The sequence below is a fragment of the Equus asinus genome, chromosome 24 (genome assembly GCF_041296235.1).
Source record: "Equus asinus isolate D_3611 breed Donkey chromosome 24, EquAss-T2T_v2, whole genome shotgun sequence".
Classification (NCBI taxonomy): Eukaryota; Metazoa; Chordata; class Mammalia; order Perissodactyla; family Equidae; genus Equus; species Equus asinus.
Genome location: NC_091813.1, coordinates 50949855 through 51238212, shown reverse-complemented (window position 1 = coordinate 51238212; position 288358 = coordinate 50949855). Strand labels below are relative to the sequence as shown.

At 36.3% G+C, this 288358-nt stretch overlaps 5 protein-coding genes and 3 pseudogenes across 11 annotated transcripts; 2 read left to right on the top strand and 6 right to left on the bottom strand.

Moving 5' to 3' along the window:
- Window positions 1-5037: 5037 nt before the first annotated feature.
- Window positions 5038-45899, bottom strand: KPNA5 (karyopherin subunit alpha 5). Of its 5 annotated transcripts, none has more exons than XM_070496758.1 (15): window positions 45547-45790; window positions 43394-43420; window positions 43158-43291; window positions 40961-41062; window positions 40737-40836; window positions 36628-36722; window positions 33489-33620; window positions 31747-31835; window positions 26803-26902; window positions 19908-20071; window positions 17783-17861; window positions 15483-15608; window positions 14740-14867; window positions 11971-12149; window positions 5038-7591 (listed from the first exon to the last, which is right to left on the bottom strand). In XM_070496758.1, the coding sequence occupies exons 1-15, from the start codon at window positions 45548-45550 to the stop codon at window positions 7404-7406; spliced, it is 1647 nt and encodes a 548-aa protein (XP_070352859.1). In that variant the 5' UTR covers window positions 45551-45790; the 3' UTR covers window positions 5038-7403. The 5 variants fall into 5 exon arrangements, with proteins under 5 accessions (XP_070352859.1, XP_044613225.1, XP_044613226.1 ...); XM_044757290.2 differs by having other exon boundaries at window positions 43394-43600; window positions 45547-45753; XM_044757291.2 differs by having other exon boundaries at window positions 43394-43603; window positions 45547-45746.
- A 2630-nt stretch (window positions 45900-48529) lies between these two features.
- Window positions 48530-76862, top strand: ZUP1 (zinc finger containing ubiquitin peptidase 1). Its single transcript, XM_014866133.3, has 10 exons — window positions 48530-48817; window positions 50132-50707; window positions 59290-59400; window positions 61139-61260; window positions 62983-63151; window positions 67735-67923; window positions 68220-68385; window positions 72074-72225; window positions 73295-73515; window positions 76614-76862. Exons 2-10 carry the CDS (start codon window positions 50146-50148, stop codon window positions 76659-76661), a joined length of 1740 nt encoding a protein of 579 aa, XP_014721619.1. The 5' UTR covers window positions 48530-48817; window positions 50132-50145; the 3' UTR covers window positions 76662-76862.
- LOC106847064 (eukaryotic peptide chain release factor subunit 1 pseudogene) lies at window positions 57907-58707 on the bottom strand (annotated as a pseudogene).
- Window positions 76863-79462: 2600 nt separating the features above from the next.
- On the bottom strand, window positions 79463-91925 carry RSPH4A (radial spoke head component 4A). Of its 3 annotated transcripts, none has more exons than XM_014866135.3 (6): window positions 90916-91925; window positions 87715-87949; window positions 83258-83998; window positions 81999-82149; window positions 81363-81480; window positions 79463-79837 (listed from the first exon to the last, which is right to left on the bottom strand). In XM_014866135.3, exons 1-6 carry the CDS (start codon window positions 91590-91592, stop codon window positions 79600-79602), a joined length of 2160 nt encoding a protein of 719 aa, XP_014721621.1. In that variant the 5' UTR covers window positions 91593-91925; the 3' UTR covers window positions 79463-79599. The 3 variants fall into 3 exon arrangements, with proteins under 3 accessions (XP_014721621.1, XP_014721622.1, XP_044613429.1); XM_044757494.2 differs by having other exon boundaries at window positions 79698-79837; window positions 81363-81514; window positions 90916-91891; XM_014866136.3 differs by lacking the exon at window positions 81999-82149 and having other exon boundaries at window positions 79669-79837; window positions 90916-91756.
- Window positions 91926-98715: 6790 nt separating this feature from the next.
- On the top strand, window positions 98716-274190 carry LOC106847067 (amine sulfotransferase-like; annotated as a pseudogene).
- LOC123280497 (amine sulfotransferase-like) lies at window positions 129974-149088 on the bottom strand. The gene is made up of 7 exons (XM_044757537.2): window positions 148981-149088; window positions 144990-145141; window positions 142980-143188; window positions 137843-137969; window positions 136895-136989; window positions 132515-132701; window positions 129974-131082 (listed from the first exon to the last, which is right to left on the bottom strand). Exons 2-7 carry the CDS (start codon window positions 145129-145131, stop codon window positions 130961-130963), a joined length of 882 nt encoding a protein of 293 aa, XP_044613472.1. The 5' UTR covers window positions 145132-145141; window positions 148981-149088; the 3' UTR covers window positions 129974-130960.
- LOC106847079 (amine sulfotransferase-like) lies at window positions 166219-184851 on the bottom strand (annotated as a pseudogene).
- Window positions 222581-243177, bottom strand: LOC106847088 (amine sulfotransferase-like). Its single transcript, XM_014866217.3, has 7 exons — window positions 243125-243177; window positions 240876-241027; window positions 238866-239074; window positions 233113-233239; window positions 232166-232260; window positions 224522-224708; window positions 222581-223055 (listed from the first exon to the last, which is right to left on the bottom strand). Exons 2-7 carry the CDS (start codon window positions 241015-241017, stop codon window positions 222934-222936), a joined length of 882 nt encoding a protein of 293 aa, XP_014721703.1. The 5' UTR covers window positions 241018-241027; window positions 243125-243177; the 3' UTR covers window positions 222581-222933.
- Window positions 274191-288358: the final 14168 nt, after the last annotated feature.

The following is a 288358-nucleotide window of genomic DNA, read 5'->3' as shown; positions in this document are numbered from 1 at the left end:
GCAACAGCCGCTACCTCTGCAGCAAAATGAGCAGCCAAGGAAGGAGCAAATTGAGAAGAGGGCCCTCTCCTCCAAGGCTGAGCTTCAGACCTCATTGGTGTGTGGCATTGACTGGATGGCAGAAGAGTTCTCTGGTGTGTCCCAGGCCGAGGCTGGCAGGCAGAAAACTGCCCAAGGGGTGCCAACAATACTCACCAGGAAGTTGCTCTTAGGGGTGCTGGAAGGACCCCCTGAACGTTGCCTGCAAGGTGCTGCTTAACTTCACTAAGTTGTCCACTGGGGTGCCTGTGAGGCTCTCCAGAAGCCAGTGAGACTTGCTGGGAAGTCACCAACTGGCTGCCTATGCAACTTGTTAGAAAACCAGATGGGTCACGGAGGTACCTCTCCAGTGAGCTGCCCATGGAAGTGCCACTGAATTTGCTGAGAAGCTGATTGGAGGTGCCGTTGAAACTTACCATGAAGCTGCCTGCAGAGTTGCCACTGAAACTACACTGGAGGTGAGCCCCACTGAGTCTTCTGCACAGTGGCTGAGCATCACGGGAGCAAAACCAGAGAAAGGCACATTAGGAAAAGGTGAAGAAACCTCTTCCTCCTTCAAAGTCCCTCCAATGCCTTCTACTGACAAAGCTTACTATCACACCACCTCACAAAAGAGAAATGCTTACAGGGTCCAGTACCAACATCTCAAAGTATGCTGATGAACAATGCATTTGGGGCTTAAAGGCAATAAAAGGAAAACTGGCACACTGGGTATATCTTAAAATGGGTTCTGTGCTGAAAAGCCTGTCTTTCAACACATTAAAGGTAGAAAACTCTTTGCTTATTCATGATGCAGAAAAAACAATGGATGAATTTGAACTCCATTCAGGTTAAAAACAAAATCAAAATCAAAACGTTATGGTAAGCTAGGAATAAAAGAGTACTTTTTTTAATCTGATAAAAGTTATCTACAAAAATACAGTCGATTCTCATTATTCATGGCAGTTATGTTCTATAAAGTTGCTGCAAATGCTGAATTAGCAGATACTGAACGATTACTCCTAGGGAAGATAAAGGGTTAGGTTTCTGTGTGAGCCTCTGGTCACATTTTTGTCAACCAATCAATACATAAGTTGTTTCATGTGTGCTTCTGTTTAGACACCTTATGTATATTTTTGATTCATTAACATTAAACTCAAAGCCTACAGAACTATAATTTATGCCTAAACGAAGCCTAGCTAACATGTATTTTCGCTGTTAAGGAACATCGCAGCCTTCTTACATTTATGAGCAGTAGACAGCACTTCAGCACTCCACTTGGGGGCCATTATAAACAGCAAAATCACCAACAAAATGCAAAAACCCTGCGGCCCTAAATAGATTGCAAAAGGGAAGTTGTTAACAGTTATTTCTTGTCGTAAAACAAGAAAGGAAGAACATTGCCTGTTGAACCTCAGCTGGGAACATGTACTCTGGGTGATTCCAATTTTTACCACTCTGCACAATGTTTACAAATAACCATAAAAGTGCCCCATTGACTTTTGGAAGTAGGCAAATTTGATAATACAGAATCTGCAAATAAGCAAGATCAATTGTACCTACTATATTATATTCAATGGTGAAACATTGAAGGCATTTCTTTTTAAATCAGGAACAAGCATGAAATGCTTGCCATTACTACTTCTAATCAATATTGTACTGGAGATCCTACCTAAAGCAATAAAGAAAAATAAGAATTTGCAATAAATGCCATTATTCAGTTAATATTATTATTTACAAAGAAAACCCAAATCATCTACAAATTGAAATTAATTTAGCAAGGCTGTTAGATATGATTAATATACAAAAATCAATTACATTTCTATACCCAAGCAACAATTTGGAAAATTTTAGTTAATAAAAGGTATTATTATACAATAATAAAAAACATAAGGGTCCTACCTTGGAGTGAATCTAAAAGATGTGAATGACCTTTATGAAAAACATTGTAAAATTTTGTTGAAATACAGTAAGGAAGATCTAAATAAAAGGTGAGCTATCACTTGTTTATGGAAAAAGCATCCTTAGGCCCCATAGCCTAGTGGTTAAGTTCAGCACACTCTGCTTTGCTGTCTGAGTTCACAGGTTCAGATCTGGGCACAGACCTATACCACTCATCAGCAATGCTGTGGCACTGACTCACATATTAAAAAAAAAAAAAAAAGAGGAAGATTGGCACAAAGGTTAGCTCAGGGCTAATCTTCCTCAAGCAAAAAAAAAAAAAAAACCAAAAAGTTAATTCCTCTGAAATTCTCGTACAGATTAAAGATTATTTCATCCAAAATCCCTATGAGGCTTTTCATGGAATTTGACAAGCGGATTCTACATTTTTATGGAAATGCAAAGAGCTAAGACAGTCTTGAAGAACAAGACAGAAGACCTACCCTATCATATATCACAATGTAGCCACAAAATAGAATAGCATACAACTAAGATGACCCACAGACATATGCATCAATATAAATGTCTCAAAAAATGTTAACATTGAGCTAAAAAAAGCCCACAGAATACATAAATATTCCATTTTACACATTTCAAAAACAGGCAAGTGAAGCTATATATTTTAGGTATACATACACATGAGATAAAACAATGAGGAAAAGCACAGGAATTACTAATAAAATTGAGAGTAATGGTTACCAACAGACTGATAATAATTTATTAAGCTGGGTGGTGAATATTATTCAAATTTTCTTCTTACATATTATTCTCTTTGTGTATATTTTATAAGACAATTTAAAAGATGGAATGCTCAGAAAATAGTGAGTCATGTTGAAATCCTAAATAGAGAGTATATTAAATTTTGCCATGCTATTTTAGAAAATAGTTCTAAAAAACATGTCAACTGTAACTGAAAGGGAACTGCAAGGATCCTTCAAACCTGAAATTGTCTGCAAGTTTAAAATATTCAATTTTTAAGTAACAGGCACTTTTGGGCATTACACATTAAGTTCCCTAAATTCCCTACTGTTTCCAAATTTAAATGTTTGTGGATTAGCTACTCACAATTTCAAGTTCTTTACTTGGTAGGGTTGCCCCCCAACCAACATTTTAATTCTTGTGGTGCTGTACAGTAGTGCTTGTCAGCTGCAATTATTTGAAATAAATCGTTAGATGTGTTAAAAGTGGGGAACTGTGCTCACTGAACTTAACTAGTCAATTGTTCAAATATGGAGGAAAGAAAATTAAAGAACATTGAGAAAATTGTGCAAACACACCATTAAAATGTGTACTTAGGGATTTCTGGGAAGGGAACTCCACTGCATGTTTAAATCTGTTGTTTGACCTGTACACTCTATTTTCAGGAATTCATTTCCCACCAAGATTGCAGACTGCCTAACTCAGAGCAAGGTACCCCCAAAATAACTGATTCAATACTTTCACTACTATGTGATTAACATAGTTTCAAACACTGAGGGAAATTAACCCAGCCAATGAAAAAAATATTGTAGCAAAAGACGACGAAAAAACAAAAACAAAAACACTACGCTAGGGGGTCTTAGGCTTGGCTACTATGTGACCTTGGGTTCCAGAGTACATGAAGAAAGTTAAATCAGACGTTCCCTCCAATTTCTATTTATTAGGTTTAAAACTTTATTACTTAAATATAAGCATTGTATTGCATTAAAATAACAGAAAAGAAAAAAAATAGTCTCAATTAAACAAGTGACTGTCCACTGATTGCCAAGGCTTGAGATATGAAGATAAGTTAGACATGTTCCCCATTATAGTAGAATATACAAGTTCTAAAACAAAAGAAACATATTCCTTTATCCGATAAGCATAAACCACAAACAAAAATCTTACTGGTTTTAGAAAGTGGATGGAATTTTAATCAATCAGGGCATCTGTTTTTGCTCCATTAGAAATACACAATCACAAGAGAGAACAAATGAAATAGACACATTTATATAAATGCAATTGTAAAATAGTATTTTATTATTTTTAATATAGTGCTGTAACATTTCATAATATTGCATACTGGTCAAATACTGGTTAATTTAATTAGGCAAGAATAGCCACCCCTCACCCCACTTCCCAATCAGAATTTAAAGATGCATTATCCTTTCAGAGCCCTATCATTTTGACTCCTATTATGTCACATTTCATAAACAGTAATACTATGAACTAAAATGAGTAAAGGTTGACAACAATTACTTTGATTTCACAGTTTCACAAAGCAGCCAGTAGATTGCTGAACTCAGAACAGCAACAAAAACCCACTAAGACTTTGTTTTATAGTTACTTTTTCCATAATGCTGCTCCTTAAGAGAAGAAAAAGTAGGAAGGCAAAGGTAATGCTTCTTTTAGTCATTTATCCAACAAATCAACCTTTAACAGCAAACAGGTTTTACAGTTACCAAATGATATGTTATTTCTGTGCCAGCAGATTTTATTACCTTTTTTTTTTGCTTTCTTGTTCTGGTGCTACCAGTAAGTGAACAAAACGACACTAAACATTAAGTTCTAGAACAATCTTTCAAAATAACACAGTAAAAAAACCAGGCCAGTGAGTCAAGTACTTACAAATATAAAGTAAGTAAGCATAATTGCATAGATTAATTAGTAAAAATTCAAATTCAGACAAAACATCAAATTAAATAAATGAAAAGAACTTTCAAGTATTTTCTTGATTTTTGCATTAATATTGCATGCATGCCCCTTTACAATGTGATTACATTTTTTTTGGCACATTTACTCTTGGATTTAAATATAGTAAAATCTTAGGAAAGCAAGTTAAAACTTTTTTCTGCAAGGGTCAGTGACGATTAACGAAAATACATTTTGGAGCATTTTAAATAGTACATTTGAAAAGAGTAGTTGTACTTAAAAGAAAAATCTTAAGAACAAAGTATTTGCTAGTCTTGGTTCAATAAAGTCATCACCACACCAACAGGTAGTCCCAACTATTAGATATTGTCCCTTGCATTGAAGTCTAATCAAATTAATTTCCCAAGTAACAGATCCAAGAAATTAACTATAATTTTATATTTAAATGCTTAAAACATGGTCATATCCTGTACTTAGAGATATAACATTTGTTTTACTGGCAAAAATTTAAAAATTCTCCCCTCAGAAGTCATTCTTTATATGTGTGTGTATGCACACACACATACTTTTCCTTCTCTAAGAACTATTTTGTTTGAAAGACTTGGCTTAGAGATTTATTAATGTGACTACAGGGTCCTCAAAATAAAAGCAGGCACAGCTGGTTAGTTTATGAATTATGCGGCATTATCAAGTTCAATTGATTACAAAGAGTGGAATACCCTGTCACCTGATACTTAGAACCATCTGCACCACAAAAAAGCATTTATCTGATAAATTCACCATCAATTTGGTAATCTTTAATATAACTACCCTGTTCTTTTGAACATACATAATGCAAAAGGAAAATTTTTATAGTAAGCTTCAAAACTTCCACTACAATAAAAAGGGCACAGACACAGTCCTCGACTTAACGATATAAAAGAGGTTTGGCAGATGCAGTCAGCATTATGACACCATTTAAACCTGTATTTTATCGCTGTAGGTTTTAAGTGTCTTGCCAAAAGCTTAGTTTCATGATATATAATTTACAAAGTGTCACATTATTTAAAAGTATTTCTATATACATTTTCTTTTTGTAACATGCCTCTGATTTCCAGCAGAAACATTATAAATGCTATCATAAATGAAATCTTTCTTTACAGAATAGACTATGAGTCATATCAAAAATGCTTTAGTTCCCATCTTAAAACAGCTGTAAACTAATTTTAAATAATTATTTTACGTATATAATTGGAAATGTAAATAGCCTGCATGTAAGTATAAATGAAAAGACTGAGTTTAACAGTACCATATATGCTTAGAAAACTCTACCAAGTATAGTACTGTGAGAATAACACATAGACACATGCATATACATGTATCTATAAATAAATATATAATTTTTCTATAGAAACTTTTTTTAGAGTTTCACAGTTTGAAGAGGTTTTTGCTGTTAATACATAAAATACACACATTATATTGACCAATCTGATACAAATGTAATTTAATACAGTGATAACAAGCAGCATTATGATCCTCTGAGTATTACCAAAAACAAAAATTCCTAATACAGTCATGCGTCGCTGAATGACAGGAATATGTTCTGAGAACTGTGTCGTTAGGCAATTCTGTCATTGTGCAAACATCATAGAGTGTATTTACACAAACCTATATGGTATAGCCTACTACACACTTAGGCTATATGGTACTAATCTTATGGGACCACCATTGTATACGCAGTCCATCACTGACCAAAATGTTGTTATGTGGACCATGAATGTATAGATCGCAACCATATTAAAGAATCCTTAACAATTTTCATTAATATCATCCTTTAGTGTCCAAACATTAAGTAGATTTAATAAAATTTAACACATAAGATGGTGATTTCTTCAGGATAATTTTGCCATTCAAGTACCTAAGTTCATTACTACAAGAAAGTGAAACTTTTCAATTACTGCTCTGAAAAAATCAGACAAAGAATTACAGTATTTTTTTGCTATGCAGCACTATTTTAGATTCATGATGGCATCTCTATCATGATGCTTTTTAAAATGAAGAGTGAAAAAATAATAAAACTATTTCAAAAATGGTAGCATATTTGGTCGAAATACAAAATATACTAATATAATAGCATTTATATGTTAAAAACACAAATATTTAAATGTGTAATCATTTTAATGTGTTCAACATGAAGAAGAGCTTTCTCTTCACAATTGCCACATTTTAATTGATTATCAGTACAATATTTCTTCTACATTTTATAAATAAGTTTTACAGGTTTTCTGTTGTCATCTTTTTTTTTGGAAAGTATAACCTACAGCACAGTGATTTATAATTTAAGGTAATAAATATGTTCACATTCTAATTTAGCTTTTACACTATTTCATGCTTCTGAAGCTTTTCTGTTTTGTTTTTGCTTCAAGATAGAGGTAGATTTAGTAGAAATTGGGCATGTCAGACTTACTGCCAAAATGCAATTATCAATAGCTGTACTGCTAATGTGCAGTTTCCAAGAATGCTAGAAAAAATTAAGAACAATTGTGTAATACTTAATCAAAGTTCTCCTTTTCAAGCTTAAGATATTAAATAATTTCACATAATGTATTTAATTGCTCACAAATAGATACAAAAAATAGATAAAACGATAAAAGACATAAATACAAGCACATCAAATTAAAAACAAAACTATAATGAAAGGTTGCATCTGAATGAAAACTTTCGCTTTTTAAAAGTGCATCAACTTCCTTCTTTTCTGTTCTACATAAAACACATCAAACATTCCTACTAACATTGCAACAAAGAGAAGATATCTGAAGCTACCCTTTTTAGCTATTAATTTTTCTCCCACCAAGTTAAAGTTGAAACCCTTCCATTGGTGCTTCTTGCTGCTGAAATACAAACTGTTGTTGGTTTTCATCCACCTGAGGTACAATGCTGGGGTCATCTTCTTCTACACCAAAGTAATGTTCGATCAGATCAAAAGCCTTTTGGTAAATTTCCTGATTTTCATGGCTTTGTAGAAATTCAATTTTATCCAGACCTATTATACAAAGCATATAAACAAAATTCTTACTCAAGTTTCAACATATATTTAAATCAAAATAATCAACAGCATCCATCAGTCCATCAGCAATGGGACTGTTAATTTTATCTAACTTTCGCGCATAATGATAGCCTTATACTTCAAGAATGAGACAATGGGGCAGTGTGGTATGAGGAAGTAGCACAGGCCTGGGAGTAAGAAAAACATAGACTGAATCCTGCTAGGTGTGTGATTTTGCCCCAAATAAGTTTGGTTCTTCTGTACTCTAGTTTCTCAATTTTAAAATGAATTTTAGATTATGTAACTTCACAAGTCCTTTCCAGAGTAAATATGCTAACTAAAAATCACAAAAAAGGAAACAAAACAAAAACAAATGAACAAACTAAAATGCAAGCAAACTAACACACACACATTCTCTCACAGAATGAGCCAGAGGGTATCAATATGGAATAAATGAGTATATTTGCAAACCCAATCTAGCTACTCTATAATTTACAAAAAGTACAATCTACAACTCAAACAGAAAAAGCCCATTTTGAAAGGATAGGGAGACTCTATAGCACTCTATTTTACTGCTTACAAGGAAAAGATCTACACAAGTTTGGGTGATGCTGAAAATATTTTTCATTTAATTACAGATAAACCTATTCAATTATATTACTGTAGGATATAAATAGCCTAAACTCTAGTATGGGGTCAAAATAATGACTGTAATAAGGATATATTCTTAAATCAGCGATTAATATCTTGTGTTTATATAATATTTTAACCAGTGACATCAGATAATTTGAAATAAAGGCAAAGTGATATCCCAGGCTTGCTTTAAGAATTATAAATAAAAACCTGAATCAACCATACAATATAATAGGACTTAATAAAGAGAGAAAAGTGAATATTTAATGGAATAAATAAATAGATAAATCCAATTTCCAAACTGGATGTCTTTTCTTTCTTTTCCTTGCCTTATTACTCAGGCTAGGACTTCTAATTCTATGTTGAATAAAAGTGGTGAGAGTGGGCATCATTGTCTTGTTCTTGATCTTCAAGGAAAAGCTTTCAACTTTCTAGATTGAGTAAGATCTTAGCTGTGGACTTGTCATTATGGTCTTCATTATGTTGAGGTATGCCAATAAAACAATAAATTTTCATCACATCTCTGTGGGGGCAATAACTTTGTAAACTCTGAATGAACAGAAGATTAGATTGAGTCATTTATTAAACATAAATGAACACAGTTTATCTTATTAAAATAAAAACGTAAAAAAGAATGGGAGAAAAGCCATACTAAAATAAACTATAAAATAAAATTAACTCAAACTTTTACAAAAAAGAGTCAAATAGGTAACTGGACAAAGTACAATAAATATTCAATTCAGATGAGGAAATACATTAATACATGGAAAACACACACCACCTTCTACATGAAATAAAACAAGAAACACACAAAAGCAACTTGGTGATCATTTTACATCTTCCGAATTAACAAAAGAAACAAGACAAGTAAGAGACTGTGTAGTAGATTCATACAATGCCAGTGACACTGTCAAGTAACATGCCATTTGTTGGAAAGCAAAATGAGAAAATATATCAAAAGCTTAAAAAGAAGTTTGTACCCAAGCCTCAGTAGCAGCATTCCTAAAAATTAATATTCAGAAAGATACTTATTTTGGCACATGTAAAGTGCTAAACAAATTAGAAACAAACTAATGGTCAACTACAAGAGTATGGATAAAACTGCACTCATTATGGCTAAAATGGCACTCAATATAACATTATGTGGCTATTATAAATCATAAAAATTATGTAGAAATGTAAAATTTCTCCAAAATGTTAGAAAGTAGAACATAAAACTATACATAAGCTGCAAATATATAAATGTAAAGTATTTGTGCACAAGGATAATGTAAAGAAAGGTAAATAATGAAAAGAAATTCTTACGGTAATAAAATTAAGAGTAACAAAATTAAATTATTAAAAAGAAAAACATTTTTTTAAATATTATACTGCTTTGACAACAAAAAATTTAATGGAACTGGAGGGGGAAAATGCCAATGGCAGCTATTTAAGAATTGAATATCTCTCAACAAAGTGGGTATAGAGGGAACAGACCTCAGCATAACGAAGACCATAATGACAAGCCCACAGCTAACATCATATTCAACCTAGAAAGCTGAAAGCTTTTCCTTTAAGATCAGGAATAAGACAAGGAAAAGAAAAGACATCCAATTTGGAAAAGAAGAGTAAAATTGTCACTATTTGCAGATGACATGATATTACATATAGAAAACCCTAAAGACTCTACCAAAAAACTGTTAGAATTAAAAAAATTCAGTAAAGTTGTAGGATACAAAATCAATACACAAATATCAATTGTGATTCTATACATTAATAAGGAACTATCAGAAAGAGAAATTAAGACAATAATCCCATTTACAATTGCATCAAAAAGAATAAAATACCTAGGAATAAATTTAACCAAGGAGGTGAAAGATATGTACACTGAAAACTATGATGAAAGAAACTGAAGAAGATACAAATAAATGGAAAGATAATCTGTGCTCATGAATTGGAAGAGTTAATACTGTTAAAATGTCCAAACTATCCAAAGCAATCTACAGATTCAATGCAATCTCTATTAAAATTCCAAATGGCATTTTGACATTTGGACAAATGACAGAAATAGAACAAACAATCCTAAAATCTGTATGGAACCATAAAAGACCCTAAATAGCCAAGGCTATCTTGAGAAAAAAGAACAAAGCTGCAAGCATCTTGCTCCCTGATTTCAAATTATATTAGAAAGTTAAGTAATCAAAACAGCATGGTATTGGCATAAGAAGAGACGGATAGATTAATGGAAGAGAATAAAGAGTCCAGAAATAAACCTGTGCATATATGGCCAATTAATTTATGACAAATGATCTCAGAATATACAATGGAGAAAGGCTAGTCTCATCAATAAATAGTGTTGGGAAAACTAGACAGCCATATGCAAAAGAATGAAACTGTACCACTATCTTACACTATACACAAAAATCAATTCAAAATGGATTAAAGACTTGAACGTAAGACCTGAAACCACTAAACTCCTAAAGAAAACATAGGCATTAAGCTCCCTGACATTGGTCTTTGCAATAAGTTTTTTGGATACGACATGAAAAGCAAATGCAACAAAAGCAAAAATAAACAAGTGGGACTACGTCAAACTAAAAAACTTCTGTACAGCAAAGGAAACCATCAACAACATGAAAAGGCAACCTACAGAATGAGAGGTTTGCAAATCACGTATCTGAATTAATATCCAAAGTACATAAAGAACTCATACACAACACAACAGCAAAAACAAACAGTCCAATTAAAAAACGGGCAGAGGATCTATGAATAGACACTTTCCCAAAGAAGACACAGAAATGGCCAACAGGTATAGGAAAAGGTGCTCAGCATCACTAATCATCAGGAAAATGCAAATCAAAAGCATAATAAGATATCACTTGACACCTGTTAGAATGATGGTTATCAAAAAGACAAGAGATAACAAGTGTTGGTGAGGATGTGGAGAAAAGGGAACTTTTGCGCACTGTTGGTGGAAATGTACATTGATGCAGCCACTATGGTAAACAGTAAAGAGGCTCCCCCAAAAATTAAAAATAGAACTACCATATGATCCAGCAATTCTACTTTTGGGTATATATCTGAAGGAAACAAAGACACTAACTCTGAAAGATATAGGCACCACCATGTTCACTGCAGGATTATTTACAATAACTAAGACATGGAAACAACCTAACAGTCTACTGATGAATGAATGGATAAAGAAAATATGGTATATGTATATTATACCATGGAACATTATTCAGCCATAAAAAAGAAGGAAATCCTGCCATTTGTGACATAGATGAGGGAATCATGTACATGAAGTAAGTCAGACAGAGAAAGACAAATACCCTATGATCTCACTTATATGTCAAAAAACCCCCCAAACAAACAAACAAACAAGGGAACAGACTGGTGGTTGCCAGAGGCAGACGTAGGGATGGGCAAAATGAGTGAAGGGGGTCTAAGGTACAAACTTCCAGTTATAAAATAAGTAAGTCATGAAGATGTAACATAGAGCATGGTGACTATAGTTAATAATATTGTACTATATATGTGAGAGTTGCTAAGAGAGTAAATCTTTAAAAGTTATCACAAGAAAAAAAAGTTTTTAACTATGTAAGTTGATGGATGTTAACTAGACTTATTGCGGGGATCATTTTGCAGTATATACAAATATTGAATCAATATGTTGTAGACCTGAAATCAATATAATGCCATATGTCGATTATATCTCAATAAAAAAATTGACTGTAATTATAAATTTTTAACTGACTGCTTACCATATGCTTCTTCAATGAGAGCACAGTATGGATTAATGCCTATTCCATTCTGCTTAGATTCTTGTTCTCCAAGACGTAAAATATTTTCAAGTCCATTTAAGGCCACTTGGACTATTTTAGAGTCCATAACAGTCAAAAGGTCACAAAGTGGTTTAATGCAGCCTAAGGCTACCAAATACCTTCAGAGTAATTTAAAAAAGGAAAGTGAGGGGGGAAAAACATTTAAAATGACAAATAAATATTTATAGCAATGACATGAAAATATTCTTCATAGTGAAATGTTATATAAACAATTAAGAAAAGTATTCTCATACAAACTCAAACATTAAAAACACTTAAATTTTCACTTACACAGAAACCTGAAAATTTTTTTACTCTGTTGTTCTAATTTAACATAATTAGCCGTAAGTGGTATTACATTTATTACAAAAATGTATACACAAGCAAACTGGTACTAGGGCCTGTTTTTGCATGGCATATAAGTAAGCACTGAGAATAGTGGGCTCAAGGTGTCTTCTTTTTTCTTTTTTAAAGGTGAGCCTATGTATACACATATGGGTCATCTTCGAGTAGACAGAAATAAAGAGGGAGAAAGGGCATCTAAATCAAACTTCAGGAAATTCCCCACAAAAATAATCATAGCTAACATTTGAAACATCTGCTGTGTTTCAGAAGCATAGAAAGCATCTAGGAGCAAAGCAGGCCATGTTACAAATAATTTTAATTAATAATGTTCACAAAAATTACTCCAATCATTTCTTAATGTTTTGTCCTTTTCCATCAGCTCTTTTTCCACTCTCTATAATATAAATAAACTGATTTGTTCACTTGGCAAAAAGTCCACATTAAGCATAAAGGTAAAAAACACACTCTGAAGCCAGATTGCGTGGTTCCAAGTCCCAAGTCCACTCCTTTTCAGTTGTGTGACCTTGAGTAACTGCTCTGTGCCTCAGTTTCCCCATCTTAAAATGGGGATAATAACAGTACCAACCTCAGAGGTTGCTCTGAGAATACAGTAGGCATTCAGTAACAGTTAGTTTCCATCCCTCTTTTAAAAAAAACGTACATGCCTTCACTGGAACATTCACTTACCATATACTATACCGTAAGTGATCACATATATTTGTTGAATGAGTAACTATCTCATAGAGTTATGAAGTTAAAGGAGATAAAATACATGAAAGTACCTAATACACTGTTGGTACTCAATAACTGAAATGACCAAGCACAACAACTGGCAATATGAGACATTCAACAAATATTAGTGGTATGCATGCTAAACCTAATCTGAGATCAAGAAGATCTCTTCTCATATAGGTAGAGTTAATGAAATGGTGAAAATGGTTAGAAAAAGAACAATTTCTGTTTGGACACTTGATTCATACTAATAAATTTAAGGAATAATATATGCAAGACATAATGATGAAAATAAATTAAAAAAATACAACTCTTTGTAGGTGAACAAACTGTGGGCCCCAAAGCAGATAAAAATAACATTAGTATTTTAAAAAAACCTAGAACAAAGAAAAGATTTTGTGTTGTTACTGCTTGTACTCATGAAACAAATGAAATGGAAATACTGCTTAAAGAAGAGATGGGGAATGGAAAAAAAAAGCAGAGACAGATGTTACCAACATAGAGAAATATGAATCTGAGAGGGTAAGATAGTACAAATGAAGGCAATAACAGACAATGATCTCACAACAGGTAGATTTCAAAATCCTCTACGTGATTTGTAAAATAACATAGTAGCCTGACTTCTTGTTTTATAAACTAAGAAATAAATCAAATATTCGTTAGAAATATTCCCTAAATAGTTACTTCAGTAAACCTAAGGATCCTGAATTTCATGGAGGGATCCTCAGAACAAGAAGATTCTGTAGGAACTCAGGCTTTTATAGCAGTGCAAGAAAAAAAGCACAAGATGAAAAAGAGACTCAGGAATCAATACTGATAATAAAAATTATGATGATTACAAATAACGGTAACAGCAGCTAATCTTAGTGAGAACTTAATGTTTAGGCACCATACTAAGCACTTTAAATTGTATTTAATTGTCAAGATACTACCATAAGATACTATCCATTACTGAATCCATTTAAAAAATGAAACTGTGGATGAGAAAGGTTGAATGACTTTGTCAAGGTCACACAACTTCTACTGAAGGAGTAGGATTTGAAAGCAGGCTGACTTCAAAGCTCACGTACCTACTATTTATGTTGTTAGTAAAAGAAACAAAGAAATAAATAACAAAAGGCCTAGATTCAAAAAGCTACCATAAAAAAGAAAAAAATACTAGTTTAGAAAAATAAAAGATACTAACCCACAGGCAAGGCTAACAAGCAACTAGGAGAATATCACTACATAAACAAATGTCTATTTTAATTTTATTTTAAGGAGGTGGATATTCAAATTTATTAGTTATTTCTATATAATAAGCTACATTTATGTGATTTTAATGGTCTAAAAATTATTTAATGCCCATGATAGTGTATTTTTCAAACTAACACACTGTTCGTTTTTCAGATTTTTAATCTTTGATTTCTCATAAATAGTCTGCCAAGGAGAATGACATTAATTATACTTTTAAATGAAAAACTAAACCACTGAATGAATGATATAACCAATATAACGAATGCTGTCATTTCACATTAGAAATGCTTATTAAACTGACTTAGACATAATATTCATCAACAAACAAAAAATACGTATTATTGCAAATTTTGTCCAATTTACATTTAAAAAAATTTTTAAAAATCTGTATCACACCTTATTTGTTCTGGAGTGCCTCCTGATGTTGCATTAGTTATAGCCCAAGCTGCTTCTTTTCTGGTGCGAAACTCTGCTTTCTGAAGAACCTCAATCAAAACAGGAAAAATATTTGCATCTATAACGGCCTGAGGAGGAAAAATGATACAGCATAAGCAATGCAAATACTGTTTTAAAAATATTAGTAAGTAGAGGAATCTTGACACTCAATGGCTTTAAAATATCATGCTTTTTGGAAATACCTTTGGAAATATTTTATTTCTAATCTATCAACAAACTTTCACACACTTTGAAGACTGGAAAATATATTAGCAGAATATAAATTTTAAAGCTGATAAAGCACAAGGCTGATGACTGATCAAACTGGATAAGTAAATACCGACTCACAAAGCTTGACAGGACCCTAATAAATCATTATTTAAAAGCTTTGAGAGGAAGATCATTGCCTAACTTATTTAAAACTAATGAAAATCAATCCCCTTTTAGAGACTGACCATTAGGTGTCAGGTACTCCTCTGGGCAGCTATATACATGTAATTGGTATTCCTCACTAGAATACTACAAATAAACGTTATTATTTTAGAGGAGAAAAGGCCATATTCTTTAAAATACTTGTCAAGAATCTTTTTTTAAAAATCTTTTTCAGTAATTCACTAAAAAACATCACTAATAAAATGCTGGCTTTTGCCCAAACTGAATTCTGAGATCTCCCTGTTCTATTCTCAGACCTGAAAGGTATTTACCTGGATCTGAGCTCTATTTCCAGCAGTGATGTTAGAAACAGTCCAGCAGGATTCTTTTCTAATTGACTCCTTTTGGCTACTCAATAAATGTAAGAGACAGGGTAATGCAGAGCAATTCAAAATTACCTAAAACAAAAGTTAGAAATGGAAACAAAGTTTTACAGGAAATAAACTACACAAAAATATACTAATAAATTATTTAGAAATGCAAAAACCACTCTGAAAGACTAAATTTAAGAAACAAGTAATCCCTCTCAAAGTAAAACTTGGGGACTGTACAGAGTTCATTGACCTCCCCACCTTTCAGGGACACTGGGATCCGGCGCCTACGTGAAAGAATGTGTCTGGCCTCGGAGCCGGAGATGGCCACTTCGACCCTGACCCCAAGGCACAAATTAATAAGAAAATGTCCTGCGTCATGTTCCTTGTCTGGGCTGGCCACCCCGATGGGCACCTGACCAGACTAGAGAAACATCCCATGCGTGGGAACAAAAAGATAAAAACATCCCATCCATGGGAACAAGAAGAAATAACTCAAAGTATCTAAATGTCTGAAACCCTGAGTCAGAATCCAGAAAACCTTAGAATAAAAGGGAGTCACCAGCATAGAACAATTGGGAGTCTCACTGAGGAGAGGACACTCTGCCTCAGACCCGGACAATTGGCACTCCCGCCCACCGTACAAACTATTGGGACTTCCCGGCTGATTGTGGCGTGGATGTTGTAAGCACCGATCTGTTGTTGTTTGTTTCCCCACTCCTTCTTCTATTCCCCTTTACCAATAAACTGGTTACTTAAACAACCAAGTAGCCTTGGCGGTACCTGTCATTCCTCGCCCTTTGTGGCTGCGGACAACAGGGACTTACTGTCTTCTGCTCTCCCACTTTGCCAAAACTTAGCTAATGTTGGTGTAATGAAGTGCCCTGTTCTCAATCCACTAAAATACAAATAAGCAGGACACTCAGAGGTGTGTCCTTCAAGTTTACAAATGCATTCACAGTTCAACTGATATAACTATTCGAAGAGAGATTTAGTGACTGGTCAGGGTCCAACCTCTAGTTTTGCCAGATGAAAATACATATATATATATATATAACAAATAGTTTAAAGTATCTAATTCCATAACTGTTAAGAAACCTTAATGTGTAGAATAAGTCTATTTGTTTCATCAAATTTTTTTTACTGATTCACTTTTCTTTTGTAAAGAAGTATATTCTGCTTTATTCCTTTACATTCTTTGTTTCATGGCAAGATTAATTATGTCCCTATTTGCAAAACACCCATAATAATTTACATGAAATTTACTTAGTGCAGAATGTATGAAGCAGGGTACCAAAATTCTGCTGAAAACACTGTATTTTAGAAGGGCATTTTCATTTAAAGAGCTATTTTAAGTTAATAACTACCAATTACTAAGAATCAACTGTTTAATAACTAAATAGGACTTTAAAAGACTAAAACTGAAAGAAAATACATAGATTAGAATAAAATGTTTCCTTTATGATGGCAAAGGATAATCTAATGTGTTACAGAGTTTAAGTTTCTATCTTCAAGGGTGACTGCACCCCAGATCTGAAGTCAATCTTGGCATCACACATTTTTGATATCTCACCATCCTCCAAAAGACAAAGAAGAGAAAGACGCACACATGTAGTTAATTACCAGTCCTGCAAATGTTTCCTTGCCAACTTTCCTTCTATTCCCATACTCTAGGTCTTCAATCTACTATAAAAAGCCCTCTCGTTTTCAACCCCACTTCTAACCTATTTATAATCAATCACCCTTTCACCAACAGTATCTTTTCCAGTCAAGTTTACTGTCTCTAAAACATACCTCACACATATCTGCCCCTGTGCCTGTGGTCACATAAATCTCTTCCAGTCTACTTAAATTCTTCTTTACTTTAAGATCTAGCTTTACTTCCAACTCCTTTATGAAATCTACAAAGATTTCTCAGTACACTGATCTCTTTTTTTAAACTTTTATAGCATTTACTGACCAATCAGCTCACAGCAAACACATACTATCTTGGGTAATATGCTTTGTTTTAATATAGATTTTCTTGCCAATTGAATTATAAATCCCTCAAGAACCAAACTCCTACCCCGTGCTTCTTTACACTGATCTAGGTCTAGGGTAGGACTTCCACATAAACATATTTGAGGTTGACACATTATAGATGCTTGTATAATTACGGTAACGCTAAAGTCTCGATTAATATGTAATCAGTGGTATGAAACAGGATAAACTTCTTAAAGTCCATTATGTTAACAACTTATCATATTGAAGTCTGAACTCACCTGTGTTTGAATATCATCACCAGTCACAATATTACCAACTGCTCTTAATGCAGGTGATACAACTTTATAATCATTGTGCCTAAAAATAATAAAAACATGAGCTTACATACTACATAAGAATTTTAAATTTATAGAAAATTCACAAAAATAGTACAAAACACTCCCATCTATTGTTTACCCAGAGATCCAAGTTTCACTAATTATCCCAGTAATATCTTATAAGAATCTAATCAAGGATCAGACGTTGCACCCAGTTCTCAGGTCTCTTCAATCTCTCTCAATTCAAGATAGTTCCTTAGTCTTTCTTGATTTTCATGATCTTGACATTTTTGACAATCTCAAATCAGTTATTTGGTTTTGTCCAATTTTTCCTCATGATTAAAACACAAATTATATACTTTTGGCTGAGATATCACAAATGCTATACTCTTTTCATCTCACAGTATTGGCTAGCATATGGTATGTGTTTTGTCCATAATAGTCACACTGAACTCTGGTCACTTAAGATGGTGTCTGCCAGATTTCTTCACTTTTTAACATTACTGTTTTTCCCTTTATAATTAATATTTTGTGAGGAAATACTTTTAAACTACGTAAAATCCCATTCTTTAACCCACTTTCACTGCATCTTTTGATGTTTCTTGTCTGAATTACTAATATTAGTATTGTTGCCAATGATGATTTTCTAATAATATCATTCCAACTATGTGCCTTATGTAACTACCTCTTGATCGATCTACTTATTTTAGTGTGGACTCACGGATTCTTATTTTATTCAGTAAGTTGTGATATATTACTATAATTTATTTCAATACTCCAATCGTCCCAGGTTTGAACAGTTAGGAGCCCCTTCAAGCCCTTCAAGTGGGTTTTTGTGTCCTTTTGACATTTCTCCATTCTTTGAGCACTCATTACTTTCTGGGTTCATCTTATTTTTTCTCAGTTCCAGTCCTTGAACCAGCCATTTCTCCAGGAGTCCTGGTTTCCTTTAAATGGAGAGTGGTGTTTAAAAACCACAATTTGGGCATTCAGTGTGCTCAGCTTGTTAGTATAGACATGTCACTGCTCCCAGGCCCTTTAAGAAGACACACACACACACACATTTACATATTTATTTATTTCTCTATCTATTTCTTTATGTTGAAAGCCATGGGTTCACATTGATTCCTCTAATTCTTAACCTAATACTACAAGATTGTTCGGGCTTTCCACACTTCCATATTTATATCTCCATTCTCTGAGAATAAGAAACTGGCTTCTATTATCATAAAATCCCTAAAAATGGCCAATCTTCTGATCCAGCTAGGCTGCTATCTCGTCATATATTGGCTCCAACCCTTTGCTCCAGCCTCCTTGTCTGCTCTGCTCTAGTGGGTGCCATCGTCAAGCTTAGGCCCTGATCCCCTCATTGGACCTGCCTGCCTACCCTCCTCTGATGCTGTTTGCAACTGGGGCCATAACCCCTTATCAGACCTCTCTTCTTTGTGTAAACCATCTTGTTTGGGCCTACCTAACAGCTTTCTGACAAAAGAAGAAAGGAAGAAAATAAATTTTTTTAAACAAGAGGATGAACAAACTATAACATCTTTTTGAAACAAGTTTTCTTACAAGTTTTTAACTTCTTGGTATAGGAAATCTGTTCTTTTTAAGGCAAAAGCAATAATAGCCCAGCAAAGAGAAACACATTCTCTTTAATAAAAGTGAAATACCAAATGATTTTCACTACATGGACTTTCACACAAATTAATTATCATAATGAACAATTAACTGGATTATTGGTTCTGTGAGAGCTTGAACTGCATTCTATATTTCATTAACAATGTCTTGTATAATACTGTAGGTCAAACGCATTCCATAAATACTTTTTAAATTAAGCCCCTCTTGTTCATAAAGAGGTCACAGAAAATTAATGAAATTCATTAACAAAATGATTAGTCCCAACTATAGGATATAAGATACAAATTTAAAGCCCAACTTTTCAGTATTACAGCTATTCTGCAAAGCGGGGCTGGCAGCTTTTAAATCCTTCTTGAAATAGTGACTCTTGAGATGGTTATAAGGCCATTACTCTAACTGCTAAACTTAATACATAATCATACGATTATTAATCACAAATTATACTTACATCAAAAGTTCCACCAATCTTCGACAAACTCCAGAATCAATGACTGCTTGAATTTTATCATTGGGTCCATCGGACAGATAAGAAAGGGCCCAACACACATCTGCTAATACATCTGGGTCACTGCTAAACAATAATCGTGACAGGACATTTAAGCAGGGTGAAACCTGGAAGGGAAGAGCCAATATTAAAATTTTTTTCTATCTAAAACCAAGTTTTTCTAGGAAAATACAGAACTCATTTTAAAACAAAAAACTTAACGCCACAAAAATACCGAAGAAATTAAAACATTCTATTGTTTTAAAATTATGATGATATATGAACATGACCCTGATTCCTATTAATCTTATATCGAATAAGGTATGTGGTAATTTAATGTTTTTTAAAAAAATAATGGAATATGTATTTGGGATCCCCTGTCTATGTCTAAATCATACACACATATCCCCCAAAAAAGGCATACCAAAACTGAGAGAAGCCAAAATATTTCAGTTAAATGTTTAATATAATGAGTATGGAATATGATCTAACTTAAAAGAATTTCACTTCACTCATTACATGTACCTTACTAGAACCAAACCTAATAATCATTTGAGGAGTGAAGGTGTACAAAATACCAAAAGAAATCTGAAGGGTTTTTAAATGGAAGTCACGAATAAAGTGTACTACTTCTTAATGTACTGCAACTCCAAGTCTTCTATTAAAAAAATACACACATGAAAATAGAGATTTTTACTCTCTCGAGCATTAATACTATAACTAATTAGTTCTGAGGTGAGCAAGTCACTTTATCTCAGACTCAGTTTCCAAATCTGTGAAACAAAGAGGCTGAATTAGATAAATTCTATGGTCCTTCCTGTCTTAAATCAGACAAAATTTAAACACTACTCACTAGCTGAGTGACCTTGGGCAAATTACCTAACATCTCTAAACCCCAACTTATAATAACCCCATCTGTAAAACAGGGATAATACGGTACTGTTAAATTAGTAAGCATGCATACGGTATCTTAGAATGGTGCCTGGCATATAGAAATCACTTAGATGTTGGCTCTCTTTATTGCTATGATCAATATTGATTCTATATTCCTTAAAGTTTTTTTTTAATTCAGCAACCAAAAGTATCCCTTAGCCTCTCTCCTCAGACAAGAGCCATATGTTAAATGTGCTACAAATAAAAAGCAATGTCTTATGTTCTAACATTTTATTTATTTATTTTTTTTGAGGAAGGTTAGCCCTGAGTTAACTACTGCCAATTATCCTCTTTTTGCTGAGGAAGACTGGCCCTGAGCTAACATCCGTGCCCATCTTCCTCTACTTTATATGTGGGATGCCTGCCACAGCATGGCTTGACAAGTGATGTGTAGGTCTGCACCCTGGATCTGAGCCAGCGAACCCTGGGCCACTGAAGCAGAATGTGCTCAGTTAACCGCTGTGCCACTGGGCCGGCCCCTGTTCTAAATTTTAGATGCATTTTCTCTTTACTATTTTAAAGATTGCCATTATATAAACTATAATCTTCTGAAAATACTTATCATCTCTCCTGGGCCCTCCCTGTAAGGATGACCCTAGGGCCCAGGAACATAAATCAGTTCTCTCACGAAGTAGACGTGTTCATCTGTAAGTTAGTAAACAGAATCTGCACAACTAGATCCTTCCCTGACAATCATGCCTCCACCCTTGCCAACCATCTCCTCCTCCTTGAACACGGAAATGTGAGAATCAGTTTTTAAAGCAAATATAAATTTTTCAGTAAAAAAAAAAAAAAAAATCAGTGTAGTTGATATATATCTTTTTACTGATTTAAAAAAATAATGAAATACTACAGACTTCTAGCTTTAAGAGACCAAAATAAAAACATTTCTGGCCCCACTATCTTCTCAGAAACAAGAAAAGAAGAAATAGAAATACAAATCCCATCTTTAAGAAGACTGGTAGACATTTATAATCCAGCCCACAACATATGAAGATGAAAGTGAATAAAGGAATGCTGACTTAGGTCATTTATCCTCCAACCATCACCCCAAAGTGCCTTAGGTACCAGGTATTACAGAAGGCAGGGAAGAGGCATGGTGCTAAAACAGAAGGAAAGATTAAAAATTTAAATGAGAAGCAGGTTAGACTCTGGGTCCCTACCGCACAAGCAGGTGTCTCACATTCTTTTTTTTTTTCACTTAAAATTTTTTTTTTGTTTTAATTTATTATGAGGCTAACATCTCCGCCCATCTTCCTCTACTTTATGTGTGGGACGCCTACCATAGCATGGCTTGCCAAGCAGTGCCATGTCCGCACCCATATAGGTCCTCATAATTTTTAAGAGGGGAAACGGGTCTGGAGGCCAAAAATTTTGAGAACCACTGTTCTAGGCAGAAGGAACAACTAGAACAAAGGTAAGAGCGTTCTTTGTGAGTTTGAGAAACAGCAGAGGCCAGTGCAGCTGGAGTGAAAAGAGAAGGAAAATAGTAGGAGACAGGTAAGAGAGAACAAAAGGGCCAGATGATAAAAATTCTCATAGAATATTTAATAATTTTATCTTTCACTCTGAATAAAACATAGATAACCATTGCAGGGTTCTGAACAGAGATGTAGCATGAACCAACATTTTAACAGGAGCATCCTGGCTGCTCTGTTGGGAATAGAAAATGATGGGTGGGCAAAGAGAGAAGCGAGATTTGTTAGGAGGCTACTGCAATAACCCAGGTGATAGAGATGGTAGCATGGTCCAGGTGGTACGAAGGGAGATGACATATTTCCCTTCTCAGTATACTATTTTTAAAAGTTCAAAACCTATAGAAAATTTGCAAAAAATAAGTACAAGAAATACTCAAATGCTACTCACCTAGACTCATCAGTTAACATTTTGTTACATTTGCTCTCTCTCTCCACATAAAAAAAACTTCTACTGGTTTATTTGAGAACCAACTGCAGACATCCTTATGATACCTCACTCCTAAATACTTTAGCATATATCTCCTAAGAAAAATGGCATTCTTCTAGATTCTTTTATCACAATATAATTATCACAACCAGGGAATTTTACAGCAATGTAATACTATTATCTAAGATATAAAGCCAATCCAAATTTTTTAAGCTAAAACTTAATACTGAACCATCATTTAATCAATAAACATTGCATTTATTTGTTACGTTTCAGTGTCTTTTAAAAAAATCAGGTTTATCAAGGTATACATTACATACAGTAAAATTAACTTTTTAGATGTAGTTTTAATGAGAGTTTTGACAAACGTATACAGATGCATAGCTACCACCCAATCAAGATACAGACTATTTCTATCACCCTGAAAAGTTCTCTTCTGCCCCTTTGTAATCAACTTTCCCCTCAGGCAATCATCAGTCTGATTTTTTGTTTCTTTAGTTTTGTCTTTTCCAAAATATTGAATCAATGTCTTCGCCAAAAATAGAATCATATGAGGTTCAGCATTTGCATGTGGCTTTTTCACTTAGCTTAATGTTTGTGAGATTCATTCATGTTGTCGCATAGTAGTGTGTTCCTTTTTATTGTTGAGTCATATTCCATCATATAAACGAACCATAATTTGTTTATCCTTACACCAATACACGTACATTTGGGCTGTTTTCAATTTTTAGTGATTATGAATAAAGCTGCCATTAATATTAACATATAGGTCTTTTTATAGACATACTTCATATTTCTTGGGTCAGTACCATATTGCTAGAAAGTATAGTAAGAAATTGCCTGTTAATGTGTCTGTACCACTTTACATTTCCATTAGCACTGTATGAGAGCTTCAGTTGCTCTGTATCTTGTCAGCACTTGGAATTGTTAGTTTTTGGATTTTAACCATTGTATAGGTGTGTGTCTTTACTGCTTGTTAATCTTGAATAGTTCCCAGGCTATCTGTGGCCCTTCACAACACTGATGTTTTTAAAGAGACTGGGAGATTTATTTTGCAGACCATCCCTCGATTTTGATTTGTCTTATTGTTTCCTCATTATTAGGTTCGGTTAAACATTTCTGGCAGGAGTCTTACATAGGTAGTGATATGTTCCTTTTAGTCACACTACATTTGAAGGCACATGTCAGTTTTCCCTTTATTGGTGAATGTCAAGTTTAATCACTAAAGGTTAAGGTATTGGTGTCTGCTAGAATTCTCAACAGTAAATATAACTCCCTCCTAACTCCTATGTAATTAATAAATACTCTGTAGGGTGATACTTTCAGATCGTCTGAATATCTGGTTCCCCAACAATCTTTCACCTGAAGGTTTTAGAATTCATTGATGATTTTTGCCTAAATCAATTACTATGGTGGTTGTCTTTTCTAATAGCCCTTTTGCATGTACTAGTTGGCATTCTTCTATAAAAAAGAGCCTTCCTCTTTGTATTCCAATTTTAGTAGTAGCAAAGACTTGTAGATTCTTTTTACTCAATATTTTAAAAATCTCTCCTTTCCTTATTCATTTTGATCCTCAAATAGTACCAAGTTTGGCTGGAGGGACACTTACTTCAATATATTTTAGAAGTAGAGGCAACTGAATTTTCTGATGGAGTGGATGTAGAGTATGAGATAAAAGAAGGCAAAAAATGTTGCAGGTTTTCATCTGAGAAATGGAAGATAGAAATTCCACTAACTGACAAGGGAAATACTGTTGGCAGAGCAGGATTTGGGGAAAAGAGGAGGAGTTATGTTTTAGATATGTTAAGTTTAAAATGTCTATTAGATACACAAATAAAGATGTTGAGTTTGGAGCTCAGAAGATTTGAGTCAAACACTGAAATCTGAAAATTACTGGCATGTGGATGATATTTAAAGTTATAAAATGGGTGAAATCAACAAGAAAGTAAGCGCAGATAAAGATGAGAAAAAGCTGAACCACACACTTTGTACTCTCAACTGTAGGAGGCAAAAGACAAGACAAGGAACTAATAAATGAAACTGAAAAGGAGCAATCATTGAGGTAGAAGCAAACCCAAAAGAGTGTAGTGGCCTGAAAACCGAGTGAAAAGAGACTGTACAGGTGGAGGGAGTGATGAGTTGTGTTAAAGCAGGCAAGAGATCAGGTAATGTGAAGACTGAGACATGATACTGTACTTTAGCAAGATGAGGTCTAAACATTGACTCCTGGATTTCACAATGTGGAGACATTTGTGTCCTTGATCAAAGTGGTTTCAGAGTAGTGACTGAGGGAAAACCATGACTGGACTGGATTCAAGAAACAATGCAAGGAGAGAAAGTGGACAATGCAAGAATAGATAAATGAGGAACTTTGGTGTAAAAGGGAGCAAAGAAATGGGATGGTGGTTAACAGGGAAACTGATAAGAGCCCCCAGGCATTAAGAAAGATTTAATATGGGAGACATAATGGCATATTTTTATAGGAGGGAGAAGGATGTAGGAGAGAGGAAAACAATTGCTAATGTTGGAGAGAGAAAGGAAATTGCTGCAGTGAAGACCCTGAACAGGGAAGACAGTAAGCTATGCAGTATACAAGCAGATGAATTAACTTTAGAAGAAGCATGGGAGGGGCCAGCCCAGTGGCATAGTAATTAAGTTCACATTCTGCTTTGGTGGTCCAGGGTTTGCAGGTTCAGATCCCACGCATGGACCTACACACTGCTCATCAAGCCATGCTGTGAGGGCACCCCACATACAAAATAGTGGAAGATTGGCAACAGATGTTAGCTCAGGGCCAATCTTCCTCACCAAAAAAAAAACAAAAGCAGCAGCAGCAAGGGAAAAATAATGAACAATGATAGAAAGTATGATAGATAGGTAAAAATGATGACAGGATGGCAAATGTGGTGACAATTATCTATGGAAGTTCTCTTCCGAATGCTTCAATTTTCTCAGTGAAGTAGGAACCAAAGTCATAAGCTGACAGTAAGGATGAAGGAGAAGGAAGTAGAGGTAGGAGGACAGAAGTGAAAATAAGAAACATTCTAATTGATAATCTTTCTTTTTGCCAGCTATTAAATAATGTCTATTAGCCAATATTATAAATGTGAATTGGCCCGAAATTCTGATTACAACATGACTTCTCAAGATTTATGTAACTTCTCAAAATCCTTAACATTCCATGAGGTTAATAACTTTAAAAAGGAAGCTTAGAAAAACATGGTTTAGACTATCACATAACTATAAATACATAATTTATAAATTATAAATTTATAAGTTTCAGTATCATTCAAATAATCAAATTCTCCATGAAAAACATACTACATAAATTTCAAAGGTATTATCATCAATATGAGAAAACTTGTAAAAAATGAGTTATTTATATAAGGTGCTTGTTATTACAAAATTTTAAAAATTTTTCACTGCTTGTCTATAGCTAAAGAACTCTTAAAAACCACATAATATAATTAGAACAAAACCATCTAAAAATGTAAATATTTACCGACATTCTAACAACATCTTATTGGTAAGACAATAGAACTAGATTGGGAATTTATTAATAATCCATTCCTCTAGAGCAGAATACTAGTAGATGAGGAAAAAGATATTCTAACAGATAAAAAGTACAATGAGAAAGCACAAGGCACTCCAGAATAGTTACTATTTCAATTTTACAACTAATAATGTATCTGGACGAATTACCTTAATCTTTTTGAGGGCTTCAATTTCCTATAAATGAAAAGAACTAGGCTAGAGGATCATTAAAGTCAACTCTAAGACACATAAACATCTAGTGACAGTGGTTGCCTCTGAGGACAGGAATTCATGGAGAGTGGGGGTAGAAGACAAACTTCCTTTTCACTGTATATCTTTTGATTTTGTATATGTGCAAATATTGTCTAGCCAATCAAGAAAATAATTACAGAAAAAAGAATAAAGTCCCTTCAATCTCTCAAAACCTATTATTAGGAGACAACAGTTTATGTAGACAGATTCCTTAATTTGTGGACTTTACTCATACCTTACTGAAGTTTGGAGGAGGGTTTTTGCCTCTACATAAATTTGAGAGGGCCCACACAGCATTTCTGGTTGTTGTAAGTCTGTTTGAATTTGTTAATAACCTGCCAAGGAAAAAAAGGGAGTTGTCATTTTACATTCATTTTTTTCTTTTTAGTTATTTTCTACTATGATATAAAAATTCTCAATATATTTTATAAGGCATTCAAACTGATCTGGTAACATAGGAAAAAAAGTTTTTAAAATTCATTATATTTCCAGAAACAAAAATAAACATACCACAGCTCTATTTTTAAAATTTTGATTCTACGAACAGATTCTTAAAAGACATCAAACATGTTCAAAACAAAGGGTGTTATGGGAAATTAACTTATTTCTATATATTTTAAAAAGAGTATTAGATTGCATTTGTTTTGACCATGAAAAGAATATATTAAGAAAGAAGTCAGGGTCAAACTGAATGAAAATAAGATATTGAGAAGGGAAGTTGTTTTGTTTTGAACAGACTGCTTGTCTTAGTATGTTTGACCTGCAACCTGCTAGAAGTAGAGAGAACCTAGGTTTAAAAAAAAAAATCCCAGTTCTGGAGTGATATTGGCAAAAATGGTGGAGAATGGAACTCCAAGGGTCCATCTCTCCCCAGAAACACTGAGAAAACTTGCAAACCCTATGAGAATCAACTTTATTGGAACTCCCAAAGATAGTCAAAAATTTACAGTAACCAAGAAAACTTTTAACCAGGAAAAGTTTGAAACATGGTAGGAGAAATTTAGGCATTTTAACTTACCCTTGCCCAGCCCCCTCTCCAGTCGGCAGCAGACAAAAAGACAACAGCCTGAGTTCCCACTGTGAGCTCCTGGTTCCAAAGGGAGCAAAGGAGACTTTGCTCTAAGGAATTGTGTTTGTCTGTTTTGACCTGCCTGGGAGTTCCCCGAAGGACTGATGCAAGGGGCTTGCCTTTGTTATGCCTAACTGGGAGCTCTCTCAGGGTGGAGAAGTGGCTACATAAAGAATGTTCCTCAAAAACACTGAAAGGCAAATGAACAAGGTGCTGAAATCTAGAGCAAATGATAATAGCTGAGGCAAACATGCTCAAAACCTGAGTGGAAAAGCCAGGGGATGAGATACTTTGAGGAATAGGGATTTGAAAAGTTCTCACACATACCAGACCATTTAGAAGGCCACACACATACCCAGGGCAAATTGGATGCGCAGAAAAAACCTGAGAAGACCTTAAGCTTTCATTCCAGCTGACCTTTAGGCTCAATGCAAGCAGAAAGTGAAGGCTAAGTCATAGTTGTTGATCTTGTTAAACACTGAAGGAATGACCCAACCCAAAGCCAATATGTAAAGATCTAGAGAGTTTTCTCTCTCTGTCTCTTTTTTGGCTCCAGACATTTAAGGCAATCTCTGCCTACAAACCATTAGCTAACCACTAAGTCAAAGGACCAGAGACTTCAGAGACTGCACATGACAAAGAATACAGGCTTTAGAAAATTCATTAAAAAAAGTTTCCAAACAACTACAACAAGCAGCACTAACAAACCATGGAGGGGGGGAGAATCTGGTTTCCAAAGTTGCCATATTACAATAATCAAAAAGTCCAGTTTTCAACAAGAAATTACAAGGCATGCAAAGAAATAATAAAGTATAGCCCATTAATAGTAGAAAATATAAATTAAAAGAAACTGTCTGTGAGGAACCACAGACTTTGCATTTACTACACAAAGACTTTAATTCCACTGTCTTAAATATGCTCAAAAGAGGTAAAGAACTCATTGACAAAGAATGCAAGGAAATTAGAATGATGTATCAGCAACTAAAGAATTATTAATAAAGAAATTGAAATAAAAAGAAACTAAATTATAGAGCTTTAAAGGACAATAACTGAGAGTCTGGCCCTGTGGTGTAATGGCTAAGTTTGGCGTGCTCCACTTCGGCAGTCCAGGGTTCATGGATTTAGATCCCAAGCGTGGAGCTACACCACTCGTCAGCCATGCTATGGCAGTGACCCACATATAAAGTGGAGGAAGACTGGCATTGATGTTAGCTCAGGGCTAATTTCCCTCAAACCAAAAAAAAAAACAAAAGAGGAAGACTGGCAACAGATGTTACTCAGAGCTAATCTTCCTTAACAACAACAACAACAACAAAAAGTACACTAAAAAAATTTACTAGAGGGTTCAGTAGCAGATTTGAGCAGGGAGAATAAATAATTAGCAAACCTGAAAACAGGTAAATTGAAATTATTCTGTCTGAGGAGCAGAAAGAAAAAGAATGATTAAGAATGAATAGAGTCTAAGAGACTTGTGGGACACCATCAAGCATATCAAATACACTTAATAGGAGTATGAAAAGGAGAAGAGAATAAGGAGCCAAAAGAATATTGGAAGAAATAAAGATTGAAACATCAATTTTGATAAAAGATATGAATCCACAAACTCAAGAAGCTAAATGAAATGCAAGTAGGAGACACTCAAAGACATCCACACCAAGACACATTATAATCAAACTATCAAAAGAAAAAGACCAAGAATCTGAAAGCAGTAAGAGAAGTGACCCATCATGTACAAGGATTCCTCATTCAGATCAACAGCTGATTCCTCATCAAAAACCATGGAGGACAGAAGGCAATGAGATTACATATTTAAAGTGCTGAAAGAAAAAACTGTCAGCCAAGAATCTTATACTGAGCAAAACTATCCTTCAAAAACGAAGAAGGAAGTAAGATTCCCAAAATAACAAAAGCTGAGGAAATCCATCACTAGTAGATCTGTTTTGTAAGAGTAACTAAAAGGAGTGCTTTAGGCTGAATTGAAAGGATAATAAATAATAACTCAAAACTAGATGAAGAAATACAGAACACTGCTAAAGAAAACTACATAGGTAAATATAAAAGGCATTGTTATCATATTTTGGCTTGTAATGTCTCTTTTTTTCTGTATGATTTAAAAGACAAGTGCATAATAAATTATAAATCTATGCTAAAGAGCACACAATGTACAATGATGCAATTTGTGACAACAACTTAAAGGGGGTGGGACAGGGATGTAGAAGAACAGAACATTTGAATAATACTGAAATTAAATTGGTATCATAAATTGGATAATTGGATCACAAAGCAAGTCTGATATATTTAAAAAGATTGAAATCATACACAGTATTTCCTTTGATGAAACTATAAATCACAAATAGAAGAAAAACTGGAAAATTCACAAACATGGAAATTAAGTAACATACTCTTAAACAACCAATGGGTCAAAAAAAATCACAAGGAAATTGGAAAATACTTTGAAATAAATGAAAAAGAAAACACAACATACTAAAACTTACAGATTTGCTATATTATAAATTGAAGTGGAATTAAATTAAAAAAACAAAGCTGTCAGTATATATAAAATCTACAGTAGTAAAAGGCTTACATTTACTGAGAATCAAATGATTTAGAACCAATTAAAACTCAATCAAACAGAGTTGATAAAATCATACATTAACAGAAGTTTTATATTTACTTAAGCATTAGCTAAATGTGAACAGCAGATAATCCATAATCTTTATAAGCTAATGACAACTTTTTTCCTTGTGTCCAACTAAAGGGAGAGTATCTGGGAGCTAACTTGACATAACTTTCTTTTTATTATCTGTCTCAATTTTTTAAATGAAACTTTGAAACTTTCATTTTCAATTTTGTAATCTGACTCTTTCCTGATATGTTTATAACTAGCAATACATAGCCGGATACTGTTTTTCTCCACTAGAGTTTTATTTTTCAGTTTGATTTCTTTGGTCATGATTAAAAGCTCCTTAGAATACTTAAAGAAATTAGACCTAAGAAATGCTTACTTACTATTTCATAAACCATTACCAACTTGAGATATTAACAAATAATATAATGACCTAGAGAAAGAGAAGTAGAAATAAAAAGAGAAACAAAGAGCTCAGTTAATCTACAAACCATATAATCAGGCCAGAAAAATCTCAAATTCAAAATTTAAAAGATGCCTCTAATACTACAAACTTCAAAATGACTCTGATATTGAACTCTAAATCAGTACTTTCTTTCATAGTTCAGTTAAACTCTCAAATACTATTGAAAATTAACTTTGGATAAGCCCAAAGTAAATGGAATTACAGTGAGTGGTTCAGTGGCCTGCACAAAGTAGGTATTCAAAGTCAGTGGAATGAAATCATGCTGAGAACTCACTTCTGTCTACAGAAAGCTACTCTCTCTAAAAAAATTAAGTATCTTTTGCAAACTAGCATCTAAAAATTTATTCTTCCTACTCAACTCCTTAGCTTGGAGAGGTTGGAGAATAACACAGAAGTAAGCCTAAATAAAGATCCTCTTGGTGAATGATAGCCAAGGTAGATAAAGAAACTTATCTTTCAAATAATTCTGTCATTTCTGTAAAGGACTTTACATTATAGGGTAATTTCTGGAAAAAAAAAAATGTGTAAAGTATTTGGGGAAAAAAACACTAGATAAGTCATTTTAAGTAAAACTCTAAGTTTGAAAGAAAAATCTCTTATGATCTTGTTCTCTTAGCATTTCAAAATCAAATGTAAAATCCTACCGATATCCTAAATACACCATCTGTTCATGTATTAAAGAGTCTCTGTTTTAGCAATATTTAAATTTTTATTGTATTAAAACTACTATATATCCTTGTTTTGTAGAATAATTATTTTAGCACAGTAACCATCAAGTAAGCACAAGTGATCACAGTGAGTATGGCTTAAGAGGGCATAAATGACACAGACACGACACAATTTGAAACATTTTTTTTGTTTTACCTACTTTCTAGCTATTGCAGGCATGGTTGAACATAAGCCAAATTTAAAAACATCACTGAAGAACTTAATTGCATATGTAGAAATATAGTGGAGAACATAGTTTTGTCTTCCAAAAGTAGTATTAATTTAATTGTGATAAACTTAAAGTACTTACTCTAAAAGAGGTGGAAGTATGTCACAATTCAAAACAAAATCTCTGCACTCTGCATTGTCACCAGCAATATTACCAAGTGCCCAAACAGCCTTATAAAAATAAGAAAAAAATATGTTCTTATGACATTATCTTTTATAAGATGCTCTATGTTAAGAATGAGATTTTAGTACATAAAGAACAAAGTGATAGTTTTCGAGATGTGAAAAAAAAATGTTAGTAGGACAATAAGAAACAAAAACTTTAAAAATGCCACTTAATATTTTTAATCAAACTGAAAGAAGCCATTTAAAAAATTTTCCTTACATACTAGTGAAATGCTTAATGTGTTCAACAAAGAGCATAGTTTGTCTACACTGAATCTACATGGAGAGGCACAACCTATCTATTCACTGAATTTTCCAATTACCTATACTAGAGGTTTGTTCCTATGCCAAGAAATCACCTAATTGGGAAGGGAAGATCTGGAAAAGAAGGGAAGGAGAGACAAATCATAGAAAAGTAAGGTAAAGCTAATATGAGAATTAGTTTGGACTGATCCTTGAAAATACATTTAGAATTAGTCCAGGTTCATTGTAACTTTTAAAATAAATGGTAGTAAAAGATCAAATTATTCACTTATGAATTCCAATTAGGTGAGAAATTACACAAATTTAAATTATTTTATTATATTCTCATTTCAAATTTTTCATGTATGTACAAAATTAATGTTACTTTTTCAATTGGGAGAATTTTATTTTAATGTTTAAAATATGAGTTAACATTTTTAACATCTACTCTAGACTTGTTAATTTTTTTAAGAAAAATTTTGAAAGTAATGACATTTTCACCCCTGTGAAGTCTAATATTCTGTTGGTGCGGATATCAATTGGTATAAATTTTGGAGGTCAACTTTGAAATATGTAATAAGAACTTTAAAAAGATTTTATCTTTTGACAAGGTAAAGTCATTTTTCCCTAATGAAATAATAAAGAGGCATATAAAGACTGATATATAATGATGTTCATCATATTATTAATAATACTAATAAGCTAGAAATAAACATAAATTGAGGAATAGATAAATTATGATACATACTTGAATGGATATTGAGTAATCACTAAAATTTTCTTGGAAGAATAATTAATGCAACAAGAAAAGGCTCCTAATATTAGTGCAAGAAAAATTACATAAGACTACACGGATGAATGGAACGGTAGAAAGATCAACAGATCAATTTGCATAAAAATAATTAAAGAGCAAAATACCAAAACATCTAATTTTTTTTAAATGGTACAAATTATGTGTAATTAAATCTTCCTTCTTACAACAATTATGAAAATTTATTCACAGTTTATTTAAAAATGGTTCTATTTAAAATAATGTGATATTTTTAAAAGAAACAACAAAATAATCTATGCACATGCAAAAAAAAACGAGTCAGACTGGCCCAGGTTTAAAACCTGCTCATTCATTCACTGTGACTTTGAGTAAGTTACTAACTTTTCTGGGTCTCAGTATGCTCTTTTATAAATGGGAACAATAATTTCCATGATAGCTGAGATCACACTTATAGAGAACCCAGGATTATGCAGGAGACAGTTCATTCTTCCTTCTAATTTGATGCTGAATAGAAATGACTGCATTTTAGCAAATACAATGTACAGGCAATTTGCACAAAATGAATTTCAAATCATAATCACAATTGGTACTTTCACAAAAAAATTAAAACCTAGTAAATATAACAGTGCAAATTAGAAACTTACCTGTTCCTGAACATCTTCATGCTCTGAATTAAGAAGTTTGATGAAAATTGGAACAGCTCCAGTTTCGATCACTACCTTAGTATGTAGAAAAGTTCCAGATGCTATATTAGTTAACGCCCATGCAGCTTCAAACTAAGGAAAGATAAAAGTAGAATAAATGAAAGCACCAAAGAAATGTCAGAAAGGGGAAGAAGGGAAGGAGAGAGGGAGTAAAGACTGAGATGGACAAGTATGAAAGAAAGACGGGCCTATGATTAGTAAGATTCAATGTGAAATCACATTTCACAGATGAAAATCCTTAAAAAAAAGGGATTCTTCAGTCTGGCAAAATAACAACTGAGAAAGAACATAATGAAAATTTACAAAATCATGAATAAAAGAGCACATTAGAATTCATAAGTAACAAAACTCCTAATGTTTACTATTAAAGAGCCAGGTGTTCTAAAGCTAGCAGTTTGAAAATAAATTAGACTACTTAATAGAGGAATAGTATATATATGGAACTCAGAATCATAAAAGGTACTTTTGTTTCCCTAGTGATCATCTAGTCCCACCCTCCTCATTTAAGAAACAAGAAAATCAGAAGTCCAGAGATTCAGGTGCTTTGTTCAATGTCAAAGAGTTAACCATTAGTAGAGCCAGGAGTAGAACTTGTGGTATTCTTTTAAGCAGCAGAGCCTCCGGCAAGTTATTCATATTAATTCAATCAGAGTTTGAATATACTTATATATGATGAATTTATAACAGAAACAACTGGGAAAATTCAACTTGTGGCTCCCAAACAATAAACCAGCAAATTATTGAAAATGACCAACAAATCCACAGGAAAACAAGTGACTATAGCTTTAAAAATATTTGACATAAATAGCCAACTTTTCACATTAAGGCAGATATCACTATGATTAATAAAACTAAAATTCACCCAAAAGCATTACTGAAAGGCATGAAAAGTACAGTTACTATTATGTATGAGACTAAGAAAAATCTCTAAGGGAAGGATTTATATTAAAAAATAAAAAAGAGATCACATTCCTAATCAATTGTAGATAACGAAATAAACTAAAGGACAAATAAAAAGTTACTCCATAAAGTTATTCCTGGTATCCCCAGGAGAAAGCATTAGTCAAGAGTGGTCAATTCACAAGACTACAGAACAAATAATTAACAGAAAAAGAGTAACAGGAGTAAGTGGGGAACTGTGGCAAACTGGAAGAGCATGGCTATGATTTAAACAAAAAAAGCAAAAAGGAGAAAGGGAAGATAGGCCCCCAGCCTGCGGCCTCTCTATTAGTTAGATCAATGTTTTGAACTAGCATGTTTCACATGAACTTGGGTAATATGGTATAGCATATTGCTGCCCCAAGACCATAGTGATGAATTTCATTAGGCTTTAATTACAGTGACTAATAAATGATCAAGTTCCCAATGTTCTTCTTCACTTTTTTTTAAGATTTTATTTTTTCCTTTTTCTCCCCAAAGCCCCCTGGTACATAGTTGTATATTCTTCGTTGTGGGTCCTTCTAGTTGTGGCGTGTGGGACGCCGCCTCAGCGTGGCTTAGATGAGCAGTGCCATGTCCGCGCCCAGGATTCGAACCAACGAAACACTGGGCCGCCTACAGTGGAGCGCGTGAACTTAACCACTCGGCCACGGGGCCAGCCCCTCAATGTTCTTCTTGAATATACCATGCTCTCTGCACATGCTATTCTCACAACTTGAAATTAATTTTCCTCTTTTCAGCCTGCCAAACTCTAATTCATTCTCAAGACAAGCCATGCAAACTTTGTGTAGTCTTCCTCGACTTCTCCTAAACACATAAGTTGCTACATTCTCTGTGCTCACAAAGCACTTTATAGTTATGTCATAGCATTAAGCATACTATGTTATTGCAGATCTGTTTATGTGTTTGTCTTCCTCAACAAAGAGTGAAGAACTTTTGCAGAGAGTGACAATCTCTTACTCAATATCTTAACTACAATGCCTTACACAATGTATGGCTCAAACTAGCACTCAATTTTATTTACTCATATTCACTCATTTGCTCTTTCATTCATTTAGAATTAAAGAGCCAAATAATAAACTAGGTATCAGGAGGCTTCAATTTTAGTCTGGACGCAGAGCTTATATATAAAGCAAAGGGACCAGATGTTATGATCTCTAGTCCTTACAGCACTAACACCTAAAGACTTTGAAAACCAATTGACAGTAAGACTAAAACATTAATGAAGTGGGCTTTTCCTCAGAGACCCTTACTGTAAATATTCCCAATAACTTTTCAGCATAAAAGTCATGATGGGTGACATTCACATGTGGAACAGATTCCTTTGCTTTTACCTAAAATGTGAGGACCTTTCCCAAATTATTCAGGTAAGTGGAACACTATTCTAAGTTGTAATTTCAACAGCTATTACTCGAATATCAGTTAACAGTTATCCATTCTGACTATACCATTGATAATTGAGCTGCAGGTCTCGTGCAATTCCTGATAAACAGATATAATTCCACCCTGCACTCTTACTTAAAATATATATAGCAATGAAAGGCAGGAAGAACAATCTATTTTTTAACAGTAAAATATTTGCAAACTTCAGTAATTTACTGTAATTTACAGTAGCCAATTATTTGGAAGAAATCTTAAAACTGTCCCTATGGTATAATTGAGAAGCAAGGCTCTTTTGGACAAACCTAACTTTGGTAACATTTTTAGTAAATTACACTAATTTGTTTTTTTTTGAAAAAAATAAAATATCAATAGATAATAAAAATGTTTTAACAGGTGAAAGAGTTTATACTAAAAAGTTACAACTAGTAAACTACAAGCCAAAATAAATTTAACCATTAAATTAACATTTCAGTTTGAGGTTTTCTAAAGGCTGACAACTACAAAATTTTTATTAAAATTAGGAATGATTTTATATACTTTTCCCCAAAATTGTTTAATAAAATAATAGTTCCTAGAAGAAACTAACATTGCAACAACAACCAAGGCAAGACAGTTGGTACTACCTTTTCCTTTAGTTACCAAGTATTTACTGAAGGCTTATAATATATTCAGTTTTGTGGAAGTATGGCTTTTGCTAGAAACTTCAACCATATGTCATTTCTAGAAAGAGATTAAGAAAGAAAACTATACAACTCACTTGTAAAGTACAATTTTCATTTCTTTCAAGAAATTTCACAAATCTCTGTACAACTCCTGGCTTCTGTATAACTTGATCTATTGGTGGATTAGGTTCTAAAAATTAAAAAAGAATGAAGTTATTATACAGACACAAAAAGACAATGATCAGCTCTCTGCGTCAATTAACAGGACACACAAAATAACTCTTTCCTATGTTTTACTGACCAAGTTTATTTAAAACCCTTGGCTGGGTGCAACTCAAGACGACAAATGTTCTCATAATTGCAATGCTTACTGCAAAGCAAATTATTTTTAATAATAATGATGAGAAATAATGATAAGAAAATTCTAAAATATTTCCTACACAAATATTTAAATTTTCTAAGTTGAAGGCTATTTAGGAGGTCACCTTCACAACATGAAATTATTTCAGTCCAACACTCAAAACACCAACTGAGGGATAAAGTTCCCACTAATTCTTTATAACACAACCCTCAGTGTCCAAGGGTGTCTCCTTCACTATCAACCATGAATTGCTTGTCTCAGCCAGAAGAGGTTTTATTTTGCCAGAGTATTATTTATTATTTAGAGAATGCTATAGGACTACCTCGAACTCTTGATATATTTTCATGAAATGCAGAGGGCTTGTGAAAATCATAAAATCTCTAAGAAACTTTAAAACAAAGATATTCCAGCTACTGGCAATCTAGGGACCAAGAACTCTTTCTTCTCCCTTAGCTTCAGCAAATGTATCCTCTTGTGGGTCTCCAGTAATTTCTCTCTTGTATTCCTTTGGGTGAGTTTCCTTCCCATTATTTATTTTCTTCCTAGAACATTTACCTATTTTGCTAATTCAATTGTCACTTATTATTATCATTTGTGACAATTCACAAACTTAACTTTCATAACTGAATTCTTCTCTCCTAGATTCTAGATCGTATTTTTAACTGCCTATTGGCCACAGTTTTTTTTCACACCTTCTTTAAAATGTAGTATAACAAAGATCAAACTCATCACATCACTATGCTTATTCCTTCACTTTGTCCTGTGCCCACCATTTGAATCCACTGCTGAGTTATCTCTCCACCTACCTAGTCACACAAGAGAAATCTCATTTCCACTTTGACTCACTCTTTCCTTAATTTCTGTTTGAACATGTTACTGATCACAAATAACTCATACATAAATGTTAACATATTGTATTTATTCAGTAGAATGAATAAATGAGTGGTAACCATCAAACATCTGCACAAATCCTGCTTGTTTGATATAAGAAAACCTTATTATTAAGCTTTAAGTAGGCTTAAATCTTAGAAATAATGTTCTCAGTTGTTAAGAAAAGTTTACTTAGGAATGGACTTACTTCTTTCTTTTCTTCTTTTTTCTACAAATTTGCTATCCTAACTTGATCAAAATTAGAGATTTCTGCCAGGTTAGTAAAGGTATACCCATAAAGTTTTATTTGGGTGTTCTAAATGAAATGCCTGGATTCTTCAAAATGCAAATTCCAGAGCCTAGCTTAAACTGTTGTTATAGTTATAAAATACCAACAGGATAAAACAATATGTATTATTAATGCTTTTACTCTCCACCTTTAAAAACATCAAAACAAAATTATAAAGTTGTAGTTACCACCTTCACCTTCTAGTTCTTTCTTTTTCAAAAAGAAAATTCTAAATCTACTATCCTCTTTTTATTTTTAAGGGACAAAAATTTTGTCTTGTTCTTTTTATTTGAGGGGAGAGACAGAAGAGATTGAGAGAAGGAAGTAAATGCAGGATTTTCTGGTTAGAGGATGAGAAGTGGGTAGCGAGACCGTCAGCTGTATCTATAAATGTAGATAGATACATATAGATAGAGATATGATATATACATAGACTTAAGAACGCAAATAAGGTTTCTTCCTGGAGAATTAAGAGCAACACATTTATTGTTACTTCCACCTAAAAGTAAACAAAGTGCATTTAGATCATCAGCTAATCTAACAGGTATCATGAACTATTAACTTTCACATTGGCATTATATTAATTGACAGAATAATAGCCTACATATAATCGTATAAAGGTGATAAACTATTACGGAGAAGAGTCAATATGGCAATGTAATCATAAGTAACATACGGGAATATCTGCTTCAGCACTGAAAACTAAGCAAGAGTCAGCCACAAAAAAAAAGATTTGGAGAAATTTCTATAAAACTAGGATTGAAGAAAATGACAACTTGTGATTTACATCCATGAGAGAGGCCATGATAGGGAAGTGAATAAGAGATTCTAGCAGAATGTCACTCTCATGACTGACATCAGAGGAGTTACAGTTCTAGTTCCAGTTCTGATTCTAGCTCCTTTCCCATGTTTCCTATAGTGATGGATCAGGTAAAATTAAAGTCAGTCAAATATTGTTTTTAGGTCTGATGAATCTGCCAGGAACTCACATTAATCAGTAAAAGAAAACATCTATAACGCCTGTTTTATGCCCGCCATGGGCAAGCATAATCCCACTATGAAGAAACAGAAAAAAATCACTGATTTATGAAAAAGATGATACAGTTTAAAAGAAACAGAATACCCTGAGGAATTAAGGCAAATAAGGATAAAATCTTATGACCAAAGAATTTAATAATGGGGAAGCTGTGGTATGAAAACACCAGTGGCAAACTCTAACATTCTTAAATAGAACTAAATCTAAATAAATTCTCCTAATTGGTTATAATATAACGCATGTCAAAAAGAAATCTTGAAAGAGAATATGATCATGTAAAAAATAATTTAAAAATATTAGTTTGACTCAAAAATAATCCCAATTACAGAAACAAAAGCTGTGGAGCACAGTGAGGAAGAGGAAGCCATTCTTGACCATGTAAGGATTTCCTAACATTGCTAAGCTACTTTAGCTTGGAAGATAGAGAAACAAAAGTTGTTAGTATTTATGAACAAGTACAATAAGAAAGCAAAGGCAAGAGCCTTGTAATCTCTGCTGACCTGAATACAAGATTTCTTTCATTTCTCACGTGTTACTAAATTCTGTCTCTCTTAGGAAGATAAGGCAGCTGTGCCAAGGCATTTTCAAAACCTCATCATTTCATATATACAGCTCAATATAACTAGAATTACTAACGCTATAAATTCTATACATGAAACACAAGAAATTTTTATCAACTCAATATAAAATTGAACAGGCAATTATGAATTACAAAGATCAATAATTAAAGGAAAATATTCAACCTGAGTATCTAAAAAGTACCACACAATGAGCTATTACCTAAGCATTGTCTTCTTTTTTAAAGGTAATTGTTGGTAAGTATATAGTGAAATGAATACTTGTCAAACTGAAGATGGGAGTATAAATTAATACACTGTTTATTCCCTCTGACCCATCATTTCACTTTTATGAATTTATACTAAGGAAATTTTAGGTTGTACAAGGATTTATGTAGCATTGTTTCTGAAAATCAAAAACTGGGAAAAAAACTAAATGTTTGATTATGTTAGATTCATTCTCTAATGTTATGTTGTCATTTAAAAAAATCACGTCTGAAAAATATTTCTACAAGAATTTAAAAATATGTATCTCTAACTTTGTTTCTTGGTAGTGGGACTAATGATTTTTACATTTGCTTTTTAACATTCCTTTTTTTTTCCTTTTGGTGAGGAAGATTGGCCCTTAGCTAACATCTGTTGCCAATCTCCCTCCTTTTGCTTGAGGAAGATTGGCCCTGAGCTACCGTGTATGCCAATCCTCCTCTATTCTTTTTGTATGTGGTCACCACCATGGCACGGTTTGATGAGTGGTCTAAGTCTGCACCTGAGATCCGGGCCCGTGAACCTAGGATGCTGAAGTGGAGTGCGCCAAACTTAACCACCTGCCACCGGGCTGGCCCTTAAAATTCTTTTATATTTGCACGTATTATACAATCAACACATGTTACTCTGGTAACATAATGTTTAAAAAATAGATATTATTTAAAAATACATTTTAAAGAAAAATTAAGACCTACTGGCAAAGAGAAGTGCCTTAAAATAAAAAATATCTAATAATACTAAGTACAAATACTAAGTACTAAAATATCCAATAAAACTGTACTACAGAATCTTCTATTATCAAATAAGCATGCTAAAATAATTCTTGCCTTTAGAAAGGAGCTTTCTAAATTTCTGTGTTGCTGTTAGTTGTTGTTCAGCATTATTAGAAAAAATCATCTGAACCATATCTGCGGTAATAACTTCTTCCTAAAACACACAAAAGAAAATACAATTTATGATTTAAATATTTCACATGAATAATGCTTGCTGTATCCACTGTCTCTGAAATATTATCGGAGTATAGTCTAAAATACAATTTTGTAATATCTACCTCTGGAACAGGTACAGTGGAACTGATATCCGGATCTTGGATAGGACTTTCTAGCATAGCTTCATCATTTCTGGGCAAAGAGACATTTCTGCGTTTGAACAACTGTAATAAAGAGAAATCACTTTATACATTGAGCTTTCCATAAAACACTGAATTCCCATTAAATTTTAGTTTTCATTTAAGTGAACAAAACCAACCAATAATTTTATCATTTAAAATTCTAAACATTTTAGTAGTTTCCAATCATAGCAAGAAGACTCAAATTATCTATGAGAAGTTAAACTTTTTGGGCTAGGTTAGCTCTTGCCCTGCAGAATGCTTTGCGCCATTCTTATTCTCCATCTTTTACCAATAGCCCGGCCCATAAGTAGAGTACACAATCACATTTTACAGCATTTGAAAGAGTACATATGCTCACACTGGATTATGAGATGTCTAAGAATTTTTCTAAGAAAATCTTAAAAAGCAAATCTGTTCCACGGGCGAGATAACATGTGGTATCTTAACATAGTTAGTATATCAGATTAACAAGGAATAGAGAATACTCTCAGGAAAGATAGCCCTATGCTTATTAATTCAGTAGTGGATAAAAATAAAGAAAAAAACAGACCACAAGAAAAAAAAATTGTAACTACGTGTGGTGACGCATGTTAACTAAACTTACTATGACAATCATTTTGTAATATATACAAACATTGAATCATTATGTTGTACACCTGAAACTAATATGTTATGTGTCAATTATACAGCAATAAAAAATAGTTTAAACATCAAGTTTTATTTAGCACTATTTATTGAAAAATATAAAACTGAACCGATAGTATAAATAGGGAATTATGAATTACAAAGTTACTTTTTATTGAAAAGTCTGGAGGAAATGTTACAGCTATCTTGTTTCCAACTGATTATTTTTAAAGTAGTTCAGAAAAATCCACTGATAATTTTTTTTTTTAAAAGATTTTATTTTTTTCCTTTTTCTCCCCAAAGCCCCCCGGTACATAGTTGTATATTCTTCGTTGTGGGTTCTTCCAGTTGTGGCATGTGGGACGCTGCCTCAGCGTGGTTTGATGAGCAGTGCCATGTCCGCACCCAGGATTCGAACCAACGAAACACTGGGCCGCCTGCAGCGGAGCACGCGAACTTAACCACTCAGCCACTGGGCCAGCCCCTCCACTGATAATTTTTATTGTTTTTGCCATAATTTTAGTGCCTAGTACAGTTCTGAGCACCTAATAGATGCTTAAGAAATAGAAGTTAAATTCATGAACAAATAAATGTTTTGTTTGAAAAAACCAAAAAGGAGGAGGAGGGACATGGTACGGTCACTGACGGAGATTCAGAGGTACATCTTCTAAATCAAAATTGAGGAAAAAAGTCTGGCATCATGTTCTTTTCGATAGATAAATAACTGTTCTTCAATCTGTACACAGTTCTCTTTCTAATCATTCATTCAACATTTTTTTTTTCTGAGTACCTACTATAATATAGCAAGGACTGTGCTAGATACTACAGATAGGGAGACGACAAATCACAATCATATTTCTAAAACAGGTCTTTCTCTGCTTTCTTAATTGCTAGTCCTTTTCACATATTAGATTTAATTTGTGTGAGGACCACACCCTCCTATTTATAAATACTTCTAAATTTAAGTATATTCTGGAATGAAAAATGTTGAGATGCAATCTTTTAAATGATTCTTCTATTCCTTACGTCACATATGCAAAGTTCACACAGAGAAGGCTGAGATCTAGATGACAACACTATAGGAGGAACAGTGTAAGGAGCACAGGAAGATGCCTATAACTAAATAGGAGCAAGAGCTACAAAACAGAAAGCAACAAATGAATATAAGCAACATTTTTTAGGGGGCAAATTTTACAAGGACAAATGGAAGTTATCTAAATAGGCTCAAGAGTAAAAATTTCTTAGCAGTGGGGTAGAAATATAAATAACATAAAACGTTTACTAATGAAACAGCAAAGCCATTCCTGTCAGTGATTAAAAAAAATAGCATAGGATTCTGATTCATGAATTTGCTGTTATTCCTGGAGACTAATAAACTAAAAGAATAGATTTATGTATATTCAATTTCCTAAAACACTTTTTCATTTAGAATTATTCAAAAATTAACAATAAGAAAACTTTTAATATCTGTACAGAATGCTTTGTGTTAAACAGAATATTTAAAAACACCTACCTGTTCTTCCCGCTTCTGTTTTCGAAGCTGTATTCCTTCTTCTTCTCTTCGTCTACGCATCTCTTGAGGATTTAGAGCTTTATTCTTATAACTTTTCATTCTGTAGTTATCTTTCCCTGGACTAGCCATGGCATCTTAAGGTTAGGAGAGAAGAAAACAGATACTGGTAACTCCTAAGACTACACGAAACATTTACTCTAGGGTAACTAAATTCAGGGAACTAGATTCAGGCTCACCAATTAAATAGACCAACAAAATCCACGCTGGAAATTATGCACAAAGAATATCCTCTCACTCCCATATAAAATTGGAACAAAAGAAGAAAATGGAGTTGAGGATGACTCCATGGTTTTTCATCTTCAGCTATTATTTCAGTATGATGCCAAATAACCCAAGGCAAGGAATACAGATGGAGGATCAGAGTGGTGGTTTTGTTTGCTTGCCTGCTTGTTTATGAGACAAGAATAATGAATTAAATTGTTTTATTTTTTAATTTACACACAGTAAAAATCACTCTTTTGGTATACAGGCATATAACCATCACAATCAAGACACAGAACAGTTCCATCAACCCCAAGACTTCCTCATGCTGCTCCCATTAGCCCTCTCCCACCCTTAATACCTGGCAACCAAAGATTTGTTTTCCATCTCTATAGTTCTGCCTTTTCCTGAATTTCAAAGAATGGAATAATACAGCATGTAGTCTTCAGCTGGCTTCTTCCATTTAGTATAATGTATCTGTGAGTCATCCATGTTGTGGCATTCATCAATAGTTTCTTCCTTATTGTTGAGTAGTAGTCTATTGTATGGATATACCACAGTTTACCCATTCATTAGTTGAAAGGCATTTACGTTGTTTCTAGTTTTAGGCAGGAATAAGTCTGCTATAAACATTCATGTACAGGTTTGCGTGTACATGTAAGTTTTCACTTCTCTTGGAAATATCTAGGAGTAGAACTGATGGGTAATATGGCAAGGACATGGTTCACATTTCACAAGAAATTGGCAAACTTCTTTGAAAATTCCACCTGTGCCCCCAACCAACATACACACTAGACTACTTCTAAGACCATTAATCTAGGTGACTGCATTAAAACCTTTCAACATAAATACATTAACCAAATAAATCTAGCCCCCAAAACGCAATTAACATGTGTTCCTTATCTTCTATGGTACTAACTTCTTGCCTGTTATTTAACACCTGCATCCTCACCGCAGTTGCTTTAAAGGGGATGTGTTGAGTCCAACGAAAAAGATCTCTAAGGTGCCTCACCCAATGAGATTGTTTCATTCTCTGGAAAATAACGTTAAAGACTGTACTTCAAAGGCTGCTGTCTCATACAGGTTATTTTAAATATAGGAAATGCTATTCAGACACTTTAAAGTTGTAGAAGAGAGGAAACTTTTTTCATAAGCTTATTTTTCACCCAACTCTTTGAAAAACTGAGTTGAGGTTAGGCACATAACTGGAATCTGAACTTTTCCTAATATCTATTAATGGAATTTCTTGTGCCCCTAAAACCTCCCTTTCTACGGCTTTGGGTGCCTATTAGTAAAATTACAAGACCATACAAAAGGGGAAATAAAGCCGACTAGAACCCTTGCAACCAAACAAGCAGGACTTACAGATCTAAAGGACAGAGCTGTTTCTTGTTTACCAAGAAAGAAAATCACTTTCCTACAAAATACGAATCATTGAGTGTTGTAATTAAGAGGCATCAAGTCAGAAGCTTTTTTTTTAATGTGTTCAAAAAGCCAAAGAGTAAATGCCAATGTCTGTATTCTTCTGAAGTATCATCATCCCGTTTCACAGCTTTCAAATGCTTTAATCTCTTATGCATTATCGAGGAAACACTATTAACTATTCATCTTGGAAGGGAGGTGACGGACTAAGTCTCACCCCGCTTGCCGGCGTCGGGACTGAGCTCTCCGAGGCACCTGCCTCCCGGCGGAGGGCAGGCCCCGGGGCCGAACCTGCCTAATTCTGGCCACCGTGCAACTTCTAATAAGCGGCCGGCCGCGGACAGACGCTGACTCCCAGGAGCGAGCGGCAGCGTTTGGCAAGACCATGTACCGAGAGAAGGAGAAACGGTGAAGCAGGGCGGCTGGAGGATGAGACCGGCTGCCTAAAACTCCTTCCGAGGACCAGCCTGCCTGTCCGAGCATCTGGACTCCCCGCGCCTTCGCGTCCGCAAGGGAAAGGTCCGGCTGCCACGCCCCCATCACCGCCGTCGCCCTGAGGCGAACCTAAGAAAACCACGGCCACGGCCTGCTCCTGAACCCTTTGCAAGGAAGGGGGTGAATAAAAACAGTGGCCCCAGGAGCCAGTAGCTCCCCCAGGGACCAAACCCGAGGCCCACCCAACCTGGGGTGTGTCACTCCCACTTACCCATTAATGTGGCACTAACCCGGGCCCCGACTTCCCAGCCCCCGACTGCGGCGTCTGCTGCAGGTAACAGGGGCGTCGCCACTCCCGCCCCTAGCGTGGAGAGCAGCGACCAGGTTCGCAATTCAAGATGGCGGCCACCTGCGCCCCTTCCCCGAGACCCCGAGGTTCCTCTCCCAGAAGCCCTTGCACGCGGCAACTGCGGCGACCGCGGCGGCGGCAGCGGCAGCTGCACAGATCGGCGGAGGGGCGGAGAGAAGCCCGCGCCCTAGCCCCACCCACCGAAGGAGGAGCCGGCGCCTGCACCGACTCCGGTATTTTAACCCGGCGCAGGCGCTGTGGCAGGAGCGTGTCCTACCGTCTTAGTCCTCCGTGGAGTTCTCATTCACTCATCGTTCGTTCGTTCGTTCATTCATTCATTCTACAACCTAGTATTGATTGAGGGCCTAATCTGTGCCAGGCACTGTTTTAGGTATTGGAGCTACAACATTGTACACAACGGATAAAAATCCCAACCTCGTCGAATTTTACCGAGGCTCTTTCCCTTTTCATCTTCATTAACTTTTTCCCATATGCTCTGCTCCTTTGTTTCAAGCTTTTCACTTTGCCATTTATTTATAATATTGGATTCTATATGAAATCTGTGGATTTCGGACAAAAAAGTAGTCACTGATACATGGAATGAATAACTCCAGATAAAGTGCTGTAAATTACAACACACGTATAACCTTGTAATTCACCCTGGAGTTCAACAAACAGTATTGAAAACAGACCGTTTTCCAGATGCAATGCGAGGCACAGAAAATACAAGGTTGACACGTGACTCCTGTCCCGAAGAAGCTCCTATTTTCCATCTCTTGTTCTTTTTGTTCTCTTTTCTGAGAAATTTCTTGAGTTATCTTTCAGCTCTCTATTGAGATATATATATATATATATGTAAATCAACTGGTATATATAAAATGTATTTTAATCTTGCTGTTGTATTTTTTAATCTCAAGAGCTATTTCCTATTTTTAATTCAGGATTAAATATCTTTTCTTCTCTCTCTGAGGATATTGATTGTAGTTTCCTTGAAGTTTTTCTTCCTCTTTCATTCATTGTCTATTTCTTCAGAGTTCTTTTTTTTTTTTTCTTTTTGATCATTTTGGTTTTCACCTTTCCTGCCACAGGCTGTACTCAAATGCCTGGTGATCACTGAGTATGCATTCGTATTTAAGACTGAGACACTACAGAAACCTATTGTAAGCCTGTGGATCAGTGGGGTTTGTTTACTCGCCATCAGTCGTTGACCTCCCTACGGGCTGAAAACATGGGATCTTGGCTTTTTCACTGGAGGACTTTCTAAAAGTCATTATTTGTAGGTCTTTTCTCTTGAACCAATGGTTTTCCCTAGAGAAGAATTTTCCAGTATCCTGCCTTCCAAGCACACTCAGATATCAGAATGCGTTGGGGGAAAATGGCTAGGGGCCTCATAATTCCCAATTTAGTTCTCACTGTTGCCCATTTTCAGTGCAACACCTTGACCCCCACACTTAGTTGTGCATTTCTGACTTGACAGCCTCTCCAGTTCATTTTCTTCATACACTAAACCTGTAGCCTTCCATCTAGGAGGGAAAAATGAGTCACTTAGCAACCTTGTGATGGAGGAAATACGTGGGTATAGTTCTAACTGCTTCTTATTCACACTTTCAGCAAAATGTTCCTCATTTCAAGCCCAAATTTAATATCTTTTTCAGAAGTATCTAGTCTTTAATTTCTGAACATTTCCAGAGTTTTCGTGCATGAATTAACTTGTTTTTTGTTGACTACTGTTGTTAGCTAAGTTAGTTACTTCTCATCCATCCTTTTTCTAGTTTTCAAAATCTGTTAGTCTCATTAATGTTTATTATTATATTTGTTCATCATTTTAGTAGATTTTGAAAGGCGAGGAATATAAATGCATGTTCAATCTGCCCTGTTTAACCACTCAGCCCCCAGAGTGATTTTCCTTTTTTATTTTTTGCTGAGGAAGATTCGCCCTGAGCTAACATCTGTTGCCAATCTTCCTTTTTTTTTTTTGTATGTAAGCTGCTGCCACAGCATGGCCACTGATGAGCAGTATAGGTCCGCTCCTGGGAACCAAACCCAGGCTGCTGGAGCAGAGTGCTCCAAACTTAACCACTAGGCAACCAGTGCTGGTCCCAGGATGATTTTTAAAAATATACTGTACATCATTAGATGATGCCACTCTCCTAGTTAAATACTCCAGTAGCTTTCTACAAAGCCCTACATGATTTGGCCCCTATCTACAACTCTGACTGCATATTAACCACTCTTTCTTTTAGAACATTATACTCAGGTCGCAAATGTTCTTTTTACTCCAGCCTTAGAGCCTTTGTTCTTATTTTCTCTTCTTGGAACGTTCTTCCTCCATTTGGTGCAAGGTTTGTTCATTAGTACACTCACCTCCTCAGAGAGACCTTTTCTAACTACATTAGTCCTCTCTATAAATAACTCAGTTTTATGTCCTTCATAGCACTTATCATGATCAATTTATTTACTTGTTTATTTTTTCTCTGCCTCACTAGAATGTAAGTTTCAAACGGCCCACGTATTTTGATTACTGCTGCAACCCCAGTTCCCAGCAGAATGCCTTTCTAATAGACACTCATTAGATATTCATTGAATGAAATAAGGGCTGAACCTTATAAGGTACGTGTGATCTTGTAACTTTGAGGCAAGAACCTGGCTTGGTTATCCTCCATCTGCAGAGCATAGTTTGGAGTTTGACACCAAGGGGCATTATAAGCCCTTTAGTGATAATAGGATAGAATGCTACTGGGTCAGGCCCTAGACAAACGGTAATGTGGACTCGTGTAATGCCCTAGGACTAGCCCTAGGAATTCATTCAGAAAGACCACAGAGCCTAGCGTCTCTCCTAGTAAATCAGGAGTCAGAACCCTGATGGGAGGCTGCAAAAATGACTACGAGTCCCAGAATGCACTACAACCCAGACCGGGGTGGAGCGAGGCATGCTGGGAGTCCTTCGCTTCCTCTGGAGAGAGGAAGAGCTTTTTTGAATGTAATAACCGGAAGCTGAGGGTTTTTTTAGGGTCGCTGGTTCTTTTCCTGAATCTCTGGGTATAGAGAGGGCCTATGACAGTGTTTCAGGCCGGGAAAGGTAATCGACGCTGCGCACGTGCTCCTCTGCCGGCGAGCCAGACGGCGGCAGCGGCGGGACCCGCAGAGGAAGCCAAGCGGAGGGCAGTGTGGCCGCGGCCGGACCTCCGGGCCAGTAAGAACTGACAGCCCCAGTCCTCATTTCTCAGGCCCACGGCTTTCCCCAGTTAGTGTCTGGCCTGCTTTCAGGTCGTGGCTCGGGACGTTGGCGCGGAGCTTCGGGCAACCTCGGCCTTGCGGCATTCCGGCCCTATCGCCGCATCCTTACATCTCTCACCCACTTGTTCTGATCAAAGTGTTCGGAAGTTCAAGTATATCCTTCTCTGTCTAGCCGTGTCCTGGCCCCGGGAACAGACGAAACTCTCTGGGTGTGACGTTCTGTCCGCTGAGGGTCTGGGAGAACTTCCTTTTAAAATCAGAGACTATTTTCACTTGTCTCAAGGGAAAGAGAAAAATAAGGACAACGTGGGGAGTTCTTATAAAGCTAAATTTATTTAAATGATGGGAATAGTTCTCTTATTTTTCTTTTCCTGTTTGTTTTTAGCTAGTCCTTAGCCGAGGGATGGTCTGTAGCAGGAATTAGGAAGATTGCCGTGGTGATTGCTTTTTAAAAATTGTTTCTTAGCAAAATCACCTTTTTGTCGGTAGCCAGTATTTTATAGGTCCATAAAACCCAAAATGACTGCTGATTTAGTACATCTCATTTAATAGACCCAACCTCGAAGAGGTGCGCTGTCTTACCTAAAATTATGAAACCTGAGATTATAACCCGGTTCTCCTGACTCTGGAATTGGTGCTATTTTTTACTATGCTCACTCTGCTTTTATTCTTTGGGTTGAGAGTACGGCCTCTGGAGCCTGACTGGGTTAGCATTTTGGCTAACCGTTTTCTGGCTGTGGTGACATATCGGAGCCAGGGCTTCTGCTATATAGAATGATAGTAATGGTACTTAAGTTAGTTTGGTATATGTAAAGCTCTTTAACTGGTAACTGCTATTATTAAGATGTGTTTATTTACCCTCCCCATTCTTACCAACTTGAAAGTTCTGTACTTAGATACATCAGTTGATAAAGTTTTCTTTGTTTTCTCTTACCTGACTTACCTTACTTGGGCAATTTTGTAAATGTTATTTTATCTCTACTTCAAACCAGACACACTTTTTGAAATATTTTAAAAATTAGTTATTTTATTTTGCATTATTATTGCCTTTGTTTTGTTGAAACTATAAACTTGAAATATGGTAGTGAATGGTTGAGATTTCTAAATAGATTTGTATAATTGAGGAACAGTAAGTGCATTGAAAATATTTTCATCTAAATAATCCAGTTTTAAATAATAAGTATAATTGTTCTAAATCATTTTATAAAATGCGTTTTTTTATTCAACTCTTACTTTCCAACTTAAAATAAAATACTGTGTTTTTTTCTAGCTACCTGATGTACCATGCTTTCTTGTGATATTTGTGGTGAAACAGTAACCTCAGAACCAGACATGAAGACTCACCTCCTAATTGTTCACATGGAAAATGAAGTTATATGTCCATTTTGCAAGTTGTCAGGTGTGAATTATGATGAAATGTGTTTTCATATTGAAACTGCTCATTGTGAGCAAAATGAACTAGAAAGAAACTTTGAGAGGATCAATGCAATACAGTATGGAACTTCAGATAACAGGAAGGACAACACCCTACAGTGTAGAACGGAAGTTAATTCAGGTATTCTTTCAGCTTGTGCATCTAATCATCCGAAAATTTCAGCTCAAAGCCTGCCAAAGGATGGTACTTTAAAACATAAAGATTTTTATTCAGAGAACTTAACTGAATCTAGAAAATTCCTGAAAAGTAAGGAAGAACAGTGTGACCTATCCAAAATAAAAGGATCAATTTATGAAACAATGTATAGTCCTCCCGAATGTCCATTCTGTGGAAAAATAGAAGATTGTAGTCAAGATATGGAAGCTCACGTGAAAACAAAGCATGCCAATCTTTTAGACACTCCGTTAGAAGGTAAAGTGTTCATTTTGTATAAGTAACAGTAGTCTCAGTTTAGTATGTGTTCTTCTCAAAGTTGGTTTGTAAATCAGGTTACTAAAGTGTGTTTTTAAGTTCAGTTTATATCTATAATGTTGTTCATTTGCCATTATTATAATATGAAAATGCAATAATGGAAAAGAATTTTGATGCAGATAATAAACGTTTCAGCTACATTCAGAGTAAGTTTAGAACCTTTCTGCAGAGAAATACACTCAGAGTCCAGTTTCAGTGGCATGTTCTTTTGTTTACCACCAGCCCAGTGGCACCTGGATTGTCTTGTACTCTGATTTTGTTAATGAGTTCTGTGTTATTGAAGTCACACTCTGATTTCTGTTCTTTTTTTTTTTTTTGGAGTATTTTTTGTGTATGTGTGAGGAAGATTGGCCCTGAGCTAACATCTGTTGCCAATCTTTCTCTTTTTTTTCCTCCCTAAAGCCCCGGTATGTAGTTGTATATCCTAGTTGTAAGTCATTCCAACTCTTCTATGTGGGATGCTGCCATAGCATGGCTTGATGAGCAGTGGGTAGGTCTGCACCCAGGATTCAAACCGTTGAACCCCAGGCTGCTGAAGCAGAGCGCGAGAACTTAAATACTCAGTCACGGAGCTGGCCCCTGATTTCTCTTAAGTTCGTTAAAGTTAGTTTTATGGCCTAAGAAAAGATGTATGGTCTATCTTGGTATATGTTCATAGACACTTGGAAAAAAAGTGTATTCTCTTATCATTAGGTGGAGTGTTCTATATTTCCCAATTAGATTGCGTTTGAGTGTGTTCAGATCTTCTGTGTCCTTGCTGATTTCCTGTCTAGAAGTTCTACCAGTTTTTGAAAGGAGATTGTTGAAGTCCCCAATTGTAACTGTATATTTGTCTGTTTTTTCCTTCAGCTCTGTCGTGTTTTGTTTTGTGTATTTTGAGGCTCTGTTGTTGGTGCATACACATTTAGAATCATGTGTCTTGTTCTTACTGTTGAGTTTTAAGGTAATTTGTATATTTTGGGTACAAGTACTTTATTAAATATGTGTTTTGCAAGTGTTTTCTCCCTGTCTGGGGCTTGTCTTTTCCTTCTCTTAACAGTGTCTTTGCAGATCAGAAGTTTTTACTTTGTTGTTGTTGTTGTGTTACTTGAGGAAGATTGGTCTTGAGCTAACATCTGTTGCCAATCTTCCTCTTTTTTTTTTGCTTGCAGAAGATTTGCCCTGTGCTAACATCTGTGCCAGTCTTCTCTATTTTGTATGTGGGCTGCTGCCACAGCATGGCCACCATTGAGTGGTGTAGGTCCATGTCTGGGGAACTGAGCCTGGACCACCAAAGTGGGGCGGGCTGAACTTAACCAATGGGCCACAGAAGTTTTTACTTTTAATTAAGTGCAAATTATTTGATTTCTTCTTTCATGGATTGTGTTTTTGGTGTTGTATCTAAAAACTCATTGCCAAATTCAAGGTCACTTTTCCTATGTTATCTTCTAAAAGTTGTATAGTTTCAAAGTTTACATTCAAGTCTGATTCATTTGAGTTAATGTTTGTAAAACGTGTAAGGAGAGTGTCTAAATTCTTTTTTTTTAAATTAATAAATGTTATTTTTTAGAGCAGTTTCAAGTTCACATCAAAATTAAGCAGAAAGTACAGAGAATACCCCCTGTCTCTATATACATACAACCTCCTCCACTATGGGCATCCTATACCAAGGGATGCGTTTGTTACTATCAGTGAATCTACATTGGCACATCATTATCACCCAAAGTCCATAGTTTACATTAGGGTTCACTCTTGGTGTTGTGTATTCTACAGGTTTTGACAAATGGATAATGACATGTACCCACCATTGTAGTATCATACAGAATAGTTTCACTGTACTAAAAATCCTCTGTGCTGCAGCTATTCATCCCTTCCTCTCCTCAACCCCTGGCAACCACTATCTTTTTACTGTCCCCATAGTTTGCCTTTTCCAGAATGTCATATAGTTGGAATTATAGAGTATATAGCTTTTACAGATTGGTTTCTTTCACTTAGTAATATGCATTTAAGTTTCCTCCATGTCTTTTTATGGCTTGCTAGCTTATTTCTTTTTAGTGCTGAGTAACACTCCACTGTCTTGATGTACCACAGTTTATCCATTCACCTACTTGATTGCTTCCAAGTTTTGGCAGTTATGAGTAGAACTGCTATAAACATCTGTGTGCAGGTTTTTGTGTGGACGGAAGTTTTCAGTTCATTTGAGTAAATACCAAATTACCAGATCATATGGTAGCGGTGTGTTTAGTTTTATAATAAACTGCCAAACTCATCCAAATTAGCTGTACCATTTTGCATTCACACCAGCAATGAATGAAAGTTCCTGTTGCTCCACATCCTTGCCAGCAGTTGATGTTCCAGATTTTGGCCATTCTAATATGAGTATAGTGGTCTTTCATTTTAATCTGCAATTCCCTAGTAACTTAGGATGAACATCTTTTCATATACTTACCATCTTTACATCTTCTTTGGTGAGGTGTCTGTGAAGGTGTATAGCCCATATTTTAGTCTGGTTTTTGGTTTCTTACTGTTGATTTTTAAGTGTTCTTTGTAGATGTTGGATAATCAATCTTTGTCACATGTGTCTTTTGCAAATATTTTCTCCCATTTTGTGGCTTCTCTTCTCATTCTGTTGACATTGTCTTTTGCAGAGCAGAAATTTTTTATTTTAATGAAGTTCACTTTATCAATCATTTCATACATTAATCATGCCTTTGGTGTTGTATCTTAAAACTCATTGCCATACCAAGGTCATCTAAGTTTTCTCCTATGCTATCTTTTAGGAACTTTATAAATTTGCAATTGTCCATCTAGGTCTGTGATCCATTTTCAAGTTAATTTTTGTGGAGGATGTAAGATCTGTTTCTAGATTCATTTTCTTTTCATGTTGATGTCTAGATGTTCCAGCACCATTTGTTGAAAGACCGTCTTTGCTCCATTGTACTACCTTTACTTCTTTGTCGAAAGTCAGTTGACTATATTTATATCAGTCGATTTCTGGGCTCTCTATTCTGTTCCACCGATCCATTTAGCTCCTCGTTTTCCAGTACCACACCGCCTTGATGCCATAGCTTTATAGTAAGTCTTGAAGTTGGATAGTGTCAGTCTTCCAACTTTGTTCTTTAATATTGTGTTGGCTATTGTGGATCTTTTGCTTCTCCATATAAACTTTAGAGTCACTTTCTTGATATCCACAAAATAGCTTGCTGGGGTTTTGGTTGGCATTGCCTTGGGTCTATAGATCAAGTTGGAAAGAACTAACATCTTGACAATATAGACACTTCCTATCCTGAACAAGAAATCTGTGTTTATTTAGTTGTTCTTTGATTTCCTTCGTTAGAATTTTGTATTTTTTTCTCATGTTTTCTCATCATTAAGTATGATGTTAGCTGTAGGTTTTTGCAGATATTCTTTATCAAGTTGAGGAAGTTCCCCACCATTTCTAGTTTGCTGAAAGTTTTTATCATGAATATGTGTTGGGTTTTGTCAAGTGCTTTTTCTGCATCCATTGATGTGACCATGTGATTTTTCTTTTTTAGCCTGGTGATGTGATGAATTACATTTGTGACTTTTGAATGTTGGATTAGTCTTGCATACTTGGGATAAATCCCACTTGATCATTGTGTATAATTCTTTTTATGCATTATTGGATTCAATTTGCTGACATTTTATTGAGGATTTTGCATCTCTGTTAATGATAGAGATTGATCTGTAGTTTTCTTTTCTTGATTATCTTTGTCTGGTTTTGGTATTAAGATAATGCTGGCCTCATAGCATGAGTTAAGAAATCTCGTTGCTGCTATTTTCTGGAAGAGACTGTAGGAATTGGTATGATTTCCTCCTTAAATATTTGGTAGAATTCACCAGTTAACCCATCTGGACCTGGTGCCCAGGAATGTTATTAATTATTACTTCAGTTTCTCTAATATATAACTTTATTCAGATTGTCTCTTTCTTGTGAGTTTTGCCTGATTGTGGCTTTCAAGAAATTAGTCCATTTCATCTAGGTTATTAAATGTGTGGGCATAGTTGTTGAAAATATTCCTTTATAATACTTTTAATGTTCATGGGACATGTAGTGATGCCCCTCTTTTATTTCTGGTATTAGTAATTTGTGTTCTCTTTTTCATAGCTTGGCTGGAGGCTTATTGATTTTATTGATCTTTTTATAGAAACAGCTTTTGTTCTCATTGGTATTCTCTATTGATTTTCTCTTTTTAATTTCATTGATATCTGCTCTGATTTTTATTATTTCTTTTATTCTGCTTACCTTGGATTCAATTGCTTCTTTTTGTAGTTTCCTGAAGTGGAAGCTTAGATGATTGATTTTGGATTTTGCTTCTTTTCCGATATATGCATTCAATGTTATCAGTTTCCTTCTAAGCAGTGCTTTTGCTGCATTGCACAAATTTTCAGTTGTATTTTAATTTTCATTTAGTTCAAAATATTTTTAATTTCCCTTGAGATTTCTTCTTTGATGCATTGTTATTTAGATGTGTGTTGTTTAATCTGCAAGTGTTTTGTAATTTTCCAGCTATCTTTTTGTTAATTGATTTCTAGTTTAATTCCATTGTGGTCTGAGAGCAGACATTGTATGATTTCTATTCTTTAAATTTCTTAAGGCTTTATGGCCTAGAATGTGTTTTATGGCCCAGAATGTGGTCTATCTTGGTGAGTGTTTTATGTGAGCTTGAGCAGGATGTGTATTCTGTTGTTGGATGAAGTTGTGTAGAGGGGTTAACTATATCTGCCTGCTGGATCTTTCCACTTCTAATAGAGGAGTGTTACAAATCTTCTGTGTAATAGCTGATTCTTCTGTTTCTTTGCCATTCTGTCAGTTTTTACATCACATATTTTTACACTCTGTTGTTAAGCACTTACACGTTAAGGATTGATATGTCTTCTTGGAGTATTGAAGCCTTTATCATTATGTAATGCCACAATTTATCCCTGATAACATTCCTTATTCTGAAATCTACTCTCTCTGAAATTAATATAGCTATTCCTGCTTCTTTTTTTTGATTAGTGTCATCATGGTGTATCTTTCTCCATCCCTTTCCTTTTTATCTATGTATGTATTTATATTTAAAGTAGGTATCTTCTAGATAACATATAGGTCAGTCTTGTTTTTTGATCCACTCTGACAATCTCTGTCTTTTAATTGGTGCATTTAGACTGTTGACATTTAAAGTGATTATTCCTGTAGTTGGATTAATAGCTACTATAGTTGTTACTGTTTTCTATTTGTTGCCCTTGTTCTATATTCCTTTTTTTTGTCTACCACTCTTTTTCTGCCTTTTATGGTTTTAATTGAGCATTTTATATGATTCCATTTTCTTCTGTTGGGAAAGACAGTTTGTGCATGCAGTCTTTAGACCCTACTTGGCCACATAAGAATAGGCCTTGGGCCTAGAACACTTCCTTTTCAAGATAGAAGGAGTTCTCATAGCCTGTGCTGGACTCATCCCTTTGTGTGGAAATGTCTTTCCCTGTTTCAGACAATGATGTGCACCTGCCCTACCTTACTGCTATATGTGTCTGTCTCCTGTGGGAAGGGGATGAAGTCCTTCATTCTGTGGCACAAGAGGGATGTGTGGAGACCAGTTGCTCTGCGTTGGCTTCTGGGAGGGACCCACTGGGCATGGCAGACCAATGTTTAGTACTGAAGTTGATCTTGTTCTGTCTCTTCTCTATGTGTTTTTCTATCTTTATTATGAGTAAAGCATTGTTGCATCCAGTGCTTGACTGCATTAGGTCTTCCTTGGCAATTCTGATACCAGGATGCAGTGTTTGTATTTCTACTCCAGATAATAGGTAACAGATGCCACTTGCTCAACACTCTCCTTTCTTAACATATCAATTATACTTCTATGCTTACTTTTTTTAATGGTTGACCTAGAGTTTGCAGTCTATGGTAACAATTAATCCAAGTCTCCTTTCAAATAACTTTATACTACAGCATGGGTTCTGCAAGTACCCTATCATAACAAAATATTCCTAATTCCTCCCCCTTCCCTTGTATCATTGCTGTCATTCATTTCACAGAAACATAACCATATATACACACATACATAATTGAATACATTGTTGCTATGTTTATTTTGAATAAATTTATCTGTTACATCAGTTAAGAATAAATAAAAGTTTTTAATTTACCTTCCCTCATTTCTTCTCTGTTGCTCTTCCTTTATGTATATCCATGTTTCTGGCCTATATCATTTTCCTTCTCTCTAAAGAACTTCTTTTAACATCTCTTGTGAGGCAACAAATTCCCTTAATTTTTGTTTGTCTGAGAAATTCTTTATTTCTCCTTTACTTTTGAGGGGTAATTTTGAAGGGTACAGAATTCTAGGGTTTGGTGGGGTCTTTTTCCTCTGGCCATTTTAACTATTTCACTCCTCTTACTGCTTACCTGGTTTCTAAGGAGAAGTCGGATGTAATTCTTTGTTCTTCTATAGGTAAGGTGTTTTTTTCCTTTGGCTTCTTTCAAGGCATTTTTATCTTTGATTTTCTGAAGTTCGAATATGATATGCCTAGGTATAGTTTTTTTTGACATTTATCCCTGGTGTTTTCTGAGCTTCCTAGAGCTGTGATTTGATGTCTGACATTAATTTTGGGACATTCTCAGTCATTGTTGCTTCAGGTATTACTTCATTATCTCTTTTTCTTCTCATGGTATTCCCATTATGTGTATGTTATACCTTTTGTAGTTCTCTCACAGTTTTTGGATATTTTGTTCATTTTTTTTTTTCCCGGTGTTTTTCTCTTTATTCTTTAGTTTGAGAAGTATCTCTTGTCATACCCTTAAGCTGGGAGATTCTTTCTTCAGCCATATCCAACAAGCTAATGAGCACTAACTTCTGTTAGTGTTTTTTATCTCTAGCATTTCTATTTTTTTTATGATGTCACTTCTGTTAACTTTTGAAGGTTTGCAGCACTTAAAGTATTTTTGCTTATAAGTATGAAAGTTAAAAATCGTTTTTTTCATAAAATATAAGATCAACCAATTTCACCATCAAATAAAAGTAAAAACGGGATTTCTTTTTAAACTTAGTCCAAAGTGGCATTTAGGACCTTAGTTGTAGGCTTTTGTGCTGACACCATGACAAACCAAAGTATAGGGTTGGGTCTGGTGTTCTTTTCGGTATCTGATGCTCATGGATTAAGTTCTAGAAATGGTACAATTATAAGGCAGGGATTCCTCGACAGGTTTGCTCCTTGGGTTGAGTGCTCCAGGTTAAGGCACATTTTGAGGGACCCATGTCAACTACCTATTAGTCATCAAGGTCAAAAAATTTATTGTCTCCCCCTTGGTATTCCGTTCCCTGGAAATCGACTTAGTACTGAAAGACACCTCCAGTTCCACCAAATCCTTTCACAAACTGGGATCCTTCTTGTGACTTATCCATGGCAGTTTCCAGTATAGCTCCAAATTTTTTATAATTGTTAGCAAACCATTTCAGCAGGGGTGTTTCTGAATCAGCTCATGTTCCTGTCTTGTCAGTGAAATGAGATTTATCCTTCTCTTGTTCTGCAGTTAGATTATTTTTTCCTCTACTGTGCCTTGGCAATGAAGAACACATCTCAGTATGTTCAGATTTTCATCAACTATTGGAATCTCTATAGATCCCATTTCCAAAGCCATTAGTGTATCTTCGGCTCCAAAACAGTACTTGTCTGTGTCCTAGCTGATTTCATCAAAGTATCATTGAGTTAATTTCTTCTTTTGAATGAATTTCATCTTAGAGAGGAAGCAGTAGGTAACTCAATAGCTTAGTTTTCAGTTTCACCACCACAGGATGTGTCAACTAAGTTTAAAACTTTTGATTGCAACCTCTGGTCAAACATATCAGATTGACTTAGTTCAGTTTTAAAGTCAGCTGATCCAGCTAAAATGAAACCAGTCTTACTTACTTTGCAGAAATAAACAGCTGCACAGAAGTCTCAGCTACTTTCTGAACATGGTTCTTTCACTTCCAAACCAGGCCTTACATGTATGACTTGCTCAGTACTTCACTCTGCACGTCTGGGTCCCTCTGCTGTGCCCAGTATGACCCAGGTCTTGGGCTTGCAGAGGTACTGCTGCTTCTGTCCTGGGCAAGCTACACCTATCTGCCTGCAGTGCCGGTTGATGTATGCAGCTCTTTGATCTGCTCCCAACTACACAGTATGATCCCAATTCCCAGCTTAATGCTGAATGCTTGAATTCTGTACCTAGTTTGGAGGGTGCTGAGAGTTTAGCTCCTAAAGTCCATGTCTAGACTGGCCCCTACTTACCATTTTCGTTTTCCTTTCTACTTTTCTTGTTTTGACTACAGATCTGAATATTTATTATTAATATTTTCTTTTATTGTAGTGGTAAGAGAGGTTTGTGTTTATGCTCAGTCTTCCGTCTTGACCCTATAAGTAGAAAAATAGCTTTAACTCCAACTACAAAAGAGCTTTTATTTATTTAATACGGTTGGTGGATAGTAGGCAGTCTTTGACTTGGTATGAAATCTAATAGTTTTAAAGATAAAATCAATTGAATTATGTCTCTAATACAGACTGTGATCAACCACTGTATGACTGCCCTATGTGTGGGCTCATCTGTACAAATTACCGCATTCTCCAAGAACATGTTGACTTGCATTTGGAAGAAAGTAACTTCGGACAAGGTACGTTTATATGTTTAAAAATAAGAATATTATGATTTAATTTCCACTTCCTAGGACACATGTCTAATTTTTACATCAATGACATAGAGAAAACAGAGCATATTGGTTAAAAATAAATCTGTTCCTTTAAAGAATTCTAATCTAGCTTCAACTTTGTTTTTAGAAGTTGTTTCACAGCAAAGTAATAAAGGATGAACTGTCGTGACCTACAGCTGAACGAGGGGTATACATCCAGGGTTTTGTCCCAGAGCTCTGTTATTTAGAAGACAATGAAATATTGGTCAATTTAAAACATCTGTTTGGTTTATAAGTCGAGGCTATTCTTTCAGCAGCAAGGAGTAACTGAATTTAGCATCTGGTCAGCAAAAATTGTTGATGAATAGGAAGCTGCCATATGGCACATATAATTTTAAAAAAGAATGTGAACTATGTGACTTAAAAGATTTTCAAGTGCATTTCCAGCTGCTTGCCCAGCGTCTTATATTACAACTTACTAGTTTTATAAGTGACTGTACAAAAGTTTTCCTCTGTCCCCTATCTTTTTAATAGTGGCATTGGTTAAGTAATCATTGTGGTGCCTTAGAAGTGGAAGGATCCTGTATGAGTTTCACAATCCCACTGAAACAAAATATAAAATAGACCCTAAGAGAAACCACTTGTGTTCTACTGGATTTCAGTTTCTTAAGGTACATAGGTATCACCTGTTAATGCAAGGGACTTTAATGTCTGGTATTAGTGATGCTAGTACCAGTCACTGATCTCTGTGGACAGCATTGCCCAATCACTCAGCCTAATCCCAAGATGAGAATTCCTGGAGCAAAGATGGAGTAGTCCTCTACTCTGGTGGTTCTCTACTAACTACTGTGGAAGAATAACCCTCTGAAGCTGAATGTCAGATAATTCTTACTTTGTTTTTGATAAGCTTCGTGTGGGTACATAAATTATTCTGTAAGCCTATGGTGGGTAATGAGAGAAAGATATGGTCTGAGTAAATCACTGTAGATAGGCTCAGAAGTATGTGAAAAATCAGTTGTGGATTGCATATCTGCAACAAAGGAAGTGGGGACCAAATGGGGAGATGCAATAGAGGCTGAGAGATTTGTAAGGAAAGAAAGAATGTTCAAATACATAATTAAACCATCAAATTGGGAGATTAAGAGACAAGATGCTGACCAGGAGCCACTGACTAATGGATCTGCAGGACGCTGGGTAGAGAGGAAACAGGCCAAGATGTTGCAAAGTTGCACTGTTTGTTTGGGGCCAGACTGTAATTAAGTTATGATCTAATACCTGTACTTTGCAGACATATAATCTTATGCTCTTTATTATTTCCTTCCCCCCCCTTGGATTTCTTTGAGAAACCAATCTGCCTTATTTGTGTTAATAAGGAACACCAATGAAGGCTGCTATTTAATTTCTCTAAGTTCTGGTTTCCTCAGTAGATGATAATACCTAACTTACTAAGGTTGTTATGGAGGATCAAACGACATAATTAGTGAAAAGTGCTTGTCACAGCCTAAACACTCAGTGAATATTAGTGATTTAGGTGGAGGTTACACCCTTACAGAAGCAGTTCGAGTTCTGCTAGATTCGTACTCAGTGTTTCCATGACATCATAGTCATGAATAAATGACAAAATAATAGCATTTGCTCCATTTAGAAAATATGTATTAACATGAAATAAGTAAGCTTTTGTTTTAATAGTTATTTTGTTCTAAAGATTAAAAATATCTAACAGGCATGGATAGAATCCAGTGTTCTAGAGATCTAGAATTGGCTCACCAGCTTCAACAAGAAGAAGACAGAAAGAGAAGATCTGAAGAATCAAGACAAGAAATGGAAGAATTTCAGAAGCTGCGGGTACAAAGATGAATAACAATTATAGTATTTTGGTTTAGTAGCATTCTTATTTTTCATTGGTGTTGTCAAGACTTCAGCCTATTTTTGTCCTTGTTATTATAGAAAATTTTTTTTACATATATATTTTATAGTTCATAAGAGCCACCATTTATAAGTACTTATTCCAGTCATGTCCTGGGGTAAGCACTTCCTATATAGCATCCTCAAAATCTTCACAACTCCATGAAGAAGCTATTTTAGACTTTTATTTTTTTACAGATGAAGAAATGGAGACAAAGAATGCATAAGTAGCTTACTTACTCAGAATCAGGCAGTGTTATATGGTAAAGCCTAGATTCAAACCTGTGTTATGTTGATGGGGCAAATTAGGAAACCGAGACTCAGAATTTGTGTTTGTATAGATACTGAAAAGAGAAACTTAGAATTATTGTCTCCTGTCTGAGTCTTAAATTCTTTTAATGATTGCAATTCATGCATTTAGAAAGAAACATTTTTAATGGAAAATGCTTTTTGATGATATTTGAGACTTCATTTATGTTAAGTAGGTGATGGTATCTGTTGAACTAAATTGGCAGTATCTATTATATTTTTAATGCCTTTATATATTTTTGTGTGTGTGAGGAAGATTGGCCCTGAGCTAACATCTATTGCCAATCTTCCTCTTTTTGCTTGAGGAAGATTGTCCTTGAGCTAACATCTATGCCAATCTTCCTCTATTTTTATATGTAAGATGCCACCACAACATGGCTGGATGAGTCGTGTGTAGGTCTGCCCTGCGATCTGAACCTGTGAACCCTGGACCACTGAAGCGGAGTACATGAACTTAACCACTACGCCACCAGGCTGGCCCCAATGCATTTATATTTTTAATGGATTTTTCTACTTTTTCAGTCCTAATTTGCTGTGGACTATGATGTCATCTGTGCTGATAATGCTCATAGAGTTTTCAAATGTTCTTTTTCCATGTATTAATAGGATAATATGTGAATAAAAAGAGTTTATAATTGAATAGGTTTGAAAGTGTTCATACATGTGGCTGTGTGTGAGAATATCTAATTCTCTCTTTGGAATATCTAATTCAGGCTATTTTTGCAAAATATTTTCCCACCAGTATTCAGAGGAGAAAAGAAAGTTGGCTTTTCTTAAATCTTTTTTGCCTTATGTAATTTTGAACATTATCAATACAAAAAGTTTTCAGTATTTAAGGGAGTTTGTTGTATAACTTTGGAAGTTAGTTGTTTAGATCTCAGAAACTTTTTCCATAAAGTCTGTTTTATACATATTATTTGAGATTCTTTGTCCAGTGTGCAAAACCATAGTTCGTTTACTGTGTAGAGTGGTCGCCCAAATGAATTATGAATTAAGTAGGCCTTTATAGGCTAACCCAGGAACCAAGTAACAAGTACTGACAAGTTTTCTTGAAAAAATCAGCAGTATGTTCAGAGTTCATCTGCTTAAGTACGTTTAGTAGGAGGACAGGATTCTCTACTTTCCCTTCGACAAGGAAAGCAAGTCTTTTGGTGGTGGTTTATAGAAAAGGCTATTATTAACTCAAAGTTTTTTTGCATGTGATTTATTTTTCATGAAAGTCTTTAAGTTGACTTGTATAAAAGTCTGTAATTCATGTTTCAAAATACATTTCCAAATAAATAAAATTGTGGTTAAGTTTCCATCATTGAGGTAAAGGGACATAAAAATTGTCATTTTTTTTATGTTCAATAGAGACAGTATGGTTTAGATAATTCTGGAGGGTACAAACAACAGCAACTACGAAATATGGAGATAGAAGTAAATAGAGGAAGAATGCATCCATCTGAATTTCATAGAAGAAAAGCTGATATGATGGAATCACTAGCTATTGGTATTGATGATGGAAAGACAAAAACTTCTGGTGAGTACATCAGAATCATGTTTTTGATGTCCATACATCACTGAAGTCGTAATCAGAATTATTTGAATTTTGCTTAATTTTCATGATCCACGGTTTATGTAGTTTTAGGTGAGACTGTATGTTCTAATAATTTTGAAAAATGTGTTTTTTTGAAACTTCTAAATCTCAATTTTTACAGTAAACAATTCACTTAAAAATTCACTTTTATATTGTGTTAATTTCCTTGAGATTTTAAAATGAACCTTTTAGAAAAGATGGGCACCCGAGCTAACATCTGTTGCCAACCTTCCTTTTTCTTCTTCTTCTCCCTAAAGCTCCCCAGTATATAGTTATATATTCTAGTTGTAGGTCCTTCTGGTTGTGCTATGTGGGATGCCACCTCAGCATGGCTTGATGAATGATACCATGTCTGTGCCCAGAATCTGAACTGGCAAAACCCTGGGCCACCAAAGTGAAATGAGCAAACTTAACCACTTGGCCATAGGGCTGGCCCCCTAGAAAAGTTTTTGTTGAGGGCTTATCATGTTCTAGACCAATGCTGTCAAACAGAAATATAAGTGATCCACATATATCATTTTAAATTTCTGATAGTCACATTAGCAAAAGTAAAACAGACCAGATGAAATTACTTTTAATATTTTAAACTCCGTGTGTCCATAACATTATTATTTCAACATGTAATCAATATTAAAACTAAATAATAAGTAAATAATGAGATATTTTGCAATCTGTACATTCTTCAAAATCCAGTGTGTATTTTATATTTTACAGAACATCTCAATTGGGCGAGCCACATTTCAAGTGCTTAATAGCCACGTGTAGATAGTGGCTACCATATTGTTCGGTATAGTTTTAGACACTAACACTTTTATACATAGTGTATCATTTAATTCTCAAAACAAACATTCTCTTGTGTACGGTTACATTTTTTCTGGATAAGGTAATTGTGACTTAGAGATGTTTAATTACTTTCCCAAGGTAAGGTTACATAGCTAGTTATTGGCCTAGCTAGTACTCACAATCAATCAGATGTGCCTTGCTCCAAAGAATGCGTTTTTTCCTGTTTGTATATTTTTAAAAAATATATCTGTTCGTGTAGTAAAAAAAAATTGTATGGAAACACCTTTGTTCTTACCCCCCAGCTTTTATGAATCTTAATGTTTTAAAGCTGTAAAACCTTTTATATGTATTTTAAATGGTTTTTTTTTTTAAAGATTTTATTTTTTTTTTTTCCTTTTTCTCCCCAAAGCCCCCAAGTACAAAGTTGTATATTTCTCGTTGTGGGTTCTTCTAGTTGTGGCATGTGGGACGCTGCCTCAGCGTGGTTTGATGAGCAGTGCCATGTCCGTGCCCAGGATTCGAACCAACAAAACCCTGGGCCGCCTGCAGCGGAGCACGCGAACTTAACCACTCGGCCACGGGGCCAGCCCCTTTTTATATGTATTTTAAACCACGTGTATACCCCTTTCTGATTCTATTTCCTCCTCTTCACAAAGGGAACCATTATCCTGAATTTGGTATTTATCAGTCTTATATATGTTTTAATACTTTTGCCAAAAGTAATATATAATATTCTTTGTGTTTAAACTACATGTAAATTGGTATATACTATATATTCTCTAATTTGATTTGCTCAAATATGTTGATTCTTATAGCTGTAGTTCATTCATGTTGATTGCTGTATGTTGTTCCTTGTATGAATTGTGTACGTTATTTATCTGTTTTCATGTTTACAGACATTTAGGTTGTTTCTAGTTTTTTACTTTCACAAATTATGAACAGATCTCCTTCAAGAGTTTCTCTACTATTACATTCAGAACTGGAAATACTAGGTTAAAGAGCATTTGCCTCTTTAACTTTGTTAAGGTTTTTGCGGAATTGTTTTCCAAAATGGCCGTCATCTACATTTGCATCACTGTATTCTCACTCACACTTTGTGTGGTGACACTTTTTAATTTTTGCCATTTATTAGGGCATGATATAATATATATCTTAATTTACATTTCCCTGGCTACTCCTGAGTTAGTTTCTTGGAATCTATTCCCTTTCTTCATTCTCTGTTGGATATTTGTCTTTTTCTTATTGATTTGGGAGTCCTTTAAGTATTCAGGATACTAATTTTTTGTTGATTATATGAGATGCAAATATAGTTTCTTCAAGTCTATAATTTACTTTTAAATTTTGTATATGATATCTTTAATTAGAGTTTTAAGTTTGAATATAATCAAATTTCTTAATCTTTCCCTTTATTTGTAGCCTGTCTTGTTTAAGAAACTCCCCCATCTTTGAGATGATTAACATATTCCTTTATATTTTCTTTCAATGTTTATGTTTGCTTTTCGTTTTTTGACTTTTAATCCACTTGGAATTTATTTGTGCACGTGTGTGTGAGAAAGAAAGGGAGAGAAAGATAAAGAAGGCATGGATCTATTTTTCCCCCTTAATTATAACAATGCTTCTTGTTAAGTTCTTATTGCTTATTTATCTCAGTACCATTTAGTGAATCTATGCTTTTCTCATTTATTTGTAATACCATATGTTATATATTTTTATATATCCGTGGGTCTGTTTCTGAAGGCTGCCTTTATAATTCTTTTATGGTCTCCACATAAAAAGGTTTCTATGTTGGGTAGGACATGTCAGCAGATGTGTACTATAATTTATTCAGTATACAGGAAGAAAGTAGAATGTCTATTTTTTTTAATTTATGTCATCCTTTAATTTCTATTTGTGCATATATTTTAGAGTTACTATAGAATACAGTAGTGTATATATAATTTAAAATAAATGTATCTTAAAGAACTCTACCCTATAATATACTATGTCTTTTTTATGAGCTGCCTTGAAATTTAGAAGTGTTGGTTTGGTGGCAAAGACTTTTATTTTTGATAATTATGCAACTGTTAATTGAAGCAGCTGTTATTTAAAGAGTCACTTGTTATAATTTTAACAATAAAATTTAATTTAGCAAAAGATAAATTCATCTTGTAAAATATCTAAAGAGATTTAGATCTAAGGAATAAAAAACTTTATTATCAGTAATATATTGTATGTCAGTTACACCTCAGTTGAGGAAAAACCTGTAAACTTTATTATGAGGAACTTTCCCATTGAAGCAATTATATGATGTGGTTGCTAGGATAGTGTTACCTAGACAGTGCGGCACCCTTGTCTTAGTAATAAGTATGCCAAAGTATACTAGAATGTACATTACTTTCTTTTCTATTTTCTTGGAGGTTTCCCCCCTCATTCTTAAGAGTCTCTCTCAGATCTTGACATCGTCATGAAAATCTGTGATACTGAAGCCCACAGTTATTTTCTCTGAATTCCTAGAGTACCCATTCCATACTACAACATTTGGTACTCAGTCCTGTAAATTTAATTTTAATTGTTCTTTTTCTTTATTATAAGTCTTATCTTTGTAAGTTCCTTGGAAATAGTTACAAAGATCTATATTTCTGTCTATAATGGTGCTAGGCACAGCTCTAACTCTTGGTTTGTTTAATTGTTTTGGTTTATTGACTCTACCTTGTTAAAGACAAAAACCCATTTTCCTATAGTATACCCGTCATTCAAGTGAAAAGCATTCAGTGATTGTCTTTTTGGTGCCACATGCTGTATGAGAAAGTATGTGCTATCCAAATAAGACATCTCTGCCTAAAAGCTTCACAGTCTGTAGAGTAAGTAAAGTATACACAAAGAACTGTAGTATTCGCCCATGAAGAATATGGCTAGTGCCTGGGAAGCACAACACATAAATGTAGTGAGTGTTCAGAGAAAGAGGACCTTTTTGTTTAGGGTTCTGGAATCAGGAAAAAGGTCTATGAAGACAGTAGCATTTGATCCTTGGAGTATCTGTAGGATGTGGAAACATAAGGAGAGTGTACTAGAAGGAGGAAAGGGACAGAGTCAGATGTACCCTGTCCTAACACCTTGTTTATCCATTTTATAGCATTTATTATAGTCTGGATCCCATAGATTTCAAGGAATATTGTCATATTCATCTTTTGTATCCTTAGTGTTAGCATAGCTGTAGGTATATAAAAAGTGCTTAGCAAATGAAATGAAAACTCCATGGGCAAATTAATGTGTCCAGTTAGGCCACAGCCAAAATTAAGGCAAGAAGAGTGGTTTGAAATACAGGTGAGTTAGAGGATATCTTGCTGTGGGCTTCATATGCCATAGATTAAAACTATTCCATAGGTAATAGAAAGCTATTGAGGTTTTTTAATTGGGAGCAGATTAGGACCGAGCTTCAGAAGACAGTGATGTCCAGCAGTATGTATAATAAGATGGAGAGACAAGAGGAACTTTTATCCAACAGTACTTTTATGTGCTGGGCCCTGCAGATGCAGAGATGCAAGATGCAAACAATTTCAATTCAGTGTAGTAAGTAATATGCTAGTGTTGGGAAACTTGCATGGTAGTAACAAGAGGCCATAAATTAATGTTATACCAGTAAAAAGATAAAGAAGGATTCAGATGTGGCGCTCGAGGGAGAGAGTGATATTGAGAAATATATGAAACATCCATAGAAAGATGATAACTAATCCTAAATCTTCTCTCTCTCTTTTCTGCTTTAGGAATTATTGAAGCACTTTGTAGGTACTATCAGAATGCTGCCACAGATGTGAAGCGTGTGTGGTTTTCTGCAGTGGTGGATCACTTTCATTCATCTTTTGGTGACAAAGGTTGGGGATGTGGTTACAGAAATTTCCAAATGCTACTTTCATCATTATTACAAAATGATGTTTATGATGATTGCTTGAAAGGTATGTGAAATATAATACTCAGAACTTATCATCTGATAAAGTGCATATGATATGGAATGAATTAATATATAGTAGGCACAATTAATAGCTTTAATGAAGAAGTATTTTAGTAGATATTTACATTAAAAATCTGAATTCTGGTTGAAGGAACAGAAAATGATACGATAGAAGATGTCAGGAATAACCGTCTTAAAAACTGTGTTGTAGGATCCTCCAGAGTATATGGCATACTGCTAAATGATACCATTTAGTACTTTAGTAACTGTCCTGTGACATATTTGCTTGTATAATTTTAGGTATGTCAGTTCCTTGCATTCCAAAAATTCAGTCTATGATTGAAGATGCGTGGAAGGAAGGTTTTGATCCTCAGGGTGCCTCTCAACTTAATAACAGGTTACAGGGAACAAAGGCCTGGATCGGAGCATGTGAAGTATATACACTTCTGACCTCCCTAAGGGTAAAGTACGTACCTAAAAACTCAAGTTCATGTTATTGTCATATCTGGAAGGTTTTGTTGTTTTTGTCAGAGACAGTTAAAAACTAAGATTTAAGTAGCACTGAAAGGATTATAATGAAAACCGGCAATTCATCCCCTATCTCATGCCCCTCTCTATTTTAAAGTCCTGTTTCTCAGACACAGCTGTCACTTCCATTGCTTTTAAATAATCTGCTTTGATAGCTTTTTCTTGGTTTATTAGTTTGAGACATCGTCTATTGCATTACCCTTATACCTCCTACCTGTTCACCCTCAATTCTTCTAATACAATTAAATCTCAGGTTTTATTAAGTTAAAGTCAGAGTTTACATCATGACTGTGTAAATGTTATTTATTGCTGATTTTATTTCCTCTCCTGAAAAGCTTTTTAGAATTTCCCTCGAGTTAAGAATTACCTTTCCTTTTCCTGTTTACTGTTTGACTGCATCATGGTCTCAAGTCTTTTTCAGATACTCCCTTGCCATGTAATCTGAGATATTCCATATCCCTGGACACCTCCTTCTTGAAGCCATCTGCCCTTTTTGCTCCAGTCTGGATTATTTCTAGGTCTCCTCCACAGCTGTAATCACATAGCATTTCTTCACTGTTTTTTTGAATTGGAGCCTGGAGTTTTCCTGCATTCTATGTTTTTACTCTTTTTTTGGATTACTCTATTTTGCTTCAAAAAACTTCTTTCATTAGCTTCCTAAGAAAGGATGCCTAGTCCTTACTACTTAAATGATAGTTTAGGAGGCTATCTTATTCTAAATTCAAAATCATTTTCAGATCAAATTAAGTTTTTACTCTGTTGACTTGTAGCAATTAGTATTACTTCTGAGAAGGTTAAGATGCCATATGATTTTCATTCCTTTATGTGTAACTTGTTTATTTTCTCTGGAAGTTTTTTGTATCTTTTCTTAGCCCTGATATTATGAGGTTTCACTGTGGGATGTCGGGCTTTGATTCACTGTGTTTGGCATTTGTTTTTCCTTTCAAATTTGAAATTGTGAGTTGTCAGGTCTTGGTATAGTAGTTAAGAGCTTGGACTTTGGAGTCAGACTGCCTGCAGTTGGTCCTAGCTTTTCTGCTAGCTCTGCAACTTACCTTGTCTATGTCCTAGTTCCACCGTTGGTAACAGAACCTGTAGGTAGTAACTGCTTCAGAGAGTTATAGTGATAATTAAATGAGATAATAAAGTGCTTAGAACCATGACTGGCATGTAGTAAGAGCCCAGAGGTAAAACTGTTGTTGTCTGGTAGTCATGATCCCTCCATTTTCTTTATTTTTTCTTTCTGGAACTCCTGTTACTTGGCCATTGGACTTCTTTGACTTTATAAGTTTATTGGTCCTGTCTCATTTTTTATCTTTGCTTTTTGTTTGCCTGCCTAGATTTACTCAACTTTATCTCCCAACTACTCTATTGAAATTTTTATTTTAGCAGTTGTGTTTTTAATTTTAAGGTGTAATTTCATAACATCACAGTCTTTTATGGTTGCAAAGTTTTTTTCCAACGTTTTGTTTCTTTCTATTCTTGTGTTTTTCCGTTTCCTCCATGTTAATTTGTTCTCACGTCTATTTATTTTAGTCTTTTCCATTTTGAAGGCTTTCTTCTAAATTCTGTGCATCCTTAGTTGTCTTTTCCTAGAGTGAGGAATGAGCTACCAAAAAGCAGATCGGAGGTCCTGTAGGATTGGACCTCATGGAGCTTACGGGTTAGCACACTTCATTTAAGGAGTCTTAGGTGGAAGCTGGCTATTTGACTGGGGACTCTGAAATATCAGTATAGAGAGAGCTTTTCTCAGAGGCCATTCAGAGGAGTTCTCCACTCACCTGCCTACAGCTCCTGCATTGGTGGAGGGGGCATTGAAGGAGTGGTTTGCCTTCTTTATGCAAACTTTCCATTAATCTCATATTTTTAGCTCTACTGCTACTCCTGCCAGTACCTTGTACCTCTAAGCTTCCAACCTCTCTTGGGGTGCAAGACAGTTGTCTCCGTTTCTTTGCATTCGCTTTTGTTTCCTCTCTCTTGCTTTCCATTTTCAAAAAATGTGTGGCCATTTCTTGTCTGCCCTCGTTCTCTTTGTCCTTGGGTGTTTAAATCATTTTCATCTTTAGTATTTTACATCATTTCTACCATATTAATTGATTAGATTCAGAGGTAAAATGCTTCTTAAATTTTAAGTTGAAAAACTAAGGTGTATATAGTAAATTTCTTGATTATTTAAATTGAAAGGACTGTTTTAATGCCCTCTAAATTTCTTTCTTCTTTTTGCAATCTGTTCACACCTTTAGATTATATGTACTATATCATGTTCTGAGCTTTTAAATAATTTTTAATTAAGGAAAATTTTCATCTAAAATACCTGATATATCCAGTTTTTTTCGTGATACTTGAAATTTAGTCTTTTAGTAAACCTTTTTTATTATTATACCCTGAATGTGTTTACTAGTTAAGTATCTTCCTTTCACTCTCTATGAATTATTCTCTGTAGGGTGCTATTCAGATTCTAAATCTAAACATGCAGTCAACTGCTAACCAAAAAACACTGTTCCTGCTTTTTAACAATTTATCCAGAAGTTCATTTCAACACTTAAAACTCATTAATAAGTTGAAAGTTATCAACATTAAACTTGCTGAGGCTAAAGATAGCAACCATTACAATTTGGGTGTATTTGGAGATTTTATTGCCAAGAGAGACAAAGACAGGATATCTGTGGTATATTTTAAAGTGAAAATAAAGTTTTTAATTGCTTTGCTTATACTTGACCTTTTAAAAATAGTTGTTCAGAAGTGTAAAGAATGCTTCTGATTAAAAGAATTTTGTTTATTCAACATTGACTTCCTCTTGAGGAAAGAGTACCACCATGGTCTGGTGCCAAATAGGGGATAGGTATATGTGTCGATAGAGGTACATACAGGTTTTTCTATGATCGTTACAGGCATTCTTTTCTTGTCTGTTAGTGGAATTTGAGACAGCTGACAGGGAAAATGTGCAGGATATTTTTGATAGACTTGAATGGCTGTTGAGGAATTAAAAATAGAAGCTGGCTTCTAATTGGTCATCAGGTTTAGACAACTTAGAATAAAGGTGTGTCTCAGTTTATATGTAGATGACTTTTAAAAATCAAGTATGGTCTTCATTTACTATTGATGGAGATACTATTTTTATTTATTTCTTTATTTATTTTGTGAGGAAGATTTGCCCTGAGCTAACATCTGTTGCCAATCTTCTTTTTGCTTGGGGAAGATTGTGACTGAGCTAACATCTGTGCCAACCTTCCTCTATTTTATGTGGGATGACCCCACAGCATGGCTTGATGAGCAGTGCTAGGTCTATGCCAGGATCCAAGCCTGTGAACCCCAGGCCACTGAAGCAGAGTACACGAACTAAACCACTGTGCCACTGGGCCAGCCCCTTATGCAGATTTTATATGTCAGAAAATGTAAGTTTGAGATCAGTCATCAGCCATATTGTGAAGTTATTTAAATAATTATTTCCTCATAAAATGTCAATTTTCCAGATAAATAATAAAATTATTTTGTTTTCTTTCTTCTTAGGAAAATAATGATGAGATGAAGCGAGTTCTAAACTTAGAATTTTTTGTATTTGATAACTTCATTGATGAAAGTATTTTTAAAAATATTCTCTCATCTATTTTGTCAATTTTTTATAGGTGCCACATTGTTGATTTTCATAAGGCAACTGGTCCTTTGGGTACACACCCTCGCTTATTTGAATGGATATTGAACTATTATTCTTCAGAGAGGGAAGGGGGTCCAAAAGTCGTGTGTACATCTAAGCCTCCTATCTATCTTCAGCATCAAGGTTAGTGTGACTCATAGATGCTCGGTGTAACTTCGAAGACAGCTAATTGGCTTTAGCTTTAGGACAGGTTAAGGTTCTGATAATGGGGAGCTGGGAAGTATTGTGACATTAGTTTGTCTGATGTTCAAACCTATATTGTCATTATAGCACGTTCTTGGGTAATGAAGGATGATAATCCCTGGCATCTTCAAGGCTGCCTGAGCCACTCTTCCTTTATTATTCATCCCTTACTTTTTTCAGGTCTTTACCCATATGTCACTTCAGCGAGGCCTTCCCTGACCACTTTATTTAAAATCTCATCTCATTATCCCACCCTCCACCACTGGCATTTTCTATCCCTCTTCCCTGCTTTATTTTTCTTTATCTAACATAATGTATACTTCGCTTACTTACCAGCAAGTATTTCTTCCCATTCAAATATAAGCTCTGTGAAGGCAGGAATGTTTGTTTATTTTGCTTCTGTATCACTAACAGCCTGTAATAGTGCCTGGCACATGGATATTTGATAAATTTTGTTGAATGGGTGATTTGGATTGACAGGAATAAGGGCAAGTATATGTTAGGAATATCATTGTTTAGGAAGATAAACTATAAAGGTTAAGCGCTCCCAATTGAAATTTTAGTATATGTAAATTTAATTTTGTTTACCTTTTGGAACCATGAGAGTTTTTGTTCTACAGTAGGTGAATTTCAAATCCTTTCATTTGAGATAATTTGTTTAAGAAGGATCAAGGTATTAGGAAAGAAAAACTAAAATATATGGCACACTAGAAGTAAAATTTTTTGTAATGAAGACTTTAGAAAACTAAAATTGAACAAAAGGGAACTGAAGGTTAGGAAGTAGAACTAAACTCCTGTGTCTTAGGGGTGAGAGAGCTCAGGTGCCTACATGTCAGAAGGACTGACTCTGTTTATATTCTGAACACACATATGCACATGCACTATATACAAAGAGAGAGTAGATGGTGTGTATATGTGTGTATATATATACTAACTTACATCTGTATGTATAGCTATAGATAGATGTATATGACACACATATATATATACAGCGTTATTTTTTTGATAGGTCATAGTCGGACAGTTGTTGGAATTGAAGAGAGGAAAAACCGAACATTATGTTTATTGATATTTGATCCTGGATGTCCTTCTCGAGAAATGCAGAAACTATTAAAGCAAGACATGGAGGCTAGCAGTCTCAAGCAACTTCGGAAATTTGTGGGCAATTTAAAACATAAGCAATACCAGATAGTGGCAGTAGAGGGTGTTCTTTCTTCAGAGGAGAAAGTTGTAAGTATCTAAATCTATCATGTGAAGCTTGAACAGGTTGAACTTCAGAGTTGAAAACTTTTAGTTAAAATTGATGTTATCCCTTTGTATCTCCTAATACCTCATTCAATATCACTAAGTAGGCAAAGATACTTTGTTTTTGATGCCATTTAATTTCTGGAATAGACATCTTTGAATTTCAAATGGTACCTGATGACTTTCAACTACTTTACTCAGAGCTTCATAAAAATATTTAATTCCATATAATTTAATTTTTAATATCAGGTGAGTGATGAAAAATGGTAACATAGAAGGTAAGAAAACTTAGCTTAATCCAAGGAGACCTAACTCATACTGGTCTTGTAATTATTGTTTATTAAATGTGATTCTTGTGATTCCTGAAACTCTATATTATGCGCTTGGGCTTATTGGATAAATACAGTTCTAGAATTCAACTTCAGTACAGTTGTCTCTTTATCTTTTGCAGTTAAGTGATGAGTGGTACATTATAGAAAAATTTCTAGGAGTTGAAAACCCTCACTTGGTATAAACTGAAGCTGTGTGGTGGCATATAAAGTCTAGAAAATGCACAGTTCTCAGAATATTAGAGAAAAAGTCGCTATTAGAGTACTTCACACTGATTTGTTTCTGTATAAAGAGAGAAGAGATGGAAGACTAGAGAGGAGCATTTGTGAAGAATAGCAGGATCATGGGAGAAAGGACTAAAATTGTTTGAAATGAGAAATTAGAGCAAGAGTAATCTTTTCAGCCTCACAACGTGAGATATAAAGGCAAACATTGTTTACAAGTTTCTTCAATTTATTATGATACCCTAAAAAATTTCTTTGGAATGACTTAAATACCAAAATTACATTCATCTTTTTTCACCCTATCATTAATTTAGTTGGATAAAGTTAGAGGTTAATTTTAATTATTATAAAATACCAAGATGCTTATTCATGAACATACAGATAACTTTTGAGAGCGTAAGTGGGGTTAAATATTGTCATGGAGTGTACCTGAAACATTTTAGTTAGCTCTGCTTTCTAGTTTTGGAAACTGAGACCTTGATGGTGTTAGAATACTGAAAATGTGCATTTACTACTGTTCTGGGTTTTTTTGAGTCATGGAGAGTAGTTGTGTCTTTAACCATAAGAATCAGAACTTGGCTGACAATGTACAATACTGCCAGATAGAGAAGGCATAATAATAATAATAAATGATTTGTAGAGAAGGCATAATAATAATAATAAATGATTTGTAATTGTAATATTAATAAAAGTAACACTTGTATAATGCTTACTTTATCCTAGGTTCTATCCTAAGCACTTTACATATTGTTAACTAATTTAATCTATACAACTGCCCTGTGAAGTAGGCACTGTTATTCCCTTTTTACAGACAAAGATGCCTAGACTCAGAGAAGTTGTTGTATTCTTAAAGTCACACAGCTACTAAGTAACAGAGTTAGGATTCCGATTCAGGCAATTTATATCCAGAGCCCTGCCCTGTATTGCTTCTTTTGTGAAGATACAAAGTCTCATAGTTTCATGTTTGCTAAGCTTTTGTGTGAACAATATCACATTTATTGTTGAAAATATAGGATATTATTGTGAAAAATGAAGAAAATTAATCTTAACCAATTTAACATAGCATTGTTTTTGCATATTGCTTTCAAGCCTTTTGTTTTGCCTTTTTTTTATCATCTGTGTCTTATAGTTACTCTGTCCTTCTCAATAGTGCTTTGTTATACATTGTAGGAATTCAGCAAATATTGTTGTACTGATTGATCTGCATATGGTCGGATAGAAATCTGAAGCTTTAAACAAGGGCAAAATAATGATTTTACTTTTATTTCATGTTTGTTTTTATAGCTCATATTTAAAATGTCTTTTTCTTACTAAGTTATGACTACAATTTAATTGTAGGCATTTCGGAACAAGTTTGGTCTTTTCAAGTATCTCAAAATATAGATATTTATAACTGCAGTTTACATTTCATTCTTCATAATTTTTATTTATTTATTTATTTTTTTGGTGAGGAAGATTGGCCCTGAGCTAACATCTGTTGCCAGTCTTTCTCTTTTTGCTTCAGGAAGATTATTGCTGAGCTGACATCTGTGCCAGTCTTCGTCTGTTTTGTATGTGAGATGCCGCCACCACAGGGCTTGATGAGCAGTGTGTAGGTCCATGCCCAGGATCAGAACTGGCAAACTGTGGGCCGCCAAAGTGGAGCACATGAACTTAACCATTATGCTGCTAGGCTAGCTCTTGTTCTTCATATTTGAACTTAAAATTAATTATAATATTTTAATTATCGTGCTTCTGTTATTCAAGGAGAGCAATCAATTTTCAAAAAAAATTTTTTTTATCCTTACAATTGTCTTATAATTACTCTAAGACGTTTCTGCCATAAATATATTTTGAGTGTCTACTAATTCCACACTCTGTTTTAGATGCTGGAACACTTGTTTAGGTGAAAGGATTTATTTTACAAAATATCTCCTAAATAATAAATATAAATCTATTTAATGGCCCTGTTCTTTAATTCTTTTCACATATTGATATGTGGCAGTTAAATTACATAACTGCATCCTTTGTTTTCCGTTGGGTAATCCTTGTACTCTTAACTTTGTCTTAACTTAGCTTGGTATTATAATATGCCTTGATTTGTAACTCAAGTTGTGAAAATGGCACAACATTTAAAAGATTTTTAAAGTGATATTTTTAAGGCCATAATGAAGGAGATAATTCTCTTAAAGATTCTCTGCTCATAGCTCTAAGTCTGTCTGTCTCTGCTTCCCTCTGTTTTTAGCTAGCTATCTCTGACTTTGAGCCGGCATTTTTACTTTTGACTCTATTTCATAAAAAGTGACATTTTCTTTTTACTTTTTTCTGTGTTGTCCTTATTTGGAATTTTCTTTTAATTTTATAGTGACTTGGCTTTAAAAATGTTTAATCCTAATTTCCTAAATTAGAAGTTGTAGTTTTCCTTAAGGAATGTTCATCATCTTGAAAAAACTTCCAGATTTTAGTTAATAGAAGAATGATAATTAATACTTATTTTAATTAATTGACTTCTCACTTACAATTAACAGTTTTTTAAAATTCCTTTTAAAGGCCAGGAGACAAGCATCTCAAGTCTTTACAGCCGAGAAGATTCCTTGAAGAATTAAGCATTTCAGTGATTGTGGAATTTTACTGTATATTCTAAATTCAGATATTAAACTCCTTAATACAACTCATGAAGCCGTGGATTCTCTAAAATTCTCTAAATACTCAACTTGTAATTTAATTTCTAAAATGTCTAAATTATACTTTTACTACTCCATTGTTTAGTAATAATTTCAATAAAATATCTTGTTTACATTGTGAGTTCTCTTTTTCTTATCCACGTTTCAGAAACTGCTTTTGTATTATAGTCATATGTAATATTTATTGGGCCCTTGCTTGTGTTAGATATTCTTAGTGCTTTCCATGTATCAGTTAGTTTAATCTTCAAAATAGTTCTGTGAGACAAGTACTAAATTAGCCCTGTGAGAAAGCTGAAGCTCTGTGAGATTAGTAATTTGCCCAAGAAAATGGTCGTAACCCAGGGTATGAACCCAGGCTGTCTCACTTCTAAGCTCTTACTGTTATAGCATTCTGCTTTCTTCTGCTGTAAAACATGTAAAATTATCTCTTTACCACTTAGAAATAAATAACCTTGATATTTAACAGGCATAGCTCTAAAAAGAGAGATTTGTTTTTGTTGAATATTTACACACTTACCTATATTGTGATTCAGAGTCTTATGTTTAATGTGTCCTGTAGAAAAGAAACTTTCAGAGTCCTATTGGATGTGCCATGCAAGGTTGCAAGCAAGAATCCTACTCTAGCCAGTTTAAGCAGAAGGGAATTCATTGAAAGATTATCAGAACCTCACAGAATCCACAGGTAAAAGGGAACTATGCTAGAACCAAGGCAAGTCTAGAGGTTAGAATATGGTCTAATTTATAGCAGGAACAGTCAGGTTAGGAGCTGAGGTAAAACGTCTGTTCAAAGTTCAGATGCCAGAGAAGGCACATCTGATTGGCATGAGACTGTATGCCATGGGACAGAGACAGTTTATCTCAAAAAGAAATCAGAGTAGATGAGGAGATGGATATTAAACAACAAAAAAGAAAAGCAACAAATGTTCACTGCACCATGAAAAAAATGAACAAGAATGTACTTGAATGAAGTTCTATAAATGTTAGAATACTGAAAGTACTGAAAATATCAAAATACTGAAAGTTGTACTCCAAGAATGAATAATATTGCCAATTGGAAAATTCTAGAAACCATCCTAATATTCTGTCTTTCAAACTGATAATCAGGTTTCTACTTTATATCCCCATGTAGTTAGCCTGTTTCATGCCACCATTATCTCTTAGCTAGATAATGTGATAACCTCCTAACTTGTCTCCCTGTATTGATCCTCTGTCAGTCTGCTTTCCACACTGGAGCCAAGACATTCAATACAAATAAGATTTTGTGACTTCCTAGTTGAGTCCTCTTCATCACTCATGGATAAAATCCAAACATCCCACACAATCTGGGCCCTCCTTGCCTCTCCAGGCTCATCTCTCACCATTCTTAAAGTTTCACTCCTTTCAGACTGAAGCCCTTTGCCAAAATAGAGCAGGGTTGCCTAGCACCCTGTTCCCTTTAGTTCTCCATTTCTTAGAAGGTCTTCCTCTCAGAAGTACTTCCTGAACTGCTCAAGCCTAGATTAAATGTACCTTCTAAGTGTTTGATAAGCAGTGTTTCTCAGAGTGTAGATTGGTGATCTGCAAACTGCCAGTCTGTGACAAGATAATTACAGAAAGTAGAATTGCTGAGACATTATTTTATTTTGCAAAAATAATAGCAATGGATTAGAAATTATTATTTTTTTGGTGAGGAAGATTGGCCCTGAACTAACATCTGTGCCAATTTTCCTCTATTTTGTATGTGGGATGCCACCACAGCATGGCTTGATGAGCAGTGTAGGTCTGTGGCCAGGATCCGAAAGGGCGAACCCTGGACAGCCAAAGTGGAGTGTGCAAACTCAACCACTATGCCAATGGGCCACCCCCTACTTTTTAAAATTGGTCCTTCACCACCTAGTTTGAAAAACACTGTTCTCTGGTACTCTAATATTTTTATCAAGATACCTGCTGAGTTGCAATCTATTCTAATTTTCTATTTACCTTTTTATATTCCCTCCTTTGATTGTAAGCTTGGAAATTTCAGAAACAATGACTAGTTTTTAATGGGAGCCTCAGAGTGCATGGCACATGTAGGCCTTAAAAATACTTTTTTAGTGAATGAAAACTAGTTTTAGAGAAGCAGTGGTAGAAAATATCAGTGTGAAGTCTCTGGATATTCCAGCTAGCCATCTCGGCGCAAATCATTTTTCCCCAGTCAGATCAAACCATTTCTACAGGATCAAAGAAGAGTCAGATTGAGGAAGTTCTTTAAGGAGTAAAAAGAAAAGTGTTAAAAATTCGAGTTGTTCCTACAGTCTTTGAACAGGTGATGGAATTATAAATCTCCTCAGCAAAACAAAAAAAGCACAGTATTTATACACAATATCACAGACTGGTTAAGAATCCATGCTCTAATTCAGTGATTTCAATACTTTTGGTCTCAGTACCCCTTGACACTCAAAAAATATTGGAAGTCCCCAAGAAACTTTTGTGGGTTATATATTTTCCATGTTTGGAAATGTCCATGTTTTATTAGAAATTAAACCTTTTTTAAGTCTGAAAAAATACAGAGGCACATACTCCATTAGCTGTAGGCATCAGAACAATGATGTAAGAACATGTCATTTAGCCTCTGGAAAATCTGTTGAGAATCTTTCTATAAGTACATGGTAATAGTTCCACATGTGAAATTCCAAATTTGAAATTTTCAAGGAATGACGTTTTGCACATGAATGGTTGCCAATTTATATATATATATATATATATATATATATATACAATTTAAACATGTATTTTATATATATAAAAATTTATATATATATATTTATAAAATCAGTCCCACATAAGGAGTATGTATATATCACTCACATAAGACTGGGCTAATTTTATTTTTATTAGTCATACTCATCTTCCTCATCTTCATCTTCCTCAGTTTCTTCATTTTCCTCAGCTGCAAGTACAGCTGCTGCTTGTGCAGCCCTGAAAGCCTGCTCCTCTTCCACACTAGGGTCATCCATTTCTGTAATTTCTGGTCCGCTGGGATATTCTTGATAAACTGGTGGTGGAACTGGAGGTGTGTAGCTGTCTGGACTATATTTATGACCCCAGCCTATGTAGAAATTTTCAAACTTTCTGTAGGTTAAAAAAAAATGTAGATGATCATTATATAATTTTTCAGTAAGAAAAGTTGATCCTCCTTTTCTGTAACGATAGAGTAGTTAAGAATATCGTAGTCCCATAATTTTAAAACAGTATATTTAAAATGTGTTAGAGATGAAACATCCCTAAATGATCCTTCTCCCACAGGGGATTACTACGATCCAAACTGCTTAAGCGGATTAAGAAAACCGTGGGGCCAGACCCTGACAAAATGTACCATATACCTAGACTGTAGCCTTTCATCATTTAATTATTTTCAGCAAAACAAAATAACTAAGTTAAAAAGTTACTACCTTCCTTAGAGTTAGAATTAAAAAGTTGCCAGCCTAGCAAATGCTTGGTCAGGTGAAGTCTTGCTTGTGGTTAAAAAGCTATGTATGATTTTTCAGGTCCAACCATGGGCGATTACAAAGGCTTTACCTGGCAGGCCTCACCGGAAAATGCCCTCCCTCCACCCCAGACTTGGTGCCCAGCCAATGCACTGCAGTCTTCAAGGGCCGTTGCAGTCAAGGACTCGGGCGTCTTTGGCCTGTCATGCTCTTCACATGTTTGTGTTCCTAACCGTAGTGCCTTCGTTCCTAGATCTCTTGATCTGAGGCCTTCCCCAGAGGTCTTCAGGCACCTCTGCCAAGCCCTCCTTATGGGGGCTGGGAGACAGAAACGAGAAACCTTAAAGAGACTTTTTCCCACTCTGACTCAGTACCCACTACTTTTCCCTAGCCCTCCCTGCCTTCCTCTCACCCCCAGGTCCATAAAACTGCAAGAGCCTTAAGTCTGGGACTCCCTCGTCAGTGAGATGACCCCCACGTCTTCACCAATCCACCTGACCTTCCATGGGTGTGTCATTCCATGGGGAAAATGGAATGGAGGAATCAGTGCTTTCTCTTCCTTATCCCATCAAGTGAGTGATTAAAAGCCTAATGCTTTCATATTTGGCTTGTTACATTAATGGCTACTCTGACATTTGGCAGCTCACTTCCTCTTCAGCTCAGCTGAGCTTCTGATACTGAGCTATTAGATAAGAAATGGAAGCATAAGACAAATGGAACTGTATGCTCTGGGTGAGTGATAAAAGGATATTTAGTATCCTCTTGATCCTAGTTCTGTTGAAAGTTATAGCCTAAATAATACATATTTTTAATTATCTTTTATCAAGATGTCCAACAAAAATGATGTGACATTTAAGCTAATTTAAACACTGCTTAGAATTACCTCCATTAAATGAATAAGTCAATTACTCAAGTAATCATAGAGGAAAAACCATATTTTACCTCCATTAATTGGATAATTCAGATGAACAGGCAAAAGTCCGAATTAATCTTCTAAATTTGATGCTTTACTGTGTAATACAGATGTTGTTTGAGTAAATTTTATGCCACACACACTTGGCATGCCAAAGATGAGTTAAAACAATAGTAGTGTAACATTCCAATAATAACTTAAAATTTCCAGAACTTAGTGATCACAATAATAGCTTCGTAAGTTGTCAGATACTTACTTGCCATTGGAAAAGGCATATGCTCCAGGCCAAAGATTGGATCTAAGGACAGCAATAGCATATTGAGGAATGAGGTTGGAGGATAGCCGTGTTGTCCAAGGCGGTATATTCTGGATCTCTGTCAACCAAAGAGAAATCCAAAAGCTTACCTCCTAAAAAGGCACGGATATACTGTGTAACAGAGAAGTTATTTTTATAAATCTTAAAACACACACTTGACATAGAAAAGTTAAAACATCAACAGCTTAACATAAAATGAGGACATATTTTATGAACATTGTGGAACAATGCAATTTGAATATTTGTATACTATAACTATGTCATGTGTTTATGGTCTGAAGACTGACACGACAAGAATGATACACACGATAACTGTCAGCATTTCCAGTAATAGCTGCAGCCAACTTACGTTTCCCCCCTGCATCACACTCCAACCTGTCAGAGAAAGTTGGTGGTGTGGCCAGCTATGTTCTTTACTCCCCACCATATACTACAATGTGTGTGTGTGTGTGTGTGTGTGTATATCACATACATATATGTATGTATATAATGTGTATATAATATACTACATATAATATAGTGTACGTTACATATAACATGCCTATATGTGTATAGTATATAGTTGTGTAAAATTACCTAAATCTTCAGAGATTGGTGTCAAGAGAGGAGGCCCTACTTCCTGTCCTATGTAGTCAGGCTCTTCTTTTTCTTCTTCTTCTTTTTCTTCGTCTTCTTCTTCTTCTTCCTCTTCATTTTTTTGTACGGGGTTGAACCAATTACAGCGACCCTGGGTAGGAATATTGCAAGATTTTGTAGTTTAATGAGTACCTTAAAGTATCAGGATATTCATTTGGATTGACGCAATTTTCTGCACTAGGTCCTAGTGCATGGGAATTCAATCATTCATTCAACATACATTTGCCAAGTGCTATTGATCTATGTTATTTCAAGCAAAAAACTACTATTTATTTCAAGAATTTTCCCACTTCTTGAAGTTATAGAACATTTATATTTTACAATGAACAGAAGCTTAGTGAAAAAGGTGATAATGCATTTTACTAACTTGTGGTAAGATACAAAAGAGGTAAGATGCTATTGTTATTATTAATAACAAAAAATGTATTAAGATTAGGTATGGAGTTTGGGGTTATAATTTCTCATTTAATTAACTCTGATCTAGCATTATGTAAGAATATCTCTTAAGTAGATCAAAGTGTAATGAAGATTTTCTACCTGCAGATGAGGCAGTATAGCAGAATGATTCAGAGGATGGACTCCGGATCCATTCTGCCCACTCAGATCTGACCCTGTTGCTTATTAGCTATATCCCCTTTGTCACATTTCCTAAACTCTCTGCCTCAATTTCCTCATCTGTAAAATAAGGAGAATATTAGCCTTTCATACAGTTGTGAGGATTAAATGAGATAGTACATATAAAGTGCTATTAAGAACCTGGCAGAATAGGTGCTATATAACTGCTACATAGCACCATTTGCTTGTTTTTGTTTTTGTTGTAATCTTGTATTGTTCTTGGCGTATAAGCTCTACGTATTGTAGAAATAGAATAAGAAAATGTTCCAAAATTAATGCGCCCATCTATAGTCAACATATAAAAAATAATTTCACAACACACATAAATCTAAATGCTTACATAACTTGTCAAATACTCCATGGAAATATTTTGTTTCTGTTTGGAAATAAAAATCTGTTTGAAGATCTCAGGTCTATACTACTTGCAATTATATAGTACTCTGTGTTTTTACTTGATTTTTTAATGGTCTCTTTCTCTGTCTAGAGTCTGAAGGCCTTCATTTCGTATACATGTGTGCATTGTAAACAGAATTCAATAAATATTTGCTGATTGACTGATAGATTGAGAATTGCAAAGCCCCTACCTGAGGGAGAATATGTTGTACATGATGAACCCAATTGGATAGGGATTCCACTAGATCAGTCACTTGAATGCCTTCAAAGTCAGGGTTTTCTTCAAAGCTCTCTCTCCCGCCTTCCACCTCTTCCTCCTCCTCTCCTTCCTCTTCACCGAACTGATAGAAGCCTAGAGGGCTGACATGGGTCCCTGCTGAAATTCTGGCAATTTGTGCTCGCAGGTAATTGCTCTCATTTCCTGGGAAAGGTGGGTAGCTTATGATGGGAGTATCCAATCGCCCTGTGAAAAATTTCTTGATTTTTCTTGCAATAACAATTTGTGCAGGTGTAACCGATGGCAACTTCACCCACGGCCCTCCTGGTTCATTGCAAACAAAATAGACATATTTGTTGGCACCCGTTCTACTTTCTTCTTTTGGAATAGCCTGTGGGGCCTTGTATAAGGACTTTGGTAATTCATCTTCATCATCTTCATCAGCTTCACTGTCTCCATTGTCTCTCTCTTCGGTTACATCTTCCTCTTCCATCTCCTCTTCATCTTCTCCCTCACGGAATTCCACTTCAGCTACAATATAATTCATTTCCAGACCCAAGATCTTGCCCCAGAAACGGCATCTTTGGATTGGGTGGGCGTCAGTAAGCTGCTTGAGGGCAAGAAATATGCGATAAGTCTCATCTGTGCCCAAACCAACTCCAGCTTGTTCAAAATAAAAAGCTGACTCCATTACATTTGGGAGAGAGTTTTCTGCCTGGGAATACAAATGCTGTGGTTAACATTTTATCTATAAGAGAACTGCTTGCTTCCCTTTTCCTTTGTAAGCATCTTATTAGCTCTACTTTCTCCATCACTTCTTTGACATTTCTTTCAAGATTTAGATCAAAACTCTGATAATAACTAAATTTCAATTCTTCTCTCATTACTTATAAATGTAGCTTCTAGTATTGTCTTGTACTCATCAATATATTATAATAGTTATCTTGTTGTATGTGTGCATGTTAGGCACAAATAATTTAATACTCACTGTGAATAATAAAAATTCAGCATCCCCTTTTTATAAATATTTAAATGGCCCCTTTATTATCCTGAAATAATAAAATATACATAACCTACAGACACATATATAGTTAGAAAAATGTTTATATATATTACTATATTTTTTCTAAATAATATTTCTTATATACATATGGTAGTTTGTAGGGTGAATAAAAATCAATATGGTACCCTATATATAGGGTAATATATAGGACAAATAAAGGGAATATATAATAAAATAGTGCTCAGGCATGACTATATGTGAAGACATAATTTAGTCAGATATTTGCCTTGACTTATAATAACTTTGGATTTAAAATAAGGAAGAAAATCAGAAATAATTCCATAAAAATACAGAAAAATGAAAAAGCAGAGTCTTAAATGGACTCTAGAAAAACATTTGTGAGAAAGTAGAAAATAACCTTATCTGAGGTGGGGATCACTTGCAAATTTTAGACCTTCAAGATGGAGAAATTGAGAGCACTTTGCTATTCTTACAAATGATCTGCTCTTATTTATATTGTAATTTTAGTGTCAAATAGGGATAGTGACTTTTTTCAATCCTCATCTCTTTGATGTAGGACTGTAAGACTCTTTCCATGGCATCTGTTACGCCACTCCCTCTTGATCCTACTCTGTAACAATTTCTTCTTGGTTTCTAATTGGTTCCTTTTTCTTAACTGAGCCCTAAATATTGGTGTCCTCAAAATTTCCATCATCTCATCACTCAGCACTTCAGAAGCTTTCTTCCACACCACCTCAAGTGATAAAGTGGTTGTTTCAAATCCACCTCTCACTCTGATTTTTCTCCCATGTTCCACATCCATATTTCTAGCCACCTATGAGAAATTTCAGTCTGAATAGTCTACATATACGTCAAGTTAAGATTGAATTCATATTTCTCTCATAGTCTTCTCTTTTTTTCTACATACCCTATCTTCACCAATGACATCACCATCCACTCAGTTTCTCGGACTGGAAAATTCAGTTATCCTTGCTTCTTCTGACTCTCTTGACTTTCATATTTAATTAGAGTCCTATTGATTCTACCACCTAAAAAGCTGTTGGCATTATCCCTTCCTCTTTAACTCATTTCCACCATACTGGTCTCCACTCTGACTACTTGTCCTGTCACAGGAATCTTCTAATGCTCTCCTCCTTGCCTCGGATCTAACCTTTCTTCTTTCATTCTCCTCAATTCCACTACCAGAGTTATCTTTCTAAACCAAAAGTCAGACCATGCTATTCTCTATTAAAAGCTTCTACTGACTTTCCATGGTATACAAGGAGGAAATTTCTTGTCAGTGCACAAAGAGCAGGCTGCCTTTAAGCACCTTATTTGCTTCATTTCCATTACTCAATCCCTCAAACCCATACTTTCCCAAACATTAAATAATGTTTCTCGACTTTTTATTGTTCTTTTTGCCCAGAATTTTATTCCTTATAATCTTTACCTGGTGAACTTCTACTTATTTTTCATGACGCAAATGAAACACCTCCACTACAAAGCCTTACCCAATTCCCAATAGCAGAGGTAGTTGCTCCATTCTGTCTCATAGGTTGTCAAAACAATATAATAAGAATTGCTACTATTCATTAAGTTCCTAGTATGTATCAGACCCTTGATATATAGTACTTCCATGCCTTAAGTTGTTGCCATGTGATTATCTCTGAGGCTGGGAAAGGTTTACTCACTTAAAGTCACACAGCGAGTAAGTGATTGAGCTAGGATTCTGGTTTTTCACCAAGGGAGGCTATCTATTATTGTGCTAATCAAATAACTTTACAGTCTTTTTTGCCTCTTTCACTAGACTGTGAGCAACGTAAAGTCAGAAAAGTCTGCTTCATGTGTATATCTCAGTACCTGGCATGCAGTAAGTAGTCACAATGTTTGTGAATTAATGAGTGAATGAATAAATGAATGCTAAGACAAAGAACAGGAATTCTGGTGTGGCCAAAGACAGGAATACAAACATGAACATTCTATATATACATATGAGTCTGAGACAGAGTCAGTTACATAGGTCATATTTCAATGCTTCCAACGCCTGCCTGTCTTCCTGTTCCTGCATCTTTCTACTCTCTGAAGTGTAGCTTTTGATCTTCATCTGATAATTCAGCTCTTCCTGGCTCTAAAATCAATCCTAGGAAGAATTTATGGAATTTGGTTAAGGGGCCCAGATTCCAGGATCAAAACACCTCATTTATTTATTTGTGTTCTCACCCCACACCCTAGTTTTAGGATGCAGATCCCTACCTTGTAATAGTATGCCTATAGATAGTCCAATGCCCCATTCTTATACTGGAGTCTGGCTTTTCTATGAAAACTCCTCCATGAGAGTGTCTGCTTGACCCCCACATGCTGATTGTCCCGGATTCGTCATCACTGTATGTGGCTATATAACCAAATGTTTGGAGAAAGATATTTTCAGAAAAGGGCAGTTGGTGTTGACCCCTTGACATTTATCACCTGTTCCTTCTGAGTACTCTGGATCCCACTGCGCTAGCTTGGGTCTCCCCACAAAGGCGCCCAAGCCCTACAAGATGTACCGACTGTCTAGATTCCTATGCCTTCTATCTTTTCCCTGACTGAACTCTCCTCCTTTTTCTGAAAATATCTTATTCCAAATATCCAATATGCAAGTATATGGACAGATTTTAAATAGTTTAGTGTTAGCAGAACATGGCAGCTCAGTAGATGTATGGTATAAATTTCTCAGTAGTATAAATTACAAGCAACAGGCATTTAGGAAACAATACTGCATACCATTTTGAAATATTTGGGGCTAAAATTTCTGTGATACAACTAATTTTATTCTTCTAATGATATCTTTTGATCTCTGTCACCAAATTTCTCTGTAAATATTTTAAACAATTTGTCTATAAGTTTAAACAATTTAATCTATAGAGATTAAAAGAAATATTTTATCCCTCTCTTCTTATATTATTTCCTATTGACATATTATGCATAATTTTGATAGAGGAAGTTGCCTTGGAAGAGAATGCAAATGACATTAGAGGTCTTCTAATTTTTCTAGTAAATTAAAGGGGAAAATATGCAACTTGTTTTAAAGCCTAATTTTTAATTACCTGACATTAATTCATTCATTCAACAAATATTTAATAAGAAATGGCCATGGGCCAGATCTGTACCTGGCACTTTGGAGAATGTAAAAGATGAGGAAGTCATTCTCTCTGATATCAAGAAGCTCAACCTCACACACATATAACAAACAGCTAAGTCTGTGAAATATTAAAGCACAGTGTGAAAAAATAAGAAATTCTAAACAAGGAAATGTGTGGTATGAAATGAGGTTGTAAATACTATTTAGGAAGCTATAAAGGACAGTTGGTATGAATTTAAAGCCATACCTCATTCACCCCAAATAAAAACCTAAGACTGAACTATTCAAATTTATAGCAGGGACTTACTATTTCATCTTCTAGTTCTTGGTCGGCTCCTTCCAAATTTCCTTGAAGAAAAAGAGCCTTTTGCTTCTCTGCTGTTTCGTATATCGGAAGCATCTCATATTCATTTTGGAGTGTATCTAATTTTTTACTAAAATGTGCCATCTTCACGTCTTGGCTAATATTTTCAATGATGTCCACAGCATTTTCAGGATGCTCATCTAAGATCTTGGTCAGCATATTAGAAAGATGATCATATCTACCCAAAAAGAGAAAATTCCAGATAATATCCATGTCAAAAGCATTTAAAGAAACATTTCATGCAAACTCAGTGAGTTGGCTTTTAGGAAACTTTAACAACTCAAAGCCTTCAGAAATTTTAAGTGGATAAACATGGGTACTTCCACTACTACCAGAAAGAATCTATCCTAGAGTTTTCCTTAGGAAATGCCTCCAATATAAATATTTAACTTACTAAAGAAAAACATATTACAGCAAGATACATATTCCACATCAGGTACACTTTCCCATTTTATTTGAGATTGAAATCTCTTGGTTACATATTTAAAAGTGATTAACCTTTTTATTCTTTTGCCCTAACTTCTATTCCACCCCCCTTCCCCTCCCCTCACCAAATCCAATTTTATTGCTAAATCCTGTTGACTCTTTTAAGATATGTTCTTTTCCTTTTCATTTCCTAGGCCAGTTATCTACTTCAGAGTTTTTTAGACCCATAAGAAATACATTTCATGTTGCAACCCCACCCGCACACAACTGAAAGAAAAGTGTCATCAAATATTACTCACCTTGATTAAAATGTGATGCCCTCTAATAGTTTTGTTCTATTCTATTTAAAACACTGCCCCTTGCTTTTTATTTCGTAACTGAATTAGTGAAACTGCTTCTGACTTCTCGTTAATTCATTACATTTTATACATAATTGCTAGGGTGTGCTTTTTCAAATACTAGATTTACAGCATGAACTTACTATTTTAGAGCCAAAAGTGTCTATCAAAGTGCTCTTAGGTTAAATAGAAGCTCCTCTGTCCAGTGTGGAAACTTGCAACAATTTCCTCTCTGGTGGGTAAACATTGTTTCTCTCCAATTTCATCTCTAATAGTCAGTTCAGTCTGAACTTCTGCCCCAGTGAGATAAATCTATTAAAAATCACTGTCATATAGTTGCTAAGTCCTACCTGAGAGCCTTTGCTTGCTGTGTCCCATGTACATCATTTCTCTCAAGAAATAATTTAAAATGCGCTTGGTCCTCAAAGCCTTTCACTCAAGTCATTCCTGCATTCTTCCTCAGTTTAGAGAGGGCTTTTCTGAGATCAATGAGACACTGCTATGTAATTGTGTGCGTTATATATTTCCCATTCAGCAGCTGCGGTACGTTCTTATATGGCCCAAATTAGGTTTTTGTTTTTGTTTGTTTGTTGTTATTATAATATATCTCTTCCCATTATTATAGTGAAACAAAAAAGATGCTCAATAATTGCCTACTTTTTGTTAATTAACCCTAGCCATTATTTTTTGTTTTTTTCTTTAATATCTGGATTTATCTAATGGATCTTAAGAATGTCAGAGAAAAATATCTAGATTACATGGGCAACCAATGTGAAAGGCAGTTTAAAAATATTATAGACAAAGAATATTTCCTTATTTCCCAAAATACTGCTATTCCTGTAAATGAGAAGAAATGTTAGGACTAGGAGTTTGTTTAAAACTTCATAAAGCTTCCTTAATATTCGTTCAGTATTGAAACTCGTGGAGAAGTCTTCAGACTAAAAATATTCTTTCTTACTAGGCACCAGCTGGGGTTGTAACTGGAGTCTTTGATTTGCTCCAATAGGGGCAGTGTATGCCATGAAATCAAGAACTCTAAGTCCAAATTTTTATTTTATTTTTCAGGTTTTAATATAATGTCTATACATGCTTTCTTCATGTTTGTTCAAGCAAGATATTGCATCAGTGTTTTTCAGACATCCACACCTGAAAATGCCTTTGTGTCCAATTATGAAATATGTTTATTAGATTTTAATTCACAATGATAGCTTTTTCAATTTGGAGTATTAATAACTTGTTTTAATAGCATGGCAGAAAAGGAGGAAGTGTTTCTTTTCTCTAGGCTATTTATTCAACAGTGTAAAAACCAATATCAGATCCTGTATTTTAATCAAAGATTGTTTTAATTGCAACAACAAAAAAGTAGCTTTCATGGCTGTCAAATAAGATCTGCACATAAGAGATGGAGCTAAAGTTATTCTTTACAAAGCAGTTTTTAACTGCAGGCTCTAAAGTACTTAGAAGATAATAATGAATATGACAGTAGATATTCATTATTACCTCAGAGACTCAGCATTTGGAAATAAAATTTAGATATTTAAGTAATATCAGTTATAAAATAATTCAGTAAAGAACATTTTCCCATTTTTATGTTTTTGTATTCAGTTTTAAATTGTTAGTGAACTTTCACATATTTCTAATGAGCTCTTTTGGAATTTTAACAAAGTTTGTGAGTTCATGCTTGTCATTTAACACAGCGCATTATGACAAGAAGTTTATATCAGAATTCAAGTAGAAGCCACTACTGAGTAGCAGATCACGTCCTCGAAGCTTAAGTTGTAGTTTAAAACAGTAACTTAGAAATAATATTTTAAATTGTCAATCTCAGGTTTTGTGAAAGATTTCTCATATTAAATGTTGTTTTCAGTCTTCAAGCCTTAAAATTATAGGGACCAATTCTCCTGGTTTGCCCAGGACTGAGGGGTGTCTCAGCATACAGAACGTTCAGTGTCCAAATCCAGACAGGGAAATTACTGTAATAGTTTGTCTTGCCAGCACTGGCCTGGGTGGGACCTCAAAGCCAAGCCATACAAGGTCTGGAATGCTGAATGAGAGCTGTGTGCTCCCGTCACTGGTAGGCAATTGTTTTTTACAAGCATCTTAAAGAAATACTTAGACTTCACTATCTTTATGGTCTCTTTCAAAACCAAGATTCCATAATTCCTAGCTCTTATTTCTGTGTGCTAAGGGTCTTTAAAGAAGCTAGCAGAATCCCCACCAGTGATCTAGTTTGAGTCCTGTGATGAAAAGTTATTAAATCACAGACTTTTCATATATATTTCCATTCACCCAAAGAAACACACTCTCACACAGATACTCACACCCTCTTTTCTTTGCCAAACTTTTCTCCCTCTCTCTTTTTTTTTCCTTCAAAACTTACAGATTCAAGCCCGACTTGCTACTGGTCTTTAGTAGGTAAGCCTTAGCATTCTGAATGGCAATCTCAAGCATGTTGGGGGTCACTTCAGAGGTCCCAGGTTCAGGGTGATCCAGATCATAGTTGCTGTTTGACTCTTCCTCCTGAAAAATGTCAAGTCTCAGCTCTTTTAGTTTAGAGTTGTTATGGCTTGCATCTTTTGGTTCATGAAGGTGATGTTTGGTTTGCTGAGACTGTTGGAAGGTGTTTCCCTCTGATTGACACTTTTGATGAGGAGCTGATTCTCCTTTATCAGATGATTGTTCCAAATGGTTGGAATGAGCTGTCCGAGCTTCAGGAATCACACTAGTGGTCTTGTCTGACTTCCATGGGGACCAAAGGTCCTGTCTGGCCAGAGCCAGGGTAGAAGGAGTGGAAGTGGGTTCCTGAGGAAAGGAAGGTGGAGATGATGCACCTAGTCCTGTGAGGTCATTCAGAGGCGTGCTGGTTCGAGACTGGGAGCTCTGAGGAGGGCTGCTCCCGGGCTGGAGTCCAGTTTCTGGCCCCTGCTCTGACTCCAGGGGCTCAGGTAGCCCAGGCACAGGATCTTGGGAAGAAGCTGCTGTTATTTCTTCCCATGGCTGCTCTGCTTCCTCAGGTTCTTGATTGTCTTCCTGCTTCAAGGAGGTCAAGTCTTCCATGGAAGTAATCAAGAAAAAAACAAAGTTCTGGATGAAGGGGGAGTGCCGAAATGGAAGGAGGCAACGCAGTGCAGTCGCTTTGCTGAGAGCTGCTAAGGGATTTCTGCGTCTTAGTTGCTCTGCAAGTTGCAGCGTCCTATCTCCATAGCAACCCCAGGCAAGTTTCCTCTGAGAGAAACTAGGCACGACGGTTACCAGGATTCTAGGGAGGAGACAAGAAAGATGAAAATCCTAGATTTGTGATTTGGTGGAGGCTCTGCTCCTCTTCCTGGCTCAGCCAATCTGACCTGCAGTTGATCAGTCCTTGTTGGAAACCTGAGAACTTGTCAGTGCGCGAGCACAAAGGAGGAGGAGCTGCGACTCTGCACCGGAGGATCTGATAGTTTGATTCAGATTACACTGTGAGGGGCGAATTGTGCATGAGTGGAGAGACAAAGCATTTACAGAATGTGTGTGTGACTGAGTGAAAGGGACAGGGAGAGGGAGGGAGAGAGGGAGGGAAAGACCTGAGGAATCTTGAGGTGCAGATGACAATGAGACTCCAGTGTACAGACCAGGAGAGTCCAAGACTCACATTTAGAGGGCAAAGATGTCTTATCTGCATCAACCAAACTCGGGAGACTTTTGGAGAATAAACAAGGAAGTCCTGATTTTCGCTTTTTCCTCTCATATAGAATCTGCTGGATGAGTAGGCAGAATATTACCTTCAAGGAGAAGGCAGTGCAAAAGGTTACCCAATATTGACAGTTCGTGTGTTACCTGTTTTCTAATAGTTGAAATTCAAATTAATGCTAAAACTACATTGGCATAATATAACCTTTTTTTGATAATGTAAATGTGAATTCATAATTTTCCAGTATTTAAGGTCATGGCTATGACTATTAACTCATAGTATTCAGTCTCCACAATGAAGAAGATACAGAGGATGGGACCATATCTGACCTTGACTATAAACTATAAATTAGTGGGGATCTTTAATGTTAATTTGTTCTGTATCTTTCTTTTTTTAAATAAACCAACTAATACGTGGTATTTGGCACTTTACATTGATACAACTTCCAATTAGCAAGACATTGGTCATATATTCTAACTTCATGGAAGAACATAGCACATACCTCCCCTCACCCCCAATTTGGTAGGAGAATCACAGAGCCCTTAAATAATTTAACAAAAGCTGTGAACCTTTACCCTTCCCAAAATGCACGTGTGTACACACAAAATGTTGCATACAATTTCTGCTGGTTCAGGGGCTCCTTGAAGTCAGATTCCCCAGATTAGAACTCTTGGAATAGATTCAAAAACTAAATGAAAGTTGAACTAGAATTATCAATTGGGTTTTGTTGTAGTTGGTGCAAGGGTTGAAGGGGTTAGCATATTTTCCCCTATATAGTTCTTTTCCTCCCTCCCTTGCAGCTGGCATGATATGATGGAGGGTTTTTCTTGGACAGACAAGCCAAAGAAGGGTGGTAGGGCCAGGAGAAAAGAAGAATGAAGGAACAGCCTTAGTGCTTGCTTATCTCTCCTCTTTAGGAGAGAAGCGCAACTGAAAGGAACAACGTAAGAAAATGTCCATTATTATTCCTGCTTCATTTCCAGCCCAAAGCTCTATCTAGAATTTGACTTAGTAATCTTAAAGTTGCTTCTCATTGTTTGTAGAATAACAACCGGAGCTCTTAGCCTACTTACCTTCCCAACTTCACCTTCAGCCATTCTCCCCTGTCTTTCTGCAATCTAGTCATCCTGATTTTTCTGTCATTTACTGGAATATTCCATGTTTCTTCCTACCTTAGACCAATTGCACATTTCCTCTGCCTTAAATGTTTCTTCCCATTCTTTCACTTAGTTCTTTTCCTTAGGAAAACCTTCCCTGGTCCCACAGACAATCTCAGTTTCCCTTATTATGTACTGTCATAATACTCTGCACTTTTCATTCTTAGTGTTGATCACAATTTGTCATTATAGCGGACTCTGAGTTTTACCTCCAGAAGCCCCACTAGACTCTCACTATGAAGATCAGAGAAAAAACATCTCCTGCTTCTGGCAGGGGGAAGAGTAAAAGTAACCATTTAAAACAACTCCCAGAGCTCTCTGTTCTCCGTTACAGGGCCTGCCCTTAAGGGAAACTATTTTACCAGAGCCTAACCAAGTTTTACTAAAGTTGGTTTATGGTTTTACTGAAGCCTAACTGACCTGAGGAGAGATACCAAAATGTCGCCCCCTTTAACCTTCCTGTATCACCTAAGGCTGGGGAAGGCAAAGGAAGCTGAGAAGCCCTTGTGAAGGTTACACCCCAGGAACACAGACAAAAGACTGAGATCTAATGACAGGACTATGGAATGTTCTCCCCCCCACCACACCTTACCACAACATCAACAGGACTCCTGTATAGTAACAGGGGATTATGGGGACTGGCCGTGTGGCCTAGTGGTTGAGTTCCGCGTGCTCTGCTTCATTGGTCTGGGTTCGGTTCCCAGGTGTGGACCTACACCACTCATCAGTGGCCATACTATGACAGTGATCCACACACAAAATAGAGGAAGACTGACAGCAGATGTTAGCTCAGAGTGAATCTTCTGTAAGCAAAAACAGGAAGATTGGCAACAGATGTTAGCTCAGGGCAAATCTTCCTCAGCAGAAAAACCCAAAAACCAAAAAACAAAAACCCACAACACCCCATGCCCTCCCCCCAAAATCCCAGGAGGTTACATCTGGAAGAACTGCAAACCTGAGACCCTATTTAATAAAGAGTCTCTAGGGAATCTGAAAGACAACAGAGGACACAAAAATGAGACTAGGGGAAATTTTAGCCCCTAAAACAACAGCTGCAACAAACAGTAAACACAGCCTAACTCTTAGCAAGATAAACACCAGATAAATATAATAAATAAATATAATACCTCACACTAAGGCTCTATCTTCCTCAGTTCCTTCTACTTGATACATCATTCCAGCTTTCAATAAAAAATTACAATGCATGCTAAAAGACAAGGAACACAGTCTGAAGAGACAAACAAGCATCAGAACCAGATTCAGATGTGTCAGAGATGTTGGAATTATCAGACCCAGAAATTAAAATAACTATAATTAATAAGTTAAAGTCTCTAATGGAAAAAGTGGACAACATGGAAGAACAAATGAGTACTCTAAGCAGAGGGATGAAAACCCTGAGAATCAAAAGGAAATGCGGGAAATTAAAAACACTGTGAAAGAAACGAAGAATGTATTTCGCGGGTTCATCAGTACAGGGGACATGACTGAGGAAAGAACCAATGAGCTTGAAGATATGTCAATAGAAACTTCTCAAACTGAAAAGCAAAGAGAAAAAAGAATGAAAAAAAGGAACAGAATATTCAAAACCTGTGAGATAGTAACAAAAGGTGTGAAATACACTTAATGGACTATCAGAGGGAGAAGAAAGAGAGAAAGGAACAGAAGAAATATTTGAAGTAATAATGACTCAGAATTTTCCAAAATTAATGGCAGACACCAAATCACAGATCCAGGAAGCTAAGAGAGCACACAGGATAAATACCAAAAAATCTTTATTTAGGCATATCATATTCAAATTTCAGAAAACCAAAACAAAGAGAATATCTTGAAAGAGGCCAGAGAAAAAGAAAGACTTTAGTTTTTTCTACAGGAACAAGGATAAGAATTACATCAAATTTCTTTTTGGAAACCATACGAGCAAGAAGAGAGTGGAGTGAAATATTTAAAATGTTGAAAGATAAAACCCTGACCACTTTAGAATTCTGTATCTAATGAAATTATCCTTCATAAATTCAGGAGATATAAGGACTCTCTTAGACAAAGATTTGTTGCCAATAGACCCGCCTTGCAAGAAATGTTATAAGAAGTTCTTCAGAGAGAAGGAAATGATATAGGTCAGAAAGATTTACACAAAGAAAGGAAAAGCACTATAGAAGGAATACATGAAAATATTTTATTACTTAAAGTTTTATTACTTTTAGTTTTATCACTTTTAATTGATCTAAGATAACAGTTTGTTCAAAATAATAATAGCAATAATGTATTGGATGAATGTAGCTTTTGGATAAATGAAATGAATGACAGTAATCTAATAAGGAACAAGAGAGGAATTGAAAATACCCTTTTAAAGTTTCTTGCACTACTTGTGAAGTGCTATAGTTTTATTTGAAAGTGGACTTATGTTAGTTGTAAATGTTTATGGCAGAATCTAGGGCAACTCCTAAAAATTTTTTTTAAGTATCGTTGATATACCCAAGAGAGGAAAGAAAATGGAATCATATAAAATGCTCAATTAAAAATAGGAGAAGACAGGGCTGGCCAGGTGTTGTAGTGGTTAGGTTTGCCTTAGCCACTTCATTGGCCTGGGGCTCATGGGTTCAGATCCCGAGCACAGACCTCTACACTGCTCATCAGGCAATGCTGTGGCAGTGTCCCCACATAAAAAGTAGACGAAGGTTGGCACAGATCTTAGCTCAGTGACAATTTTCATCACCAAAAAAAAAAAAAAAAAAAAAGAGAAGGGAGAAAAAGAGAGGAAGGGGAAAAAAGAAACACAAAGGCAATGAATAGAAAATGATTACTAATATGGTGTATATTAATCCAACTATGTCAAATAAATCTGCCATGAACGTTCTTGCACAGGTTTTGTGTGAAAAAAGGTTTTCCTTTCTCTAGGGTAAATATTAGAAGTAGGATTCCTGGGTCATATGGTAACTGTATATTTAGCTTTATAAGAAACTTCCAAATTATTTTTCAGAGAAACTATCATTTTACACTCCCACCAACAATGTATGAGAGATTCATCTTTGCTTTTTTTTTTTTTTAAAAGATTTTATTATTTCCTTTTTCTCCCCAAAGCCCCCCGGTACATAGTTGTATATTCTTCGTTGTGGGTCCTTCTAGTTGTGGCGTGTGGGACGCTGCCTCAGCGTGGTTTGATGAGCAGTGCCATGTCCGCGCCCAGGATTCAAACCAACGAAACACTGGGCTGCCTGCAGCGGAGCGCGCGAACTTAACCACTCGGCCACGGGGCAAGCCCCTCATCTTTGCTTTTTAAGATTTTTTTTAATAAGTTTGAGGAAGTTCTTTTCTATTTCTTGTCTGCTGAGATGCAAATGCCACACCTGGTCCAGAGAGGATAGAATGGGGTGCCACCTCTGCTTGTGTTCATGCAGAGAAGGAATGGTCAGCAGGCTGTGACCCACTGACTGTGCAGTGCCCAGTGTGGACGAGGCAATATGGGGCTTTTTCCTTGGTGTTTGCCCAGAGCAGATTGAGTATAGTCCAAAAGATTATATTCTGCAAGATGTCTCTATACCAATCCTTTGTCTAGGGAGAACAGATCTTTCTTAGGGGTTTAAAAAGCCTATGCCCATTGGAATTTCTGGGTGGGGACTGCTCCAGCACCCAGTCTTGGATATATAGGAGGGGCAAAAAACCCCAGAGAACTCACCACTGGGTCATCCCTTCAGTTCTGTGCTCTCTAGCTAGTCGACCTTCTTTTCTCCAACTTTCAGAATCTTCTGAAAGTTGCTTTATATATTTTATTCAGGGTTTTTAGTTGTAATTAGTGGGAATAATAGGGTGGAATGTGATTACTCTTTCAGTGATCAAGGAGCTAAAATCTTAAAAGAATAAGAGGATTGACCCAGGTGTTGGTAGCTTGTTACCGAACACAAACACATGTTGGTTTACCCACCTCACAGGAGAGCCAATAACTGGAGCTCCAAGCTTGTGGCAAGGAAAGAGGTTTGTGACTGAAAGGCAGCCAGATGAGGAGATGGGAGTTAAAACTCAGATCCACCTCCTTGAAGAGAAAAAGGTAGGGGTTTTTTATCTGGAGTTTTAGGTACGGGAAGGGGAGCATGTGGCCTTGCTGGTTGGTGCCTTCTCGTCAGCCAGCGTTTTGCCTTGAAGACTGAATTTATTTTCCCTTGACTGTCTGGACTTTTCTGGTTAGTTTTCATTTCAGCCTGCCGTTGGCCTTGTAAGCCTGAATCATGACATCTGAACCTTGACTTCCTGTGAAAGATAGCTCACTCATATACTAAGGAGGGATAGAAAGACCTGCTTAGTTTTGAACAACAGTTGATTATGCTGAGTATGCACAGTTGTAGTTCGCAAAGCTTATCTTAAAGCTTTTTCCTCTCGGGAAGATTTTAATTTCATTCTTGGCTTTAACCTGACTATATTGAAGATGGGTAATGCGTGATATGGGTAGATGACATGAAATTCAAAGCTGTATATTTTTATGGACAAAGGTGAGCTAATAGTCTGAAAGCAGCAATAAGAAATAAGGAAGACAAACCACCTGCTAGGAGAGAGAAAACAGCCACTAACTGAGAGAGTTGCAAGGAAAGCACAGGGGAGAGACAAGTTTCAGTACAGCAAGAAGATGAAGGACATCTTCCCCAAAAGCCAGTTTCCTCAAAGAAGTTGAAATTACAGAGTATTTGTTGATAATTGACCATGAATTTCAAAGGCACAAGAGATAGGTTTCATGAGATGGAGAAGGTTAGAATATGTGCTCAGAGCAAGAAGGTGAAGGACAGGTTCCTAGAAGAGACTGAAATTTTAGAGGATTTGATTAATAATTGACCATGAATTTCAAGGAAAACAGAGAGAGAGTTTCATGATATGGGGAAGGGTGGAGTATGTGCTCAACAACAACAATAATATCCAGAGCTTTGGGGGAGGGGATGAGTTAGAATGACTTGGAATCCTGGGTCTTTTGTGGTTACCAACAGGGATGGGATCAAGGGGATGACGAGGTTAGCCCTACATACTTCAAGGCAGAGGGAGGTGGGGCTGCTGTGAGAGCTGAGAGGAACATGGGAATCTTGCCAGGAGGACATAGCATTCTGAGGCTCCCACTGGGATCTTGCTCATGGGTGCATGTTTACCTGAAGAAGGTGGTTTTTCTGAGTGTAGAGAAACGCACTCTTGAACTCAGCTGGCAGAAGATTGGTTTTATCTGACTGTGCTAGGCTTAATTTGAAGGGGGCCTGCTGACGAAAATGAAATTTCCATAAGTGAAAATTTTGTCAATGAAAATTCATAACTTTAAGTGCTTTTATTGTAAAACATAGGAATGAAAGCAGTAAACTAAGCATTTTACTCAAGAAGCTAGAAAATGGAGAAGAAAAGCATTAAGAAAGGTAAGAATTGACCCTAATCTTTTGAAAATAGACTAAAAGTGGGATTGATAAATACAAATATTCATACAGATATTCATCTTCTTTCTGTTTTCCTGCAGAGATTATTGTCAAAACCTGGCTGACTAGTTAAAAGGGAAAACACAAACAAGAAAGAGTAAGTTATGTGACCACAGTTGAAGAGTTCATTAAACGAGACTGCTCTTTCCAACGCCTGGCTAATAAAGTGTACAATATTGGTGGCATTAACACTCTTTCTGAGAAAATATGAATGACCCAAATTGAATTAAGGATGATAGAATCAGGAAGTAATTCAAAAACTGCAGAGGATGTTAGAAATATGTTATTAAATGTATTCATTTCCTAGGGCTGCCATAACAAAGTATCATAAAATGGATGGCTTACAACAACAGAAATTTGTTCTCTACATTTTTGGAGGCTAGAAGTCTGAAATCAAGGTGTTGGCAGGCAGGGCCATGCTCTCTCTGAAACCTTAAAGAGAAAATCTTCCTTGCCCCTCTGGTTTCTGGGAGCCCCAGGCGTTCCTTGGCTTGCAGCTCCATCACTCCAATCTCTGCATCCTCCCTATGTGTCTATGTCCTCACATGCCCTTCTCCCCTGTGTATGTGTCTATGTTTGTCCTTTTCTTCTTATAAGGACACTAGTTCATATTGGATTAAGGGTCCAGCCTACTCATATTTACGAAGTACATCTGCAACAACCCTATTTCCAAATAAGATCATGCTCTGAGGTTCCAGAAAGGACATAAACTTTTGGGAAATAGAATTCAACCCAGTACATCAAAGAACTACCTGCGAAATACCCTGGATCTAGAGTGTCTTTCAAACTTTTGAAGGTCCGATAATCTCTTCTATTTAAACTTTCTGGAGCATAGTAAGTGATTCGAAGTCCCTCAGTTCTTTAAAAAATATAGTATTATTACCCCAGACCTGACAAATCATAAAATAATTATAGATTACATTTACAAAGAGAGAAATACAAAATCCTAAATAACATATTGGCAAGGGATATTTATCAGAATTATTTAAAACAAGATATCTTGGAGAGTTTGGGTTAATTCTCAAAATTCACATAGGGTTTTGATTTTCACAAAAATAATAATAAAATATATTGAGATGAAACTTGCCAAGGTTTATGACCATCTACAAGAACTTTGTCAATCCCAGTAATGAGCAACCATCCTCTATGCGTGTGTGTCTGTTTGTTTGTGTACTTGGAGGAGTTTGATTACGACTTAACAAGTTTTTTCCATCACTTTTGCCTTCAGGGTGGTTTTCAGTGTTTGAGAATAAAGATGAAAAAAAGTAAATTTGTTTTAAGTTTCAGGGAGGGATTAGTTTAGCACTTAACCATGTGAGGGAATTTGATCACAGTTGAGCGAAAACTTGTTTTAATAGATCAGTTACAATATACAGGTACAATTAGGATAATCTGAAAGTAAAAAATTATATATATGAGAAAACACCTAGTACTATGCCTGGCACATAATTCAAACTTAATAAATGAGAAATGGAGAGGAGAAGAAAATCATACAATACAGTGTGTGTGTATGTGTGAAAAGAATTGCAATATAATTGAGAAAATGTTGAAAAAATGACTGAGAAACTGAAAGGCAAACAGCATTATGTCCTAAGGAGAAATAATAAAAGCTATGGGAAAATCTATCAGTCAAAATTATTTTAGCAAATAGAAATGTGGTAACTATGTTTCCTTGCAAGTCTACTGATAACTAATGAGTCACATTTTAGGCATGAAAATAGTTTTTTCTCCTTTCTAAAACAATGTTTCTGAATAGTAGCTCTTCATAAAAACTGATGCAAAATTAGACTTTTATTTCAGGATAATCATGTGCAATTTAAATGATTTAGTATCTTGCTGAATAACTGCTGTTGGAACATTAAAGTAAGAAGCCAAAAGGAGTAGCAAATCTGAATGGCTGAGGGCATGGGACGGGGCAGTGTTATTAAAATATATGAAGAATTGACATTCACTTATATGTGCATTTTAAGGATTTCTGCCTCTTTTCACCTATCATTAATAATTTAATTCATCCTCATCGTTTATGTTCATGTCATTAAAATATATACACAGCCAAATTCTGTTATAGTGTAGATATTGAACATATGATTAAACATTAATTTGATTATTCAGAGTATTTAAAAATAGCTCCAAAACATAAAAATAATATACGCTCATAACAAACATTTAAATAGTACAAGTATAATGTGAAAAAGTTCACGCACAAACAATTTGGAATCCGTTAATCTAACAGGAGGGTTATAATAGTGCACATTTCTAAACCAATTGATAGAAATGCAAGAACTTATTCAGCCTAGAAAAAGTATTTTCCTCTTGTCTAGCTCATCTTTTTGATTGATTTAGGAGGGAATATATGTATTTATAAATATATTTTTTAAAAAACAAATGGGATAATATTAGGTACTGCTCTACAACTTACTTTTTTATACTTAATTATTCAACATCTTTCTAAACTTTGTACATATATGTATATATATAACAAGTATAACATATTTGATATTAAATACATTCCATAATTTAATTAATCCTAAAGGCTATTGATGGAGACTTAGTTTTTTTAATTTCTTACTTTTAAAACAATGTAACACTAAATATCCTACCATAGTTATATTTGTTTAGTTCTTAAGGTATATGTTATAATATGTATATATGTGTGTTTATATATATGTGATATAATCCTAGATGTGAAATTTCTGGGTCAATAGTTATGTACATTTAAAATTTTGATTTATATTATCAAATAGTAGTTAATAGGATTGATAATCTGCCATAATATTTTTAAGATGCCTGAAAAATATGGGCCAGTATTATAATTGATGAATTATTTCAGTTGTATAGATATGAAAGGCTTATGATAATACTTAGAAATTTATCTAAGTAAGGTAGTTGGTTCAATAATATCTTACTTGAAATATTCTGATTCTGTGTAAAGAATTTTCTGGTAAATTATATTTATAAATGCATCATTTTCCAGTTAAATTTCATATAGAGAAGGAGCAAACTAACAACTTTAAAACATATTAGAAATGGCGTTTAGGAGTTACATATAAATTACCTTGATATGTCAAAGAAAATGTGATGAAAATACAAACAAATACTATGTTCCAATATTTTGGAGATTCAGCACGATTTTGCATTTATGCATGTGCCATGTGATACCCTCCTTACGGCTTAGCACTTGGATAAACACATAAGCATCTAATGAACCATTTAAAATTGGAAGCTAAATGTAGCCATGTGAGAACATCAGGCTTTAAGCATGTTATTGGCTGACAGCAGTACTAAGACTCCAAACTATCTTGTTCTCATTCCCCGTGAGCTGCTATGTTACACAGTGACTAGGTAGAGAAATTAAGCTTCTCACTTTTTCTAAAGTATTACTATGCTTTGGTAGCAGATCACTGAAAAATGGCAGAACAGACCATATCAAAGGAAGTTGATAATCAGCGCTACACTGTAAAGGCTATAGCTTTTCATGCCTACTTGTTGATCCAAATTTTCTAAATGTGCTGAAAGACTTTGAAATCCAAGATAGTGACATCCTTGTTTCTTATCCCAAACCTGGTAAGTCATATAATTATTTTGATTTTTAAAACATATGTTAATGTACATATCAATAATCACTAGAAAATATTATTAGAAATTTGGGGGGGGGGGAAGTAGTTATTTCCCCAAAAATGTCACAAGAGAGGAAACATGTAAGAATGCATGTATCCTGATCAGTTTTAATGGAATATATTACTTCATTTTTAAAAGCACAAACCATTCTTTCTCAGCTTTAAGGGAGTCCAAAAATTCCCAAACACTACTTATTGACTTGAAAGAGCAGCAGTGTGAGCTAGATTTACTCTAGGATGGAAACATTTTCTTCTACTTCCCACACTCTTCTCCTGAATCCAGCTCTGCATGGTCCTTTTTCCTTCTCCATGTCTCTAGTTTGTGGATTTCATCATAGATCTCAACCTACATGGCTCACATAGAGGATATAATCCTAGTTGTAATATTTTTGGATCCAAAATAAAAGCTTTTGAAAAATCATTTCCCTCTGTTAAAAACCTCATTTTACACAAATACACCCTTTCCATGAGTGTCGCTCTTTAGACTTATACGGTTTTGTCAGCGGTTTAATGGGTACATAAGGAACATTGTATTTATATCAAACTTTGTACTCAGGTTCTGCTGCAATTACAAAGGATCTTGTATTAGATAGGATTTGGGATGGTTACCTGTGTTAGAATTATTTCACTCAGTGGCCATATCTGTTTTTCCCAGCTGTCCTCCTGGTCACAGCTGATGGTCACACCTCAGGAACAGAGAGTCTGAAGCTAGCAAGGCCTCAAAGTTTAAAGTTTTAGCAGAGAGAATGAGGCTGAAGTTTGTTAAATTCATCCTACAGGACTTTAGATCTGCTCTGTTTCTTTCATTTTTTTCTTCCAGTCCTTGAGCTTTCCCAGGATTCTTGCAATGCATTGCTTTCCTAAAGTTGGTTACCAGAGTTCATTTCTGTTACTTGAAATGAAACTTCACCTGTATAGGTCTTGAAGAGAGAGGCAGTATTTAACTCTTCATTCTTATTTTTAAAATCAGAGCAATAGTACCAAGTTCAGGAGATCTTTTTTCTTTTTTTCTTTGACAGGTACTGTCTGGACTCAGCAGGTAGTGAACTTAATTTTATATGATGACCATCGGAATGGAAAACAAAATTTGGAAAACATTGAGAGAGCTCCTGGGTTGAATACAATACGTGCAATGCTGATTGTTACTATCGGCCATCACCTTGCCTCCTTGTGAGCCGCCTGCCTTATTACTTGGTTCCCAAAGGTTTGAGAGCCAAAAAAGGAAAAGTAGGCTGTAGTTTTATAATATTTGGTTCAAAGAAATAACTTTTTCTTAGCTGATTGAGCCATACTCTATTTCTGGAGTAAAAAAAAAAGAGTTCTGATAGCTATTTACATATAGATTGCAATTAATTCAAATTTTCTTTAGTATAGCAAAGAGTTTGTCAGTAATTCTGGACAAATGGCAAGCTGTCCATCTTGTGGGTTTTCCCTTTGTTTTTCTTCTCATTTATTCCATCTTCTGGTTTTTTATTTGACAGTTTGCTTATTCTCATAGCAGAGAGTGGTAGTGAAAGGGAGGAGATCTGAAATACATATCAGTCATGAAGGAATATGTATATACTGGATATTTCACTCTTTCCCAGGAAGGCACGCTGGCCTTTAACACTATCTGTATGTGTCCTCTACGATAGGGCATAACCTCCTTGTAAATGCTTGCCTTTGGCACTTCACACACTCCCTTGGGTCCTGGGAAGCACTGGGTTCCCCTCAGGCCTGTGCACTGGGTCAGAGAAGTCTGCAACCTTCTGAAAGTGCTGGGTTGTCACAGCAAGAATGAAAGGTCAGCTCTCTAGAAATCAGATTACTATGGCTGCTCCCCTATTTCCTTCTCCTTCCCAGAGTGTGCAGGATGCTCAGATGTCTGGAAGAGTGTCTTCCACCTATGAGGACCTGGTATCTCCATTAAAGAACTGGAGAATTTTTCTCAACATTCTATTTGAAAAGTTAAAATCACTTAATAGTTTTCGTAAAAAGTACTATGCTTAATAAAAATTAGGATAATTGTATATCTATTTAAAACACTTAAAACCACCTCTTTTAATTTTCAGATTGTGTATGTATTTAGAAAACTTAAAGATGTGTTGACGTCTTTTTATCACTTTTCAAAGTTAGTGGTAAAATTTATGACATCAGATAAAAAGGAAGAATTCATGGAAAGATTTTTCACTGATAAAGGTAACATTTACTTTATTAAATAAAATTCACCCTGCTTTGTGACTTGGATGTTTTAGGTAATATGTTTTTCAGGAAGAGAGTTACATGCTCAGTACAGAAAACGTAAAATGTGATGTTTACGACAATGTTCAGGACTCTATACCGCGAAGGAGACCCTTGAAGGAAATAGTGACCAGGATAAAAGGTTGCAATGTGGAAATAAAAAATAATTTAGTGACTTTACAAAAGTCTCACCGTGCTTAGAATTAGGGCAAGTATCATAACAAGCTATTTATAGTTATTTCAAGAACAAGCACAGGAAATTAGTATGTTTTGAATTCTGTCTTGGTGTGACATGCAGGATGTTTTCGCGTATGTGATCTTTTTATCCCCTCTGCTCCCTGGAAAGCAGACATTCTTACTACCTCTTTATGCAAGAGGAAATGAGTCTTGACACCGTTCAGTGCCTTGACCGTGGCTCCCATGGCTAAACTGTGACAGTGGTAGGCCTATGTGACTCTTGGCTCACTTCCCTGCCCCTATTGTATTTCTGACAATTGAGAGCTGCTTGTATTTGGTTTTATCTGTCGAGTAGAAAAAATATTAGTTGGTTGAATGCCATCCAGAAAGGTAAAAGAACCTGGATATTGTACATGGAGTTTTACTTTCCTTTAGGTCTTATTAGATTTTTGAATTTCTATTTATTTGTTTTATGTTTGTTTTCGCCAGTGGTTGGCACTTCCTGATTTGATCAGATTAGAGGATGGCACACTCATAGGATGACTTCAATATTCTCTTTGTTACCGATGAGGAAATGAAGAAGGTTTGTTATCTATTTGAATGTGGACTGTACCAAAATTTGTCAAACCAGCTCATAACATAGACATAAAAATATATATATTCAAACACATATTATTATAGCAAATTAATCTTAACATTTTTAATCTTTACTATTTTTTAACTTTTCATTTTGAAATAATTATAAATTCACACAAAGTTGCAAAAAAAAAAATAATTCCAGAAGGTCCCATGCACCCTTTACCCAGCCTGTCCCCATGATAGCATCTTGTATAACTATAGTACATGATCAATACCAGGAAATTGACATTGGTACAGTCCCTGGAGCTTATCAGATTTCACCAATTTTACAAGCACCTGTGTGTGTGTATAGTTCTATGTAATTCTGTCACATGTGTAGCTTCATGTAACCACCACCACAACTCCTGGCAACCAATAATCTGTTCTCATCTCTTCAAGTTTATTTCAAGAATGTTATATAAATGCAATCACATAATATGTATCCCTTTGAGCCTAAGCACATACTTTTAAAGTACAGTATACTTGCCTATGGCCTTTTTAGATAAAAACTTTTTTAGGTTCTCAGTGAATGAAGCTTGACTAAAAGTTTCAAAAATGCATGGGTCTAACTTATTCTTAGGTGTTCCTGTTTCCTTTTATTTATGTTAGACAATAGTAATTTATTCATTTTTTCATCTAACACATTTATCTAGTACCTAGCATATTCTGGGAACCATTCTAAGCACTAAACAAAACAGACAAAAATCCCTATTTTTCTATTTAGTATGTTAGTATGTTTCTATTTAGTATGTTAGCAGTTAACATACTAGTAGGGAAATAAAGACAACAAACAATAAATATAATAAATAAGAAAAGTGTTTAGTATATTGGAAGGAGAGACGTGCTCTGGAAAATGACAAAACAGAGTAGGAATCTGGTGATCAGAAATGCAGAAGGGGGGTGGGCATGTCACATTATTAAATAGGATAGTCAGGGATGGCCTCATACCACCAAGGTAAGCAGAAATGAATGGAATATATAGTAAAAAGAGTTTCTTCTCACATTTCTACTTGATTCCTGAACATTTTCCTCAAATTGTTTAAACTACAAATAGAAACACTCATGTATCTTTGAGTGGTTCCTGCTCCACAGAATCCTTATTCACACATCTAGTTCTATCGTGGGCCTTTTCTCTGATATGTATGTTGTCTCTTCGTCTAGGGCTTCATATATGATCAACTTCACCCTCTTCATGACCTCACAAGCACTGTGTTAAAAATCAGCCAATTTCTTAAAAAGAAGTTGACTAATGAGGATGTGGAATCCATAGTGAAATGGGCTACTTTCCAAAACATGAAAGAAGACCCAAGAGCAGATAAGGACGTTGTGGTCCCCACTCTTGACAGGACAGAGAAACAAGACTTTCTTCAGCAAGGGAATAACAAAGTGCTCTGCTTTGTTTCAAAATCAGGGATAAGGTCCTATTATCAGAATGTTCTTTGAAATATTTTTCTGTCTGTAGATGGGTTTTACTGAAGTCTTCTCACTCTCCCAGAATCTCTTGGGCCTAATGACTTGCTTTGGTGACCCAATTACCTGTGATTTGACACCTGTCAGGCACTGGTTGGAAATCTAATTGTTTCAAAAAGATGTTGTTCTAGTAAATTGGCCTAAACTTTGAAAAACAAAAGGAAATCCAAATAGATATAATTTATAATTCAACAAGAGTTGTTGGATATGTGACTTGGTTAACTAAAATTTTAAAGTTGCCATATACACTCTGCATGCCATGTCTAGAATTAAGATCATGCTTGGATTTCTGATATCATCTTCTATAGTATAATCATGCTCTAACACTCCTCTTGTCTTTATTTGCCTAACTGTTCTCCTTGTGATCAGGTTCATCTCTGGACTAAAGTTTACTCTATTGACCTTATTTGGATCTTTAATTTCTAAGTTGATGTTCTTTAACTAACATTGCACCGATTAACTGTGCAATATATAATGGATTGTATATATTCAAGAGGCACTTCCTTTACATCACTGAGTCCCTTATAATACTAGTTATTCATATTGAAGTTGTGGTGGACTTTTTACTGGTTACTTTTCCCATGGACTTTTCTGTATATTCTGTGGTTTCTAGTAAGAGGGAGGATTGTGATGATGCTCTCAGAGCCCAAACAGCTCATATCATCCCTGTTCATTTAGCAAAATTTGATAGCTCACAAACTAATATTTAGAAATATATCATTTTTTCCCATTCATTATGTCTCTGGGCACATAATAGAGTACCCATGGAAGATCACCAAACTCTTTTTTCACCTTTGATATGTCTTGTTTATCCTAAGAGTAAGACACTTGACAGTATCTTTCTTCCCCTTGATCAATTGCCGGTATTCTTTGCTCAATAAATACACTCTTTTCTTTATCTCTCACAACTCTAAGCCTACATCTTTTATCTACAACACTTCAGAAACCGTTTCTTTTTATAGGATGATAAACTTTACCTTAGAAATCACGACTGCTTTCTCAGTTATTACCCTAAATTGGGAGCCACAGCCTTAACTGCAGACGTATCCCCAACTCAGTCCTTTTCTCTAGATCCTCTCTTCACCGTCTCTATCAGAGCCACATTGACCATGAAGCTAATGGGGCTTAGGCTTCAGGGCCCCACGCTTGCATAGGCCCCTTGCCATGCCCTACACTTAATTTTAAATTCATAATTTTGTATTCTTTTTCTTAAGAGACCTCTCCAAATTATATAAGCTTCAGCCCCACAAATCCCAGATCTGTCCTATTCCTATAGAGGCATAACTCATTTTAATGTGCTTCTCTTTATTGTGCTTTGCAGATACTGTATTTTTTAAAAGACTCTCCTCAGCAAAAAGATTATGATTTGCTAAAGGCTCAAATGATAGTCAGCATTTTTTAGCAATAAAATATTTTAAAATTAAGGTATGTACATTGATTTTTAGACATAATGCTATTGCACACTTAATAGACTACAGTATAGTGTAAACATGACTTTTGTATGCCCTGGGAAACCAAAAGATTTGTGTGACTTGCTTTATTGCAATATTCACTTTATTGCTGTGGTCTGGAAGTGAACCTGCAATATTTCTGAGGTCTGCCTGTATAGGACTCCAGAGGAGAAGGCTCACACAAATAGAAAACAACCCAGTGTCTTGATTTAAACTGAGATTATAACTTTACAGATTAGCAGTCTAAAGCTCTTCCGTGGCTAACTTTCCTAGGTTGGCTTGAAGTGAATGGAAGCAATTCACTTGTGGCTTTAGTTAACTTTATGTGAAGTCTTCATGTAACCCTACTTTACAGTGAAGAATTCACACTTTGGGGAACATCTATGTGCCATATTATTGATACAAAATACTTTATATGACCATTGCTGACACCCAAAATAGTAGGAATTATGTTCCTAAACTCTCAGAGTACTAAAATAATCTATTCAAGGTTATACAGCTAGAAAATTTGCATATGGGATTTAAAACAAGTTCTGTCTGACTCTAAAGCTCATGGGGCCTCCACCCAATGCAATTGTAGTAGTCTTTTCATTTTTCCTAAATTGATATTTAATTTTACCAAGATCATCCATAGAATACAAAATTAGGGATAAGAGTGGGGGATAAGATACTCAAATTTTCAAAATAAATTATTTAGTAATATGAAATTAGACCTACTGCATTTTTCCATTTGCCACAAGATAAAATTATAATGAAGACTGTTTTTATTTTTATTGAGTTCATAATAATTTACATCAATGTGAGATTTCAGCTGTATATTATTTCTTGACTGTCACCACATAAGTGCTCCCCTTCACCCCCTGTGCTCCCCCCACCCCCCTTCTCCTGGTAACCACTGAACTGTTTTCTTTGTCCCACTACTTGTTTATATTCCACATATGAATGAAATCATCTGGTGTTTGTCTTTCTCAGACTGGCTTATTTCGCTTAGGATAATTCCTGCTAGGTCCTTCCACGTTAATGCAAATGGGATGAATTTGTCTTTTTTTCTGGCTGAGTAGTATTCCATTGAATGTATATACCACATCTTCTTTATCCAGTCATCAGTCGATGGGCACTTGGGTTGCTTCCATGTCTTGGCTATTGTGAATAGTGCTGCAATGAACATAGGGGTGCATATGTCACTTTGGATTGTTGATTTCAAATTGTTTGGGTAGATACCCAACAGTGGGATAGCTAGGTCATATAGTAGTTTTATTTTTAGGTTTTTGAGGAATCTCCATACTGTTTTCCATAGTGGTTGCACCAGTTTGCATTCCCACCAGCACTGTGTGAGGGTTCCCTTCTCTCCACACCCTCTCCAACATTTCTTATTTTTAGTCTTAGTGATTATAGCCATTTAACAGGCATAAGGTGGTATCTTAGTGTAGTTTTGATTTGCATTTCCCTGATGATTAGTGATGTTGAACATCTTTTCATGTATTTATTGGACATCTGTATATCTTATTTTGAAAAATGTCTGTTATCTCCTCTGCCCACTTTTTGATTGGGTTGTTTGCTTTCTTATTGTTCATTTGTGTGAGTTCCTTATATGTTATGGAGATTAACCCCTTGTCAGATAGATGATTTGCAAATGTTTTCTCCCAATTGGTGGATTGTCTGTTTGTTTTGATCCTAGTTTCTTCTGCATTGCAGAAGCTCTTTAGTCTGATGAATTCTCACTTGTTTATTTTTTCTTTTGTTTCTCTTGTCTGAGAGGACATGGTATTTGAAAAGATCCTTTTTGGTTTGATGTCAGAGTGTACTACCAATATTATCTTCCAGAAGTTTTACAGTTTCAGGATGTATCTTCAAGTCTTTGATACATTTGGAGTTTATTTTTGGGTATGGTGTGAGATACTGGTCTACCTTCATTCTTTTGCTTGTGGCTGTCCAGTTTTCCCAACACCATTTATTGAAGAGACTATCTTTTCTCCATTGCACGTTCTTGGCACCTTTGTCAAAGATTAGCTGTCTGTAGATGTGTGGTTTTATTTCTGGGCTTTCAGTTCTGTTCCATTGACCTGTGTGCCTGTTTTTGTACAAGTACCATACCGTTTTAGTCACTATGGCTTTGTAGTACATTTTGAAGTCAGGGATTGTGATACCTCCAGCTTTGTTCTGTTTTCTCAGGATTGCCTGAGCAATTTGGGGTCTCTGATTGCCCCATATGAATTTTAGTATTCTGTGCTCTATTTCTGTGAAGAATGTCATTGGGATTCTGATAGGACTTGCACTGAAAAAAAAAAAAGTAGATTACTTTGGGTAGCATGGACATTTTAACTATGTTTATTCTTCCAATCCATGAGCAAGGAATCTTTTTCCACCTCTTTAAGTCATTATCAATTTCTCTCAGTAATGTCTTATAGTTTTCATTGTATAAGCCCTTCACCTCCTTGGCCAATTTTATCCCTAGGCACTTTATTTTTTTAGTTGTGATTACAGATGGAATTATATTCTTGACTTCTCTTTCTGTAAGTTCCTTATGGGAGTATAGAAAAGCAACTGATTTTTGTAAGTTGACTCTGTACCCTGCAACTTTACTGTAGTTGTTAATTTTTTTCTATTAGTTTTCCAATGGACTTTTTTTTGGGGTTCTAAATATAAGATCATGTCATCTGCAAACAGTGAGAGTTTCACTTCTTCACTCCCTATTTGGATTCCTTTTATTCCTTTCTCTTGCCTAATTGCTCTGGCCAAAAACTCCAGTACTATGTTGAATAAGAGTGGTGATAGTGGGCATTCTTGTCTCATTCCTGTTCTCAGGGGGATGGTGCTCAGTTTTTGCCCATTGAGTATGATGTTGGCTGTGGATTTGTCATATAAGGCCTTTATTATGTTGAGATAATTTCTTTCTATCTCCATTTTGTTCAGTTTTTATCATAAATGCCTGTTGGATCTTGTCAAATGCTTTCTCTGCATCTATTGAGATGATCATGTGGTTTTTATTCCTCAATTTGTTGATGTGGTATATCACATTGATTGATTTGCAGATGTTGAACCATCCCTGTGTCCCTGGTATGAATCCCATTTGATCGTGATGTATGATCCTTTTGATGAATTTCTGAATTTGGTTGTCAAAATTTTGTTGAGAATTTTTTGCATCTATGTTCATCAGCGATATTGGCTGGTAGTTCTCCTTTTTTGTGCTGTCCTTGTTAGGCTTTGGTGTCAGAGTAATGTTGGCCTCTTAGAATGTGTTAGGAAGTGTTCCATCCTCCCTAATTTTTTGGAATAGCTTGAAAAGGATAGATATTAAATCCTCTCTGAAAGTTTGGTGGAATTACCCAGGAAAGTCATCTGGTCCTGGGGTTTTATTCTTTGGGATGCTTTTGATTGCTGTTTCAATCTCTTTCCTTGTGACTGGTCTGTTCAAATTGTCTGCTTCTTCTTGACACAGCTTTGGGAGGCTGTAAGAGTCTAAGAATTTATCCATTTCCTCTAGGTTATCCCTTTTGTTGGCATGTAGTTTTCCATAGTATTCTCCTATAATCTGTTTTATTTCTGTGGATCTGTTGTTATTTCTCCTCTTTCATTTCTGATTTTGTTTGCTTGAGCTTTCTCTCTTTTTTTTCTTTATAAGTTTGGCTAGGGGTTTGCCAATTTTATTTATCTTCTCAAAGAAACAGCTCTTTGTTTCATTGATCCTTTCTACTGCCTTTTTTTGTTTCAATAGCATTTATTTCCGCTCTGATTTTTATTATTTCTCTCCTTCTGCTGACTTTGGGCTTTGTTTGTTCTTCTTTTTCTAATTGAGTTAGGTGTAATTTGAGATTGCTTATTTGGGATTTTTCTTGTTTGTTAAGTTGTGCCTCTATTGCAATGAATTTTCCTCTTAATACAGCTTTTAATACATAATACATCCCATATGAGTTGGTATGGCATGTTATCATTTTCATTTGTCTCCAGATATTTTTTGATTCCTTCTTTAATTTCTTCATGATCCATTGCTTGTTCAATAGCATATTGTTTAGTCTCCATGTCTTTGTGCCTTTCTCAGCTTTTTTCTTGTAATTAATTTCTAGCTTTATAGTATTATGATTGGAAAAGATGCTTGTTATTATTTCAATGTTTTTAAATTTATAGAGGCTTGCCTTGTTTCCCAACATATGGTCTATCCTTGAGAATGTTCTGTGTGCACTTGAGAAGAATGTTTATTGTGCTGTTTTTGGATGGAGTGTTCTATATATGTCTACTAAGTCCAACTGTTTTAGCTTTTCATTTAATTCCACTGTTTCCTTGTTGATTTTCTGTCTGGATGAACTGTCCAATGATGTGAGTGGGGTGTTGAGGTCCTCTACTATTATTGTGTTATTTTTAATATCCTCTTTTAGGTTTGTTAATAGTTGCTTTATGAACTTTAGTGCTCCTGTGTTGGGTGCATAGATATTTATAAGTGTTATTTCTTCTTGATGGAGTGTCCCTTTGATCATTATATATTGCCCCTCTTTGTCTCTCTTTACCTGCCTTATCTTGAAGTCTACTTTGTCTGATATAAGTATTGTGACACCTGCTTTCTTTTCTTTGCTATTAGCTTGGAGTATTGTCTTCCACCCCTTCACTCTGTGCCTGTATTTGTCCTTGGGGCTGAGGTGTGTTTCCAGTAGGCAACAAATTGTTGGATCTTGTTCTTCAATCCATCTTGCCACTCTGTGTCTTTTTATTGGAGACTTCAATCCGTTTACATTGAGGGTGATTATTCATGTGTGAGGGCATAGTGCTGTCATTATAACATACACTCGTTTTCTGTTTTTCCTGCATTTCTTTTGTTTCTCATCCTGTGTGTTTTGGTCTACCCACTGAATTATGCAATTTTTTATGATGTGTTTCTCTCTTTTTTTCCTTATTTATTTTTTGTGTCTCTGTTCTGCTTTTTAGTTTAGTGGCTACCCTGAAGTTTGTATTCAGAATCTTGTGTATAATATAGTCCATTTTCTGATGGCCTCTTATTTCCTTAGTCTAAACCGATTCAGTACCTTTCCTCCTCCCCTCCTAAGTTATTATTCTCATATCTTATTCCAACTTGTGTTGTGAGTTTGTGGTTAAAGTGATAAGATTGTCTTTTTTTTGGTGTTTTCCTTCCCTTTAGCCTAATGCTATAGTTGAATATTTGCTATCCTATTCTGATTCTATTTGTCTCTTTACTCTGTGTTTTGTGACCCTTTCTCCCTTTTTATTCTTTTTTCAAATATGAGGGCCTTCTTGAGAATTTCTTGTAGGGGGGTGTCTTGTGGCTACAAAGTCCCTTAGCTTTTGTTTGTCTGGGAAAGCTTTAATTTCTCCTTCATATCTGAAGGGTACTTTTGAATATGTCATTTCATTCTCTCCCAGCTTTTAAGGTTTCTGCAGAGAAATCTGCTGAAAGTCTGATCAGGGTTCCTTTGTAGGTTATTTTCTTCTCACTTGCTGCCCTGAGTATTCTTTCTTTGTCATTCACTTTTGCCAGTTTCACTACTATATGCCTTGCAGTAGGTCTTTTTACATTGACAAATCTAGGAGATCTGAAAGCTTCCTCCACACATATTTCACTCTCATTCCCTAGATTTGGGAAGTTCTCTGCTATTATTTCTTTGAGCACACTTTCTGCTCCATTCTCTTTCTCTTCACCTTCTTGAATACCTATAATTCTTTTTTTTTTTTTTTATAAAGTAAGAACTGCTTTTTTTTTTTTTTTTTTAAAGACTTTATTTTTTCCTTTTTCTCCCCAAAGCCCCCCGGTACATAGTTGTGTATTCTTCGTTGTGGGTTCCTCTAGTTGTGGCATGTGGGACGCTGCCTCAGCGTGGTCTGATGAGCAGTGCCATGTCTGTGCCCAGGATTCGAACCGTCGAAACACTGGGCCGCCTGCAGCGGAGCGCGCGAACTTAACCACTCGGCCACGAGGCCAGCCCCGAATACCTATAATTCTTATGTTGCATTTCCTCATTGAGTCAGATATTTCTTGGACACTTTCTTCATTTCTTTTTAGTCTCAGTTCTCTCTCCTCCTCTGTCTGGAGCATTTCAACATGTCTATCTTTGATTATGCTGTTTCGCTCCTTTATGGTGTCCACATGAGCATTCAGGGAATCTGTATTTTGTTTTATCTCTTCCATTGTCTTTCATCTCTAATATTTCTGATTGACTTTTCTTTATAGTTTCAATCTCTTTTGTGAAGTAGCTCCTGAACTCGTTGAATTGTTTCTCTATATTCTCTTTTACCTCATTGAGTTTTTTGATGATAGCTATTTTGAATTCATTGTCATTTAGTTTACTTATTTCTACATCCTCAGGACTGAGTTCCAGGTGTTTATCATTTTCTCTCTGGTATGGAGATTTGATGAAGTGCCTCATGTTGGAAGGATGGGGCTTTCCCATTGTGATATTATTGGTTGCAGTTAAAGCCTACCACCACTGGATGGGGGTCGAGAGCTGCGTATTCTGAGCCCTCCTCCTTCAGCCAAGATGGCACACTGCAGGTCAGGGAGAGGCGTTTTCTCCTGCGTCCAGTTCTGGGTTTCCCATTCAGCTCTTGCTATCTGGTTCCTGGGGTCTTGGTTTGATGAGGTCACCTGCACAAAAGCTTTCCCCCTGCTAGAGGGCTTCCTTCTAGGCTGCAAGGGCCCTAGGGAGTCCTGGGTGATCCCACAGACACAAGACCCCTTCCCTGCTCCTTCCCTTACAGATCCTCCCGAGGGAGCAACCACAGTCTTTAGGGGAGGGGGCGAACTTCTCTCTTACCCTGTTCCAGCTCCTCCAAGGTGGGCTTGAGCCTCTCCACCCTCCATCGTGCAGCTGCCATGACTCTCCAAGGAGTTTTGTGCTTTTGGGGTATTTTCTGTTAGAATATGGTTGCTCCTTTTTGTTGTACATTGGAGGGGAGAGAGTCCCAGGCAAGTTCACTCTGCCATGAGGCTCAGGACAATTTTTTAAAAGAAATTTTCAGCTCTAAGTAGGGTAGTAGCAGCAATAGTTTGCTCTACAGAATAACTTTTTACTTCTGCAATAATTAACATTGCTATTCCTTCACTATACATATCCATTTGGAACTATTTGTCAGCGGTTTTTTCCAGGACCAGGAAAATAAAAATACAGCATGCCCCAGCTTCCCACTTGACTAATTGTAAACTCAGTTAACATTTTGGGGATAGAATGACCATAGTTTGCTGAGCATCTCCAAAGCTGCAGAATTCCTTAATCCTTAGGCACAGATTTACACAGCTTCTGCCAAATGCCTTAGAGCTCTGCTTAGCTCCATCTTGACTCTTCTGGCTGAGGTGGGAGCTAGTCATCACAGTCCTGAAGGTCGTGGTAGGAGTAGCCCTGGCAGCCTTCGTATGCTCTGTGGGCAATGAGCAGGTGGCAAAACCCAGGTAGGAATCCCAGGATGCCAACAATCAGAACGAGAATTGCCTGGTTGGGACCCACTTTGCTGAGGGAGCCCACCAGGAGGAGGATGCCCACAATAAAGAGAAAGGCACCAATCAAAAATGGCAGTGGTGCAGGCAACGGCCTGATTAGGAATCGCAGTAGATATTTTCTTTTTACTTAAAATTTAACAAGTGAATTCTCATGACACCTGGACATCTTTTCAATTTAAAGCCTGCTTCAGCTGGTAAACTTCCCTTCTGAAGGTTAACGTGTCTGCCGACAGTGCCAGAGAACTTTGAGTATTTCACTTTGCGGCTGGGAATCCCCAAAGCCACATTGGTGCAAGTGGGCACCATAACCAGCACAGTGGGTGGCCAGCTCACCCACTGCCACATTGTGGGCAGAGTCGCCAAGGCAGCGAGGGCACCCACTCAAAGGCTGCCTTGACATGGGTGGGTGGAGGGTTACCTCAGCATCTCCCATGCTCATGAGCCTCCTCCTAATCTACTGTCTCTGAGAGACTGCCCTGTTTTTGATGGAATCCGTCTTTTTTCATGCAAAGCTGCAATTATTTAGTCTGATGGGATATTGGTCTATTTGTTATTTACCTGGACCATTCTAGCAAACTCCTAGATTCCTTTATCACTGAAACTATTTTGATTGAGTAGTTCAGATTACATTTAATAGACTTCATTGATTAATTTCACTGAATTTCCATTTTAAGTCAGTTTTCATAATCATATCCCATTTTGCCTCTCTTCTATTCCGTTGGTCTAACATGCAGCACACATAGCTAATCTGATCAGCTTCAAATGGCCAATCAAGAGGAGAGGAGAGATGTGAGTGTTGGGATCAAACCTGGGTGAAGTCCTGGCTCTGCCTCTTATTCGCTGTGTAAGCTTTGTCATAGCGCACATCCAGGAGCCTAGTTCCTTCTGTCAATGGTCATTGTAACATGCTCTGTGTAGGATTACTGTGGCAACTTACTGAATGAAGTATGCAAACTGTCTTGTTTATAGCAGGTGTCCTCCATGGAGCTTCAATTCTGCCATGATCAAGGGCATGTCATGCCCAAATACTTGAAGGCCTTTCACTGCTAAATTTTGGTTCATTGTATAGGTAACAGCTTTCCTGTGAGTTTTGTTGCCTGAATGTTGAATTGGCTGCCTTGTGGGAGTGAGATGCCCTTTGGAATGCGAGGATCTAATCAGAATTAGTGTAGTCTTCTGTCAGGCTATTGCAGAAGGTGTTCTTATTTCATAGGAGGTGATATTGGAGACCTCTAAGAACTCTCTCAACTCCTAGAGTTTAAATCTGAGCTGCATCACCTGCTTCAAGGTTCTTTATCAACTGAGTGTATGATTTCTCCCTCTTCTGTGACTTATGTCTATGTCTTACTAACCTATGGCTTCTTGGTAGCTTACAATTTATCTTAAAAGTTATCACCTACTACATTCATTATCTGATTTAAATCAGTGTAACCTCATTTGGAATGTGCATTTCAAATTCCACCAGTGAGTTTTATTTTTTAAAATTGTATTCTTTTCTATTTGAGATTACTTCATTATCCAAACTAGAATATAAACTTCTCTATGGAAGTCATGGTATTGCTTCAAAATTCTCTCCCACAGAGAGCCTAGCAGTGAGCTCTGTGACTTTTGTAAACCCAGGGTTTGTTGGTTAACTTCACTACACAATGTAAATATATAACAAGATAATTGTCCCTATTACTATGTAAATTTAAAGTAGAATCTTACATTTATTTATATAGCATTTTTTAGTGTACCATTGCTTCTTCCTAACATATCTCAGAAATATAAAGTTGGATTTGCTTATTTGACCCCAAGGTCCAACAGCTAGTCAATATTCAAGCTGCGAGTGAGTGATATGTAGAGGACCTCTCATCCATTAAGAGCTAGAGGCAAGTCGTTTGTAACAGAGTTGAACTCTGACTTCATTACAACTTATGGTGTTATGTGCATATAATCACATTCCATATGAACTAGACGATAGAAATAGTGTCTCAGCCCTCTCAGCTATGGGTTGTTGAGTCTGGTCCTTTGCATTATGAAAGAAAAGGGCAGTCAGGAGAGATGTGTTTGAAAAAAGAGAGTTGAACTGAGGCAGGGGAGTGCATTCTTATTCCCAATGGGCCAATCTCAGAGATACTGCTCACTTTCAGTGAGATCCTACTGGCACATAGGAGACCTGTGCCTGAGGCTGTAGTTGTGGTTCCGGAAAACAAGAGGAAAAGGTATGAAAAACAGGGCATAGACTGTGCAACAATATTGATGTGGTGTAGAACAGAGGAGTTTGATAATTCATCATAGAAATGAATTTCAAATAGTTTAACATTAATATATTACTTTATTATGTTACTTATATCAACTGGAGTGGTCCATACCATATTGTTGCTTCCTTAAATAATGCAGTTAGTTCATTTTATTTATATGGAAGTAAATAATCAATGTGTAAGTTTAAAAACATAAATAGAAGTAATCTCACTCCTCATTTAAAATAGCTTAGGGTCCAGGCTTAAACTGAGATTATGTGACTATTAAGCCAGTTGTTACTTGGGATCATTAATAGAAGTGTTGAGCTTTGTAGACCTGACCAGGAACTACCTCTCACTTCCCTCAATTCAAAGTGGCAGAGATGCAGTCAAATGATCCAGAGATCTGAAGGCTCTCAGCAAAATATACCTTATTTGAGCAAAACTCACTTGCAACTAACTTATTGTCTGTTTTTCTGCCATCAGTACTAATCACTGTCATACGTAATTTTTGGCAACTGAAAGAAACAAAATCATGTTTTACTATATGTCTATCTTCCCTAAGCATGTATAGCAGATACATTATGATTTATAAAAATATTTTTAAAGAACTGTGTCTACCTTGCTGTCAACAGTGTGTGTGCGTGTTCACTCTAATGTACGTGATAATACATTGATAAGTGTAACTTATGTTCTCTTTCCAGGCACAACTGGAGATTTGAAAAATCATATGAGTGTGTCACAAAAGAGAGATTTGCCAGATTTTTCAGAAAAGATGAAAGATCTTCCTATTAAATTTATCTGGAATATTAACGAAAAACTTTAAATTCAAGGCAGAAGAAAATTGCCTACAACATTTGTGCATTAGAATTACACAAATATGGGAGAGTCTGTGGAGCAAAATGGTGGGGTGAGCTGACCCCAGACACTCTCCACTCCAAACTACAACAAAGTATTGGAAAAAAACTGAATTTCAGCTAATAACCTAATGCCAGACTGTAAGAGACCTACAGCACCAAAAAGACGGAGGGTGGAGTCGCTGCAATAGGCCTCGGAGGAGCTGGAATGGGGTAGGAGAGAACTTCGCTCCATCCCCTAGCGACTGGAATCTCTGCTGTGGGTTCTGGAAGGAGCTGGGGAGGGGCCGCACGACCTGGGTATCGTCCAGGACTCCAGCTGCCGGTACAGTGGAAACCCGCTGACGAGGGAAAGCTTCCATGCACGGGGACCCCATATAGCCAGGGCCACAGGACCCCAGAGAACAGAGCTGATCTGAATCCAGATCGGTGCGCTAGAGAATCCATCCCTGCCCCCCTCCCGCCCTCGCAAACCAAGCTGGGCGCTGCCATCTTGCCTGTAGGCAGAGAGCTCAGAATGTTCGGCTCTCGACCCCCATCTAGTGGCGACAGGCTGTAACAGCAACCGAATTCTACCATCATGTGAAAAACCGCTCCTCTACCATCCAGCAATTTAAAAAGCTCCAGACAAGAAGGAAAACAATAAAAACACTGAATTAAGTCCTGAGGACTTGGAAATAGGTAAACTAAGTGAAAATGAGTTCAGAGTAGCTATAATAAAAAAACTCAATGAGGTAGAGAGAAAGATAGAGAAACAAGCCAATGAGCTCTGGAGTTACTTCACAAAAGAGATTGAAATTATAACGAAGAATCAAACAGAATTACTAGAGATGAAAAACACAATGGACCAGAGAAAACAGAATACAGATTCCCTGAATGCCTGTGTAGACACCATAGAGGAGCAAATTAGCATAATCGAAGATAGACAGGCTGAATGGCTCCAGACAGTGGAAGAAAGAGAACTAAGAATTAAAAAATAGGAGGAAAACCTCCAAGAGATAGCAGATTCAATGAGGAGAAAGAATTTAAGGATCATAGGAATTCCTGAGAACATGGAAAAGGAAAAGGAAGCATAAAGTGTGCTTAATGAAATTATAGAAGAGAACTTCCCAAATCTAGGGATTGAGGGAGAAATGTGTGTAGAGGAAGCTTTCAAATCTCCTAGATTTGTCAACGTAAAAAGACCTTCTGCAAGGCATATAGTAGTACAAATGGCAAAAATGAAAGGCAAAGAAAGAATACTCAGGGAAGCAAGACAGAAGAAAATAACCTACAAAGGAACTCCTATCAGACTTTCAGCGGATTTCTCTACAGAAACCTTACAAGCTAGGAGAGAATGGAGTGACATATTCAAACTTTGAAAGATAAAAATTCAGCCAAGAATACTCTATCCAGCAAGAATATCCTTCAGATATGAGGGAGAAATTAAATCTTTTCCAGACAAACAAAACTTAAGGGAATTTGTAACCAAAAGTCCTCCACTACAAGAAATCCTCAAGAAGGCTCTCATACCTGAAAAAAGATAAAAGGGAGAAAGCGGTCACAAACCACAGAGTAGGGAGACAGATAGATAGATCAGGATAGGATAGCAAATATTCAACTATAGAATTAAGATAAAGGGAAGGAAACTACCAAAGCAAAGACGATCTTATTACTCTAACCACAAACTCATAACATGAGTTGGAATAAGAAATGAAAATAATAATTTAGGAGGGGAAGAGCAAAGGGACTAAATCAGTCTAGGCCAAGTAAGTAAGAGACCACCAGAGAATAGACTATATTATACACGAGATTCTAAGTACAAACTTCAGGGTAGCCACTAAACTAAAAACAGAACAGAGCCACAAAACATAAATAAGGAAAAATGTAAGAGACCCAGCATAAGAAACTGTAGTATTAAATGGGTAGGCTAAAGCACACAAGAAGAGAAATGCAGGAAAACCAGATAACAAGTGACAGATTGACAGCATTAAGTCCACATGCATCAATAATTACTCTCGATGTAAACATATTGAACTCTCCAATAGAAAGACACAGAGTGGCAAAATGGATTAAAGAACAAGATCCAACAATTTGTTGCCTCCACGAAACACACCTCAGCCCCAAGGACAAACACAGGCTCAGAGTGAAGGGGTGGAGGACAATACTTCAAGCTAATAGCAAGCAAAAAAAATCAGGTGTTGCAATTCTTATATCAGACAAAACAGATTTCAAAATAAGGCACGTAAAGAGAGACAGAGGGACAAGATATAATGATCAAAGGGACACTTCATCAAGGAGAATTAATGCTTGTAAATATCTATGCATCCAACATAGGAGCACCAAGGTTCATAATGCAACTATTAACAGACCTAAAGGAAGATGTTAAAAACAACACAATAATAGTAGGGGACGTCAACAGCCAACTCACATCAATGGACAGATCATCCAGACAGAAAGTCAACAAGGAAATAGTGGAGCTAAATGAAAAACTAAAACAATCGGACTTAATAGGCATATGTAGATCACTCCATCCTAAAACAGCAGAATACACATTCTTCTCAAGTGCACATGGAATATTTTCGAGGATAGACCATATGTTGGGAAACAAGGCAAGCCTCTACAAATTTAAAAAAAATTGAAATAATAACAAGCACCTTCTCCGATCATAATGCTATAAAGCTAGAAGTTAATTACAAGAAAAAAGCTGAGAAAGGCACAAAGATGTGAAGACTAAAAAATACGCCACTGAACAAGCAATGGATCATGAAGAAATTAAAGAAGAAATCAACAAATACCTGGAAACAAATGAAAATGATAACATGCCATACCAACTCATATGGGATACAGCAAAAGCTGTATTAAGAGGAAAATTCATCGCAATACAGGCACATCTTAACAAACAAGAAAAACCCCCAATAAGCAGTCTCAAAGTACGTCTACAAGAACTAGAGAAAGAAGAACAAACAAAGCCCAAAGTCAGCAGAAGGAGAGAAATAATAAAAATCAGAGCAGAAATAAATACTACTGAAACGAAAAAGGCAGTAGAAAGGATCAATGAAACAAAGAGCTGGTTCTTTGAGAAGATAAATAAAATTGACAAACCCCTAGCCAGACTTACAAAGAAAAAAAGGGAGAAAGCTCAAATAAACAAATTCAGAAATGAAAGAGGAGAAATAACAACAGACTCTGTAGGAATACAACGGATTATAAGAGAATACTACGAAAAGCTATATGCCAACAAAATGGATAATCTAGAGGAAATGGATAAAATCTTGGACTCCTACAATCTCCCAAAGCTCACTCAAGAAGAAGCAGACAATTTGAACAGACCAATCACAAGGAAAGAGATTGAAACAGCAATCAAAAACATCCCAAAGAATAAAACCCCAGGACCAGATGGCTTTCCTGGGGAATTCTACCAAACTTTCAGAGAGGATTTAATACCTATCCTTTTCAAGCTATTCCAAAAAATTAGGGAGGATGGAACACTTCCTAACACATTCTATGAGGCCAACATCACGCTGATACCAAAACCTGACAAGGACACCACGAAAAAAGAGAACTACAGGTCAATATCACTGATGAACATAGATGCAAAAATTCTTAACAAAATTTTGGCAACCAGAATTCAGCAATTCATCAAAAGGCTCATACATCATGATCGGTTGGGATTCATACCAGGGACACAGGGATGGTTCAACATCTGCAAATCAATCAACGTGATACACCACATCAACAAACTGAGAAATAAAAACCACATGATCATCTCAATAGATGCACAGAAAGCATTTGACAAGATCCGACAGCCATTTATGACAAAAACTCTGAAGAAAATGGGCATAGAAGGGAAGTACCTCAACATAATAAAGGCCATATATGACAAACCCACAGACAACATCATACTCAATGGGCAAAAACTGAGCGCCATGCCCCTGAAAACAGGAATGAGACAAGGATGCCCTCTATCACCACTCTTATTTAACATAGTACTGGAGGTCCTGGCCAGAGCAATCAGGCAAGAAAAAGGAATAAAAGGAATCCAAATAGGGAGGGAAGAAGGGAAGCTCTCGCTGTTTGCAGACGACATGATCTTACATATAGAAAACCCCAAAGAATCCATTGGAAAACTCTTAGAAGTAATCAACAACTACAGCAAAGTTGCAGGGTACAAAATCAATTTGCATAAATCAGTAGCATTTCTATATTCTAATAACGAACTAACAGAAAAAGAACTCAAGAACACAATACCATTCACAATTGCAACAAAAAGAATAAAATACCTTGGGGTAAATTTAACTAAGGAAGTGAAGGACCTATATAACGAAAATTACAAGGCCTTTCTGAGAGAACTGGACGATGACATAAGGAGATGCAAAGACATTCCATGTACATGGATTGGAAGAATAAACATAGTTAAAATGTCCATTCTACCTAAAGCAATCTACAGATTCGACGCCATCCCAATCAGAATCCCAATGACATTCTTTACAGAATTAGAACAAAGAATCCTAAATTTCATAAGGGACAACAAAAGACCCCGAGTTGCTAAAGCAATCCTGAGAAAAAAGAACAAAACGGGAGGGATCACAATCCCTGACTTCAAAACATACTGCAAAGCTACAGAAATCAAAACAGCATGGTACTGGTACAAAAACAGGTGCGCAGATCAATGGAACAGAATTGAAAGCACAGAAATAAAACCACACATCTATGGACAGCTTATCTTTGACAAAGGAGTGGAGGGCATACAAGGGAGAAAAGAAAGTCTTTTTCATAATGGTGCTGGGAAAACTGGAAATCCATATGTAAAAGAATGAAAATTGACCATTCTTTTTCACCATTCACCAAAATAAACTCAAAATGGATCAAAGACCTAAAGGTGAGACCTGAAACCATAAGGCTTCTAGAAGAAAACGTAGGCAGTACACTCTTTGACATCAGTATTAAAAGAATCTTTTCGGACACCATGTCTTCTCAGAGAAGGGAAGCAATAGAAAGAATAAACAAATGGGACTTCATCAGACTAAAGAGCTTCTTCAAGGCAAATGAAAACAGGATTGAAACGAAAAAACAACCCACCAACTGGGAAAAAATATTTGGAAGTCATATATCTGACAAAGGCTTAATATCCATAATATATAAAGAACTCTCACAACTCAACAACGAAAAATCAAACAACCCGATCAGAAAATGGGCTGGAGACGTGAACAGACATTTCTCCAGAGAAGATATACGGATGGCCAATAGGCATATGAAAAGATGCTCATCATCGCTGATCATCAGGGAAATGCAAATCAAAACTACACTAAGATATTACCTTACACCCATTAGAATGACAAAAAATATCTAAAACTAATAGTAACAAATGTTGGAGAGGTTGTGGAGAAAAAGGAACCCTCATACACTGCTGGTGGGAGTGCAAACTGGTGCAGCCACTATGGAAAACAGTATGGAGATTCCTGAAAAAGTCAAAAATAGAACTACCATACGATCCAGTCATTCCACTACTGTGTATCTATCCAAAGAGCTTGAAGTCAGCAATTCCAAAAGTCCTATGCACCCCAATGTTCATTGCAGCATTATTTACAATAGCCAAGATGTGGAAGCAACCTGTGCCCATCAACAGATGAATGGATGAAGAAGATGTGGTGTATATATACAATGGAATACTACTCAGCTGTAAAACAGAACAAAATCATTCCATTTGCAATAACATGGATGGACCTTGAGGGAATGATGTTAAGTGAAATAAGCCAGTTAGAGAAGGATAATCTGTGTATGACTCCACTCATATGAGGACTTTAAAAATGTGGACAAAGAGAACAGATTAGTGGCTACCAGGGGAAAGGTGGGGTGGGGGGTGGGCACAAAGGGTGAAGTGGTGCACCTACAAAACGAATGACAAACATTAATGTACAACGGAAATTTCACAAGATTGTAACCTATTATTAACTCAATTAAAAAAAAGAATTACACAAATATGTAAAACCAATGCAGAGGAATTTTTGATTCTTTTTGCCCTGTATTTGCTTATCATAAACTTTGAATAATGAATAAGCACATTTCTTTCCTTAACTTGATTGTGTAAATTTTCAGTTTGGTTATTTAGAGAAGACAAATTTCCTGCACCTTCACTTACAGACTATTTTTTAATTCCCAGCTCCCTATTTACCAACAGAGAAAAGCCATGTAAATATGGGACTGGTGGAAAGATTATTTCCATAGCACCCTTTCCTGAACATAGTCCCTCAGGTTGCAGCTCAGTCTGTCCCTGATAGAATGCTTCACGATGGTTCTCTTTATTTGCTTTGAGGAGAGAAGAAGAATTGCTGTGACAATGAAGTAACACCAGGATCCATCACCCACTTATGTTTACCATCCTTCCAAAGGCCTCCAATACCAGGATCTATCTTTATTTCCTCATGACATTTTTTTCCTTCTCTTTTATCATAATAGCTCTATAATAAGCTGACTAAACAGGAGCCACTTTGGTTATTTCTTCTTTGTGGAAAAGCTGACAGGGTTGCTGGATCATCTGACTTGGACTTGGTTGAGTTATTCATCCATGTATAGTTGGATCAACAGAATTAAGTTGTTTGCAATGGTAAATCCTCCCATACCCCACCACACACACACTTTACTGACCCTACTCCAGGCTAGAACACAATTTAAAGCTAGAATCTTCTACCATCTAGAACAAAAATTATTCTGCAGAGAACAAGATCAGAGAGAGAGAATTGATCCAACGTCGTCCAAGATCTGGAGGAAATTATCTGTTTAATGGGATGCTTCTTATTTAGGAATAATTGCTGTGAAGACCATAGATGATTCTGTACATCAGTAATTTTGTGGGAATTATTTGGATTTTAAAACTTTAACACACTACTTTTTGTTTGTACACATATACGCTCTTCATAGTCTGCTGTTCACTTGGAAATCCGTTTCTGATTTTTAAACTGATAGTGGCAATATTAGTATTTTCTTCTTTTTAAAAGAAGTACTTGCATTAACTGACAGGCTCCTGGGTTTCTTCACTTCCATAACCATTTTCCTTTCATCCTAGACTCCTCAGGGGACTTTCCTGCATACTGTTCTCAAGTCAAGCTTTTCCGTTGGTATCTATCTTTCACTGTCCACACACTGACCTCTAAGCACACTGAACTACTTGGCAATTCAGGAAAGCAACCTGCTCTCCTTCCTCATCTTGTAAGTTCTCACAATCCTAATTGTTTTCCCAGGAAGAATTTTTCTTCTTTGTCTGCCTAGTTACTTTTATTTCTCCTTTAAGACTTCAGTCATTGAACAAATATTTATTTCATGATTTCTGTGTATCAGGCCCTGTCATAGACTAGTAAATAGTCAAAGTCCCTTTTCTCATAGATCATTTAGTCTCAGCACGAGTGTGGAGAGAGGAGAGATTTTAAGTAAAAACATGAATAAATATAGGACTTTAGACTACAATAAATATAAAAAAATAAATGAATCAATTACACTGTAACTAGGTGACGTAGCCTAGGTTAAGAAATCAGGGAAAGCTTCCTGCAGAGAATATGGAGCTGGGTGAAAGGCCTGTAAATCAGGAGTATTGTGGCACCGTGGGAATTGACAGGTGCAAGGTGGCTGTAGAACCGAGAGTGAAAGGGACATCAGTATGGGTGGATGCTGCAGCTGGACCTGGGCCAGCCATCCGAGACTCTTTAGGCCCTAACAAGTACTGAGGTCGAGGATACAGGATTATATGTATCCATTCCACCAGAAAAGGTGACTTTTAATGTATTTAAATTTCAAAAGCTACCGTGATGTTAAAGGAACCCAGTGTGGAATTTCACTTGTGTCAGATGGATGCATGTATATTACAGACATATGTCATAACCCAACTGAACGGGATGGGAAAAACAGATCTAAGATAAATAACTTTAGAAACTAGTATTTTGTCTAGGATCTATATGTCTAAAGACAAAATAACTGAATACCAACAATATGCTACAGTTGGTAAATTTCTTTCTCATGGGAAAATAATCTAGCAATTCTGAAACTACATGTGCAGTAGGGTTGAACAAATAAGCAAGTATATTGTAGGTATAGGTTTCTCACTGTGAGAGGAAGAAGGAACATTGAATGCACTCCCTGTACTACCTTTGAAAATCTTCTGTAAATATCTTGTCGATGAAAATAATCCATAACCAATCTATAAATGAAAATTTGGGACAGTTTATTCTGAGCTAAAATGTGAGGACCATGGCCTGGGGCCTTTCTTCCCAAAGGAAGAAAGGGCACTGAAGAAGTGGGGTGTACAGAGTGGTTACATACCCACAAAGAGGATGTTTCACATATCATTGAAATGTCCCTTTGACAATAGTCACGAGACTGCTCTGTTGGCACAGCGATTGATGGACACAGCAGGTAGGTCTGCTGTCTGGGTGGGCACAGCAGGGTGGCAGCTCTGTTGTCTCGAGCTGGGTGATCACAGGTGAGTGCAGCCATCAGTTCCTAGCCTAAGGAAAGACGCTTATCCTTAAGAAAATCCCAATGTGGGGGAAGTTCCGCCTTTATCTTAAGGGCATTTGTTCTTGCCACAGTAAATGTTTAAAGCAGATATGCAATGCATGCTCCATGGCCATGACAGACCCTTTTGGAAAAAACAAAGTCAGGCTGAATTAGGTTTACACCAAATGGCTTCCTCATATACTCCAATATATCCTCTTGTTTGCCATTTCTATTTGTCAATCTTATTTATAAATGAAACGTTTAAAAATAGGTCTTGATATTCTCCAGCTTTGTTCTTCTTCAGGATTATGTTGACTATTCTATTTTATAATTTTTATTAGGAAATAGTTTAAGACTCACAGGAAGATGCAAAACTACTACAGAGAATCCTGGTATTCCCTTCACTAAGCTTCCCCAATGACCATTACTTCCATAAACGCAGTTCATGATCAAAAGCAGGAAGCTGACATTGGTACAATACCGTTAACTCAAATACAGTCATTGTTGGGATTTCAGCACTTTTCACATGCACTTGTTTTGGGTGTGTGAGGTGATTAGAGATCAAGAAACTTTATCAGGTGTAGATTCATGTAACCCTCAGCACAATCAGCATGCAAAACTGTTCATCGCCACAAAGAGACTTCTTTATGTTGCCCCTTAGTAGTCACATCCACCTCCCAACTGTAACACCTGGATATCACTGGTCTGTTCTCCATCACTAAAATATTGTCACTTTGAGAAAGTCATAAAAGTAAAATCACAAGGTACACAACCTTCTTTCTTCACTTAGTATAATGCCTTTGTAACGATCCAACTTATTGTGCTTTGTTCATGCCTTTTTATACGATATATATATTTCTATCCATTCACCTATTTAAAGACATTTGGGATACATCCCGTTTTGGAATATTACAAACAGAGGCTATGAAAATTTATATACAAGTTTGAGTGTGAATATGAGTTTTCTTTCTATAGGATAAATGCACAGCAGTCAGATTGCTGAGTTGTATGTTAACTGTATGTGTGACTTCATAACAAGTTGCCAAACTGTCTTGCAAAGTGGCTGGACCATTTTGTATCTTCACCAACAAGGCAGGAGAGATGCATTTACTCCACCGCTGCCAGCATGTGGTATTGCCAACATTTTGAAATCTACTCTTATAAGTGTGTGCTGGTATCTCATAGTTTTAATCTCCATTTCTGTAATGGCTAATAGTGGTACACATCTTTTCAAATGCATATTTGGCATTCTTTTATCCTCTTTGGTAAAATACCTTTCAAGCCTTTTGCCCATTTTCTGATTGGAATGTTTGCTTTCCTTCTGATGAGTTTAGAGAATTCACTACACTCTGGATACAAGTGCTTTGTCAGGTATGTGATTGGCAGATATTTCTTCTTGGTCTGTAGCTTTCCATTTCATCTTCTAACAAGATCATTTGCAGTGCAAAAGCTTTCTTTATTTTGATCTAGCTTAATTTAGCATCTCTTTCTTTTATGGATCATGGTGTTGGTGTCAACTAAGAACTCTTTGCCTATGCCTAGATCATGAATATCTCCTCTAAAAGTATTACAGATTTCCATTGTATGTTTAGATCTAGAACACATTTTGAGTTTAATTTTATAAGGTATGAGGTTTAAGTCAAGTGTCATTGTTTTCGCCTATGATGTCTAATTATTAGAACACCATTTGTTGAAAAATCCATCCTTCTCCATGGAATTGCTTTCCTCCTTTCTCAAAATTCAGCTGGCGTACTTGTGGAGTTCTATATATGGAATCTCTATTCTGTTCCATTGGTCTATATGTCTATTCTTCTGCCAAAACCATGCTGTCTTGATTAACTGTTGCTGCATAGGAAATCTTAAAATTGAGCATTAGCTTTTATATGGCTACAAAGAATCTTATTTGGATTTTGGCAGGAATTCCATTAAACTTATAGGTTAATGTGGCCAGAACTGACATCTTTACAAAGTTGAATCTTGCAATCAATGAACATGGTATATTGCTCCATTTAATTTAGTTTTCCTTGATTTCTGTAATTACAAAATTTTGATTATCAACATGCAGACTCAGTACATGCTTGCTTAGATGTGCATCAAATATTTCTCTTTTTTTTTGGAGCAATTGCATGTGGTACTCAGTCTTTAATTTTTAATGTTTCCTTGCTAGTGTATAAAAATATGATTGACTTTTGTGTGTCTAGAATTAATATTTTGCTACTTTGCCAAACTCACGTATTAGTTCTAGCAGTTTTTCTGCTAATATCTTGGAATTTTTTTACATAGACCTTCGTGTCATTTGCACACAACCAATCTTTGCTTTTCCTTTCCAGTTTATATCCGTTTTATCTCCTTGCTTGTCTCATTGTCCTAGCTAGGCTTTTCCAGTACTCTACTGAATAGGGGTGATAAGAATGGACATAAATCTTCCCTGGTTATTCCAGTCATTGCTGACATGTGTTTGGACATTTATCTCATGCATCAGAACTAATCAGCACTATGCTACCTTACCCACTCCTTCGGTTTAGCTCCAGGACCTGCCTTAATGGTTCTGGTTTAGAGCAGCAGTTATTTCATTAAGTTGTAGTGTTGTATTAGTTTCCTCAGGCTTCTGTAAGAAAATACCAATATTCAGGTGGTTGAAAACAGCAGAAATTTATTGTCTCACAGTTGTCGAGGCTAGCAGTCCAAAACCAAGATGTCAGTAAAGCCATGCCCCCTCTGAAACCTGTAGGAGAGAATCATTGCTTGCTACTTCTAGGTTCTTGGAGTTTGCTGGCATCTTTGGCTTATAGATGCATCACTCCAAACTCAGCTTCTGTTGTGACATCACAGCCTCCATCTTGTGTCTTTTTTCTCTTCTAACATCAGTTTTATTGGATTAAGAGCCCACCACACTCCAGTATTTAAATATAACTAATTACATTTACAATGACCTTCTTTTTAAGTTTCTTATATTGCCTTTATGTTTCAAAAGTTTTTTTCTATATTGGAATTATTAACAGATTCACATATATTTTTCTAGTTATTCAAAATGATTTTATCTTAAATACTTAGTTATAAATACATATAAAATTAGCTTAGTGAATGATATGTTGTGGACACAGCTATATTTCTTCATCTAAATAATTAATGATTTAACCATTAGATGGTTAATCTATTTGTGATCCTTGATCTTTAGTGCAAACTTTGCCATCTGGTAAATTATTAAACAGATGCAAGTGTTTATGTCTGATTTCTGTACATTGATTTGAACTAAAGCATTAAAGTTTAATTACAAGAATAAAGGGATTTTGATGTTCGATTGATCCTAAATTTAATCGTAGAGAAAGAAAAAATACACACTACAGAAAAGTCTTTGAAGATATTTACCATTCATGTTGCATGCTCTCTGTTTTTTCCCTCTATCATACAGGCAACCAGTTCAGACTCTCTCCCAAATCATTTTAACTTTTAAAATTTCAAAGTATTCATCCAACTCATGGCAACCATTGTAAGTCCAGTGTTCTCATTTTTTTAAATTAGTAAAGTTTTATAATTAACACAGATGAGAAGCACAAGTTAATATGCATATTAAAATATGCTCTCTAGTTAGTGAATTTTCTCTATGTTTATTTTGCACTAATTCTATTCCTCATTTAGATCCCAGATGAACTTCAAGGGAAGGTCTTTCATCTTGCTTTGGAATATTCTATCAAATCTCTCATTTTGCTCCACAGTCAGGTGATGTTTCCAGTCTCCAATGGTACCTAGTGAGATAAGCACATGAACAGCATCTGGGTGAGGAAGTAGCACCATCAGGGCAAAAGTTTCCTGCAGCCCTCTTTAATCTCTTCTCCAAATCAAGCTAATGTCTGATAGTTCTCCGTGGGGTTCGATTCCCCACTTCTCCTTATAACGGGAGGAGCTAAGAAACAAACTTCAGCGAACACAGTAACACTGAAAGTAGCCTTACGGTCCACTTCCTTATCTGGTAGACTTCCACCAACCACTAAATTACAACTTTTCTTTGGAAGGAAAACCAAAACAAAATATATGAAAAGATCAGAAAATTAAATATATTTTACTAAATTCCAGGCACTATACTTGGCAAATTACTTCTTCCATGTAACATAAATCTTAACACAACCTTACAAGGTAAGTATTTCTTCATTTTTCAAATGGAAAAAATGGAGACCCTAGATTTACCAGTAATGAAGTGAAGGTCACAAAAGGTGCCTAGAGCTGCTACTGCTGTAGTTTCACTTGATAAAAGTTTGAAGCCATCATTAAGCCAATTTTTTAATGAAGATTAATAATTTGACATCTTCAGCTATCAGATTGTCTTATGAAAGCATGATTATTGTCATTTGGAACAGTTAGCAAGCTATTATGGGCATGAGAATTGCTTTATATCTGATCTAGCTGAGGAATGAGAAGTGAAGGTAAATAACAAAGGGAAAAAAATAATTTTTAAAGATATCAATTTCAAAAAATCTTTACACATTTAGATTTAATCAATGTCCATCATCATAATACATTTATGAATAAATTTGAGAAGAAAATATGAAATAGAGAAGTACAAATTACCTTTAGAATGGTATACATTAAAAAGATTAAATTAAAAAATTTTGAACTTAAGCAATATCAGGAAAAACACTCAATCTTATCTACTCCTAGCATGTTTTAGGAATACCATAAAAATTTATTGCACATTGTCAAATAAATTCATAGCAGGTTGGGTTAATGAAGTATCAATCTACTTTTTACAAGGAAGAAATCTGCCACATGGGATAATAACAGTAATACAACCTCAGTTCCCCACAATAAAATTTATGTTGTTTCCTTCTAGAACGTTCAAGAGAAATAAAGGAAAACAAGAATTGGAACTCTCCTGGTTGCATAGATCCACGGCCTTCATGCGGTACTTGCGAACAAATTTTAAAGATTAGGTAACATGGACTAGAAGGAAAGAATCTAATGTTCATTGGTCTGGTTTACGTGTCAGGCTCTGTAGTAAAGAATTGTTGGGTTTGCTGGGACACTTTTCATGGTCACTTTCAATTAGGATATTTGATTCCTTCAAGGGCCCATATGGCTGTACTTGGAGAGACATGTTGGCAGCACTCCTTAATTAGCATGGGGGCCAAGGACTCAATGGAACTCTCAACAGTTGTGCTCCTGTAAACCGTTGCTTATCACCTTTGCGCAAGAAACTTCCCTCGTCTGTTCTTCTCCCCAAGTCATGTTTTAGAATTTGCTCATAATTTGCTTGTGGATCAAACTTCATGTTCTCAAATGTTGCCTGTTTAACAACAGCTTCCACATCCTCTTCATTCAGTTGTCTCTCAAGAAAACTGCTGATTTTAAGCACAGAACTTCTGAGATCCTGAAGGAATTGTGAGTATGAGAAAGTATTCAGTTTAAAAGGACCATATAGTTACCATTGAACATCTTTATCACATTTTGGAAAACTAAAGATACCTGGCCTTATTTTAAGCCTAAAGTTTGACAAAGATATATAACTTCATTTATCCTTCTATGAAAAAGCGTGCTTTGGTTTTCAGCTTTGTTAGAGCTTCCTAATGCTTGATTTTATAACAATAGCTCACCTTCATTCTTTCAACCAACGCTTTTAGAATACGTTGTATTTTTCAGAAACTGTGCAAAGCGCTGAAGACGTTTAAGAGAACAATAGTATGCTATCTGTGCCTGTTAAGAATTTTTAATTTCATGAGTGAAAGAATAAAGCAAGTAGTTAGTTACAATGTGCCCAAGAAAGAACAGCGAGGGTCTAGAGGGCTTTGCCGGTGGCTTCACCACACATTTGAAAAAGAACTAGCAGCAACCATCCTCACACTTTTCCAAAAAATTGGAGAGGAGAACATACTTGCAAACACATTTCATAAGGCCAGATTTATCCTGATACCAAAGCTAGATAAAGACACTGCAAGAAAAGAAAACTAAAGAAGAACATCGCTTATGAAAGATAAGATGCAAAAATCCTAAACAAATTACTAGCAAAACAGATTCAACAACATACTGAAAGGATTATATGCCATTTTTAAGTGGGATTTACTTCTGGAAAGCAAAGAAGTTTCAACATATGAAAATTCATCAATGTGCTACACCACATTTACAGAATGAAGGGGGAAAAATACACAATCATCTCAATTGATGCAGAAAAAACATTTGACAATATCCAAGACATTTTCATAGTCAATGGTGCGAGACTGAAAGGCATTCTGCTAAGATCAGCAGCAAGGCAAGGATGCCACTTCTTGCCACTTGTACTCAATAGAGTACTGGGAGACCTAGCCAGAGTAATTGAGAAAGAAAAAGAAATAAAGGCATCCAGATTGGAAAGGAAGAAATAAAATTATCTCTGTTTGTAGGCAACATGATTTTATAAAGAGAAAACTCTAAAAGTTCCATAGAAATACTGTTAGAACTAATAAACAAATTCAGCAAAGTTGCAGGATCCAAACAACACAAAAAATCAGTTGCACTTCTATACAGTAACAATGAACATTCCAAAAAGGAAATAAAGAGAGCAATTCCACTGCATTGTTTGAGAAAATTGCGATCTTTTTCTATAAGAGCTTTAAGAGAAAAACTTGAGTTGACTAAGATCTATCTTTTTTTTAAAATTTTTTTTTAAGATTTTATTTTTTCCTTTTTCTCCCCAAAGCCCCTCCGGTACATAGTTGTATGTTCTTCGTTGTGGGTCCTTCTAGCTGTGGCATGTGGGACGCTGCCTCAGCGTGGTTTGATGAACAGTGCCATGTCCGCGCCCAGGATTCGAACCAACGAAACACTGGGCCGCCTGCAGCAGAGCGCGCGAACTTAACCACTCGCCCATGGGGCCAGCCCCAGACTAAGATCTATCTTCACTGACGGGAGAATTGGAAGGAAGATTCTCTTTCTATTATATGGTAACAACAACAAAAAATTGAAGGGCTGTGAAAAAATCGACATCAAAAATACATAAACAAGGGGCTACTTGGTGGAAGGTAAGAGAAAGGTGATACCTGGTGATAGTATATCGATGGCAGAACAGAGAAATATTCAAGAGATTTTGCATAGTTTACTCTGGGGTTGGTCTCTTTGTCCAAATTTTCTGTACGTTCTTTTGTTTATGAATGCCTTTTTTGGTGAGTACATTCTTATGGAGGAACTCAAATTTGAAAATAGGGAAGGAATCAGATTTGCATTTTGAGATGATAACTGGTTGAAGAATGGAGAATAAACAAAAGTGAGGTGAGATTTCAGGTAGGTGGACCAATTAGGAAGGATGCCATAGAAAGTAAGCAAAAGATGGTGGTGACCTGACTAGGGAAGAGGCAAAAGGAGGGAGATAAGTTGTGTCTCCCTCAAAAGTTTCAAAAAGAATACATGTAACTCAGTAATTGATTAAAGAAATGAAGATGCAAGGTGAAGGAGGTGTGAAGTAGGAAGCCTGCTTTCTGATTTAGGTCACTTGAGTCACAGTGCAATTCATGGGAGGAGGAGCAGCTTTTGTTGGGAGGTAATAAGCTCTATTTTGGACATGATTAGTTTGAAGCCCAAATATTAGATACAAAAGTAGGTATATAAAAGACAGTTACATTCTATACATGTCTGGGCTGCTGATATATATTCAGGATTCACCAATTTATTCCCCAACCCATTCCACTCTGGTTTACTGGACCTCATACGACACTTCACGTCTCTGGATGTAATGGACATTTAACTCTCTCTTTTTTACTGGACTTCTCAGCAGCCTTAAATATCTGAAAAGGATCATGAAGATCATTCCTGAAACATCTGCTTGGCTTCAAGGTCACTGCACACTCCTTGTTTCCTTTCTACATCTCTGATTTCTCCTTTGCTGTTTCCTTGGTGGGCTCGTTCCTCTCTACTCAAACTTTATACCTTAAGGTCTCTCAGTAATTGATTCTAGTTCCTATTTTCTTCTCACTCTCTCCCTCCTTCTCGCTCCCTGCCTTCTTGCCTCACCCATTATCTCCTCTCTTCCCACCCCCAATTTAATCCACGTTCATAGTTTCAGCCATGTTCTATACAATGATGATGGCCAAAATTAATATCATTGATATTTTTTGCCAGATTTCTTCTTTGAGCTTTAGACTTGTGTTTCCAAATACCTTCTTTTGGATACTACTAAGTCACCTTGAACTCTAAGGTCAAATCCAACCTCATAATCGTCTCTCTGTAACCTTGTCCTGCTTCAGTGTTGCCTAAGTACCTTCGTGATGACACCACTATATACAGAGACATGTGAGCCAGAAATGTAGCAAGCATCCTTGACGCCTCCCTCTTCCTCATTTTTCCGATCAATAGTCCCTCTCCTCTTTACCTCCTGAATATGCCTTAAACTCTGCATTCTCTCCAATTTCAATCATATCATTGAATCCAAGGCACCATTGATTTTCAGTGGATTAGCACACCAGTCTTTAACAAGTTAGCCTATATTCGCTATTATTATTTTTCAATCCACTAATGGGATGATATTTTAAAAATATTAATTCTATCACACTGCTATTCTTTTATAAGGGATAAAAGAAATCACTGACATCAACATTCTCTACAGTATTTGCAAAGTCTGGCTCCTAGAAACCTCTATCTTAATCTTTTATTACTTCCACTTGCTCTTTAACTTTTTTCCTCCCTTCTTCAAAGGTGTCATGTGCTTTACTGCTTCAGGGAATTAGCAAATTCACTTTCCCTGCTTAGAATTCTCCTTTACCTTTCTTTCTGTTGTTAACTGATATTCATTAGCTTACCCTTGTCCTGTTACTTTCCTGAAAACATTGCCTATCACCTTTGACTATCCAGATCCCCTTATTCCATATACTGATCTCATACCTGCAGTTTTTCTTACCAACACTTATCACACTTTTGAATTATGGATACCTGCTTGGGGAATACCTTTCTTTCTTTTTGGCTTATAAGCTCAATGAATAAAAGGTTCCATCCTCTTTTTCTCATAATTTAGTGCCTGTCACATGGTAAGCATTCAATAATTTTTGAAGACATGAGATAATGTATTACATATTAGTGAATCAACATATCAATCAGAGATCACAAAATAGTAAATGTCAAATGTGTCTCATTTGATTAATGCAATGTTTTATGACAGCTTTGAATGGATGCCAATGGGTAAACGTTCCATGATTTCATGTGAAAGCTACTTTTCAAGATTCTCTTAAAATAACAGGAAGAACTTGCATCACAGGGCACACATTCACCTCTGTTTAATTACCCATATCTTAGTCACTTCTCACCCAGGGCTCCATAGTGCCCTTTCTCTTTTTCAAGCTATGGCTGCTCTGGACATTTGAGTTTTCCTTCATTGCTACAGATGGTTACATGGAAAAGAATCACAAAAGGTGCCTGTGTACCGTGAGAAGAGAGCCCTGAGGAAGACCAGCAACTAAGGGATGGGCAGGATACTGGAAACCTACGAAGAAGCCTGAGAAGTAGTTAGATATGAAGATAACGAGGGGAAAGTGGTTCACTGAAACAAAAATAAGAAAGAGTTTTAAAGAAATAGTATTTTAAAAAATAATCTTCTCCTCTTACCTTCTTCATCTCCTCATACATCATGAACAGAATGTTGAAGTCATGTCTGTGCTCATACCAGCCTCTGATGTGATCAAACCAAAGGCTTCCTGACACTGTGGGAAAATTTAAGAAGTAACGAGGTGAAGATGTTGCACTCATTGAGGAGCAAAGTAAACTGTGTTTCTTTTCTGCTCTGGAGTCCTCAGAAAGAAAAATAAAGCTCCCACCCCTGGACTTCTATGCTACCTTTGTAAAATGGCGTTTTGGGAAACGAGTACATGATTTTAGCAGAAACTTGCCTTTCCCATGTATTCAGGAAAGCAGCAATGCAAAGACAAGGAAGCCCAAAGAACTAATTTTGAAGGTTTCCTTAAGGTAAGTCCCTTCCTTTTCCTTCTTCCTCCACCTAAAAACATACGTCTTTATTTCTCCTCCTGCTGTCTGTTTTAAAATCTCTGCATAGCAATTTTAGCTATCTACAACAAGACGAGACCTGAATGTAATCTGCTAAGTGAGTGAGAACCCTAATTTGTCAGTCCACAGTCCTCCTGCATCAATCTTTCCTCTTTAGTGTTGGAGTGAAAATTCCACAGCTGCCATAAGGGCTACCACAGGCCATGACAGAGCACAGAACCTACACCCACCCTCAGCAGTAGCTCTTCTGGAACACATGGATCGAGCTCTTTTGAACTGCTAGAATATTTCTGGTTCTCCTAGGCTTGGGTCAAAATTTTTCATAAACAATATGCCTCTGCAACCTGGACAATTCCCACAGTGGTCCCAGTGAGGCCGGAAAAGCTATTAGGTGGCAGATTCAGTTGAGAAACGATAGTAACCAGTTATGTCCCTTCTACCTTCTATCATTACCCTCTGTAACTCTCTAAGTTATGTTCCCTAAGCTAGAGAATTTGGCTAAATAGCAACATTGCCTCATAAACATGTTTTTCGGTGAATAAATTCAGTTACCTTTTCCATCTAAAAACTTTTTCATGAAATATTCTATATTCTCCGGAGCTTCTAACATAACCATCATATTTGAAAAATGAAAATATGAGATCAAAACATCCTTGGGGTTTCTGTAGATGTAAAGAATCTGCAAAGGAGATAGTAAATTCCTATCAGTTATTGGTTATCCTTAAAGTTATTTTTAACATCTGAATAATATTTCACTATATAAATGCATAATAATTTATATCATCCAGTTTACTCACGGAAATTTAGGTTGTTCACAACGTTTTGCTATTACAAATGCTGTTGCAAAGATAACTTTATTCCCATGACGTTTCACATATACAAGATTATAGGGATAACTTCTAAAGCTGAAATTATTTATTTGTAATGCTGATGAATATTGCAAATTACCTTGCATAGAAGGTGTTTCAACGTACCCTCCCTGAGCATTAAGTGATATCAGATATACAGCCAAGGTAGAATTGGAGAGCAGGGAAAACAAGGAAAGACTGGGCCAGCCCTGACGGCTTGTGGTTAAACTTTGGCACACTCCTCTTTGGTGGCCTGGATTTGGTTCCTGTGCATGGAACCACACCAGTAGTCTCTCTGTAGCCATGCTCTGAGGGTGGCTCACGTAAAATAATTAGAAAGACCTACAACTAGAATATGCAACTATGCCTTGCTCTTCGGGGAGGAAAAGAAAAAGAGAGGAAGATTGCCAACACATGTTAGCTTAGGATGACTATTTCTCAGCACAAAATTAAGGGGAAAATTACGCAACAGATGATGTTGAAGCAAATAATTATCCATACAGGAAAAAGAAAACAAAGTGGACTTTCCTCACACCATAAACAGAAATCATTGACAAATGGATTAGGTTTTAAATATGAATGCAACACTTTGACATCTAAAAAGTAAACAATATATATCTGGTCTTGGAGAAGGGAAGGATTTCCTAAACGGGAAAAAAAAGACTTAAAATGTTAAAAGTAAAACCAGAGACCAGACTTGAAAATTCCCTGAGCAGACAAGACCAGTTTAGTCATACAAGCAAAGCTTAATTTAGCTCAGTTTGCAAAGCGAACTCCACCTGGGTCATTTTTTGCTTATCACTCTGAAACTAACAAGCAAAACTTAAGCTGTTTCTCAAGATTGATCTGAAGGAACCACTGACCAAATCTCTGTCATTTAGAAAATTCTAATATTGTAACCAGTTGCTGTGAAGAATTAACAGTCACTACTTTCTCACTATATAAGCTGCTTCGTGACGATATATCCTAGATAACAAAAATTGAATAACCTAACTTTTCAGTGAAAGAAAAGGATAGATCTGATAGAATTACTTACACAACATGTAAAATTATACAGCAGTGGAAAACAATATTGAAAAACCAGAATAAACAAGGGCATATGGCAAAACCCCAGGGAAAAAGAAAATAAGTTACAATATAAAGTGCAGTAAAATGTAAAGCCAAGTGATTTAAGAGAACAACATATAATTTGTTTGCAATGACCAACGTAACAGAGATCTTTGTATACTGAATAATGTAATAAAAATAATAAGTGGCACAAATTCTAATAAGTCTTCAAAGTTTTTGATTTAGGGAAAATCACATTGGGAGATTTACACACAATTTCTTTAAACATAAGTATAAAAGGATTACCAGAAATAATTTACAAAACTATTTGACAAAAAATTTTACATATGTGTGTTAATGCTCCATATATGGAATATCCAACATTTTCTCATGTATGCTTGGAGCTACTATTGAATATTGAATATGAATAACTATTGAATATTGACCACATAGTTGACCATAAAACTTCTCAATGAATTTCATAAATTAGAACTCTTATAATACCATTCCCTAAGAATAGTGCAATAATTACTAATAATCATCGAGGACCAAGTTAGAAAAAGTATATAAACACACTTGGGGAGAAAAATCTTCAGAATAACTTGGACCAATTAGAAAACTAAAACTGCGGGCCGGCCCAGTGGCACAGGGGTTAAGTTCGCACGTTCTGCTTCTCCGCGGTGGGTTCGACGGTTTGGATCCCGGGTGAGGACATGGCACCCCTTGGCAAAAGCCATGCTGTGGTAGGCATCCCACGTATAAAGTAGAGGAAGCTGGGCATGGATGTTAGCTCAGGGCCAGTCTTCCTCAGCAAAAAGAGGCGGTTTGGCAGTAGTTAGCTCAGGGCTAATCTTCCTCAAAAGAAAAGAAAAAAAAAAAAACCTAAAACTGAAATAATAGATCTACAATTAATATATTATATAGGTATTAATGTAGATCTTAATTCTGTAGATTTAAACAAAGCAGTTGTCCCACTTTATGCTGAAATCGTAGTCTTAGCTACACTAAAAGATATGGCTAAACTAGAATATAACTAGACTAAAAAGGATAGTCATCACTTTAAAAAGTAAATATTGGACATCAATAATTCTAGTCATTTAATTAAAGAGGTCAGAAAAAGAAATGCGAGCAAAATATGAAGAAATAATGAATTAAAATAAAAGCAGAGATCAATGAATTACATAAAGTTATGTTTCAAAAACAAACTAGTTCTTTGGTGGAAAAAACCTAATACAATATCATAGAAAACTGCTGATATCCAAAACAATCTAATTAGGAAAAAATATGAAATATTTCTTCATTACAAATGAATGAAAGAGATGTAATCACAAAATTAGAGAAAATTCACCAGGTCATGAGACTATATGGTGTAATTATTTTCCATGTTTTGAAATATTGATGAAATGGGGATGATTTACTTTGAAAAATATTATAATATTTGTTTAGAGAAAGGAAACTAATTAAATAAACTGATGAGAAAAATGAAAATGTTGTAGAACCACGAAGCTGACATGATCAGATACATTTATAATGGACTTTAATCAAGTCTTCAAAAGATTCAGTTATTTTGTATTTTTTTAAACTATTTAACTTAGCAAAAATACAAAAGGCTTCAAAATGTATTTTATAGACTAGAATCACAGTGATACTAAAATCAAAGAAAGTCAGAGCAATCATTGCAAATTGAAGTCTAGTTTTTAAAATGATGACAGATTAAATTCCAGAGTAGTATTAACAAAACTCTCCCAGCACTATGTGAAACAAGGATTACAGTCGTAGCAAGTATGATTTGTTCCAGAAACAGGACATCATTAAATTATTAGTGGATTTCATTTTGCTATGGAATAAAAGAGGAAACACTACGGCGTCTTCAGAGTTGCCCCCAAAAAAGACATTTTACGTGATGAGAACTTTTCTGAATGAAGAAAAAAAGATAAAAGTAAAACTACAAGTAAACAAGAATAGAAAAAACAAATTTTTCAGTATTTCCTGCCTCAAAAGTCAATTGTGAAACAAAACAAAACACAAACAAGGAAAGATACTCAAAATCCTAGAGAATGAAGGACAAAAGAAGAATATTCCTCATCACCTCTATCATTCTATCTCTTTTTGCAGATTTTAACTATTGAAATAGAAAAAAGTGTAAATATTAGAAAGTAAAGGAAAATAAAATTTACTATAATTTAAGATGAACTATATTCCAGAGAATAAAGGGAAAATTAACAAATCTAATCAAAGAGATTAGGGGACAAAAGAGAGTACAAAACCAAAGCCTTTTTCTTTATAATGGCAATAACTAATAGGAAAGTCAGTAGTGAAAACAATGTCTAGTATTTACTAGCTAAAGAAATAACAAAAACTGGAAATTCAGGAAAAATTGTGTAAAGGACATACGAAGAACCACATAACACATTTGGGGGACGTGAAAGTAGACCTAACAAATAAAGAGCAATAGAGTGATGCTGGGTAGATGTTGGAATATTGCAGAGTTAATGATTGTTTCAGAATTAATCTAATATTTAATCAATTCCAATTAGCATCTAAAAATCATTGGAGGAATTAACATGAAAAAATAAAGTTTGCCTTATCAGTTACAATATTTAAAACGGTGAAGAACTGCCACGTATTAAACAGAGCTAACAAATTTTGGAATAAAGAATGCAGAAATCAGAGGTAGGGACTATGGAAACTTTGTCAAAAATGTCGACTTCAAAACTTTAGGGAAAGAGTAAATGCTTACACAAATCGCATTGGGTCAATTGGCTAATGCCCTTGGCAAATGCCACACAATAGTCATATTTTGAATCACATGCAATAACAATGTAATTACAATTAAATGTGCAAAACAAAAACATTATTAGAAAAAATCCCTGGAAAGTATTTACATAATCTCTGTGGTGCAGAAATGTGTTCTTAGCAAAACTCAAGAGCCATAAGTTATGACGGAAAGATTGATAGATGGCTTGCGTAAGATCAAAGGATTCAACAATTCTCAAAGGTAATCTATTAACCAGGAAAATATTTGCCCCATGTAAATGCTTCTGCAAAACAGTAAATAAAAGGCAAGCTAAAGAAAAATAGCAAAGAATATAAAGGATATTTCAAGGCTGGAAGACCATAAAAACATGATCAAACGCATTAAAACCAAAAGAACTCCAAATTTCTCAAGAATTAGATTGCTTTTACTTAGCACATTAGCAAAGATTGATCATTCCAATCACTGGTGAGCGTGTGAGGGAAAAAGCATGTTTATTTGATGTTTGATGAGGAGTAAGTTGATAGATTACAGAAGGGAAGTAGATCATACCTACTGCCACTGAAAATATTTGGACACTTTAACCTGAAAACTCCACTTATGGGATATATTTCACTAGATCACAAAAGTGTAAAGATCTGTAAGAATGCTTACTTCAACGTGATATATGCATTTGCTGCAACCTACCTGTCCATCAATACACATTCAATATTGTGTAGCCATATAAAATGCTATTTATTAACCATTAAAAAGAATAGAATTTCATGCACTGACATAAAAGCAGTTTGGCTGTATGTTATATAATTGCACTGCAGAAAAAGTGTGTCTTGACACACGCTATGTATATACTTATAATACTTATATACTTATAAATATAAGTGTATAATATATATACTTATATTTTTAATGTGTAAAACAAAATCATAAAAATTGTCATAATCATATTTAAAAGAATGTGAATGAGTGGTGCTGGAGAACAAAATTGGAAGAAAGTACTTCTGTTTGTGCAAAAGGTCCATAAGCTACTTCTGTGACATACTTTAGCCTTTTTGTTCTTGAGACCTTTTGGTGCTAAATAATATGGGAGGTGGGACGCGAAGAGACGAGGCGATGGTCTCTTCTGATGCTCCATCTTGGGTACACCATGTTCAAGGAAGGGGACTCTATCAAGTGTTTCCACCGTTTCAGTTCTGTTACGATGTCCCTCAAAATAAATCAAGCTTAATATCTGCTGAGCCCAGACGGTACCTGTAAAAATAAATAATTTTCTTTTCAACCCGGAATAAATTTTTAATAACTCTCAATAGTAACGCTTTTTATTTAACCACTCTCAGTACACACATGAATTTGTTCGAGTTTTTGTGTTTGTATTTTACATTAAGATGAGTAAAGATAAATCAAGGGCTCAGTTCCTTTGTCACTCTGAGCAGCTGTGCTTGTTCTGAGTCCACGATAGGAGTGGTTCAGACTAATCCTTCCTCCTTCTGTTTCCTCTACTTCGTGCCAGGTCCCTTTCTATGATTTTCTGCGCTACCTCTGTTTCTCCTTCCCTAGTCTCCTTTCTTAGTGCTTGATCTCTTAGAAGTACAGACAACTAAACGTCAAGGCTCTTTTCACATCTTTTTTTTCTACTTGTGTAGCATATGTCTTTCCCTATAAAAAGTGGTGATAGCAAGCATTCTTGTCCTGTTCCTGACTTTAAATGCACTATTTTAAATGTTTCACTATTGCATATGATGTTTGTGGTAGTGTTTGGTAGATTCTGTTTATCGGGTTAAAGAAGTTTCCTTTTCTCCCTGGTTTGCTTATAGTTTCCATTATGAATGGATGCTGAATTTTATTGAATGCTCGTTCTGCATCTATTGAGGTGATAATTCCGGCTCTGTCCCATACTCTCCTAATGTGGGTGAACTACATTAACAAATTTTTAAAGTAATTTTGACTCTTGAATTAAACCCACCTAGGTCATACAGTATTTTTTGCATTGTTGTATTTGCATTGCTTATATTCAGTTTAGGATTTTTGTATCTATGTTCATGAAGATATCACCAAGTTCTAAGAGGATGTGAGATGCCAAAAATCTTACAAATGTCACTACCTAACTGATTTATCTACATGATAGATTTGGTACAATGTATGGTGAATCCTGGGGAGACTCACTAATCTTCCCTCCAAGATGATCAAGGAGCCAGCAGGCTGGACTGAGGACTGGTGTGTGGTGTCCCAAATACTTGGGCTGGACTAAAGGTAAAGGAAAGACTCTTTTATGACTGCAGTATTGGACTAAAACTAGGCAAACTGAGATTTCATCAATATCTAAGAGAGGAAAACACCCTAATATCAGTTGTATGTGGAGCAGAGAGGAAGACACCAGGGATAAGGCAATGTGCTGCTAATTTGGGGCAAGTGCACAAGGGCATGAATTCCAAAGTAAATGGAAAAAGGGAGGGACTGGAGCATTTTCATGAATGTCAGGAATAACCTTTTTCTATGCTGACGTAGACTCTAGTGTGTCTTCGAGCAATATTAACCACCCCATACAACATCGCGTCAACGGCACCAATCACCTTATGTTCCAGAGACCACAACATAAAAAATGATTAATTTTACAATGTTTGATTTGAGGGCAATTTACTTTAGTCCAAAACAATTTCATTATCTTAGAGAAATACAAAGCATTTAGAACAATTGAAGAGCATATTAGGAGTTAGTTCTGACAGTGAAAAATGCTACTAGGAAGGATCCTGCTGGATTTTTAAATATATTTTCTTCCAGTGTCAGACCAAGCCAACAGGTCAGCAATTACCAAGTATCACCCTTGGCTCAGTATTTGATTTCTTCATATGTGTCATCAGAAATGACAATATATGGAGCTCAAATAAGCTTACATCATAGAGATCTGAGATTTATTTAAGCTTTTTTCTGATTCTAAATAATCGTCTAAAGATAGACTGAGCTACTGTCAACGTGTAGAAAAGGGCACCTCTGTGCACATGTATTACCAAACCAGAGTGAAGATGAGAACAGGTGGCCCACTCCTCAAACTTACCAGATTTTGGATATGTGATTATGAAGACATCATCATGTCTAACTTCAAATTCCTCTAGATTTTTCAGTAGGTCAGTATTAGCAGTAGAACGTATAAGATAATAGCCTTTAAAGTTCAATAAATATGCATCTGTGTTGTCCATAATTATTCACCTATGAGCAAAAACAGATAAAATGATTTTCAAGTTCTTAGTATTTTATAATAATGACTAACACTTATTTAGTGTTCACTGTACGCCAAGCAGTGTTTAAATGTCCTATGTGTATCAACTCATTTACCATCCTCTTCACAGCAACCCAACGTTGCTAGAGGTATTGTTATTATCACTGTCTGAAAGATGAGGAAAGTAAGATACCAGGAGTTTAAACAGTTTTTCTAAATCCCCATGAGGGAGGTGTTATCATGATTCTAAACATACAGTTGGAGAAATTAAGGCACAGGAGTTTCTGCAAAGTGTTCAAGGTGGCCCAGCTGGCAGAGCCGGCAAGATTTGATGCCAGGGAGTTAGGCCACAGAGTCCATGCTTCTAATCCATTTAACATACGGTTTCTTAGGATTTTATATTTTTATTCTTTGCACTTTATTTTTTGTTATAGAAATAGAAAATTCTTTGATGAATATGCTCTTTATTTCTTCTTTTTCCTGATACATGAATACTCTGCGAACTTCTTTTTTTGTGTGTGTGAGAGAGATTGGCCCTGAGCTAACATCGGTTGGCAATCTTCCTCTATTTTGCATGTGAGATGCCATCTCAGCATGGCTTGAAAGTGGTGGCTAGGTCCACAGAAAGGACCAGAACCCACGAACCTTGGGCTGCAGAAGCGTAACACACGATCTTACCCTCTCTGCCACCAGGCCAACCTCAATAATCTGCTAAATTTGAAAGAAGTTTCTTAGGCTTTGGGATCTGATACACTGTTTCAAATGCATTGTAGAAAATGCTCTGCATGAGTGATACCAATTGGTTTTGCTTTGGAAATGTTGCTCTCGTATAGTTGCAAGCTACTGCATAGCACTTCCTCCATATTCCAGTAGAAGTTTGTTAGAAATCTGAAATAAATCTAAGTAAGAAAGTCAAAATAAAAATAGTCTAAAGACATTTCTATTCCAAAATCAGACCAGCCGAGCATTTCTTTATTAGCTCTGCCTGAGAAAACTATTCTTGAATGTTACATAAATGAGAGAATCCCAGAAGTTCTAGAACCTTAAGTTACAACCAGCACACGGGCACATCTCGTTGTATTGCACCTCACTTTGCTGTGCTTCAAAGGTATTGCTAAGGTAATTAATGAGAGCGGCTATACCAAACAACAGATATTCAGCGTAGATGAAATAGAAGATGAAGATGCCTTCAAGAACTTTCATTCCTAGAGAAGGGAACTGAATGCCTGGCTTGAAAGCTTCAAAGGGTAGTCTGATTCACTTGATAGGGGAGAAGGCAGCTGGTGACTTTAAGTAGAAGCCAATGCTCATTTACCACTCTGAAATTCCTAGGGCCCTAAAGAATTAGGCTAAACCTACTCTGCCTGTGCTCTATAAATGCAACAACAAAGCATGGATGACAGTATATCTATTTATAGCATGGTTTAGTGAATATTTTAAGCCCACTGTTAAGACCCATTCCTCAGAATAAAAGATTCTTTTCAAAATATTACCATTCATTGACAATGCGCCTGGTCACCCAAAAGGGCTGATGGAGATTTACAATGAGATTAATGTCATTTTCACGCTTGCTAACACAACATCCATTCTGCAGCCCACGGATCAAGGAGTAATTTTGACTTTCGAGTCTTATTGTTTGAGAAACATATTTCCTAAGATTATAGCTGTCATAGGTAGTGATTCCTCTGAGGGATCTAGGCAAAGTCAATTGAAATAAAACCTTCTGGAAAGGATTCGCCATTCTAGAATCGTTAAGAATATTTGTTATTCATGGGAAGAGTCAAAATATCACCCTTAACAGCAGTTTGGAAGATGTTGATTCCAACCTTTGTGGAGACTTTGAGGGGTTCAAGACTTCAGTGGGGGAGGTAGCTGCAGATGTAGTGGAAACAGCAAGACAATCAGAATTAGAAGGGGAGCCTGAAGATGTGACCCAATTGCTAAAATCTCGTGGTTAATGCATGAGGAGTGGTTTCTTATGGATGTGCAGAGAAAGTGGTTTCTTGAGATGGAATCTATTCTGGGTCAAGATGCTGTATAGATTGTTGAAATGATAACACAAGATTTAGAATATTACATAAACATAGGTGAAAAAGCAGCAGCGGGGTTTGAGAGGATTGACTCCAATTTGGAAACAAGCTCTACTGTGGGTGAAATGCTATCAAACAGCATCTCATGCTACAAACAAGAAATCCTTTGTGAAAGGAAGAATCAATCAATGCAGCAACCTTTATAGTTGTCTTATTTTAAGAAATGCCAGAGCCACCCTAGCCTTCTGCAAGCGCCACCCTGATCAGTCAGCAGCCAGCATGATCCAGGCAAGACCCTCCTCCAGCAAAAAGATTACAACTGGTTGAAGGCTCAGATGATAGGTAAACTTTTTTAACAATAAAGTATTTTTTAATTAAGGTACGTACAATCCTCTTTAGGCATAATGCTATTGCACACTTAACAGAGTACAGTACAGTGTAAACATAACTCCTGTATGCACTGGGAAGCCAAAAAGTTTGTGGGATCCCTTTAGTGTGATATTCCCTTTATTGCCGTGGTCTGGAACTTGCCCCTCAATACCTTCAATGTACGCCTGTATATTTCAGTTATATACTTTAAAAAGTTGAAGTGCACACAAAGAAAATAAACTTCTCAAAAAATTGCAAATATGGCTTTATGTAACTTGCACGTCAAAAAAACATTCAATTCCCTTACAAACAGTCTAACTCATCTGATCAATAGGGCAAAGTCCAAGGTGAGTTTTGCTGGGTGAGAGAGAAAATCATTTGTCTTAGAATCATCAGGGTTTCTGGGGAAGCGTTCATTTTCTAGCCCCTTACCAGACTGATGGAATCAGAATTTCTGAGAAGAGTTATTTGGAAATCTACATATTATCAACCCCTCCATTCGCACTAAAAAATGTGAATCAAAATAGTGATAAAGCACTCCCTTGGTTCCAGCGGATGTTTTATCTCAACTTCCAGAGAAGCCTTGTGGGATGCTACTTGACTCTCAATTAAAAGATCCAGTTAAGGCCCTACTAAGCCAGTAGAGGTTTCCTCAGTCAAGTCAAAGTCCAGACAACTTCAACTAAAGGGAATTGAGAAACGACTAGACTGGCTGATAAGCCACAAAGAATGGTTTCAATCCAGGTAGATGAAGAGCTATGTTGACATGGGCATCACAAATTTTCCAGGAAAAACCTCGGGGAACTCAGCCTTTGGAGTGTTAAAGGGAGAATTTACACTGTACAAATGGAGAAGTCCATAAGTAGGAAACACAGTTGAAGTGAAAGATGAAAGCAAAGATGAGAGTGTGATTCACTATCACACTCCCCTGACACCCCACAATGCCACCCACAGACACACACACACACACACACACACACACACACACACACATACACACACCAATTCCAGAAACTCAGGATGCTGAAAACAGACGAACCAGTATCAGGCAGCCCACACAAACATTATGAACATCGCTCCTCGTTTGCTGTTTGTTATGTTCAGTTTGTCCTGCACAGTCTCAGGAGACAGACAATGATAAGAGCTGTTGCGCCACAGAAATAAGGGAAAAACAGTGGGGTTTGGGGTGGATTCATGTGAGATCTCAGCATTGGCTAGTCACATATTGTCTTCATTTCCTTGATGAATAGAGAAGACAGTGATTGTATAAAGAGAAAAAGATGTCTTGTTTCTCCCTCTTATTCTCGTGACAAAGTCCAAAAGAAAAGGAGGAAAAACAGGAAATTGAGGAGAACAAAATAAGTACATTTGTATGCTGAAGAGAGGGTAAGACTTGAAAGAGGCTTCAAGACTACCCTTTAACTACTCACTGTTGCAGATCAACTGATGAAGCAAAATCCACTTCTGATGGGATTTTAAGGATGACAAGGATTGATGTGTTGCTGAGACAGAAATACTCCCTACGGAGTTTGTCTTTGCCAGTGAGCAGTGTTCTAGGGAGTCAGCTCAGTTTGGGTAAATAAATTGGGTAAGATTTGTTGACATTAGGAAAAGGACATAGGGTCCCTCCAGAGACAGCAAAGGTGTCAAACTGATGGAGAAAGTGAAGAGAACTGCATTTACCCAGTAGTCATAATTACTTAACTTTAGCAACTATATAACAAACAACAAGATGTACTTGTAAGCTATAGCAACAAGTTGCTTGGGAAAGAAGAATGATCAGTAAAGTCATTGAGACCTGTCTTAGGGGGCTGGTATTCCTTCTTCAGGTCTTTATTTGCACCTTCCTATGTACAACTAGCTATGGCTGTGAGAGTTTCTAAGGGCCTTATAAACTCACTGAGCATTTAAATTCATTTTCTAAAATGCCCGGGCTTGTCCAGCCTCAATGATACACTTGCACTTGTGTTTTTTTTTAATTACTTCATTGAGATGACATTGGTTTATAACATTGTGTAAAATTCAGGCTTATGTTACTGTATTTCAGCTTCTGTATAGACTGCATGGTTTTCCCCACCAATAGTCTAGTTTTTGTCCATCGCCATACATATGTGCCCTTTTACCCCTTTTGCCCTACACCCTACCCCCTTCCCCTCTGGTAACCACCAATCTGTTCTCTGTATCTATGTGTTTGCCTTACATATACGAGGGAAATCATGTAGTGTTTGTCTTTGTCTGGCATATTTAGCCCAGCATAATACCCTCAAGGTCCATCCATGTTGTCGCAAATGGCATGATTTTGTCCTTTTATGGCTGAGTAGTATTCCATTGCCTATACATATATATTCTACATCTTCTTTATCCATGCCCCCATTGATGGGCACTTGGGTTGCTTCCATGTCTTGGCTATTGTGACTAATGCTGCAATGAACATTGGGCCACATAAATCTTTTTGAATTGATGAATTTCCTATTCTTTGGATAAATACCCAATAGTGAAATAGCTGCATCACATAGTATTTCTGTTTTTATTTTTTGAGAAATCTCCATACTGTTTTCTGTAGTGGCTGTATCAGTTTGCATTCCCACCAGCGTTGTATGATGGTTCCCTTTTCTCCACATCCTCTCCAAGCACCTTTAAATTCACTGAGTATTTAAATTCATTTTCCAAAATGATCAGGGTTGTCAATCCTAAGTGATGCCCTTCCACTCTTGTATTTTGTTTTGAAGCAAACATCGCAGAAGATCCGGGCCATCTTTTCTAAATCCTGTAATATGTGAAATTTGTCTCAGACCTGTCCTTGCATCTCCCTCAGACGCTGACTCATTCTTCAGTCACCTGTTGCCTACATGAGCTGCTCTTTGATAATCATTTTTCATATTACATTTGTGGTCGACCTTTTACTGGTTACTTTTCCAGTGAACTTTTCTTATAGTCAGTGGTTTCTTATAAGTGTGAGGACTGTGATGATGCTATCAGAGCCCAAACAGATTACAGCTTCTGTCATCCCTGTTCGTTTAGCACAATTGGATAGATCACAAAGGAATATTTAGAAATTTATCATTTTTTCCCATTCATTCATATCTGTGTACATAATACTTCTTTTAACTTAGGTATGTCTTGTTTATCCTAAGGATAGTACACGAGAGTATCTTTCTTCTCCTGTATCCATTGCCAATATTCTTTGCCCAGAAAATGCACTCTTTTCTTTATCTCTCACAACTCTAAGCCTACATCCTTTATCTACAACACTTCAGAAAGTATTTCTTTTTATAGGATGATACCCTTTACCTTACAAGTTAGGAATTCTTTCTCAGTTATTACCCTAAATATGCAGCCACAGCCTTAACTGCAGACGTATCCCCACACTCAGTCCTTTTCTCTAGATCCTCTCTTCACCGTCTCTATCAGAGCCACATTGACCATGAAGCTAGTGGAGTTTAAGCTTCAGGGCCCCACCCTTGCATAGTCCCTTTGCCATGCCCTGCACTGATTTCAAAATCCTAATTTTGTATTCTTTTTCTGAAGAGACCCCTTCAAATTACATAAGCTTCAGCCCCACAAATCCTTGATCTGCCCTTTTCCTATACAGGACTCAAGAGCAGAAGGCACATACAAATAAAAGGCAACTCAACGTCCAGATTTAGACAGATTATAAATTTTACAGATTAGCAGTCTAACTCTCTTGGGTGGCCCTCTCTCCTATGTTAGCTTGAAGTGAATGGAAGCAATTTCCTTTTGGTTTTAGTTAACTTTATGTGCAGTCTTCTCTAGAACCCTTTTTTACAGTGAGGAATTGACACCTTTGGGAATACCTATGTCCCACGTTGTTGATATTAAATACTTTATTTTCCTACTGAATCCCCAAACATTGGGAACTATGCTCCAAATTCTGTCTCGCAGTAATATGTCCAAGGTTATACAGCTAGAAAGTTTGCATTTGGGATTTAAAACAAGTTCTGTTCTACTCTAAAGCTCCAGGGGCCTCCATGTAACACAACTGTAGTGCTCTTTTTATTTTTCTTAAATTGATATTTGATTTTACCAAGATCCCTGTACACAAAGTTAGAGATAAGTGTGGGAGACAAGATAGTCAAAAATTTTCCAAGTAAATTACTTAGTAACATGAAATTAGACTAAGTGCATTTGCAGTTTGTCACAAGATCAAATTATCAGTGGAGCCTACTTAAAAGAAATGTTTAGCTTTAAATAGGATGGTGGTGGCAAAATTTTCTTCTATAGAATAGTTTGTCACTTTCCCATACAATTAACATTGTCATTCTTCCACTAGAGATATCCATGTGGATAAATTTGTCAGGGATTTTGCCAGGGCCAGCAAAAGAAAAATAGAGCAAGTCCTGGTTTCCTATTAGACTAATTGCAAACACCCTTGACGATCTGGGGATAGATTTACGAAATCTGAACATAGTTTCGCTGAGCATCTAGAAAGCTGCAGAATTCCTTAAGGCATAGGCATAGATTTTCACAGCTTCTGCCAAATGCCTTAAAGCTCTGCTCAGCGCTGTCTGTTACCCTTCTCCTGGCTCTGGTGGGAGCTAGTCATCACAATCTGAAAGGTCATAGTAGCCCTGGCAGCTTTGGTATGCTCTGTGAGTGATGAACAGGTGGTAAAACCCAGGCAAGAACACCATGATGCCAACAATCAGAACCCAAACTGCCTGGTTGGCTCCCACTTTGTTGAGGGAGACTGCAGGATGCCGCCTGCAATAGGGAGAAGGGCTCCAATTAAAAACTGCAGAGTGGTGTAGGCAATGGCCTGGTAAGGAATCGTAGTAGAGATTTTGTTTCTTTGTAAACTTAAGTAAATTCTCATGACACATGGCCATCTTTTCGATTTACAGCTAGCTTCAGCTGGTAAAGTTCCCTTCTGAAGGTTAACGTGTGTCAGTGCCAGAGAACTTCGAGCATTTCACATTGTGACTGGGAATCCCAGCAGCCACGGTGGTGTGAGTGGGCACCACCATGCGTAGAGTGGGTGGGAACTTGCCTGTTGCCACACTGTAGGCAGGGTTCTTCAGGCCCACTCACCCACCCAAAGGCTCCCCTGACCCGGGTGGAGGGTCTCATTAGCCTCCCCTTAATCTACTGTCTCTGGGAGACTGCCATGTTTTTGATGGAATCCCTTTTTCATGCAAAGTGGAGATTATTTAGTCTGATGGTATATTGGTCTATCTGTTATTTTCCTAGGCCGTTCTAGCAAACTCCCAGATTCCTTTCTCACTGAAACTATTTTGATTGAGTAGTTCAGATTACATTTAATAGATTTCATTCATTAATTTCACTGAATTTCCATTTTAAGTCAGTTTTCATAATCACATCCCATTTTGCCTCTCTTTTCCTCCATTGGTCTAAGGTGCAGCACACATAACCAATCTGATCAACTTCAAACGGCCAATCAAGAGGAGAGGAGAGATGTGAGTGTTGGGATCAAACATGGGTGAAGTCCTGGCCCTGCGTCTTGTTAGTTGTGTAAGCTTGGTCATAGTGCACATCCAGGAGCCTAGTTCCTTCTGTCAATGGGTATCGTAACATGTTCTGTGCAGGATTATTGTGGAAAATTACTGAAGGAAGTATGAAAACCGCCTTGTTTATAGCAGGTGTCCTCCATGGAGCTTCAATTCTGCCATGATCAAGGGCAAGGCATGCCCAAATACTTGAAGGCCTTTCACTGCTAAATTTTGGTTCATTGTATAGGTAACAGCTTTCCTGTGAGTTTTGTTGCCTGAACGTTGAATTGGCTGCCTTGTGGGAGTAGCATGCCCTTTGGAATGCTAGGGTCTAATCAGAAGTAGTGTGGTCTTCTTTCAGGCTATTGCAGAAGGGGTTCTTATGTCATAGGAGGTTATATTGGAGACCTCTAAGTTCTCTCTCAACTCCTAGAGTTTACATCCGAGCTGCATCCCCTGCTTCAAGGTTTTTTATCAACCGAGTGTATGATTTCTCCTTCTTCTGTGATTTATGTGTATGTGTTACTAACCTATGGCTTCTTGGTAGTTTACAATTCATCTTAAAAGTTATCACCTACTACATTCATTATCCGACTGAAATCAGTGTAACCTCATTTGGAATGTGCATTTCAAATTCCACCAGTGAGTTTTATTTTTTTAAATGTATTCTTTTCATTTGAGATTACTTCATTATCCAAACTAGAATATAAACTTCTCTATGGTAGTCATTGTATTGCTTCAAAATTCTGTTAACCACAGAGAGCCTAGCAGTGAGCCCTTTGACTTTTGTAAACCCAGGGTTTGTTGGTTAACGTCACTACACAATGTAAATATATAATGACAAGATAATTCTCTCTATAACTATGTAAATTTAAATTAGAATCTTACGTTTATTTATATAGCATTTTTTAGTATACCATTGCTTCTTCCTAACATATCTCAGAAATATAAGGTTGGATTTGCTTATTTGACCCCAAGTTCCAACAGCTAGTCAATATTGAAGCTGCAAATGAGTGATATGTAGAGGACCTCTCATCCATTAAGAGCTAGAGGCAAGTCATTTGTAACAGAGTTGAACTCTAACTTCACTCCAACTTATTGTGTTATGTGTATATAATAACATTCCATGTGAACTAAATGATAGTAATAGGGTCTCAGCCCTCTCAGCTATGGGTTGTTGAGTCTGGTCCTTTGCATTATGAAAGAGAAGAGCAGTCAGGGGAGATATGTTCGAAAAAAAGAGTTGAACTGAGGCAGGGGAGTGCATTCTTATCCCGACTGGGCCAATCTCAGAGATACTGCCCACTTTCAGTGAGATCCTACTGGCACAAAGGAGACCTGTGCCTGAGGCCGCAGTTGTGCTCCAGGAAACAAGAGGAAAAGATATGAGAAACAGGGCATAGACTGTGCAACAATACTGATACGGTGAAGAACAGAAGAGTTTGATAATTCATTATAGAAATGGATTTCAAATAGTTTAACATTCATGTATTACTTTATTATGTTACTCTTATCAACTGGAGTGGTCCATACCATATTATTGGTTCCTTAAATAATGCAATTAGTTCACTTTATTTATTTGGAAGTATATAATCAATCTGTAAGTTTAAAAATGTAAATAGAAGTAATCTCAGTCCTCATTTAAAATACCTTAAAGTCCAGGCTTAAACTGAGATTATGTGACTATTAAGCCAGTTGTTGCTTGGGATCATTAAGAGAAGTGTCGAGCTTTGTAGACCTGATCCAGGAACTACCTCTCACTTCCCTCAATTCAAAGTGGCAGAGATGCAGTCAAATGATCCAGAGATCTGAAGGCTCTCAGCAAAATATACCTTATTTGAGCACAACTCACTTGCAACTAACTTATTCTCCGTTTTTCTGCCATCAGTACTAATCATTGCTACATGTAATTTTTGGCAACTGAAAGAAACAAAATCATATTTTGCTATATGTCTATCTTTACTATATGTCATATCTACTATATGTCTAATCTACGTGATAATACATTGATAAGTGCAACTTATGTTCTCTTTCCAAGCACAACTGGAGATTTGAAAAATCATATGACTGTGTCACAAATGAGAGATTTGCCAGATTTTTCAGAAAAGATGAAAGATCTTCCTGTTAAATTTATCTGGAATATTAATGAAAAACTTTAAATTCAAGGCAGAAGAAAATTGCCTACAACATTTGTGCATTAGAATTACACAAATATGGGAGAGTAGGTGGAGCAAAATGGCGGGGTGAGCTGACGCCAGACTCTCTCCTCTCCAAACTACAACAAAGGATTGGAAAAAAACTGAATTTCAGCTAATAACCTAATGCCAGACTGTAAGAGACCTACAGCATCCAAAAAGACAGAGGACGGAGTCACTGCAGCAGGCCTCGGAGGAGCTGGAATGGGGTAGGAGAGATGTTCGCTCCCTCCCCTAGTGTCTGGGATGGCTGCTGTAGGTGCGGGCAGGAGCGGGGGAGGGGCCATGCAGCTGGGGCCTCGTCCTGGACTCCCGCCACTGGTACAGTGGAAACCCGCTAATGGCAGAAAGCTTCCGTGTGTGGGGACTCCATATAGCCAGGGCCACGGGAATCCAGAGAACAGAGCTGATCCGAATCCAGATTGGTGCTCGAGAGAAACCGCCGCACCCTCCCCCACCCCAGCAAACCGCGCTGGGCGTTGCCATCTTGCCTGAAGGCGGAGAGCTCAGGATGCGTGGCTCTCGACCCCCATCTAGTGGCGACAGGCTGTAACTGAAACCGAATTCTACCATCATGCAAAAAAGCCACTCCTCTACCATCCAGCAATTTATAAAAGCTCCAGACCAGAAGGAAAACAATAAAAACACTGAATTAAGTCCTGAGGACTTGGAAATAGGTAAACTAAGTGAAAATGAGTTCAGAGTAGCTATAATCAAAAAACTCAATGAGGTAGAGAGAAAGATAGAGAAACAAGCCAATGAGCTCTGGAGTTACTTCACAAAAGACGCTGAAATTATAACGAAGAATCAAACAGAATTACTAGAGATGAAAAACATGATGGACCAGATAAAAAAGAATACGGATTCACTGAATGCCCGAGACAGCAGATTCAATGAGAAAGAATTTAAGGATCATAGGAATTCCTGAGAACATGGAAAAGGAAAAGGGAGCAGACAGTGTGCTTAATGAAATTATAGAAGAGAACTTCCCAAATCTAGGGATAGAGGGAGAAATGTGTGTAGACGAAGTTTTCAGATCTCTTAGATTTGTCAATGTAAAAAACCCTACTGCAAGGCATATAGTAGTACAAATGTTAAAAATGAAAGACAAAGAAAGACTACTCAGGGCAGCAAGACAGAAGAAAATAACCTACAAAGGAACTCCTATCAGACTTTCAGCGGATTTCTCTACAGAAACCTTACAAGCTAGGAGAGAATGGAGTGACATATTCAAAACTTTGAAAGATAAAAATCTTCAGCCAAGAATACTCTATCCAGCAAGAATATCCTTCAGCTATGAGGGAGAAATTAAATCTTTTCCAGACAAACAAAACTTAAGGGAATTTGTAACCAAAAGTCCTCCACTACAAGAAATCCTCAAGAAGGCTCTCCTACCTGAAAAAAGAAAAAAGGGAGAAAGGGGTCACAAACCATAGAGTAGGGAGACAGATAGATAGAATCAGAATAGGATAGCAAATATTCAACTATTGCATTAGGATAAAGGGAAGGAAACTACCAAAGCAAAGACGATCTTATCACTCTAACTACAAACTCATAACATGAGTTGGAATAGGAAATGAAAATAATAATTTAGGAGGGGAAGAGCAAAGGGACTAAATCAGTCTAGGCCAAGTATGTAAGAGAATACCAGAGAACAGACTATATTATACACGAGATTCTAAGTACAAACTTCAGGGTAGCCACTAAACTGAAAAACAGAACAGAGCCACAAAACACAAATAAGGAAAAATCTAAGAAACTCAGCATAAGAAATTGTAGTATTAAATGGATAGGCTAAAGCACACAAGAAGAGAAACGCAGGAAAACCAGATAACAAGCAACAGATTGACAGCATTAAGTCCACATGCATCAATAATCACTCTCAATGTAAACGGATTGAACTCTCCAATAGAAAGACACAGGGTGGCAAAACGTATTAAAGAACAAGATCCAACAATTTGTTGCCTCCACGAAACACACCTCAGCCCCAAGGACAAACACAGGCTCAGAGTGAAGGGGTGGAGGACAATACTTCAAGCTAATAGCAAGCAAAAAAAATCAGGTGTTGCAATTCTTATATCAGACAAAACAGATTTCAAAATAAGGCACGTAAAGAGAGACAGAGGGACAAGATATAATGATCAAAGGGACACTTCATCAAGGAGAATTAATGCTTATAAATATCTATGCATCCAACATAGGAGCACCAAAGTTCATAATGCAACTATTAACAGACCTAAAGGAAGATGTTAAAAACAACACAATAATAGTAGAGGACCTCAACACCCCACTTACATCAATGGACAGATCATCCAGACAGAAAGTCAACAAGGAAATAGTGGAGCTAAACGAAAAACTAAAACAATTGGACTTAACAGACATATATAGATCACTCCATCCTAAAAGAGTAGAATACACATTCTTCTCAAGTGCACATGGAGCATTTTCAAGGATAGACTATATGTTGGGAAACAAGGCAAGCCTCTACAAATTTAAAAAAATTGAAATAATAACAAGCATCTTCTCCGACCATAATGCTATAAGGCTAGAAATTAATTACAAGAAAAAAGCTGAGAAAGGCACAAAGATGTGAAGACTAAATAATACGCCACTGAACAAGCAATGGATCATTGAAGAAATTAAAGAAGAAATCAACAAATACCTGGAAACAAATGAAAATGATAACATGCCATACCAACTCATATGGGATACAGCAAAAGCTGTATTAAGAGGAAAATTCATCACAATGCAGGCACATCTTAACAAACAAGAAAAACCCCCAATAAGCAGTCTCAAAGTACGTCTACATGAACTAAAGAAAGAAGAACAAATAAAGCCCAAAGTCAGCGGAAGGAGAGAAATAATAAAAATCAGAGCAGAAATAAATACTACTGAAACGAAAAAGGTGGTAGAAAGGATCAATGAAACAAAGAGCTGGTTGTTTGAGAAGATAAATAAAATTGACAAACCCCTAGCCAGACCTACAAAGAAAAAAAGGGAAAAAGCTCAAATAAACAAAATCAGAAATGAAAGAGGAGAAATAACAACAGACTCTGCAGAAATACAACGGATTATAAGAGAATACTACGAAAAACTGTATGCCAACAAAATGGATAACCTAGAGGAAATGGATAATTTCTTGGACTCCTACAATCTCCCAAAGCTCACCCAAGAATAAGCAGACAATTTGAACAGACCAATCACAAGGAAAGAGATTGAAACAGCAATCAAAAACATCCCAAAGAATAAAACCCCAGGACCAGATGGCTTTCCTGGGGAATTCTACAAACGTTCAGAGAGGATTTAATACCTATCCTTTTCAAGCTATTCCAAAAAATTAGGGAGGATGGAACACTTCCTAACACATTCTATGAGGCCAACATCACGCTGATACCAAAACCTGACAAGGACACCACGAAAAAAGAGAACTACAGGTCAATATCACTGATGAACATAGATGCAAAAATTCTTAACAAAATTTTGGCAACCAGAATTCAGCAATTCATCAAAAGGCTCATACATCATGATCGGTTGGGATTCATACCAGGGACACAGGGATGGTTCAACATCTGCAAATCAATCAACGTGATACACCACATCAACAAACTGAGAAATAAAAACCACATGATCATCTCAATAGATGCACAGAAAGCATTTGACAAGATCCGACAGCCATTTATGACAAAAACTCTGAAGAAAATGGGCATAGAAGGGAAGTACCTCAACATAATAAAGGCCATATATGACAAACCCACAGACAACATCATACTCAATGGGCAAAAACTGAGCGCCATGCCCCTGAAAACAGGAATGAGACAAGGATGCCCTCTATCACCACTCTTATTTAACATAGTACTGGAGGTCCTGGCCAGAGCAATCAGGCAAGAAAAAGGAATAAAAGGAATCCAAATAGGGAGGGAAGAAGGGAAGCTCTCGCTGTTTGCAGACGACATGATCTTACATATAGAAAACCCCAAAGAATCCATTGGAAAACTCTTAGAAGTAATCAACAACTACAGCAAAGTTGCAGGGTACAAAATCAATTTGCATAAATCAGTAGCATTTCTATATTCTAATAACGAACTAACAGAAAAAGAACTCAAGAACACAATACCATTCACAATTGCAACAAAAAGAATAAAATACCTTGGGGTAAATTTAACTAAGGAAGTGAAGGACCTATATAACGAAAATTACAAGGCCTTTCTGAGAGAACTGGACGACGACATAAGGAGATGCAAAGACATTCCATGTACATGGATTGGAAGAATAAACATAGTTAAAATGTCCATTCTACCTAAAGCAATCTACAGATTCGACGCCATCCCAATCAGAATCCCAATGACATTCTTTACAGAATTAGAACAAAGAATCCTAAATTTCATAAGGGACAACAAAAGACCCCGAGTTGCTAAAGCAATCCTGAGAAAAAAGAACAAAACGGGAGGGATCACAATCCCTGACTTCAAAACATACTACAAAGCTACAGAAATCAAAACAGCATGGTACTGGTACAAAAACAGGTGCGCAGATCAATGGAACAGAATTGAAAGCACAGAAATAAAACCACACATCTATGGACAGCTTATCTTTGACAAAGGAGTGGAGGGCATACAAGGGAGAAAAGAAAGTCTTTTTCATAATGGTGCTGGGAAAACTGGAAATCCATATGTAAAAGAATGAAAATTGACCATTCTTTTTCACCATTCACCAAAATAAACTCAAAATGGATCAAAGACCTAAAGGTGAGACCTGAAACCATAAGGCTTCTAGAAGAAAACGTAGGCAGTACACTCTTTGACATCAGTATTAAAAGAATCTTTTCGGACACCATGTCTTCTCAGAGAAGGGAAGCAATAGAAAGAATAAACAAATGGGACTTCATCAGACTAAAGAGCTTCTTCAAGGCAAATGAAAACAGGATTGAAACGAAAAAACAACCCACCAACTGGGAAAAAATATTTGGAAGTCATATATCTGACAAAGGCTTAATATCCATAATATATAAAGAACTCTCACAACTCAACAACGAAAAATCAAACAACCCGATCAGAAAATGGGCTGGAGACGTGAACAGACATTTCTCCAGAGAAGATATACGGATGGCCAATAGGCATATGAAAAGATGCTCATCATCGCTGATCATCAGGGAAATGCAAATCAAAACTACACTAAGATATTACCTTACACCCATTAGAATGACAAAAAATATCTAAAACTAATAGTAACAAATGTTGGAGAGGTTGTGGAGAAAAAGGAACCCTCATACACTGCTGGTGGGAGTGCAAACTGGTGCAGCCACTATGGAAAACAGTATGGAGATTCCTGAAAAAGTCAAAAATAGAACTACCATACGATCCAGTCATTCCACTACTGTGTATCTATCCAAAGAGCTTAAAGTCAGCAATTCCAAAAGTCCTATGCACCCCAATGTTCATTGCAGCATTATTTACAATAGCCAAGATGTGGAAGCAACCTGTGCCCATCAACAGATGAATGGATGAAGAAGATGTGGTGTATATATACAATGGAATACTACTCAGCTGTAAAACAGAACAAAATCATTCCATTTGCAATAACATGGATGGACCTTGAGGGAATGATGTTAAGTGAAATAAGCCAGTTAGAGAAGGATAATCTGTGTATGACTCCACTCATATGAGGACTTTAAAAATGTGGACAAAGAGAACAGATTAGTGGCTACCAGGGGAAAGGTGGGGTGGGGGGTGGGCACAAAGGGTGAAGTGGTGCACCTACAAAACGAATGACAAACATTAATGTACAACGGAAATTTCACAAGATTGTAACCTATTATTAACTCAATTAAAAAAAAGAATTACACAAATATGTAAAGCCAATGCAGAGGAATTTTTGATTCTTTTTGCCCTGTATTTGCTTATCTTAAACTTTGAATAATGAATAAGCACATTTCTTTCCTTAACTTGATTGTGTAAATTTTCAGTTTGGTTATTTAGAGAAGACAAATTTCCTGCACCTTCACTTACAGACTATTTTTTAATTCCCAGCTCCCTATTTACCAACAGAGAAAAGCCATGTAAATATGGGACTGGTGGAAAGATTATTTCCATAGCACCCTTTCATGAACATAGTCCCTCAGGTTGCAGCTCAGTCTGTCCCTGACAGAATGCTTCACGATGGTTCTCTTTATTTGCTTTGAGAAGAGAAGAAGAATTGTTGTGACAATGAAGTAACACCAGGATCCATCACCCACTTATGTTTACCATCCTTCCAAAGGCCTCCAATACCAGGATCTATCTTTATTTCCTCATGACATTTTTTTCCTTCTCTTTTATCATAATAGCTCTATAATAAGCTGACTAAACAGGAGCCACTTTGGTTATTTCTTCTTTGTGGAAAAGCTGACAGGGTTGCTGGATCATCTGACTTGGACTTGGTTGAGTTATTCATCCATGTATAGTTGGATCAACAGAATTAAGTTGTTTGCAATGGTAAATCCTCCCATACCCCACCACACACACACTTTACTGACCCTACTCCAGGCTAGAACACAATTTAAAGCTAGAATCTTCTACCATCTAGAACAAAAATTATTCTGCAGAGAACAAGATCAGAGAGAGAGAATTGATCCAACGTCGTCCAAGATCTGGAGGAAATTATCTGTTTAATGGGATGCTTCTTATTTAGGAATAATTGCTGTGAAGACCATAGATGATTCTGTACATCAGTAATTTTGTGGGAATTATTTGGATTTTAAAACTTTAACACACTACTTTTTGTTTGTACACATATACGCTCTTCATAGTCTGCTGTTCACTTGGAAATCCGTTTCTGATTTTTAAACTGATAGTGGCAATATTAGTATTTTCTTCTTTTTAAAAGAAGTACTTGCATTAACTGACAGGCTCCTGGGTTTCTTCACTTCCATAACCATTTTCCTTTCATCCTAGACTCCTCAGGGGACTTTCCTGCATACTGTTCTCAAGTCAAGCTTTTCCGTTGGTATCTATCTTTCACTGTCCACACACTGACCTCTAAGCACACTGAACTACTTGGCAATTCAGGAAAGCAACCTGCTCTCCTTCCTCATCTTGTAAGTTCTCACAATCCTAATTGTTTTCCCAGGAAGAATTTTTCTTCTTTGTCTGCCTAGTTACTTTTATTTCTCCTTTAAGACTTCAGTCATTGAACAAATATTTATTTCATGATTTCTGTGTATCAGGCCCTGTCATAGACTAGTAAATAGTCAAAGTCCCTTTTCTCATAGATCATTTAGTCTCAGCACGAGTGTGGAGAGAGGAGAGATTTTAAGTAAAAACATGAATAAATATAAACTTTAGACTACAATAAATATAAAAAAATAAATGAATCAATTACACTGTAACTAGGTGACGTAGCCTAGGTTAAGAAATCAGGGAAAGCTTCCTGCAGAGAATATGGAGCTGGGTGAAAGGCCTGTAAATCAGGAGTATTGTGGCACCGTGGGAATTGACAGGTGCAAGGTGGCTGTAGAACCGAGAGTGAAAGGGACAACAGTATGGGTGGATGCTGCAGCTGGACCTGGGCCAGCCATCCGAGACTTTTTAGGCCCTAACAATTTCTGAAGTCGAGGATACAGGATTGTATATATGCATTCCACCACAAAAGGTGACTTTTAATGTATTTAAATTTCAAAAGCTACCGTGATGTTAAAGGAACCCAGTGTGGAATTTCACTTGTGTCAGATGGATGCATCTATATTACAGACATATGTCATGACCCGACTGAACAGGATGGGAAAAGCGGATCTAATCTAAATAACTTTAGAAACTAGTATTTTGTCTAGGTACTATAATTCTGAAGACAAAAGAACTGAATACCAACAACATGCTACAGTTGGTAAATTTCTTTCTCATGGGAAAATAATCTAGCAATTCTGAAACTACATGTGCAGTAGGGTTGAACAAATAAGCAAGTATATTGTGGCTATAGGCTTCTCACTGTGAAAGGAAGAAGAAATATTGAATGCACTCTCTGTACTACCTTTGAAAATCTTCTGTAAATATCTTGTCGATGAAAATAATCCATAACCAATCTATAAATGAAAATTTGGGACAGTTTATTCTGAGCTAAAATGTGAGGACCATGGCCTGGGGCCTTTCTTCCCAAAGGAAGAAAGGGCACCGAAGAAGTGGGGTGTACAGAGTGGTTACATACCCACAAAGAGGATGTTTCACATATCATTGAAATGTCCCTTTGACAATAGTCACGAGACTGCTCTGTTGGCACAGCGATTGATGGACACAGCAGGTAGGTCTGCTGTCTGGGTGGGCACAGCAGGGTGGCAGCTCTGTTGTCTCGAGCTGGGTGATCACAGGTGAGTGCAGCCTAAGGAAAGATGCTTATCCTTAAGAAAATCCCAATGTGGGGGAAGTTCCGCCTTTATCTTAAGGGCATTTGTTCTTGCCACAGTAAATGTTTAAAGCAGATATGCAATGCATGCTCCATGGCCATGACAGACCCTTTTGGAAAAAACAAAGTCAGGCTGAATTAGGTTTACACCAAATGGCTTCCTCATATACTCCAATATATCCTCTTGTTTGCCATTTCTATTTGTCAATCTTATTTATAAATGAAACGTTTAAAAATAGGTCTTGATATTCTCCAGCTTTGTTCTTCTTCAGGATTATGTTGACTATTCTATTTTATAATTTTTATTAGGAAATAGTTTAAGACTCACAGGAAGATGCAAAACTACTACAGAGAATCCTGGTATTCCCTTCACTAAGCTTCCCCAATGACCATTACTTCCATAAACGCAGTTCATGATCAAAAGCAGGAAGCTGACATTGGTACAATACCGTTAACTCAAATACAGTCATTGCTGGGATTTCAGCACTTTTCACATGCACTTGTTTTGGGTGTGTGAGGTGATTAGAGATCAAGAAACTTTATCAGGTGTAGATTCATGTAACCCTCAGCACAATCAGCATGCAAAACTGTTCATCGCCACAAAGAGACTTCTTTATGTTGCCCCTTAGTAGTCACATCCACCTCCCAACTGTAACACCTGGATATCACTGGTCTGTTCTCCATCACTAAAATATTGTCACTTTGAGAAAGTCATAAAAGTAAAATCACAAGGTACATAACCTTCTTTCTTCACTTAGTATAATGCCTTTGTAATGATCCAACTTATTGTGCTTTGTTCATGCCTTTTTATTGCTGAGAGGAATTCCATTGTACTCATATACGATATATATATTTCTATCCATTCACCTATTTAAAGACATTTGGGATACATCCCGTTTTGGAATATTACAAACAGAGGCTATGAAAATTTATATACAAGTTTGAGTGTGAATATGAGTTTTCTTTCTATAGGATAAATGCACAGCAGTCAGAAGGCTGAGTTGTATGTTAACTGTATGTGTGACTTCATAAGAAGTTGCCAAACTGTCTTGCAAATTGGCTGGACCATTTTGTATCTTCACCAACAAGGCAGGAGAGATGATTTGCTCCACCGCTGCCAGCATGTGGTATTGTCAACATTTTGAAATCTACTCTTATAAGTGTGTGCTGGTATCTCATAGTTTTAATCTCCATTTCTGTAATGGCTAATAGCGGTACACATCTTTTCAAACGCATATTTGGCATTCTTTTATCCTCTTTGGTAAAATATCTTTCAAGCCTTTTGCCCATTTTCTGATTGGAATGTTTGCTTTCCTTCTGATGAGTTTAGAGAATTCACTACACTCTGGATACAAGTGCTTTGTCAGGTATGTGATTGGCAGATATTTCTTCTTGGTCTGTAGCTTCCCATTTCATCTTCTAACAAGATCATTTGCAGTGCAAAAGCTTTCTTTATTTTGATCTAGCTTAATTTAGCATCTCTTTCTTTTATGGATCATGGTGTTGGTGTCAACTAAGAACTCTTTGCCTATGCCAGGATCATGAATATCTCCTCTAAAAGTATTATAGATTTCTGTTGTATGTTTAGATCCAGAACACATTTTGAGTTAAATTTTATAATGTATGAGGTTTAAGTCAAGTGTCATTGTTTTCGTCTATGATGTCTAATTATTAGAACACCATTTGTTGAAAAATCCATCCTTCTCCATGGAATTGCTTTCCTCCTTTCTCAAAATTCAGCTGGCGTACTTGTGGAGTTCTATATATGGAATCTCTATTCTGTTCCATTGGTCTATATGTCTATTCTTCTGCCAAAACCATGCTGTCTTGATTAACTGTTGCTGCATAGGAAATCTTAAAATTGAGCATTAGCTTTTATATGGCTACAAAGAATCTTATTTGGATTTTGGCAGGAATTCCATTAAACTTATAGGTTAATGTGGCCAGAACTGACATCTTTACAAAGTTGAATCTTGCAATCAATGAACATGGTATATTGCTCCATTTAATTTAGTTTTCCTTGATTTCTGTAATTACAAAATTTTGATTATCAACATGCAGACTCAGTACATGCTTGCTTAGATGTGCATCAAATATTTCTCTTTTTTTTTTGGAGCAATTGCATGTGGTACTCAGTCTTTAATTTTTAATGTTTCCTTGCTAGTGTATAAAAATATGATTGACTTTTGTGTGTCTAGAATTAATATTTTGCTACTTTGCCAAACTCACGTATTAGTTCTAGCAGTTTTTCTGCTAATATCTTGGAATTTTTTACATAGACCATCGTGTCATTTGCACACAACCAATCTTTGCTTTTCCTTTCCAGTTTATATCCGTTTTATCTCCTTGCTTGTCTCATTGTCCTAGCTAGGCTTTTCCAGTACTCTACTGAATAGGGGTGATAAGAATGGACATAAATCTTCCCTGGTTATTCCAGTCATTGCTGACATGTATTTGGACATTTATCTCATGCATCAGAACTAATCAGCACTATGCTACCTTACCCACTCCTTCGGTTTAGCTCCAGGACCTGCCTTAATGGTTCTGGTTTAGAGCATCAGTTATTTCATTAAGTTGTAGTGTTGTATTAGTTTCCTCAGGCTTCTGTAAGAAAATACCAATATTCAGGTGGTTGAAAACAGCAGAAATTTATTGTCTCACAGTTGTCGAGGCTAGCAGTCCAAAACCAAGATGTCAGTAAAGCCATGCCCCCTCTGAAACCTGTAGGAGAGAATCACTGCTTGCTACTTCTAGGTTCTTGGAGTTTGCTGGCATCTTTGGCTTATAGATGCATCACTCCAAACTCAGCTTCTGTTGTGACATCACAGCCTCCATCCTGTGTCTTTTTTCTCTTCTAACATCAGTTTTATTGGATTAAGAGCCCACCACACTCCAGTATTTAAATATAACTAATTACATCTACAATGACCTTTTCTTTAAAGTTTCTTATATTGCCTTTATGTTTCAAAAGTTTTTTTCTATATTGGAATTATTAACAGATTCACATATATTTTTCTAGTTATTCAAAATGATTTTATCTTAAATATTTAGTTATAAATACATATAAAATTAGTTTAGTGAATGATATGTTGTGGACACAGCTATATTTCTTCATCCAAATAATTAATGATTTAACCATTAGATGGTTAATCTATTTGTGATCCTTGACCTTTAGTGCAAACTTTGCCGTACGGCAAATTATTAAACAGATGCAAGTGTTTACGTCTGATTTCTGTACATTGATTTGAACCAAAGCATTAAAGTTTAATTACAAGAATAAAAGGATTTTGATGTTCGATTGATCCTAAATTTAATCGTAGAGAAAGAAAAAATACACACTACAGAAAAGTCTTTGAAGATATTTACCATTCATGTTGCATGCTCTCTGTTTTTTCCCTCTATCATACAGGCAACCAGTTCAGACTCTCTCCCAAATCATTTTAACTTTTAAAATTTCAAAGTATTCATCCAACTCATGGCAACCATTGTAAGTCTAGTTTTCTCATTTTTTTAAATTAATAAAATTTTATAATTAACACAGATGAGAAGCACAAGTTAATATGCATATTAAAATATGCTCTCTAGTTAGTGAATTTTCTCTATGTTTATTTTGCACTAATTCTATTCCTCATTTAGATCCCAGATGAACTTCAAGGGAAAATCTTTCATCTTCCTTTGGAATATTCTATCAAATCTCTCATTTTGCTCCACAGTCAGGTGATGTTTCCAGTCTCCAATGGTACCTAGTGGGATAAGCACATGAACGGCATCTGGGTGAGGAAGTAGCACCATCAGGGCAAAAGTTTCCTGCAGCCCTCTTTAATGTCTTCCCCAGACCAAGCTAATATCTGATAGTTTTCCATGGGGTTCGATTCTCCACTCCTCCTTATAACGGGAGGAGCTAAGAAACAAACTTCAGGGAACACAGTAACACTGAAAGTAGCCTTACGGTCCACTTCCTTATCTGGTAGACTTCCACCAACCACTAAATTACAACCTTCCTTTGGAAGGAAAACCAAAACAAAATATATGAAAAGATTAGAAAATTAAATATATTTTACTAAATTCCAGGCACTATACTTGGCAAATTACTTCTTCCATGTAACATAAATCTTAACACAACCTTACAAGGTAAGTATTTCTTCATTTTTCAAATGGAAAAATGGAGACCCTAGATTTCCCAGTAATGAAGTGAAGGTCACAAAAGGTGCCTAGAGCTGCTACTGCTGCAGTTTCACTTGATAAAAGTTTGAAACCATCATTAAGCCAATTTTTTAATGATTAATAATATGACATCCTCAGCGCTCAGATTGTCTTATGAAAGCATGATTATTGTCATTTGGAACAGTTAGCAAGCTATTATGGGCATGAGAATTGCTTTATATCTGATCTAGCTGAGGAATGAGAAGTGAAGGTAAATAACAAAGGGAAAAAATAATTTTTAAAGATATCAATTTCAAAAAATCTTTACACATTTAGATTTAATCAATGTCCATCATCATAATACATTTATGAATAAATTTGAGAAGAAAATATGAAATAGAGAAGTACAAATTACCTTTAGAATGGTATACATTAAAAAGATTAAAAAATTTTGAACTTAAGCAATATCAGGAAAAACACTCAATCTTATCTACTCCTAGCATGTTTTAGGAATACCATAAAAATTTATTGCACATTGTCAAATAAATTCATAGCAGGTTGGGTTAATGAAGTATCAATCTACTTTTTACAAGGAAGAAATCTGCCACATGGGATAATAACAGTAATACAACCTCAGTTCCCCACAATAAAATTTATGTTGTTTCCTTCTAGAACGTTCAAGAGAAATAAAGGAAAACAAGAATTGGAACTCTCCTGGTTGCATAGATCCATAGCCTTCAGGCGGTACTTGCGAACAAATTTTAAAGAGTAGGTAACATGGACTAATGTTTATTGGTCTGGTTTACGTGTCAGGCTCTGTAGTAAAGAATTGTTGGGTTTGCTGGGACACTTTTCATGGTCGCTTTCAGTTAGGATATTTGATTCCTTCAAGGGCCCATATGACAGTACTTGGAGAGACATGTTGGCAGCACTCCTTAATTAGCATGGGGGCCAAGGACTCAATGGAACTCTTAACAGTTTTGCTTCTGTAAACCACTGCTTATCACCTTTGCACAAGAAACTTCCCTCGTCTGTTCTCCCCAAGTCATGTTTTAGAATTTGCTCATAATTTTCTTGTGGATCAAACTTCGTGTTCTGAAATGTTGCCTGTTTCATGACCGCTTCCACGTCCTCTTCATTCAGTTGTCTCTCAAGAAAACTGCTGATTTTAAGCACAGAACTTCTGAGATCCTGAAGGAATTGTGAGTATGAGAAAGTATTCAGTTTAAAAGGACCATATAGTTACCATTGAACATCTTTATCACATTTTGGAAAACTAAAGATACCTGGCCTTATTTTAAGCCTAAAGTTTGACAAAGATATATAACTTCATTTATCCTTCTATGAAAAAGCGTGCTTTGGTTTTCAGCTTTGTTAGAGCTTCCTATTGCTTGATTTTATAACAATAGCTCACCTTCATTCTTTCAACCAACGCTTTTAGAATACGTTGTATTTTTCAGAAACTCTGCAAAGCGCTGAAGAAGTTTAAGAGAACAATAGTATGCTATCTATGCCTGTTAAGAATTTTTAATTTCATGAGTGAAAGAATAAAGCAAGTAGTTAATTACAATGGGCCCAAGAAAGAAGAGCGCTGGTCTAGAGGGCTTTGCCGGTGACTTCAACCACACATTTGAAAAAGAACTAGCACCAACCATCCTCAAATTTTCCAAAAAATTGGAGAGGAGAACATACTTGCAAACACATTTCATAAGGCCAGATTTATCCTGATACCAAAGCTAGATAAAGACACTGCAAGAAAAGAAAACTAAAGAAGAACATCGCTTATGAAAGATAAGATGCAAAAATCCTAAACAAATTACTAGCAAAACAGATTCAACAACATACTGAAAGGATTATATGCCATTTTTAAGTGGGATTTACTTCTGGAAAGCAAAGAAGTTTCAACATATGAAAATTCATCAATGTGCTACACCACATTTACAGAATGAAGAGGAAAAAATACACAATCATCTCAATTGATGCAGAAAAAACATTTGACAATATCCAAGACATTTTCATAGTCAATGGTGCGAGACTGAAAGGCATTCTGCTAAGATCAGCAGCAAGGCAAGGATGCCACTTCTTGCCACTTGTACTCAATAGAGTACTGGGAGACCTAGCCAGAGTAATTGAGAAAGAAAAAGAAATAAAGGCATCCAGATTGGAAAGGAAGAAATAAAATTATCTCTGTTTGTAGGCAACATGATTTTATAAAGAGAAAACTCTAAAAGTTCCACAGAAATACTGTTAGAACTAATAAACAAATTCAGCAAAGTTGCAGGATCCAAACAACACAAAAATCAGTTGCACTTCTATACAGTAACAATGAACATTCCAAAAAGGAAATAAAGAGAGCAATTCCATTTATGATTGCATCAAAAGAATAAAATTCTTAGGATGAAACATTACTAAGGAGATGAAAGACTTGTGTACTGAAAACTACAGAACACAGCTAAACAAAATTAAGGAAGACACAAATAACTGGAACAACATCCTGTGTTCATGAATTGGAAGATTTAATAATACCAAGATGTTAATACTATCCAAAGTGATCCACAGATTGAATGCAATCTCTATCAATATCCAATGATATTTTCTGTAGATGGAAAAAGACGTTCTAAAATTCATATGGAATCTCAAGGGACCCTGAATAGCCAAAAGAATCTTGAAAAATAAGAACAAAGTTGGAGACATCACACCTCCTGATTTCAAAACTTACTACAAATACACATTTCTTCAAAACAGTATGGTACTGTCATAAAGAGAGACAAATAGTTTAATGGAACAAAACAGAGAACCCAGAAACAAACTCTCACATATAAGGTCAAATGAATTTTGACAAGGGTACCAAGACTATTCATTGGGAAAAGAACAGTCTTTTCAATAATGCTGCTTAGAAAAGTGGATTTCTACATGCAAAAGATAAACCTGGGGTCGTACTATACCATCTACAAAAATTAACTCAAAATGGATCCAACCTAAACAAAAGAGTTAAAATTATAAAATTCTTAGGAAAAAACAGGAGAAAAGCTTCATGACAATGGAGTTGGCAATGATTTCTTGGATATTACAGCAATATCATAGGCAACGAAAGAAAAACCGATAAAATGGACTATGTCAAAATTAAAAACTTCTGTACGTCAATGGACAACAAGAGTGAAAAGGCAAGGCATAGAACAGAAGAAAATACTTTCAAATCACATATCTGATAAAGAGTTAGTATCCAGAGTACATAAACAACTTCTAGACTCTACCAGAAGAAACACAAACATACCGTTAAAAAACGGGCACATGATTAAAGTTGGTATTTCTCCAAGGAATACAGGCAAAAAGTCAATAAGCACAAGAAAAAATACTCAACATCACTAATCATGAGGGAAACACAAATCAAAAGCTACAGGGAGATACCACTTGAGACCCATTAGGATAGCTATTACTTTAAAAAAGCAAAAACACTATCAGAAAATAACAAATGCTGATGAGGATGTGGAGACATTGAAATTATGGTACAAAATTAGTGGGAATGTAAAATTGTGCAGATTGAATGGAAAATAATATTAATATTATGATGGCTCCTCAAAAACTTAAGAACAGAGTTACCATATGAATGAACAACTTATCTTGGAGGTATATGCCTAAAAGAATGGGAAATGGAGTGAAAAAGGTCTTTGTACACTCATGTTCATGGAAGCATTATTCACAATTGTCAAACAGTGGAAGCAATATATGTGTCCATCAGTGGACTAATGGATTAGAAAAAATGTGGCATATACATACAGTGAAATATTATTCAGCCTTAAAAAGGAGGGAAACTGTGACATATGCTGCAACATGGATGAATCTTGGTGACATTATGCTAACTGAAATAAGCCAGTCAAAAAAAGACAAATAAGTTGTGATCTCCCTCAGATGAGAGACTTAGAGTAGTCAAATTCATAGAGACAGAAAATGGAAGCATGGTTCCTCGGGGCTGGGAGAAGGGGAGAATGGGAATTTATTGTTTTTGGATACAGAGTTTCAGTTCTACAAGATGAAAAAAGCTCTGGAGGTGGCCGGGAATGATGATTCAGAACAATGTGAATGTACTTAATGCCACATAACTGTACACTTAAAAATGGTTAAAATGGTAAATTTTGTTGTAGATGTTTTGACACAATAAAAAATACATTTGGAGGAAAACTGGAAACAGAAACACAATGTGCAATGGTAGCTCACAGGAAAGAGAGAGTGATTTTATCTTGGAGAAGTAAGAGCAATTTTCAATGGGAAAAAAACTTTCCTTCCAATTCAAGAAGGAAGGATGAGAAACGTCCCCGGAAAATCATGAGAATTCCTTTCTGAGTGTAAAAGTAAGCTCCAAATTACAGAAAGTTGAAAGGCCCTCCACAGTCAATGACAACTGAACTCCAGTGTGCTTGGTACTCGACAGACTCACAAGTGATGTAGCTGGAGAGGCAGGTTGGAGACAGGAAGAAGGGCCCCACTGAGCTTGCTGAGTATCTCAGTATTTACCTCTTAGGTGATAACAGTTAGTGGAAGAGGTTGAGTGTGATTAGTGAGTAAAATAAAAGGACCCTACTTATCAAATTATTTCTACAAAATTTTTATACACAATGACTAAGACGCAATCAAGATATGCAAGAACATGAAGAGATAAGATAATGTAGCTAAAAACCAGCAGAGGTAAAGACATAGAACAATAGATGTTCCATTGACAGATACTGCAATTATCAGGAAGAATTTTTAAATAACTATGCTATGGTTTTCAAGGTGATAAAAGACAAAAATTAAAATTTGATAAAAACCTAGCAACTCTAAATAATAGTATAGCAGATTTAAAATCAATTCCAATTCATGAATAGAAATGAAGACCTTGATGAATAATTTTAATAGCCCCTTACACTCAGTTGAATGGAGAAACAGTGAACTGGGAGCTAAGGACAAAAGGAAACATTCAGAACGACACATCATGGAGAGAGAAAATGGCTTTCTCTAAATGCATTGGTTGCTTCTAAGTCAGCTTGTAAGACTCTTTCCTATGTGTCTCTCAAGTTGTCCACTTAGGATCTTTCTTTAGCACGTGGGCCATTCCTCGATATTACTGCTTATCGCTGTCCATCATTCTGAGTTGAATCCCACACATCAGTAAACTATTCTTCAAGGAAGATAATGAACACTCCTCTCCTTTACTATGTTATTACTTCAGTCTCCAAAGATTACTACAGCCCGGCACACAGGTATGTACCACTTTCTTACTGCAAGTTTCAGACAAGCACATCATATAAAGGAAAGATTATAGGAGGAGAAAGATTGCGTCTTTCACTGTATTAGGATTTGCCCAAGATATGCCACTTAATACCTCCTCAGTTCTTTTAAGATAAATAAAAACTTCTTAAGGTTTTCTTTTTACACTTTAAAATAAGACACACATGCAGAAAAGGCATAAAACAAATATGCAGCTTAATGAATTACTATGAAGTGAACACCCACGGTGCCAACATGCACATCAAGAAACCGAACAATGCCAGTATTCCAGAACTCCACCAAACACATCCCTATCCTATCATAAAGCTTGTCCTCTACCCTGCAGATAATCACTATGCTTATTTTATAATATATATTTCTTTACTTTTACAGTCTTATTATTTAAACATGAAACCTCAAACAGTATAGCTATTTCTGCCTTCACCCCAACTACATACTGCTGGACACTTGAAACAGGGAAGTAATAAATAATTTTTTATAGTCACTCTGTTCCTACAGACATCACCTCTAAGTCAGTGGGAAATGTGCCAAGTTCTCTGAGATCAGTTATAGGAGCTTTGAGTGTTTCTGATGCAATTACCACTGGAGAAACAGGCATAAACAGTATTAGGTAAAACTCCCAAGAAATTTCCAAGAGACATAGCAGACAAGAGAAGACCTCAAAATCTACACCAACATTGATGGATACCTATTGCTTGAGAAAATTAGGATCTTTTTCTATAAGAGATTTAAGAAAAAAACTTGAATTGACTAAGATCTATCTCCCTTGACAGGGGAAATTGAAGGAAGTTTCTCTTCCTACTATATGCTAACAATAGCAACAAAAAATTGAAAGACTGCTAATAAAAATCTAGATCAGAAATACATAAGGGGCTACTTGGTGGAAGGTAAGAAAAAAGTTGCTAGTATATTGATGACAGAAGAGAGAAATATTCAAGAGATTTTGCATAGTTTACTCTGGGGTCAGTCTCTTTCTCCAAACTTTCTGTACCTTCTTTTGCTCATGAGTGCTTTTGTTGTGAGCACATTGTTATGGAGGAACTCAAATATGAAAATAGGGAAGGAATCAGATATGCATTTTGAGATGATAACTCTGGTTGAAGAATAAACAAAGGGGAGGTGAGATTTCAGGTAGGTGGACCAATTAGGAAGGCTGCTGCAGAAATTAAGCAAACGATGATGGTGACCTGGACTAGGAAAGAGGCAAAAGGAGTGAGACAAGTTGTGTCTCCCACAAAGGTTTCAAACAGAATTCACAGGACTCAGTGATTGATCGATGAAACGAAGATGCAAGGTGAAGGAGGTGTGAAGTATGAGTCTGGTTTCTGATTTAGGTCACTTGAATCACAGTGCAATTCATGGGAGGAAGAGCAGCTTTCGTTGGGAGGTAAAAAGCTGTATTTTGGACATGATTAGTTTAAAGCCCAAATATGAGATATAAAAGTAGGTATATAGAAGAGAGTTACAATATATATGGGTCTGGGCTGCTGATTCAGATTCAGAGTTCACCAATTTATTCCCCAACCCATTCCACTGTGGTTTACTGGACCTCATACGACACTTCATGTCTCTAGATTTAATGGACGTTTCAAACCCTCTTTTTTACTTGACTTCTCAGCAGCCTTAAATATCTGAAAAGGATCTTGAAGATCATTCCTGACACATCCATTTGGCTTCAAGGTCACTACACACTCCTTGTTTCCTTTCTACATCTCTGATTTCTTCTTTTCTGTTTCCTCGGTGGGCTCGTCCCTCTCTACCCAAACTTTATACCTCAAGATATCTCAGTAATAGATTCTGGTTCCTATTTTCTTCTCACTATCTCCCTCCGTCTCCCTTCCTCCATTCTTGCCTCACTCATTCCCTCCTCCCTTCCCAAACTCAATTTTATCCATGTTCATAGTTTCAGTCATGCTCTATACAGTGATGATGGCCAAATTAAGATCATTCATATTTTTTTCCAGATTTCTTCTTTGAGCTTTAGACTTATATTTCCAAATACCTTCTTTTGGATACTACTAAGTCACCTTGAACTCTAAATGTCAAATGCAACCTCCTAATCTCCTATCTCTAGGCTTATCTGCTTCAGTGTGCCCTTAACGCCTTCATGAATGACACCATTATCTACATAAATTTATGAACCAGAAATGTAGCAAGCATCCTTGACATTTCACTCTTCCTCATTTTTTCTATCTATAGTCCCTCTCCTCTTTGCCTCCCCTGAATATATCTTCAAATCTGCATTCTCTTCAATTTCAATGATGCCATTGAATCCAAAGCACCATTGATTTACAGTGGATTAGCACACTGGTCTCTAACGAGTTTGCCTGTATTCACTATTGTCATTTTTCAATCCACTAATGGGAATGCTATTTTAAAAATCTTAATTCTATCACATTGCTCTCCTTCTTATAACTCTTAAAGGGCTCCTTATTGCTTTTAAGATTAAAGAAATCACTGACTTCAAAATTGTCTACACAACTTGCAAAGTCTGGTTCCTAGAAATCTTTATCTTAATGTTTTATTACTTCCACTTGCTCTTTAACTTCTTTCCTCCCTTCTTCAAAGCTGTCATGTGCTTTACTGCTTCAGGGAATTTGCAAATTCACTTTCCCTCCTTAGAATTCTCCTTTACCTCTCTTTCTGTTGTTAACTGATATTCATTAGCTTACCCTTGTCCTGTGACTTTTTCCTGAAAACATTGCCTATCACCTTTGACTATACCAGATCCCCTAATTCCATATACTGATCTCATACCTGCAGTTTTTCTTACCAACACTTATCACACTTTTGAATTATGGATACCTGCTTGGGGAATATCTGTCTTCCCTGTTGACTTATAAACTCAATGAATAAAAGGTTCAGTCCTATTTTTCTCATAATTTAGTGTCTGCCACATGGTAGGCATTCAATACTTTTTGAAGAAATGAAATAATATATTACATATTAGTGAATTAACATATCAATCAGATTCAAAATAGTAAAGTCAAATGTGTCTCATTTGATTAATGCAATGTTTTATGACAGCTTTGAATGGATGACAATGGGTAAACATTATGTGATTTCACATAAAAGCTACTTTTCAAGGTTCTTTTAAAATAACAGGAAGAACTTACATCGCAGAGAACACATTCAGCTCTGTTTAATTAGCCACATCTTAGCGGCTTCTCACCCAGGACTGCACAGTGCCCTTTCTCTTTATTAAGTTACGGCTGCTCTAGACACTTAAGTTTGTCTTTACTGCTAGGGAGGGGTACATGGAAAGAAATCATAAAGGTGACTGTGTATGGTGAGGAGAGAGCCCTGAGGAAGACCAACAATTAAGAGCTGGGCAGGATATTAGAAACCTCCAAAGAAGCCTGAGAAGTACTTAGGTATGAAGATAATGAAGGGAATGTGGTGCACTGAAAGCAAAATAAGAAAATGTTTGAAAGAAATAATATTTTTACGAATAATCTTCTCCTCTTACCTTCTTCATCTCCTCATACATCATGGACAGAATGTTGAAGTCATGTCGGTGCTCATACCAGCCTCTGATGTGATCAAACCAAAGGCTTCCTGTCACTGTGGGAAAAGTTAATAAGTAATGAGGTGAAGATGTTGCTCTTATTGAAGAGCAAAGTAAATAGTGCTTCTTTTCTGTTCTGGAGTCCTCAGAAAGAAAAATAAAGCTCCCACCCCTGGACTTCTATGCTACCTTTTGAAAATGGTGTTTTGGGAAACAAACACATGATTTTAGTAGAAACATGCCTTTCCTATGTATGCAGGAATGTGCCAATGCAAAGAAAAAGAAGCCCAAAGAACCAATTTTGAAGATTTCTTTAAGGTAGCCCACTTCCTTTTCCTTCTTCCTCCACCTGAAAAAAATCTCTTTATTTCTCCTCTTACTGTCTGTTTTAAAATATCTGCATAGCAACTTTAGCTATCTAGAATAAGACAACACCCGAATATAATCTTCTAAATGCGTGAGAACCCTATTTCACAGTCCACGGTCCTCTTACATCAATCTTTCCTCTTTAGGTTTTGAATGAAAATTCCACAGCTGCCATAAGGGCTACCACAGGCCATGACAGAGCACAGAACCTACACCCACCCTCAACAGTAGCTCTTCTGGAACACATGGATCTAGCTAGTTTGAACTGCTAGAATATTTCTGGTTCTCCTAGGCTTGGTTCAAAATATTTCTTAAACAATATTCCTTTGTAACCTTGACAATTCCCAAAGTTGTCCTGGTAAGGCTGGAAAAGCCATTGAGTAGCAGATTATGCTGAGAAACAAGAGTAACCAGTTATGTCCCTTCTACCTTCTATCATTACCCTTTGCAACTCTCTAAATTATGTTCCCTAAGCTAGAGAATTTGGCTGAATAGCAACATTGCCTCATAAACATGTTGCCTGGTAAATAAATCTAATTACCTTTTCCATCGAAGAACATTTTCATGAAATCTTCGATATCCTCCGCAGCTTGTAATCCAGCCATCATATTTGAAAAATGAAAATAGGAGACCAAAATATTCTTGGGGTTTCTGTAGATGTAAATAATCTGCAAGGGAATTAATAAATTCTTCGCAGTTATTGCATATCCTTACAGTTATTTTTAACATCTAAATTTCACTATATAAATGCATAATAATTTACTTTATCCAGTTTACTTGTGGAAATTTAGGTTCTTCCAGATTTTTTGCTATTAGAAAGACTGTTGCAAAAGTAACTTTATTCCATGACATTTCACATGTGCAAGAATATAAGACTAATTTCTAAAGGTGAAATTATTTATTTGTAGCGTTGATTAATATTGCACATGACCTTGCATAGAAGCTGTTTCAATGTACCCTCCCTGAGCATTAAGTGATATTAGATATACAGCCAAAGTAGCATTGGAGATCAGGGCAAAAAAGGAAAGACTGGGCCAGCCTTGATGGCTTGTGGTTAAAGTTTGGCGCATTCCTCTTCGGTGGCCCAAGTTCAGTTCCTGCACACAGAACCACACCATTAGTCTCTCTGTAGCCATGCTGTGGGGGCAGCTCACATAGAAGAATCAGAAGGACTTACAAGTAGAATATACAACTATGCCCTCGGGCTTTGGGGAGGAAAAGAAAAAGAAAGGAAGATTGGCAACACATGTTAGCTTAGGGTGAATATTTCTTAGCACAAAAATAAAAAGGGAAAATTACATAACAGATGATGTTGAAATAAATAATTATCCGTACAGGAAAAAGAAAACAAAATGGACTTTCCTCACACCATAAACAGAAATCATTTACAAATGGATTAGGTTTTAAATATGAATGCAACACTTTGACATCTAAAAAATAAACAACATACATCTGGTCTTGGAGAAGGGAAGGATTTCCTAAAGGGGAAAAAAAGGACTTAAAATGTTAAAAGTAAAATCAGAGACCAGACTTGAAAATTCTCTGAGCAGACAAAACCAGTTTAGTCATACAAGCAAAGCTTAATTTAGCTTATTTTGCAAAGCGAACTCCACCTGGGTCATTTTTTGCTTATCACTCTGACAATGACAAGCAAAACTTAAGCTGTTTCTCAAGATTGATCTGAAGTAACCGGTGACCAAATCTCTGTCATTTAGAAACTTCTAACATTATAACTAATCGCTGTGAAGAATTAACAGTCACTACCTTCTCCCAATATAAGCTGCATCGTGACAATATATCCTAGATAACAAAAATTGAATAACCTAATCTTTCAGTGAAACAAAAGCATAGATCTGATAGAATTACTTACACAACATGTAAAATTATGCAGCAGTGGAAAATAATATTGAAAAATAAGAACAAACAAAGGCACATGGCAAAACCCCAGGGAAAAAGAAAATAAGTTACAATATAAAGTCCAGTAAAATGTGAAGCCAAGTGATTTAAGAGAACATCATATAATTGGTTTGCAGTGACCAATGGAACAGTAATCTTTGTATATTGAATAATGTAAAAGAAAAACATAAACGGCACAAATTCTAGTAAGTCTTCAAAGCTTTTGATTTAGGGAAAATCATGGTGGGAGATTTACACACAATTTCTTAAACATAAGTGTAAAAGGATTAAAAGAAATAATTTACAAAATTGTTTGACAAAATTTATTTTATATATGTATGTTATTAGTGCCCCCTACATAGAATATACACCATTTTCTCATGTACTCCTGGAACTACTGTTGAATATTGAATATGAATAACCATTGAATATTGCTCATATAGTTCGCCATAAGACTCCTTAATGAATTTCATTAGTTAGAATTCTTATAATACCATTCCCTATGGATAGTGCCATAAATACTAATAATCAATGATGGCCAAGTTAGAAAAAGTATATAAACACACGGGGAAAAAAAGTCTTGTGAATAACTTGGACCAATTAGAAAGCTAAAACTGAAATATTAGACCTATATTAATATATTATAGATCTTAATACAGATATTAAGTCTATAGATTTAAACAAAGCAATTGTCCTACTTTATGCCAAAACCATAATTTTAGCTACACTAAAAAATATAGCTAACCTAAACTATAGTAGCTAAACTATAGCTATACCGAAAAGGATAATCATCACTTTAAAAAGTAAACTTTGCATATTGATATTGCTAGTCCTCTAACTAATGAAGACAGAAAAAGAAATGTAAACAAAATATGAAGACGTAATGAATTAATGTAAAAGGAGAGATCAAGGATTTACATAAAATTTTGTTTCAAAAACAAGCTAGTTCTTTGAAGGAAAAACCCCTAATATAACAGAAAACTGCTGATATACAAACAAATCTAATTAGGAAAAAATATGAAATATTTCTTCATTACAAATGAATAAAAAAGATGTAATCACAGAATTGGAGGAAATTCACCAGGTCATGAGTGAATATGTTGTAATTATTTTCCATGTTTGTAAATATTGTTTAAAGAAAGGAAATTAATTTAAATAAACTGATGAGAAAAAGGAAAATGTTGTAGAACCATGAAGCTGACCGGATCAGATACATTTATAATGGACATTAATCAAATCTTCAAAAAATTCAGTTATTTTATATTTTTTAAACTACTTAACTTAGCAAAAATACAAAAGACCTCGAAATTTATTTTATAGACTAGAATCACAGTGATACTAAAATCAAATAAAGATAGAGCAATCATTGAAAATTGAAGTCTAGTTTTGAAATAATGACAGATTAAATTCCGGAGTAAAATTAACAAAACTCTCCCAGGACTATGTTAAACAATATTACACTATAAGCAGATAGGATTTCCTCCAGAAATAGGACATCATTAAATTACTGGTGGATTTCATGTTACTATAGAGTAAAGGAAGAAGAAACATTGCATCTTCAGAGTTGCCAAAAAAGATGTTTTATGTGATTAGAGCTTTTCTAAAGAAAGAAAAAAAGATAAAAGTAAAACTCCAAGTAAACAAGAATAGAAAAAACAAATTTCTCTGCATTGTATACCTCTAAAATCAATTTCAAAACAAAACAAAACAAAAACAAGAAAAAATACTCAAAATCCTAGAGAATCAAGGGCAAAAGAAGAGCATTCCTCATCACTTCTATTATTCTATCTCTTCTTGCAGATTTTAACGTTTGAAGTAGAAAAAGAAGTGTAAATATTAGAAAGTAAAGGAAAATAAAATTTACCATAATTTAAGATGAAATATATTGCAGAGAATAAAGGGAAAATTAACAAAAGTAATAAAAGAGGCTAAAGGACCAAATAGAGTACAAAACCAAAGCCTTTTTCTATATAACGGCAATAACTAATAGGAAAGTCGGTAGCGAAAACAATGTCTAGTTCGCTATAGCCATACAAATAACAAAAAACGAAATTCAGGAAAAGATGTGTAAGGAGCATATAAAGAACAGCATAGCACGTTTGGGGGATGTGAAAGTAGACCTAACAAATAAAGAGCAATAGAATGATGCTGGGTGGGTGTTGGAATATTTGCAGAGTTAATGATTGCCTCAGAATTAATCTAATATTTAATCAATTCCTATTAACATCTAAAAATCATTCATGGAATTAGCATATCAAAAAGTAAAGTTGGTTTGCCTAATCAGTTACAATATTTAAAATGGTGAGGAACTGCCACATATTAAAGAGAGAGAACAAATTTTGGAATAAAGAATGTAGAAATCAGATGGAGAGATCATGGAAACTTAGTATAACAAAAATGTAGACTCCAAAGCTTTAGGGAAAGAGTAAATGCTTAAACAAATCACATTGGGTCAATTGGCTAATGCCCTTGGCAAATACCACGTGATAGTCATATTTCAAATGACATGCAATAACAAATATAATTACAATTAAGTGTAAAAAATAAAAACATAAAGTTAATTCGAAAGAAATCTGGAAAGAATTTACATAATCTTTGTGGTCCAAAGTGTGTTCTTAGCAAGACAAGAGAGCCCTAAGTTATGAAGGAAAGTTTCATAGATTATTTGTATAAAATAAAAGCATTCAACAATTCTCAAAGGTAATCTATTAATTAGGAAAATATTTGCCCCATATAAATGCTTTTGCAAAACAGTAAATAAAAGGTAAGCAAAAGAAAAATGGCAAAGATTGTGAAGGGTATTTCAAGGCTTGGAAGCCCATAAAAACATGATCAAGTGTATTGCAACCAAAAAAACTCCAAATTACTCAAGAACGATATTGTTTTTACCTAACACCCCAGCAAAGATTGATCATTCCAATCACTGGTGAGAGTGTGAGGAAAAAAGCATTTTTGTTTGCTATTTGATGAAGTGTAAATTGATGCATTGCAGAAGGCAAGCAGATAATACCTAGTGACACAAAATACTTGGACACGTTAACCTGAAAACTCCACTTTTAGGGAAATATTTCACCAGATCACAAAGTGTAAAGATCTGTATTATGTTTAGTTTAATGTGGTATATATATATTTTCTGCAACCTACCTGTCCACCAATATGTCGGTGTCGCAATCCAATGTACACATCAGGATAGATGCGGAGAGGGCTGATGGCCACTCTGAGTTTATTATAACCAGCGTTTCAATATATACATAGCTTACATCTGTTAAACATACACAGGTGTTCTGGATGAAGTAATTAGCGAATGCCAAGAATTCTTAGTGATTTCTCAAGGAGCCCTCCCTTGGTCTCTGTTTTGATATTATCATGTTGTTGCTGTGCTCCTATATTTTTATCTCAGAGCAGGCAAGGTCTCTTAGGCAACGGTCCCTCTTGCTCCCGATATCGATATCGTTTCTCCATCTGTGTCCCCGGGCGGCCGCCGCCTGGCTTAGGTTGCCCCCCCAGGGGGTCTTACCCGTCATTGGCTAACCGGCCTTCTCACCTCCGGGTCACAGTTTGTTGGCAAGCTTTTTCCAGTGATTATTAACCCTTCCTGTGTCAGGGGCGGCTACACAATACATGTTCAATATTGTGTAGCCATATAAAATGCCACTAAACTGCCACTAAACCATTAAAAAGAATAGAATTTCATGTGCTGACATAAAAGACGCTTGGCTGTATGTGATATAATTACACTGAAAACTATGTGTGTGGTGACCCAAGCTATGCATACACTTCTAATTCCATTTATATTTTTAATGTGTAAAACAATATCATAAAAATTGTAATATCATATTTAAAAGAATATGGATGATTGGAGCTGGAGAACAAAATCGGAAGAAAGTACTTTTGTTTGTGCAAAAGGTCCATAAGCTATTTCTGTGACATACTTTAGCTCTTTTGTTCTTGACACCTTTTGGTGCTAAATAATATGGGAGGTGGGAAGAGAAGAGGCGAGGCGATGGTCTCTTGAGATGGTCTATTTTTCATATTGCGTATTCGAGGAAGGGGACTCTATCAAGTGTTTCCACCATTTCAGTTCTGTTACGATGTCCCTCAAAATAAATCGAGCTTAGTATCTGCTGAGCCCAGACGGTACCTGTAGAAAGAAATAATCGTGTTTTCAAGGAAGAATAAATTTTTCATGACTCTAATATTAATGCTTTTTATTTCTTTTAACCACTCTCAGTACATACATGAATTTGTCAAAGTTTTTGTGTTTGTATTTGACGTTAAGATGAGTAAAGAAAAATCAAGGGCTCAGTTCCTTTGTCACTCTGAGCAGCTGTGCTTGTTCTGAGTCCACGATAGGAGTGGTTCAGACTAATCCTTCCTCCTTCTCTGTTTCCTCTACTTCGTGTCAGATCCCTTTCTGTGATGTTCTGCGCTACCTCTATTTCTCCTTCCCTAGTCTCCTTTCTTAGTGCTTGATCTCTTAGAAGTACAGGCAATTAAAGGTCAAGGCTCTTTTCACATCTTTTTCTTCTACTTGTGTAGCATATGTCTTTCCCTATAAAAAGTGGTGATAGCAAGCATTCTTGTCCTGTTCCTGACTTTAAATGTACTATTTTAAATGTTTCACTATTGCATATGATGTTTGTGGTAGTGTTTGGTAGATTCTGTTTATCAGGTTAAAGAAGTTTCCTTTTCTCCCTGGTTTGCTTATAGTTTCCATTATGAATGGATGCTGAATTTTATTGAATGCTCGTTCTGCATCTATTGAGGTGATAATTCAGGCTCCGTCCCATACTCTCCTAATGTGGGTGAACTACATTAACAAATTTTTAAAGTAATTTTGACTCTTGAATTAAACCCATCTTGGTCATAATGTATTTTTTTTTTTGCATTGCTGTATTTGCTTTGCTTATATTCGGTTTATGATTTTTGTATCTATGTTCATGAGGATATCATCAAGTTATAAGAGGATGTGAGATGCCAAAAATCTTACTAATGCCATTACCTAACTGATTTATCTACATGATAGATTTGGTACAATGTATGGTGAATCCTGGGGAGACTCACTAATCTTCCCTCCAAGATGATCAAGGAGCCAGCAGGCTGGACTGAGGACTGGTGTGTGGTGTCCCAAATACTTGGACTGGACTAAAGGTAAAGGAAAGACTCTTTTATGACTGCCGTGCTGGCCTAAAACTAGGCAAATTAATTTCATCCACATCCAAGAGAGGAAAACACCCTAATATCAGTCATATGTGGAGCAGAGAGGAAGACTCCAGGGATAAGGCAATGTGCTGCTAATTTGAGGAAAGTGCACAAGGGCATGAATTCCAAAGTAAATGGAAAAAGGGAGGGACTGGAGCATTTTCATGAAAGTCAGGAATAACTTTTTCTATGTTGATGTGGACTCTACTGTGTCTTTGAGCAACATTAAGCACCCCATACAACATCGTGTCAACGGCACCAATCACCTTATGTTCCAGAGACCACAATATAAAAATTGATTTATTTTACAATGTTTGATTTGAGGGCAATTTACTTTAGTCCAAAACAATTTCATTATCTTAGAGAAATACAAAGCATTTAGAACAACTGAAGAGCATATTAGGAGTTAGTCCTTACAGTGAAATGCTGCTAAGAAGGATCCTGCTGGATTTTTAAATATATTTTCTTCCAGTGTCAGACCAAGCCAACAGGTCAGCAATTACCAAGTATCACCCTTGGCTCAGTATTTGATTTCTTCATATGTGTCATCAGAAATGACAATATATGGAGCTCAAATAAGCTTACATCATAGAGATCTGAGGTTTATTTAAGCTTTTTTCTGATTCTAAATAATCGTCTAAAGATAGACTGAGCTACTGTCAACGTGTAGAAAAGGGCACCTCTGTGCACATGTATTACCAAACCAGAGTGAAGATGAGAACAGGTGGCCCACTCCTCAAACTTACCAGATTTTGGATATGTGATTATGAAGACATCATCATGTCTAACTTCAAATTCCTCTAGATTTTTCAGTAGGTCAGTATTAGCAGTAGAACGTATAAGATAATAGCCTTTAAAGTTCAATAAATAAGCATCTGTGTTGTCCATAATTATTCACCTATGAGCAAAAACAGATAAAATGATTTTCAAGTTCTTAGTATTTTATAATAATGACTAACACTTATTTAGTGTTCACTGTACGCCAAGCAGTGTTTAAATGTCCTATGTGTATCAACTCATTTACCATCCTCTTCACAGCAACCCAACGTTGCTAGAGGTATTGTTATTATCACTGTCTGAAAGATGAGGAAAGTAAGATACCAGGAGTTTAAACAGTTTTTCTAAATCCCCATGAGGGAGGTGTTATCATGATTCTAAACATACAGTTGGAGAAATTAAGGCACAGGAGTTTCTGCAAAGTGTTCAAGGTGGCCCAGCTGGCAGAGCCGGCAAGATTTGATGCCAGGGAGTTAGGCCACAGAGTCCATGCTTCTAATCCATTTAACATACGGTTTCTTAGGATTTTATATTTTTATTCTTTGCACTTTATTTTTTGTTATAGAAATAGAAAATTCTTTGATGAATATGCTCTTTATTTCTTCTTTTTCCTGATACATGAATACTCTGCGAACTTCTTTTTTTGTGTGTGTGAGAGAGATTGGCCCTGAGCTAACATCGGTTGGCAATCTTCCTCTATTTTGCATGTGAGATGCCATCTCAGCATGGCTTGAAAGTGGTGGCTAGGTCCACAGAAAGGACCAGAACCCACGAACCTTGGGCTGCAGAAGCGTAACACACGATCTTACCCTCTCTGCCACCAGGCCAACCTCAATAATCTGCTAAATTTGAAAGAAGTTTCTTAGGCTTTGGGATCTGATACACTGTTTCAAATGCATTGTAGAAAATGCTCTGCATGAGTGATACCAATTGGTTTTGCTTTGGAAATGTTGCTCTCGTATAGTTGCAAGCTACTGCATAGCACTTCCTCCATATTCCAGTAGAAGTTTGTTAGAAATCTGAAATAAATCTAAGTAAGAAAGTCAAAATAAAAATAGTCTAAAGACATTTCTATTCCAAAATCAGACCAGCCGAGCATTTCTTTATTAGCTCTGCCTGAGGAAACTATTCTTGAATGTTACATAAATGAGAGAATCCCAGAAGTTCTAGAACCTTAAGTTACAACCAGCACACGGGCACATCTCGTTGTATTGCACCTCACTTTGCTGTGCTTCAAAGGTATTGCTAAGGTAATTAATGAGAGCGGCTATACCAAACAACAGATATTCAGCGTAGATGAAATAGAAGATGAAGATGCCTTCAAGAACTTTCATTCCTAGAGAAGGGAACTGAATGCCTGGCTTGAAAGCTTCAAAGGGTAGTCTGATTCACTTGATAGGGGAGAAGGCAGCTGGTGACTTTAAGTAGAAGCCAATGCTCATTTACCACTCTGAAATTCCTAGGGCCCTAAAGAATTAGGCTAAACCTACTCTGCCTGTGCTCTATAAATGCAACAACAAAGCATGGATGACAGTATATCTATTTATAGCATGGTTTAGTGAATATTTTAAGCCCACTGTTAAGACCCATTCCTCAGAATAAAAGATTCTTTTCAAAATATTACCATTCATTGACAATGCGCCTGGTCACCCAAAAGGGCTGGTGGAGATTTACAATGAGATTAATGTCATTTTCACGCTTGCTAACACAACATCCACTCTGCAGCCCACGGATCAAGGAGTAACTTTGACTTTCGAGTCTTATTGTTTGAGAAACACATTTCCTAAGATTATAGCTGTCATAGGTAGTGATTCCTCTGAGGGATCTAGGCAAAGCAAATTGAAATAAAACCTCTGGAAAGGATTCACCATTCTAGAATCGTTAAGAATATTCGTCATTCATGGGAAGAGGTCAAAATATCACCATGAAAAGGAGTTTGGAAGATGTTGATTCCAACCTTTGTGGAGACTTTGAGGGGGGTTCAAGACTTCAGTGGGGGAGGTAGCTGCAGATGTAGTGGAAACAGCAAGACAATCAGAATTAGAAGGGGAGCCTGAAGATGTGACTGAATTGCTGAAATCTCGTGATTAATGCATGAGGAGTGCTTTCCCATGGATGTGCAGAGAAAGTGGTTTCTTGAGATGGAATCTATTCTGGGTCAAGATGCTGTATAGATTGTTGAAATGATAACACAAGATTTAGACTATTACATAAACATAGGTGAAAAAGCAGCAGCGGGGTTTGAGAGGATTGACTCCAATTTGGAAACAAGCTCTACTGTGGGTGAAATGCTATCAAACAGCATCTCATGCTACAAACAAGAAATCCTTTGTGAAAGGAAGAATCAATCAATGCAGCAACCTTTATAGTTGTCTTATTTTAAGAAATGCCAGAGCCACCCTAGCCTTCTGCAAGCGCCACCCTGATCAGTCAGCAGCCAGCATGATCCAGGCAAGACCCTCCTCCAGCAAAAAGATTACAACTGGTTGAAGGCTCAGATGATAGGTAAACTTTTTTAACAATAAAGTATTTTTTAATTAAGGTACGTACAATCCTCTTTAGGCATAATGCTATTGCACACTTAACAGAGTACAGTACAGTGTAAACATAACTCCTGTATGCACTGGGAAGCCAAAAAGTTTGTGGGATCCCTTTAGTGTGATATTCCCTTTATTGCCGTGGTCTGGAACTTGCCCCTCAATACCTTCAATGTACGCCTGTATATTTCAGTTATATACTTTAAAAAGTTGAAGTGCACACAAAGAAAATAAACTTCTCAAAAAATTGCAAATATGGCTTTATGTAACTTGCACGTCAAAAAAACATTCAATTCCCTTACAAACAGTCTAACTCATCTGATCAATAGGGCAAAGTCCAAGGTGAGTTTTGCTGGGTGAGAGAGAAAATCATTTGTCTTAGAATCATCAGGGTTTCTGGGGAAGCGTTCATTTTCTAGCCCCTTACCAGACTGATGGAATCAGAATTTCTGAGAAGAGTTATTTGGAAATCTACATATTATCAACCCCTCCATTCCCACTAAAATATGTGAACCAAAATAGTGATAAAGCACTCCTTTGGTTCCAGCGGACATTTTATCTCAACTTCCAGAGAAGCCTTTGTGGGATGTTATTTGACTCTCAATTAAAAGATCCAGTTAAGGCCCTACTAAGCCAGTAGAGGTTTCCTCAGTCAAGTCAAAGTCCAGACAACCTCAACTAAAGAGAATTGAGAAAAGACTAGACTGGCTGATAAGCCACAAAGAATGGTTTCAATTGAGGTAGATGAAGACCTATTTTGACATGGGCATCACAAATTTTCCAGGAAAAACCTCGAGGAACTCAGCCTTTGGAGTGTGTAAGGGAGAATTTACACTGTACAAATGGAGAAGTCCATAAGTAGGAAACACAGTTGAAGTGAAAGGCAAAGATGAAAGTGTGATTCACTATCACACTCCCCTGACACTCCACAATGCCACCCACAGACACACACACACACACACACACACACACACACACATACACACACCAATTCCAAAAACTCAGGATGCTGAAAACAGACGAACCAGTATCAGGCAGCCCACACAAACATTATGAACATCGCTCCTCGTTTGCTGTTTGTTATGTTCAGTTTGTCCTGCACAGTCTCAGGAGACAGACAATGATAAGAGCTGTTGCGCCACAGAAATAAGGGAAAAACAGTGGGGTTTGGGGTGGATTCATCTGAGATCTCGGCATTGGCTACTCACATATTTTTTTCATCTCCTTCATGAATAGAGAAGACAGTGATTGTATAAAGAGAAAAAGATGTCTTGTTTCTCCCTCTTATTCTTGTGATGAAGTCCAAAAGAAAAGGAGGAAAAACAGAAAATTGAGAACAAAATAAGTACATTTGTATGCTGAAGAGAGGGTGAGACTTGAAAGAGGCTTGAAGACTACCCTTTAACTACTCACTGTTGCAGATCAACTGATGAAGCAAAATCCACTTCTGATGGGATTTTAAGGATGACAAGGATTGATGTGTTGCTGAGATAGAAATACTCCCTATAGAGTTTGTCTTGGCTGATGAGCCGTGTTCTAGGGAGTCAGCAGGGAACTCAGTTTGATTAAATAAACTCATAAGATTTTGTTGACATTAGGAAAAGGACATTGAGTCTCTACAGAAACAGCAAAGGTATCAAAACTGATGGAGAAAGTGAAGAGAACTGCATGTACCCAGTAGACATATTTACTTAACTTTAGCAACTATATTACAGACGACAAGATGTATTTGAAAAAAGAATGATCAGTAAAATCTTTGAGACCTGTCTTAGGGGCCTGGTATTCCTTCTTCGGGTCATTATTTGCACCATCCTATGTACAACTAGCTATGGTTATGACAGTTTCCAAGGTGCTTATAAACTCACTGAGCATTTAAATTCATTTTCCAAAATGCCTGGGGTTGTCCAGCCTCAATGATACACTTCCACTCCTGTTTTTTTTAAAAATTATGTTATTGAGATGACATTGGTTTATAACATTGTGTAAAATTCAGGCTTATGTTACTGTATTTCAGCTTCTGTATAGACTGCATGGTTTTCCCCACCAATAGTCTAGTTTTTGTCCATCGCCATACATATGTGCCCTTTTACCCCTTTTGCCCTACACCCTACCCCCTTCCCCTCTGGTAGCCACCAATCTGTTCTCTGTATCTATGTGTTTATCTTCCATATATGAGTGAAATCATGTAGTGTTTGTCTTTGTCTGGCGTATTTAGCTTAGCGTAATACCCTCAAGGTCCATTCATGTTGTTGCAAATGGAATGATTTTGTGTTTTTTATGGCTGAGTAGTATTCCATTGTATATATACCACATCTTCTTTATCCAATCCTGTGGGTATATATACACCACATCTTCTTTGTCCATTCATCCGTTGATGGCCACGTGGGCTGCTTCCTTGTCTTGGCTATTGTGAATAATGCTGTGGTGCCTATAGTGGTGCAAAAACCTTTTTGAATTCTTGATTTCATATTCTGTGGATAAAACCCAGTAGTAGAATAGCTACATCATATGGTATTTCTATTTTTAGTTTTTCAAGAAATCGCCACACTCTTTTGCATAGTGCTTGCACCATTTTGCATTCCCACCAGCATTGTATGATGGTTCCCTTTTCTCCACATCCTCTCCAAGCACCTTTAAATTCACTATGTATTTAAATTCATTTCCCAAAAATGCCCAGAGTTGTCCATCACAAGCGATGCTCTTCTACTCTTGTATTTTGTTTTTAAAGTAGACATCACAGAAGATCCAGACCATCTTTTCTGAATTCTAAAAAACATGAAATTTGTCTCAGACCTGTCCTTACATCTCCCTCAGACATTCACCCATTCTTCAGTCACATGTTGCCTATATAAACTGCTCTGTGATAATCATTCTCAAGTTTCTTCCAGACACAGAATTTGATCCCAGGGGAGGCTTTTAGTTCTTTCATGTAAATATCTTTACTGAAGGAAATAGCGTTTAACCTGAAGGTGATTTAAGCTTATAAATGTTCAGCCTTCTTTTGTGTCACATAAGGGTACTAAATTAAGTCAAAGTCCATTTTGTGAGAGTGGTATAGCCTGAAAAGTAAAAACCAATGGAAGTAGACTACTTATAAAACGAAGAGCTCCACCAAAAATTTCTGCTTTCGTAAAAGAAATTTTCATTGAGCTGAATGCTTTAGGAGCGTTTTGAGATGCTTGAGATCTTTTCCCATTTTCTCTCTCTAGAACAGTCTGTACTAACATGACCAAATAAGACAGTACTGCATCTGTGACCAAAGGAATTGCCTTTTTTTTTGAGGAAGACTAGCCCTGAGCTAACTACTGCCAGTCCTCCTCTTTTTGCTGAGGAAGACTGGCCCTGAGCTAACTTCCATGACCATCTTCCTCTACTTTTATCCGTGGGACGCCTACCACAGCATGGCTTGCCATGCAGTGCCATGTCCACACCCGGGATCCCAAATGGCGAACCCCAGGGCCACCGAGAAGCAGAATGTGCGCACTTAACCGCTGCACCACCAGGCCATCCCCCTAACCAAAGGACTGGTCTTAATTTCATCATTTCCATACCAAACAGCAATATGGTATCCAGCAACTAAGACTTTTACTAACCTTATGGTTCCATGGAACTTTCCAATGTTTAGCGAATCTTAGTATTCTAAGATTTTGGAGGGTGTGCCCTTTTCCAATAACGGTCTGTCCAAATGTTAACTAAAGGCAAAATGGAAGAAAGTATTTGTAAAGCCCTGTAGAACTGGATACAATAACTTGTTCCTCTTCTTTACTCCACAAATCACTTCATTTTTTTTTATATCTTCTAAGAACTCAAAGATGTGAAGTATTGGGAACACATCATATCATATCTCATCAAATTATACCATGTCCTATTTCCTAACTGTGTCTGCTGTGGGACCTAAAAGCAATGAGAAGTCAAGGCACTGAGCACACTTAAGAAAGCCAAGATCATGGATTCTCAGTAACTTTTCTGTATTTAAAAGAATCAGGAGAAATGGCTGATTGCAGGGGTGGGGCAAGGAAAGTACAAATGAGCCTGGAACATCTTATTATACCAGAAAGTAAAGATGTACTCAAAGAATATGGAGATTTTGTCAAAAGGACACCAGAGCCAACTTGGATGTATTTGTGTTTGACTGTTTCTGGCAAAATTTGAGTCTTAAAATAAATAAATACATAATATTAAAATAAATGAAAAATTATATATTTGAACAAAATAAGAAAACATGAGCCTATACCAGGAGTAGGCAAATTTTTGAAGGTCCAGATAGTAAATCCTTTAGCTTTGCTGGCCAAGTGGCAGGATCAAAGTTATTTTGTAGGCACTTACATAAAAGCAAGAAAAAAGTTTACACAACTTTTTATAACTAATAAAAGTTTACAACAATTCTTTGTAGTACACATCTGCTAAGACAAGAGTAAACTCAGCGAGAGCTGTTTACAGTCTTAAGCAAGTTTATTTTCTGTGGACACATTTCTTCAGCTGCTTTACTCAAACACTGTTTAATTAACTCAACATCAGTAAACAGCTTACTTCGCTTGGCTAACAAATGAATCACTGACAAATTTATTTTGATTACAGCCTCTGTTCCATTTTTTATTTTGTGAAGAAATTCTGCTGTGATCAGATATTCTGCTTTAAATCTTTGTCGCCATTTCTTTCCTGTGAGTTGAACTTGTCGTGATGACTGGTAATATTGACGTAGACTGAATTCTTTTAGCACATCTCCAGTGACATTGTGTTGAAACACGATGCTTTACCAACTTCTTCAATAAAGATAATTCATACTCCACTGAGCCTTAAAAGCATGACATTCCAAGTCTACTTTTCTTTGATTTCTTGGTTTTACATGTTGAGTATGCACTGGTAATAGAAAAATAAAATATCAGAGTCTGATCATACACATGGCACATGAAACACTGCTGAGTTATAATGACATCATTGTGCTTTGTAGTGGAACAAGCAGAAGTGCGAAGCAATGAGCATGTGGAGTGCCACGTATGGTCTCTGTCACATTATCAGCTGGGTCATTGTACTTAAAAAGCTGCCATAGACATATGTAAATGAATGGCATGTGTGCCAGTGAAAGTATTCATTTACACTGAAATTTGAATTCCATACAATTTGCATGTGTCACAAAATATTATTCTTCTTTTAGTTATTTTTCAATTATAGAAAATTGTTAAACCACTCTTAGCTCAGAGGCCACTCACAAACAAATAACAAGCTGGATTTGGCCCACATCTGTAGTTAGACGGCCCCTGATCTATAATGATATGAATGAAAGAATGAATAAGAAAGGAATATCTTCTTTGGAATTGTATATCAAGTAATGAACACAGAAGAAAACACGGGGAAAATCACCTATTTATTTTAAAACTAACAAGTAAGAGTTTGAATGAGGAACAGCATATTTACATTTCAAAGTCTATTCCCAGAGACTATTAATTTGTTAGTAACAAAAGACAAAAGAATAAATTTACAGTGTGAAACTCTGGCAGACACCACTGAACCATGTCATCAAAGCTAACATCACTAATATTGAGATATACCAACATAATGTGCCTCTTATTATTTTCACTGAGGACGCATACCTTCGCTATATGTTTTTTCAAAATGTACAGCCTTACTCTATATTGAGGAAACATCAGGCAAACTCAAAATGAACAACATTCTGACATGTACTATCCAGAAATACCATGGGCAAGTAACATCAAGAAAGGAGAAGAGACCACTCCAGATTAACCCAGACTAAAAAGACATGACAACTAAATGTAATGCCTGATCCTGGATTTGATCTTGTCCCAGGAAAAAAAAAAAACTATATGTATATATATATATAAAGGCCACTATTCTGACACTTGAAAAAATTTGAATATATATTTGTGGGTTATATAATAGTATTATTATTACAGGAAATATCACATTTACTGATTTTGGTAACTATACTGTTTTTGTGTAAGAAAACATCTTTATTCTTAGTAAATACACACATGTAATTAGACATAAAGGGCCTTGATTTCACTAATAAGAGAGAGAGGGAATGGTGAAGCAATTGGAGTAATATATAAATAATTGGAGATTAGGGTAAAAAGTACACACAATTCCTTGTCCTATTTTGTGACTTTTATTTAACTTTGGAAGACTACAAAAATTAAAATTTCACCTTATTCCCATAGAACAGAGGCTATTTGCAGTGCAAGTAACCATCAAAGAATAGAATTCATTATGTGTAAATATTCCTATAAATTAGTAAGAAAAATATAAATAGCATAATAGAACAAAGAACAAAATTATGAACAGGCAATCATGAAGGGAATTAAATGTGGAATTAAAAATATTTTTAAACACTCTATTTGCTGCTAATCATGGAAATACAAGCTAAAACTACGTCATCCTTCTTGGATTGGCAGACAGTGAGTGATGACCCTAATGAAGGAGAGGAGGTGGAGCAGCAGGAACTCTCAGGTGTCTCCACAAGGAACTGAATTCTTCCAACAACCTGAATGAGCCTGAAAGTGGATTCTTCCCCAGAGCCTATGAAAAGGAGCACAGCCCTGCCAGCACAATTTCAGCCTTGAAGACCCTAAGCAAAGAACCCAGTCATGCCACGCTGGACCTCTGGTCTACAGAACTCTAAGAGAGTAAATGGGTGAGTTTTGAAGTGCAAACTCGTGGTAATTTGTTATGAAGCAATAGAAAATAATACTCATATTATTTAGCCTTAAAAGAACCTAGTGAGTTAGATGTTGTCAGCATCACCACTAAAAGTGAGGTGTCCGGAGATTAACCATCAGTCAGACAAGTGATAAGTGGCCTGGCTGGTTTCGACGATGATCTGACTACAGAAGCCATCCTCTTAATTCTGCTCCTTCTAGAATTACTCCCATGCCAGCAGTTCTCCTGGGCCTCTTCTCAAATTTAAAAGCTCTCAAATCTTCATCTCTTGATTTCTGTTTCTGTCTGTGCTTTGAGCATTTTGTTTTTTATCTTTCAGGCTACTAATTTCAGTCTCAAATGTAAGGATCCGTTTCTCTTGCAATTCATGTGAGAAATTCGTTAGTTAAGTAAACAGGTTTTAAACTCCTTAGGGGGGCTTTCTTTACATTCTCCTCATTATTCTCTCACTGGCTGCTGGGGTTTCTTGCAAAGGGCAGAGGTCTGGATGCTGGAAGGTATGTAGTCATTACCTATGTGGGCTAGTGGTGTGTCATTTCATGTTCTTTATGGTATCTTTCACTGTACAGAAATCTACATTTTGAGGTAAAAAGATCTATCGGTTTATGGCATTTAGATTTGTTGTCTTACTTAGAAAAGTCAAATCTGCCCTAAGAGCATAAAACCCGTGTGATATATTTACTTCTCTTCTACGTACAGCTACTTTTTCAATTTTATATATTTAGTTTATTAGGATATTAGTTTCAAAATTGCTAATAGCAGGATGAATTATTGCCTTTCATGTACATTAATTATTCAATCATTTTATGAATAAATCCCCAAATGATTTGAAGTCATGTATTATTTTCATTTGTGTACTAAGATTCCTTTCTAGACTTTCATCTATTTTTGTTCTAGTAACAAATCATGTTGATTATATGTGTTTTATAGTATTTTAAATACGTAGGAGGAGATGTTGCCTGTTCTTATTTTCCTGACCTACTCTAAAGATCACTCTTTTTGAAAATGTTCTTGAATAGTTTCACATATATGTTTTTATATTTAAGTTTAGTATTTCAAAAGCTTATTGGATTTCTGATTGTCGTTACAAGAAATGTATATATAAATATAAGAAATGTTAAGATATTTTTTTATCTTCCTTCTGTCTCTATAGGAAGTACATCTCACAATTTATCAGATATGAGTTTTTTCCTAATTATCTTCGTAAAGTCCTTTTACCATTTTTTAAAAATTTCTTGTTTGGATTTAATCAATTAATTCTTGTATATTTTGTTTTCAACTATCTTACTAAATTTTCTCACTGGTTTTATTAGTGTTTTAGCTAAGTGTCACTTGTTTTTGTATGCAAGCATATTATATACAAAGAATATTATATTAATTGAGGATTTGGAGGAGCTCTCATTCTTCTCATACATCAGCTGATAAGGAGGAAATTGATTTAAGACACAGGAAGGGGTGAGAGCTTGTGAGCACTGGTACAAAGTTTTCCCTGACTGCTACGTGTATATCAGGACTAGGGATTATGCGGTAGATAACAAGAACCACTTAGGCTTCAGTGAAGAACAGCCCTGGTGTTTTATCTCAGTTCTATGAAGTACTATTTGAATGACAGGTTATTTAACTGATCTAAATCTCAGTTTTCACAACTAGAAAAAGTTGGGAATTAAAGTATTTAGTGCCAGGTCCACAATTCTACAGTTGTTCCTGGAACCAGTTCCTAGGACTACCCCAAAACCCTATGCCCACACTTTGTTTCAGTAAATTGGAACAACTCCATAATTTGATACCTTATTTATCACTTGGCTTGAAGTTTTCACTTGTTCCCTTTCTCTTACTTATCGAATTTATGTGTATTTCAGTGGTCACAAACTCATTTCAGGTGCCGGCTTTAATTTCCTTGAGGGCAAGGACCAGTTTTAAGTTTCCAAACAACCTCAGGGTCCAGTACAGAAAGAGCAGCCAGTCAACACTCGCTCAGGCTCCTTGTGTTCATAGTCACTGGAATGATGGGCTAAACAGATGAGTGCAAAGGCTCCTGTTGATGTGCTTTCTGTCTCCATTTTTAAATCTGTCAGATAATAACATATCATCACCTCTTTTTGTGGCACCTCCACAATATCTCTGTCAGTTCACTTTTTCTGCCTCATAGACAAGGCTGCCTGTCCACTTGTCATATTATCATCCTTTCTTCATCCATGTAGCAGCAGACTCGATGTCATCACTTTGAGGTCGTGGATCCTCAAGACTTGGCCATTTCAGGAATTAACTGTTGATAAACCCCCATTTGTCCACCCCTCCTAAATGTTGTAGAACAAGATGGAGAGCTGGTCAGAGAGGGAGAGTAACAGTGTCTTCAACATTTGAAATTTAGGCTCAGAAGGAAATGAGGAAGATATTATTGGAAACAACTTAAGTGTCTGTCAATAGAAGAAGGGGCATAGATAATGCAGTATAAATATACACATACATATTTGATATACAAACATGATTAAAAAATGATTAAAAATCATCACATTGTACAATTTAAATATATGCAACTTGATTTGCTGATTATGCATCAATAAAGCTGAGAAAGAGAAGAATTTGCACCAGCAGAAACACTGCCAGCTTGGTCTAAAAGGAATAAAGACAGAACTGTGATGAAGGAAGGATGGTCACAGAAATGCAATAAGGCTGGCTTTGAAAATGGAGGGAGGACTCAGGAGGCACAGAATGCAGGTGGGCCTCTAGAAGCTGGGAAAGGCAAGGTAAGGAATTCTCCCCAGAGCCTCCAGGAAGGAGCTCAGTCCTGCCAACACCTTGATTTTATCCCAGCAAGACGTTTGGGCTTCTGGCCTACAAACTCTAAGAAAATGAAATTATGTGGCTTGAAGCCATGAAGTTTGTGTAGTTTCTCACACCAGTAATAGAAAACTAACACAAAATTTTAAAACCAAACTTTCTTAGCAGAGGGCCAGAAACCAGTGCCAGCAATTTCTGCTGAGTAGAAAACAGAAGAGACGTCCTTAAGAAATCCTTTTGCCTTATGTCTCACTCTTTCACTGACCTGGCACATAAAAAGAGTTGATGGATTGAGATAGAGCCCAACAAGGAAAAGGACATGAATTTCCATGAAATATTCTAGCATATCTGTACTACAGCTTGAGGTTATGAATAAACTTGGGATTTTAACAGTCTCCTTTGTAAAATTGAGAGTATTGTCTCCTTGTGAGGAGATCACTGGGGAGCTGAAGCGGTGTAATTTTCTGTTTTCTACATTGACTAGATAACTTTGCCTTTTTCCTACTCTCCTTTTTGTCTTTCAGTGTGTGGTGATCTTTTGGAAACTGCAAAATATAGGAGATCTTTAAAAAGTGATTCAAAACTCCTGAGGAAATTCTTTGTTAAGTAAGAACTATCCTCACGGCATTCATTAGGGAAAGTTTTAAATAAAACTTGAGCCTTAGCTAGTAGCCAAGTATAGGATTTGTACTTGTGGCTAGCAAACCCCCTGGATTTAGAATATTCTAGCAGATGTTAAGAAAGGAGGTGAGCAGTGTGAGGTAGAACAGAGCAGAATCAATAAAATGTTCAAATGCTAAGACTGTGGCAGCTCATTTTTGTTCTTGGTGTTGGCTTCAAAGGATGGCCATGAAGTTGAGAATAATTGGCTATTTCCCAACAAGGACTATCTTGTATAAACTTAAATTGAGTGCTACCTATTCACAGAACAAGGGAGGAGAAATCACCTTAAAGTGAGTTTTTAAAATATTTACAAAGCAAAGAAAGAGAAACAGTACCTCAAGGTACTGTTTTGAAAAGGGTGTGAAATTGAAGGAAAACCTGGTAGCATAAGAATAAAGATTGCATCAAAAGAAAAGTTCAGTATAGAAATCTGGAACAAGGGGAATGGTAAGAATTTCAACACCAAAAATTCTTCTAAGAAGGGTCAGCAGAAGGGAGGGTCTTCAGGTCCTCTTTATCCCAGGTTCTGCCCCTTCACTTTGCCCTCGACCTTGATTAAGGACAGAGAGATTTAAAACTCAACACTGAATTGCCTCCGCTCTTCAGGGATAAGAACTCCTCCTGCTACTGGCATGTTGAAGTTTTCTAGCACTAGGTCACAAACTGATGTAGGGTTTGTTTTTTCAGCACGTGAATAATAATTTGTTCAAATTTAAGTTATACGATGAATTTTTGTTGGAAATGATTTAGACTGGGACTATTGATAGAAGTCATGAGAAGACAGTGAGGGAGCTTTGTCCCAATGAGCAGGAATACAGGTAGCTCTTATGTCACGTAACCAGGTCAAGAGTTAAAACAAGACGTGAGCCGTATTTACACAAATACCTGTCATGTAACTAAGGGTTTGGTCAATAACTGTGGCTATGGATTGAGAATTAAGTACAAACCATATTGGCCAAAACCTATGCTTCAATTGGCTGGCATCTCTGACAAGAATCAATTCCATTTTGCCTTATGAATGGCCCCAAAGCAGTTGGTAGAAATTTACACTGGAACAGTTGTGATGATGCTATGGCAAGTCTAGTATTCTCAGAGGTCGACACCACATAGGTGGATGTGTAACTACATGAACAGAGTGTCCATGGAGAGAGAGAGGTTGCTTTGGCATAAGCAGTCTGCACAAATTTCAGGAGAAAACTTTACAATATTCAAGACATAAGATGTTTACCGGCAAAACAAACCAGCTTCCAGTCCCTAGCACACTGCTGTATGTGAAAATATTAATTCCACATATGAAAAGCAGGAATATAGGATTCTCATGGAAAATTAACAGACTTATAGCACCTGGTCTTCTTCTTCTTTTTTTTTTTTGGTGAGGAAGATTGGCCCTGATCTAACATCTGTTGCCAATCTTCCTCTTTTTCCTTGAGGAAGACTGGCCCTGGACTAACATCTGTGTCAATCTTCCTCCACTTTGTATGTGGTACACCACCTTAGCATGGCTTGCTGAGCAGTGTGTAGGTATGCACCTGGAATTGGAACCCGCAAACCCTGGTCTGCTGAAGCTGGGCGGGTGAACTTAATCACTACACCACCAGGCTGGGCCCTGGTCATTTTTTTTCACTTTATAGGACTGATTCGCTGATAAGAGGAAGCTCTCCACACACCCAGAGAAAGCCGAAGGACTTCCAATGGCAGAGTAACACACTCAGGAAATCCTCTACCTTAAAAAAATGGTAAGACTAGACCAAATTCTCTAAAAGCAACCATTTCAGATATCTGGAAATTGACAAAAGGCGTACAGCAAATTGAGAAGCATTTCTCCCAGAAAAACTATTCAATCTGAGAAACGACAGAGGTTTATTGCCATTTTAACATGGAACTGATCCCATCTTCACCTTCCTTGCCAACTTTGTGACTTGAAGGTTCTATGTGGCCCACTGGCTTGAAGGGGCTGACCTGATTTGGAATGGAGCTTGGAAAAGTCCCACCCCCAGAGGCACTCTTGAAAATAATTGTAATCTGGGTGGCTGACACTCAGGGAAGAACAATATCCTAGCTGTGAAACTGGCTGGTACAAGAAAAAGACTAGTCAGAAATATAGCTGAGAAATCCAGAGAATGAGAGAGTCATAGTGGACTTTGATAAGCAAACACAACCTCCTGGGAGTCAGGAAGTCTGCACACATGCACAGGGGTACACACACACACAGGAGAGAATGACGTGGTCTCCAGCTGTCAACTTTTCCCTGGCTAAACATGAAGTCTTGTGCAAGAATAAAATAAAAACCGTGGAGAGTTCTCGTCAAGATGGTGCTGTGAGCAGACATTGAACTCGCCTCCTCCCACGAACACAACCAGGTTACAACAATTTTTGGAAGAATCACCCTGGATTGAAAACTGAAAACTGGATAAAAAGAACCCCCACAACAAGGGACAGTCCTGACGAAAGCAGAAGAGGCAGTAACTCCAGCCAGAGAGGAAAAAAGCCACCTTTGGGAGCAGCGGAGCTTCTCAGCTGGCCAGGCGGGAGCCAACCTAAGGCACGCAGCCCTCCCTGGAGGAGTGAGGTCCGGAGCGGGGGTAATACTGCTATAACCATCCTTCGGACTCAGCCCAACTGAGAGGGGGGTCTTACTGTCTGGCTTTGCTGGCTGTTAACTGCAGCGAGGACACCCCAGAAAAGCTATCGGCCGAAAACCGAAAAGATCCGGGTCTTAAAGGGCCCACGCACAAACTCACTCATTGCAGCAACCTAAAATCACCAGAGAGAAGGCTGACTGTCCTTTGGTGAAACAAGACTCACCTGGTGGGCTCTGGGGGCATCTTGGTGAGAGGAGGATCCTCTCTGGAGAGTGAGACATTGGTGGGGGCCGTTGTTCTGAGCTGGTCCAGGCGTGCTGATATGGACACAGGTGGGGGCCATTGAGGTGTGTCCCTTGGGCTGTTAGCCCAGGGGTCTGCCACACCCACTAGAGCACAGATTTAATCCAATTCAGCCAGGGCAGGCAACCTACCCTAGGGACTGGCCCTGCCTAACAGCAAGCCCTCAGGCTACTTTTCATCCTGCATTGGCTGAGTGCCTTGATCCTCTACAGGCAGGCAAAGGTGTCTGCCTCTGTGGGGCAGGGCTTGTGTGAGGACCAGGTGAACTATGGGGGGCATTGGAGAAGAGGTGAGGCCTCTGCAGTGTGGCAGTGGGGTACGCTCCAGGGGGTTGAGAAGTGTGCACGGACCAGGACTTTGCTGACAGCGTATGTGGTCCAGAGGGCGGTCAGGCTTATCAGTGGCAGAAGACTTATGTTTCACAAATAGCCACAAAAAGGATCAGCCCCACCTTCCAAAGGCTGAAACAACTGAGTGCCTCCATGCCAAGGGCTAGCCCTACTCAGCTGCACTCCTAAGAGAACTGACATCAGCCTTGTTGGGCTCAGGCCTATCACAACTGTACGCCCCTGAGCCTAGCAACCAGCTACACTAGGTACCAACCCAATTAAGAGGACAATTGCAATAAGAAGGTGCTAATAGACTTTGTAGCCAACAGTGCTGAGGACCCTCCAAACCGGATTTACAAACAGCTGGCCAGGGAAGGAAAGATCAGACTCCCTGGGTACCTGCAGTGGGAGCAACCCTGCCACAGCAGAAGAACACGAGTAGCCCACAAAGGGGTCACTCCTGGTTCTTATGGTCTGGTGATGAGAGGGAAGCACACTGCTGGGCCTCATAAGGCATCTCATACATAAGGCCACTTCTCCAAGATCAGGAGACATAGCCGACTCACCTAGTACAAAGAAAATAGCACAGAGAAAGAGGCATAATGAGGAGGCAAAGGAATACTTTCCAAGCAAGGGAACACTACAAAACACCAGAAAAAGAACTAAGTGAAACAGAATCTAGTGACCTCCTTGACAAAGAATTCAAACAAAATATAATGAGGATGCTCACAGATATGCAGAGAAGAATGGATGAACACGTGAGCACATCAGCAAAGAATTCGAAGATATGAAAAAGAACCAATCAGAAATGAAGAATACAATACTCGAAATGAGAAATTCACTAGAGGGACTCAATAGCAGAGTAGAGGAAGCAGAAGAACGGATCAGCGAGCTAGACGAAAGATTAGAGGAAATCACCCAAGCAGAACAGAAAAGAGAAAAAAGAATTAGACAGAATGAGAACAGTATAAGGGAACTCTGGGACAATATCAAGTGTGCTAACATTCGGATTATAGGGGTCCCAGAAGGAGAAGAGAGAGACAAAGGGACAGAAAATTGATTTGTTGAAATAATAGAGGAAAATTTTCCTCACCTGAGGAAGGAAACAGACATCCAAGTTCAGGAAGCACAGAGAGCTCCAAACAAGAGAAGCCCATAGAGGCCTGCACCAAGACATATTATAATCAAAATGTCTAAAATTAAAGACAAAGAGAGAATCCTAAAAGCAGCAAGAGAAAGGCCACAAGTGACATATAAAGGGAAGCCCATCAGGCTGTCAGTGGACTTCTCAGTCGAGACCCTACGGGTGAGAAGAGAATGGCACGACATATTTGAAGTGCTAAAAGGAAAAAAACCTACAACCAAGAATACTCTATCCATCAAGGCTGTCATTCAGAATCAAAGGAGAGATAAAGAGCTTCCCAGACAAGCAAACATTAAAAGAGTTTATTACCAAGAAACCAGTTCTACAAGAAATGCTGAAGGGACTTACTTAAGTGGGAAAGCAATGACCACAAATAGAGTTAAAAGAAAAAAAATTATCAAAAAAGCTCAAAACAACAACAAGAAAAAACAGGCAATAAAATCACTTGTAAGGTAAAAGTATAGTAAAGGCAGCAGATCAACTACCTGTGAAGGTAATATGAAGGTTAAAAGACAAATGTACTAAAATTACCTATTTCAATGATAGGAGGGTAATGGATATACACTAAACAAAAGACTATATATGATGTGAAAAACATATAACATAGGAGGAGGGGAGTGAAATAATAGAGCTTTTAGAAAGAAGTCAATAGACTGTTATATGCATAGTATATTAAATAGGATCCTCATGGTAACCACCAACCAGAAACCTATAACAAGCAGGAGAAAAAGTAAGACAAAAGAAATCAAACATATTACTAAAGATAGCCATCAAACCACAAGTGAAGAGAGCAAGAGAAAAAGAAAGGAACTGAGAAGAACTACTAAAACACCCCAAAAAAAGAAAAAGTGACAAAATGGCAATAAATACACATTTATCAATAGCTACTTTAAATGCCAATGGACTAAATGCTCCAATCAAATGTCATAGGGTGGCCAACTGGATAAAAAAACAAGATCCATGTATATGCTGCATACGAGAGACACACTTCAGACTTACAGACACTCACAAACTGAAAGTGAAAGGACGGAAAAAGATATTCCATGCAAATGGCAAACAAAAGAAAGCGGGGGTAGCAATACTGATATCAGACAAAATAGACTTTAAATCAAAAACTGTAATAAGAGACAAAGACGGGCACTACATAATGATAAAGGGAACAATCCAACAAGAAAATATAACACTTGTAAATATCTACGCACACAATATAGGAGCACCTAAATACATAAAGCAGTTATTAACAGACATAAGAGGAGAAATAGACAGTAACACAATAATAGTAGGGGACTTTAACACTCCACTTACACCAATGGATAGAACATCCAAACAGAAGATCAATAAAGAAACACTCGCCTTAAAGGACACATTAGACCAGATGGACTTGGTAGATATATACAGAACATTCCATCCAAAAACCACAGAATACACATTCTTTTCAAATGCTCATGGAACATTCTCCAGGATTGATCACATATTAGGCCACAAAACAAGTCTCAATAAATTTAAGAAGATCGAAATAATACCATGCATCTTTTCTGACCACAAAGGTATGAAACTGGAAATCAACTACAGAAAGAAAACCATAAAAGCCATAAAAATGCGGAGATTGAACAAAATGCTACTGAACAGTGATTGGGTCAATGAAGAAATCAAAGAAGAAATAAAAAAATTGCTGGAGACAAATGAAAATGAAAACACGACATGCCAAAATCTGTGGGATACAGCAAAAGCAGTTCTACAAGGGAAGTTTATAGCAATTCAGGCCTACCTCAACAAAGAAGAAAAATCCCACATAGACAATCTAAAAGTGCACCTAAAGGTACTGGAAAAAGAACAACAAACAAAGCCCAAAATAAGCAGAAGGAAGGAAATAATAAAAATCAGAGCAGAAATAAAAGAAATAGAGACTAAAAAAAAATAGAAAAAATTAATGAAACTAAGAGCTGGTTCTTCGAAAAGATAAACAAAATTGACAAACCCTTAGCTAGACTCACCAAGAAAAAAAGAGAGAAGGCTCAAATAAATAAATCAGAAATGAAAGAGGAGAGATTACAATGGACACCTCAGAAATACAAAAGATAATAAGAGAATACTATGAAAAGCTATACGCCAACAAATTGGATAATCTAGAGGAAATGGATAAATTCTTAGAAACATACAACCTTCCAAAACTGGACCAAGGAGATGTAGAAAATTTGAATAGACCGATCACCAGTAAGGAGATCGAAACAGCAAATAAAAACCTCCCAAAAAATAAAAGTCCAGGACCACATGGCTTCCCTGGTGAATTCTACCAAACTTTCAAAGAAGACCTAATACCTATCCTTCTCAAACTCTTCCAAAAAATTGAAGAGGAGGGGAGGCTTCCTAACTCCTTCTACGAAGCCAACATTATCCTGATACCAAAACCAGACAAGGACAACACAAAAAAAGAAAATTACAGGCCAATATCACTGATGAACATCGATGCAAAAATCCTCAACAAAATGCTAGCAAATCGAATACAACAATACATTAAAAAGATCATACATCATGATCAAGTGGGTTTCATTCCAGGGATGCAGGGATGGTTCAACATCCACATTAACAAAATGAAGAAGAAAAATCACATGATCATCTCAATAGATGCAGAGAAAGCATTTGACAAGATACAGCATCCATTTATGATAAAAACTCTAAATAAAATGGGTATAGAAGGAAAATACCTCAACATAATAAAGGCCATATATGACAAACCCACAGCAAATATCATTCTCAATGGAGAAAAACTGAAAGCTATCCCTCTAAGAACAGGAACCAGACGAGGATGCCCACTGTCGCCACTCTTATTTAACATAGTACTGGAAGTCCTATCCAGAGCAATCAGGCAAGAAAAAGAAATAAAAGGGCTCCACATTGGAAAAGAAGAAGTGAAACTGTCACTCTTTGCAGACGACATGATTTTATATGTAGAAAACCCTAAAGAGTCAGCTAAAAAACTTTTAGAAATAATAAAGGATTACTGTCAAGTTGCGGGATACAAAATCAATGTACAAAAATCGGTTGCGTTTCTCTACACTAACAACGAAGTAGGAGAAAGAGAAATTAAGAATACAATCCCATTTACAATTGCAGCAAAAAGAATAAAATACCTAGGAATATACTTAACAAAAGAGGTGACAGAACTGTACACTGAAAACTATAAGACATTGTTGAAAGAAATCGAAGAAGACACAAAGAAATGGAAAGATATTCTGTGCTCTTGGATTGGAAGAATTAACATTGTCAAAATGTCCATACTTCCTAAAGCAATCTATAGATTCAACACAATCCCTATCAAAGTTCCAACAACATTTTTTACAGAAATAGAACAAAGAATCCTAAAATTTATATGGAACAACAAAAGACCCCGAATAGCCAAAGGATTCCTGAGAAAAAAGAACAAAGCTGGATGTATCACACTCCCCAATTTCAAATTATACTACAAAGCCATAGTAACGAAAACAGCATGGTACTGGCACAAAAACAGACACACAGATCAATGGAACAGAATTGAGAGCCCAGAAGTAAACCCACACGTTTATGGACAGCTAATATTCGACAAGGGAGCCAAGAGCATACTATGGAGAAAGGAGAGTCTCTTCAATAAATGGTGTTGGGAAAACTGGACAGCCACATGCAAAAGAATGAAAGTAGACCATTCCCTTACATCATGCACAAAAATCAACTCAAAATGGATTAAAGACTTGACTGTAAGACCCGAAACCATGAGACTTCTAGAAGAAAGCATAGGCAGTAAGCTCTATGACATTGGCCTCAGCAGCATATTTTCAAGTCCAATGTCTGACTGGGCAAGGGAAACAAAAGAAAAAGTGAACAGATGGGTCTACATCAAATTAAAAAGCTTCTGCACAGCAAAGGAAACCATCAACAAAACAAAAAGACAACCTAACAATTGGGAGAAGATATTTGCAAACCACATATGAGATAAGGGGTTAATATCCAAAATATACAAAGAACTCATACAGCTCAACAACAACAAAACCAACAATCCAATTAGAAAATGGGCAAAAGATCTCAAGAGAGATTTCTCCAAAGAAGATACACAGATGGCCAACAGGCATATGAAAAGATGCTCAACATCATTAGCTATCAGGGAAATGCAAATCAAAACTACAGTGAGGTATCACCTCACTCCGGTCAGAATGGCTATAATTAACAAGACAGGAAACAACAAATGTTGGAGAGGGTGTGGAGAGAAGGGAACACTTGTTCCCTGCTGGTGGCAGTGCAAACTGGTGCAGCCACTATGGAAAGCAGTCTGGAGTATCCTCAGAAAATTAAGGATAGATCTACCATGTGATCCAGCTATTCCACTGCTGGGTATTTATCCAAAGAACTTGAAAACATGAAGGCATAAAGATACTTGCACCCCTATGTTCATTGCGGCATTATACACAATAGCCAAGACTTGGAAGCAACCTAGGTGCCCATCAAGGGACCAATGGATAAAGAAGATTTGGTATTTATACACGATGGACTACTACTCAGCCATAAGAAATGACGAAATCCAGCCATTTGTGACAACACGATGGACCTTGAGGGTATTATGCTGAGTGAAATAAGTCAGAGGGAGAAAGTCAAATACCATATGATCTCACTCATAAGTAGAAGATAAAAACGACAAAAAAAACCCCACATAGCATTGGAGATTGGACTGGTGGTAACCATTGGGGAAGGGGGGAGGGTGAGGGCAAAAGGGGTGATTAGGGTCACATGTGAGGGGATGCACTATAATTAGTGTTCTGTTGGTGAACATGATGCAATGTATCCAGAATCTGAAATATGATGTACATCCGAAAAAAATAAAAATTACTAAAAAAGGATCCAGAAAATTCTAATAAAGTTACTTTTAGAAAGTCGATGTAGATCACTGATTAAATTTTTTAATAAACAATGTGAAATGGTTTCGTACAAAGAGAGACATAGTTACGTACACACGCACACACAGAAAACTAGTCTGATATATACAAGGAAGTGAATGATTAATATCGCTTAAAGTGTGGCTGCAGACAACCCACACATTCAGACCTCTGGACCTTCCTGAAAGCCTGCAAAATGAGAAGCTCTGTGAAGCAGACTTTGAAATCTGTATTTTAACACACAAACCAGGAAATTTTATATATTTTAGGCTTCAAAACTCGGCTGTCACAGCAAATGTATATCTCAGGTGGAATAAAACCTTTGCCTCAACTTAGGAAAGGTAAATTTTGCAATGGATTTATGAAAAGATCTCTAAGAAATATGTTTTTCATGTAGACAGAAGCATCTGTAAATATTGTGAAATAATTTACCCTAGTTAATCAGCTGAACTTTAAGCTTTTTCCAGATTGTATATCAGATCTTGCTTTTTCCATGGAAAAATGTAAGGTCTTCAGTTTATCTCTCTTCCTGGAAGACATGATAGCTCAATAAGGTAACGTGTAAAGTTTTATTATGGTAATAAGACAGCTGGAGCACGCTCAGGGAACATGATCAGAGGGATGATTTTATATGATAAACGATGTCGCAGCTTTGGGAATCACTGGGTACAAAATTTGTGCCATCAGTAGGGTCATGAACTTGGACTATCTAATTTACTTATGGTCTGTGACTCTCACTTAAGACCCATGTTGTCCTGCAAATATATTTGAGGGTTAAAAGTAAAACGAGTAAAATTACTACCACAAAGTGTCAGATGGCTTTTATTGCTGCAATTGAAAGACTAGACACCTAGACTCTTCAGAATCGAAGGATGTCCACGGTAAATGGTCACTTACAGAAGCTAGATGGGTACTTATGGTGATAAATCTTAATACAAATCATTAAAATCTGGTTAAGACTTTGTCTACTGAGTAGGAAGGATGTAGTAGGTCATGAGAGGCCACTGCGCACATGGGAAAAAAAACAGTAAAAAAATGGATAAAGTACAAAATTATATTGTACCAAACTTTAGGTCTCTTGAAACAATACAAACTAGATTAACTAAAATTCCAGAGAGGGAAGGGCCCTTTTTCAGGTGAACTAGCCTTGGTTTTCTTTCCTGGGTGCATTTGCCAATTCTAGGCTTAGGCAAGATTTTGAAAGATTAGGGCAGGAGACGAATGAACTAAAATCAACACCTGACTAAAGAAGAACTAAGCACTGCCATTTTTAAGGCATAAGGAGAAAGACATCTACATGGCTCTCTAGGGAATGTGGTGGAACAAGATGTAGACTTGAATGATGTTAAAGTGGCAGCTCAGTCTCAATCCAACTCATTCCCTAACTGAAGACTAATAGCTAATAGAAGAGTATCCAAGACTTTTCAGTTCTAGAGTCAGTCAGAGCAGGTTTTGAATCATAGTGCTAACACTTACTAAATAGCTGTCCTTGGGAAATTTAATTGACCTCTCTCCATACCACTTGTTTTCTCATTTATGAAATGGCACCTCCTCATAAGGTTTTTCTTGATAATAAAAGAGATAATCCACATACAATTCTAAACTCAGTATCTTGTAACAAGAAAATGCCAATATTCATTTTTTTAAAGCATAAGGTTTCCTTCCCACTACCAAACCCAACTCTTGTTTAAGAAGAAAAAAGGAGAAAGAAGGAGAAAAGGAATGGTTTTTGCAAGACATATGTCCCTGCCTAAGCCCACACCTGTAGAAATTAAGAGCCATGGAAAGAAAGCAACTCGGAAAGGCAGGAGGTGGTGTACCATGAGGGGGCAAGAAAATGAGAAATCCTGTCCCAGTGAAGAATCAGGGCCCTATGTCCTTGTTTAAAGCAGCATCTTCTGAAAGAAATTGTGTGTGTTTCTCAGGAAAGATGAACAGAGTAATGAGAAAGTTGATATTAAAGCAGGTGAGGCAGCAGCAACCCCAAGTTGGTCACGAATAAGCAGAGATCTACCAGTGGGTCTTCAGAATCTGATGGTTGCTGGTGGCAGCATCTGCACTACTGCTGATCTCAGACTAGCTGCACTGCTTCCCACTCAGTGAGAATTCATTCCAGAACTCCAGTTGTGGATGAGTCAGCAAAAGTCCATGAGCAGCAATAAGCAGCTGGAAAATATAACTGAAATAATATCCTACTCTCAACAGCTACAAATACTGTCTGTAAATGCTTAGGAATAAACTTAACAAGAAATGAGCAAGGCTTCTGTAAGGACCATGTGTCTTTACCCAGTGACCTGAAAGAAAAGACAAATAAATGGTGAGGGTGCAATATTTCTGGATGGGAAGATGCAATTTGTAATGAGATCAGGTTTTAAATTACTGTGTAAATGTAAAACATTACTGAACAAAATTCCAGTATGATTCTTTATGAAATCTTATGAATTTATTTTAGAAATTAAAACATCATGGTTTTGACAAAAGAAAAGCTAGTATATCAGCAGAATAATGCATCATTATACATGAGTCAACTCACATCCATATAATTAGTTAGAATATGATAATGTCTATTTTAATCAGCAAGAAAATGATGGACTATTCAATAAATGATATTGGATCAATTTGCTATTTTTTGAAAAAATAGTTTTCTTAAAACATAAGAATATATGCACATCAGGGGCCAGCATCATCACGTAGTGGTTAGGTTTGGTGTGCTCCACTTCGGAGGCCCAGCTTTGTGGGTTCCGATCCTGCATGCAGACCTTTACCAGTTGTCAGCCATGCTGTGGTGGTGACCCACATACAAAATGAAGGAAGATTGGCACAGATGTTAGCTCAGGACAAATCTTCCTCAGTGAAATGTAAAACAATATATGCAGATTAAATAAGGATATAATTTATGAATATCTGAAAATATGTGGGATAACGGCTCCCCTAAGAAAAACTCAAACCTAGAAGCCATTAAATAAAAGGTTGATATATTTGATTACATAAAAATGAAAATCTTAAATATGAAAAAACACTATCAGTAGTTTTTAAAAATTGGTAGGCTTCCATTTCAAGATAATAAATTGATCACATTATGACCTCCCCTTTCGAACAAAAATTTAGGAATCACTGAAAGTAAAATAAAAATGATTCCATAATTACATGCAAAACAATAAGAAGAATCCTCTTTGGATCAGAAACTGAGGAATCCCTGGAAATACAACACAGCCTACAGATGGCAAATGATGTAAAGACTACTAGATCATTATTTATTCATCACTGAGGTTTTTCTATAATGATCCAACGATAGTCAAAGATTAGAGTGTGTAATTAAATATACTTGTTTTCTGAAAGTACTTTCTTAGTTCTTTTTGCACTGAGCTTAGAATTCTGTTCTTCATTTATATCCCAGATGAACTTCAAGGGAAAATCCTTCATCTTCCTTTGGAAAATCTTGTCAAACCTTTCATTCTGCTCCACAGTCATGCGATTTTTCCAGTTTCCAATTGTACCCGGGAGGAAAAAGAAAGAAGTTGCTTCAGTGAATTTTGAAGGGAGTTGAGGGTATGACAAGTTAGTGTTGGGAGCAACATTATTTTCCCACTTTCTTTTTCTCCCCACTAAGTTCCTAGTTGCTCTGCCACATGGCGATGACTCCACTCTCCCACTTTATGGGAAGCAGGTAAACAAACTTATCATTGCAATTATAGTATACTTAGATATAATTAGCCCACCTTCTCAGCTGTTAGCCACCTGGGAAAGTTGAAAATTACTACAACTTGATCACTATTTTGTTCCAGGCTCACATTGATTGTTGCATTATATGGAAGTCTTTTAAAAATTACACAAGATCAGATAATATTGACACGACATTACTGACAAGGACATGACACAAGATCAGACATCATTGAGCTAATATTACTCAAGAGGATGTGGAGACTCAGAGAGATTTTTGAAAAATAGCCCAGGGTCGTACAGTTTATAATGGAAGAGCTGAAATTACTCCATCTTTACCAATTTGGGAATGAGACAGCCTTAAATTAAACTTACAGAGACTTATGATGACCAAGACCAACTGACAGAAGAAGCAAGGATTAAAACACTGATTTTAAAAATACATTTAACTGAAAATAAACAACTGAAGGAAACTAAAATACTGAACAAACTCAAAACACAAGCAGAAGCTTAGAGCAAGAGTGCTAAGGCCAATGCAAGTGACGTTTGGGTAGGAACATTAAAGAGAGAAGTGGTTTGTATCTGCAAATTAGATGTATGGGAATATGCTTCACTTCTACAAAGAAATTTTGCGAACTCATATTTTTCTTATTAGCCATTTCAGTGTCTCATCTTCAGGCTTGTTAAAGACATGTAAACAGAGAAAATTTTCTTTTCAAAGAAAAACAAAATGCAAGTGCAACAGTACTGGCAATTGGCAATGACCTTAGCACCTAGAACACAATAAGGTGAGATGGGGATAATGGTAAAGGTCATGTCCCCTCTTCAGGTTGGTTCAGTGTTACCAGCGCTTCAAATTGTTTAAGAGAAGGAGAAATGTTGTATCTAAGAGTTGAAGGGAGAGAAATACTAACTTAGAGAATACAAAGCCAGTATTTATTGCTATTTGACATGGGGGAATATAATCCTTTAATTAAGGGCAAAATCCTTGTCTGTAGTTTATATTACAAATTTCCCATGTAGTATATTAAAAATTCATAAAGTATAATAAAGAATGATAGGATAAAGTAACAAAAGTATTTTAGCATTCACATTTATTGGCTGAATCAAGAATTCATTCCTTCTAAAAATTCAATCACTGGAAGCCAGATAAATGAGATATTACTAAAAAATTTATGATGTGAGATTCTAGTTAAATAAAAGACATATTATAATCCCTCCCAAGAACCAAAGAAGAGAGAATTTGTGCTTTCTGAGGGAGATTCAGGATAAATCACGTAGATGTAAGAGGGGCTAGTGATGTCCAACAGACCCATCATTACCTCATCTTCAGTGCTGTATTCATGTTAATGAGGAGAGAGTCTAATACTAAATGAACACGCATTTTGTGGCAGGCACTGTGCCAGGCACTGGTAGATTCTCAGGGGCCATATAAAGACCTTGTAGTTTTAGGTTACTCATCAGATACCATCAGGGACCAAATAACATACTCTCATGAAGAGCACCAAGCAGAAATCATGGGCAGTCAACTCTCTAGAGGGAAGAGAACCATGAAGGCTCCATTTTTAGAAATTCCGGCAAGAACCCCAGAGGCTACACTTGGGTCCGTTTGCAAAATAGTCCAAGACAACAATTCACTGCTGAACACCACCTTCGAGAAGGAAAGGGTCTTCTTTTCTTTTGCCCTCAGGTGGGCTCTTTAGTATATTTTCATAATTTGCTAATGGGTCATGTTCTGAAATGTGACCTGTCTCACAACAGCATCCAGGGGCACCTCATTCAGTTTTTCCCCAGAATTTTGAAGACTTTTAACACAGAATTTCTGAGATCTTGAAATAGAGTATGAAAATTATGCAAATTATAAGAAAGAACACATACAAATATTATGGCTATGTCATTATGAGAGAGAAAAATGTAGGGTTTTAGGCTGATTGTAAATTTGGACTTGGAAAGTGAGAAGTGACTTTCTTATTCCGTTCTAGTAAGTTAATCTTTCACTTGTCTGCTGTTGTGGTGTTGTTTGGGTTCATTTTAGGAGCATTCATATTTCACTTTATCTGTGTCAACTCAGTAAACATTTTAGGAGTAGCTAGTAAATGTCAGACATTGCCCTGGGTGATGGTGCAACTGAACAGAGGGATGACAGTGCCATCAGTGCTGGGAGTTGAATAAGGACCTATTAGGAGAGAGTAATTATGTAACAGAATTCACAGAAAGTTTCCAGAAAGAAGAAAAATTTGTTTGGGGTCTTATAGGAGAAACAGTCGTTTTCTAGATGGATAAAGCTGGAGATATAAAGTCTAGAAAAAAGAAGCAGCATATGGAACATTATAGTTGCATGGAATGTGTGAGACATCAGGCCACTGAGATGTCAGAAGGTGAGTATCCCTGAAGCTTGATGGGAACAGGCCCAGGATGAGAATATCAGGAGCCGTGGCTGGAGACACTGGACGGGACCATGTTGTGAGGAGGGTGGAAAAGCCAACCAGATACTTGAACCTCTCTTTGGTAGATGATGTGGACTCAACAGGAGAGCCTAGGCCTAGTATTGTGACGTAGGGGCAGATTTTAATGCAATCTAGTTATATATACACTGGGCAGGTAGCAGCCATTAGTCATTGCCTGCATTTCAGCTTTCTTTTCTTTCTTGCTAAAGAGCCTGGTGGTGTTCTGGAAGCAGTGCTCAGCCCATTCCAGGAATGATTTACATTCCCTGTGGCAATCTCATTTTCCTTATAAGAAGTTGAACTGTGGTGGCCACATGGTCCTAGCTCAGGTCCCAGCGAGGAAGCCCCACCCACCAAGGACAGCAGCTCCATGGACCTCAAGCAGAGACTGCAGCAGATCTACATGCTGGGGCAAACACACCCCAGGCTCACGCACCAAGTACTCATAGTGCTGCTGAGCCCCTGAAGAGAGAACTTGTCCTGAGTGGCTGTGGGAAGAGGCAGCATCAGCTTTTAGCCCACTGGTGATCACTTTTCTGGTGAGGAGGGGAAGCTCATAGTGCCCCTGAGGTGCCGAAGGGTGACCCTAGCTCATCCAGCAAGAAAGCTCCACCGGCCAAGCACAGTCCATACAAGCACCTGAATGCACTCCTGGCTGGGGCAAGCACCCATATTACCCCTAGAGCTTCCAGTAGACAGGGTGGGGCCAGAAACTCTGCTCCTGTTTCCCCCTAGTGGTAACAGGTGGAATCTGCATCATAAGAACACCTCAAATGCCCCAACAAAAGATTAATCAAGTACCATGAGAAAATGCAGCAACAATTCAGACCGGAAGGAAAATGACAATTCTCCAGAAACCAAACCTGCAGACACAGAAATGTACAACCTAAATGACAAAGAATTCAAAATAGCTGTCATAAGGAAACTCAGTGGCTTACAAGAAAAGACAGGAAGACAATTCAAGGAGCTTAGCAATAAAATGAATCTCTTCACCAAAGAGACTGAAACTATTAAAAAATCAAGCAGAAATTCTGGATATGAAAAACACAATTAATGAAATAAAAAATAACATAAAATTCTTAAGAAATAGAACTGATATTATGGAGGAAAGAATTAATCTTCTAGAGGATAAAAATGTAGAAATTATACAGGTGGAGGAGGAGACAAGACTAAGACTTTTTTTAAATGAAGGAATTCTTAGAGAAATATCCCACTCAATTAGGAAAGGCAACATACGGGTCAAAGGTATTCCAGAGGCAGAAGAATGGAGAAAGGAGCAGAGAGTTTCTTCAAAGACATCATTGCCGAGGACTTCCCAAACCTCATGATTGTTCCAGATTTACAAGTAAATGAAGCTTGTATCATGCCTAATTTCATCAATGCTAAAAAAACCTCCTCTAAGGCATGTCATAGTAAAAATTACAAAAGTGAATGATAAAGAGAAAATATTAGGAGCAGCAATGCAGAAGAAAATAATGTACAAAGAAAACCCTATGAAGCTTTCAGCAGATTTCTCAGCAGAAACCCTACAGGCCAGGAGATAATGGAATGGCATATTCAAAATACTGAAAGACAAAAACTTTCAGCTAAGAATACTCTATCTAGCAAAACTTTCCTTCAGATATGATGGAGAAATAAAAGCTTCCCCAGATAAACAAAAGCTGAGGGAGTTCATGGCCACTAGACCTCCCCTACAAGAAATAATTAAAGATGACCTCACACCAGCAACAAAAATGTAAAGGTCTAGAAAGAGCTGAGCGAGGAGATAAATAGACATACTCAGAAACCTACAGCTCCCTACCAGAACAAGGAGGCAAAGACTCAATTAAAACTTAAAAGAGAAAGGGAAAGAAAGCATCAAAATTAATGACAAACACTTCAACTTAGCCACAAACTCACAAAATTAAAAACAGAACAATTTGTAATAGCAATTACTCAGAATAAGAGAGGAAAAGGAAGGAACCTACTTAAGTTAATGGAGATAAGAGGCTATAAGAAAATGGACTATCTCATCTCCAATATCTTTCATCCAATCCTCACAGTAACCACTAAACGAAAAATCAGAGTAGAGCCACAATTCACAAAAAGAGAAAACTGAGAAATACCCTGCTGTCAACAGCATGTGTGTGTTCACTCTAATCCACATAGTAATACATTGATAAGTGCCTTTTTTGTTCTCTTTCTAGGCACAATTGGAGATTGGAAAATTCATATGACTGTCATAGAGTGAGAGATTCGACAGATTTTTCAGGAAAAGATGCAAGATCTTCCTATTAAATTTATCTAGAATATTAATGAAGAACTTTAAATTCAAGGAAGCAGAAACATTTGTGCATTAGAATTACACAAATATGCAAAACCAATGCAGTTGCTTTTCTGATCCTTTGATTCTTTTTGCCCTGTGTTTGCTTTGTTTAAACTTTGAATTCAATCTTAGGCACATTTTTTTCCTTGATTTGAATTTGTAAATTTTGGGCTTGGCTATTTAGAGGAAACAGATTTCCTGCTTCTTAACTTACAGACAATTTTTTAAATCCCATGCCCCTATTTACCAAGAGAGAAAAACCATATAAATGTGGGACTGGTGGAAAGGCTGTTTGCACAGCAGCTTTTCATGAATATAGTCCTTCAGGTTACAACTCACTCTGTCCCTAGCAGAATGTTTCATATGGTTCTCTTTTTTTCCTTTGATGAGAATGGAAGAATTGTTGTCACAATGAAGCAAACCAAGATCTGTCAGCCACTTGGGTGTACCATCATTCCAAAGGCCTTCAATCTCAGGGTCTTTGTTTCCTTATAGTATGTTTTTGCTTCTCTTTTATCACAATAGCTCTTTAATAAGCTTAGTATATGATAGTTACTTTGGTTATTTCTTCCTTGTAGAAAAAAGCTTGAATTAAGTGACTGTACTACTGAACCATCTGAATTGGACTTGGTCTGATTATTCATCCATATACAGCTTCATCAACAGAAATAGGTTGTTTGCAATACTTACCCCCCAACAAACACAGCTACTACAGCTGGAACACAAATCGTTCTGCAGAGATCAAGACCAGATAGAGACAACGGATTTTGCTTTGTTGAAGATTTTGCAGAAATTTTCTCTTTAGTGAGATGCTTCCCATTTAGGAATAATTGATGTGAAGAGCATAAATGATCCTGTACATCAGCAATTTTTCTGGAATTATTCAGATTTTAGAAATTTTAACACTACTCAATTCACACACACATATGCTTGTCATAGTCTGCTGTTCACTTAGAAATCCATTCATAATTTTTAAAATAATAGTGGAAATATTAATATTTCCTTCTTTTTAAAAGAATTAGGTGCATTACCTGTCAGGTTCCTGGGTTTATTCACTTCTGTAACCACCTTCTTTTCATCTTAGAGTCCTTAGGTGATTTTCCTGGATACTGTCCTCAAATTGACCTTTGCTGTTGATATCTATCTCTTATTGCCTGCACACTGACCTCTGGCCACACTGAACTATTTGGCGATTCACAAATCAAGATGCTCTCCTTCCTCTTGTAAGCTTTCATACTCCTAATCGTTTTCCCAGGAATAATTTTTCTTCTTTGTCTGTCTAGTTACTTTTATTTCTCCTTCAAGACTTAATTCATTGAACAAATATTTATTTCACGACTACTGTGTATCAGGCTCTGTGATACAGTAGTCAAAGTCCCTTTTCTCATAGAACAATTAGTCTCAGCTTGAGAGTGGAGAGAGGAGAGATGTTAAACAAAAAACCCACATAAATATAGAACTATCGACCACAATAAATGTAATATAGAAAGTTGGATGAACCAATGACCTTGGAACTGGGTGACCTACCCTATGTTAAGGAATCAGAGAAAGCTTCTTGCAGAGAGTACAGATCTGGGTGAAGGCCTATAAGTCAGAAGGATTGTGGCACTGTAGGAATTGACAGGTGACTGTAGAATAGAAAATGAAAAGGACAGCAGTGTGGGATGAGACTCCAGCTAGACCTGGGCCAGCCACATGAGCCTTTTCAGGCCCTGGTAGGTACTGAGGTGGAGGTTACAGGACTGTATGTATCCATTTTGACACAAAGAGTGGCTTTTAATGTATTTAATTTTAAAAGCTATCACGACTTTAGAGGAAGCCAGGATGGGATTTAACTTGTGACAAGTGAATTTAATTGTACTCCAAAGGTATGCCATAACCCCATTGAATGGGATGGGGAAAAAAGGATCTGATCTAAATAACTTTAGAAACCAGTATTTTGTCTAAGTAACGTAAGGCTAAAGGCAAAATAAACTGAATTCCAACACTATACTACAGTTGGTAAATTTCTTTCTCATAGAAATATGATATATTAATTCTTAAACCACTTAACATGTACATTAGGGTTGAACAAATTAGTAAGTGTATTATTGGTATAGCTTTCTCACTGTGAGAGAAAAGAGGGACACTGATACCTTTGAAAAACTTCTGTAGATGTCTTACTTAAAAATAAAAAGTTTGAAAATAGATCTTGGTATTCTCCAGCTTTGCTCTTCTTCAAGATTTTGTTGGTTATTCTATTTTATAATTTTTAGTAACAAAGACTTTAAGACTCACAAGAAGATGCAAAGATACCACAGAGAATCCTAGTGTTCCTTTCTCTAAGCTTCCCCAATGATAATTACTTCCATAACCATAGTACATTACCAAAAGCAGGAAGCTGTCATTGGTACAATACTATTAACTCAAATACAGACATTATTTAAGTTTACATGCATTGTTTTGGTGGTGTAAGTTGATTAGAGTTCTATAAAACTTTATCAGGTGTAGATTCATGTAACCACCAGCATAATCAGGATACAAACTGTCCCGTCACCACTAAGAGTCTTCTTTGCATTGCTTCTTGTTAGTCACCTCCACCTCCCAGCTCTAACACCTGGATATCACTGGTTCTCCATCACTATAATTTTATCACTTTGAGAAAGTAAAAAAATTGAATCAGAGCCAAGGTAACCTTTTGAGTTTGGCCTTCCTCACTTAGTGTAATGCCCTTGCAATCCTTCCAAGTTATTGTGCTTTGCTCATGCCTTCTTGTTGCTGAATGGAATTTGCTTGTATGGATATACTATAGTTTCTTATCCATTCACCCACTGAAGAACATTTGGGATACATCTAATTTTGGAATATTACAAAGAGATGCTATGACAATTTATATACAACTTTGTGTATGAGTATGAGTTGTCATTCTCTAGGATAAATACCCAGCAGTGAGATTGCTGAGTTGTATGTTAGGTATATGTTTAATTTTATTAAAAATTGCCAAACTGTCTTCCAAAATGGCTGCACCATTTTTTATATTCACCAGCAATGTAGGAGAGATCCATTTGATCCACATCTTTGCCTGAGCACGGTATTGTTAATATTTTTTAATGCATCCTAATAAGTGTGTAGTGGTATCTCATAGTAGGTTTAATTTCCATTTCTCCAATGGCTGATAGTAGTATACATCTTTTCTAGTGCTTGTTTGCCATTCCTTTATTCTCTTTGATAAAGTGTCTTTCAAGTCTTTGTCCTATTTTATAATTAGATTGTTTATTTTCTTACTGATGAGTTTAGGGAATTCATTATACTCTAAATACAAGTCCTTTATCAGATATGTGATGTGCAAATATTTTCTCTCAGTCTATGGCTTTTCCTTCCATCTCTTAACAAGGTCTGCTGCAGTGCAAAAGATTTTTTTTTTTAATTTTGACCAAGTTTAATTTATCATATCTTTCTTTTATAGATCATGGCTTTGATGTCACATCTAAGAACTTTTTGCCTATGTCTAGATAATGAATATTTTCTCCTAAAAGTGTTATAGATTAATATTTAGATACAAAATACATTTTGAGTTAACTTTTATAAGGTATGAGATTTAGGTCAAGTGTTATTGTCTTTTTCTGTGAATGTCCACTTATTACACCTCCATTCATTGAAAAACCTATCCTTCTCCATGGAATTGCTTTGATCCATTGTCAAAATTCAACCGGTGTATGTGTGCAGCTCTATATATGGAATCTCTGTTGTGTTCCATTGGTCTATGTGTCTATTCTTCTGCCAAAACCATGCTGTCTTAATCAACTGTTGCTATATAGGAAATCTTAAAATCCTATTTGGATTTTGGTAGGAATTTCATTAACCTATAGATCAATTTGTGCAAAACTGACTTCTTTACTGTGATAAATTTTACAATCAATGAACATAGTATATTGCTCCATTTAATTTAGTTTTCCTTGATTCCTGTTATTACAATATTTTGTTCATCAGCATGCAGACTCTGCACATGTTTTCGTAGACATGCACCAAACGTTTCTTTTTTTTTGAGCAATTGTATATGGTATAATGTTTTTAATTTTTCAATTGTTCTTTGCTAGCATATAAAAATATGATTGATTTTTGCATGTCAAGAACTTGTATTTTGCAGGGTGGCCCGGTGGCATAGTGGTTGAGTTTGTACACTCTGCTTTGATAGCCCTGGTTTTGGTGGACTGGGTTTAGTGGCTGAATGTAATTCCCTTGTATGGATATACTACATTTTATACTGGGTGTGGAACTACACACCACTCATCAAACCATGCTGTGGAAACATCCCACATACAAAATAGAGGAAGATTAATATGGATGTTAGCTCAGGGACAATCTTCCTCAAGCGAAAGAAAAGAGGAAGATTGGCAATGGAAATCAGCTCAGGGCCAATCTTTCTCACCAAAAAAACACAACAATTTGTATTTTACAATTTTGCCATACTCACTTATTGGTTCTAGCAGATTTTTTGCTAATACCTCAGAATTTTCTGCATAGATCATCATGTCATTTGCAAATGGACAATCCTTGCCTCTTCCTCTCCAATTTATGTCTTTTATTTCGTTTGCTTGCCCTATTCTCCTAGCTAGGCTTTCCAGTACTTTGCTGAATAAGACTGATGAGAACAGACTTAAATCTCCAATTATTATTACAGTGATTGCTGACATGTATTTGTATACTTATCTCACGCATCAGAACTAATCAGCACTACACTACTTACTGACTCCTTTGGTTTGGCTCCAGAACCTGCTCTAATGGCTCTGGTTTAGTGTAGCAATTATTTCCTTAAGTTGGAGTGTATTTTATTAGTTTCCTAGGGCTTCTGTAAGAACAAATCAATATGCAGGTGGCTCAAAACAACAGGAATGTATTGTCTCACAGTTCTATAGGCTAGAAGTCCAAACTCAAGATGTCAACAAGGCCATACTTCCTCTGATAAGTGTAGGAGAGAATCATCTCTTGCTTCTTCTGGGTTCTGGTGTTTGCCAGCATCTTTGGCTTCTAGATGCATCACTCCAAACTCAGCCTCTGTTGTTACATGGCTGTCTTCACCCTCTGTCCCTTTCCTCTCCTTATAGGGATGCCAGTTGTATTGGATTAAGGGCCCACTCACTCCAGTATCTGAATAGAACTAATTGCATCTAAGATGACCCTATTGCCAAGTAACGCCACAACTTAAGGTAATGGGGGTTAGGACATCAATATATCTTTTTAAAGGATGGAATTCAAGCTATGACAAACATAATGGAGATATTTTCACTATCTCATCCTCTCAAGGATGCTACAGATTCTATGTGTAGTGTTCGTACTCGATAACTATTTTGCCTTGACCTTGGGTTGACTGCTCAGGGTAACTAAGTGACCTAACCCACACCATTTATTTTCTCTCCCCGAAATTGCAACTCAAAAACACTAGCCTTTTCTCTGTTTGTTGTTTGAACTGAGGTCATTTGGACGTAATGTATGACTGCCATCATACCAAAGTAAGATCAATCTTCAGAGACAGAGGGAGAGAATAATGCATCCTTCACATGAAGGACTCAGAAATGAGAGACCATGAAGCTCTGACAAGAGAGAGAGAAAAAAAGAAGCTGAAAAGATACGTGAATCCCTGATTAATTCATACTTCTTGGTGTCAATTCTGCAAGAACTGCCAGATAATTCTTCTTTTGGGGTTCCATCAATCATTTTCATGAGCTACCCTATTTTGCACAAACTAGTCAGAAATATATTGTTCTTATTTGCAACAAAGTGCAAATAAGATGTAAATAAATGTTTTATCTGTGCAATAAAAACAAGCCCATGGCATGGATCTGGAAAATTATGCTAGTTCAAAAAAATAAATGTAGTGAAAGTAAAATAAAAATTTCAGAAAATTGAGAAAAATTGTATAGGAGTTCAAGTTTCCTAGAAATGAAATTATAGGATCATAGGATGTGACAATTTTTAAGATCTGATTTTGTTTCAAAATTGCTATAAAGAGGATTTGAACTGATTTCCATTACTATAAAATTACATGAGAATGCTTATTTCACCATACTCTCTCTAACATTGACAATTCCCCGATTTTTAAACTTTGGCTAATTAGTAATTAATGTTTTGTCTTTTCTGTAAACTGCAAGCTTTTCCTTGATTTGTTCTCACAGAAAGTTTTCACGTGTATGAATTATGTCACATATTTCATTAAAATATGACAAAAATACAGAAAAATTCGCACTCACATGTGCACAGCTCCAGAAAAGTTCACAACGTGAGCACACCTATGGAATCAGCAGTAAGATCAACAAACAGATTATGACCAAGACCTCAGGAATTCTCTCATTGGCCTGTCCAGTTATAACACCATCCCCAAAAGCTAACCACTTTCCTTCTAAATCATAGATTAATTTTCCTTGTTTTCTAATCTATACAGTGAATCATGCAATAAGTGTCTGGCTTTTTTCCACTGAAGATAAAGCTTCTGAGGTTCATATGTGTTTTCTACGTAGTTGTAATTCATGCATCCTTTCTGATGTATAGTGTTTCCTTATATAAGAGGACATACTTTCCTTGTTTACTTTACTCTACATGGAGATTGGGTTGTTTACATTAGTTGACTGTTGTTGGTGGCTGTGGCTTCAAATGTTTACGATTGTAAATTTATTAAATTTTTTTCTTTTAAGTTTCTTCTACTGCTTTTATGCTTCAAAAGTTTCTATTTCAGAATTAACCGATTCACCTACAGTTTTCCAGTCATTCAGAATGATTTTGCCTTAAATATTTAGTTATTAAACACATGTGAAATTAGTTTATTGAATGATATGCTATAGACACAATTATAGTTTTTTAATTTTTATTTCTATGGCAGTAACATTGGATTATAACATTATATAACTTTCAGATGTACATCATAGCATATTTTGAATTCTGTGTAGATTACATCATGTTCACCACCCAAAGACTAATTATAATCCATCACCACACATGCGTGCCTAATCACCCCTTTTGCCCTCCTCCCTCCCTGCTTCCCCTCCGGTACCCATCAATCCAATCTCTGTTGCTATGTTTGTTCATTGTTGTTTTTATCTTCTACTTATGAGTAAAATCACATGGTATTTGATTTTCTCCCTCTGACTTATTTCACTTAGCATAATACCCTCAAGGTCCATCCATGTGGTCACAAATGACCGGATTTCATCATTTCTTATGGCTGAATAGTATTCCATTGTGAGTATATACCACATCTTTTTTATCCATTCGTCCCTTTATGGGCACCTAGATTGCTTCCGAGCCTTGGCGATTGTGAATAATGCTGCGATGAACATAGGAGTGCATGTATCTTTGTGCATTAGGATGCAATTATATCTTTTCATCAAAATGGTGAAGTGATTGAACCGTTAGATGATTAATCTATCTGTGACCCTTGAACTCCAGTGCAAACTTTGTGATCTGGTAAATTGTTAAACAGAGGCATGTGAATTCTCTATTTTGACATTCACATTGATTTTAAGCCAAAGGACTAAAGTTTAATAGTAAACATAGAAGGATTTTTAATGTTTCATTCACCCTTACAGAATCGTAGATTTTTAAAAAATACACACCACAGAAGAGTCTCTCAAGACACTTACAATTCATGTTGCGTGCTTTCTCTTTTTCCTGTATCCTACAGGCTATCAGTGCAGACTATCTCCCAAATCAATGTAATTTTTGAAATTTCAAAGTGTTTATCAAATCCATGGCAACTAATCTAAGCATAGGTCACTCATTTTTTAATTAATAAAGTTTTATAGTTAACACTTGTACGAGAAGCACAAGTTAATATCTATATTAAAATAGTCTCTCTAGCTAGTGGATTTTCTATATGATTCTTTTGAACTACTTCTACTCCTCATTTATATCCCAGATGAACTTCAAGGGAAAATCTTTCATCTTCCTTTGGAATATTCTGTCGAATCTCTCATTTTGCTCCACAGTCAAGTGATTTTTCCAGTCTCCGATGGTACCTAGTGAGATAAGCACACGAACAGCATCTGGGTGAGAAAGTAGCACCATCAGGGCAAAGTTTCCTGCAACCCTCTTTAATCTCTTCTCCAGGCCAAGCTAAATATCTGTTAGTTCTCTGTGTGCTTTGATACTTCACCCTTCCTTATGCGGGATGAGCTAGGAAACAAACTTAGGAACACAGTAACACAGGAAATAGAGTTACAGCCCACCTCCCTATCTGATAGACCTCCAACAACCACTACCATTAAATTACAGCCTTTCTTTGGAAGGAAAAACAAAACTAAAATATATGAAAAGATTAGAATATTTAAATATATTTTACTAATTGCTGGGCACCATACCTGGCAAACTACATCTATCATGCAATATAAATCTTAACCAAACCCTAAAATTAAGTATTTCTTTATTCTTAAAGTTGAAAGAACTGAAATCCAAACATTTTCAAGTAATGAAGTGAGGGTCATAGAGGTAGTTAAAGCTGTCATTGCTGCAGTTTCACTTGATAAAGGTTTGAAGCTATCATTAAGCAAATTTTGTAATGAAGATTAATAATTTGACATCTTCATCTATGAAATTTTCTTATGTAAACATTATTATTGGCATTTGAAACAGGTAGCAAGCTATTATGAGCATGAGAATTACTTTATATCTGATTTAGTTGAGCAATGAGAAGTCAAGTTTGGTAATAAATGGGATTAAAGAGCAAGCAATAATTTTTTAAAATATCAATATCTACAGAAATTTTAATAAATCTTTACATAATTAAGAATTAATGTCCATAATCATAATGCAGCTATGAATAAATTAGAAAGTAAAATACTAATAAAATAGAGAAGTGCCAATTATCTTTTAGACTGATGTACATTAAAAAGATTAAATTAAAAAATTTTGAACTTAAGGAGCATCAGGAAAAGAATATATTCATTCTTAACTACTCCTGGCATGTTATAAGAGCACAAGAAAATTTCTTGCATGTTGTTGAATAATTGAATTCATGCCAGGTTCAGTTAATTAAATATCAATCTACTTTTTACAATGAAAAAAATCTGATACATGAGATAATAACGGTAATACAAACTTGGTTCACCACAATAAAATTTATATTGTTTACTTCTAAAATATTCCAGAAGAAATATAGGAAAATAAGAATTGGAGCTCTCATCACATATATCCTTAGCCTTCAGGTAACACTTGCTAACAAATTTTAAAGAGTAGATAATGTGGACTAGAAGGAAGGAATCTAATGTTTATTTGTCAGGGCTAAGTGTCAGACTCTGTAGTAAAGGACTGTTTGGTTTGCTGGGATACTTTTCATGGCCACTTTCAGTTAGGATGTTTGATTTTCTCTAGGGCCCACATGGCAGTACTTAGAGGGATATGATGGCAGCATTCCTTAATTACTGTAAGGGCCAGGGACTCAAGGGAACTCTCGATACTTTTGCTTCTGTAAACCATTGAGGATCACCTTTGCGCAGGAAATAGCCCTCATTTGTTCTTGTCCCGATTTCATGTTTTATAACATGATCATAATTTGCTTGTGGATCAAACTTCATGTTCTGAAATGTAGCCTTTCTCACAACAGCTTCCAGGTCCTCTTCACTCAGTTCTTTCTCAAGAAAGCTGCTGATTTTAAGCACAGAACTTCTGAGATCCTGAAGGAATTGTGGGTATGAGAAAGTATTCAGCTTACAAGGAATGCATGAGTTCCATTCAAACATTTTGTCACATTTTGAAAACCTAAAGGTAATTGGGCTCATCCTAAGTCTAAAGTTTGACAAGGTTGTGTATTCCTTATTCTTTCTATGAAAATGAAAGCCATGATTGCCAGCTTTCTTAGAGTTTCCTACTGCTTGATTTTATTAGGACAGCTCACCTTCATTCATCAATTCAACCAATACATTTAGAAAATCCTATATGTTTCAGAAACTGTGCTAGGTGCTGGGGAAGTTTATGAGAACAATAATATGCTATCTGTGCTTGTTAAGAGTTTACAATTTCATGAGGGATAGAGGAAGGCAAGTAACTAAATACAAAGGGCCCAAGAAAGGAAAACCAGGTCTGGAAGGCTTCAGTGTTGACGTCTACCAAACATTTAAAGAAGAATTGACACCAATCATCAAACTCTCAAAACATTGAAGAGGAAACACTTCTAACTCATCTAGTAAGGCCATCATTACTTTGATACCAAAACCAGACAAAGACACTACAAGAAAAGAAAACTAAAGAACAACATCACTTAAGAAAGGTAAGATGCAAAAATCCTCAACAACTTACCAGCAAAACGAATTTAACAACATACTGAAAATATATACGATTTTCAAGTGGCATTTACTCCTAGAAAGCAAAGAAGTTTCAACATATGAAAATTAATCAATGTACTACATGACAGTTAAAGAAGAATGGGGGGAAAAAACCCACATGATCATCTCAATTGATGCAGAAAAAAGCATTTGACAATACTCAAAACCTTTCCATACTCAATGGTGAAAGATGAAAGACATTCTGCTAAGATCAGGAACAAGGCAAGGATGCCCATTCTCAACGCTTCTATTCACTATAGCACTAGAGGTTCCACCCAGAGAAATTAAGCAAGAAAAAGAAATAAAGGCATCCAAACAGGAAAGGAAGAAGTAAAATTATCTCTGTTCACAGAAAACATAATTTTATATACAGAATACAATAAAAAGTTACAAAAAAACTGTTAGAAGTCCTAAACAAGTTCAGCAAAGTCAAAGTATACAAAAAACATGCAAAAATCAGTTGTATTTCTATACACTAACAATGAAGAGTCAAAAAAAGAAATCTAGAAAAGAAATCCATTTGTGAACGCATCAAAAAGAATAAAATACTTAAGAATAAAAACTAAGGAGGTGAGACTTGTGTACTGAAAACTACAAAACATAGCTAAACAAAATTAAAGAAAACTGAAATAACTGGAAAAACATCCTGTGTTAATGTATTGGAAGAATTAATAATGTCAAGATGTAAATACTTTCTAAAGTGATCCTTAGATTCACTGCAATCTCTAGCAATATCTGAGTGATATTTTCTGAAGATAGAGAAATTCATTCTAAAATTCATATGGAATCTCAAGGGACCCAGAATAGCCAAAACAATCTTGAAAAAGAAGAACAAAGTTGGAGGCATCACACTTCCTGATTTCAAAATTTACTGCTGCAAATCCACAGTTATCAAAACAGGGTGGTACTGGCACAAAGAGAGACACATAGACAAATAGAACAGAATAGAGAGCCCAGAAAGAAACTCTCATATATAAGGCGAAATGAACTTTGACAAGTGTACCAAGACTGTTCAATGGGGAAAGACAGTCTTTTCAGCAAATGCTGTTTAAAAAACTGGATATCTACACGCAAAAGATAAACTTGGACTCCTTCCTAGTATACCATGTACAAAAATTAATTGAAAATGGATCAGACCTAAACATAAGAGCCAGAATTTAAAATTCTTAGAAGAAAACATAGGAGAAAAGCTTCATGACATTGGAAGTGACAATGATGCTTTGGACATGCAACAAAAAAAATAGATAAAATGGATTATGTCAAAATAAAAAATTCTGTGCACGAATGAACAATAACAATGAAAAGGCAACCCATGGACTACAAGACACTTCCAAATCGTATATATGATATGAGGCTAATATTGAGAGAGCATAACAAACAACACTTTACAACAAAAAAACAAACATGCAGTTAAAACATGAGCAAAGGAGTTAAATAGATATTTCTCCAAAGAATATATCCAAAAGGTCAATAAGCATATGAGAAAATACTCAAGATCTCTAATCATTAGGGAAACACAAACCAAAAACCACAATGAGATACCACTTCACACCCATTAGAATAGCTATGATTTTAGAAAAACAAAAACAAAAACAGAAAATAACAAATGTTGACGAGAATGTGGAGAAATAGGAAGTGTGGAGTAAAAATAAATGGGAATGTAACATTGCGCTGTTTTAATGGAAAATAGTACTCATAGTATTGTGGCTCCCCAAAAACCTATGAAAAGAATTACCATGTGATCGAACAATTCACCTTGTGGGTATATATCCAAAAGAATTGAAAACAGAGACTGAAACACATATTTGTACACTCATGTTCACAGTAGCATTATTCAAAATTGTCAAACTGGAAGCAATGCATGTGTCCACCAATGGATGAATGTATAAAAAAATGTGGTATATGCAAACAATGAAATATTATTCCACCTTAAAAAGGAATGAAACTCTGTCATGTGCTACAACACAGATAAATTCTGATCACATTATACTAGCTGAAATAAGCCAGTTAGAAAAAGACAAACACTATGATCCCACTCAGATGAGACGCTTAGAGTAATCCAATTCTAAGAGACAGAAAATAGAAGGGTGGTTGCCGAGGGCTGGGAGGAGAGGAGAATGTGGAGTTATTGTTTTGAGATATAAAGTTTCAGTTCTACAAGAGGAAGAAAGCTCTGGACATGGATAGGCATGATGGTTTCACAACTATGTGAATGTACTTAATGCCACAAAACTGTACACTTAAAAATGGTTAAAATGGTAAATTTTATGTTACAGACATTTTGGAGGCAAAATTGGAAAAAGAAACACAATGAGCAATGGTAGCTCATAGGAAAAAGAGATTAATTTTACCTTGAAGAAGTTAGAGCAATTTTCAAGAAGAAAAAACATTTCTTCCATTTCAAGAAGGAAGGATAAGAAATGTCTCTGTAAAATCAGGAGAATTCCTTTCTGAGTATAAAAGTAAGTCCCAAGTTACAGAAACTTGAAATTCCTTCCATATTCAATGAAAACTGAACTCCAGTGTGCTTCGTACTTGATAGACTCACAAGTGATGTAGCTGGAAAGGCAGGTTGGAGACAGGATGAAGGGCCCCACTGAGCTTGCTGAGTATCTTAGTACTTACCTCTTAGGTGATAACAGTCAGTGGAAGAGGTTGAGTGTGATTGGTGACTAAAATAATAGGACCCTAGTTATCAAATTATTTCTACAAAAATTTTTATATGAAACGACTGACACGCAATCACAATATGCAAGAACATGAAGAGATGAAACGGTGTAGCTAAAACCCAGCAGAGGTAAAGACAGGGAAATAGAATGATAGATGTTACAGATACTGCAACTATCAAAAAGAATTTTCACATAACTATGCTTACGGAATTCAAGGTGATAAAACACAAAAATAAAAATTTGATAGAAACCTATAAAATATAAAACATAATATAACAGATTTAAAATCGATCCCAAGTCCTGAATAGAGATGAAGATCTTGGTGAATAATTCTAACAGCACATGAGACTCAGATGAATGCAGAAATAACAAACTGGGAGCCAGGGACAGAAGGAAACATTCAGAATCACACATCATGGAGAGACAAAATAGAGAACAGCTTTCTCTAAAAAGCATTCTTTGCTTGGAAGACAGCTTGGAAGACTCTTTCCCATGTCTCTGAAGTTCTCTACTTGTGAGCTTTCCTCAGCATGTGAGCCATTCCTCAACACTGCCGCTTTCACTGTCCATCATCCTGCGCTGGATCCCACCAAACAGTAAGCTGTACTTCATTGACGACAAGGAGCACTGCTCTCCTTTACCACCCTACTACTTCAGTCTCCAAACATTACTACACCCAGGCCTGTGGGTATGTATGAATTTCTTAATGCAAGTTTCAACCAAGTACAACATATAAAGGACAGATGATGAGAGGGGAAAGATTCAATCTTTCACTGTATTAGGCTGTCCCCAGGTTAGGCCACTAAACTCTGCTCCTCAGTTCTTTTAAGATAAATAAAACTTTCTTAAGATTTTTTTACATTTTAAAATAAAACACACATGCAGAAAAGGCATAAAACAATTGTGCAGCTTAATGAATTATTATGAAGTGAACACTCATGGTTCCAAATGCATGTCAAGAAACTGAATAATGCCAGTATTCCAGAACCACACCAAACAAATCCCTTTCCTAATCGTAAACGTTGCCCTCCACCTTGAAAATGACCACTATTCTTATGTTTATAATAACTACTTCTTTACTTTTATTTATAGTTTTATCATCTAAATATGAAACCCCAAACAGTATAGTCATTTCCCTCCATTCAAACTACAGACAGCTCAACACTTGAAACAGGAAAGTGGTAAATGATTTTTTTATAGTTACTATGTTCCAGAGATACCACCTCTAAGTCAGTGGGAAATGTGCAAAATCTTCTGGGATAAGCCATATGGGCTTTGGGTGTTTCTGATGCAATTACCATTGGAGAATCAGTCATAAACAGTATTAGCCAAAATTAACAAAAAAATTTCCAAGGGAAGATCTCGAAATCTATTACAACATTGATGGATACCTCATTGCTTGAGAAAATTGGGATCCTTTTCTTGATAGAGCTTTAAGAGAAACACTTGACTTGACTAAGATCTATCTTTCCTGACAGGGGAAATTGAAAAAAGATTCTCTTCCTATTATATGGTAAAAAAAAAAAATTTTTTTTGAAAGACTGTTGAAAAACCTAGATGAAAAAATAAACAAAGTGCTACTTGATGGAAAATAAGAGAAAAGTGATATCAGGTGATAATATATTGATGACAGAACAGAGAAATATTCGAGACATTTTGCATAGCTGAGGTCTCTTTGTCCAAATTTTCAGCAAATTCTATTGTTTATGAATGCTTTCGTTGTAAGCACATTCTTGCAGAGGAACTCTAGTGTAAAAGTATGGAAGGAATCAAATTTGCATTTGAGATGGTCACTCTGATTGAAGAATGGAAAATATATGAAGATGAGGGGAGATTTTAGGTAGGTGGACCAATTAGAAAAGCTACTGTAGAAACTAAGCAAAAGATGATGGTGACCTGGACTAGGGAAGAGGCAAAAGGAGTGAGACAAGTTGTGTCTTCCACAAAGGTTTCAGAGACAGAATTCACATGACTTAGTGATTGATTGATGAAATGGAGATGTAAGGGTGAAGGAGGTGTTAAGCATGAATCTCGGTTTCTGATTTAGGTCACTTAAATTACAAGTGCAATTCATGGGAGAAGAAGCAGCTTTTGTTGGGAGGCGATAAATTCTATACTGCACATAAAAGTAAGTATATAGAAGACAGTTACAACATATATATGTGACTGGGCTGGCGATGTATATCTGGGATTCATCAATTTATTGTGCAATCTACTCCAGCCTGGTTGATAGTATCTCATACTATATACTTCATGTCACTTGATTTAATGGAAATTTTAACTCTCTTTTTTTACTTGACTTCTCAACAGCCTTAAATATCTTCAAAGGATATTGAAGACCCCTCTTGGCACACCCACTTGGATTCTCTGTCACCACACGCTCCTTGTTTTCTTCCTGCCTTTCTGATGGTTCCTTGTCTGTTCCCTTGGTGGGCTCACCCTTCTCTATCAAGACTCTATGTCTTATGGTCTCTCAGTAATAGATTCTAGTTTCTACTTTCTTCTCCCTCTCTCCCTCCTTTTCCCTTTCGTCCTCCCTTTCCCTCTGCCCCCTCCCTTGACACTTTCAGTTTTATTTACATTCATAGTTTCAGTTATATTCTATACAATGATGATGCCCAAATTAATATTATTGATATTCTCAGCACAAACCTCTTCTTTGGCCTTTAGACTTGTGTTTTCCACTTATTTCCAATACCTTCATCTGGATACTGCTAAGTTACTTTGAACTCCAGATGTCAAAACCAATCTCATAATCTTCTCCCTCCAGCCTTACTCTGCTTCAGTGTTCCCTAAACACCTTCATGAATGACACGATTATGTAAACACGAATATATAACCATAAAGCAGGAATATAGGAAGTATCCTTGACATCTCTCTCTTTCATTTTTCCTATATATAATCCCTTTCCTTTTTAACTCCTAAATATGTCTTAAACTTAGCATTCTCTCTGAACTCAACAATACCTTTCAGTCCAAAGAACCACTGATTTTCAGTGGATTAGCACACTGATCTGTAAGAAGCTTGCCTATATTCACTATTGTCACTTTTCAATACATGAATGGGAATGATATTATAAAAATATTAATTCTATCGATTGCTATCTTTCTTATAATTCTTAAAGGGCTCCTTAATGTTTTTTAAGGTTAAAGTAATCACCATCTTTAACATAATCTACAGACCTTGCACAATCTGGCTCCTGGAAACCTGTCTATCTTAATCTTTTATCACTTCCACTTGCTTTTAACTTCTTCCTTCAGTTCTTCAAGGGTGTCATGTACTTTAAGCTTCAGGGAATTTGCACATTCTCTTTTTGATGCTTAGAACTCTCTTTTACCTTTTCTCCCTTTGTTAATTCGTATTCGTTAGCTTGCTGTTTCCAAAAATATTGCCTACCACCTTCGATTATACCAGATCTTCTTATTCCATATAGTGATATCACACCCGCAGCTATTCTTAACAACACTTATCACACTTTTAATTATAAATATCTTTTTGGGGAATACCTGTCTACCTATTGGCTTATAAACTGTAGGAATAAAAGGTTCAATGCTCTTTTTCTCAGAATTTAATGCCTGTGACATGGTAGGCTCTCAATAATTTTTAGAAATGAGATAATAAATCAAATATCAATCAGAGATCACAAAATAGTGAACTTCAAATGTGTTTTTTTAAATTTATGCGATGTTTTAAGGCAGCTTTGAATGGATGCCAACATGTAAACATTATGTGATTTCACAGGACAGCTACCTTGCAAGATTCTCTTAAAAATACAAGAAGAATTTGCATCACAGGACACACATTCACCTCTGTTTCATTAGCCATATCTTAGTGGCTACTCACCCCAGAACTCCACAGTGCCCTTTCTTTGTTTAAAGCCACTGGTGCTCTAGACACTTAAGTTTGCTTTTCTTGCTACACACGGTTATATGGAAAGAAATTATAAAAGATGACTGTCTACCATGAGAGGAGAGTCCTCAAGAAGACCAGTGATTAGGGGATGGGCAGGAAATTAGAAACCCCAAAAGAAGGCTAAGAAGTAGTTAGGTACGAAGATAACTAGGGGAATGTGGTTCATTGAAAACAAAATGAGAAAGAGTTTCATAGAAATAATAAAAAACAAAAACCTTCTCCTCTTACCTTCTTCATCTCCTCATACATCATGAACAGAATATTGAAGTCATGTTTGTGCTCATACCAGCCTCTGATGTGATCAAACCAAAGGCTTCCTATCACTGTGGGGAAAATTAATAAGTAATAAGGTAAAGATGTTGTACGTATTGAACAGCAATCTATAGCCTTTCTTTTCTGTTCTGGAATTCTCAGAAGGAAAAATAAAGCTCCACCACTGAACATCCATGCTGCCTTTTAAAAATGGTGTTCTGGGGAACAATTACATGCTGTTAGTAGAAACTTGCTTTTCCTATGTGTCTAGGAAAGCAGCAATGCAGAAAAAAGAAGCCTAGAGAACTAATTTTGAAGATTTCTTTCAGATAAGCCTCTTCCTTTTCCTTCTTCCCCCACCTGAAATCATATGTCTTTATTTCTTCTCTTACTGTCTATTCTACGATCTCTGCATAGCAATTATATCTGTCTACAGCGAGAGAGAACCTGAATATAATCTTCAAAATGAATGGGAGCCCCAAGTCCACACTCCTCAAGACTCCTGCATCAATCTATCTTCCTCATTGTTGGAATGAAAATTCCACAGCTGCCACATAAGGCCGAACACAGGTCCATGACAGAGCACAAAACTACATCTACCCTGAGCAGAGCTCTTCAGAAACACATGAATCAAGCTAGTTTGAATTGCTAGGCCATTTGTGGTTTTCTTACGATTGGGTTAAAATATTTCTTAAACAGTATGTCTTTGTAACCTTGACAATCCCCAAGGTGGTCCTGGTGAGGCTGGCAAATCCAGTGGGTGGCAGATTAAGTTGACAGACAATAGTAACCACGTGTGTGCCTTCCACTTTCAATCATTACCCTTTTCCATATTTCTAAATTATGTTCCCTAAGTTTGAGAATTTGCTACGTGGCAACATTGCCTCACAAACGTGTTGTTTAATAAATAAATTCAGAGTTACCTTTTCCATCTAGAAACCTTTTCATGAACTGTTCTATGTTATCTGTAGCTTCTAATGTAACCAACAAATTTGAAAAGTGAAAATATGAGATCAAAACATCCTTGGGGTTTCTGTAGACGTAAAGAATCTGCAAAGGAGATAATAAAGTCTTAATAATTCTTGGTTATTCTTACAGTTTTTTAAACACTAACATAGTATTTCATTATATAAATGCATAATAATTTATTTCATCCAGTTTACTACTCAGGGATATTGAGTATCCCCAATTTCTTGCTATTGCAAAGACTGTTGCAATAAATAACTTTATTCACAAGACTTTTCACATGTACAAGCATACAGGACTAATTTCTAAAGGTGAAATTATTCATTTCTAAGTTTGATTAATATTGCAAATTACCTGCATAAGAGTTCTTTCAATATGCTCTCATGATAATTAAGTGATACTAGATACACAGCCAAGGTAGCATTGGAGTGCAATGAATAAAGGAAAAAATACTTAACAGATGATGTTGAAACAAATAATTATCCACGTGGGAAAAAAAAAGAGAATGGATTTTTACCTCACAACATACACAAAAATCATTTACAAATGGATTAAGCTTTAAATATGAAAGGAAAACTTTGACATCTAAAAAAGAGAGAATATATTTCTGATCATGGAGAAGAGAAGGATTTCCTTAACAGGAAAAAATCATTTAAAGTGTTAAAATGAAAAACAAAGACCAGCCTTGAAAATTCCCAGAGTTTAATGTAGTTTCTTTTGCAAGATTAACTTGACCTGGATCATTTCATGCTATGCCTCTGAAAATCATAAGCAAACTTAACCTGGTTGCCAAGGTTGATATGAGGTAATCACTGACCAATTCCTTATCATTTATAAAATTCTAATGTTACGACCAATTACTGTGAAGAATAAACAGCCACTGCTTTCTCACTACATAAGCTGCTTCATAACAACATACCCTGGAGCCTCATTCCATGTTTTGGTTTGAGTGCTCTTGATTTGCAAACTGTCTTTTAGGTGTGTGCACAATAAACATTTACTAATTACTACTTCAGTGATTTATTGGTTTGAATTCTGTTATTTCTGAACTTTTGACGTTTTATGGCATCAGAAGAGGGATCCAAAGCAGACCCTTAATGACTCTGAGGCCGATAAGCAAACAGGTGCTGGTACCCAGAGAGTCCATTGATATCACTGCTTTCTCATGGACCCTGGAATTTGAGGGTAAGTCTCCCTCAGATCTGAGCTCCACTCTCTTTTCAATTTGAGCTCTCTGACTTTATTGTAATGCCTATATTTTGTTTGTTGAAGCTTCTTGTTAAGTCATTCTGTTCTGTTCAAAAGTGGGGAAAGCATGTAATTCCCCGTGTTTTGCAACATCTGGGAAACTGTCCCCTCGTGGTTGAAATGTCTTAGGAAATCTAAAGGCAAAGACGGATTCCATCTAGTCTAAAGTAAAATGATTGTTCCCGAAAAAGAAAAGAAGAAGATAGGACAAAACCTAAATAGATATTGAAAATTGTAGTAGGTTTGTGGAAAAGGAATCTTGAGAAAAGAATTTTATGTACTTTCAAACAGGCTTAGATTGGAATGGATTTATTTAAGTGAAAAAAAGAGAGAGAATTTTAACATCAAAAGTATGCTGGTGCACCATTACAATTTGGTTTTCCCTCTGTTAAAATCACAAAGTTAGTTAGGTCATTAGTCTGCTCTTAATAAGCAATTGTGAACAAAGTTGTTTACCTTTGATGTAATCTGTCTAGGAAACAAAGATTCTGTGTCTCATTTGTTGTCTGTGCTCCATGTTGTCTTTATCAAGTCTTTGATTACTTAGAAAAAAGAAACTGAGCCTTCTCTATTAAAAGAGTTAAGTTATTTTTACAACTGAATAGCTTTCTGTATTTGCCTTTGAAATATTTTAATTGTCAGCTTGGCTGAATGGATAACTAAGCTTTGTTTCACAGTGACTATGTTTCTATTTGATCAAGTGCACTAAATCTTTTGACATTTTTAACTAACTTCCTGAAATCGAATTCTAAATGAAGTAAAAAGAGAAATGGTTGCTCTGAGTCCATGATAGTAGTGATTCACAGTAATCCTTCTTAAATTGGCCATAAGACTTCTTAATGAACTTCATAAGTTAGAACTCTTTTAGTACTATCACCTATGGATAGTGCCATAATACTAATAATCAATGATGACAAAGTTAAAAAAGAAAATACATAAACACTTGGAGAAAAAAATCCTCAAAATAACTCGGACCAATTAGAAAACTAAAATTGAAATGATAGATTATAGATATAACAAAATTATCTCTATAGCAATGTTACAAAGGACAGTCCTCATTTTAAAATGTCAATATTTAAAAATTAAACATTGTATATAGATAATGCTAATCATTTAACTAAAGAAAACAGAAAAATAAGTGCAAAAAAAATATGAAGAAATAATTATTTAAAATGAAAACAGAAATCAATGAAGTAGAAAATATTAAATTATGTTTCAAAAAGAAGAGAGTTCTTTGGAGGAAAAAAACCATAAACTGCCGATATCCTGAAAAATGTGAAAAGGAAAGAATATAAAATTTTTCATCATTACAAGTGGATGAAAAAGATGTAATCACAAAATTGGAGAAAATTCATCAGATCATGAAAGAATATGCTAATGTATTGTAATAATTTTCCATGTTTTGAAATGTAGATGAAATGTGGATAATTTGCCTTGAAAACAAAATTATAACATCAGTATAGAGAAAGGAAGCTAATTTAAAGAACCTGATGAAAAAAATGAAAATATTGTAGAACTGAGAAGCTCACAGCATCGGATAAATTTATAATGGACTTTAATCAAATCTTCAAAACATTCAATTAATGTATATTTTTTAAACTACGTAATAACTTAGCAAAAATACAAAAAGCTTAAAAATTTATTTTACTAGAATTACAGTAATGCTAAAATCTAATGAAGATAGAGCAATCATAGAAAATTGAAGACCAGTTTTAAAATAATTACAGACTAAATTCCTGAGTAAATTAACAAAATTCTTCCAGCACTACATTAAACAAGTACTATACTATAAGCAAATAGGATTTATTCCAGAAATAGAACATCATTAAATTGTTAATGCATTTCATTTCACTATAGATCAAATGGGGAAAAGACATGGCATCTTCAAAGTTGCCAAAAAAAGCATTTTATATGATTAGATCTTTTCTGAACAAAGAAAACATAAAGGTAAAAGTAAACCCCTACGTAAACAAGAAGAGAAAAAATTTCTCAGCAAGATGTGCCTCAAAAATCAATTGTAAAACAAAACAAAACAAGGAAAGATACTAAAAATGCCAGAGTCAAGGACAGCAGAAGAACATTTACCACCTACATTATTCTATTTTTTCTGCAGATTTTAACTACCAAAAGAGAAAAAAAGGAAGTGTAAACATTGAAAAGTAATGGAAAATAAACCATATTACTATTGTAAGATGAAATCTGTTCCAGAGAATAAAGGGAAAATTAATAAAAGAGATTAAGGGGGTCTGAGTACAAAACCAAACGCTTTTTCTTTGTAACAGCAGTAGCTAACAGAAAAGATAGTAGTGAAAAAGTTTTCCAGTTCATAATATCCATGAAAAATTTTTTTTAAAAACTGGAAATTCAGGAAAGAAATATGTAAAAAGGAAACAAAGAACAAAATAGCACATTTGGGGCCCATAAATGTAGATCTGATAAATAAAATGATGCTGGATGGATGTGGGGATACTGCAATGTTAACGATTGTCCCAGAAATAATCTATATATTTAATCTATTTCATTGACTGTGTTAACATCATTGGGGAGTTAATATATTAAAAAAGAAAGTTGGGATCAGCCACGTGGCATAGTGATTGGGTTCGGAGCACTCCACTTTGGTGGCTCGGATTCACAGTTTCACGTACCAGGTGCTGGCTTGCACCACTAGTTGGTCACGCTGTGGCAGCGACCAATACTGGCAGAGATGTTAGCTCAGGGCTAATCTTCCTCAAGCAAAAAAAGGGGAAGATTGTGGCCAGCCCAAAGGTACAGCAGTTAAGTTTGCACGTTCTGCCTCCGTGGCCTAGGGTTTGCCAGTTCAGATCCCAGGTGCAGACCTATGCACCACTTGCCAAGCCGTGCTGTAGCAGGCGTCCCACAAAAAACAAGGGAAGATGAGCACGGATGTTAGCTAAGGGCCAGTTTTCCTCAGCAAAAAGAGGAAGATTGGCAACAGATGTTGGCTCAGGGCAAATCTTCCTCGGAAAAAAAGAAAAACAAAAGATAAATTTATAACGATTTGCCTTATCAGTTACAATATTTAAAACAGTGAAGAACTGCCACATATTAAACAAATCTATCAATTCTTGGAATAAAGAATCCAGAATGAGAGGGAGCGACTATGGAAATAGCATATCAAACTGTACAGTTCAAAACAGTAGGGAAAGAGTAAATGCTGGGGCAGCCTGTGGCCAAGTGGTTACGTTCACGCGTTCCATTTCGGCGGGCAGAGTTTCACCGGCCCGGATCCTGGACATCAAGCCATGCTGAGGCGGCATCCCACATAGAGGAGCTAGACAGAGCTGTAACTAGGATACACAACTACGTACTGGGGTTATCGGGAGAAAAAAAAAAAAGGAAGCTTGGCAACAGATGTTAGCTCAGGCCAATCTTTCTCACACACACGCAAAAAAGAGAAAATGCTTAAACAAATCATATTGGGTGAATTGGCTAATGCCCTTGGCAAATACCATGCAACAGTCACATTTCAAATCACATGCAGTGTCAGATATAATTTACAATTAAATGTAAAAAATAAAAACATAAAAATTAGGAAAACCCTGGAAAGTATATACATAATCTTTGTGGTGGCGAAATGTTTTCTTAGCAAGACACAAATGCTAGAAGCTATGAAAGAAAGATTAACAGCTTGGTTAAATAAAATTAAAAGCATTCAATTATTTTTAAAGGTAAACTATTAATTGGGAAAATGTTTGTCTCATTTACTATAAAAGAGTAAATAACAGATAAGCTAAAGGAAAACAGGCAAAGAATGTAAAAGATATTTCAAAGCCCAGAAATATAAAAGAAGATATTCAAACATTAAAACCAAGTTATTTATTACTTATTAAAATGCTAATTACTCAAGGATGAGATTTTTATTCCTAGCACATTAGCAAATGTTGATCATTCCAATCACTAGTGATTGTGTGAGGAAAAAACCATTTGTATCTGCTATTTGATGAAGTGTAAATTGATAGATTATAGAAGGCAAGTAGATAATACCTACCGTCACTTAAAATATTTGGACACTTTAACCTGAAAACTCTATTTTTAGGGAAACGTTTCAGCAGATCAAAAAGTGCAAAGATCTATCAGAATATTTATTGCAATGTGATATATAAATTTGTTGCAACCTACCTGTCCATCAACACATGTTCATTATTATATAACCATACAATAAAATCCTACTGAACCATTAATAGAATAGAATTTTATGTGCTGAAAAAGAATACAAGAATCTTGGCTATATGTTATAAAATTACACTGCAAACTATGTGTGTGATGACCCAATTTACATAAATACTTATGATTCTATATGTATTTTTAATGTATAAAATGATATAAAGCTAATAATAACCACATTTGAAAGAACGTGTATGAGTGGTGCTGGAGAAGGAAATTGGAAGAAAGTATTTTTGTTTGTGTAAAAGATTCATCATAAGCAATTTCTGCGACATACTTTAGCTCTTTTGTTCTTGAGACCTTTTGGTGCTAAATAATATGGGAGGTGGGAAGAGAAGAGGCGAGGTGATGGTCTCTTCTGATGGTCCATTTTGTGTACATTGTATTCGAGGAAGGGGACTCTATCAATTGTGTCCACCATTTCAGTTCTGTTACGATGTCCCTCAAAATAAATCAAGCTTAATATCTGCTGAGTCCAGATGGTACCTGTAAAAACAAATAATCTTGTTTTCAACCTTGAATTCATTCTTAATAACTCTCAATAGTAAGGGTTTTTATTTCTTTTAACCACTCTAAGTACACACATGAATTTGTCCAAGTTTTTGCGGTTGCATTTTACATTAAAATTAGTAAAGATAAAATCAAGGGCTCTTAGTTCCTTTTTCACTCTGAGCAGCTGTGATTGTTCTGAGTCTGTGATAGGAGTGATTCAGACTAATCCTTCAGCTTTTTTTCTGTTTCCTGTGCTTCATGTGGGGTCTCTCTCTGTTATTTTCTGTGGTTACCTCCATTTCTCCTTTCTTACTCTCCTTTCTTAAAGCTTGATCTTTTAGAAGTATAGACAATTAAAGCTCAAGGCCCTTTTCATATCTTTTTTTTTCATATTGTGTAGTGTAGGTCTTCCCATACAATATTGAATATTGAAGCATTCCTGTCTTCTTCCTGACTTTAAATGTAACAGTTTAAATGTTTCACAATTGCACATGATGTTTATGTTTGGTAGATTCTGTTTATCCAGTTAAAGAAGTTCCCTTTTCTCCCTAATTTGCAGCTGGTTTCCATCGTGAATGGATGCTGAATTTTATTGAATGCTTGTTCTGCATCTGCTAAGATGATAATTCAGGCTTTCTCCTATAGTCTAGTAATATAGGTGAACTACATTCACAAATTTTTAAAACAATCTTCACTCTCACTTTAAATCCACTTTGGTCATGGTGTATTTTTTTAAGTTCACTAAATTTCTTTTGCGTACATTTGATTTAGAATTTTTGTATCTATGTTCATGAATTTACCATCAATGTTCTAAAAGGAAGTGAGATGCTAAAAACCTTACAAATGACACTACTCAATTGATTTATGTACATGATAGATTTGATACAATTTATGGTGATTCCTGGGGAGACACACCAATATCCCCTTCAAAAGGATCAAGAACCCTATAGGCTGTACTGAGGACTGCTGTGTGGTGTCCCAAACATTTGGGCTGGATTCAGGGTGAAGGAAAGACTCTTATGACTGCAGTGCTTGACCTAAAAATAGGCAAACTGAGATGCCACCAATGTCTAAGGGAGGAAGAAAAAACTACCAGTTGTGTGTTTCCCAGAGCGGAGGAATCCGTGGATGAGGCAATGGGGTACTAATTTGGAGGAATAAGTAAGAGCATGAATTTCAAAGAAGATTGAAGAGGAGGAACTGGAGCATTTTCATGAAAATCAGGAATAATGTTTTTGTATTGACTTGGATCCAATGTATATTTGAGCAACGTTAACCACTCCACGCAACATTGCTTCAGTGGCACCAACCATCCTATGTTCTAAAAAGCACAATGAAAAAAACAAGATTTTTTTGGAATGTAAGATTTGCAGGCAATTTATTTTAGTTTAAAATTAATTCAGTATTATAGAGAAATACTAAGGAATTATAGTAACTGAAAAGCATATTAGGAATTAGTTCTGAGTAAGATATGGGGCTAAGAAAAATCCTCCTGGGTTTTAAATATGTGTTTTTCCATTCTCAGACCAGGGCAACAGGTCAGCATTTACCATGTTTCTGGTCTTGGCTCAATATTTGTTTTCCTCATAAGTGACGCTAGAAATGACGATATATGCATCTCACATGGACTTAATATCACAGACTTTGAGATTCCTTTAACTGTTTTTCTGACCCTAAATTGTTGTCTAAATGTAGGTTGGGCTACTGTCAACGTATGGAAAAGGGCACCTTTGTACACATGTATTGCCAAACCAGCGTGAAGACTGGTAACAGATGGTCCACCCCTCCAACTTACCAGATTTTGGATAGGTAATTATGAAGACATCATCATCTCTAATTTCAAAATCATCTAGATTTTCTAGTAGGTCAACATCAACAAAAGAACGTTCAAAATAACAGCCTTTAAAGTTCAATAAATATGCATCTGTGTTGTCCATAGTTATTCACCTGTAAGTAAAAACAGATAAAATCCTTTTCAAGTTCTTAGTGTTTTATAATGATAACTAACACTTATTGAGTGTTCAATATGTGCCAAGCACCATCTAAATGTTGCATGTGTATCAACTCATTTGCCATGCTAAACACCTTACGTACAATAAATCATCTAATCTTCACAGCAATTTAACGTTGCTAGAAGTATTGTTATTATCACTGTTGGAAAGATGAGGAAACTAACATACTAAGAATCTAAACAGCTTTAACTAAATCCCCATGGGGGAGGTAATATCATGTTTCAAAACATATAGATAAGGAAATTAAAGCACAGGAGGTTCTGCAAAGAGTTCAAGGTTGCCCAGCTGGCAGAGCTGGCAAGATTTGATGCTGGACTATTTGGCCAGAAAGTCCATGCTTTTAATCCCCCTACCATATAATTTCTTAGTGTTTTAGATTTTTATTCCTTACATTTTTTAATTGTTATAGAAATGGGAAACTTTTAATGAATGTAGCTTTTATCACTCTTTTGCTTTTCTGGAACGTGAATAATCTGCTAACTCTGAAAGAATCTTCTAAGGCTTTGGGGTCTGATATGCTGTTTCAAACAAATTGTGAAAAATGCTCTGAATAAGTAATAGGAATTGGTTTTACTTTGGAAATATTGTCCTTTTATTGCTGCAAGATATCATATAGTTATTACACTTTCCAATAGAAGTTTTTATCAGAAATCTAAAGTAAATTTATATAAGAAAATCAAAATAGGAAGTAAATAAAGACATATCTGTTCAAAAATTGGACCAATCAAGCATTTCTCTATTAGCTCTGCCTGAGAAATCTATTCTTCAATGTTAAATAGATGAGGGAACCCAAGAAGTTCAAATAACATTAAGTTAGACCCAGTATATATTTTGGTTATGTAGTTTTTAAAAATTTCTGTGCACACCAAAAAAATGAATTTGTTAAAAGTTGTAAAGAGGGCTTTGTCTAAATTGCATGTCAGAAAACAACATTTAAATTCCTTTACAAACAATCCAAATCACCTGAACAATAGAGGAAAGCCAGAAGTTAGAGTTTTGCTGAGTAAGAGTAGAAAATCACTTGTTTTACAACCATTTGGGTTTCTGAGGAAACATTCCTGTTCTTGGCCCAAATCAGACTGGTAGAATCAGAATTTGTGGGGAGTGTGTCCCAGAAATCTGCATTTTAAGAACCCCTCCATTCACATCAAAAAACAAGCATCAAAATAGTGGTGAAACACTGTCTTGCTTTCAATGGATGTTTTATCTAAACTTCTGGAGAAGCCTTTGTGGGATGTTATTTGACTCCCAATTAAGACCTTACTAACCTGCTAGAGGTTTCCTCACTGGAGATGAAGTCCAGACAACCTCAAATAATGAGAATTGAGAACAGAATAGACCGGTTGATAAACCACAAAGAATGGTTTCAATAGAGGCAGATGGACAGCTATTTTGACATTGACATCCCAGGTTTTCCAGAAAAATCTTTGGGGAACTCAGCATTTGGACTGTGTAAGGGAGAATTTATACTGGATAACATGGACAAATGGAGAAGTCATGAAGAAGGAAACAAAGTTGAAGTGAAAGGCAAAGATGAAAGTGTGAGTCACTAGCACACCTCCAGACACCCCACAAGGCCACTCACAGACTCTCAAAACCAATTCCAGAAACTCTGGATGCTGAGAAAAGAGGAAAGAGTGTCAGGCAGCTCTCACCAACATTCCAAAAACAGCTCCTTTTTTGCTATTTATTATTGCCTTTATTCTGTCTTGCACAGTCTCAGGAAACAGAGAATTATTAAGAGCTGTTGTGTCACAGAAACAAGGAGAAAAGAGTGGGGTATGCGATAGATTCGTGGGGGATCTTGTCATTGGCAAGTGACATATTATTTGCATCTCTTTGATGAATAGGTAAGAAAGTGATCGTATAGAGAGAAAAAAACTGTCTGGGGTCTCCCTCTTATTCTTGTACTGACGTCCAAAAGAAAATGAGGAAAAACAGAAAAATTGAGGAGAGCAAAATAAATACATTTCTATGCTGAAAAGAGGGTGAGACTTGAAAGAGGCTCAAAGTCTACCCTTTGACTACTCACTGTTGCAGATCAGCTGTAGGAAATCCACTTCTGATAATGATTTTAAGGATGGCAAATATTGATGTGTTGCTGAGAAAGAAATACTTCTTACATAGATTGTCTCGGCCAATGAGTAGTGTTCTAGGGAGTCAGCAGGGAACTCAGTTTGGATAAACAAATTAGGTAAGATGTTGACATTAGGAAAAAGATATCTGGTTACTCTGGAAACAGCAAAGGAGTCAAAACTGATGGAGGTAATAAAGAAAACTGCATGTAACCAGTAGTCATATTTACTTAACTTTAGTAACTACATCACAAACAACAAGATGCATTTGAAAGCTATAATAACAAGTTCCTTGGGCGTGAAGGCTGGTTAGTAAATCTTTGAGACCTGTCTTTGAGGGCTGGTGTTCTGTCTTCAAGTCTTTATTTGCACCATCCTATGTTCAACTAGCTATGGCTATGGGAGTTTCCAAGGAGCTTATAAACTCACTGAATATTTAAATTGATTTTCCAAAATGCCCAGCGTTGTCCATCCTAAGTGATGCCCTTCCACTCCTCTTTTTCTTTTAAAGTAGACATTACAGAACATTTGGCCCATCTTTTCTGTGTTCTAAGATAATTGGCATTTGTCTCAGACCCGTCCAACATCTCCCTCAGAGCTTTCACCCATTCTTCAGTCGCCTTTGCCTACATGAGCTGCTCTTTGATAATGATTCTCAGCTTCCACTAAACACAGAATTTGATCCTAGGGGAGAATTTTTATCCTTTCATGTATCTTCACTAATAAGGAAATAGGGTTTAATCTGAGGGTAATTGAAGCTTGTAAATGTTCAGCTTCTCTCTTGTTTCACAGTGTTTGTAAATTAAGACAATAATCTGTTTTGTGAGAATGGCATAGCCTAAAAGTAGAAATCAATAGGAGTAGACTACTTATTAAAATGAAGAGCTCAGCCAAGAATCTCTGATTTCATAACATGAATTTTCATTGGCCTAAATGCTTTAAAGGCCTTTTGAGATTCTTGAGATCTTTCCCTGTTCTCTGTCTCTAGACCAGTCTGTACTTACACCAGAGTGAAAGACAGTAGTGTATCTGCGACTGAAGAATTGTCTTAGTTTCCTCAATTCCATACCAAACAATGATGTGGTACATTTGAAAACTAAGAATACTGCTAATCATTTTGTTTCCATGGAATTTTCCAATGCTTAGTGAAATCTTAGTTTTCCAAGATTCTGGAGGGCGTGCACTATTCCAATAACGGTCTGAAAAGGCAAAATCGAAGAGAGGACTTGGAAAGCCCTATACAGTTGTGGTACAATGACTTGTTCCTCTTCCTCACCCCACATAAGCAATTTTTCTTGTCTTTTTATATCCTTTAAGAACTCAAAGAGTTGAGGTCATGGGACCCCATCATATCATATCACATCAAAATGTATATTTCCTAGCTCTATCTGCTGGGGGACCTAAAAACAATGAGAATCAGTGAGCAATCAGCACACTGAAGAAAACCAAGATCTTGGATTCTAAATACCATTCTCTGTTTACAGGAATCAGGAGAAATGGCTGATTGCAGACGGAGGGCAAGGAAAGTAAAAATGAGCCTGGTACATCTTATTGTACTAGAAAGTAAACAAATACTCAAAGAATATGGAGACTTGTCAAAAGGACACCAGGGTCAGCTTGGCTATATTGCATCTGACCAATTCTGGGACAATTTGAATATTAAAATAAATAATGACAGTACGGATTATAACCTTTTGAATAAAGTTTTAAGAAAACAAAAAACTATGAGCCTATACCAGGAGGAGGCAACCTTTTGTGGTAAAGGGCAAGACAGTTAATGCTTTAGCTTTGCCGGCCAAGTGGCAACATCAAAGATATCATGTAGTTGCTTATATAGCAAGAGAGTAAAATTTTCCATAATTTTTTACTAACAAAATTCAAACTATAATATTAATTTAAAACAATTCTTCATAGCACAGGTCTCCTAAAGACACTAGTAGACTCATGGGGTGGTGGGTGCAGTCCATATAGTCTTTGGGAAGTTTATTTTCTCTGGACACATTGTTTTAGGTGCTTTATTCAAACTCAATGTAATTAACTCAACTTCAGCAAATAACTTACCTTGCTTGGTTAACAAATAAGTTACCGACAAATTTATTTTGATTGAAGCTTCATTTTCATTTTTGTGAAACAACTCGCTGTGATGAGATATTCTGTTTAAATCTTTTAAATTGTTCTAGCCATTTCTTTCTTATGAATGTGGAATATTGTGATGACTGCTTACTCTGGTAATATTGATGTATATTGTATTCTTTCAGCACAGCTCTAGTGTCATTGTATAATAAACACGATGCTTTACCACCTTCTTCAATAAAGGTAATCCATACTCCACTGACCCTTAAAAGCATAAAATTCAAAGTCTACTTTTCTTTTATTTTCTTCTTTTTACTTGAAGGGTATACACTGGTAATTCAAAAGCAAAACATCAGAGTCTGACCGTACACATGGCACATGAAATCACTGTTGATTTGTAATGACATCATTGTGATTTGTGGTGGATCAAGCAGCAGCATGAAGCAATGAGCATGTAGAGTGCCATATATGGTCTCTGTCACATTACTCAACTGGGCCATAGTAGCACAAAGCCAGCAAAGGACATACATAGAATGAATGAGCATATGTACCAACGAAACTTCATTCATTTACACTGAAATTTGAATTTCATCCAATGTCCATGTGTCACAAATTCTTCTTCTTCTTTTAATAATTTTTCAACCATCATAAATTGTAAAAGTGTTCTTAGCTCACAGGCCAGACAAAACAAGTGACAGGCTGAACTTGGCCCACAGCTGTTTGACAGCACCTAATCTATTTCAATATAAATGAATGAGAAGAGAAATACCTTCTTTTGACTAGACTCCCAAGCAATAAATATAGAAGAAATGATAGGGAAAATCATCTATTTATGATAAAAGTAGTGAATAAATGTTTGAACAAGGAACAGGGTATTTACATGTTCTCAAAGTATATCCCCACAATTATTAATTTGTGGGTAACAAAAGGCAAGAGTAAAATTTACAGTGTAAAACCCTGGAAGACACCATTTTAAGCAAGTTATCAAAGCTAACATCACTAATATTGAGATATACCAAATTATTGGGCGTCTTATTATGATCACTGCGGACACATAATTTTAGCATATTCTTGTCAAAATGTACAGACTTACTCTATCACAAGGAAACAAACTCAATGAACAACATTCTTACATATACTATTCAGAAATACGAAGGTCAAGTAAAACCAAGAAAAGAAAGAAAATATTCCAAATTAAAGCAGACTAAAAAGACATGACAACTAAATGTAATGCCTGATCCTGGATTTGATCCTGTCCCAGGTAAAACAAATATACATAAAGGCCATAATTGTGACAAATGAAAAAATTTGAATATATTTGTAGGCTATATAATAGTATTGTGTCAATGTTGCATTCTCCGATTTTGGTAACTATTCTGTGTGAATGTCTTTATTTGTAGGAAATACACACACAAGTAGTTAGTAATCATGGGGCATGATTTTACAAATAGTAGAGAGAAAGAGAGAGATAATGATAACTCAACTGACACATAATATAAATAATTGGGGATTATGGTTAAAGGGTACACAAAATTCCTTGTCCTATTTTTATACCATTTATTTGTTTGAGATTATATAAAAATTAAAATTTCACCCAAATTCCATAGAATAGAGATTATTTGTAATGCATGTAACTATCAAAGAGTAGAATTCATTATGTATAAATATTCCTATAAATTGGTAAGAAAAATATAAATAACACAATGGACAAAAATTATGAATAAACAATCACAAAGAAGGAATTAAATAAGGAATTAAAAAATATCCTTAAATGCTAATATCATGAAAATACAAATTAAAACTACTTCATATCCATTTGATTAGCAGAAAGTGGTGATCTTAATGCAGGAAAGGATGTGGAGCAGTAGGAACTCTCAAGTATTAACAGTGGAAGTAAAAAGGAGTACAACCAATTTGGAAAGCAGTTTGACAACATCTGATCAAGTAGAAGAAACACGTATCTGTGGACCAAAGGCAGTAAAGTAGTTACTTTTGTCTCTGTGTGAGGTGGTTGAGTTCATGGGGAGAGGAATACAATGAGGGTGAGGCCATATCTTGCTTCTAAAGCTGGTTGGTGGGTACACTGTTCACTATAGTATTATCTATTCTTTTTGTATTTCATAAGAAAACAATGAAAGGCCCCTTAGTGTTCTCTATCAGTATTATTATCCATGTTCACATGTCCCAGACTCCTGGTTCTCTCCTCTTGGTACCTTCTCAGGGTGTAGAGATGAGAGGCCCAGTTTCTCACTTGGAAGTGTGGAGGGTAACATACGTGGTAGAATACCTGGTCAGCAGTCTGGAATATTGATGATGTTACTGGCCATCTGAGCCCACAGGCCCACTGGTCTTCCTTTGCCAGACTGCACCCTTCTGAATAGCTTCCCACTTTTCCCACTTCCCACTTCACTTTGCCATGGTCTCTATTGACAAGGATTCCTATATGAATGTCCATTTTTAATAGTTAGTGAGTGAACAAGTCCATGCTATTCTTTAATTGTGAGGTGTCCTCATTTTTGTGGCCTTACGCCTTTCTGTATTTGAAACTTTGCACTACTTTTCTACCCATCACATACTGCCTTCCTGGATTCTGTTACTCCAAGAATTTAAAGCTTCAAAATGGAGAAAAAGAGTTGATTAAGAAGGGGATAGGGACTTTTCCCAATTCCTTCTCTAGCCATCCCTATAAAAGGCAGAGGAGAGTGAGCAAAAGGACATCTTGTTACCTCATAGAAAATGATGAGCACCTTCCATACATTAAACATTGGGCTTCAAACATGCGTTCTGTCATAGGCAGAATTATCACTCCCCATCCCCCGTGCAAGAAGTTCCCGTGACCTATTCCTTACAATGGTGCATATGTGGTCTTACATGTCAAAAGGGACTTTGCAAATGTCATTACAGTTAACAATTAGTTGGCCTTAAAGTTTGGAGACTATCCTGGATTATCCAGGTAGGCCCAGTGTGATCCAATGAACCTGTAAGGCAGAAGAAAAAGTCAGAGAGATTTGAAGCACAAGAAGGATTCAACAGGCCATTACCGGCTTGAAGATGAAAGGTGCCATTTGTCAAGGAAACATGGACCTCACTCCTATGACCACAAGGAACTAAATTCTTCCACAAACCTGAATAAACTTGACAGTGGATTCTTCCCCCAGAGCCTTCAAAAAGGACCACAGCCCTGCCAACACCTTGATTTCACCCTTGTGAGACCCTAAGCAAAGAACTCAGCCATGCCATGCTGAAGCTCTGATCTAAAGAACTCTGAGATAATAAATGGATGAAGTTTTAAAGTATAAACTTCTGGTAATTTGTCATGCAGCAATAGAAAACTAAAACTCATCATAATATTTAGCTTTAAAATAAACCAGTGAGTTGGATGTTGCCAACATCACCGCTAAAAGTGAGATGTCCAAAGATTAACTGTCGGTCAGACAACTGATACGTGACCTAGCTGGTTCAGAAACTGATCTGTCTGAGAAACAAGGAAACCATCCTCTTAATTCTGCTCCTTCTAGAATTACTACTATCACAGCAGGTCTCCCGGACCTCTTCTCAAATTTAAAAGCTCTCAAATTTTCAATTCTTGATTTCCATTTCTGTCTCTGCTTTCAATATTTTGTTTTTCATCTTTCAGGTCACTAATTCTGGTCTCAATTTTGATGATCAGTTTCTCCTCTGATTCTTGTAAAGAATTCATTAGTTGTGTAACCATATTTTAAGCTCCAGAGGGACTTAGAAAAGAATATAGGGGCCAGCCCAGTGGCATAGTGGTTAAGTTCGCACTCTCCCCTTTGGGGGTTTGCAGCTTTGGATCCCAAGCATGGACCTGGCACCACTCGTCAGGCCATGCTGTGGCTGGATCCCCTATGAAATATATATGCTGTGAATCTTTTAAAGTGATCCTACCACTTTTTTCTTTAAATTCTTCCTATTTTTCTCCCAGTGGCTGCTGGGGTCTCTTACATAGGGCTAAGATATGGATGCTAAAAGGTAATGTAGTCATTACCCCTATGGGTGAGTGGTGTGTCATTTCATGCTATTTATGATATCTTTCTGTGTACACAAATGCACGTTTTGAAGTAATGAGATCTGTCAATTTTTTCATTTATGGCATTTAGATTTGTTGTCTCACTTAGAAAAGTCTAACTCACTCCAAGAAAATAGAAAACAATATGATATATGTACTTCTCTTTCCTTTACAATTATTTTTTTAATTTCAAATATTTAGTTTATCAGGAATATTAGTTTCATAATTGATAATATCAATAGGAATTAATTTTAGTTCAATCATTATTCAATCATTTTGTGAGTAAATCCCCCTATGATTTGAAGTCACATATTATTTCATATGTGTACTAAGATTCATTTCTAGACTTTTATCTATTTCTGTCCTACTGCCACCCTATATTGATTATACTTTTATAATATTTTAAATATGTTGTAGGATATGTTGCCTATTGTATGTACACTGCTGTTCACTCTTTTTGAAAATGTCTTTGAAGAGTCTCACACATATTTTTTAATGTTTGCTTTGTTTAGTTTTTCAAAAGTCTCATTAGGTTTTTGACTGTTGTTACGAGAAGTGTATAAGTAAATACGAGAAATGTTAATATCTTTTTAAACGTAATGCTCTCTCTATAGGAAGCACATCTCATCATTTTACCAGGTATTTTTTTCCGAATTATCTTCATAAAGTCCTTGTACCATTTTTGTTAAATTACTTGTTAAGTATTTTATAGTATTTGCATGTTGTGTAAGTTTTTGCTTTTCCCTCCATTTCTATTTGTAACTGGAACTGGTCTCTCCCAACCTGGGAAGTGCACCTCTCTGATTGCTCTTCAAGAGAACCTGCTATGGAGATTGTACTTGGCTGAAGGGCTCCAGTTTCTCCGCTTTGGATCTGTAACAGCTTCCACACTGAAGTCACAGTCTCCCCTGGCTGCTTTAAGGCAGTGAAAGTGGAAGTGGTATTAGTTCCAGGCCCTTTATGCTTGACAGAGGATTGTTCTAATGGAAAATCTTGGCTCTGGCCCTCTCGTTGGCCTTGACAAGCCTTTTTCAGAGCTGCATAAAAGTTTGAGGCCCTCCCTCCCCTTCTTTTCCTTTCTCCTTTCACAGGTGTCAGAACTGTGTCACAGTCTGGAGGGACTCCCCACCTGCTCTTGTTCTCGCCTCTTTAGCCTTCACAGGTATAACCCCAAGAAATCTCTTGAGTTTCTAGTTTTTTAGTGACCACTTCATAGAGAGCCCAAACTGACACATGCCCAAGTAAAAAAGTCAATTTTTGTGTATTCTATTTACAGCCGTCTTACAAATTTTTTCACAAGTTTGTTTTAGCTAAGTTTCAAATATTTTTGTATAAAAGTATTTTACATGAAAAGAGTACTATTAGAGAATTTGGAGGAGCTACCATTCTTCTCATGCTTCAAATGATGAGGAGGAAATTGGTTTAAGACAAAGGAAGAGGTGAGAACTTGGGGGCACTGGTACCAAATTCTCCCTGACCGCCATGCGTATGTTCAGGACTAGGGATTATGTGGTAGATAAGAACCACTTAGGCTTCAGGTGAAGACCAGCCCTGGTGTCTTATCGCAGTTCTCTGAAGTACTATTTGAATGGCAGGTTATTTAACTGATCTAAATCTCGGTTCCTGCAATTGTAAAATATGGCAAATTAAAGTATACTTTGGGTCCAAGTACATAATTCTAAAGCTAGCTGTTCTTAGAGTCAGTTTTTAGTGCTATTCCAAAGCCATATGCCCAAATTTTATTTTACTAAATTGGAACAACTCCATAATTTGATACCTTGTTTATCACATGGCTTAATTTTTTCACTTGTTCACTATCTCTTACTTAACTCATTTGTATTCATTTCAATGGTTGCACAATCATGTTGGGTGTAAGTTTTAATTTCTTTGAGAGCAGCGACTAGTTTTATATTTCCATTATAACCTCAGGGTCTCGCACAGAAGGAGCAATCAGCGAATACTTGTTCATCATAAATAAACAAATAAGTCAATTGCTTTAAACATTGTCTTCTAATTAAGATGGCAAACCTATAAAGTATTTACTCACAAAGATTCTATATCACTCCATTTCTCTTGAAAAATATAAAAATTATTATAGTTAATGTAATTTATTATATATTATTTGACTCTATTTCCAACATGTTCTTTATTGCTGTCCAGTATGATGGTTAAGCAGTAGGGCCGTATTTGAATCCCAATTCTGCAACTCACTGGGCCTTGGGCCACATGTGTACCTCTTCTAAACCCCAAGTTCCTTAATGAGAATTATAAATAATGCCCCTTTGAATTGGAATCATAATAGCACATATTACCCTTTCACCCACAGGAACTAGATGGCAACTCAAATTGATGAACGTTTAATAAAAAGGTTCTTCACACTGATGTGGACTGGCATCAGGGAAACCTGAAGGGTACTTAAGGCCTAATAGACACAAGAGGAAATATCTGTAAACGGAACCCAGAGAGTTGTGTGTAGGTGGTTTCCTCATAGGACATAGGGACACAGCTAGGCTTCTGAGACATTCCAAGCAGGGAACCAGGAAGAAGCCCTCCCAATTCAGCCTCCTACCAGCCTCAAACCTTCATCCAGGGCCATTGGTGGAATCAAACCAGAAGCTAGAAGGCAAAGCTGCCCATTGATACAATGGCAGCTCCAGGTAAGAGCAGAGCAGAAAATGGTAGAAAGGCAATATAAAGGAATAAGTGGAAATAATCCAACCATCTAAAGGGATTGTTGAGTGTATGCACTCAGAGGATGAGCTGAGTTTGCACTTGTGAAAGTGTTATAAACATTAGATATTATTTCTGCTGTTCCTTCCCCTGTATTTCTGACGTAACAGTTATATCATGGGTCCAAATTCTTCATAAATATTTAAATAAAATTATGATATTTTTAGGTTTTAAGGAGGCACTGTAGGCAAATGTTGAGAGTGTATGCTGGAACCAGGCACCTGAAATTCAAATGTTGTCCACACTAGTAATATACAATGAGGATAATAAGAGTACCGTGACATAAGATGATTGATATTCATGATTAAATGGAAAAATACAACTTAACATTTGAAACAGTGCTTGGCATATGGTAAAGTGGCATTAACTGTTAATTATTTTAATCTATATTCTTTTGTGTTTCACTACTGTTAATTTTCACATCTACTAGCTTTCTGGATTATGAAAAAAAGTTCAGAGGCCAGTCAGTCAGAAAACCACTTTCTGCTTCTAACTCTGTCCATTAACAGCCTGGATAAGATATGGGTTCAGTTGTGCCCCACCCACCCACCCCAATTTATATGTTGAAGCCCTAACACCCAGTACCTCGAATGTGACTATATTTGGAGATAGCACCTTTACGAGGTAATTAAGTTAAAATAAGGTCATTAGGGTGGGCCCTAAACCAATGTGACTGCTGTCCATATAAGAAAAGGTTGGGACAGAGAAGCACACACAGAGGGAAGAGCACATGAAGAACAAAGAGGAAAAGATGGCCATCTGTAGGTCAAAGAGAGAGACATCAGAAGAAACCAACCCTGCCAACCGTTGATCTTGGGCTTCTAGCCTCAGGAATTGTGAGAAAATAAATTTCTGTTGTGTAAACCACCCAGTCTGTGTTACTTTATTATGAAAAGCCTAGCGGTCTATTGCAATAAGTATGAGAAAGTCATGGATTATTTGAGTTTCAGGCTTCTTGAGTTCATAATCACTGGAATGATGGATTAAATAGGATGAGTGCAAAGGGTCCTGCGGATTCGTTTATTGTTTCCTTTGTTAAATCTGTTGGATTATAACATATCATCACCTCTGTTTCTGCACACCTCCATAGTACCTCTGTCAACACACTTTTTCAGCCTCATGGACAAGCTCCCTGGCCACTTCTCATATCATGATCCTCCCTTCATCCTGGTAGCCTCAGATTTAACATCTATCACTTGGAGGCCATAGACCCTCAAGACTTAGCCGTTCCAGATATTAACTGTTGATAAACCTCGATTTGTCCACCCCCTCCTAAATGTTGTAGAATGAGATGGAGAACAGGGCAGGAAGCGAGGTTAACAGTATTCTTTCACCATTTGAAATTTGGGCTCAGATGGAAATGAGGAACATGGTATTAGAAACAACCTAAGTGTCCATTGAGAGACGAATGGGCATAGACAATGTACAGACACAATGGAACATTATTTAACCATATAAAAGAAGGAAATCCTGTGATTTTTAACAACATGGATGAAGCTACAGGGCATTATGTTAAGTGACACAAGCCAGACAAAGACAAATACTGTATGGTATCACTTAAATGTGGAATCTAAAAAAAGGGAAAGTTGAACTCATAGAACTCATAGAGCCAAGGGCTGAGAGGTAGGGAAATGGAAGATGTGAGTCATAGGGTGCAAACTTTTGCTTATAAGATAAGTAAATTTTGAGGATCTAATATACAGCATGTTGACTATAGTTAATAATATCGTATTGTACACTTGAAAGTTCCTAAGAGACTAGATCCTAAGTGTTCTCATCCAAAAAAAAAAAAAAAAAAGTAACTGTGTGAGGTGAAGAATGTATTGATTAACACTATTATGGTAAATATTTCACAATGTATACATATATCAAATCATCACATTGTGCAATTCAGAAATCCACAACTTTATTTGCCAAGTATACCTCAATACAGCTGGGAAAAAAGTTTGTGGCAGCAGAAATGCTGCCGACGTGGACTGAAAGGAAGAAAGAAAGGAAGAAAGAAAGGATGAAGGAAGAAAGGTCAGAGGGATCCAGCAGGGCTGGCTTTGAAGATGAAGGGAGAAGCCATGAGCACAGAATACAGGTGGGCCTCCAGAAGCTGGAAAAGGCATGAAAAGGAATTCTCCCCTAGAGACTCCAGAAAGGAGCACAGCCCTGTCAACACCATGCTTTTATCGCAGTAAGACCTATTTTGGACTTCTGGAATACAGAAGTGTAAGGTAATGAAATTATGTGGTTATAAGGCGCTAAGTTTGTATAGTTTCTCACAGCAGTAATAGAAAACTAATGCAAAATTTTAAAACCAAACTGTACCTGCAGATGGCCAAAAACCAGTGCCAGCAATTTCTATTGAGTAGAAAACAAAAGAGACTTCCTTAAAAAATCCTTTTGACTTGTGTCTCACTCTGTCTCTGATTTGACACATAGAAAGAATTGCTTATTTAGAGGCTGACAAGGAAAAGGACATGCATGTTGATGGATTTTGTAAAATAGATACATTTCTCTGAACCCAGAAAGTTCCCACATACCCTTTTCCTGTAAATCTCGCATACCTCAGAGGCCACCATTGTCTTGATTGTCTTAATCTATTAAGATCTGTTCATGTTTATCTTACCTGTTGTTTGCTCAACTTCACGGATGTGTAGATTAATGTTTTTTTGTCAAACTAGGGAAGCTTTGGGGCACAATTTCTGCAAATATTTTTTCTTCCCTTTTCTCTCCTTCTTACACATATGTTGGTATGCTTAATGTTTTTCACAGGTCTCTGATGCTGTGTCCATTTTTCTTCATTCTTTTGTCTTTCTATTCTTCAGATGGGATAATCACTATTGATCTAACTTCACATTCCCTGATGCTCTCTTCTGCTAGGTCAAACTTGCTGTTGAGCTCTTCTAGTGACTCATCAAATAGAACATATTTTTAATAGCTTCTTCGTTTTCAAACTCCAGCCTCTGGGTCCATTCAGAGACAGTTTTATTAACTTCTCTTTTTCCCCTGCATATTTGTCACATTTTCCAGTTTCTTGGTGTATGGTATTTTTTGTTGAAAACTGGACATTTTAGGTAACTCTGGATTCTAATCTCCTCCTGGAAGTGGCTGTTGTTTCCGACTTTTTTGCATTGCTTTCTTTTTCATTGTTTTCTTTGGTGAGTTCTAGAACTAATTCTGTGGAGTTTGTTTCCCCAGCAGCATACAGTCTTTGATGTCTCCACTCAGAGTTTTTTGAAAAGTCATGTTTCATATTTGAGTCTGGTCCACCATAGCTTAGTGGTCAGTCAGTAACAGGACAGAAGTTGTGCTTAAACACCTTAAGCTGGTACTATTTTCATCTTTACACTCTTAGGAGATTAGCAAAAAAATTAAAAGTTCAACAACCCTAAGTTTCAGTTAACTCTTCTCAGTTATTCACCTTAGTAAGGGAGTCACAGTTCTTCTTTTCCAACCATTAACAGGCTACGTCTTCATGAAATGGGCTACTTTTTTAAGTTGAGAAATCACTGTGAGAAAAGCGAATCTGAATAATTACAAGGTCAAATTTCTGTCACATTAAACCCTTATTTTCTTAGCAGTAAAAATTTCTCCAATAAAAGAGATTGAAACCTTCCTTTGGATCAAATTTTTATCTAATGAAAGCTGACAGTAGGAAAGATGAAGCTGTGAACTCCAAAGCTACTAAGAGTAGTTCCAAGAAATACCAGCTGGCTTTGCCTGTGGCAGTGCCTAGAGAATAGGGGTGAGGGGAAATACGTTAGGGAGGACTTAAGTTATGTTCCAAACCAGATAGTGTGCCCAGTGTAACATCAACACATGCAAAAGAGTCATGATTTGCCTTAGTACACTGGAAGAAATAACTCTTACTCAAGAAGCACTAACAATAGAAGAGAGGCAGCAGATAAGGTCAATGATGCAAGTGAACATATAGGGAAGTTGAATAGACCTTAGAATATTTATCTTTTATGGCCATGCTTTAGAAGACAAACCGACATAATTGAGTGTGGAAGCCTTGAAAAGATGACACAAAACAGTACCTGAGGAACTGACCCCAGGACCTATCTCTACCTCTGTGATATAGTGGTATGAAGACTCTACCAACATTTGCCCAACTGAAGGGAATAACAGCAGAAAAATCATGATGGGTAGTCAAATAAGCATTATATTTTTGTCAAAAATATTGTAGAATTTAAAAAAAATGCCTAATCCTTCAAAGTAAAACTATTTGCTACTTGTAGGCATGGATTTCTTCCCTCATGTTCTTGATTCCTCATAGTATATCTATTCTTAATTCTGTTTCATAAGAAACAACACAAAGATTTAAAGGCCCCGATAGTAGTGCTACTGAAGTGGAAGCAACTCAAACCGTTTTACTGGTAGTCTGTGGACACAAGAGAGTCATGAGTGGAACAGCAAGAAAAAGCATCCTTACTTTATGGAGTTATTCCAAAGCTGAGACTTTGAACCCTACCCAGCAGTCTTGAGTAGCTTTGAGCTATTTAAACCATTTACCATCCATTATTTCTGGTAAATTGATCAGAATTTTGCACCTGTCTACTGGAAGATCTGCATGTCAGCATCAGCCTAATTCTTCCTTTTCAGTGAATTATTGATTCTTGGAGCGCTGCTAACTGTTCAATCAATACATCTCTTTGTGCAATATTTAGTCTTCATCTGTATCTTTCTCCAAGAGCAGCAACACAATTACGCTTCTTACTTGCATTTGTATCAGAATTCACTCTTCATTTCAGCTAACTCCTATGGCGTGTAGTTGCACTCTTGTGTAGGGTGGAAAAGTTTTTCCTTCACTCTTCTAGGTTCTTTGGCTTGTCTAATAATTAAATTCATGTAAGACATATTATCAGAAGAAAAACAAATTTGATTAGATATCTATGGGAGCCCCACAATGATACGAAAACTTAAAGACAGTCTGGCGATGAGGCTTGTATACCATCTTGAGCTAAGGTGAAGGTAGTAGGGGGCTGCGGGTTCAGAGGGGAGCAAGAAAATTCACAGGAAGATGAAAAGAACAAATGTTTCATAGACAGAAGTTTGTCTAGCCATGCAGATAAGTCTTCTGATATGAAAGGTTATCTCTAGTAAAAGCTCCCTTCCTAGTACAGGCCCCATCTGAATTCCTTCAGACACTTAAGGGAGAGGTAAAAAGCTTTTCTTGAGTTTGCTGGGTCTTAATTGCCTTCAGTTCAAAACAATTCACATACCAAAGGGGCACCGTCTGCAGTGACATACTGTGCTCCACTTCGCTTGTCTGTACTGCACTAGTTATGGAGTTTTAGTTGTTTGGTGATTTTTCTAAACACTAGGCTAAATGTATGTAAGATATCTCATCTTACATGGAAGGGAAAAATATTTTGTAATTGTGTTGCTTTGATTTTCAATAAACCTAGCCATGATATGGGTCCAATGTATTTATTCAGAGATTTAGGAACATATTATACTATAACAAAGATATAATTCACTGTGGCAGTATTATTTACAGTCGTATCTAATATAAATATAATATGAGACACTAGAATTTATGTAATGTCTGATAGTAGAAGGAGATTTTAGGTCTAGCTTGTTTGTTTTCTATTCTCCTCCCTCTTGTGATCACACTAAACTTTTCCCTACCTTTGAATATTTTATCTCCCCAGGAATAGAGCCCACTCACGATATCTCCCTTTTTGTCTTTTTGTTGTGTTTCTTTATTCCCTATTAGTTCAGTAAAATATGAGAAGAAAGAAATATTTCCTATTCTTATAATGTCCACACAACTCTACACAAGCTCCAAGCAGCCCAATCTCTTCTTCATCACAACTCCCACTTGACTGGGTTCCACATTGCACACAGAAGCAGTATATTTTGGCTACCATAAATATTTTTGATCTATTTATTTGTCCCACTTTTTAACATGTATTCACATTCTCCCTGCCACTTCCCAAAGTATTTTTAATTGAAGTACCACTTCCTTTAGATATGAATGTTCTGGCTCCTGGACTACCTGTTGCTAAAGGCAATTTCTTTATTTTCACTGCATTTCATGGTGCTCTTGAACATCAAGAATTAGATACTGATATATATTTAAAAATAGCCTTAATGGCTCACTTGAATGGACTGTGATTTATCGCCATTCTAGTTATAATTCTCACCTGTTGTACCATAGGCCTCAACATTCCATAGTGTGTAATTTTACACATCACATGCCCAGTGTTCCTTCCCATCCAGTTTACAATCAAGTAGAAGCTCAGATGTGGGGCATGTGCATTCCCCCAAGGACAAGGAAGAGACACAGAGACAGAAACAGAGAAAGAAAAACAACACAAACCACATAATTTGACTGAGTGTAGAAAAATGATATATGAATGGATGGATGCATATTAGTGTTTATTGTAGGGGAGGAAATGCTTCCTTCTACCCTCTCAGGTTCTGTGACTGGCCTAAGAATCCGATGTAGGACACAATAACAGAAGAAACCCGTACACATTTGTTTAACATTTTTACATGTGCATAGGAGTCTCAGAAGGAAAATAAAGACCCAGAGAAGCCATTAGGCCTAAAAGCTTATATATCTTTTTATACAATGAACGATAAAAATGTGGGCATGTGACTAGACAAAGGGGCTTGTGTAAGGGGCAGTAAATTGTGGGACGGTAAGTAGGAAATAAATAAGGAAACTAGTGGAAAATAAGGGTTATTTGAGTGGGTTTATGGTACAGATCCACTTTTGGGTTGATTCTCATTCTCTGGTGATAAGAATTTTCTTTTCTTCCTGGCACAGGTACTGGTACTTTTCTCATGGGAAATTTAATTACCTGCTTTTAGGTAAAAGAGAGAGTTCAGAAAGCCATTCTTTCACCTGCTGTTTCTCATGTGCTTTCAGCTCAAAATAATATGCCAAAGTGGCACATTTGGGGTGGCATATTTGGACCTCTTCAGTATAAACAAAAATTTCAAGTATACCTACCAATTGTTGGCAGTACTTATGTATGGGGAGTGGACAAGCGTATGAAGCTGACACACTTTGTCATTCAGATTTTACTTTATACGTATCAGTATCTTTTTAAAAAACATTTTTTCCATGTTATATTGAAATGTAATTGACGTATAACATTGTGTTAGTTTAAAGTGTACAATGTAACAGTTTGATATATATATTTATATATAGTGAAATTGTATATATATATATATATATATATATATATATATTTGTATAGAGTGAAATGCTCACCACAGCAAGTTTGGTTAACATCCATCACCGCATATAGTTATAAATGTTTTTTTTGTCTTGAGAACTTTTAAGATTTACTCTCTTAACAGCTTTCAAATATGCAATACAGTTTTGGAAACAATAGTCACCATGTTGTACATTACATCCCAAGAACATGTTAATCTTGTAACTGGCAGTTTGTACATTTTGACCACCTTCACCCATTACCCTCACACCCACCCCTCGTCTCTGTAATCACCAATCTGTTCATTGTTTCTATGAGCTTGGGTTTTTTTAGATTCCACGTGTAAGTGAGACCATACAGTAATTGTCTTTCTCTGTCTGACTTATTTGATTTAGCATAATGCCGTAGAGTTCCATTCATGTTGTCAGAAGTGGCAGGATTTCTTCTTTTTATATGGCCAAATAATATTTCATGGTATACTATATATACCACATTTTTTTTGTCCATTCATCCATCAATGGACTTTTACGTTGTTTCCATGTCTTGGAAATAAATAAATAATACTCCCATGGACATAGAGTTACATATATCTTTTTGAGTTAGTGTTTTTGTTTCCTTCAGATATGTACCCAAAAGTGGAATTGCTGGATCATATGGTAGTCCTACTTTTAATTTTTTGAAGAAGCTTCATACTGTTTTCCATAGTGGCTGTATCAATTTACATTCCCACCAACAGTGCACAAGGGTTGCCTTTTCTCCATACCCTTGCCAACACTTGCTATCTCTTGTCTTTTTGATGACAGTCTTTCTAACAGGTGTGAGGTGATACCTCATTGTAGTTTTGATTTGCATTTCCCTGATGATTAGTGATGCTGAGCACCTTTCCATGTCCCTGCTGGCCATTTGTGTGTCTTCTTTGGAAAAATGTTTATTCGGGTCTCTGCTCATTTTTTGATCAAATTGTTTGTTTCTTTGCCATTGAGTTGTATGGGTTATTTATATATTTTGTATATTAACCCCTTATCTGACATATGATTTACAAATATTTTCCCCCACTCTGAGGGTTGCTTTTTCATTTTGTTGATGGTTTCCTTTGCTTTACAGAAGCTTTTTAGTTTCAAGTAGTCCCAAATGTTGCATTTGTTTTTGGTGTCATATCCAAAAATATCATTTCAAAGACCAATGCCATACTGTTTTGATTACTATAATTTTGTAAAAGAATTTGAAATCAGGAAGTGTGATGCCTGCAGCTTTGTTCTTTTTCAAGATTGCTTTGGCAATTCCAGGTCTTTTGTGGTTCCACACAAAATTTAGGATTGTTTGTTCTATTTCTGTGAAAAATTCTATTGGAATGTTGATAGGGCTTGCACTGAATCTGTAGATTGCTTTGTGCAGTATAGACATTTTAGCAATATGAATTTTTCCAATTCATGAAAATGGAATATCTTTCCATTTATTTGTTTCTTCTTTAATTTCTTTTATCAATGTCTCATAGTTTTCAATGTACTGATCTTTCACTTCTTTGGTTAAATTTATTCCTAGGTACTTTATTCTTTTTGATACTATCATAAATGAGATTGTTTTCTCTTTCTGCTGGCTTGGTGTTAGTATATACAAATGCAACTCATTTTTTATATTGATTTTGTATTCTGTGACTTTAATGAATTCATATATTAGTTCTAATAGTTCTTTGGCGAAGGCTTTAGAGTTTTCTATACATAGAATCATGTCTTCTGCAAATGAGACAATTTTACTTCTTCCTTTGCAATTTGAGTGCCTTTTATTTCTTTTTCTTCCCTCATCGCTTTGGTTAGGATTTCCAATAAAAGTAGTGAGAGTGGGCATCCTTGTCTTGTTCTGGATCTTAGAGGAAAAGATTTCAAATGTCTACCATTAAGCATGATGGCTGTGGGCTTGTATATGGCCCTTGTTATGTTGATGTATGTTCCCTGTATACTCACTTTGTTGAGTTTGATTGTGAATGAACGTTGAATTTTGTCAAATGCTTTTTCTGCATCTATTGAGATGATAATACGTTTTTCATCCTTCAATTTGTTAATGTGATGTATCACCTTGATTGATTTGCAGATGTTGAACTATCCTTATTCCCTGAGATAAATCTCACTATATTATAGTGCATGATCCTTTTAATGTATTGCTGAATTCTGTTTGCTAATATTTTGTTGAGGATTTTAGCATCCATGTTCGTCAAGGATAATGGCCTGTAATTTTCTTTTCCTGTAATTTTTCGTATCATTTTGCTATCAGGGTAATGCTGGCATTGCAAAAAGAGTTTGGAAGTATTCCACCCTCTTCTATTTTTTGGAAGAATTTGACAAGGATTGGTATTGATTTTCCTATAAATTTGGGTAGAAAAAATATTCTTAATATTTTTACCAGTGTGACACTGGTTTTTCTGCTCTTAATGAAATATAATAGACAAGGTTCTGCTTCAGGCTATTTGTACTCACTGTTTCTCTTTCTTGGAATGCTTTTCCCCTAGTTATCTGCATGGATTACTCGCTCCCCTCCTTTGTGTCCTTATTTAAATATTATGTTGTCAGTGAAGGCATTCTGGATGGTCATAACTAAAACTTCAGCGTTACTCAAAAAACTTGTAATTTTATTTGCTGTTTTATTTTCTAATATAAATATAATATTTATCACCTTATAATATACCACATATTTGCACGTTTGCAAGGCTATAGTTAGGAAAACAGTATAGTATTCACACAAAAACAAATAAGCAAAATAAACAGGAAATACCTGGGAAATAAGTCTATATTTATAAGGGAATTCAATATAAATTTAAGCATTGTTCACCTATTAATGGGGAAAGGTTGGGTTCTTTAGTGTTGGGAAAGCTGGTATGCTCTATGGAGAAAATACAACTGGATCCCTAGCACCACATACAACAGTAAACTCTACTTGTATTTAAGACATTAATATTAAAGCTAAAACTAGCTAATTATTTTAGGAAAAAATGTACAAGATAAACATTGTGACCTAGGAATAAGGAAGAGCTTCTTAAATAAATATTCAAAGCAGAAAATCTGGGCAATATATTTGATAAATTCAGTTACATGGAAATTAAGAATTTTGGATTTTACTTTACAGAGAATTCCAAGGACAAATTTAATAGATGACAGTGTGAGAGAAAATATTTGCAATGTGTAAAATAAAAAAAGGATTAATATCTAGAATATATAAAGACTACAAATCAACAAGAAGAGGAAAGAAATCCCAGTACAAAAATAGCCAAAGAAATGAACTGAAAATTTGTGGAATAAAATTACCCACCCCCCCCCAAAATAAACATAGAAATGCAGAATTGGCTAACAATGAGATATTACTTTATACCTATTAGACTGACAGGAATTAGAAAGATGAGTAATGCTGATAGCTGGCGAGCAGTGGATAGATATCTGCATGTATTAGCATATTGTCAATGGGAGAGTATATTGAAGCAGCCATTCTCTGGAGGGCAATCTGCCACTACCTGGACAGAAATCTGCCACTACCTGGACAGATAAAGTACAAACATACCAAGAGATTCCTCTCCTGAATATTTATCCTAAAGAAAATCTCATACAGGTCTATAGGGAACATGAGTGAGGATGTTCATTGCAGTGTTGTTTGTGGTGGGGTGTCCATCATTGAGAAAGTGGATAGGTCAATGCAGGGTTGTGCACCATGAATATCAGGCAGCAGACATTAGGAGCAATGGATCAGCAGTAGCACAAAAATGGAGCTTAAAACCATGGTGCATAGTGGAAAAAGTAAGAAATGATGCACATAGATTGAAAATACGGGTACACACAACAATACACATTTCATAAGAATACATTAAAACAGAAGGTCGAACTTTAGACCCCAAGGACTGATTGCTTATGGTGGAGACAGGGGTAGGAATGGAAGTAGGAAATGAGAATAAAAGAATAAACAGATAAGGGAGGGCCTGGAATGAAACAGTGATATTAATATGGCATGAACAGAAAAGAATGATTAATATCACTTTCCAATAACACCTGTTGCCCAAAAAGGGGGAAAAAAAAAGAAAGAGAGAGACAGAAGCATGAAAAAGGATTGGGGGAGGGAAAGGGGAGGAGAAATAGAAGCAGAAGTGGGGCGGGGGAGAAGAATGAAGCCTATTTTGCCTGGGGGACTCAGTCTTCCAGTCCTCATATTCCTGAATCCCTGCGGACCTGTGGCCCCCTAAGGTCAAGACTGGTAACCCTTCAGTCCCCCCGAAGCTGTGATTCCTCCTGCAGAAGTAGTATCTGTTACATGGGAAAGGAGGAAGATGTAAGAAACCCCTTTTGAGCTTCCTAACAATGAGTTTTCATTGTGTTTTAGCTCCAGCCATGATACTATGTAGGCACACGTGGTCATAGTCTTCTTGGGGCACCACTGGAAAACCATAACCACCAATACTAAGGCAGTCAGAGGACCAGATAAGGCAGACACCACCTGTGCCTGCCAGCAGGGAACGTATGCCCAGCGATGATCTCGCTCATCAGGTGCAGTTGTTTAGCACGAGTGATGAGGTCTTTGGGAAGGAAGGCTAGGATTGGAATTGATGGGGGCCAGTAAGATTTCTCACTTCAGAAATCTGGTTAGTATCCCCACTGGGACTTCTGACCTTTTTGGTAGGTTAAGTCCTTTCAAAACATTGGACTGGAAGCATCAGAAGCACGACATTTATAGCCGGTGTCTTTTAAGTCTTGATAGTTACTTATATAAAACAAGCAAAAGAAATGTGAGGAAAGTAAAGCAGCCAGTTTCACCCACATATTTGGTCACAAGTGTCCACTCTAATTAAAATTAACTGAAATAGTCATCACGAGGATTTCTCATATCCCACTAAAAACCAGGGGTCCCACTTTAGCTATCATCTTTCCTCTTCTGTCTACATGTGGGTGTCACAGGTTCTCCTTTAGGTATTTATAATAAACATATTTCCTTAAGTAGAAATCACGGGCAATGTGAGAAAACATGGGGAAGGTAGGAAATATTAAAAGTTACTTCTTCAGTGGAATTCTATTTTTCTGTGCTTACGTTAGCTAACACTGTAGGACTGGGGCTGAGGAAAAAAATATAAAAGTAGGCATATAGGACAATTTAAAAGTACCTTATGTGAAGCAGAAGAAAGCACAGAGAAGGAGGCAAGAATAAATTTATGTGACAAATGCCCATGGAGTTTTGAATGGACCTTCTCCTTAAAAGGAAAAATAACAGCAATATTTGCTGTCTTCTACCCAAACTACGCTTTAAACAAAAAAAAAATCCCATCCAGACGAAATTATCATTATACCAAGCATAATAACAAATTTTACATGATTTAAGAACTGATGGCATATCTATTGACAATTTTGGAAAATTCCTGTGCTATTGAAAACAAAAAAAAAATAATATCTTACTGGAATCGTCTGTTTTCCGCATTTATTGTGCTAGATTTATTTTGAAGAACATCGCAAAAGAACTGAAAATCTGGAAACAGCTGATCACGTACCCTTTCCTGAGGACAACTTTCAAAAGATAGATTTTGGTGAAAGACCATCTCCTCATCTATTCTCTACCCACCTGCCGCACTACTTGGTTCCAAGAGAACTGAAGAACAAAAAAGCCAAAGTAGGAAACAGAAAGCCTGTGACTGCTGAAAGCTAACTGCCCTTTTCATTATTTCCTCTCATTGCACTGATGCTCCATTCATCCAGCTGTTCGCAAATGCGGCATTTTACAGACTTTAATTTTCAATAGCCATTTGAATTCTTATTTTCTAACATTTGACTTTTATTTCTCACCTTGTCTTTTTTTTTTTTTTGGATATATGTGTAATACAGCTAATTTAAAAATTAAAGAGTATATATGAATAATTTACATTAAAGAGAATATTAGAATACATATCATATATAATATGTTAACTCTTTAATATTTATACTCTTTTAACTAGGTGTATTACTAATTCAGCCATGGGCTATTCCTTACCTTCTTTGCTCTTAGTGCCCTCCCTGCTTCCCTTTGACACTTGCAGTTGATTTTGTCCTTTTTCTCCCTCAAAGTGCCTAGTTCCTTTGAAGTTTAAAGGAATTTCAGAGCAAATCACTCTTCTCTATGGAGTGATTCTCTCTTCCCCTCTGCTTTCCTCCCTGGATCAGTCACCTCCATCCATTGAGAATGTCGGTTCGTGGCTCATCACCTTCCTTTCTACTTTGACTCCTGTCACTCATGGGATTATTTCAAAGTTCATGTGGATGGTCTTCCAGCAGGGCCAGGAAGGGTGAGGCAAACAAGGCCCCTGGGCACACACTTGAAGAAGGGACTAGGTCTCCGGGTTGTGCGAGTGCAGGATTGGCCTCCTTCTAGTTTACTCCTCAGGCTCTGCCCTTACTTTCTCTTGTCCTAGCCCTGCAGGCCTCTCAGGTTGATTTCTTCAACTTCTCCTCAAACAACCTCAGTTACCATCTTTTTAACCCAGTTATTATAAGCTTGCCTTTATTTATAGCACTTATTGACCACTGATGTAATACATATTTATTTGTTTCTTCATTTTCTATCGTTCTAACTAGAACGTAAAACCACGAGGGGGTAGAAGTTCGTTCACTGCTGTGTTTGCAGTGCTTAGAACAGTGCCTGGCAAGTAGAACTTTGAATGACTGAGTAAAGAAATCACCAGGCATTGCCCTAACTTAAATTGTGATTTCAAGCACGTTGTTATCTGACTGCTGCCTCCTATCCTTCTTAGTCCTTTTCTGGTGTTCCTATTCCAGTGATGTGTCAGCATCATTCAGATCTCCGGTCTCCTCATCCTACATTTCTTCACTCTCTCTCATCACCCTCATGTACCCTCACTTTTCTCATTGCCCACCATAGACTTCATATTTTAACACTGTAATCCCTTTTGTTTAAATTCTCTTGCTCCATTCATCTCTACTATAATGAGCTGGCAAACTCTAACTCTGTTTATACACAATTGCTATGTATCCATATCTATGTTCAAGAATCTGATAGTGATTAGGGAAAAAACGACAAATACAGGGTCCAGCCTGGTGGTGTAGTGGTTAAGTTTGTATGTTTCACTTTGGTGGTCTGGGGTTCACGGGCTCAAATCCCACATGCAGCCCTAAACACAGCTCATCAAGCCATGCTGTGGTGGAGTCCCACATGTGGAATAGGGGAAGATCAGCAACAGATGTTAGCTCAGGGCCAATCTTCCTCACCAAAAAAAAAAAAAAAAAGACAAATACTTAAAAGTTATGCCTGGTCTTTAAATTTAGAGCCACAATTCTCATATTCTACTTCTCTAAAATTTCTGCTTTCTCACTTTTTTTTTCTGATACTTTCTTTTCTCTTCACAAATCTCAATAACATTCTGCTCCACCTATCTACTACCCTCAGTTAATGACTTGCAAATCAGAATATCTATCCTTATTGGTGTCTACTCACTGCCTTCCTTCTTTAAGAAGAGAAAGTGAAATGTGTAAACTGTCTTTTGCTCTTATTAGATGTCGGCCCTTCCGCTCGTGGTTAAGATCCCCTTTCATTTACCCTACTGGTTCTCAAGTTGGAATGATCGTGTTCTCCAGAGGATATTCAGAACTGTCTGGAGGCATTTTTGACTAGGGTGGGGTCAAGGATGCTGTTAAATACCCTACAGTGCACAGGGCAGCCCCTCATAACAAAGAATTATGTGTCCCAAAATGTCAATAGTGCTGCTATTGAGAAACCTTGTTCTGTCCTTAATCATTTTGCTTGAGAAATTATTTCCTTCTTTCCATTCATCACTAATTATCTCTTCTTTATTAGATCATTCTCTTTGACTCCTTTTCTGGGCCTCCTTTGAGCTAAACTTCTTAACAGTATTGAGCTTCTGTCCCCACTCTTTCATTGAACCCTCAATGTCAATGTCACATTTCTTATAAGTTTCCAAATCGAGGGATCAATTCTCTATCATCTTCCTCAGTCTATCAGTGCATCTGACAGTTGGTCACTTTCTCCTTCTCTAAACAATTTCTTTTCCTACCTAACCAAACCCTAGATCCCCGGCTTTCAGTGTACCTCAAGGGATACTTATACTATCCAACAACTATTCCCTCTTCTTTTCTTTCATATCAACAGAGCTCCCACTTAGTTTGGAAATCTTTCCTTTATGTGTTTCAGGACAAACAGTTTAATCACCAGTTGAAGGAGTACAGTTGGGCTGGTCCAAGCCAATCATATTGGTCCCAGTCTCCTGGCAGTGATTGATTTGCCACAGATACGTGATATACTTCTGGCCAGCGACACAGGAGAAGAAGTTTATTGAGTGTCTTCTGGGAAAAGATTCCTTCACTCTTTTAAAGAGACCCTGGGAAAGCAAAATTGGTAGCCGTCTGGGACATGGAGGTGGATTATCATGTCAGAGTAGAAAAGTGTGAAGACTACAAGTCCTTGATGACAGCTTTGAGATGAGAAGTCCATGTGACTTGTTCATTCTGATCTTGGGCCTGCATGGTTTGTGAGAAAAACTCAATCCCTCTGCTGTTGAGGAAATGTTATCTGGGGTTTTCTCTAATTTATGCAATGTCATTCTGAGACAGTGCTCCTTCCTCTTTCCTGGCTTCTCCATCTCTGTCCAACCTCCAAGTGATGATGATTCCCATGTATTTGGCTTGGTCTTCTCCTCTTCCTGCTCTGCAGTTAATCCCTAGGTAATATTATCCAATCACATAACTTTAAGTACAATCTCTACGTAGTTTACTTCTCCCCTTGATTCTAGAGTCATATAAACTATCTATTTGATGTCTCCCATTCTACATCTAACAGAGATTTCAAATTTCAAATATCCAAATGGAACTTTTGACTCCCCTTCCCAGCTTTCCTATATTAATAACTGGTATTATTGTCTGCCTTAGAGGGGCAGGACCAGGATGCATGACGTAAGTTACTCAGTGATACCACTGTCACTTTTACATAAGCAATGGTTGTATGACAAGCAGCCATTCTCAAACCCAAAGCTAGAGCCATGAAGAATCATAGGAAGAGACTGAAAGGGACTCCCTTCCTTCATGTGCAGGGGAGTTATTCATTCCTTTAAAGAACTATTAACCATTGTAGATGTCTGTTTGATATTATCACCCACTTTGTTGATATCAACCAAGTCTCATGGCTGAAGGACTCTCTTTCAGTGCAGTGGGGGTTCACTGAGGGATAAGGAGAGCCTCAGATACACCCAGAATCCATCAATTCATCCCCCAGCAGTCAGGGTTGGCTCCAGTGTGCAGGGAGGTGACAGGTAGACGAAAACTTCCCTGTACCCAACTTGGATGTTTCCCAAGAGACGTAACAAAAGATGTACATGCCATTTCACAATGAATGCAGGACCTGGGTTTTGTCCAGAGCCCCTGAATATTCTGTACAGACACTGAATAAGCCACTTAACCAAGGGTTGGGACAGATATTGATGCTATTTTGTATCCCAATATGATTGAGTTGCTTAATTGTTATTACAAAATTATTTCTTCTGGTTGATTATAATAACCAAGTTTTAAAATTAATCCTCTATTCCTTCAATGTATAAACTATGTAAGAAGTAATTTCTGTGTGCTAAAAGCTTGTGTTTTATTCTATGAGGATAAAAACATAAGGAATACGTAAATTAGATACTGAAGGATGAGAAAAATACATTCCAAATTTTATAGTATGATTGAAAATCTTTTAGTCCTTTATTTGTATTCTCATATAATTTTATAGTTTATGAAACATTTTCACATGTATTATCTAGTTGGTGTAGGAGCAACAGAATGAAGTTGCTCCCCCTGTCTGGGAGAGATAAGGAGAGGGAACTTCTGAGATGTGTCTTGGAGAGTAATTGATAGTCAATAGATGAAGCTAGGAACGAGAGGCATTGCAGAGAAGGGTAAACCTGAAATTCAAAGGAGAGGGCAGAGCATGTACATGACATGGTTAGGAAATTGTGAAAGCTCAAAATAACAGGCTTCACCCAACTGAAATGTATTCAGGTGAAAATACAACAGAATGAAAGCCTCAGAAACAATGATTCCTTTCTTTCTTATAAGGTTATTTACACATACAGAAACTCTCAGGATGTTATCTGCTCATATTTTAATTTTTCATATAAGTTGACAGAATATAAAGCTACAGCTACCATTGAGGAATTCATGGAACTATTTCTAGAAGGAAAAGGTAATTGAACTCACAAATTAAGCACTAAGTTTGCTCTCCTGTGGTGAGTTTTAAGTTTAATGAATTTGACAGAGGGAAAAATGGATCATAAAATAGAGGCAAACAGGGGTCAGTGGTCAGTTTCTGAAGCCAGTTGGCAGCGTTGTCTTGGATGACCAGGTCCTGCCATTCATACAAATTCTGCTCATGCTCACCCACTCCCAGGTGATGTCTAGATTACAAAGTCCTATTACCAGGGCAGATTTAGATCAATCTGTGAAAGGAATGTGAATAGATGAGTGTTTCACTAGCTCAGAAGTTTCTGTTCAGCTCAGCTGAGAAGGGAGCTCAGTTTAGATCACAGTACATTTGGTGCTTTGGTACTACATGTCACATGTGGTGCCTCCCAGCAGCTTCTACTTGACTAAATTCTGTTCCACGTTCTCTTCTGAGAAGCCAGTGTAGCTGGTTGAGTAGGACCAAGGCCTGCTGAGATAGACGATGGTCTCACACAGGAGAACTAAGCGTAGGCTCTAATCCACTGTGCAGAGCTGAAGTGACTCATCAGGGAGCCCACAGTGGTCCATGGAGTGGGGAAAGAGCTGTATGTGTGTTTGGGGACAGTGGGGGGAGTGGGAAAGAGTGGATTTGTTCCTCTGACTGATCTTCATTTTGGGTTCTTCCTAACCCCACTTTAAGCTGCTTTTCTGTTTATACAAAACACACTTGTAAGGGATGGTTTTCTCCTTGAATTCATGCAGTTGTTTCCTAGTGGCAGCTCTAGGATTCTCCTAGAATCATGTGACAGGGAAAATCTTGAATCTAGAAACAGACTTCCTTTGCCTTCTTTTCGTACTAAAGATTTCTGTACCCCATAAGACGACTATGGCTTACATTTCAACCTGTTCGACATTTTTACCCAATTACTTATCTGTTCTTCCCACAGTGGTAGGAAGCCTTTAGTTTTACCATATCAAAGGTTGGTATGAGCACAGAAGCCACTTCAATATTCACTTCACGATACATGAGGAGATGAAGAAGGTGAGATGAGATTACATTTCTGATTTAACCTAAGCTGTAACCCAACCTGGCCTATTGAATTGTCCATGTCCAGAACCAAAAGAACAATATTAAATTCGAGATCCAAGATTAAGTGTAGCATGAGACTTATTTCCTGTATCGCTTCTGAATTTCATTTACCAGGTTTCCATTTACAGTTAATGACATAAAATTTCTTTAAAAAAAATCATATATGTGTGAGGGATTGTCTGTGTGCGTACGTGGTCCTGCATGTTTGATCTTTTTGAACCAGGCTATTGGTGTCTCATGGATTATTAATTTCATTTTCTGCATTATTCATCCTTCTAACATTCTAGATTTTACGCTCTTCAACCTGGGATGCATTTCTTGTGAACTTCAACTTTTTCTGTGCTGTTTTCATTTAAGCACTTTATGACAAATTAAATGAGAATGTCTCTGTATCATCAGGAAGAATCCAGCTCCTAGTAACAGGCAGCTATAAGTGGCTTAAAACATAGGAATAGCTATTGTTTATTGACTGAAATCCAGAGATAGGCTATCCCGAGGCTGGCAACTCAAGGATGTCATGAATGTCCTATGCATTTTCTATTTTTCCTTTTTATCACCTTTGGTGTGACAACGATGTCTCTTCTCATAGTTGCAAATGGTTGTCACTGTTCCAAATTCATGTCTTCATATTATAGCATCTAAAGCAGAAAGAGAGGAAACTGGGACAAAAAGGGCTTTTTTTCCTTACTCTGTTGCCACCTCCTCACCATATGACCTCGTCCTGCGTCTCCAGACACGGCTCCTGACTTTCTTATCCCGGGCCTGTCCCCATCAAGCTTCGGGGATATTTACCTTCTAATATTTCAATGACCTGATATCTCACACATTCCATGCAATTATAGTGTTGCATAGGCTGCTTCTTTTTTTCTAAAGATTTTTTATTTTTTCCCTTTTTCTCCCCAAAGCCCCTCGGTACATAGTTGTATATTCTTCGTTGTGGGTCCTTCTAGTTGTGGCATGTGGGACGCTGTCTCAGCGTGGTTCGATGAGCAGTGCCATGTCCGTGCCCAGGATTCAAACCAATGAAACACTGGGCCACCTGCAGCAGAGCACATGAACTTAACCACTCGGCCACGGGGCCAGCCCCCTGCTTCTTTTTTTCTAGACTATGTATCTCCAGTTTTGTCTCTACAGAAAATTCCTCTTTTCCCTATAAGACCCAGAACAAAGTTTTCTTCTTTCTTGAAAGTTTCTCTGAATTCTGTTACACAGTTAGTCTCTCCCCATAGGTCCTCATACTCAACCCCCAGCACTGATTGCATTGTTACCCCTCTGTTCACTTGCACCACCCCCCAGGGAAATGTCTGACATTTGGTAGTTATTCCCAAAATGTCTGTGAACAGATAAAACAAAATACGGGTGCTCCTGAAATGAAACTAAACAACACTAAAACAGCAGACAAATGAAAGATCAATTTACAAAGAGGAATATGAAGTCACTTCTCATTGTCCAACTCCAAATTTACAACCAGCCTAAGCACCTATATTTTTCACTCCCATAATGATATTAGCTTTAACGTTTGTATGAGTCTTCTTTCTTATAATTTGCATAATTTTCATACTCTGTTTATCTCAGAAATTCTGTGTCAAAAGTCTGTAAATTTCTGGAGAAAGATCTGAATGAGGAGGCCATGGATGCTGTTGTAAGACAGGTCACTTTTCAGAACATGAAGTATGACCCATTAGCAAATTATGGAAATATACTAAGCAGCCAACCTGAGGACAAAAGACAAGAAAGCTATTTTTCTCACAATAATGAAGGTCAGCAGTGAATGGTTGTGTTGGATTGTGGTGCAAATGGACCAAAGTGTAGCCTCTGGGGTTCTTGGCGGAGTCTCCAAAATGAAGCCTTCACGGTCGTCTTCCCTTCTCCAGAGAGTTGATTTCCCATGATCTCTGCTTGGTGCTCTCCCTGAGACTATGTTATTTGGATCCTGAAGGTATCTGATAAGTAATCTAAAATCACAAGGTCTTTATATGGCCCCTGAGAATCTACCAGTGCCTAGCACAGTGCCTCCCACAAAATGGATCTTCATTTAGTGTAAGACTCTTTCCCCTCATTAACATGGACTCAGCGTTGATGATGAGGCAATGATGGGTCTGTTGGATTTCACTGGCCCCTCTTACATCTCTGTGATTTATCCTAAATCTCCCTCAGCGGAGAATTAACAGCACAAATTTGGTCTTCTTTTCTTATTGGGAGGGAATATAACATCTCTTTTGTGAAAACAGAATCTCACATCATAAAAATGTATAGTAATGTCTCATTTATCTGGCCTCTGGTGATTCCATTTTTAGAATGAAGGAATTCTTCATACAACTGATAAATTTGAATATTGTAATATTTTTATTATTTTATGCAGTCCTTCTTAATTATATTTTATGATTTTTTAAATTTAGTACATGGAAAATGTGTAATACAAAATTACAGATGTAGAAATTATATGGTTATGTCCCTCTATGTGAAATAGCAACAAATACTGGCTTTGTATTTCTCGAAGTTGGTATTTCTTTGCCTTCATCTCTTACGTCTATCTTTCCTCTCTCTTGAAAAATATGAAGCATGGTAACACTAAACCAACCTGAAGAGGGGACATGCCCTTTACCATTAACCCCAGCACACTCTATTGTGTTCTAGATGCCAAGGTCATTGTCAACTGCCAGTATTGTTGCACTTGCATTTTGGGTTTTTTTGAAAAAAGAGAATTTTGTATGTTCCGATGTCTTTAACACACCTGAAAATGAGATACTGATATGGCCAATAAGAATAACAGGAGTCAGCAAAATTTCTTTGTGGAAGTGAAGCAATTCCCGTATGTTTATTTTGCAGATACAAAAACACTTCTCTCTTTGATGTTACCTACCTGAGCATTGTTTGCATTGGCTCTTGACTCCTGCACTGAGTTTTTGTTTGTGTTTTCAGCCTTTTTGTTCAGGATTTTAGTTTGTTTCAGTTGTTTGTTTTCAGTTTAGTGTGTTTTTAAAATCTGTGTTTCTTTATTTGCTTCTGCTTCTATCAGCTGCTACTTGTCACCACAACTTTGTATCTCTGTAAGCTTACTTTAAGGCTGTCTGATACCTAAATTGCACAAAGATGGAGTAATTTCAGCTCTGCCATTATAAACTGTATGATCTTGGGCTAATTTAAAAAAATCTTCTGAGCATCCATGTCCTCTTCAGTAAATATTAGCTCAATGATAGCTGACCGCGTGCTATGTCATCAGTAAGTATAAGTTCAATGACATCTGATCCTGTGGAATTTTTAAAAGACTTCTGTAAAATAAAATAACCAGTGTTAACCTGGAACAAACTAGTGATCAAGTTGTGGTAATTTCCATCTTTCCTGGGTGGCTGACAGCTGAGAAGGTGGGCTGATTATATCTACGTATACCATAATTGCAATGATAAATTTGTTTACCTGCTTCCCATAAAGTGGGAGGGTGAAGAGTCATAGCCATGTGGAGGAGGAACTAGGAACGGAGTGGGGAGAAAAATAAAGGGGGAAAACAATGTTTCTCCCAACACTAAGTTATCATACCCCCTGTGCCCCCCCAAACTTCACTGAAGCAATTTCTTTGTCTTTCCTCCAGGTATCACTGGAGACTGGAAAAATCGCATGACTGTGGAGTATAATGAAAGGTTTGACAAGATTTTCCAAAGGAAGATGAAAGATTTTCCTTTGTCATTCATCTGGGATATAAATGAAGAATAGAATTCTAAGCTTAGCACAAAAAGTCCTAAGAAAACACTTTCAGAAAACAAATATATTTAATTACACACTTTAATCTTTGACTATAATTGGATCATTATTGAAAAACCTCAGTGATTAATAAATATTAATGTAGTAGTCTTTACATCATTTGCCATCTGTAGACTGTTTTCTATTTCCAGGGAAACCTCAGTTGCTGATCAAAAGAGGATTCTTCTTATTGTTTTGCATGTAATTATGGAACGATTTTTATTTTACTTTTGATAATTCCTAAATTCTTGACCAAAAGGCAGCCATGACATGTAATCAATTTCCTATCTTGAAATGGAAGCTTTAGCGATTTTTAAAAACTGCTAGTATTCTTTTTTCATATTTAATATTTTCATTCCTACATAATGAGTTAACCTTTTATTTAATGGCTTCTAGGTTTTGTGCTTTCATAAGAAGGTCATTATCCCACATATTTTCATTTATTCATAGAACATATCTTTATTTAATTTGCATATTATTCTTATTTTTTAAGGAAGCTATTTTTTAAAATAGATAACAAATTGACCCTACATCATTTATTGAATAATCTATCATTTTCTTACTAATTAAAATAGACATTATATGTTCTAAATAATTATACAGACATACGTAGGCTCATGTATAATGATTTATTCTGCTGATATAATTACCTTTTCTTTTGTCAAGACTACGACATTTTAATTTCCAAAATAAATTCATAAACTATCATAAAGAATCATGTGGAAATTTTAAGTATAGCTTTATATTTAAAAAGTAATTTAAAAACTGAAATCATTACAAATTGAGTCCTCCCACCCAGAAATATTACACTCTCACATTTACTTGTGTTTTCTTTCGGGTCATTTGGTAAAGACACGTGGTCCTTACAACAACCTTGCTCATTTCTTGTTAAGTTTATTCCTACAGTTACTGCAGGTATAGACAGTAATTGTAGCTGTTGAGAGCAGGATATTTTTTCAGTTACATTTTCCATGTGCGTATTGCTGCTCACGGACTTTGCTCTCTCGTCCATAAATGGGTTCCTGGTATGGAGTTTGGCTGAGTGGGAAGCAATGCAGATAGTCTGAGGCCTGCAGTAGTGCAGATGCTGCTACCACCGACCATGAGATTCTGCAGGCCCACTGGCGTATCTCTGCTTATTCGTGCCTAATTTAGGCTTGCTGCTGCCTCACCCGCTTTCATGTCAATTTGCTCATCACCATGTTCATCTTTCCTAAGAAACACACACAATTTCTTTCATAAGCTGCTGCTTTAAATAAAGATACAAAGGGCCCTGATTCTTCATTGGGAGAAAATTTCTCATTTTTTGTCCCCTCCTGGTACATCACCTCCTGCCTTTCTGAGCTCCTTTGTTTCCAGGGCTCTTCACTTCCACAGGCATGGGCGTAGGCGGGGACATATGTCTTGAGGCAAACATTCCTTTTCTCCTTCTTTCTCCTGTCTCCTTTTTTCTTCTCAAACAAGGTTTTGGCTTGTAGTGGGAAGGAAATCTTGCGCTTTAAAAAAACAAATATTATGTTCTGTATACAAGGTATTGAGTTTAGAATTATATATGAATTATCTCCTTTATTATTAACAAAAACCTCTGAGGTAGGTGCTATGTCATAAATGAGAAAACAAGTGGTGTAGAGAGGTAAACTGAATTTTCCAAGGGCTAATGTTTAGTAAGTGTTAGTGCTATGGTTCAAAACCTGCTCTGACTAACTGGAACTGAAAAGTCTTTAATACTCTTCTTTTAGTTATTAGTTCCCAGTTGGGAATTGAGTTGGCTTGGGACTGAGTTGTCATTTTAATATCAGTCAGGTCTACCTCTGGTTCATCCATGCTCCACTGAGAGCCTGGGTGTCTCTTTTTCCTTAGCCCTTAAAAATGAGAGTATTTAGTTCTTTTCTTCAGAGCTGCTGATTACAGTTCTTTAGTTTCCTGCCCTAAACTTTCAAAAGTGTAGCCTAAGCCCAGAATTGGAAAATACACCCAGGAAAGAAAACCAAGTATAGTTCACCTAAAAAAGTGCTCCTTCCTCTCTGGAATTTCAGTTAATCTAGTATACGTTGTTTCCAGAGATCTAAGGTTTTGTAAAATATAATTTTTATACTTTATTTGTTTTTTACTGTTTTTTTCCATGGGAGCATTGACCTCTCATGACCTAGTATGTCATTCCTACTCAGGAGATGAAGTCTTAACAAGATTTTTAATTATTTGCGTTAATGTTTATCATCATAACTACCCATCTAGTTGCTGTCATTAATAATTATGGTGGCCACCCTTCAATTCTGAAGAGCTCAGTTTGTCTAGTCTTTTGGTTGTAGCAATAAAAGCCACTTGACACTTTGTGGTAGTAATTTCACTCTTGATACTTTTAACCCTCAAATATATTTGCAGCACAGCATGGGTCTTAAGGGAGAGTCACAGCCTATAAGTATGTTAGATAGTCCAAGTGCATGATGCTATTGATGGCATGAGTTTTGTACCAATGATTCCCAAACTGTGACATACTTTGTCATATAAAATCATTCCTCTGATCATGTTCCCTGAGTGTGCTCCAGTTGTCTTATTACCCTAAATAACACTTTACCTGTCATGTTATTGAGCTATCATGTCTTCTAGGAAGAGAGATAAACTGATGAACCTAAATTCATCTGTGAAAAACCAAGATCTGATATGTAATCTGGAAAAATCTTTTATTGTAGCTCGGTTGATTGACTAGGTTAAATTATTTCACAATATATACAGATGTTCCTAACTACATGAAAAATATATTTCTTACAGATTTTTACATAAATCCGTCACAAAATTTACCTTCCTGTAATGACCTTTCCCAAGGTGAGGCAAAGACTTTATTCCAACCAAGATACACATTTACTTTGACACCGATTTCTGAAACTTAAAATAAATCGAAATTTCTTGGTTTCTGTGTTAAAATACTGATTTCAAGGCCCCAGTCCACAGATCTTCTGATTTCACAGACTTTGGGTAAAGTCTAGAAATCTGAGATTTGTGTGTTGTCTGCAGCCACACTTTAAGTGATATTAATCTGGGGCTTCCTTGTATTTATCGGAGTAGTTATCTGAAGTGCATGTGTGTTTTGCGTGTGTATCTTTCTATGAAACAATTCCACATTGTTTATTTTTAAAAATTTAATCCTGAAGCCAGGCCTGGTGGTCTACTGATTAAGATTGGGTGCTGTTACCGCTGTGGCCCAGGTTCATTTCCCTTTCAGGGAACTACGCTATCTGCTTGTCAGTTTGTCGGTTGTCATACTATGGCAGCTGTGTATCGCTGTAATGCTGAAAGCTATGCCACTGGTATTTCAAATACCAGCAGGGTCACCTGTGGTGGACAGGTTTCTGCAGGCCTTGCAGACTAAGACAGACGAAGAAGAAGGACATGGCCACCCACTTCCAAAAAAATTGGCCATGAAACTCTATGAAGAGCAGAGAAATATTGTCTGATAAAGCACCGGAAAGTGAGAGGATGGTGCAAAAAGACCAGGTAGGGTTCCGCTCTGCTGTACGCAGGGTCCCTAGGAGTCAGAACTGACTCAATGGCACTAACAACAACTTTATCTTGAATACTCTGAAATAGCTTTTGCTGGTTCCAGGTAGTGGAGGATTGTTAGAAGCTTTAATTTATGGATTGGTTTTTTTCAGCCTGTGTGTTCACTTTGTTGATAGTGATTTCCAGAATGAGTTAGGTTTTTGGCCAAAAAGTCCCACACTGCTGCTGAAAATTGTTGCAAAAAGTGCATCTTACTATCTGAAGAGCATTTAAATTTATACAGTTTAAGAACATAAACCGAAGTCACTGTCTAAGTGAAATAAATCAACATTGCAGACACAAAGTGCCAATTATTACTAATTTTTGACTTGAATGATGAGTTGCATGGGTGTTCATTTTATACCTTTATGGTTTATTATAGCTCAATAACATGACAGGTAAAGTGTTATTTATGGTAATAAGACAACTGGAGCACACAAATTTATTTTATTTGATTATTAACATAATTTTTTTAACAGAAAGAGAAATAACACGGGGCAAGTCAGAAAGGCTGGTTTCTTCACAAATCCGAGGCTCAGCAGTAAAACCCTGAGGATTCGTTCTGAACCTATGCTGCCAGGAATCTCCAACATGTATCTGCCAGGGCTTCCTGCTGCCTTTCAGGAAAAGAAGGAAATCTACGCCCCACTGTCCTCTGTGATGAGTTCCACTGTGTGACAAGTGGAACTTGGGTCCTGGAGAGAATGTGATGGGGAATCAAGCATCATATACGCTTAAATAAGGATGCAGAGAATTTACGGAGTCTAGATAGTGCCTACACGTAGGGAATATGAATAAACAAAGGATTCCGTTCTTTCCTCCTGACAAGATCAGATCATCTGAGTACAGTGGTAACTGGCCAATTCGTCATTACTGATACCTTTTGTTCTGTGTGCCTTGTCCTTGATCTTTACCAAGAGTTAATTAATAACTCTCTCATTTGTTAGCTTTTGCAGTGCTACATCCTCTCTCTCAACAACTTCTTATCACATCATTAGAAAATTACAGTGATACTAATTCTCTTTAAAATTTACTTCTTTAAACATATGAATCATTGGAGAGCCCATTCCAGCTACATAGTCAATATTTGCTGGGCCCAAGCACGACTTCTTCTCAAAGTGGTTTGTTCTTCTTGTATCTTAATCCATAACTTCCCTGCAATTTGTTCAATGGTTACAGTCATATTTTATGTTAGTCTTTCTGATGAATTGTAAAGTCCAAAATGCCTGCAATGATTTCTTCAGTAAATTATCATCAACTGAATCCCTTTGATTGTGGAAATCAAAAACAAGTTTATTCATAGGGATTTTCTCTATGAAATTTCAAATCTTCACCTGCATCTAGTATGTAAGACAGCTCTAATTGTATTTGTCTTTGTGCTTTAACAAGAAATGTTCTGAACTTTCCATTGACATTTGGTGAGTAGTTGGACATTGCCAATATACCTGAGAGTATAGCTAATTAACATATTTTTGTGTGTGTGAGACTGTTACTTATTCTTCATCACTGGAATCAATTAGTTTTCCCTCCTTTTGAGGTGTAATAAAAAGAGCATGTATTAAGAACACAAAAGGTTTGTGACAGAACTAACACCTATGATGCTAAAATTTCAGAGTTAGTGTGAATCCTGAGCTGAACTACAAAAGTGTCTCCCATCATTCTACTATATCTCATTTTGGGGGTGAAACAGAAGGGGTTAAGTAATTGACCTCCAAATTTAGAGCTCATATAAGGACCATCTTAACAGTGAAAAATAGTTGTTATATTCTGAGCTGTACATCAAATAAATGCTCTCAGGGCTCTTTTTAAAACAATTTTATTGAGGGATTATATACCACAAATTTCATCCATTTTTTTAGTGTATGATTCAATGATTTTTAGTAACTTATGAAGTTGTGCAACCAACATCACAATTCAGTTTTATAATAATTCCATCAATTCCCCAAAGTCCCTGTGTCCTTGACAGTCAGTTCATCCCCAATCCCATGCTGCAGGCCCAGGCACATACTAAGCTACTTTCTGCCTCTGTTGATTTGTCTTTTACGGACATTGAAGTCCCCAATGAGTCAATCACATTTCAGTATGTATTCATATTTTGTTCATTTTTATTCCTGCATAGTATTCCATTGTACAGATATACCACCTTTAGTTTATTCACCAGTTGATAGACATCTGAATTGTTTCCACTTGGGGTTGTTATGAATAATGCTGCTATGAACATTCACAGACAAGTCTTTGGGAGGATACATGTTTTATTTTTGGGGGGTAGATTCCTAGAGGTGGAAATGCCAATCTGCTTTCCAAGGAGACTATACCATTTACATCCCCCACCATGTGTGAGGGTTCCCATTTCTCCATGTCCTTGCTAAGGCTTGCTACTGTCAGTCTTTTTGATGATAGCCGTTGTAGGGGTATGGAGTGGTATATCATTGTGGTTTTACTTTTCATTTCTCTAATTACAAAATGATGTAGATCGTCTTTTCATATATTTATTAGCCATTTGTATATCTTGGCAAAATGTGTATTGAAAGCTTTTGCCCGTTTTTTAATTGAGTTGCTTATCTTCTTACTGTTAAGTGTCGAGTGTTCTCGGCATAGTTTGTATACAAGTATTTTATACCAGAGACTTGACTTGAAATTTTCTTAATTTGCATCTCATCTTCCCATTTTCTTCATGGTGTCTTACGAAGTGCCAAAATTTTGAAATTTGATGAAGTGCAGATATTAATTTTTTTATTTTATAGACCTTGCTTTTCTTCTGTCTTATCTAAAAAAGCCTTGCCTAACAAAAGGTCAAGAAAATTTTTTCCAAGGTTTATTTTACTAGTTTTATCATTTGAGCTCTTGAATTAGGGTCTATGATCTATTCTGAGGTAATTCTTGTGTTTGTGAGAGAGGTCAAAGTTCATGTGCCTGATATGGGTATCTGAGTATCCTGGCATCAGTTGTTGAAAAGGCTGTCGTTTCCCCCAGTGAATTGCATCGGCACCTTTGTGGAAAATAAATTGACCATAAATTTAAAAGATTATTTCCACAGTCTCAATTCTATGCTATTTACATATATGTCCCCCTTAAAACCAGCACTCTACTGTCTTGATTACTGTACCTTTATACAGTTTTGAATCAGGAAGAGTAAGTCCTCTGGATTTGTTGTCAGTTTTAAAAGGTTTTTTTGGCTATTCTGGGTTCCAAGCATTTCCATAAAAATTTTAGGATCTATATTAGTAACAATTGTTGTTTTTTTCAGTCCCATGAACATGGAATGTTTCTTCCTTTATTTAGATCTTTAATTTCCTTCAGCAATGCTTTGAAGTTTTGAGTGTATAAGTCTTACACTTCTTTTTAAAAATTTGTTCTTGAGTACTTTATTTTTGCTGTTATTGTGAATGTAGTTGTTTTCATCAGATTGCTTGTTGCTAGTATGTAGACATGCTGTTGATCTTTGAGTGATGATCTTGCTCTCTGGTGAGAACCTCGAGTATTATATTGAATAGAAGTTACCAGAGTGGACATCCTAAACTTGTTCCTCAACTTAGGCAGAAAGCATTTAGTTTTCCATCATGAAACACAGCAGTAGCTTTTCGTAGATGCTTTTTATCAGGTTGAGAAAGTTCCTTTCTATTTCCAATTCGTCGAGTTTTGTTTATTTGCTTTAATCATGAATGACGTTGGAGTTTATCAAATGCTTTCTCTGCATCAATTGAGATGCTTGGGTGGTTTTTGTCCTTTCATTCTATTAGTATGATGAATTCTATTAGTTGATTTTCAGATGTTAAACCAACATTACATTCCTGGGATAAATTCCACTGAGTTTTAATTTATTATTCTTTTTATATGTTACTGGATTCATTTGGCTAATAATGGATTGAGGACTTTGTGTCTTTATTCACTGGGGAAATTGGTTTTTAACTTTTTTTTCTTTTATCGTCTTGGTCTGGCCTTGGTATCAGGGCAATAGGGCCTCATAAAGAGAGTTGGGCAATGTTCCATCTTCTTTATTTTCTGAAAGAATGTGGAAATTCTTTTTTAAATGTCTGATAGAATTCACTAGTGAAGCCATATGAGACTGGGATTTTTTTTTTTTTTTGAGGAAAAAGATGTGTAACTACTAATTCAGTTTTTTTATTTGTTCAATGTCTTGATTCTGTTTCCTCCACTTTCTCCCTCTGCCCTGTTTTTATTGTTTGGTTATTGTTGTTATTGTTGCTGTTTCTTGTTTGTTTGTTTGATGACCTCCCTTGACTAATTCTATAGTTTTCTTACCTGCAATGATCACTGATGTCTCTGCTTGTGTTTTTTTCTTCTCATTTTGGTTTTTAAGCTTGACTTCCTAGGTGTCAACCCTGGGTCAACATAACTTAATGATCAGCCAGTTATTGTCCTAAGTGTGACCACCTCGAGCTAGTAAGGTTTCCACCTTTTTGCGGAGGTATATGTGTATAGATTTCTGTGCGTATTTCAATTTCAGGCAATTTACAAGTCCTCCATGGTTTTTATTTTATTCTTGTACAAGACTTCACATTTAGCCAAGGAAAAGTTGACAACTGGAGACCACTTCAATTTCTCCTGTGTGTGCATGCACCTCTGTGCAAGTGTGTAGACTTCCAGACTCCCAGGAGTATCTGGTTGCTTATCAAAGTCCACTGTGGGTCTCTCATTCTCTGGATTTCTAGGTTATATTTCTGACTGATCTGGTGCTTGTACCAGCCAGTATCACAGCTACGATCATGGTCTTCCTGAATGTCTGCCACCCAGATTACAATTATGAATTCACGCATGTAATATTCATGAATGTTATAGTATGTAAGCTATACCTCAATGTAAACAAAGAGTGTTGGGGGAAAAAAGGGAAAAAAAGAGGTGGGGGTACAATAGGGTTGAGAACTGTTGTTGTAGGATATAAAGATGTTCCACCAAGCTCCTGTAAAGGACGAAGAAGGGCTAAGAGAATTGGCTGACCAGAGACCTAGGGTAGGGATAAGCAGACTCCTGTGTAGGAGGAACTTGAGACCTTAGGTAAAGCATGGTCACCAGCAGTGGTTGACAGCTTCACAGAACAGACACCTGTGCTGGATACTCAAGTGGAATGAGAGACATTACAGTGGAGGTCAGCCGAGCTGAAGGAGATGAAGGCCAGACTAGAAGAGCCTCCTTCCACCAACATATGGACCCCAACCTACTTCCATGTTTATGTCCTTTGGGAAGGAGAATGGGAGAGAAGGTCTTTGAGAGGAGGAAACATCCCTGAAAGGGAGCTTAAATCGTCAAAATTTACCTCAATTCACTGTTCAACACTGGAGGAGATATGTTATCTTTAATCTATAGGCTTATTTTTCTTTTTGACATGGGAAGGAAGATTGAAAAATAGGATGAGGCTGGGTATAGAAAATAGAAAAATAATTTATTTTTTTGCACATACCCCTGAGTGATAGAATGTAACCCCTTTACTGGATTGTAGGAGAATTAAATGAGATAATGTAATTAAAGCCTTGGCTTGAATTTTCGTCAGTGGTAGCAGGTGGCTTCTATGGAGCAAATCCCTTAACTGATGCATAAGCCTAGAGGATACTCTATTAAAATACCTGTGTATACGAAAATCATGTAGGTCCTGCAGTTATACCTTAAGAATATTGTGTTATCTATACCAAAAAGACAGTAGTGCTTGTCTTAGATAAAGTGAGAAGAATTTCTTTCTTTCTATTGTTCCATATTTATATGATGAAAAAATAAGCAAAAATAAACACATGTCCAAGTTTACCTGACATATTTGTAAATGGGAGAAATGAGATTTAGGTGAATTTCATTCTGAATACCATATGATCCAAACACATTATTACATTTTGGAAGAAATGTTTTGTTCATAACAGAGTTCCTTTTGCTAAGCACAGGCTGTATTCCTCAGACTGCTTGTAGTAGTGAATATGTAAATGATATTTAATTTATTCTCCAGATCATATGTTCTTGGTTTGTTTGTCAAAGATTAGCTGTCCATCAATGTGTGGTTTTATTTCTGGGCTCTCAACTCTGTTCCATTGATCTGTGTGTCTATTTTTCTGCCAGTACCATGCTATTTTGATTACTATAGCTTTGTAGTAGATTTTGAAATTAAGGAGTGTGGTATCTCCAGCTTTGTTCTTTTTTCTCAGGAGTGCTATGGCTATGCAGGGTCTTTTGTGGTTTCACGTAAATTTCACAATTCTTTATTCTATTTCTGTGAAAAAGATCATTAGGATTCTGATTGGGGTTGCATTGACTCTGTAGATTGCTTTAGATAAAATGGACATTTTAACAATGCCAATTCTTCCATGAGCACAAAATATCTTTCCATTTCTTTATGTATTCTGTGATTTCTTTCAACAATGTCTTATAGTTTTCAGTGTATAGGTCTTCCAATTCATTGGTTAAATTTATTCCTGGGTATTTTATTCTTTTTCCTGTGATTGTAAATTGGATTGTAGTCTTGATTTCTCTTTCTGTTAGTTTATTGTTAGTGTATAGAAACACAACTGATTTTTGTATATTGATTTTGTATCCCACAACTTTACTGCATTCATTACTTATTTCTGACAGTTTTTTGGTGGATTCATTATGATTTTATAGAGAGAGAATCAGTTATCCACAGATAGTGACAATTTTACTTCTTCCTTTCTATTTGGATACATTTTATTTCTTTTTCTTGCGTATTGCTCCAGCACGTCCAATACTATGTTGAATAAGAGTAGCAAAAGTGAATATCCTTGTCTTATTTCTGTTCTTAGAGGAGTAGCTTTAAGTCTTTCACCATTGAGTATGATGTTGGCTGTGGGTTTGTCATATATGGCCTTTAATATGCTGAAGTACTTTCTTTCTATACCCATTTTATTCAGAGTTTTTGTCATAAATGGATTTTGGATCTTGTCAAACACTTTCTCTGCATCAATTGAAATTATCATGTGATTTTTATTCTTCATTTTATTACTGCAGTGTAGCACATTGATTGATTTGTGGATGTTGAACCATCCCTGTGTTCCTGGAATGGATGGCACTGGATCATGGTGTATAATCCTTTTAATGTATTGTTGTATTTGATTTTCTAATATTTTGTTGAGAGGATTTTTGCACCTATCTTCTTTAGCAATATTGTCCTGTAATTTTCCTTTTTTGGTTTTGGTAACAAGGTAATGTTGGCCTCATAACATGGGCCATCCCATCCTCTTCAATATTTTGGAAGAGTTTGAGAAGGACACATTTTTAAATCTTCTTTGAATGTTTGGGAGAATTCATCAGAGAGGACATCTGCGTCCTGGACTTTTGCTTTGGAGGAGATTTTTGATTACTGTTTCAATCTCTTTACTAGTGATTCAGATTCTCCATTTCTTCATGATTCAGATTTGGGAAGTTGTATGATCTAAGAATTTATCCATTTCTTCTAGGTATCCAGTTTGTTGGCATATAGCTTTTCATAGTATTCTCTTATAATCCTTTTTATTTCTGTGGTGTCCCTTATAATGTTTCCACTTTCATTTCTGATTTTATTTATTTGAGGCTTCTCTCTTTCTTTCTTAGTGAGTCTAGATAAAATTTTGTTTATCTTTTCAAAGAACTAGCTGTAAGTTTCATTGGTCTTTTCTATTGTCTTCTTAGTCTCTGTTTCATTTATTTCCACTCTGATTTTTATTCTTTCCTTCCTTCTACTGATTTTGCGCTTCATTTGTTCTTCTTTTTCTGGTTATTTTAGGTGTATTGTTAGATTGTTTATTTGGGATATTTCTTGTTACTTGAGGTAGGCCTGTATTGCTATAAACTTTCCTCTTAGTACTGATTTTGCTGTATATCATGGATTTTAGTATTTCTTATTTTCATTTGCATTTGTCTCCAGTATTTTTTTATTTCTCTTTTGATTTCTTCATTGGTCCAATAGTTGTTCAGTAGCATTTTGTTTAATCTCCACATATTTTTGACTTCTCCAGTGATCTTCTTGTAGTTGATTTCTACTTTCATAACATTGTGGTCTGAAAGGATGCTTGATATAATTTTAATCTTCTTAAATTTATTGAGACTTGTTTTGTGGCCTCATATGTGATCTATCCTGGAGAATGTTCCATGTGCATTTGAAAAGAATGTGTATTCAGCAGTTTTTGGATGGAATGTTCTGTATATATCTATTAAGTCCATCTGGTCTAACGTTTCATTTAACGCTGATGTTTTCTTGTTGGCTTTCTGCCTAGATGATCTATCCATTGATGTAAGTGGGGTATTAAAGTCCCCTACTGTTATTATTTTTCTGTGAATTTCTCCCTTTAGATCTACTAACAGTTGCTTTATATATTTTGGTGCTCCTCTGTTAGGTACATATATATTAACAAATGTTATATCTTCTTGGTGGATTGTAGGCTTTATCATTATGTAATGTTTGTCTTTCTCTCTTGTTCTCTTTTTTGGCTTGGAATCTACTTTGGCTTGGAATCTACTTTATCTAAGTATAGGCACATCCACTTTCTGTTGGTTGTCATTTGCTTGGAATATCATCTTTGATCCCCTCAGTCTGAGCCTATGTTTCTCTTTAGACCTGAGCTGGGTATACTGGAGGCAGAATATTGTTGGCTATTATTTTTTAATCCATCCAGCCACTCAGTGTCTTTTGATTGGTGAATTCAATCCATTTAAATTTAGGGTGATTATTGATATATGAAAACTTAATACTGCCATTTTATCTTCTGTCTTCTGGTTGTTCTGTATTTCCATTGTTTCTTTTTCTTTGTGTTTCTGTCTGCTATTTCAGTTTGGTCATTTTCTGTGATGTGTTTCTCAGTTTCTCCTTTTTTTATGTTTTGTGACTCTGCTCTGATTTTTTGTTTTGTGATAACCATGAGGTCTGTATAAAAGATTTCATAGATGAGACAGTCCTTTTTCTGTTGATAGCATCCTATCTCCATTTGCCTATGCAGATTCCATCCTTTACCTCTTTCCCATCTATGTTTTGTCACAAATTATCCTTTTTTGTATTGTGATTTTGTTACCAAATTGAAGTAGTTATTTTTAACGCTTTTTTTCCCTTTAGCCTTTATATTATAATTAATTGTTTACTAACCTGTTCTCATATACAGTAGCAATTTTCTGATTCTATCACCTTGCCTACAGCTTTGTATACGTTTGCCTTTTCCTTTCAGGTAGAAGAGCTCTTTTCAAAATTTCTTGTAAGGTAGGCCTAGAGGCAATGAACTCCTTCAACTTCTGTTTGTCTAGAGAAACCTTTATTTCTCCTTCATATTTGAAAGATCCCTTTGCTGAATAGAGTATTCTTCACTAACACTTTTTATCTTACAATATTTTGAATGTATTTCACTCTCTCCTGGCCTTTAGAGTTTCTACTGAGAAATCCACTGATAGCCTATTGGGGGTTCATTTGTAGGTTATTTTCTTCTCTCTGGCCACCCTTAATATTCTTTCTCTGTCATTGACTTTTGATAGTTTTAATATAAATGTGCCTTGGAGAAAGTCTTTTTATGTTGAGATAATTAGGTGCTCTATTAGCTTCACGTACTTGCATGTCCAGTTCCTTCCCCAAGTTTGGGAACTTCTCAGCTATTATTTCTTTAAACAAGCTCTCTCCTCTTCTCCCTCTCTCTTCTTGGACACTTATCATCCTTATATGGCTTTTCCGAATTGAGTCAATATGTCTGTGTTTTTTAAAAATGTTAATTCTCTCTCCTCTTCCACCTGAATCATTTCTAGGTTTCTATCTTCAAGCTCACTTATTATCTCCTCCATTTGGTCTGCTCTATTTCCAATGCTTTCTACTTTCTTCAGCTCCAGAATTTCTGCTTGGTTCTTTTTTAGAATTTCAATCTGTTTGACGTAGTACTCCTTCTGTTCATTAATTTCATTCCTGAGCTCATTGAAGTGTCTGAGTTTTCTTGTAACTCACTGAGTTTCTTCATTAAAGATATTTTGAATTCTCTGTCAGTTAGGTCACAATACTCCATGACTTTGAGTTTGGTGTCTGGAGAGTTATCATTTTCTTTGTGTGATACTGTTACTGTAGCACATCATAGTACTTAAATTATCTCTGCCAGCACATTTGTGGTAGCAAGCACCATTCTCATTTGGGTAAGGCTTTGGTTACTTTGATTCTGAGCTGCTTCTGACTGTATTTGAGAGTCTGCACTTTCCAGCCTCCACTGCCTCTGCCAGAGGTGTCCTCACTGCCCCGTGTGCTGCTTGTGCCTCTGAGATTGCTGGTGCCTTGCTGCTCACACTAGTGCTGCAGTCACGAGTGTTGCCACTGGGGTCAGAGCACTTCTGCTAATTCTGGGGTTGCCTGGGTCACATGTTCCCCCACTGCAATGGGGAGGAAGGGGAGAGTGGGGCAGGAGCTGGGGTCACAGGAACCTCTGGCATGTCCAAGTTTGTCGGCTCTGCAGGCATCACTGCTATGGGCAGGGGGGCCAAAGCTGCAGGCGCCCCTGCAGCTGAGGGAGACCGGAGTTGTAGGCTCCACTGTCACTGTTACCTGGCTCTGTGGGCTCTCCACAGGCTCAGGTTCTGCTGCCACATGCACTTCCTACCCTGCTGCTCCCAGGTTATCTTGGAGTGCTGGCAACACTGCTGCCAGGAGTGCTGTGTTTGCGAGTGTCACCACCACTGCCAGGTGAGCTAGGGTCATGGGTTGTGGGTATCACCAT

Bases quoted from the DNA above. Each gene is read 5' to 3' on its own strand.
- KPNA5 (XM_070496758.1), bottom strand. The intron at 43,292-43,393 runs GTGAGCCTGAAT...CCTAACCTTAAG, and splicing joins TTTGTTGGTCTATTTAATTG to ATGCCATGGCTAGTCCAGGG. The intron at 36,723-40,736 runs GCAAGAATTATT...TTTAATTTTTAG, and splicing joins TAGAAAGCTCCTTTCTAAAG to AACCTAATCCACCAATAGAT.
- ZUP1 (XM_014866133.3), top strand. From the start codon at position 50,146: ATGCTTTCTTGTGATATTTGTGGTGAAACAGTAACCTCAGAACCAGAC. The intron at 68,386-72,073 runs GTACGTACCTAA...AATTTTTTATAG, and splicing joins CTGACCTCCCTAAGGGTAAA to GTGCCACATTGTTGATTTTC. The intron at 72,226-73,294 runs GTTAGTGTGACT...TTTTTTTGATAG, and splicing joins TATCTATCTTCAGCATCAAG to GTCATAGTCGGACAGTTGTT.
- RSPH4A (XM_014866135.3), bottom strand. From the start codon at position 91,592: ATGGAAGACTTGACCTCCTTGAAGCAGGAAGACAATCAAGAACCTGAG. The intron at 82,150-83,257 runs GTAGGGGCTTTG...ATTCCTACCCAG, and splicing joins TACAACATATTCTCCCTCAG to GGTCGCTGTAATTGGTTCAA. The intron at 79,838-81,362 runs GTAAGTATCTGA...TTTAACCTACAG, and splicing joins TATGCCTTTTCCAATGGCAA to AAAGTTTGAAAATTTCTACA.
- LOC123280497 (XM_044757537.2), bottom strand. From the start codon at position 145,131: ATGGACAACACAGATGCATATTTATTGAACTTTAAAGGCTATTATCTT. The intron at 137,970-142,979 runs GTATGTCACAGA...TCTCCTTTGCAG, and splicing joins TCAAGAACAAAAAGGCTAAA to ATTCTTTACATCTACAGAAA. The intron at 136,990-137,842 runs GTAACTGAATTT...ATTTTCCCACAG, and splicing joins AAAGTTTTTAGATGGAAAAG to TGTCAGGAAGCCTTTGGTTT.
- LOC106847088 (XM_014866217.3), bottom strand. From the start codon at position 241,017: ATGGACAACACAGATGCATATTTATTGAACTTTAAAGGCTGTTATTTT. The intron at 224,709-232,165 runs GTAAGAGGAGAA...CAATTCCTTCAG, and splicing joins TGTATGAGGAGATGAAGAAG to GATCTCAGAAGTTCTGTGCT. The intron at 223,056-224,521 runs GTGATCCTCAAT...TTATCTCACTAG, and splicing joins GGGCTATTTCCTGCGCAAAG to GTACCATCGGAGACTGGAAA.